The sequence below is a fragment of the Natrix helvetica genome (genome assembly GCF_964273705.1).
Source record: "Natrix helvetica genome assembly, chromosome: 4".
Taxonomy (NCBI): domain Eukaryota; kingdom Metazoa; phylum Chordata; class Lepidosauria; order Squamata; family Natricidae; genus Natrix; species Natrix helvetica.
In genome coordinates, this window is record NC_138550.1 from 158,524,262 (window position 1) to 158,812,619 (window position 288,358).

The 288,358-nt window shown below is 44.3% G+C and overlaps 1 protein-coding gene and 1 long non-coding RNA gene across 4 annotated transcripts in view; both read left to right on the forward strand.

Moving 5' to 3' along the window:
- Positions 1 to 3,332, forward strand: part of MYC (MYC proto-oncogene, bHLH transcription factor) — a 5,867-nt gene extending 2,535 nt beyond the window's left edge. Inside the window, exon 3 of the mRNA XM_081951038.1 lies at positions 2,086 to 3,332. Coding sequence (XP_081807164.1) covers positions 2,086 to 2,660 — 575 coding nt within the window. The 3' untranslated portion in view covers positions 2,661 to 3,332. The remainder of the gene's footprint in view (positions 1 to 2,085) is intronic.
- Positions 3,333 to 25,920: 22,588 nt separating this feature from the next.
- On the forward strand, positions 25,921 to 209,620 carry LOC309390494. Of its 3 annotated transcripts, none has more exons than XR_014175140.1 (6): positions 25,921 to 26,413; positions 81,238 to 81,620; positions 109,930 to 110,124; positions 175,093 to 175,433; positions 205,523 to 205,627; positions 209,442 to 209,620. It is a non-coding gene; the product is annotated as an uncharacterized lncRNA (long non-coding RNA). The 3 variants fall into 3 exon arrangements; XR_014175141.1 differs by lacking the exon at positions 109,930 to 110,124 and adding an exon at positions 87,395 to 87,460 and having other exon boundaries at positions 25,923 to 26,413; XR_014175142.1 differs by lacking the exon at positions 109,930 to 110,124 and having other exon boundaries at positions 25,929 to 26,413.
- The last annotated feature ends 78,738 nt before the right edge of the window (positions 209,621 to 288,358 follow it).

Consider the following 288,358-nt stretch of genomic DNA (forward strand, 5'->3'; position numbering starts at 1 on the left):
TGAGGTTAGGAAGTTGTCAAACTGGAAATACTACACTTAGTATTATGATAACTGCGTGCTGGAGTAATTCATTGGGTACTGTTCCAGCAAACTACCAAAATGCACAGCGGTGTGTGAATTCTTATGGGCGCACATAACCGCTTTCTCAAGCGCCAGCTGAAAAGTCATACCTTCACAGTGGCACTTCTGAGCCAGGTTTTAACTGGCCAACTAAGATATGGGGGTGGGTGGGCTTTTTTTTTTTTTTTTTTTTTTTTTGAAACTCAAGGTCGAAACTTGGCCTCGAACCGCTTCCGCCTGGCCCTGTTTTCAGGTGTACCTGGCTTTATTTGCCTTGAAGCAGCTTGGAGTGGCTCCTTCAACAGTGAATCACCCCAGCTTCCTCCTCTTCCAGATGGCGGGAATGAAATATTCCCATTGTACAGAGAGGCTCAGCGAGGCTGCGAAGGGGGAGTGAGATTATGCCGGGATTTTCTTGTGTCCCCCTGAGAGTTTCAGGGGGTCCTCACTAAGGATTTAAATTGGTTCTGTTTTCATTTGGGGCTTCTAATAATGCCACCCCAAAAAAAGGGGTGTGTGGAAGTTTCAGACAGGGATTATTAGGAACTGGCTGCCCCCCCTTTTTTTTGAGGTGGGGGGGGAATTGGGTGTTTGAACACCTTTTCCTCTCGAAGGGAGATAGAGAGCGAAAGCTGAAACGTTCACTTCTAGAAAGTTTGACTTGCGTAACCCACCCACCCACCCCCCCGCGATAACAAAAGCCAAATGGAATGTCCTGCTTATCCCTGACATCACATGTTGGCTAGGCTGAACATTTGAGACCGCGTCTGCTCTTTCTCTTCCCCCCTGCCCCAAATACTTCGATTGTGCAGCACCTCCCTCTCCCTCCCAGCATATGTGTGTACTCTTATTACGCTGCCACGTTAGCGACACGAAGGGCCGGGCTTCCTAGGAATTGCATTTCCTAGAAAAACTGGCCCCAGGCAGATCAAAGCCAAAAAATACTTTTTTTCAATTGGGTCTTATCGGGTCAGCGCAAGAGCTACAGAGCGGGAACTTTAAATCTACTAGCTGGGCTTTAATCGGGCGGTTCCAGGGGTCTCCAACCTTGGCAACTTTTGAGCCTGGAGGACTTCAGCTCTCAGAATTCCCCATAGTTTCCCATAGCAAAGCTGGCTGGGGAATTCTGGGAGTTGAAGTCCTGCAGGCTCAAAAGCTGCCAAGGTTAGAGGCCCCCTGCTCTGGTTGACACATACAAGTGGTGAGAAGAGAGAAAAAGGTCTTGGAGGATCATTTGGGGGGGGGGGGCAGGCACCCTCTTTTTTCCAGGCTGCTTTTGTTACATGCCTGAATAATAGGATTGCAGGATTCCCAGAGTAGGTTTAAATAGGGATTGCTCCTGGCCATTAAAACTTACACGAAGAGCTGGGTGTGGTGCCAAGGTGTTCTTTTTCTTCTTCTCACTTTCTCACATTCCACACTCTTTGGCTGTGGGTGGACAACCTAGGACAGCCTTAGGCCCAAATGTTGAACTCATCTCCTAAGCAGCCTTAGGAATGAAGGGATCATGGGAATTTTTAGTCTCGCTACCTTCGGAGTATGACTTGGTTGTCTTCACCAGTGGTTGAGGAGGGGAAAGAAAAGCTGGCATTTGGGTGGAGAAGGATGGCCCCCGGAGACAGATATCATCCTTGTTTTAAATAGCCTAGAAACTTGACTTCCTTGGCTCAGAGGCTCACACAGTTATGCAATTCTGCAATTTCAACATCCGAGAGATGGCCAGGATTCAGTTAATACTTCTTTGGAATTGTCATCTTGGTGGAGATGTGTGGAGTTGCATCCTCAATTGCATAATAAACTTTTTTTTTAAAAGTTCTGCCCCTTTTTAGAGAGAAGTCTCATTTTTTTACAAGCTTTGTGTGTTTGTCTACAGTTCCTGCGCCGCCCCCCCCCCCCCCTGTTTCCAAGTTGGCCAAAGACAGACAGATTAAGGGAGGCTAATCCCAACGTGCCATTTTTTTTCTAGGAGAATTTTTTTTAAAAAAAAATTAACTTTATCTCTCTATCATCTTTTACTTTTTTCAGAAGAGGAAGAAGAAGAAGAACAAGAGGAGGAAGAGGAAATTGATGTGGTTACTGTAGAAAAAAGGCAACCTTCAGTCAAGAAATCCGAGTCCGCTGGACACACATCTGGCGGGCACAGTAAGCCCCCTCACAGCCCTCTGGTCCTCAAACGTTGCCATGTCCCGATCCACCAACACAATTATGCTGCCCCTCCTTCCACGCGCCACGAATACAGCTCCACCAAAAGGCTGAAGTTGGACAATGGTCGGGTTTTGAAACAGATCAGTAACAACCGCAAATGTTCAAGTCCGCGCACCTCGGACTCGGAAGAAAACGACAAAAGGCGAACGCACAACGTCCTGGAGCGGCAGAGGCGGAATGAGCTAAAACTGAGTTTCTTTGCACTGCGTGACCAGATCCCCGAAGTCGCGAACAACGAAAAAGCTCCTAAAGTTGTCATCCTTAAAAAGGCCACCGAATATGTCCTCTCGATCCAATCCGAGGAGCATAGACTCTTAGCGGAAAAGGAGCACCTGAGGAAACGACACGAACAACTCAAAAACAAACTTCAACAGTTGAGGAACTCTTGTATTTAAAAGACAAACAAACAATTTAAGTGTTGCTATTAATATTATTAAAGCCTATAAACATTGGGGAGAGAAGTAGACCTAGAAGGGTGAAATATCAACCTGACATAAACGTGTGGAAAACGTTTAGCGCTTCTCATAAGACATTCAGCCTCACGTAAATGTCATAATGGACTCCATTTTGTAAAACCACAGAACTCTTTGCGAATGCATGCCAAACAGCCGTCCTGCATCTTAAGAACTAATGAAAATTTTGGGGTGCAAGCTTATGCTTGCAAAGGGGCGGGGGAGGGTGTATTGGAAGGGTGGGGGGGGTAATGAAGTTTTTCCACTTTCTTTTTTGTATTTAAAGCATTTTTTTTTCTCTTAAAAAGCGATTTTGGACAGGCTGAACTGCTGTCAAAGTTCCTGTAAATATTTACACAGCCTAATGATATGTACATATCTTTAATAAAAAAAAATCTTTATAGAAAAGGTTAAAAAAAAAATAAGACCCCTCAGCAGATCATACTCAAATGGTTGTGGCCAATGACTTTATAAATTGTCTTGAATTTTTTGGTGCCATAACATCTCTCACAGATCATTCTTATTTAAGTACCTTTTTTGTCATTTTTTTTAAAGAAAGAACTGATTTTATTTTGTGTTTATAGATAAAATAAACTATTTCCCGTAAAATTGTAACTGGCTATGTACGGTGTGTTTTCTTAAGTTTCTTAAGTGGTTTTGAGTGTGTTGAAAGATCCTAAAACAGTGGTGGCGAACCTTTTTGGCACTGTGCTGAAAAGTGTGCGTGTGCGCAGTTGTCACCCGCGTAACCTGGAAAGGGAGCTGCAAAGGGGGGCATGTGCATGGAGTGAAATGAACTTACGGTTTCCAGCATGCACACCAGCCATCTAGTCTTCCAGTTACTGGCACACGTGTGACCATCAGCTGGCTGATGCATGCCGCCAGTTTGTTGCACGAAAGCCAGCCAAATCATGTGCACATGTGCACCACAAACCCAGAAGAGGAAAGGGCGATGCGCGTTCCAGGCAAAATGGCTCCGTGTGCCATAGGTTCTTCCATCACAGTTCTAAAACAGAATGGTACGGATATTTATGGGTTGGGCTATTAAATAACCAGATAATTATTCTGAAAGAAGACCGCTGTGTACCCCCTCCTGATTTGATATCTCTAGTTATGGGTAGAGGCTCCCCCACTGTCCCCCTGCTAATACAAATATTGTGCACTTCCTGCCTCTGGTTATGTGACTTGGGAGTTTGCAAAAGTATGAATCCTGCCTTGTAAGCATGAAAGTTGATGCCCTGTCCAAAACACACCACATGTTTTGTCTTTGAAGACTCTTCAGTCAAAAGAGTCTTCATCCACATAATTGCAATGCCTTTTGGGGAGGAAACCCCTGAGGTTGGCGTGGCAAGAGGTGGTACATTCCAATGAGTCTGCCTAACCAACTTGATTTGATTGATGAAACTGCTTGGGTGAGCAGCGAAATGTCTCAAATGAACAACAAAAATATAGCCCAGTTGCCATAATTCAATCTTCAGACAGCTTTGCCTGACATGTCCCAAAGGTGCTTTTTCAAGAGGCAAGCTGGACTTCCGTTTTTCATCTAAGAAGCTTCTTCAGCTTTGGGTGGTGGGGAATGGAAGGAATTATATTCCTTGCAGACAGCTGGTCATTAGCATTCTTCTTGTTAAGGCCACCTGGAGGTTTATCTGTGGCTTCAGGGTCACCTGAGAGGTGCAAATGGGTGTGAAGGAACGAGAAGCGAAAAGTCTTCAAAGAAAAAATCAGAAAGTCCAGTTGTCTCTTGAAAAAAGCATCTTTAGGACAACCAGGGCCTGGATCTCCATAGACGTTTGCCTGCCACCATTCAATCTTCAGATACGGTGATTTAGCTAAATCAGGGTTAGAATAAACTTACAACGAGCTGCATATAATCCATGGCCTTGAACAATTCCAAAAACTCGACTTCACAAACTTGGAATGTAGGATGTGATCGTTTTAGCTTTTCATACATTATTTCCATAGTTAGGGATGGTGCTTGCTAACGAAGATTGCTCTTTGGAAACTTTGGAAACATACAAAGGGCTGAAGAAAGTTTGTGGAGTTCCGCAACTGCAAGGCAAGGAAAAGAAGCTTTAAAATATGGAGGTTATGGGTTAGCATTATATAATGTTGACACATCTAGTTATAACTTTTTAAAATAATTTTTATTAAATGTTTTAATCTTTAAAAACAATAAGGAAGACACAGCAAAGAAAAAAAACACAATAAGACAAAACAAAACACAGAACATACATAACAATATACAGTAATTTTACAGCTTTCTCTGTCGGCTTTCCTTCTTAGCTTTTATAATTCTCCCTTCTGCATTGCCTTCCTCTCACTATGACCTTGTCCTATAATTTAACAAACGTAGTATTAACACTAATAATAGTATTTATTACTTATATCTCCATATATTTGTATTCTCTATTTTCTGTCTTGGCTTCTGTTTTCTAGCCATTTGTACATTTTATTCCATACTTTACAGAAGTCCGATTTCTTTTAGTTCTATACATCTAGTTATAACTATCAACTTTCTAACAGCTGCAGATTTGTCAGCTTCTGGCGTGATGCCATCAAACAGCAGAATGATAGATGGAGTGATGCAAGCCATACCTGATGTAGGTGTGTTGATTCTCCTGTTCTAAAGGGGCAGGCTTGCCAAGGCGTGACCGTCTCGTGTCAATTTCACTCACTTTCTTCCACACCAACCCTGATGACATAAATTAGAACTCTTACTTGCCACGGGGTTTTGTTATGTTTCCCAGGCAGCTTATACTGTCATGCATTGGGCCACAAACCAGTTTAGGAATCACCTGGACTAAGGCCCATAGAAGACCTTCAGTTGCAAAATGTGCTTTAGCTTAGCGCATAGACTTGAACAGACTCACTGATTGGATGTTTGCATTCTGGATTAACGGGGCAAGCGTTTTTGCTCCAATCCAGGCTGGCTATTTTAGGTCATTTGAAGCATGCGCTGTCTCAGTTACGTTCCAAGGGACTTCCATGCTGGCATCCTATGCGTTAGGACTTCATTCCCATCATTCTTAGCCAGGGCATCAGGAAATATTTAGAAGGCCACCAATTCATTCACTCCTAATTACAATCAACTTTGTAACTCTTGAGGATCAAAGTCTGTAGAGATTCTCAGTCATTCAAGTCATGATTGTCCCAAAGGTGCTTTTTCAGGAGGCAACTGGACTTTCTGTTGTTGTTTTTCTTTTGAAGACGTTTCACTTCTCATCCAAGAAGCTTCTTCAGCTCTGACAGGATAGTGGGGAACGAAAGGATTTATATTCCTCGCGGACAGCTGATCATTTGCATCCTTTTGGGGGGGGGGGGGGTGTCGTTGAAGCATTTGGAGGTTTATATATGTCCTCAGGGTCAGCTGAGTAGTGCCCCTGGTTCCTGTAGTCTTTTAGCTATATAATTTGGGATTAACACCTTTTGAAAGGTGTGGGAGTAGGAATGGATTTCCAGAGAAAAAAACTGCAGACTGCAGGAACGAGGAGCCCCACTCAGCTGACCCTGAAGACACAGATAAACCTCCAAGTGTTTCAAGGACCCTCTAAAAGGATGTAAATGACCAGCTGTCTGCAAGGAATATAAGTCCTTCCATTCCCCACTGTCCTGTCAGAGCTGAAGAAGCTTCTTGGATGAGAGGCGAAAATGTCTTCAAAGAAAAAACAAGAAAGTTCAGTTACCTCCTGAAAAAAAGCACCTTTGGGATTCTGAGGTTCCAGTTTATATGTGCAAGAATTATAACTTTTTTCACCCTTTTTAAAGAGGGAGATGTAATCGGTTTCCTCTCATCAGAAATACAGAGTTTTGAAGAGCTGCCACAGCTATCTTTACATTTTATGAGTAAAAGGGAATTGATTACAGGGTATCCTTCCTGAGTATGCGGCTGGACAAAAAAATTGAAGCTACGTTTATGCAGAGCTCCCCAAACAAATGTTGTATTAAAAATAGTAAGAGATCTCTGAATCGTTTCCTTCACCCCAAAAATGATTTCTGTAAGCCCAGGTACCTGAAGGCAGGCAAGAAACTCCATATAAACCAAACACATTTCAAATGGAGTAAACAATTGGCAAGAACAGATTAAAGTGACTGAGATAATTTATCTGCCTAGCAAAACAGCTTCATTATTCTGGGGTATTGCAAACCTCTTGATTTCTTCTAAAACACTGTATATTCCATTGGTGCAATAAAATAGAGCAGCTTTCAAAAGCATTTCTGCAATCTTTCAGCAATGCTCTCCAAAGTATTTTTATGGATAAGCTGTATCAGGGCGGGTTGTTTTTTGGAATGTACAGGCATTTTCTTCCCTATAGGATTAGCTTATTTTCCAGGCAGAGTTATTTGTGCCTACAGACATGTCTGTCCTTAACACACACACACACCCCCAACTCTGGATTACAGTTCTACCTCTTCTTTGGACCATACCATCAACGATAACTCTGCAGGAGCTCATGTTCCCTGTTTGCTCTCAGATTCTTTGAACATGTCTAGATGGTGATTCCCCAGGAGAGGAACCCCTTAACCGCTTGTAGCCATCCAGTGGTGGGATTCAGCCAGTTCGCACCTATTTGGGAGAACCGGTTGTTAACTTTCTAAGCAGTTCGGAGAACCGGTTGTTGGAAGAAATCTTATTTTGGTTTTTTCCACTTTACAGGGCTAATCCTGTAAGGAAGGCAGGAAGGAAACATTATGGTGTTGTTTCTAGCCTCATCTTTATTGCCCTGCTTACAGAAACTGCCTCTCCAGTTAACCCTTATTACATTGTAACAGCTAAGGCAAGTAGCTGAGGTAGCGGAATGAGGCAACTGGCAGTTGGAACAGAGTTCTTTTCAGGTGGGGAGGGGGAGTAGAACTCCTTAGCATCAGAGAGTGTTCATTACTGTATAAGAAATACTAATGATCTGATGGTCATTTCGAAAAAACCTTTCTTAGCGAGAAATATATATATATTTCTATATATATCAGCACACCTACACCCGTGAAAATCTATGAATATATATATATATATATATATATATATATATATATATATATATATATATATATATATATATATATATATATATATATATATATATATATATATGTATGTTTTTGTGTTACAACCCCTGGTTGTATATATGAATATATGAATATATATATTCATAGATTTTCACGGGTGTAGGTGTGCTGGTCTTGTTGTCTTGTTGTATTCGGGTCTTTTCCCATGTAAGATTGACATTGTCTTGGCAACGTTTCGGCGAGGTCTCACTCGCCATCTTCAGGCTGGGTTTTGGGCTTAAAGCGTGGTCAGAGCTGCTGTCTTTCTATAAATCTTGGTGGGGTGTGTGGAGTGCTGGCTTTGTTTCAGTAAGTGGAATGATTGGTTGTGTGGTTGTATCATGATTGGTAGATTGGTGCTGGCTGTGTGTCCGTTGTTTCATGTTGTAACGGCCTGGGTGGTGGGTGGGGCTCATTTGTTGACTAGGGCTGGTTTCCAGATGTCTGGTAGGCGGGAGGTATCGTCACGTTTATTCATGTTGTGGGAGTGTTTCTCTATTTCATTAGCTTCCATAATTATTCTCTTGAAGTATTCAGTTTTGGAGATTAACTTGGTTCCTTCAAAATTAATTTCTTGTCCTGTAGCTTTAAGGTGCTGGAAAAGGGAGGAAGTTTTTTTCTTACTGCGTTTTTGTGTTCTGCGATGCGTGCATTTATTCTCCTGTTCGTTTGTCCTATGTATGTTGCAGGGCAGATTTTGCATGGCATTTCGTAGACTCCTTGGTTTTCTAACTGGATTTTGTCTTTGGGGTTTCTTAAGATGTTGGCTCTTTTTTGGTCAGTGTTGAAGGCTGTCTTGATATTGTGTTTGTGGAGAATTTTGGTGATTTTATCTGTGGTGCCTTTGATGTAAGGGAGGAGGTTAACACAGCCAGCACCAATCAGCACCAATCTACCAATCATGATACAACCACACAACCCATCATTCCACTCACTGAAACAAAGCCAGCACTCCCCCCCCCCCCCTCCTCAAGATTTATATGATTTGCCTACCAGTGTCCATCATTTCGAACTGGCTTGCAAGTCTTGAAATCAACCTCCCCGTTTTCCTCGGTGCAAACATGATTGTATTACCCTTTTACCAGGAAACTGCAGATGAGGGAAGCAAGGAAAAAAGAAAGCCTACAACACTTATAGTTCGACCTCTTTTTGAGTGCAAAACTGTTTCATTGTATGGATGTGTTTGCTTTCAGCCTTCTAAAGGGAGAAACCAAGAGCAGTTATTGATTTTTCAAAATCCGAGGGCTTCCCAGGGGTTCAGCTTGTTTGAAAGAGCTGGACTGCTCCCAAGGAAGAAGAACACAGTGCGAAACAAGCAGCCGCGTCTACCCTTTGAAGAGCCCTTTATTCGTTTTCTTTGATTCTTTCCTGATTCAGAGATAGAAACAGAAAATTCAAGACTAGCCCTCCTCAACATGGTTTTGCTAGTATGGATCGTTGTGGCTGATGTCTATGGAGATTCTCATCTCATCCAGGTCATGGTTGTCCCAAAGGTGCTTTATCAAGAGGCAACTGGACGTTCTTGTTTGTTTGTTTGTTTTCTTTGAAGACGTTTCGCTTCTCATCCAAGAAGCTTCTCAGAGAATAGAATAGAATAGAATAGAATAGAACGGAATGGAATGGAATGTAGAGTAGAATAGAGTAGAGTAGAGTAGAAGAGAATGTAGAGTAGAGTAGAGTAGAAGAGAATGTAGAGTAGAGTAGAAGAGAATGTAGAATAGAATAGAATAGAATAGAATAGAATAGAATAGAATAGAACGGAATGGAATGGAATGTAGAGTAGAATAGAGTAGAGTAGAGTAGAAGAGAATGTAGAGTAGAGTAGAAGAGAATGTAGAATAGAATAGAATAGAATAGAATAGAATAGAATAGAATGTAGAGTCGAGTCGAGTCAGTGGTGGGTTCTGGATTCCGTTCCAACCGGCATCACCCACATGGATGAGCATGGCACGCACATGCGTTGTAGCTGCAACCAATGCTTCCACAAGCCTCTGTGATGCTCCAGCTGCTTGGCAGAGCATCACGCAGGCGCTGTATGTGCCATGCGTGTATGCGGAAGTATCAAAAGCTTTAGAACACAGTAAAGAGCTCGGGTGGGTGGGTGGGCCCTCCAGAGCACCATACTGAAACGGTACCCGGTGCTCCGGGCAGGCTCCAGTACGCCTGTACCGGGGCGTACTACCTGCAACCTACCACTGAGTAGAGTAGAGTAGAGTAGAGTAGAGTAGAGTAGAGTAGGAGTAGAGTAGAGTAGAGTAGAACAGAACAGAGTAGAACAGAACAGAACAGAACAGAATAGAATTCGTTATTGGCCATGTATGATTGGACACACAAGGAATTTGTCTTTGGTGCATATGCTCTCAGTGTACATAAAGAAAAATAAAATAGAATACACTTATCAAGAATCATAAGATACAACACTTAATAGTAGTTATAGGTTACTAATAAGCAATCAAAGTATACCAGGAAACAAATAAAATATAAATTTTAAAGATGCAAGCAACATGGTTCTAGTCCTAAGTGGAAAGAGATGGGTAGTAGGAAAGAGATAGGTATTAGGAAGGAAGAGAAGAATAATAGTAATACAGTAGATAATTTGACAGTGTTGTGGGGATTTGTTGTTTAGCAGAGTGATGTCATTTGGGGAAAAACTCTCCTTGTGTCTAGTTGTTCTGGTGTGCGTCATTTTTGAGGGTAGGAGTTGAAACAATTTATGTCCAGGATGTGAGGGGTCTGTACATATTTTCACAGCCCTCTTTTGGACTCGTGCAGTATGCAGGTCCTCAATGGAAGGCAGGTTGGTAGCAATTGCTTTTTCTGCAGTTCTAATTCTTCTCTGAAGTCTGTGTCTGTCTTGTTGGGTTGCAGAGCCAAACCAGACAGTTATGGAGGTGTAGATGACAGACTCAATAATTCCTCTGAAGATCAGAATCAGCAGCTCCTTGGGCAGTTTGAGCTTCCTGAGTTGGCGCAGAAAGAACATACTTTGTTGTGCTTTTTTGATTACATTTTTGATGTTAGGTGTCCATTTTAAGACTTGGGATATGATAGAACCTAGAAACTTGAAGATCTCTATTGTTGATAATATATTGTCTAGTATTGTAAGAGGAGGTACCTTCTCAGAACTGAAGAAGCTTCTTGGATGAGAAGGGAAACCCCAGAAACTCCTGTTTTTTTTTAAAAAAAGAGGCACTTTTGGGACAAGTGTGGCTGATGGATACTTTGGTTCCACATAGCTGAAGGACATCAAGTTTTGCACTTCTAGGCACCATGTTTCAAGAAAGATTGAGAGAAAGTGGAATAACTTTAAAGAAGAACAAGACACATGATTGGGGACTAGAAACGTGCGTGAGGGAATGAAGAAGCTATATTTAGACTTGAGAACTGAAAAATAAGGTGTGGGATAACAGATTCAAATCCTTGAGAACTGTCATATTAAGAAAACTAAGGTTCTTTACCACCTTAGCTTGCAATATACAGAACGATCATCCCAAAATGCTTTTCCAAAAGGCAACTGAACTTTGGTGGGGTTTTTTTCCTTAAAAATGTTTCACTTCTCATTAAAGAAGCTTGTTCAGTTCTCTGAAGAAGAAGCTGAAGAAACTTCTTCGGTGAGAAATGAAACGTTTTCCAGAGGGGGGAAAAAACCCAAGAAAGTCCAATTGCCTTTTGAAAAGTACCGGATTTTTCGGAGTATAAGATGCACCAAGATTTTGAAGAGGCAAATTTTTTTAAAAAAAGGTTTTGCACTCTGCAGACCTCTCAAAAGTGGCCCATTTTTTGTGAAAACAGGCCCATTTTTTTCCTTAAAAAAAGAGCATTAATAGACTTTAGGAGGCTTGTAGAGTGCTTCTGGGGCGCAGGCAGGAACGAGCAAATAATAGGTTTTTGCTTATTTCTGCCCTCCCCAGCCCTCAGGAGCACTCTGAGAGCCTCCTAAAAGCTATGCACAGCCATTTTGGTTAAGGGGACGGGGTTTCAGGAGGCAAAAAGTGCTGTATTCAGTGTATAAGACACACCCATATTTTCAGCCTCTTTTTTGCGGGAAAAGGGTGTGTCTTATACTCCAAAAAATATGGTATATTTGGGACAACTGTGACCTGGATGATTGAGAATCTCCATGGATGATACAGAAGAATGGTTTCAATTTACAGGACAGCAGTGTGTACACTGGTGTAAAGAAGAGAAATCCTAATAACCAAAACAATTTGCCCACCTATTATTTTAAACAACAACAGGTTCCTTTGCTGGGTGCTTTTAAGGAGCTGCTGGACAGCCATCCACTAAGGATGCTTTCACTTCAAATCCTGGAAGCTGAACTTGATGGCTGTATCTTTCCTGTTGATAGCCTAAGACAGGGGTGTCAAACTGGATTTCATTGAGGGCCACATCAGGGTTGTGTTTGACCTTGGAGGGTGGGGTGGGCATGGGCGTGGCTTTGGTGGGTGTGGCCAGCTCAATGTCACTCATGTTGGGGGCACCTGTGGTGGCCAAGTGCTAAGGCAGGACTTCTTTGAGACCCTCACTCATTCTCATTATAATTTTCCTTCCTTCCTTCCTTCCTTCCTTCCTTCCTTCCTTCCTTCCTTCCTTCCTTCCTTCCTTCCTTCTTCTTCTCTTTCCTTCCCTCTTAATTCTCCTTTCTTCTTCCTTTCTCTTTCCTTATATTTCCTTCTTTGCTCTCTTCCCATCTTCCCTTCTTTTTTCTTTGTCTTCCCCTCTCCCCTTTCCTGTCCTTTCTTGCATGTTCAAATGCAAAAAGGGAAACATTTCTCCTTTTGTTTTTAGTTTGTTTTCATAGCCCTCCGTTTTTGCTGGCAGAGGCACCGCAGGCCGTTCATTTTCACGCTGGCCTGTGGGCTAGATTTAAGTATCCTGTGGGATGGATCTGGCCCATGGCAATGATGGGATTCAAAATAATTTACTAGCGGTTCTGTGGGCATGGCTTGGTGGGCATGGCAGGGGAAGGTTACTGCAAAATCCCCATTCCCTCCCAATTAGCTGGGACTCAGGAGGCAGAGAATAGATGGGGGTGGGGCCAGCCAGAGGTGGTATTTGCTGGTTCTCTGAACTACTCAAAATTTCCACTACTGGTTCTCCAGAATTGGTCAGAACCTGCTGAATACCACCTCTGGCACACGACCCTTGAGTTTGACACCCCTGTATTAAGTCCTTTAGTGACTCAATAGTCCAAATTACTGATAGGCAAACTTGGCTAATAAATTTCTTTCCTTCACCTCAGAGACATTCATTTCATTGCATTGGAAGAGAGGAAAACTAAATCCAAAATCTAAAAATACCTTGTAGCTCACAGCTTCAAAATGGATGCTGTTTTCATCATCTTCATCATTATAATTATTGCATTTTAGCTGTCAGGTTTAAAGATATGAACTTCAAAGGGTTTCATTTCATTCTAAGTGATGGGAAATTGTTTCTCCAGTTTATTCTGCAAGATTATGCAAGAACCTTGTTATGCCATGTCCAATTTGAGATTCTAAGTTTTAAGAAGAATTTAAAGAAAATCAAACAGGTGTAGTGAAGGGCAGTTAGAAACTAGGTCCTGCCAGGAGACATGATAAGGTCTGAGATGTTTACACTGAGAACATTGGAAGAAGAATCCTGGTGATTATAGACCAGTCTTTCTCAACGTTGGCAACTTTAAAATTTGTGGGTTTCAACTGGGTGGACTTCAACTCCCAGAATTCTCCAAGAATTCTGGGAAGTTGAAATCCTTATATGTTAAAGTTGCCAAGGTTGAGAAAAACTGATCTCAAGGGGAGGACACAAAATCTATAATACAATCAAGATCAAGTGAGGTACTAATATCACTCTATAAAACCTTAGTAAGACCACATGTAGAGTATGGCATCCAATTTTGGTCACCACACTATAAAAATATGTTGAGACTCTAGAAAAAGTGCAGAGAAGAGCAACCAAGATGATTAGGGGATTGGAGGCTAAAACTGATGAAGAACGGTTGCAAGAACTAGGCATGTCTAGTCTAGTGAAGAGAAGGACCAGGGGAGACATGTTAGCAGTCTTCCAATATTTGAGGGGCTGCCACAGAGAGGAGGGTGTCAAGCTATTTTCCAAAGCACCTGAAGGCCAGACAAGGAATAATGGATGGAAACTGACCAAGGAGAGATGCAATCTATAAATAAGGAGGAACTTTCTGACAATGAGAACAATCAATCAATGAAACAGCTTGCCTTCAGAAGTTGTGGGAGCTTCATCACTTGAGACTTTCAAGAAGAGATTGGACTGTCATTTGTCAGAAATGGTGTAGGGCCTCCTGCTTGAGCAAGGGGTTGGACTAGATGACCTGTAAGGTCCCTTCCAACTCTGTTATTTTCTCATCTGGGGTTGAATTGACAGGACCCCAGTTAGTAAGGCACGATGCTTTAATTCAGATTCTTGCACTGAGCAAGGGATGTCCCAAAGATGCTTCCCCCTCTCCCCCCAAAAAGGCAATTGGACTTTCTTGGCGTTTTCTTTGAAAACATCTCGCTTCCCATCCAAAAAGCTTCTTCAGTTCTAATTCATCTCTATCCTCAGAATGGACACAACAAAGGAGAACAAACTCATCTGGACAATTCATTCAGCAACCCATCTGCATCTGAAAGACAAGAGTCACTCTTTTGAAGACAGCAAAGTTCACATGCTGGACAGAGAGGTCAACTGCTTTGAAAGAGGGGTCAAAGAGGCCATCTATATTAAATTTGAACAGGCTTTCCTCAACAGAGGGGGAGATACCATAGCATTTTTCTCCTGTTTACAATGCAGTCCTTTCATCAATGTCAAGAAGATTCCACACCCTTTTAGGTGACTCTGAGAATACAGATAAACCTTCAAGTGGCCTCAATGATTCTCAAGATCAGGGGTCACCAACCTTTCGGACCTCAGGGACCACTCAATTCACAATTTTAAATCCCGCAGACCACTAATAGGATCTGCCTAATGACTGGCTGGGTGGGCGTGGCTAGGTGATCATGTGACTCGGTGGGCATGGCCAACTCGATGCCACTTATATCGAGGGCGCCTCACCGGCTTCTACTCACCCCTCTTCCTCTTCCTCCTCTCTTTCCACTTCCGGTTTCTCTCCTCTTTCCCTCCTCTTTTTCTGCCTACTTCCATTTCCCTTCCTCCTCCTCTTTCTCCTCCTTCTCCTGCTCCTTCCTTCCCTCTCATTCCCAGTCGTCTGATATGCAGAACTTTGCTCAACCTCACCATCTCCAAAGACTCGAGCTATGCCTCGGAGGCACACATGCTTCCCTCCTGCAAAATTAAACCAAGGCAAACCACTGGGCCTTCTTTTTAATTTCCTTCTTGACGATTCTTTCATTTTAACCGAATTACATCTGGTGTTAATGTGTGCAGGCATCTAATCACACAGCAGAAGGCCGCATTCCCAGCCTGTCATCAAGTCCAGGTTGAAACTTCCTTCAACAACTCCCCAGTGTGGGAGAGAGCTGCAGAAAACAAACACACCCCAGTGTATTTGGGATAAATGTTTGCTCCACAAAGGCTTTTAATGTTAGGCGTCTATGTTGTCCTTGTAAACCACAATTAAAGGGAATGACTCAGGAGTCAGGTTCATGCAAGGAACACAAGCCCAATCTTTTGCTGCTTCTGGGGAAATGAAGGGAGCTTAATTCAATAGCCAGGATGGGGGGGAAAAAACCCCATGCTATCTTGTTATTCCAGGAACTTTGGCTGCTTGTCGACTATTTTAGTTCATTCCTGGACTGTAGTCTCAATGTTTGGGTTCTTCTTTTTAGCTTTGTTTTGTTTTCCCCTTCTTTCTCCCCACTTTCTTTCTTAACGTTGCAGGAATTCAGAGGACCACAAAAACCACAGTGGTGCCTTTTCTAGTACTCTGCCCCAAATCAATATTTGGGGTGGAATACGGTGGAAAAGGACAATAGAATGGGAACCGAAGAGAAAAGTGGGAGGCTCAGACCTTCTAGCAATAACCATGACCTAAACAACAAGAACTTGGCTGAGATATTTTTATGGCAAAGGTGAAGGACAAAAGGGGTGGGTGGGGGGGAATCCATGCTTGATGCCTCTTGATAAATAAAACTGGATTTGTGCTGAATCATGCTTGCAAAGCCTAGCTGACAGCTCTGGGTGGGATTAAAAAGGAACAGTATAAAGGTGACACTCTTGTTACTTCTCTTCCAACATCAAGTTACCAAGGGAAATGGAATCACCGGGACTCAGATGTGTCTTCACTGCCAGAGGGATAGAAAGTGATATTCCCAAGTTCTTGAGTCTGTCATCTGCACCTCCATAACTGTCTAGTTTGGCTTTGCAACCCAACAGGACAGGCACAGACTTCAGAGGGCAATTAGAACTGCAGAAAAAACAATTGCTTCCAACCTGCCTTCCATTGAGGACCTGTATACTGCACTAGTCAAAAAGAGAGCCATGAAAATATTTACAGACTCCTTGCATCCTGGACATAAACTGTTTCAACTCCTACCCTCAAAACCAGGCTATAGAGCACTGCACACCAAGACAACTAGACACAAGTACAGTTTTTCCCCGAATGACATCACTCTGCTAAACAAATAATTCTCTCACCACTGTCAAACTATTCACTAAGGCTGCATTACTATTATTATTAGTCTTCTCATCGTTCCTATCACCCATCTCCTCCCACTTAGGACTGCAGGACTGTAACTTTGTTGCTTGTATTCCTATGATTTATATTGATATTGATTGTTTCCTGATTGTTTATTTGTACCCTATGACTATCATTAAGTGCTGTACCTTATGATTCTTGACAAATTTATCTTGCCCTTTTTATGTACACTCAGAGCATATGCACCAAAGACAAATTCCTTGTGTGTCCAATCACACTTGGCCAATAACTAATTCTATCTTATATCTTCTTAAGACTGAAGACAGCTAAATTCCAATTCCGACTTGGAAACTGGAATTGGAATTCCTTTATTGGACAAGTGTGATTACTGTAGATACACATGGAATTTGTTTCCAGTGCATAAGCTCTCAGTGTGCCTACAAACAATGAAATGATACGTCACAGGTCATAAATCACACAATCATAAATAATAAGATACCAATGGGAGAAGGTAGTAGAAAAGATGAGAAGATAAGAAAGATGAGCAGCATAATAGCAATACAGCCCTGCTACATGGGTAAATTTGATGAAATGGGTAAGTTTAATGAAAAGAAGGACTAGGGGAGACATGATAACAGTGTTCCAATATCTCAGGGGCTGCCACAAAGAAGAGGGAGTCAAGCTATTCTCCAAAGCACCGAAAGGCAGGACAAGAAGCAATGAGTGGAAACTAATCAAGGAGAGAAGCAACTAAGGAAACATTTCCTGACAATTAGAACAATTAATCAGTGGAACAAGTTGCCTCTAGAGGTTATAAAGGCTGCATCACTGGAAGTTTTTAAGAAGAGATTGGATAGCCATTTGTCTGTAGTGGTGTAGGGTTTCCTGCCTAGGCAGGGGTTTGGACTAGAAGACCTCCAAGGTCCTTTCCAACTCTGTTATTCTAAATATCTTTAGGCATGGATTCCCATCAGCCTGTCTCAGTGTTTTTCAAATGGGTCAGCTGTAACATGGGTGGACTTCAATTCTCAAAATTCTAGAAGTTGAAGTTCACACATCTTAAAAGTTGACTTGTTTGAGAAACACTGGCCTACTATTCTACTTGAGTGGGAAGGTTTTGTAGGGATACAAAAAGAGGAAAATAACCATCTGTAAAACACTCAATTCCAACCCACAAAGGGAAAAATGAATACATACGATTGAAATGTTTCTGTTCAGTCATCTCCGCTTGCTTTTGGCATTAAGATTTTCCATCATAAATGGCAATCCGGCACTGGTTGTGTGTGTGTGTGATTTGTCTCCTTGAAAGGACAAACAACTTAAATTCCATTTAACAGAGAGGCTATCCACTTAACAACCATTGCAAAAAAAAAAAGAAGGTTGCAAAATTAAATGCAGCTCACTTAACAACCACTTTGCTTAGCAAATGGAAATTCTGGTCCCTATTCTGGTCGTAAGTCATAAAGGACTACCTATAGTTGGGGGACTGGATTTACCACTATATAAGGCACTGGGCTGCAGGAATCCACCCGTTGTTATTTCCCAGGATTACGCATGGATCTCAGTGAGATTGTGGTTGGAGATATCCTCTGTGCCACTGTCTGCTTGATGAAAAAGTACAAAGTTTAAAAAAAGTCAGTTAGATGCTGAGACTCTAGAAAGAGTGCAGAGAAGAGCAACAAAGATGATTAGGGGACTGGAGGCTAAAACATATGAAGAACGGTTGCAGGAACTGGGCATGTCTAGTTTAATGAAAGGAAAGACCAAGGGAGACATGTTAGCAATGTTCTGATATCTCAGGGGCTGCCACAAAGAAGAGGAAGTCAAGCTATTCTCCAAGGCACCTGAGGACAGGACAAGAAGCAATAGATGGAAACTAATCAAGGAGAGAAGCAACCTATGTGTGGCAACTGCACAGACGCACCACCCTTTGAGCATGTGCAGCGCTCGCACATTATGCCGGGGCAGGTGGGCGGTGCCTCTCACAGCTGTCACTCCCGGTTCGCCCGAACCGGAGAGAACTGGCTGAATACCACCTCTTTTTTTTTTAAAACAAAGTTTTATTGGTTTTTTAAGAAATAAAAAAGGAAAGGGGTAATGGAAAGGTTACAAATTTTGGCAGTTGCAGTGTGTGGCAGGTGTCCCCTCCCTCCATACTCATAGTGTACATTTACAAAAAATTCAGTACTCAATAGCAGTATATAGTCAGCATATAAATTCAGTTAATAATTTCAATCAATTTATGTCAAGCAGATTTCTTACTCATTTTTGTGATCTGAGTTTTCTCGGTATTGCCCCTTCTCCCCCCGCCAGCAGAGCTCCGGCCCCTCCCGTGTCCTGTGTGTCTGTTGTTGGATCATCTGGTTTATCTAGGAGTACTTTATTTTTTTCCATAAAGGCCTGCGCCTCTATGGGTGTATTAATTCTAACTCTTGTGTCCTCCCAGAATATTAACATACCTTCAGGCATCAACCATCTGAACCACACCCCCTTCTGGTATAGTTTCTTCGCTAATTGCGAATAATTTTTCCTTTTCTCCCTCACTTTCTTGGGGATCTGCTTCAGAATGGTTATTTCCCTATCTTGGTATTTCATAGCTTGCCCCCTTTGTGCACTCAGAATTTCATCTCTTGTGGTTTTTCTGAGAAATTTAATATGTACCTCCCTGGGTACATTATGTGTTCTAGCATATGCTGAATTCACTCTATAAACCAGATCTAATTCCCACCCCATCTGTTTATTTATTTATTTATTTATTTATTTATTTATTTATTTATTTATTTATTTATTTATTTATTTATTTATTTATTTAAACTTATTAGTCGCCCCCTCTCCCCACAGGGACTCGGGGCGACGTACACAAGCAACAGTTAGCACAGTGTCAGAGGATGTAAAAAATAAATGAATAATTACAATAAATAACATTAATAGTTTAAAAACTAAAATTGACAATTAAAAATGACCTAGGGGTGGAAAAGTTGTCGAATTATGCCAGGCCGGCTAGCCGAAACAGGTGGGTCTTCAGTTTACTGCGGAAGGAGCGGAGATCGGTTGTTGTTCTAATGTCTGGGGGGAGGTCGTTCCAAAGGGTAGGGCCCGCCACAGAGAAGGACCTACTCCTGGGCACCGCCCTCTGACAATCTCTAGAGGACGGCACCCGGAGGAGACCCTCTCTGTGTGAGCGAATGGGTCGCAGGGATGTATGGGGCAGGACACGATCCCGCAGGTAACTAGGCCCTATGCCATGGAGCGCTTTGAAGATGGTAACTAACACCTTGAAGCGCACCCGGTAGGCCACAGGAAGCCAGTGCAGCTCGCGCAGGAGCGGTGTTATATGGGAGAACCTCGATCTCCCCATAATTACCCGCGCGGCTGCATTCTGGACCAACTGCAGTCTCCGGGTGCACCTCAAGGGGAGCCCCATGTAGAAAGCATTACAGTAGTCCAGGCGAGACGTCACCAGCGCGTGAGTGACTGTGTGCAGGGCCTCCCGGTCCAAAAGGGGTCGCAATTGGCGCACCAGGCGAACCTGGTGGAATGTCCCCCTCGCCACGGCTGCCACATGATCTTCCATAGCCAGCCGGGCATCAAGGAGGACGCCCAAATTGCGTGCCCGTTCCACCGTTCCACTGTGCCCGTTCCACTGTTGTTTCTCTTTCTGAGTGTATTGGCTGAATACCACCTCTGATGCCGTTGTAACTTCAAACCGTCACTAAATGAAACTATTGTGAGTCGAGGACTACAGTAAAATGGACCATGTAGTATAAACCTACTTGAGATTTCAAACCCTGGAAGGCAAAGACTAGCCACATCAGAAATGTTCTTAAATTTCACCTTCCTGGTTGATGTAACATGTTAAGATGGGTTAAGGCAGAGGTGGATTTCTACTGGTTTGGATTGGTTCAGCCAAACTGGTAATAACTTGGCGGCCTGGGTTGCTGGAACCGGCAGTGACCCAGGCCTGCCACAGCCCCAACCTGGTTCTCTCAGCGGTACCATAGGCGCCACCATCTTGTTTTTGCCTTCTGAGCATGCGCAGAGCAATTTTTGATGCACTGCGCATGTGGGGGCAGGATGCATCCCTGAGTGAACCAGCAGTAGAGGCAGCCAGAACTCACCCCTGGGTTAAGGATAAGGCTAGTCTCAATTCTGGAGTTATAATTTTATATAAATATTGGAAATGATCTGAGGGAGGTGGACTGATGAGTCTCAATAATACATCTAGGCAGGGAAGCCTGTCCCATTGGACCAGGTAGATCCAATGCCTGATCTCCCAGTGGTTCTTTGGCCTCCTCAAATCCCCAACATCAAGAAAGTATCACTTAAAGAGCCCACGAGAATTGGTCTCTAAAGAGTGATCGGTTCCAATTTGAGTTGAAGATGTCAATTAATGTGAAGGAGGCCTTACCTAACTGATTATAATAAGCACTGTAGGCCTTTCATAAAATAACACCTGTTGTGGGCATCCATTTACCAGTACAATAGCAATAGCACTTAGACTTATATTGTATACCGCTTCACAGTACTTTCCAGCCCTCTCTAAGCGGTTTACAGAGTCAGCCTCTTGCCCTCAACAATCTGGGTCCTCATTTTACCCACCTCGGAAAGATGGAAGGCTGGGTCAACCTTGAGCCTGGTGAGATTTGAACTGCTGAACTGAAGTTAGCAGTCAGTTGAAGTAGCCTACACCTACGCCCTACCTACGTCTACGCCTAAGACCGGACAGGGCATGGTATTGCATGCTGCCTGCATCCCGTGGATGGGGTTTTGCTTGTTTGCCTGGTCTGGTTTCTGGCATGCAGTGGCCCGGTGCTGGTCTATGGAACTGGGGGTTGGGGACCCCGTTCTAAGATTCTTCCAGAGCAGCACTTCTCAATCTTGGCAGCTTTAAGGCTTATGGAATTGAGTTCCCAGAATTTAGATTCCCAATCTGGATTTCATGGATTTCTGGCAAAAAAAGATTGCAAATATCAGGAGTGATGCCCTTAACAATAGGCTAAATAGCAATGGAAATCCTGGCCCAAATGACCTTGTAACTTAATACAATATAATAGTAGAGTTGGAAGGGACCTTGGAGGTCTTCTAGTCCAACCCCCTGCCTAGGCAGGAAACCCTATACCGTTTCAGACAGATAGCTATCCAACATCTTCTTAAAGACTTCCAGTGTTGGGGCATTCACAACTTCTGGAAGCAAGCTGTTCCACTGATTAATTGTTCTAACTGTCAGGAAATTTCTCCTCAGTTCTAAGTTGCTTCTCTCCTTGATTAGTTTCCATCCATTGCTTCTTGTTCTACCCTCAGGTGCCTTGGACAATAGTTTGACTCCCTCTTTTTTGTGGCAACCCCTGAGATATTGGAACACTGCTATCATGTCTCCCCTGGTCCTTCTTTCTCTTAAGCTAAACATATCCAGTTCCTGCAACCGTTCTTCATATGTTTTAGCCTCCAGTCCCCTAATCATCTTGGTTGCTCTTCTCTGCACTCTTTCTAGAGTCTCCACATCTTTTTTACATTGTGGCGACCAGAACTGAATGCAGTATTCCAAGTGTGGCATTATAAAGTGGTATTAACACTTCACGTGATCTTGATTCTATCCCTCTGTTGATGCAGCCTAGAACTGTGTTGGCTTTTTTGGCAGCTGCTGCACACTGCTGGCTCATATTTAAATGCTTGTCCACTAGGACTCCAAGATCCCTTTCACAGTTACTACTACTGAGCAAGGTATCATCTATACTGTACCTGTGCATTCCGTTTTTGTTGCCTAAATGTAGAACCTTACTCTTTTCACCATTGAATTTCATTTTATTAGATAGTGCCCAATGTTCAAGTTTGTCAAGATCCTTCTGTATCTTAAGCCTATCTTCTGGAGTGTTGGCTATTCCTGCCAGCTTGGTGTCATCTGCAAATTTGATGAGTTCCCCATTTATTTCCTCATCCAAATCATTGATGAAGATGTTGAAGAGTACTGGGCCTAAAACAGAGCCTTGGGGTACTCCACTGCATACTTCCCTCCATGTAGATGCAGTTCCATTGAGGACTACACGTTGAGTGCGGTTGGTCAGCCAGTTACAAATCCATCTGGTGGTGATGCTGTCCAACCCACATTCTTCTACTTTATGTAGTAGTAGGTTATGGTCTACCTTATCAAAAGCCTTACTGAATACTTGAGGATTTACATATAATTTATTTACTAGACTGGTATATATCTCCCATTGTTGATGGACTCAACAGCAGTTTACAATCTTGGGTGTGCCAAACTGGGGTTAAAATCACTAGTGGAACTAAAGAAAAACATACAAATTCATCAGGATCACCGCAAGGTATTTTGATGTTCTGCAAGCAGAAAAATCCATATCGTCATAAATCAATGTAATGCCTGGTGTTTTTTTCTTCAGTCATACTTTCTAAAGGTTGCTAGGTCTGGCCTGAAACCACCGCCAGTCCAATCAACTGGGTTAAATGGTTTTATTGATAGTCTCACTTAACAGAAGGCCATCCTTCTTTTCTGAACCATGATTGGCCTTAGAATATTGGAACCAAAGCAATTGCCTCAGCAGCAGACTTTGGACTAGGTCAGTGTGCAAAGTGCAACAATTCCCCCATGAAATGAAGCTAATCTTCCAGAAGGATAAGCATGGGATATGTGGTGGTGCTTTTGCATGTAGTCCTCGAATTACGGCCACAATTGAGCCCCAAACGTCTGTTGCTAAGCAGAACGTTTGTTAAGTGATTTTTGCTCCCCTTATGACCTTCTTTGCCAAAGTTGTTAAGTGAATCAATGAAGTTGTTCAGTTAGTAACATGGTTGTTGAGTGAACCTGCCTTCCTCTATTGGCTTTGCTTACCAGAAGGAAGCAAAAGGCGATCACATTGACCCTGGGTCACGGTGACCGTCATAAATATGAAACAGTTACCGAGCATCTGAATTTCGATCACGTGACCATGGGGATAACGCAATGGTCATAAGTGTGAAAAACGGTCATAAACCACCTTTTTCAGTGCCATGAAAACTTGGAAAAGTTACTAAATGTTGTAAGCCGAGGACAACTTGTAAATGAAATAATTTAATGTGTGGTCCTGTGTATTCCTTGGGCAGCAAAGGTGAATAACAAGCAGGTACATGAATGCATAAGATCAGACATGCCACTGGAAGGAAAAAAATCACAAAAATGTGTTTCACTTATCTTTGCCATATCATGTAAGGGAATTCACTGGAGAAAGCAATTATGCTTGGAAGTATTTGGAGATAAAAGGAAACCAGGCCACCAATGAACACGGTGGCTGGACACCATCAAATCTGACACAGCATATAACTCGAAGAAATAATGCAAGTGTTGTGGCCTGCCAGCGGCCAGAGGAGCTGGCAGCAGATTCGGACAGTGAGGAGGTTGGGGAGGAACATGGGCCAGTCCTGGAGTCTGGGGAAGCCTCTGATGAGGGCTCTATGTTGGAGGCAGAGAGGGGGCCAGGGCCGTCTGACAGTTATCAGCTGCCTTCAGAATCAGACATCAGTGGGGCAGAAGAACAGCTGCAGCCTGTTCCCAGTGTGTCCATGCGCAGAGTTGCCAGATGAAGGGAACAGCTAAAGAACAGGGGTCGACTTGGGAGTAAGGCCACAGGTGGACGATAAATGGCCCCTCCCAGAGGAAATAAAAGAGGAGCAAAAGGGGAGTGGTGTTTGCAGGAGACAATTAGTTTGCTTAATTAGTTCGTGACTCTCTGAGGCTCCTTGCCAAGTTTTGCAGATATCAGTCTGTCAGCTCTCCAAGGCAGATATGGTTTGTGACTGTAAATCCTCCCTTGAAAGACTTTGCTGGATGTGAATGAGCAGAATTCACAGCAAATTAATAAAAGGAGTTTCCGTCAGGACTAGGAGTTTGCTTCATGCTCTTGGGAAGCCTAGGTCAGAAGAAGCAAGATTGGGAGAAGTGGAGTGACTTGGCCCATAGAATAGCCAAGAGTTGGGCGCAACTGAATGGATATATGTCATCATCATCAATCACGCCATCAGAGATATACGATGTTTAGACTTCGAATAACTTTATTGTCACTTTGAATGGACACTAATCGGTATATATGACAATGAAATTTCATTGCATATGGCTCTCAAAGGGTCTCCACCTCTAATATACACTCCATAAACATGACTAAACAAACAAATAAATACAAAATTATGCATACACCCACAGACATTACATGATTCAATATGGTGTTTCAATGCGGTGGAGCAAAAAGAGATGAAGGCTGCAGGTGAACCCATCAAGAGCAGTATCCTAGGCTGATATATAGGCACGCACTTTCTCTCCTTAGCTGTCTCCTATACCACCACCCCCATTACCCCATCCTCCCACCTCCCCCCCCCCCCCCCGCGCAGCTATTTTGGGACCAGCCAAGCTTTCATATCTCCACCTCTTGCTCTTCCTTGAAGATAGAACTTGCAAGGTCTGGCTGAAAAATTGCCAGGAACATGGTCATTGCAGTCACTCCGTCTCCCTCCCCCCCACATGCACTGAGCACACCCTCACCACTCACAACCCAGAAGCTACTCTTGTCTGCATGTGTATGTGTGTATGTATATGTATGTGTGTATATATATGTGTGGGTGGGTATGCATGTGTGTGTGTGTGTGTGTGTATATATGTATATGTGTGTGTCTGTGTGTGTGCATGTGTATGTATGTATATGTCAGTGGTGGGTTCTGGATCCTGGAACGGGCCCGGCGGCGTCCACATAGACGTGGGCAGTGCGTGCATGAGTCTTACCGTCCAGCGACACCTCCGCAATGCTCCAGCTGCTCGGCAGAGCATCGCGCAAGCACTGTATGTGCCGTGCGTGGAAATGCCGAAGACTTTAAAGACAGGTAAGGAGCACGGGTGGGCCCTCCTGAGCACCGTACCGGAGCGGTACCCGGTGCTCCGGGCAGGCACCGGTACGCCCGTACTGGGGTATACCGCCTGCAATCCACCACTGGTATATGTCTATGTGTATATATATATATATGTGTGTGTGTGTGTGTGTGTGTATGTATATATATACAAAGATACACACACACACTGTTTCTCCGAAAATAAAACCTCACCGGATAATAAACCCAATCAGGCTTTTGAGCGCATGCACTAAAATACCCCCCCCCCCCGAAAATAGCCATCTCCATCTCTGAAAATACTGCACCACAGCAGCAGCCATGAGGTGACCACACTCGCCTCCTCCTGCACCTCACAAATTGTAAGACCTCCCCAAAAATAAGGCCAAGTGTTGGTCTCTGTCTCTGTTTATGTATGTGTATATGTGTGTGTGTGTGTGTGTGTCTGTGTGCATATACGTGTATGTGTGTGCATACACACACACATACCCAGATTAGTTTGGAATATTGAAAAAGCAAGCTGTATGTGTGAAGGAACGACCCCAGGCCGGCTAAAGCCGTTATCCGAGGGGTAGAGGAGCAGCTCCGTTAAGACACGGGTGTTGGGGGGGGGGAGAAATAAAGTTGGGTCATCTCCGGCACTTGTGCCTCGCGCTCTTCCCCCTTTCTCCTCCTCCTCGCTTCCGCCCCCTCAATTTCCACCGCGTCTTGGGAAAGATGCGAGGGGGACTCGGGGCTGCAAACTGCACGTCCCCCATCGGAGCCGCGCAAGTTTCCCTTGCAAGACCGCCGTCGCCGTCGTTGCAAGGCTGCGAGGCAGGATCAGCTGCTGGGGGGGGGGGGGCGTGACGTCACAGCGCTCCAGCCAGCACAACGTTCCATTGAGGCGAGCGCGTGCTCCGGCGAGCACATGGGAAACAAGCAGCCAGCCGAGCCTTCCTCGCTCGCCGCAGAAGTGCGGCCTGGTGGCGGCCCTTTATCCTCCCAGGGGTTGCTTTATTTTTATTTTTTTAATTCTAATTCTTCTCCTTCATGGCCGTGGACGCTTCTTGATTATTTTTTTTTGGAAACGGGAAAAAAAACAACAAAAAAACAAACGAGCCCCGATCGAGGCGGCGAAGAACTTTTGCAAAGGCTTCCCCCAAACTGGGGAAAGGGGGAACTTGGACGGGCCTGGGGAAGGAAGGAAGGGAAGGATGCGTGGGTAAGTCCGCGAGATCGGAGTGGAGGGGGGTGGGTAGAACAGATGAAGAAGGCGCGTGGGGTGGGATGGGGGAGGAGAGGGAGGTGGGGGTGGGGTGGGGGAGGCGGCGATCGTCCCTTTCCCACTTGCTCCCTTTGCCTTTGTCTCCAACGCCTTTCCTTCGCGAGTCCTCGGAGCCTCGGGAGTTGGCTCGAAGTTTACAGGTGCCCTTCCATCAGCCATCGCCTCGCGTGGGGGTTTTGCGGGGTGGGTGGAGGGAGGAGCGGACGGTGATCCCCTGGCGGCGGTCCACCCGCCGATCCACGCGCGCTGCTGCTGCTGTTAGGGGTGGACGTGGGTCGGTCTCTTTGCATAGGCAGCCCCCATCGGCCTGCAGAGCTTCACCCCCCCCCCCCAATAATCAGATCCGTTTTTAAGAGGGTCCCGGAGAAATACAGCCCACCCCCCTCCCTTACAATGGAGGGAGAGGGGATGGAAAGAGGGTCGTCGGATCTCCTGGCCCATTCCAACTCTTTGGCTTCTCCCCTTCCCCCAAAACCCATCCCACCCCCCAAAACTGGCCTTATTTTTCCCCATCTCCCAGCCCCCCCAAATGAGGGATCCCCCTCCTCCCAAAAAACCCCCTTCGTTGACGCCTTGGCATCGTGGCACGCTTGGATTTTCTTTTGAGGCTTGCTCGTCCTCGCCGTCTGGGAAGGCAAGGTTCGCGTCGAATCCGGGGGTCGGGTTCGCCCAGGGTTTCGCCGCCGCTGGTGCCAAAGGGCAGGCTTGGATGAGCCCGAGAATCCTGGCTTGGATCGTGGCTTGCCGTTGTCTGCTGGGAGGTGGCCGGTTTTCCCCCCTCGACGTCTCCCCCACTCTAGTTCTCTGAACCCGAATTGGGGTCTCTCTCTCTCCCTCCCTCTCTCTTCCTCTCGCCTCCCTCTCTCCCCCCCTCTCTCCCTCTCTCCTGTGGGGGATCCGACCATCCTTAAATCAAGAAAAGGCACTTTTCTTCCCCCTGGATCGCTGTAAGGTGATCCCCCCTCCCTTCTGCCTCTTGCAACTGATTATATTTCTCTAAACCCCCTGCCCAAAATGTTTCCCTCTGCAAAAGTCAACATTGCCTCCCCTTCCCCTTTTTCAAGCCCTGCTACATTTCCCTGCAACAAACCCCTTTGGGATGGCCAAGTCAAGGTGTTTTTTGGGGGGGAAAGGTGCAAGGTTTAGTAGTCCCATCCTAAAGAACCAAAGCAGGCCCCTGGATAGGGTGGGCCAAAATGTTTGTGCAGAAGTGCATGTCCCTGGAAGATCCAACCTTCCCACCGAGGGAGAATATTTTTGCTTTGGTTGCAAAAGAGTAGTAAATGCACATCAAGAGTAGTAAATGGGTTGGTTGTCCCATCCTAAAGAAGGACAGCAGGGTCGTGGATAGAGTGGGCAGAAACGTTTGTGCAGAAGTGCATGTCCGTGGTGTGCAGAAGTGCATGTCCGTGGAAGATCCAACCCTCCTCCCACTGAGGAGGAATATTTGTGCTTTGGTTGCAAAGAGTAGTAAGTACACATGGAAAAAGAACAGGCATTGTTAAAATCAAAATAAAATTGCGTCCTGAATATGATAGCACCAGGCTCAAATTGACAAGTTGAGACATGTTTGCATTGGCCCTTATTTCTGACTTGCACTGTGTCATTCTGAAACTCCAGTGACACCAACATTTCCTTTTATTGTGTTTCAGATAATCCCGTCTTGAAATGTGCATCTTCTGGGGCGGATTATTTGGTGGAAAACAATTTAATTTATGATGCAGTTGATAAACTGCCACTTACTTTGGAGCAGTTGCTTCCCCTCCCAACAAATATGAAATAAATACGATACGGTTTCTAACTGGATATTTGTTCATAAGAATGAAGAATCATAAGTCATATCAATATTACAGTTAATTCCCATTGAAGTGTATAAAACCAATTGCATTACCATTATTTTGATGCAGGGATATTTTTTTTTTGTTAGAAGTCATTAATGCTAATTATGCTGAGTTTTTGGTCCTCCTTGTTTTTAACAGGCCTGCAGAAGGTTTAAATAAATCGTCCCAACGGAGGTTAACATTTTCCACGGCCTTATTTGTGGAGTTCTTCAAATAGCTTATTTCATGCAGAGTTGCACGATTTGTATTTTTATAGGAGAGTTGCTTATACATTCATAATCTGTAATATTGCCCTGTGGGGGGTATATGTGATTTCTGAAGCAATATTTTAAAACTACTCCTAGCTTGCACTAAAAATAAATGATCATAGCCAGGAGATGACTATTCTTTGATAGCCCTAATATAAAATGCAATATTATTTGTCTTTTAAAAAACTGTAGCCTGTAACCAAAGTGGCAAGGGACATGGTAGCTATTTCTGGCTGCAATATTTCACAAAATGTAGTCTTCCTGTTCTGTTTGTTATTTTATTTCATTGTCTAACCAGGACTTCTTTTCCTGGAGCTCAGAATACTGCACTGCTTTCATATATGGCCTCCTTTTGAATTATAAATTATTTTTTTTAAGGCTGGCTTTCTTGTAAAGGTGATGCCTTTAGACATGTTAAGAGACTTGGAGTTTCCAAAGTTCCTAGCTCGTTTGGTTAAGGGGGATTCTGGGAATCGTAGTCTCAATTTCCCTGTATCTGATCAGATTGGAGAAAGGGATTCAAAATATCGCAGTAAAATAGGAATTTGAAGCTAGGCCTGTTTGCATCTTTCTTCGGAAAGGCTGATTTTGTGGAAGAAACCCTTTTGTAACCAACTTTCCTTTTAATTGGAAAAAGCCGTTTCCCCCAGGATTGTGCATATGTGCCTTTTTTGTCCCAGAGTTTTTTTAACCGGGAAAGATGCACGTTATTTGTGTAGAAAAAAAGGACTCCTTTGGAGAGCGCGTCCTCTTTTCACATTCTCACTTAAAACGATTGTATCCTTTTAATGCAAAGCAGGATGTCCATGTGTCAGAAAGATTTTCATGGCTTGTGTAAAATATAGAAATAGATCAGGCTCAGGGCTGGTTTTTTTTTTTTTTTTAGATTTAATCTGACACCCCTGTGTTGCCAGTTTTGGTCTGCTAAAGCTTTTCTCTCTACTGTTGTTAAGATTTGAAAGACAGATCTCCGTTTGACCTCCCTTCCTCTTCCAGCAGGAGAAGCTCAGGAAAGGATTATATACTTGTTTACCAAAGTCTTGTCCGACCCGTTGCAACCCCATGGGCAATGTTCCTCCAGACCTTCCTGTCCTCTACCATCCTCCCGAGTCCATTTAAGCTTGTGCCTACTGCTTCGGTGACTCCATCCAGCCACCTCGTTCTCTGTTTTTCTCCTTTTGCCCTCAGTCTTTCCCACCATTAGGCTCTTCTCCAGTGAGTCCTTCCTTCTCATTAGGTGGCCAAAGTACTTGAGTTTCATCTTCATGATCTGGCCTTCTAAAGAGCAGTCAGGGTTGATCTCCTCTAGGACTGACTGGTTGGATCGCCTTGCAGGAGTCTTCTCCAGCACCATAGTTCAAAGGCCTCAATTCTTTGGCGCTCAGCCTTCCTTATGGTCCAACTTTTTTTGTTAAGTTTGTTTTAATTATGAACTACGGGCAGTCCTCGGTTTACGACCATAATTGGGGAACAAAAATTCCATTGCTAAGTAAGGCAGTTGTTAAGTGATCTGTGCTCAATTTTATGATCTTTCGTTTTTGCAATGTTTGTTCAGTGAATCATAATAACGAGTGGATTATTGCAATGATTCTTAAGTGAATCACATGGTGGTTAAGGGAACCTAGTTTCCCACATTGACCTGTTGGAAGTTGGCTGGGAAGGTCGCAAATGGTGATCACATGTCTCTTGAAAGATGCTGCAACCTTCCTAAAATGCATGTACGTTGGCAAGTTCCCGAATTTTAATCACATGGCCTTCAACGGTTTTTAAGTGCGAAGATTGGTTGTAAGTCACTTTTCAGTGCCATTGTAACTTCAAACAGTCGTTAAACAAATGGGTGTAAGTAGAGGACTATCCAGGGTGGATAAAAATCAATGATTTAATTTTTTAAAAATCAGATTGTTTTGATTTTTATCAGATTGTTTTGATTTTTATCAAATTCATTTTAATAAAATTCTTTTGGAGTAAAATTCTGTCTAAAGATAGCTTCGATTTAAGATACATTAAGAATTTAGTCTATTCAGCATGAAATGGAGCTCAGTTATGTAGCACTGGGCTCTATATTCTGCAATATTTACATTTTTGGTAAACTCATTCAAGGAATCGAAATTCTGCAAGCTGAGATAATATGCACTCTAAATAGGAAACCTTCATTTTGTTTGCAAATTATAATATTAAAGATTCTAACTACCAGCAAGAGTGAGTCCTTGCATTTAAAGAGCGCCTGTCATTTCAGATCCATCATGGATCTGTTAGTGGGCATCCACTCATGGATCTGTTAGTGGGCAGATCCATCATGGATCTGTTAGTGGGCATCCACTCACCTGCTGCCCCCCACATCCCTCACCTGGTTGGGTCACTGCTGCATCACCAGCCATCCCACTAAAGTGACTGGGACTGTCGGTGATTCAACAGCGGGTCAGAGGAGGAGATGTATGTTGGCAAATTCCCGAATTCCCGGGACAGAGATGATAGTTTCTCTTTAAAAATTATGATTTAAGTCAAGTTGATTTAAATCAAGCCTTTTTACTAATTATTTAAATCATAATTTAAATTGTGATTTAAATCAAATCCACCCTGGGACTATCTAATTCAGTGTTTCTGTCTGGGGAATTCTGGGAGTTGAAGTCCGGACATCTTCGAGTTGCCAAAGTTGAGAAACACTGATCTAATTAGATGTCATGGAAGAAAGCAATGAAAACATATCCTCCAAGAGGACTAAATTCTATTACAGGTAGTCCTCGATTTACCATCAAAATTGAGCACAACATTTCTGTTGCTAAATGGAATAGTTGCTTGATGAATTTTGCCCCATTTTACAACCTTCCTTGCCGAAGTTGTTAAGTGATTCACTGCAGTGGTTAAGTTAGTAACATGGTTGTTAAATGAATCTGGCTTCCCCATTGATTTTGCTTGTCAGAAAGTCGCAAAAGGGGATCACATGACCCCTGGAACAATTGCAATTGTCATAAACAGGAACCAGTTAACGTGCATCCAAATTTTAATTAGGTGACCATGGTCGTAAATGAGAAAAATTGTCACTTTTTTCAGTGCCATTGGAACTTTGAACAGTCACTAAATGAACTGTTGTAAGTCAGGGACTATGTGCACTTTTTTAGGATTCAATTAAGGTGGCTAATAACCAAGGCTAGTTGAAATTTGGGGGGCTGCAGATCAACTGTTGCTTATTTATTTCAGAAACAAAATGTATAAACTGCGTTTGACCACGAAAACCACAAAAGTAATTTGTACAAAGACAGTTCCACAGAAATAAGTGGGTAATTTTTAATATATATTTGCCACATTTTTCTGACAAAAAGACAACACCGGAGTATAAGACGCACTAAGATTTCGAAGATGAAAACAAGAAAAAAATAGTTTTTGCCCTTCTTGGCCCCCAGGAGCAACCTTCTACACATCCTGTTTTTGAGAAAAACACGACTGTTTTTATGAAAAGCGGGACCATTTTTGGCCTCGAAACCCCCCCATGCACCTCCATTTTTGCCTTCCCCAGCCCCCAGGAGCCCTCTGCAGGCCTCTCAAACCTTCTGCGCACCCTGTTTTTACGAAAAACAGGCCAGTTTTTGGCGAAAATGGGACACGTTGGGGTGGGATTTGGGGAAGCCAAAAATGGCCGCATTCGGTGTATAAGACTCACCGACATTTCCACCCTCTTTTAGGGGGGGAGTGCGTCTTATACTCCCAAAAGTATGGCATATATTTATATTTATTTTAAGAAGTTACACAACTTATACACAAGGACATGGAGATTGTTGATTTCCTTCTTTTAAAATCAAAATCTTATTACTCATTTTTTGATTTTCAGAAAGGGCTCCTTGAAAAGGACGTGTAAGGGTAGATTCAATAGAATGGTGCTAATGAAACTTACTGTAAACCACGGAGAGATTTCGGTAGCTGTATGCAAAGTCATAAGTAAATAAACACGTAGGGCAATAAAGATAAGGTGATGTAAAAGGGAGTGCCGGAAACTATCATCACTTTTTCTTAACCTGGGTGGCAAGGAAGAGCCCAAGACACTTCTCAGGTGATATTCCTGGTGCCATCACTGAGCCAGCGAAGTATCTGGACACTCGGATACTAGCGATTTTCTGTTCTTGGATCACCATTGTTGAGGAGAGCTTGTTTTGTCCTGTTTATAAGAATGCCTCTAGTTGACTTGCCGTATTTTTCAGAGTATAAGACGCACCAAGGTTTTGAAGAGGCAAATTAAAAAAAAAGTTTTTGCACTCTGCAGACCTCCCAAAAATGGGCCCGTTTCCCCCCCCCCCCAAAAAAAGGGCATGAATAGCCTTTAGGAGGCTTGTCGAGTGCTCCTGGGGGGTAGGGGTGGGGCAAAACCAAGCAAAAAACGGCCCATTTTGTGTCAAAAAAGGCCATGCATACCCTTTAGGAGGCTTATAGAGTATTCCGGGTGGGGGGCAAAATTGAGCAAAATATGACCCGTTTTTTGCTCATTTCTGCCCTCTTGAGTCCCCAGGAGCACTCGGAAAGCCTCCTAAAGGCTATGCGCAGCCATTTTGGTGAAGGGGCGGGTTTTGGGAGGCAAAAATGTTGTATTCAGTGTATAAGATGCACCCAGATTTTCAGCCTCTTTTTTTGAGGGAAAGGTGTGTCTTATACTCCAAAAAATACTGTAGTTTCTGCTCTTTATAAATGAATGTTCTTTACAAAATTGGTCAAGTTTAAAGTATGTTGGGGTTCTAAATGATCCATTGTTGATTGAGTCATCAAGTTGGTGTTGACTCTTACAACAACTCTTAGTGTAATGATTTCCTCCATAATGGTCTGTCTCTAGCCGGTCTTCCAATGACATATCCATCGTTGATAAGCAAGTCCATCTACCTTGTTGCTGGTTGTCTTTTCATCTTTCCTGCCATTTTGCCCAGCATTAGAAGCTTCTCTAGAGAAGCTGGGTCTTTGGGTAACATGTTGAAAGTAAAATAATTTGAGAGTTGTCATTTGTGCCTCAAGTGAGAGCTCTGTTGATTTGTACCATGAACCTTTGGTTTGGTTTTTTTGGTTGTCCATGTTTTTTTCCAGACGTCTTCTCCACACCAAAACTCACGATCTTCAATATTCTTACCATCTTGCTTCTTTAAAATCCAACCTTATTTTCCATAGAATGCCACATGGAATACCATTGTCTGCAGTTTTCTGAACCTTTTAGATCTAGATATATCATGAGCAGCATGCGTGTATGACCGGGAGGCCCGGCCCCATGCGCAGCGTGCCGGTAGCTATGGGGAGAAGAACCTACCACTGACGTACTGTCTTAACTTATGGCCACGATGAGCCAGCTCCATTCTTTAGGTATTCCTTACTAAATGTAGGTTCAAGCAGAATAGAGCTGGAAGGGAACCCCTGCTAACACCCATAATGCAATGTGCGACCCCCAGCGCATGACCAGCGTTCCTCTGCATTTTTGCATGTTTTTTTCACCCTCCCCAGGCTCCAGAGGCTTTATAGGAACCTAGAGAGGGCGAAAATAGCTCCCCCCCCCCAGGCCTACCAGAGGCTTCAGGAGCTTCCCTGAAGCCTCCGGAGTGCAAAAAACCAGCCGTATGGGCAAACTGGAAGTACAAGAATGTACTTCCGCCCTCTCCAGGTTCCTATAAAGGCTCCTGAAGGCTCAGGATGGCTAAAACCGGCCCTACGAGCAAACCGGAAGTCACTTCTGGTTTGCTCATAGGGCTGTTTTATGCGCTCCGGGGGCTTCAGGGAAGGAGGGCTGTTTCTGCCCTCCCCAGGCTCCTATAAAGCCTCTGGAGCCTGGGGAAGGCGGAAAATGGCCTCAACCAGCTGACAGGGCAACGCCTTGCGTGCCCTGACAAATGGCTCTGCGTGCCACATAGGTTCGCCATCCCGGCCCTACAACTTCTGAAGGCAAGCTGTTCCACTGGTTAATTATCCTCACTGTTAGGAAGTTTCTCCTTAATTCCAGGTTGGCAGATGAGAGGAACAAATGAGGTTTTCTTTATGGCTTTTATCGTTTTATCTATATATATATAAATTTAAAGAGAAATAGAAATGGGAAATTGGGAAAAGAGGGGAAAAAAAAGAAGAGGAAAGAAAATGTAAGGTACAAAGAAAAAAAAGTCGTAGACCTTCGAGGCTCTTTAGCATAGTACAAGATTAAAAACACTTCAGCCTCAACTTTTTGCTTTTACACGTTAGTAGTATATAACTACCCATTTCTATAACAACAAATCTATTGGATCGACAAAACCAAAACCAAAGTTTCATTTTCTTTTCATCACAAGCACGAAGTGCCGATGTAGCTGCTTGAGGGTTTTTGCTCTTTGGCTGATAGGAGGGCTGTTTCCCATCTTATTTCTCTCTCCACGCCTTTGCAATCACAGATCGTTCCTCGACTTGTGACCACAATTGAGCCCCGAACTTTTGCAGCTAAGCAAGGCAGTGACGTGAGTTTTGCCCCATTTTGCAACTTTTTTTTTTTTTTTGCTCAGTTGTTAAATGAATCACTGCAATTGTTAAGTGAATCCTGTGGTCATTAATCAAATTTGCCTTCCCCTGTTGACGGCGCTGGTTGGAAGCCGACTTGGGAAGGCTGCAGATGGTGGTCACATGACCCTGGGACGTGGCAACCGTCATAAATACAAGCCAGTTCCCAAGAGCCCAACTTCTAATCACGTGACCATGGGGATGTTGCAATAGGTGTGAAAAACAGACATAAGTCACTTTTTACAGTGCTATTGTAACTTTGAATGGTCACTAAACAAACTGTTGTAAGGCAAGGACTACCTGCATAAGTGTTGATATAAGAGTGTTAGCAGCACTAGGGGGTTGGACTAGAAGACCTCCAAGGTTCCTTCCAACTCTGTTATTCTGTTTGTGGGTCATAAGCTGCTCCTGTAAGGTATCCAGAGGTGATACTGTTCCTAGACACCTGTCCACATAGCTGGGCTTAGACTTCCTGTTTCATAGCTTTCTGTGTCTTGCTAAATTAAAGGTTGCCTGGAATTTTGGAAGATATTTTCCAGTTTGCTTGTCCTTTACTTTGTCAGATAACATTTTGATCTTAACTTAACTCAGAAGTCTTTATGAGCTTATTGTGCAATAGATCTTGATTCTCCTGGTTCTTTATTCTCTTGTCTTATCCTGTTTCCTACCGCAGGGGTGAGCATCAAAATGGCATGAGAGCAAGTGAATTCTAAATATATATTGCTTTCTTGTTGTCACAAGAATTATCTAGGAAGTATTTGCAAATATATATATATATATATAAGGCAACTATCACTCACTCATCACAAAATCTCCAGAACCATAAAGCCTACAAAGCTGAAATTTGGCACGTATGTTCCTCTTGGCTTCTAGGTGCTTGCTAAGAAAGGATTTTTTTGAAATGACCATCAGATCATTAATATTTCTTGTACATTAATTAATTAATACATTAACACGCTCTGATGCGAAAGAGTTCTACTCCCCCTCCCACCTGAAAAGAACTCTGTTCCAACTACCAGTTGCCTTATATTAACACGCTCTGATGCTAAGGAGTTAGATATTCTACTCCCCCTCCCCACCTGAAAAGAAGTCTGTTCCAATTGCAAGTTGCCTCACATTCCGTTACCTCAGTTCAAAGTGGCAGACGTTCCACTCCTTCACTCAGGAGTGGTCTGGGGCTCTTTACAGTACTAAACGTCAGTACCTCACCAAAATATCTATGCCTTCCACCTTCCACTCGAGGTGGGAACGATATTCCCTTATGTGTTTGAATCACCGATCACTACTAAGCCAACGGATTGTGAACCGAATTTCTCCTGCATAGTTTTATCGTGAAGCACGGGTATCCCATCTAGTGATCTATAAATACAAGTTGCTCTTGATTGTGCCCAGAAGGCATGTATTCCTGGGGAATTCTGGGAGTTGAAGTCCACAAATCTTAAAATTGTCAAGGTGGGTTACTGATGCATTAAACCATCAATGACTTACAAGGGGTGAATAATGACCTCGATTAGACCTGGAGCTAGAGTAGATAATATTCTAAATTTCATTGATTGGCCAATGGTATTAAGCCATTTCTCTAGCTGCTAGCAAAAGGCATAGGGCAGTGATGGCTAACCTTTTTGTTGTTGGGTGCCAAAATGAGAGCATGCACGCACGATAGCGTGCGTGCCAGCACCCATAATGCAAAGTCACACACACACACACAGATGCATGTCTGCACAAAGCCTCTGGAGCCTGGGGAGGGCAAAAAACAGGCCCAACGGGCCTACTGGAAGTTTGTTGGAAATATTGTGTACTTGACACTTTCATGAGATTATATGGTTGACACGGACATCTTGTTGTACGTGAAGAACAAATGTTCAGAGTACAGGTCATGAGAATTGCAGGTAGCTGAGAGGATTCTTCTGTTTATGCAATTTGTAGTAATGATATAATTGTCATAATTGCACACCAAATTTTCCTAGGTTGGAGGGCCTCAGAGCTTTTTGCTATTTTACCTGATGATTTTATAGCCTTGGAAACAGAGTTTGAGGGTTCTTGAATGATCCAAAAACATTTTGCATTTGGGCTTTAATAATTTACACCCCTAATTTTATTATGAAATATTTAAAAATACAGACACTTGCAGTGCTCTTAAAGATGAATGAATATATTAAAATTAATTAAAATTTAAATTTTTTTAAAAAAAGGAAAAGGAGAGAAAAAGGCATTGAAATTATATTTTGGCACGCTAACTCAGTTGCTCCTTTGTCAAAAAAACAAATCATGATTTTGACAGACCGCTTATACAGATGACCCATTGCTGCCTTATGGAATAATAATTCTTTTATCAACACTTATCCTGAAAATCCTCCCAAATAACTCTGTGGTATGAGTGGGAACATAACTTCTACATAAAATTTATGTTTGGGATTTTGAATCCCGTTATTTCATTAGAAAGAAATGAATCCTTTCACTGTTAAGGTCAACTTTGCTAATATTTTCCTTTACTCTCAAGTGCAATATCCAGAAAAAATGGGATGTAAATTGTAAGGCAAATGAGGACATATGGGTGAGTAGTCCTCCACTTATGACTGCTCACTTAGTGACTTTTTGGAATTGGAATAGTGGAATTTCCTTTATTGGCCAAAAGTGATTGGACACACAAGGAATTTGTCTCCAGTGCATAAACTCTTGGTATACATACAAACAACAAAGTAGTAAATCACAAATCATAAGAGACAATCATAAATCATAAGTTACAAACAAGTGATAAATCATATACCAATAGGAGAAGATAGTAGGAAAGATAGAAAGGATAATAGCAATACAGCCCTACTGCATGGAATAGAATTGAATAGAATCCTTCATTGGTCAAGGGTGCTTGGACACACAAGGAATTTGTCTTTGGTGCATAAGCAACATAGCTTTGATTGGTAGCTGTCTAAATCTGTGTTTCTCAACTTTGGCAACTTTTTTTTAAAATTAGTTTTTTTAATTTTTAAATATACATCAATATCAGTACATGAACAGTGTGGTGCCTGGGTATAATTTATTTTGATACAAAGATCAATAATGCTAATCATAATAATTGTTATATTAATCAAACTTATATAATTCTAGTATTAATATACATGGTTATTTTTTAATGTAGTTATTCAATATTTCAATATTTCATTTTAATACCAATAATGTTGTAAGCATGCCTGATAATACCATCTTTTCTCCTCTAATCTTTTCCATCAAATAATTACTCATTCTATTAAATAAAAAGAGAAAAAAAATCTGCTAATATTTCCCCTATTTCTTATTTCTATCTCTATTCTAACTTCTAATCAGCTCACTATTGCTAGTCATAATATTAATACACATGTTCATATAAGGCATAGCCCTTCATTATTTAAATTGTTCAAAGTCCCAATATGGTGGGATTTAAAAACTTTTCCTACAGGTTTAGTTTAGTTTACTTTACTTTATTGTCATTGTACCTTGTACAATGAAATTAAATGCGATCTTCAATGACAGTTCAGGTTGTGGTTGTTAAGGAATCGTGTGCAGTCATTAAGCACAACATCAGGTGGTGGCTGTTCTCATTGACTTGACTTATTGGAAGCTGGCAGTGAAGATCGGAAGTGGTGATGATGTGACTGTGGGAAGCTGTGACCATTGTAACTGTGTGCCGGTTGCCAAGTGCCCCAATTACAATCCTGTGACTGTGGGGACACTGCGACATCCACAACTTCAAGGACCGGCCATAAGTCTTCTTGTTGAGGACTGTTGTAACTTCGAATGGTTGCTGAACAAGAAGTCACGAAGGGAAGGCTACCTGTACAATCAAAAGCCCTTCCCTGTCTTTCAGGGTTGACAAAGCATAATGATACCCCTGACGACAACAATCGGACCACCCATGAGAGAGACAACCCGCGGTGTCAGCGCTGGTGAGCTGAGCTGTGTTTTAGCACAGCTGAGGCGCGACAATCTGCTCTGCCGCGCAAATCAGCTGAACTAAAAAACAAGGGGATATAGGACGGAACAACAGGGGCGGGAGGGTAGGGCCAACCAGAGGCGGTATTTGCCGGTTCTCCACACTACTCAAAATCTCCGCTACTGGTTCACCCGAACCTGGCTGAATACCACCTCTGCCAATACGCCATTCAAGGACCAGTCTTCCCATTATTTAAACATACCTTATAATAACCTTTTTCAACCTCCAATCAGCACTGAATTCTGGGAGTTGAAGTCCATATTTCAAAGTTGACAAGGTTGGGAGACACTGTGGTTGAAATTCTTCAAGAAGCAGGGTGGCATAAAACACAACCAAACAAATAAAGCAGAAACCGGAGTTTGAAATAGGAGTTTATTGAGCAGAATAACAAGGAACAAACGGGGCTTCTTATTGGGAGAAAAAAGCATTTTTTAAAAACAAAATTAAGTGTACTTATTTTCCCTTCTATTTAAAATATTAACGGGGGGGGGGGGGTGACCTTGTATTTGGCAGCATCTTTGATCGATGCCTGAAGGGAGACATACTTTAAAAATATAATTGTGTCAGGGTGACATGCAGTTTATTTAAATATTTGGCTTTGGTTGTGGAAAATCCTATTTCACAAGGAAACATCGAAGGAAAACTCTTTCCTGTGTGTTTTTTTTTTCCACATAAAAGCATACATTTGTCTGTTAATTTCCTTTCGATTGTCTTTTTGGTGGTTTTTGTTTGTCTCCTGATAGTTGTTCTGATGGGGTGTCTGATGAAGACATCTGCCAACATTTTCTCTTCATTCATGGAAGGGCCTCATATTTGATTAGTGAAATTGAATGAATGGATGCTGCATTCACAAAACTAGTGTCTCTTGGAACAAATTCCTGGAATACTGTCAAGTCATTCTGTGCAACCAAAAAACTCTGTTTTAGAGTCCCACGGCGGTAAAAAATATAACAGCCTTCTCCCACGTGGAGGTGCAATTCCCACCCTTCTCAGGGAATATTATAATTTTCATGCCAAATAGCAAGGATGATGGAAACTAGTCTGAAATGTTCAAGAAGCTTGCAATATATCTGGGTTTTCCTCTGCCTTTCCAAAGATAGGAAAAGTGCTGGGGTAATTTGGTCTAAAGGTAAAGGTTCCCCTCGCACATATGTGTTAATAGTTCCCAACTCTAGGGGGCAGTGCATCTCCGTTTCAAAGCTGAAGAGCCAGTGCTGTCCGAAGACGTCTCCGTGGTCATGTGGCCAGCATGACTAAACACTGAAGGCGCACAGAACGCTGCTACCTTCCCACCAAAGGTCCCTATTTTTCTACTTGTACTTTTTACGTGCTTTCGGATTGCTAGGTTGGCAGAAGCCGGGACAAGTAACGGGAGCTCACCCCGTTTTGCGACATGAGGGATTCGAACTGCTGAACTGCCGATCTTTCAATCAACAAACTCAGCGTCTTAGCTACTGAGCCACCGCGTCCCTAGGAATCTAGTCTACCACCTATTAATGCTTAACACAGCCCTCAATTGACAACAATTCGTTTAGTGACTGTTAGGCAACTGACTCATATTTATGACGGTTGCAATGTCTTGGGGTCACGTGATCACTTTTTATGATAAGCCAAGTTGATGGGGGAAGACAGATTCACTTTAACAACTATGTACTGACTTAACTGTAGTATATTCACTTAACACTTGTGGCAAGAAAGGACATAAAACGGGACCAAACTTGCTTAACAACTGTCTTGCTTAGCAACACATTTTGGGCTCTGTCAGTCGAAGACTGCCTGTATAAATAATTGGTGCAGTTCCATCTGGAATATGGTGTGGAGTTCTGGTGGTCCCACCTACAAAAATATATTGTGGAACCAGAGAAAGTTCAGAGGAGGTCAACTAGGATATTAAAGAGACTGTCTCTCCTTCCCTTTCAGGTAAGGTTGCAACATTTGAGGTTTTTTTTAGTCTAGAAGTGAGTCAGAGGAGACATTGATGTGAACAAAATTATGTCTGGTGTAAATAAAGGGAACAAGGAGAAGCTGTTTTTCTCTTGCCCAAAGAAATTGAATCTTGGAAGGAGCAGGATGGACAAAAGGGAACCTTTTATTTTGCACATTGAGGGCTTCAATTTGGAGTTCAGTGCCCCACGATGGCCTAGTTATCAGCTTGGCTGGCTTCAAAAATGGGTTGTACCACTTCATGGAAACCATGGGGGCCAATCGCTATTCGCCCTGATGGCATTGGGACTGCTTTGAAAGACAGCTGAGAGGAGGTTCATGGGTCCTCCACTGTGTTGGAAGGATAATCCAAGTGCGTGGGTGTAGACTTCTCTACCGCTTTGGAGACTGAGTCAATCAGATCCTTGGCCACGCCTCCTACTGAGCATGCCCAGTTTTTGACTCAGTCATCGACCAAAGGAGATGTGTGTGAGGGGTGCTGGTGCTAAGAAGACAGAGTATCAGATTACTTTACTCATTCATTTCTTTGATTTTATTTTGCCTTTATTACTGTTTATAAGTAATAATTATTGAGAGAGAGTGACTGGCCCAAAGTCACCCAGTCGGCTTTCATGCCTAAGGTGGGACTAGAACTCACCATCTCCTGATGATTGACCCAAAGTCACTCAGTTGGCTTCTATTCCTAAGGTGGGGCTACTATTCACAGTCTCCTAGTGATTGGCCTAAGTCACCCAGTCGACTTTCATGCCTAAGGTTAGATTAGAACTTACAGTCTTCTGTTGATCGGTCCACATTCACTTCACTGGCTTTCATACTTAGGGTGGGACTAGAACTCACAGTCTCCTGATGATTGGTACACAGTCACTTAACTGATTTTCTTACCTAGGGTGGGACTAGAACTCAAAGTCTCCTAGTGATTGGCCCAAGTCACCCAGTGGACGTTCATGCCTAAGGTGGGACTAGAACTCACAGTCTCCTGGTTTGTAGCCTGATTACTTAGCCAGTAGAGCAAACTGCCTCTTAGATGGGCCAAAGGTGTGATCCAGCAGGACACATTTTATTTTTTTGGGGGAAAAGCAAGAGATCCTTGGGTGGATTAATTTTACAGGTGAAATGAAGAAGAGGCAAATAAAAACACGGCAAAGCTGGAGCTGCAGTTTTAAGCCTCGTGTTGCCATTTGGTTGGCATTTCATTCATGTGTGTCAATAACACATTAGATCTGCATTTGGAAGATCTCAGCTCTTTCCACGGGCCAGATCAGTTAACATGTGTTGCCTTCCACGTGATCATCCCCGAGGTTTTGAAGCTTGAGACTCTGTCCCTTACGGCATCTGAGGTGAGAGATCCTTTAAATAGACTGGAGTGGAAGGTCCACCAATCTTCACAAAGATAGATAAGGTGCTACAGGTAACAAGTTGGGGAAAACATTAGCAATCAGAGGGCTGTGAAAATATCTACAGACCCCTCACATCCTGGACAAAAATTGTTTCAACTTCTACCCTCAAAATGACGCTATAGGGCACTGCACATCAGAACAACTAGACACAAGGACAGATTTTTCCACCTCATGACATCACTCTACTAAACAACTAATCCCTACAACACTCAAATTATTTACTAAGACTGTATTACTGTTATTCTTCTCATCCTTCCAAAGTACCTCTCTCTTCCCACTTATGACTATAACCATGTTGCTTGTATGTTTACAATTTATATTGTTTTATTTGTTTCCTAGTATGATTTGATTGCTTATTAGTAACCTATGACTATCACTAAGTGTTGTATCTTATGATTCTTGGTGAATTTTTATTTTATTTTTCTTTATGCACACGGAGAGCATATGCACTAAAGACAAATTCCTTGTGTGTCCAATCACACTTGGCTAATAAAGAATTCTATTCTATTCTATTCCATCTTCAAGGATCAGGAGGATTGTAGGAGGCATCTAATACTTAGGACACCCTCTCTATTCCTGGCCATACCGTGTTGAGATGGATAGCAAGCAAATGTGTTGGCTTGCTTCAGACTAATAGCGTTTTTCCAAGAAACTCGTGATTACGCGCCAAATGTGTTTCCATGTGGGGGAATTGGAGCCTGTTCCAAGCCCCATTCCATTAGCCACGGTTCTCTTCCAGAAATGTTTGGCTTGAAATGGGTTCCCCTTGCAATCTCAAACCGTGAATCTTTGGAGGAGGTCATTTCAGTTGAAGGCTGGAGAAATTGCATACCCCGTTATTTTATTCAATGGTGATTTTTTATTATTTTATTTTAAAATTATTAAAATTATTTTTTTTTCTTGCTTTGGCTAATGCACAGCCCCCTGAAAGAATTAACTTCTTGACAGTTTCAAAGGCCCCTGGACCACGAGAGAACGATGGGAATCTCAATTCTCCCTGAAGGGAGGGAGCGGGAAGATGAGAGAATGGGATATGACTTAGCGCAGTGACGGCTAACCTTTTTGTCGTTGCGTGCCCACACACATAATGCAATGCGCGCACGACACCTCCCCTTCCCCTGTGCCATATTTTGGGCCTAGCAGGCCTCCCTGTAGCCTCCTGGGACCAAAAATGGGGCGGAGGGGCGTGCTCCCCCCGTGCTCCCCCCATGCATGTGTGCGTGTGTCCCCTGCTCCCTCCATGCTCGCACATCTCCTGCATATGCCCTGCCCTAGCGCATGCGGCAGCAGAGACCCAAAAACCAGCTGGCTGATAGGTGCGCGCGCATGCGTGGTACAGCGAACCTGGGGCGGTGACTCGCGTGCCTGCAGAGAGGGCTCCCTGTGCCACCTGTGGCACGCATTCTATAAGTTTGCCACCACTGCCTTAACATAATCTTTCCAGAGTTTATATAATCTCTGGCATTAAAAAATGATCACAATTGCAAATATGCCTATTTTTTAAATGTCAGGATCCTGATCTTCCTCTTCCTGTCAGTAAAATGATTACCAGGCCAAACTGAAGGATATAGGTAGTCCTCAACTTAACAACAGTTCATTTAGTGACCATTCAAAGTTACACCACTGAAAAAAAGTGACTTAGGACTGTTTTTCAGAGTTGCAAGCTTTACAGCATTCCCATGATCATGTGATCAAGATTCATATGCTTGGCAACTGACTTGTACTTATTACTGTTGCTGTGTCCCAGGGTCATGTGATCCCCTTTTGCAATCTTCTGACAAGCAAAGTCACTGGGGAAGCCAGATTCACTTAACAACGGTTGTTACTAACTTAACAACTGCATTGTTCTCCATAGTGAGGGGAGGAGTATCCAGGATGGGTTGACCTTGTCCTCTCTTGATTGGACTGAGTCAGATAAGCTCTTTTAGCCACGCCTTGGTCACCATGCTCCACCCAGTTATCCACTCAGTCCACCAATGGACAGCTGTGTTCATCCTGAGATCCTGAAGAAACTTAAAGGAAAAAATTTAAATTGCTGCAAAAGCGATCAAAATTGCCTCCAGGCTGCCTGATCAATCACTAGAGGCTGAGGAAACCCCCAGCGGGGGTAGAAAGACCGTGCAGCAATCGCTAAGGCGGCACGCAGCCTAGGTCACAGAGTGAGACCCAGGACACTAAGTGAGGACTCACCAAAGACAGGCAAGCGAGCTCTGCAGAGGCCTCTGCAGCAAGGGCGACGGCCAAGGAGGCTCTAAGGGCGCCGGAGCGCTCCACCGCTCCCCTCGGGCTGGGAATTGATAGTTGGGATATTCAAAAAATGGAAGACATGTGTGAGATATCATCTGTTTCAACAAGACTCGTAGATACAGGTAATCCTTGACTTACCACCACAATTGAACCCAAAGTTTATGCCACTAAGTGAGAAATTTGTTAAGTGAGTTTTGCCCCATTTTGTGAAGGGAATCACTGCAGATATTAAGTTAGTGACACAGTTGTTAAGTGAATCTGGCTTCCATGACCAACTGTCATAAGTCCATGTCAGTTGCCAAGCCTCTGAAGTTTGATCATGTGACCATGAGGGTGCTGCAAGGATTGTAAGTGTGAAAAACAGCCACGAGTCATATTTTAAAGTTCCGTTGTAAGTTCAAAGGGTCACTAAATGAATGGTTGCAAGACAGGGGTTACCTGTATAATGGTGGCAACGGGTGGTTTGGCGTCAGTTTTATTTTAGCAGTGGAAATGATGACTGGAATATTCACTTCCTTGTCATTTTATTGGCCTGATTCCTCGCTGAGATGGCATAGGCGGGGGAGGGGGTGTCAAACTCGCGACATGTCATCACGTGAAGTATCGCAACTCCACCCCCCCCTTTGTTAAACTGGGGGTGGGCGTGGCCAGCACTTGACACATCTGGCCCATGGGCTGTGAGTTTGACACCGCTGGTGTAGGAGCTTCTGCTTGAGAAGGGGGTTGGGCTAGAAGACCTCCAACTTTGATATTCTACTCTATTCCATTCCATCCTATTCCTATTCTACCCTGTTTCTCCCAAAATAAGACCTCCCCGGATAATAAGCCCAATTGCGCTAAAACAAGTCCTCCCCTGAAAATAAGCCCTCCCCGAAAAATATTGCCACACAGCAGCAGCCATGAGGTGTCCATGCTTACTGTTTCCTGCGCCTCAAAAATATTAAGACCACCCTGAAGATAAGGCCAACTGCTTATTTTGGGGGTCAAAAGAAAACAAAACCCTGTCTTATTTTCGGGGAAACACAGCTATTCTATTCTATTCTATTCTCCTATCCTATCCTATCCTATCCTATCCTATCCTATCCTATCCTATCCCTCCATTTCTATTTATTGTTGTTGTTGGTGTACATTACTATAGGAATCCCCAACCTCTGAGCTGCAGATCACTAATGGACTATTTGGAATTGGGCCGTGCAAGTGACTGTCTGGAGTGCACATGTACATGCAGCTTAACTTGTGGAAGCGGTGGGCCGGCGGGCACCTGTATGTGTGCCTGGCCCACCGCTTGTGCAAGTCAAGCTGGGTGCCTGCGCACCAGCCTGCTACATGCGTGTGCCCCGTTCCGCCACCCAGTTCCCTTCTCCCTCCCTCAAGGTGGGATGCCAAATGGTAGAGGTTGGGGACTGCTGCTCTGATGAGTGTCAATGTCCCGAACAAGACGTTGGAGGAACTGGCCAGGGGCTAAAGAGGCAACCTCTTAAGCGGCTTAACGTCTCATCAGACAGCTCAGGTGAGCGCTGCGCGGCTAACAAGCAGGGTAAGCAGATGCGTAACAGATGGACGTCTTCTTCTGAGATTGTTGTGGCAGCGGCAGCCACCTGACAAGTGAAAAGATTAATTGCCTCTCCTTCTGATCAGGATGAATGTAGGCTGTTATCCTGTTAGTAGCCCTAATTCTTTTTACCCCATCCTAGCAGTTTCGGGAAGCTCGGTTAAGAAGCTAAATTTGATGGATGTCGTATTACTTCATGTTGTAGTTACTTGAAGAAAAATGGCATTGCAGGAGTGTCTGTTCTGCTGGTAGTTTCGGTGCCGCGTGTTATTTCTTTCAACTCAGAGTAGGCCTCTAGGCAGAGCCCATATACGCCGTGGGGCGGATTTAACTCTCAGGTCAGTTTTGGCTCTCCGCTATAGAAAAAGCTTTGTTTTCATACCATGCACGATGACTTCCTATCCCTTTTTGTTTTGCTTAATTAACCTCAGATTTTAGCAGTTCTATCTTGGTACTTTCTTTTTGCAGATTGTTGCTTTTAACAACCATTGCCACATTTTTTGTGTGTTTTGTATTCTTTATTCTGAATTACAATTGCCAGCAGTCTTGGGAATGTAATGGGATGATTCATTCTTCGTGCTAAGGCAGGGATGTCAAACTCAAGGCCCAGGGGCCGGATCTGTCCCACGGGGTGCTTAGATCTGGTCTGTGGAGCTGCCCGGGATACAGCAAAGGACCGGCCCGCAGTGCCTCTGCCACTGAAAATGGAGGCCATCGCAGCTGAAAATGAAGCTCGCGAGGGCTGCATGCGTCCCTCCCAGATTCCATTTTCACTAGCAGAGAGGGTTGCAGGAAGCCAACGCAGCCTGAATTGGAGCTCAGGAGCCCGTTTTCACTGGCAGAGTGCTCGGGCCACCACAGGTGCCCGATACCAAGTAAATATCGAGCTGGCCATACCCACCCTGGCCACGCCCACCCTAGCCCCCCAAGGTGAAACACAACCCTGATGCAGCTTTCAATGAAATTAAGTTTGACACCACTGTGCTAAGGGTATAGGGTGTTTTTTTCTTTTAATCCATGGTATATTAAATCATATTTGCATGCATTTGTTCAACACTAGCACATGGGTGTCAAACTGGTGGCCCGTGGGCCGGATGTGTCACGCTTAGGCTTTGCCCACCCTAGTTCCACAAAGGGAAAAACGGCAATATATCACGTGACGGCAATGTTATGCACTGGTCAGCTGCTCTGCCGGTTTCCGCCTCTCCTGCCCACTTGAAGACCGGCTGGCCGGCATGCCGGAACCCAGAAGAGCGACGGCTCGCTTCCCCGGAGAGATGGCTCTGCATGCCACTTCTGGCACGTGTGCCATAGGTTCGCCATCACGGGTATAGGTTTTCCTGCCTGAGCCAGGGGGTTGAAGTACAAAATCTCCAAGGTCCCTTCCAACTCTGTTACTTTGTTATTCTGTTACAATGCGCCTTGCTCTCCCAATGTGTTGAAGGTAACTGTCTGTTTTAGGATTGCCTCTCTATGGTTGGGCACTCGCAAAACTGCATGAAACAACCATCCTCCCAGTATTAGAGCAGAAAGGTTCCTTTTAGTAGAAGTTCCACATTTTTAGCTCGCTTGGAAGATAATCTTCTTAGTCAGGAGGGTCTGTGCACTTAATCCCAATTATTTAGAACTTCAGTGCTCTTGTGACTAGAAAAAGAAACTTTTTCCACTAATCATTTACAATGCTTCTAGTTTCAGTCCCAACCTTCGAAGTCATTTGTGTGTGTGTGGTAAATGAAGGCTAATTTATTCATGGCTCAGATTATGTAACATTCCATGTGATTCTGGTTTGTCATTGCTTCTCCCAGAAATTCCTTGCATTAATTGTGATGCTTTGGAGCATTCCAAGGTCTGCACCAAAATGAAGACATCTGTAATACTTATAGCCATACTTAAAGAGTCGGTCAATACAATGTGTTGCAAATGGTCGCTGAAGCAGAGTGGATCTTTCCAGTCTTCATCAATGGGGTTGCCCCTATGTAAAGCATTTCTGCAGGGTGCCAGCTGGGAAAAGCTTAAATTGGGAAACATTTCTTCCTTTTTGTCTCTTCTGCTGATTGTGGTCTATAATATTGACATTGCTGTACAGTTGGAAAAGCCCACAGCTTCAAAATTGTAATTCTGTCTTGTTTTCTTCCCAGTAGGAAATCTCACAATTTTATGAATTCCTTTTCTGCTATAGGCAGTGTTCAATTACAATCACAATTGTGCCTAAAAATGTCATTTATGCTATGTGAGGCAGTTGTTAAGTGAGTTTTGCCCCATTTTACGACCTTTTTGCCACAGTTTGCTAAGCGAATCACTGCAGTTGTTAAGTTAGTAACATGCTTGTTAAGTGAACCTGGCTTCCCCATTGAAATTGTTTTCAAAAGGTCGCAGAAGGGGATCACACAACCTGGGACACAGCAACGGCTATAAGTATGAATCAGTTTCTTAGCATCTAAATTTTGATCCCCTGGTCATGGGGATGCTGCAGAGGTCACAACTGTGGAAATTGCTCATAAGTCACTTCTTTCAATGCCGTTGTAACTGAACGGTCATTAAACGAACTGTTGTAAGTTGATGACTAACATATCTTTCAGAGTATAAGACACACCAACATTTTGAAGAGGCAAATTAAAAAAAAAGTTTTTGCACTCTGCAAACCTCCCCCAAATGGTCTGTTTTTTGCAAAAATGCCCCCCCCCCAAGGGCATGGATAGCCTTTAGGAGGCTTGTAGAGTGTTCCTGTGGGTGGGGCCAAAAATGAGCAAAACCCGGCCTGTTTTTCGTGAAAATAGGCTCGTTTTTGTCAAAAAAGGACATTGATAGCCTTTAGGAGGCTTACAGAGTGCTCCTGGGGGCGGGGGGGGGGGGCAAAATAGAGCAAAAAACGGCCCATTTTTTTTGCTCATTTCTGCCCTCCCCAGCCCCCAGGAACACTCTGAAAGCCTCCTAAAGGCTATGCACAGCCATTTTGGTGAAGGGGGCGGGGTTTTGGGAGGCAGAAAATGCTGTATTCAGTGTATAAGACGCACACAGATTTTCAGCCTCTTTTTTTGACGGAAAAAGGTGTGTCTTATACTCCGAAAAATATGGTACTTATACAGTGCATTTCTTCATTTATTTTCCATCTTTGATACCTTGGGCAGTGCTGGGATTTATAAAGAGCTGTGGTGGCAAAGTGGTTAGAATGTATGTAGTATTGCAGACTAATTCTGCCCACAACGAAGAGTTCGATTCCCACCCTTCCATCCTTCTGACGTCGGTAAAATGAGGACCCAGATTGTTGGGGGCCTCATGTATGCTGACTCTGTAAAACAGCTTAGAGATACTGCAACCATCATAAATATGGATCAGTTGCCAAGCATCTGAATTTCGATCATGTATTTTGGGGATTCTACAATGGTAATAGTCATATCACTTTTTCCAATGCCTTTTAAACTTTTGAATGGTCACTAAAGAAACTGTTGTAAGTCGAGGACTATCTATATCACACATTTGGAGAACACCAGCTGTGGCCTCTGTAGTTCTCTCTAGACTTTTTTGTTTTTTTACGAAACTTTGTGTTCCATTTGGTTTGAATGTTTGACTAGGAGTTTAGATGAAATCGGTAGTTCTTTGCTTGGCCATCTATCACCCTGGCACCTTCGGTTACAGGTAGTCCTCGAGTTACGACCACAGCTGAGCCCAAAATTTATGTCACTAAGTGAAACGTTTGTTAAGTGAGTTTGTCCCATTTTGCGACTTTTCTTGCCGCATTTGTGAAGTGAATCACCGCAGTTGTTAAAATTAGTAATGCTGTTGTTAAGTGAATCTGGTTCCCCCATTGACTCGGCATGTCAGAAGATCACAAAAGATCCTGGGACCCTGCAGTCATAAATATGATTCAGTTGCCAAGCATCCAAACGCAAATCACATGACCACGGGGATTCTGCAACAGCCGTAAGTATGAATAATGGTCATAAGTAACTTTTTTCAGTGCCGTTTTAGCTTCAAATGGTCACTAAGCAAGTCGAGGACTAAATTTTGGTGCTTGGCAACTGGCAGGTATTTATAACAGTTGTACTTTCCTCAGGTTCAAGTGAATCACTATTTTAATCTTCCAAGTGGCTTTCTAACAAGCGAAGGCCATAGAGGAAGCCGGGTTCATTTAATGACCGTGTGATTCATTTAATGACCACATGATTCATTTAATAACTTGTAAAATTGGGCACAACTCATTTAATAAATGCCTTGCTTAGCAAATGGAGAGTTTCGGGCTCAGTTGTGGTCGTAAGTCGGGGACAACTATTTTGTCAGCTGTCTGTTTTAGGAGAGCAGCTTTTGCTATACAGTTATAGTCCTCGACTTATGACCACAGTTGAGCACAAAACTTACGTTGTTAAGTCAGTTTTGCCCCATTTTATGACTTTTTTGTCACATTTGTTCAGGGAATCACTGCAGTTATCAAATTAGTAACCCGTTGTTAAGTGAATCTGGTTTCACCATTGACTGTTGGTCAGAAGATCGCAAAAGGTGATCACATGATCCCGGGACACTGCAACCAGTGGTGGGTTTCAGCCGGATCGCGCGATCCGGTTGGCCAATGAACCCGGAAGTAAGTTTCCTGCCCCGCCCCTTTCACAGGACGGCGCTTACCTGCGCTCCACCAGCTCGGGCGCGACCGGAGAAGTTTCTCTTCTCAGAAATGTCTTCAGTGGAGCGGTGGCAGCCTGCGTCCCTTTCAGGAGCTCCACTGAGGAAGCTTCTCCGGTCGCACCCAAGCTGGTTCACGCTGCAGAGACAAAATGCCAGCCTTCGGGTTGCAATCCCCACCTGCCTCCCCTTCGCGCCTCTTGCAGCTGCCAGGTGCTCAGGAAAGGCGGGAGGCTTCAGCTGGCCAACTTGTGTAAGACAAGACAGGCAAGCTGGTGGGCGCATGCCCAGGACAACGTAGAAGGTGCAGAATCAGCTCTGTCTGAAGGCGAGAAGGCTCGGAGCTACCACCACCCCTGCTTGGATCCTCTTCTTTAGGGGTCAGCGGAGGATCGGCTGTGACAGCCTTGCAGAGCAGCGCGCAGAGTCCGTCTCTCTCCTCCTCCTACCAGCCGAAGGAAAAGCCCCAGGGAGACGGGCTCCGTGCGCTGCTCTGCAAGGCTGTCGCAGCCGATCTTCCGCTGACCCCTAAAGAAGAGGATCCACCACCGCTTCTTCTTTAGGGGTCAGCGGAGGATCGGCTGCGACAGCCTTGCAGAGCAGCGCACGGAGTCCGTCTCTCTCCTCCTCCTACCAGCCGAAGGAAAAGCCTCGGGGAGACGGGCTCCACGCGCTGCTCTGCAAGGCTGTTGCAGCCGATCTTCCGCTGACCCCTAAAGAAGAGGATCCACCACCGCTTCTTCTTTAGGGGTCAGCGGAGGATCGGCTGCGACAGCCTTGCAGAGCAGCGCACGGAGTCCGTCTCTCTCCTCCTCCTACCAGCCGAAGGAAAAGCCCCGGGGAGACGGGCTCCACACGCTGCTCTGCCGGGCTGCAGCGCGCGGAGCCCGTCTCCCCGGGGCTTTTCCTTCGGCTGCAGGAGGAGGAGAGAGAAGCCACTTCGGCCTTCGGCTGCAGCACAGCGGAGGATCGGCTGCGACAGCCTTGCAGAGCAGCGCACGGAGTCCGTCTCTCTCCTCCTCCTACCAGCCGAAGGAAAAGCCCCGGGGAGACGGGCTCCACACGCTGCTCTGCCGGGCTGCAGCGCGCGGAGCCCGTCTCCCCGGGGCTTTTCCTTCGGCTGCAGGAGGAGGAGAGAGAAGCCACTTCGGCCTTCGGCTGCAGCACAGCGGAGGATCGGCTGCGACAGCCTTGCAGAGCAGCGCACAGAGTCCGTCTCTCTCCTCCTCCTACCAGCCCTGCAGAGCAGCGCACGGAGTCCGTCTCTCTCCTCCTCCTACCAGCCGAAGGAAAAGCCCCGGGGAGACGAGCTCTGCACGCTGCTCTGCCGGGCTGCAGCGTGTGGAGCCCGTCTCCCCGGGGCTTTTCCTTCGGCTGCAGGAGGAGGAGAGAGAAGCCACTTCGGCCACTCTCTTCCAGACGCCCAGCTGGGACCGAAAAGGCGCCCTTTTGGCCAAGAAGGGATCAGCTGTGGATGTGGAACTGCGGGGGTCTTTCATGTGCGTAAGCTGAGCAGAAGGAACATCCGTTCCTCAAACCCAGCGCTACTCCCACCTCCCCATTGTCCGAGTTGCAGCAAGTGAAGTGACACGGGCGGCAGGCAAAACGAGGCTTCTTTGCCAGTCTCCCAGCTGGCAAAACAGAAATTTTTGCCAACTGGAAGGTATGTGTGTGTGTGTGTGAGGGGGGGAGAGTGAGAAAGAAAGAGTAAGAGAGAAGGGAAGGAAGGGAGAGAGAGAGAAAGAGAGAGAGAGAGACAAAGATAGAAAGAGAAAGAGAGAAAGAAAAAGAAGGAAAGAGAAAGAAAGAACGTTGGAGAGAGAGACACAAGAAGGATGGAGGGAAGGAAGGGAGGAGGGAGGAAATAAGTGGGGGAGAGCGACGAAAGAAAGAAAGAAAGAAAGAAAGAAAGAAGGAAGACAGAGGAAGAGAAAGGAAGGAAAGAAAGAAAGAGGGAAAGAGAGGCACAAGAAGGAATGAAGAAAGAAAGTAAGTGGGGGAGAGAGACACAAGAAAGAAAAAAGAAGGAAGGAAGAAAGGAAGAGGGAGAGAGAGACACAAGAAAGGAAGGAAGGAAGGAAAGAAAGAAAGGAAGGAAGGAAAGAAAGGAAGGAAGGAAGGAAAGAAAGAGGGAGAGAGAGACACAAGAAAGAAAGGAAGAAGGAAGGAAGAAAGAAAAAGAAAGAAAGAAAAAGGAAGAGAACTTATGATCACAATTGAGACCAAAATTTTGGTTCCTAAGCAAGAGCATTGTTAATTGAGTTTCACCACATTTACAAGTTGGTCACTCCCACCCGGTCACATGACCGCTAAGCCACGCCCACAAAATAGGCCACACCTACGGAATAGGTTCTAAAAAAATTTGAAACCCACCACTGAGTGCAACCATCATAAATGTGAGTCAGATGTCAATCATCCAAATGCAAATCACGTGACCACAGGGATGCTGCAACAACCGTAAGTGAAAAATGGTCATAAGTCACTTTTTCCAGTGCTGTTTTGACTTCAAATGGTCACTAAGCGAACCATTGTAAGTCGAGGACTACCTGTACTTATTTTGCATGCAACTTTGAGATGAAGTATCCACACAAAAATAGCATAAAATAATAGGTACCAAATGCACAATCACCAGAAAGATATCGCACTTCTTTCTGTGGTGCTTTTCCCAATTTAGTTTTTTGTTTCCACAAATATTTTACCGGCCCTGGAGCTCCTTCAACTCCTTATTTTGCATTTATTCAGATGGAAGTTAAAACCAGAAGAGAGGCAAGCCTAATGTCTTGGGAGATAATTGTCTTGTTGATAATTAACTCTCCCATTGTAAAGTCAGTTTTTGTGTATTTTTAATCTTTGTTCATGTGGAGAAGTCTCACAATGGGGTTTCCAGTAAAATATGCTGCCTTGTCTTTTTTTTTAAAAAAAAAATTGTTTTGCTTTTTAATCAAGTGGCTTAAAATAGCAGGGAGAAGAATTTCCTACAAGCGATTGGCAAAAGCAAAAACCACGTTGGAGCCTTTGCAAACAATGATTCAGTGGCGAAAACTCTTTTGTTCCACCCTGATCTGGATCTCGATCGCTGTTTGGCCAAAACGGTGAATTAAGACTCCTAATCTGGGTTTTTAAAAAACAAAATTGAAGTGGCTTCCTTTGATGTCTAGGCTAGTTATTTGCTTTGCGACTGGAGTCAAGAGTGTGAACTCTGATTAGATAACTACTCTGGTTTCTACTGAGGGTGATACGTGAAATGAAATTTATTTTTTCCCCCTGGTGTGGAACAAATCTTCCACACTTTGGGAAGATTTGCTGCATTGTTTTGGAATGGCTCTGCTTCGGCCATGGCATTATGTCCTTTTCTGCCTATCCTACCTTCGCAGGGTGGTTTGTTTAAGGGATTATACAAAGTAGAGAGCCAGTCTGGTGTAGTGGTTAAGACAAGGGTGTCAAACTCTATTTCATTGAGGGCCGCTTAAGGGTTGTGTTAGACCTCGGGAGGTGGGGTGTGTGGCTGGGGTGGGCGTGGCCAGCTTACGTCACTCATGTCAGGGCGCCCGAGAGGTCTGCCAGCGAAAATGGGCTCCCGAGCTCTGTTTTCACTGGCAGAGGCACCGTGGGCTGGTGCTTCGCTATTTCCAGTGCATCCACCAGGCCGAATCCGGCTCGTGGGCCTTGAGTTTGACACCCCTGGGTTAAGACATCAAGCAACAAACTGTGAGACTGTGAGAGTTAGTTACAGTTCCACATTGGGCACAAAGCCAATTGGTGACCTTGGTGCCAGTCACTTTCTCCCAGCCTTGGGAAGGAGAGAACGGCGAGCCACTTTGGAAAAACCTTGCCAAGAAAATTGAGGGAACTTGTCCAGGCGGTCTCTGAGAATCAGACATTGAATGGAAAAAGAAAACAACAACAACATGCTGCACAAGTTTATTGGGCTTTTCTATATGTTAGCAAGGTCATAATGATCTTCTCTGCTGTCCTTTGCGAAGATGTAAGTTGGCCATGTGCCACCAGAAGTCCTGAATTTGTTTTCTTCTCCTGTGAGCTGCTTGGAGAGTCCAAGCATGGTTTAATTCTGTCTGACTGCCCTGGACTGAATTGAAGATCTTTAGCCACGCCTCTTGCACCGGCACCTCAGATTAAGCCCATGGACGTGTTTCAACGTGGTTCCTATTAATAACCTTGATTGGACTCTCGAAACTAGCTCTTTCGCATTTCTATTTTAGTATTCCGATCGATGAGCTTTTAAAAGAACCTTTCTCTGTCAGCTGCATCAATCTGCGAGCCGACGTGTCCCGGGCTTTGCTCGGGTGCGCGCGGCTGTCGGGAGGCTAAGGGCGACGAGGGGGGGGGGTTGGAATGCCGACGGCTCCCTCATTTTTGGTAACTTCTGGGCTCAGTGGCAGTGGTTTAGGGCCCGGCCGCCCATCGCATCGGAAGCGTTTTCGGAAGCCTTCTGATTGGTTTCCTTGTTGCGGTGGCCATTTTCCAGCTAACTTAAAGGCGGAGGCCATTTTAAGTTCAGAGGTTTCCCGCCTTTGAGCGCGGTGGCCATTTTGTGGCCACTAATTGCATCACATCGGAAAGAGTCGGAGAAAAATTGCTGCTTCTCCTCCTGTTGCCACCTGACTGTCCCTGCCCTAGCAGAGAGTTGCGGGGGGTCTCTCTGTCCGGCAATCTGGCGGGTTTCCTTCCCCACTACTAGTGAGGCTTGTCCCTCGGAGTGCCAGCAGCAGTTTTGACCACTACCGGCCATGCTTCTGGATACTTCCGTGTTCAGTTCTCACTGTTAGTGCCTGTATACTTCCTCCTCTTCAAATCGATGTGTGTGTGTGTGTGTACGAAACTGGAAGACTTTTAATTTCCTATAAAGCAAATTTGTTAAGTAATTTGGATCTGGAAACCTGATTTTAGAGTAATGGTCAGTGGAGGGTTTCAAAATTTTTTAGAACCTCTTCTGTAGCTGTGGCCTGCTTTGTGGGAGTGGCTTGCCAGCCATGTGACTGGGTGGGCGTGGCCAACTTGTAAAATGTGGTGAAACTCACTTAACAACGCTCTTGCTTAGCAACCAAAATGTTGGCTCAGAAACTCTGGCATTTGAAGCACGCAAGTCTTAAAGCTGTCAAGTTACAAGACCCTTGCACACCTAACCCTTTAGAAAAAAAAAACCCACGGGTGTTCAAACTTGACAGCTTTAAGACTTGTGGACTTCAACTCCCAGAATTCCTCCTCCAGTCATGTTGGCTCAGGAACTCTGGCATTGAAGTGTGCAAGTCTTAAAGCTGTCAAGTAGCAAGACTCTTGCACCCCTAACCCTTTAGGAAAATAGACCCCAGGAGTGTTCAAACTTGACAGCTTTAAGACTTGTGGACTTCAACTCCCAGAATTCCTCCTCTCGCTCTTCATCTTGATGATGTGCAGACGGGAGGGGGAGGGAGCTGGAACCGGTTCTAAACGGTACTGTAGATTTGTGGAACCTCTTCTATAGAAGAGGTTAGAACTGGCAGGAACCTACCCCTGGTAATGGTTGATATTAATGCTAACTAACCTGAAAAGCATCGTTTACGATTCTGATGAAACAAACGAGGTTTAAGGAAAGCAAGTTAGCTAGTTTAAGGGAAATTGTCATCCTCTACATAAAGTCCAGATGATCTTAGCATCACTCCTGCACATAATGTTTCCTAGAAGCTTGAGAAGAAGACAACTACTTATATCTACAGGTTTTGTTTTGGAAAACCGACCTTGTCTGCTAAAAAAGTTGCTAACTCTTTATGGTGGCTAGCTGCAGCGGAGCAGAAGATTATTTCAGCTCTTTCGGTTAAAAATAGGTTTCAGATGGAATACATCTGGTATTAGTCTCCATAATGCATAATAAGCTGCCAAATTAACAAACTATCAGTGTGAGATTATGAATGACATATACATGAATTTGCGTCGGAGGTTTACTACTTGGTCAATTAATTGGATAATTAAGTAATTAAAGAGAATCGGTTAAGCAAATTAATCAGCCGCCCTCTTCTTTTGAAAATTAATCACTAGTGTGTGGGTTTAATACATCATTATCAATACTGTATTCAGAATTGTTTCAGGTTTTCCTTATAATACTCGTTAATTTAAGTACAGCATTTCCTCCTTCACTTCCTCCTTTAATTTAAACCTGTGAGCAACATTTGGAAACACACAATGTGGACCACAGCATTATTGTCTGGAAAGTCGAAATAAAAAGTAAACAAATCATAAAGGGCCATGACCAATCATTTCCATAATGTCATCAAGGAAATTTATTCCTCTGGTTGCGCATGCAGTGAGTGGCCAGGTGTTAAACTGGAGCTGATGATGCTTACACTTGGAACAACAATGTTTGTGCAAACAATTGTGAAGGTTGGGTGAAGTTCCGGAAAATGTTAAATGTTTGTCTTGGTGAGTGATGACAATTATAGTATACAGGTAGTCCTCGAGTTACGACCCCAATGGAGCCCAACATTTCTGTTGCTAAACGAAACATTTGTTAGGAGAATTTTGCCCCATCTTACGAGTTTCCTTGCCACAGTCGCTAAGTGAGTCATTGCAGGTGTTACATTAGTAATGTGGTTATTATATGGAACTGGTTTCCCCATGGACTTTGCTTGTCAGGAGGTCACAAAAAGTGATCATAAATATAAGTCAGTTGCCAATGTCTGGATTTTGGTCACATCACATGTGGATGCTGCAGCATTTGTAAATACTGTATGAACAACGGTCGTAAGTCACTTTCCCCCCCGGTGCTGTTGTAAAGAGTCACTGAATGAATTGTTGTAGGTCAAGTTCTACTATATAGGTATTGAGAACAATTAATCAGTGGAACAGCTTGCCTCCAGAAGTTGTGAATGCCCCAACACTGGAAGTCTTTAAGAAGATGTTGGATAGCTATTTGTCTGAAACGGTATAGGGTTTCCTGTCTAGACAGGGGATTGGACTAGAAGACCTCCAAGGTCCCTTCCAACTCTACTATTGTATTGTATTGATCTAAGACGGGGTGTCAAACTCGGTTTCATTGAGGGCCTCATCAGGATTGTGTTTGACCAGAGGGGCGGGGCCAGCTTGACGTCACTCGTGGTGGCCCAAGCACTTTGCCAGCGAAAACAGGCTCCGGATCCCATTTTCGGCTGGGATGGCCTCCTGCAACCCTCTGCCAGTGAAAATGGAGAGCTGCATGGAGCCCCCCTCCCCCCCGAGCTCTGTTTTCGCTGGCAGAGGCACCGCTTGTCATTCCTTCGCTGTTTCCAAGGCCAGATTAAGCATCCTGTGGGCTGGATCCGGCCCACGGGCCTTGAGTTTGACACCCCTGATATAAAAGTACTAGGAGCCTTCATAAGCAGTATATCCAGGACAATGGTCCCCAAACCTTTGTGCTTGGTGGCCTGGCTGGAGAGAGGGCAACTGGGCTGCATGAGCGGCTGGCCAGTGCGCATGCACGCAAGTGGAGCCGCACAGTGTTTTGGCCCGCCATTTGTGTGAGTAGAGCTGCATGTGTATGTGTGTGTGCACGCCCGGCTCATCTCTCACACGGCCCAGTTCCAAATAGGCGACGGATCACTCATGGGCTGCAGCCTTGGGGCTGGGAACCCCTGATCTAGGATATTGCTTCTGAAATTAGTGTAAACCGAATATCTATTACTGCAACCTGTGAATTGTTTTTTAGCTCCCCCCCCCCAATAATCTTGACTTAGTTATCCCGTTCCTAGGGGGCACGGGGGGGGGGAACTAACCCTGGTGGAGCATATATATAGTCCTTGAGTTACATGGTTGCATTTATGGCTGTTTGCAGCATCCCGTGATCATGTCACCACATTTATGACCCTTATGACATGACACACTCAATTATGTCCTCTTTCTTGTGCCTTCTGTTTGATCAAGACACTGATGTATCCTCCCAGATTGTTTGATTTTAAGTATCTGTTTCTTCCATTGTTTGATTTGTAATTAAAGAATAGATTGTCAACACTGTCGGTTCTCTTTTTTTATGTTAATATACTGTACATTATATTTATTATATCTATAGATTTTGGGCACGCATGGGTTCCTGAATATATCTGACATGAATATTTGATGTGTATCACGGCTTCTTGGCCATACCAAAGAAAGGTCTCTTTATTAAGCTTGTATGAAAGAATCTCTTTGCAGGGAGATAAGTAGCAAATAAATTTAATAAAAAAATAAAAAATCTCCATAGATAGGAGGCTCCCTATATGGTTTTGGGACATAGAATTCTGGAGATGATTCTGCCGAAAAGGGAAATAAAATAGGAAGTTGTTTGAATGAAAAGGAAATTCTTCCCAAAATAGGAAATTAAATGGTACAACTGTTTTACTCATTGATTGGCAATCACTTCTGGATTGTTGCCAAGTCTAGGACATTATATATATATATATATAGCTTGAGACCTGAAGCTGAAAATTTACTTTGGCGCAGATTACAAGTGTCCAAACTGGCACACCTCATTAATGTAAATATTTTTGCTACGGCATTACAGAGCTATTGTGGTTAATTCCAGTGAGTTAATATAATTACTTCCCCTTTGATTACATTTAAAAGTTCAGTTGGGGACAATGTTTGATGGAGGCCTAAGGCAGGGGCTTCCCACCTTGGCAATTTTATGACTTGTGGACTTTAACTCCCAGAATTCCTCAACCAGCGGGCTGAGGAATATTGGGAGTTGAAGTCCACACGTTATAACACTTGCACATTAACTGCATGGTAATGTGCAAAATTTCTATACAGTTAGTTTTCGACTTAAAACCATTCGTTTAGTGACCATTTGAACTTAACAATAGAAATAAAAAAAATGTTTTTCACACCACTGTTGCAGTATTCTCACAGCCACATGATCAAAATTTTGGTGCTTAGCAAGTGGCATGTATTTATAACAGTTGTACTTTCCCAGGGTCATGTGATCACTATTTTAATCTTCCCTGCTGGCTTCTAAGAAGAGAAGCCCATAGAGGAAGCCGGGTTCATTTAATGACCACATGACTCATTTAATAACTGCAGTGATTCACTTCACTGTGGCAAAAAGGTTGTAAAATTGAGCACAACTCATTTAATAAATGCCTCGCTTAGCAATGGAGAGTTTGGGCTCAGTTGTGGTCACAAGTAGAGGAGTACTTCTATTTTTTCAGCCGTCTGTTTAGGAGAGTGGCTTTCCCTATACAGGGAGTCCTCAACTTACAGTCACAGTTGAGCACAAAACTTACATTGTTAAGTGAGTTTTGCCCCATTTTAGGACTTTTCTTGTCATGTTTGTTGAGTGAATCACTGCAGTTATTAAATTAGTAAGCCGTCGTTAAGTGAATCTGGCTTCACCACAGATTGCTGGTCAGAAGGTTGCAAAAGGTGATCACATGCTGCCTGGGACACTGCAACCATCATAAATATGAGTCAGATGTCAAGCATCCTGAATGCAAATCAGGTCCATTCTGCAATGGTCATAAATGTGAAAAATCATCATGTCACTTTTTTGGTGCCGTTGTAACTTTGAACGGTCACTAAATGAACTGTTGTAAGTCGAGTATAGTAAGTGTAGAGCAGGCCTTCTGGATTCAGATCCTGTAAAGACTTCAACTCCCAGAATTCTCCAGTCGGTAAGAGTTGAGGTCTTAAATTTACGGAAATTCAGAAACACTATCCTGAGTTCCCAGGATTGTGCAAAGCCATGGCTGCATTAACTGTGGTTTGTTGAGAGCTTCTTATATTGGATCAAGGCAGAATCCATGGTTTAAGGACCCTAGGGGCTTACTGAATGAAAAATAAACATATTTCGGGCTTAATGCCATGTTAAGAGTCCTGCTTTTCTTTTCTTTTTTAATTTTATTTATTTATATCCCACTTTACTTTTATTAGTTATGTAAATAATTCAAGGCGATTAACACACACAGTACTCCTTTCTCCCCCTATTTTCCTTACAGTAACAATACTGCGAGGTGGGTTGGACTGAGAGAGGGTGACTGGCCAAAGTCGCCTAGCAAGCTTTCATGCCTAAGGTGGGACTAGAACTCACAATCTCCTGCTGATTGGCTAGAAGTCACCAAGCCGGCTTTCATGCCTGAGGTGGGACTAGAACTCACAGTCTCCTGCTGATTGGCTAGAAGTCTCCAAGCCAGCTTTTACGCCTGAGGTGAGATTAGAACTCATAGTCTCCTGCTGATTGCCTAGAAGTCACAAAGCATGCTAGCATGCTTGAGGTGGGACTAGAACTCACAGTCTCCTGCTGATTGGCTAGAAGTCACCAAGCCGGCTTTCATGCCTGAGGTGGGACTAGAACTCACAGTCTCCTGCTGATTGGCTAGAAGTCTCCAAGCCAGCTTTTACGCCTGAGGTGAGATTAGAACTCATAGTCTCCTGCTGATTGCCTAGAAGTCACAAAGCATGCTAGCATGCTTGAGGTGGGACTAGAACTCACAGTCTCCTGCTGATTGCCTAGAAGTCACCAAGCCAGCTTTTATGCCTGAGGTTGGACTAGAACTCACTGTCTCCTGCTGATTGGCTAAAAGTCACCAAGCTGGCTTTCATGCCTGAGGTGGGGCAAGAGCTCACTCTTTCCTGGTGTTTCAACCAAAATCTCCTTATGTATGTCCTTCATGCATAAGATGAACTAGAATTCGGTCTCCTGATGATTGACCCAAAGTCACTCAGCTGGCTTTGACGCCTAAGGCAGAACTAGAACTGACTGTTTCCTGGTTTCTAGGCTGGTGCCTTCACTTGTAGACTGTTAAATCTGTAGTGAGGAGACTGAGGCAGCTGTCAGTTCAACAGGTTTATTAACAGAACAGGCTGACAGGAACGAACACAACGCGAGCCGTCTGACAGCTATTTATACTCACAGCTGTCAGACGGCAAACCAATAGAAACCCTTGAATTCTCCCGCCGGCTGGAGCGTGCGCCTGGACCAATCAGAGGGCTTCCTTTAAACGCCCTCTGCTGGCCAGGCTCTTCGGTATTCAACATAGACCAAACTGGCCCTCTTGTATAGGTCTGTCTATGGCAGAGGTGTCAAACTCAAGACCCGCGGGCCAGATGTGGCCTCTGGGGTGCTTAGATCTGGCCTGCAGGGCTGCCCTGGAAACAGCAAAGGACTGTCCCATGGTGCCTCTGCCAGCGAAAATGGAGCTCCGTTTTCTCTGGCAGAGGGTTGCAGGAGGCTGTCACAGGTGGAAACGGAGCTCGGGAACTTGTTGTCGCTGGCAGAGTGCTTGGGCCACCACACGCATCCCCAATATGAGTGACATCGAGCTGGTCATGTCCCCCCTTCCTCCATCCCCCGAGGTCAAACACAACCCTAACGCAGCCTTCAATGAAATCGAGTTTGAACATGTACAAGATGTTCTACAGATGGCATCTTCCACCAGCAAGAATTGTGAAAATGTTCCCAGAATGCTCATCTATCTGTTGGAAATGCAACCAACAACATGGAACATGCTACCATATGTGGTGGATGTGCAAATCTGCGAAAAAATATTGGAAAAAAATAAAAGATTCGCTAGAGAAGATTACTACACACCAAATTGCACTAAAACCTGAATCATTTTTGTTAGGAATTATAAAAGGAAATTATGAAAAAATATTAGATATTTAATTCTACACATAATTACGGCAGCGAGAATTACATTCACACAAAATTGGAAAAATAATTATACACCAACAGAAGAAAATGTAATAAAAAGCACATTGGAATGTGCAGAGATGGATAGGCTCACGAAAGAACTAAAAGAGAAAGAAGAATCTGAATATTACTCCGTACGGGATTTATTGTATAATTAGCTAGAGGAAAGGGGGCGGGGAGAAGTAGGAAAGCAAAAAAGAAAGGAAGAAAGATCAACAAAATCAATAGACAACTGCAAAACTGGAAAATGATTAAAAGATAGAAATATGGGATAGATATTAGACAAATATTTAAAAAATGACACATGTAGTAAAGACTATATATAGAATATTATACATAGAATGAAAAAATGTATGAAATATATAAAGGCACAAATATATAAAGTTATAGTTATAAATGATTTATTTGTATAGATAAAAGAACTGATTAAGCAGATAAAAGAGACTGGCCCAAAACAAGTTAAAAGAATATATAATGTACTGTTAGAAAGAGACTCAGAAAGTGAATTGGTTAAGGATTGTATGATTAAATGGGCTCAGAATTTTGGTGAAGTGGTTATGTTGGAAACGTGGGAAAAAATATGGGTTCAGAATGTTAAATTTACACAGTCACAGAATTTAAGGGAGAACTTTTATAAAATGTTTTACAGATGGTATTTAGATCCTAAAAAATTATCATGCATGTACCCAAATGTTCAACCAAAATGTTGGAGATGCGGGTGTCTAGATGCTACCTTTTTTCATGTATGGTGGACTTGTAACAAGGTTAAAGCTTTTTGGATAAAAATATGGTGGGTTATGCAGAATGTATTTAAGAAAAGAATACAATTCACTCCGCAAATGTTTTTATTGGGTATAGTTAAGGATTTCACCAAAGGGGAAACAAAATTGGCCTTGCATATGGTTACAGCAGCTAGGTTGTTGATTGCGCAACATTGGAAAAAAGATTTTTTACCGACAATTGATCAATGGATTCAGAAGGTGGCGGGGTTCGCCGAAATGGCAAAAATTTCAGCTTTCTTAAAAGCTCAGAAACAGGAGGATTATACACAGGAATAGGTAAAATGGATTGATTATATACAGAATAAATACCAGACTAGGAGTTATTATGTAGCCTTTAGGTAAGAATGTTTAGATTGATAGTTGATCAGAGTAAATAATATACGGGATGTTTGGAATTGTTAAGAGTGGTATATAGCGGAAGTCAGGGGGGTGGGTTTGTGTGGGAGGTGGGGGAGGGTTAGGGTGGAGGGCGGGGTAATATATGTATGAATAAATGAGAAGATGGGATTAACGAAACATTGTTATTTTAGGAGAAATTTATATTAAGAGTTATAGATGTCAAATTAGCTTAGAAAATGGGATCAATGTGCTATTATTAATCTAAGAGAAATTTATATTGTGTTTGTTGGGAGAAGAGGGGCTACAATTCGAGTAATTTACTTTAAGAAGGGGGGAGGGGAGGGGGCAAAGTATTTGGTATAATATATGAATGTGAATTTTTGCGGGGGGGTTGGGGGGGGCATAACATTTGTATGAGATTTACATTGTATGGCGGGGGTGTGTGTGAAAAGGGGGAAAATCTGTTTGTACAAAACTCTTTTAATAAAAAAAAAAGAATCACAACAGATATGTAAAAAAGGCAAAGTGTTGCAAAGATGTGAAGCTTGTACAAAGAAAGAAAGAAAGAAAGAAATTGAGTTTGATTCTGCTTCTATGCCCTTCCCTCCGTATTTTCCCTCTTGAATTTGTTAGTAAAGGAAGCACTACTAGGCATCCCTATCTTTGCTTTCTGACTCCTTTCCTATTGAAAGCAGAGGATTCCTAACCAACTGGTTAGAGAATAAACATGAAAGTAATGTAACTTATAAAGTTAAATAAATTAAGAAGAGAAATGTTATAATGATAGCTATGTTAAGTTTTAAGTACTAGTACCGTGTTTCCCCAAAAATAAGACAGGGTCTTTTGATCTCCTGAAATAAGCGCTTGGCCTTATTTTTGGGGAGGTCTTATTATTTTTCAGGTGCAGGAGGCCGAGAGTGTGGTCACTTCATGGCTGTTGCTGTTAAAATATTTGGGGGGGAGGGCTTATTTTTCTGGGGGGGGGGAGGGCTTATTTTAGCGCATGCACTCAAAAGTCCAATCGGGTTTATTATCCAGGGAGGTCTTATTTTCAGGGAAACGGTATTAAAATAAGAATAGAGAGATATAATGAATATGGTGGTAAGCTTTAACTATTACGACACAAAAAACTGGTACCCAGACGACACACTGTTTAATAAATGATGAGAAATGTTATTTTTTGGGGCGGGGGGAGGGGGGTTGGGGAAAGATAGCAGAGAATTCCTAGCTGGGAAGGCAATTCCTAGTTACTAGCACACAGTGAGATGGAGAAGACTGCCAACGAAAGGCGTCCGCCAGCCTCCTCCCTCCCCTTCCTAATAATCCCAGCTGGAGTGGGAAGCTCCGGCTGACATTTCCTGTAAAAATTGCTCCGGGAGGCCTGGCCTGTTGCCGCCTTCCCTCTCATTTCCCATGAAAGAACAGGGGGAAAAAAAGCCTTCCTGGTGCTATTAATAGTAAGAATGAGCTCATTGAGGGAAAGAGGCGGGCCGGCCATGGAGGGAACCAGCTGCTTTCTGCTGGCAGCTTGAATGCTGAAGGTCAGTTACTAGGTTCCCACCAAGTGTGCTGGGCCTCGGATATTGGACAGCTGCACCACTGACTGCCGGCTATGGGGGATCTGGGAAGGCTGAGATAGGGGGTGCGTGGGGGGCACCCAAGGGAAGGGGAATGAAGGTTTTGCTGGCAGAGCTTGGGGGCTTGGCGAAAATGCCAAGCTTTGGCACCAGTAGATTCTCTGGGCCTGGAGGAAGCTTGTAGGCTGCATCCTGCTGGATACATCCTGTGTACCGAAAACCTAGTGTTTATTTTTTTTTAAAGAGGGGGGGGGATCCACAGGAGAGAAAACAGTGACATCATCCTGCAGTAGCATTCAGGCAGCCCATCATCCTACAGGCAGCCCTCGACTTACCATATTTTTCAGAGTATAGATGCACTTCCGCCTCCCCCCCCCAAAAGGGTGAAAAATTGCATCTTATATACCGAATGTAGTCCCACCCACCAGCCGGCCCCCACCCTTCAGCATCCGCGCGTTGCGTTTTAGACCTGTTCCAGGCTGCAGGGATTGTCACAGATCCCCCCCCCCCCGGTGCCTTCCGGTTTTGGCCTCTGCGCCTTGGGTTTCCAGCCTCCAAACGCTCCGTTTCAGACCTATTCAAAGCTGTGGGGATTGCCAGAGCACATCGCCTCCGATTGCCGCCTCTATGCATTGCGTTTTTGGCCTCTGTGCATCACATTTTCAGCTTCCGCACCAGGGGTGGGTTGCGGATCCTGTTGCAACTGGTACGGTTGCAGCGGGGGCCGGCGTCCTCCACATGAATGTGTGCAGCGTGCACATGCGCTTACCTTCCAGCAACGCCTCCGCAAGCCTCTGCAATGCTCCAGCTGTTCGGCGGAGCATTGCGCAAGAGCTGCCGAAGAGTTTAAAGACAGGTAAAGAGCTCGGGCGGGTGGGTGGGCCCTCCGGAGCACTGTACCAGAATGGTATCCGGTGCTCCAGGCAGGCACCGTTATGCCAATACTGGGGCGTACCACTTGCAACCCACCACTGCTCGGCACACCCTACTTTTGGCCTCTGCATGTCGTGTTTTCAGGGGGCGATCAGCGGCAATGTGCTTTGGCGATCCCCAGAACTGCTGCTGCCTTGCCAGACTGGTTCCGCGCCGCGCTTGCTGCACTCACTGGAGCGCCAAGCCAAGTTCAGCTGCATTTTTGTTGCTGCGTTTGAGACCCAATGCATGCGCTCACAACCAGCGAACCTGTTGCTAAAGATCATCTCTGGGAACAGCTGATTGGGAGTATTCCCGGAGGCCGATCCACCTGCCAATCAGCTGCTCGTGCTGAATCAGGCTAATGTTCTGAAGCTGACCAGGCTGTTTGCTAAGGACCCTAGCCAGATGAATACCGATGGATGCTGGCAGAGGCAGACTTTTTTTTCTTATTTTCCTCCCTAAAATCTAATGTGCATCTTATACTCCGCAGCATCTTATACGCCGAAAAATATGGTAACACATTCATTTAAACAGTGACTGTTTAAAGCTACAAGGACACTGAAAAGAACAACCGTATTTCATACTTAGCGACCGTTGCAGGAGCCACAGGATCACATGGTCAAAATTTTGGACGCTTCATATTTATGACGGATGCAGTGCCTTTTGCAACCTTCTGATCAGCAATGTCAGCTAGGAAGCCAGATTCACTGAGCCATCTTACTAACTTAAGAACGGTAGTGATTCACTTCAATGGGGCAAAACTCCCTGAACCACTGCCTTGCAGAGTTTGGGTGTTTGGCAACTGGCATGCATTTATGATGGTCACAGTATCCTGGGGCCATGTCAATGCCCTTTGCGCCCAGCTTCTGACCAGCAAAGTCAGTGGGTAGGAAGCTGGATTCGCTTAGTGATCATGTGATTCACTTGGCAACCATGGCAAAAACGGGAGGGGGTATAAAGTGGTGCACGTTACACTTAAAAACCACCTTGTTTAGCAATGACAGTTCTGGTTCCACTTGTGGCAAGTGATGGCTAACCTTTTTGTTGTCGCATGCCAAAAGCACATGCACATGTGTGTGCCCATACCCATAATGCAATGTGTGCATGCCCCACCCCTGCGCATGTTTGCATGACACCCCCCCAGGCTCCCCACGTCCCCCATGCATGTGTGCGCAACCCCGCCGCACTCCCTTTTGGGCCTAGCAGGCCTCCTTGAAGCCTCCTGGGACCAAAAACGGCTTGGCGGGCACGCTGTACCCCCCGGGCTCCCCTGCAGATGTGTGTGCATCTCCCACCTGCACCCTACCTCACGCATGCACGACAGAGACCCGAAATCCAGCTGTCCGGTGAGAGGCACACACACATGCGCCGTGAAGGTGAGCTGGGGCGGCAGCTCGTGTGCCCACAGAGAGGGCTCTGTGTGCCACCCATGGCACGTGTGCCATAGATTTGCCACCACAGACCTAGGCTTAGCATCAGAATTATGCCTTGCATTTGGTCAAATATTAAACCATCTCTAGAGGTGGCGGAATGGAGTCAATAAAGCACGTGGCGTGAGCTTCAATGGACTCCGGGAGATGGTAGAGGTCAGGAAGGCCTGGAGGAACGTTGTCCCTGGGGTCGCGATGGGTCGGACACATCTTTGCGACTAACAACAACAAGGAGTTGTCTAGTGGAACATGGGCTTTTATACTGTAGCTATTCCCCTTTGGAGGCTCTGAGCAAAACTCTGCTTGTACAATTGTAAAATTATGAGTGATCAAACTTGGTTGAAATACCATGGAGATTTTGCTGCGCTGGAGAAAATTCACGGTCATGCCAAGGGTATTTGGGACTAACAGCTGATCTTATCTCTGCCTCCCCCTCCCTCTTTCTGTTTTGTCTTGCATGGCCAATGAGTCCTCAACGATTTCTACTGATTCAGCTGCCAAATGGAAGGAATTACACCTCCCGGGTAGATTAGAGAAGCCTCAGATTCAGTTCATTTGGCACCTTCCAGTCGAAACCCCAAAGAATCTCTAATCTTCCCAGATCAGGACTGTCGCTTCCTCTGCCCCAAACTAAACCACAGTCTGTTCATCCAGGGCTAAAGTTGTGAAAGGCTGGCTCGATCTGGCGTTCGTTTGGGGCTCAAAAGGAGAAAAGAATGCTAGCATTATCTCGGTTCTGCCAATTTGTGTCCTTGGTTTTGTCCCTAGTTACCTCATATGTTGCATTCTCCAAATAGTTCAATATTGGTAGATCTCCCCAGGCATTTAAACGGTAGTAGAAGAAGACAAGATTAGAAAATTCCGTGGGAAAGGATAGAAGAGCTGCTGCCAGACAAGGTGGATTTGGCTCTCTGCTTCCCCTGGTAAGTCCAGGATTGTAGTCCAAATGATATGCAGGGCCCCAAGTTTCCTGCCTTTATACAGGAAGTCTCGACTTAACAACAGTTCATTTAGTGACCGTTCAAAGTCACTAAACTGGAAAAAGTGACTTATGACCATTTTTCACTTTCCAGCATCTCCATCATCGCGTGATCGAAACCCAGATGCTTGGGCCGTGATGGCAAACCTATGGCACAGGTGCCAGAGGTAGCAGGCAGAGCCCTCTCAGTTGGCATGCACACCGTTGCCCCAGTCAGATCTCTGTGGTGTTTCTTTGGGGAGCTTCTATTTCCCTGCAAAGGATGAAACCGATGCTCACAAAAGAAATAGATCTTACCTTTTGCCGCGATGCCAGGATGCCCCACCTCCTGCCGGTGAGCTGGTCTTTGGTGTGCCTGAGCACATGTCTGCGCATGCATGCATTTCCGTGCATGTGCGCATACCTGTGCATGCACATATGTCCATGTACACACACATTTCTGCACATATGCTTATGCACACATTCACACATTTCTGGATGCGCATGTTTGCACATGCACACATTCGCGCAAGTTTGCACATGCACACTCGCGCACGCATGCACCTTTCAGTTTGGGCATGCGTGTGCGCAGAGTTTGGACACGGTGTTTAAAAGGTTTGTCAACACTGCGCTGGGCAACCTGTTTGTATTTATGACGGCTGCAGTGTCCCCAGACAAGCAAAGTGAATGGGGAAACCACTTGCACTTAACCACGTTACTAACTTTCCAGTGGCAGCGATTCATTTAACAGCGGAGGCAAGAAAGGTTGCAAAATGGAGCAAAACTCAATTAACAGATGACTCACTTTACCACAGAAATGTTGGGCTCAATTGTGGTCCTAAATTGAGGACTGCCTGTAGAAGGTAGCTCCTGGGTTAGAGAATTATTGGTTTGACTCGGGTGGTGATCTCGGTGTGAAGTGGTTCATACCAGATTTTAACCCACTTTACAATGATTCAGTCATGAAGCAGGGCTGGCTTTAGAGCAGTCACTATTAGCCTAGCCTACCTCACAGGACTATTACACATTTTTCCTTGACTTACAACGCTTCGTTTAATGACCATCCAAAGTTATAATGGCACTGAAAAAAAATTAGATGTGGCTATTTTTTTTTGTTTAATGACCATCCAAAGTTATAATGGCACTGAAAAAAAATTAGATGTGGCTATTTTTTTTTCATACAGGTAGTCTTCGGCTTGCAACCACAATGGAGCCCACAATTCTTGTTGTTAAGTGAGACATGTGTTAAGTGGATTTTGCCCCATTTTATGACATGTCTTGCCACGGTTGTTAAGTGAATCAGTGCAGTTAAGTTAGTAACCCAGTTTTTAAGTTAATTTGGTTTCCCCATTGCTTGTCCTCAGGGTCACAAAAGGTGACCTTGGCACACGGTAACGGCCATAAATATGAACCACTTGGCCCGCATAAATATATTAATATATTTAAATTAAATTAAATATATTTTTATTATTTTTACATTTAAAACAATGCAATACCGCGGAGTCGGAGTGACCATACATTCACATTATGTACAGCTAGTTTCAAACATTAACAATTAATCTACTTAATACATTGTCTGTCCTTCTATCCAATCACAATATATACATTTGTTCCAGTCTTGTCATCTTGTCTTATACCAATCATAAAATCTGTTCCATACTTCAAAATATTCTGATTCCCCTTTATTTTTAAGTTCAAGAGTGAGCTTATCTGCTTCTGCACAGGCCAACACTTTTCTGATTGTATCAAGCTCTGATGGTGTATTTTCTTTTTTCCAATACTGTGGCCCGCATCTGAATTTTGATCACATGACCATGGGGATGCTGCAATGGTCATAAGTGTGAAAAACGGTCATAAGTCACTTTTTTTTCAGGGCCGTTGTAACTTTGAACAGTCACTAAATGAACTCTTGTGAGTTGAGGACTACCCGTACTTACGACCCTTGAGGCATCCCCAACTCATATGATCAAAACTCAGACACTTGGCAACCGACTCATATTTATGATGGTTTCAGGATCCTGGAGTCATGTGATCACCTTTTTCCAATCTTCGGACAAGCAGAAAAAGTCAGTAGGGAAAGCCACATTCACTTTAGAACCGTGTTACTAACGTAACTGCAGTAATTCACTTAAAAACTATGGCAAGAAGGCAGTGGTGGGTTCCTGCCGGATCGCACCGGATCGCGCGCGCTCCCTTTCAGCGCTCAACCTGGCTCGCGCGCTCCCTTTCAGCGCTCCACCTGGCTCGCGCGCTCCCTTCCGGCGCTAAAGCCGGAAGTACAGTTTTGCCCGGCCCTGGCGAAGCAACGACGCCTGCCTGCGCTCCACCAGCTCGGCTGGGAACGGAGATGTTTCCTCAGCGGAGCGGAGTGCCTGAAAAGTCTTTTCAGGCGCTCCGCTCCGCTGAGGAAACATCTCCGTTCCCAGCCGAGCTGGTGGAGCGCAGGCAGGCGTCGTTGCTTCGCCAGGGGCGGGGCAAGACTGTACTTACGGCTTTAGCGCCGGAAGGGAGCGCGCGAGCCAGGTGTAGCGCTGAAAGGGAGCGTGTGAGCCAGGTGGAGCGCTGAAAGGGAGCGCGCGAGCCAGGTGGAGCGCTGAAAGGGAGCGTGCGCGATCCGGTGCGATCCAGCAGGAACCCACCACTGCAAAAAGGGTCCTAAAACGAGGCAAAATTCACTGAATGTCTCACGTAGCAACAGATATTTTAGGCTCCATTGGGGTTGTAAGTTGAGGACTCTCTGTAATTCCAGAGCTGCAAATATAGAAAGACAACGTATCTTCAATATATTTTCATTTACTCCTTTGTGCAACACGCCTGTATTACCTTACAAAAGTTTGATCTTTAAAGAGGGCTGGCCAGAAATGATATCATTGTTTACAAACGGTTTAGGCTGCAAATTGTTTTACATTCTCATGTTTGCAACTCCGTGCTGTGTGCTAATTTTAGTCTAATGACATTTTTGGCTAATGACATTATCCGTCTTCCATGCCTTGTTTCTTAACAATTCTGCTCTTAATAGTATCGGTGTAATCCTCTTCTTCGTAATAAAAAAAAGTAATACGGGACTGGAAAAAAGTGACTTACGACAAATTTCCCCACTCTTATTGTCATGTGACCAGCATCGTGGTCACACCCCCAAAATGGAGGCACTTGGCAACTGACTCATATTTACGACGGTTGCAGTGTCCTGTCGGTCTCTTTTTGCGACTTTCTGACAAGCTGAGTCAGTGGAGAAAGCAGATTCACTTCACAGCCATGTTACTAACTCTAACTGCCGTGACTCACTTAGCAACCATGACAAGAAAGGTCATAAATGGGGCGAAATTCACTTAACAACTGTTTCACTTAGTAACAGAAATTGTGGTGGTTGTAAGTGGTCGTAAATCGAGGACTACCGGTAATACTGTATGAAATCAGGTAATAGACATTTACAAACCTAGTCTGTGCTTTGATTTAGCTTTGTGTTGCCTATCCTTAGTGGCATCTCAAGCATACATATTTTGTTCTTCCTGTGACAGCCAAAAGTAAAATTACAAGAATATTTTCGTCCTCTGCCATTTAAGCTCCATTTCCTAAGTGGATGCTAAAGCTCCAACTGGAAGTTGCTAGCCCTCAAAAGCCAGTGGCTTCTGTGGTGGCTCAATCCAGCTCTTTTGAAGATCCACCAACCAGTTGGCATCTTTGAAAAAATGTGTCTCCACTCTGATGTGAGTCCTGTTGCAATGATGAATCAGCCAATCCTTGTTTTATTCTCAGCTTCTCAGAGTAATGTCTGGAAGGGACCCCAGCAGGGACCATTAAACCAATCCTTTATCTTCCACCATTAAACTAATCCCTTATCTTTGTGGGGAGAAGAGGAGAGATAATCATGTCATTCTTCTCTGATGCAGGAGTAGATCAGAAGCACCTGTGGTTGATGATAATATCCTGAATGAAGGAGGCTCAGTGGGGCAGATTGCTTTCCTTGCATTTATCCTTATCTCTCTGTGACTTTCTCAGGCCTGTGAATTACCTTGGGAGCAGCCGGCTTCCCGCTCCAGGTGTGTTTGGAATGAAACCTGACTAATTTGGGCAACTGGAAATGTTACTTGCAGCTGCAATTTGTCCTTGCGCCGACTCTATATCCGAACCACACAAGGAAGGAGCAGGGAAGATGGGGGCTTGAATCAGCTGCGTCAGGCTTCCGTTTGGACTGCTGAGAGAAGAATTTGGGTGCAAAGTTGCATAAAGTTTGCAATTAAAAGGGTGCACTCAGTCTCAGCATTGCAGAAAGTTGCTTGCAAAGGAAGAAGCAGGAGGATCTTATTTTGGCCACAAGCCCTTTCCCAGGATACTTTTACTAATTGGATTTACCTAGCTAGCTGGGGAGAACCTGAACCACACTTTACTATAGAGGTAGTCCTTGACTTACGACCACAATCGAGCCCCCAGTTTTCATTGCTAAGCAAGGTAATGTTGTTAAATGGATTTTGCCCCATTTTATGACCTTTTTTGCCACAGGGAGACTGAAGGGACATGAGATGGAGAAGATGCTAGCTGAAGCCTTCCTTCCTCCCTCCCTCCCTCCCTCCTTTTTTTTCCTTTCTTTTTTCCTTCCTTTCTTTTTTCTTTCTTTCTTTCTTTCTTTCTTTCTTTCTTTCTTTCTTTCTTTCTTTCTTTCCTCCTCTCCTCTCCTCTCCTCTCCTCTCCTCTCCTCTCCTTTCCTTTCTTTCTTGTTTTTGACTCCTGGCTGGACAAATCCCTGCAATTGTCTTGTCAAGATTTCATGAATGGTTTGCCATGGCCTTCTTCCTAGTGTGGAGAGAGAGTGACAGGCTCAAGGTCACCCAGCTGGCTCCATGCTTGAGGCATAACTAGAACTCACAGTCTCCCAGTTTCTAGCTTGATGCCTTCATCACTACACTAGACTGACTCTTAGCTAAGTTATTAGGAGAAAAGCTAGCTTTCTATGTGCAAGAAATCCGTATGGTTTTGTTGAGGCAAATTCAGCTGCGGTTTAGAGTGTTATTTAGTTAAGAACTCAGGATTATCTTTCATGAAGCTTAAGACATTTCAAAAAGTGGTGTTTGCATCATGACAGAGTAAGGAAAGCTCTTAAGACAGATCCACCACTTGGATGAGCAAAATTACCCTGTTCAAACAAAGCAGACGCTGTAATGGAGGAACTCAAATGACCTCTTCGAAAGCGAAAATCCTAAAAGTGAAAGGGACCTTGTGGTTCATTGTTTAGTCATAACTCTGTCCAGGATTTCTCATCTCTATTAAATTGAATTTCGGTGATCTTGACTGAGGTTTGCTTGTGTGACAAAGCATTTATTTATTTTTCTTGCACCTTCTAACTGACGTCTAGGGCATATTATGTTAAAAAAATAAGTAAACTCTGTGTGTGTGTGTGTGAATAATGTTTATAAAAACAAATATCCAGGTCAGTGGAGGCCCTTAAAATTATAGAAAGGTATCCTCCTCAAATTATGTGAAACTCTGGAAAACAGAAAAACTGGTATTGAAAATGTATGATCAAAATCAAAGGACCCATTGAAAGGCACAAATCGCCAAGGTAGCAAATGTTCCAAAACTGAAATTAGGATAATAGTAATAATAATAATAATAATAATAATAATAATAATAATAATAATAATAATAATAATAATAATAATAATAATAATAATAATAATAATAATAATAATAATAATAATAATAATAATAATAATAATAATAATAATAATAATAATAATAATAATAAAATATTTATTTCTTAGCCGCACCCTCTCCCGAAGGACTCGGGGCGGCGTACAACAAAACATAGGAAATAAATATATCGACATACATATAACAAAACATATACCAAGACATATATACGACATATACAAGGAGGAGGTGAACTGATAGATAAAAACAAATAAAAACACAATGTTTAGTGTTGTTTTATTGTAAAGGTCACTGACTTTTGTGATCTTCAGATCTTTTAATCTTTGCCAAAGGAAGGTTGGGATGGAGATGGTGGTACAAAAGCTGTTGAGATTGATAGCTTCAAAGTCTACAGAATATTCTGGCTGATATTTGAACATAGATCTTTTAAACATGTATATTTTAGTGGGTTCTACTAATCTAGTTCAAATGTTAATTTATATTGTTAGTCCATGTTACAATATGGTCTATGCCAGAGGTCCCCAACCCCCAGTTGGTAGATTGGCACTGGAACACGGCATGCCAGAAACTGCTGTGCCAGCCATAGGATGCAAGCAACGCGCAAAACCATGCTTCCCTCTGGTCTGTGAAAAAGACTTTTTCCACAGAACTGGTTCCCCAAAGATTGGGAGCCTCTGCTTTATGATAAATAAATGATAATTTGAATTCTTCTGTGGTCACACGTGAGAAGAAGACTTTTGAAACCAATCTTTGCCTTTTAAAAAGATGTGGACTTCAACTCCCAAAATTCCCCAGCCATGATTCTGGCTACTGATAGCACGATTGGCTGAGGAACCCTGGCTCTAGCCAGCATTGGGCCTATTGACAGTGTAGCTGGATGGGGAATTCTGGGAGTTGAAGTCCACACCTCTTACAAGGGGCCCAGGTTGAGAAATACTGCTCCAGACATTCAAATTAGACTGAATGTGTAAATTGTAATGTAAAAAAACCCCCAATTGATAGCTAAATGTACTTTTCAGGAAAAACATTAGAAATTAAGCAATTGTGGGATTAGAAAAATGTTTTGATACCTGTACTGTAAGGCATGATGTATTGGAGTTTTTAAAAAAGGAAGTAAAATTGACTCCTGGCAATTGAGAGGAAGAATAAAATTCCACTTAGAATTTTATTCATTCAGTAAAACATCCAGCGGTTTGGAAGGCTTAAATTGGATCTCTCTTGCCCTGGGTTTAAGGTAGCAAAAAGGAGCCATCATTGCCATAAACAATAATGGTTTTCTCCCAAACTTCATACTAGACTAGGAATCACATTTTTAACAAGCTAACTCAAAAGATTCACCTTTGGCCTGGTTTTTCTAATCAGGCAGCCATAGATTAGATCAAACCGACAAACATATGGCGATTCAAAAGAGGAGAAAGAGTTAAAACCTTGCACAGCCTGGTTTTATCCAATTTGCATTTATGGATCCCTGGAGATAAAGATCCTGGTAGCTCTTAATTTACTTGTTAACAAGGTTTGATTTGCATTGCATACCACCAAAGGATGTTTTTCTTAAGCAGTTTGCAGATTGAGGCTTGTTGGGAATTGAAAAGGGTGGAAGAGGCTTGGGAAAGAAAGAAAAAAAAAGGGGGGGGGGATATTTGAAAAGACGCATTCAGCTGATTCTAACTTGAAGGCAGGTGATGCTTCTTTTGAGTTAATCAAGGCCGCCAAAGGGAGGAGGAGGGGGGGGCAGCTTGATTGGGACAATTTAGTGCTAAAGCCTTGAGCAGTCAAATGGTTTTTAAAGCCATTTGACTCAGAGCTTGCAAATTGAGTTTGTTCTTATGCAGTAATTCCTTTTCTTCTGTAATGTAATTAAGCAACTACAGTAAATCTCCCAGCTAAGCTTGATTCCTATGGACTTCCTGGATATGCAGCCATTTAGTCCTCTTAGGGAACCCCCCCCCCCAAAAGATGCTTTTTTTCATCTCCCCAATTTAACCTTCCGTTTTGGGATTCTCCGCTGAATAGAGCTGGAAGGAACCTTTGAGGTCCTCTAGTCCAACCCCCACTCTCCTGCCCAAGTACTAACTAGAATTGTTCCTGCACATTTTTGTCACCCAGATTTTTTTAAAAAAAAATGTTTATATATGATCTTTATTATTTGTACAAATAACTCAGGGGGGGCCCAAACATATTCAACACACCTGGCTCCCTAATTTCCCTACAACAATCACCTTGTGAAGTGGGTTGGGCTGAGACAAAGTTACCCAGCCAGCTTTTATGCCTAAAATTGGGACTAAACTCCACTGTCTCCGGCTGATTCGCCCAAATCACCCAGCTGGCTTTCATGGCTAAGACAGGATTAGAACTCACGGACCCCCAGCTTTCTAAGTCTAGTGCCTTAATCACTAGACCACACTTTTAGTTATGATAATGATAAGTTTCATTGAATTTATTACAGCTCTCCATGGCAGGAGCCTCTGGATGCTGTCTTTGGTTGAGACACGTAAGGGAGAGCACCGTGGATGGATAGAGTGGATCCTTTCACCATTCCTCATCCTCTTCATAGTTTTGATTCCAGTTTCTTGATGTTCTTTTCAACCGCATGGATACTGTTTATAAGTAGGGCCTCACAAGAGCAAAATGGAACAATTTCTTCCCATTTTCTGGACTTTCTGCGCTTGTTCATGCTTTCCAAGGTAGCATTTGCCTTTTTGGCAGCTACATCACCATCTTGGCTCATGTTCTATTTGTAGAAAATATTGGTACCCGGATCCTTCTCCTATGTCCTACTGCCAAGCTTCTTTTTTCTCCCTCTTTTTTCACTTCTATCTCTCTCACCCAGATGTAAAACTGTACACTATGGTTAATTTTCATGCTGTTTGTTTCGGCCCACTGTTAAGGACTGCCTAGATATATATATTTTTTATTTCTCTTTTAAAGTGTCACTCATTCAGTGGCGTAGCGTGGGTTGTCAGCACCCGGGGCAAGTAATTTGCGCCCCCTAACCCGAGGGCGGCCTGACTGCAGCTGCCCCCTGGGTCGACATCAGTCAAGTGAGGCTCTCCATGCTGGCCTCCTGCCTTCCTCCCGAGGAGGAGCTCGGCAGGGCAGCAGGAAAAGGCTCGACTGAAGGGAAGCAGGTGCCGCGGGGGTGGGAGGCGCACCGGGGGCTTCGGGAAGGCGCCGGCTCCCCGGGGCGCTCCAGGTGGAGTGGGAGGACGCAGTGGCGTTGCAGCGGCGGGCAGATGGAGCGCAGCGCCGCTCTCCTTCGGCTCCTGCGGGGGCGGCGCGGCAGGTCTTGGCGGCTCCGCTGGGAGGTAGGCGGTGCGCAGGAGGGGCCTGGGCAGGCCGGGGCCGGGGAGCTTAGTTCGCGGGCCGAGCCGGGCGCAGAAAGAGGTGGCCACAGTCCGGCAAAGGGCGGCGTGGGGCGAGTCAGGGCGCCCCCCCAGATGTTGCGCCCGGTGCGGCCGGCCCCCCCTGCACCCCCCACGCTACGCCACTGCACTCATTTCTGACTCAGGTTTATCTTATGTCGTTTGCTCATCTTTTCAACTCTTCATCTAAATCAGGAATAAAAACATTAAACACTTTGGCAGCCTAGTCTGCTTTTTTTCAAACCTGGCAAATTAAAGCTGCATTGACATCAAGTCCCAGAATTCCCCAGTCCATGCATCTTAAAGTTGGCAAATTTGAAAAATACTCGACTAGTTAGTACAGGTAGGCCTCGACTTACGACCACAGTTATGCTCCAGGTTTCTGTTGCTAAGCAAGACAGTTGTTAATTGAGTTTTTCTCAATTCTACGGCCTTTCTTACCACAGTTGTTAAGTGAATCACTGCAATTGTTAAATGAATATTCCTGTTGTCGAGTGAATCTGGCTTCCCCATTGACTTTGCTTGTCAAGAGGTAACAAAAGGTGATCACATGATCTTGGGACATTGCAACCGTCATAAATATGAGTCAATTGCCAAGCATCTGAAATTTGATCATGTAACCGTGAGGAAACTGCAGTGGTCGTAAGTGTGAAAAATGGTCATAAGTCACTTTTTAAACTGCTGCTGTAATGATCACTGAAGAAACTTGTGTAAGTTGAGGGCTTCTTGTATTACCCTCCAAGCGGACATGAAGCCATTTGTTCGTTTGGTATTTCTTTCTTTTTGTTAATATCCTGCTGCAAAAAAGACTCAAGTTGGAACGTCTATAAAAAAAAAACAACCCAGCAAGATGAAACAAAAAACCATGAGAAGTAAGAATACAACCTAGATTTTACAAGACAAGAATTCTCAGCAGGATACGTTTAACAGTATTGTGAACTTAGGATGGAAGGAAGCAGAACTCCAGATCAAGAGTTCTGGCAAAGAAACAAGGCCTGACAAACCTTTTGAGCTTTGTGTTTGTGACAGCTTAATACAAAAGAAAATGAGAAAAATCCAGGAAAAACTGGACGCCTCTCGTCTTCTTTTATCAGGCTGCTTCTACAAGCTCTGTAGTTTAGGCAGTAATAAGTCTTTGGCAGGATAGTTTGCATTTCTGATGACAAGCCTAAAAGGATGGTTGAAGATCCTGCACGAGAAAATTAGGCCTTGTGGAGAGTGTCAGTATAAAGGTGTATAATAAATGTTCCCTCTCCCTTTCTCCCCCTCCCTCCCCTTTTCCTATAGAGAACTAGGTCTTGGAATATTTGTTGTTGTTGTTAGTTGCGAAGTCTTGTCCGACCCATCGCAACCCCATGGACAATTTCCTCCAGGCCTTCCTGGCCTCTACCATCCTACCGAGTCTATTTAAGCTCATGCCCAATGCTTCGGTGACTCCATCCAGCCACTTCATTCTCTGTCGTCCCCTTCTTTTGCCCTCAATTATTTCCCAGCATTAGGCTCTTCTCCAATGAGTCCTTCCTTCTCATTAGGTGGCCAAAGTATTTGAGTTTCATCTTCAGGATCTGGCCTTCTAAAGAGCAGTCAGGATTGATCTCTTCTAGGACTGACCGGTTGGATCGCCTTGCAGTCCAAGGGACTCGTAGGAGTCTTCTCCAGCACCAGAGTTCGAAGGCCTCCATTCTTGGGCGCTCAGCCTTTCTTATGGTCCAACCTTCACAGTCATCCATTGCAACTCTCCATGCCAGCAGCTTCTGGATGCTGCCTTCTGTTGGGACACATAAGGGAGAGCATTGTGGATGGATAGAGTGGATCCTTTCACCATTCCTCATCCTCTTTGTAAATTTGATTCTAGTTTCTTGATGTTCATTTCAACTGCCGGGCCTTTCTTATGGTCCTACCTTCACGGTCGTACATTGCAACTGGAAAACCATAGCCTTGACTATATGCACTTTTGTTGGCAGGGTGATGTCTCTGCTTTTTAGTATGCTGCCTAGATTTGCCATCACTTTCCCCCCCAGGAGCAAACATATTTTAATTTCATGGCTGCAGTCCCCATAGGTGATCTTGGAACCCAGGAAAGTAAAATCTGTTACTACCTCCATGTCTTCTCCCATCTATTTGCCAGGATTTGAGAGGGTCAGATGCCATGGTTTGTTTTTCTTTTCTTTTTCCTTTTTAAATTCAGGCACTGCCTCATTCCATGTCAAATGGCTGTCCAGTCTCTTCTTAAAAGCTTCCAGTTGATGCACCTACAACTTCTGAAGACAAGCCATTCCACTGGATTCATTGTTCTCGCTGTCAGGAAATTTCTTAGTTCTAGCTTGTATCTCTCTTTGATAAGCTTCCATCTGTTATTTTTCCATTGCATTTAATTCCATTGCATCTGATATTTTGCATCTCTTTCGGCCTTGTCAGTGTGGGGGGAACAAAGTGGAACACGTTTCTATATATATTTTCCCTCCTCAAAGCAAGCCAACCATTTTATTTATTTTAAATCAAGCTCAAGTCAGCAAATGCCTCTTGGAAAGCTAGTGAACCATTTAGGGAAACTTGAGACACAGGCAGGATTCAGTAGATTTCCCTACTAACAGCAGATTTTTTTTTTAAAAAAAAACCTTTACCTATTTATGTTTAAACCCCACCATCATTTTCCAATTTCTCAAACAGCACAGGCGTGTGTAAGTAGGCATTTGGATAAAATAGATTTCAGAAATAAAATGAAATGGAATGAATAGGTATGGTAACTTGGTGTTTACCAAAGTTTTAGAATTGAGGAAGTGGATGAAATTTTAGAGACGCTCTGACCAGATGTTCTGTGCGCAGTAGCTACAGGAGGAAGTGAATTGCACACTGAAAACTTTTTTTTTCTGCATCATTTGAAGAATGAAAAACTTTTCCTGAACTGAAAATAAATAAATAATAAATAAATAAATAAATAAATAAATAAATAAATAAATAAATAAATAAATAAATAAATAAATAAAAGGAACAGAGGTGATTTTCGTTTTGAGAGAGAGGAGAAGGGAATTTTAATCACACCCTATTCAAAAATGTAACCTTGAAAGGAATTGCATAGAGAATTTAGTTGCTTTATATTTTGGGACTTGGTGGGGCGGGAAGTAGGCAAATAACACAAGATTGGATTGTCTTATCTCTAGTGCTCGTCAAGGTTACAAAAGGCCCACTCCCTGCCTCACCTGTGACGGGAAGCAATGTCTTCAGGCTAATGAGCTTCAGAATAGAGCCAGGTATCACTGCCTCCCCCCCCCCCTTTAGCTCACAGCTGGGATTCCTATATTTCTCTCCTTACAGGGATGCCCAAGAAGTGTTGTGCCACTACTACTGGTCGTCCTCGACTTATGACGACAGTTGACATTTCTGTTGTCAGGCGACAAATTTCTTAAGTGGGCGTTGCCCCATTTATGATGTGTCTTGCCACTGTTGTTAAGTGAACGGCGGGAGTCTGTTAGTAAACACAGTTGTTAAGCGAATTCAGCCTTCCCCGTCGACTCCACTTGTCAGGTGGTCGCAAATAGGGATCGCGGGACCCCAGAGGACACTGCAACTGTCGTAAACACGAGTCACTTGCTAAACATCTGAATTTTGATTGCACGGCCATGCTGCAGAAGTCAACCGTGAAACACGGCCCTAAGTCGCCCTGTTCAGTGCCGTGGTCAGTTTGAACGGTCGCTAAGCGGAATTGCTGTAAAGTCGAGGACCATCTGTAGCCTTGTCCTTCCTTTTTGTTTTTTCTCCTCTTGGATGTCTGCTTGATGTAACAGTCTCTGTTTATTTGTTTCTTCTTTTTCTTCTTCCTCAAGGTCTCCTCCTCATCCTTGGCAAATGCCATGGCTGTGGCATTTTCAGCATCTCGTTCCTTTCGTTCAAGGATCTCCAAGGCCGCGGGATTTAACAAGCGGAGTAGAGATCCCGGAGAGCGTCTGCTGCAGATGAAATGCCTTGACCAGGAAAAAGGGGAGCTGCACGGTTTCTGCCAGTTCTTCCCACTCCCCCACAGCACCTCAATGGTTTCCTTGATTCTTGACGTCCAAGGAGAGATGGATTATTTTCACAGCATGATTGGAATACGGCACAGAACTTTTTGATGATGGTCAGATTTCACTCTGGAAAGCAACAAAGGGCGAATAATTAGAATCTGAGAGGTCTCCCAGTCTTCCCGCGCAGCAGTGAATGTCTTGCTGAGGTACGTCCGCATGTTAAGTTTCATGAGGTTTGTGGGAGGTTCTTCCTCTTCCCACAAAACAAGTTTCTTTGAATGATGTACATGCAATGCCTCTGATGTTCTAACCTCTGCTAAGGGAGAAAGTCCTCAGAAGGAGAAGGCCTCCTCCGACATAATTTAGAACATCCTCCTCCTCCCCATTTTCTCTTCCTCCTCCTCCTTCCTCTTCCTCTCCTTCTCCTCTTCCTCTGCTCCTCTTCCCCTTCCTCTCCTATGCCTCTTCTTCCTCATCTTTTTCCTCCTCTTCCTTCTTTCTCTTATTCTTTGTCCTCTTCCTCTCCTCTTCCCCTTCCTCTCCGCCTCTTCCTCCTCCTTTCTCTTTGTCCTCCTCCTCCTTCCTCTTCTTCCTTTGTCCTTCTCTTCATCTTCCTTTTCTTTCTCTTCCTCTGCTTCTCTTTCCCTTTCCTCCATCTCCTCTTCTTCCTCTTCATTCTTCCTCTTCCTCTTCTTATTCTTCATTCTCTTCTCCTTCCTCTCCTCTTCCTCCTCTTCCTCCTTTCTCTTTGTCCTCCTTCCTTCTTCCTCCTCTTCTTCCTCCTCCTCTTCCTCTTCCTTTTCCCCTTCTTCTCTTCCTCCTCCTTTCTCTTCTTCTCTTACTCCTTCTTTCTTTTTGTCCTCCTCCTCCTCCTCTGTTAGAGCCCAGATGCAGTTCCCAAAGTCTGGACATCATGTCTTAAATAGTGCTGTGAACTGTGGACTGTTACTCAGTGACTTGAGCTAGCAGAATAGACTTTTGCTGGATTGGGTTGACCTTCACTGCTCTTAACAGCCTTTGATATGAAGTGGGATCTCTTTTTTCCTTCTATAAGCCTCCCTTCTTCCATTGATGGAGCTGCTACTTTTTATGTCATGTTTAACACCTTTCTTTTTTAATAAACCAATTTAAAAAAAAGTTAAAAGTACAAATTAAATCTACAAACCAAGAAGAAGGGGGGGGGAAGGAGGGGGGAAGCTTATAACGTATATGTTATACTTACCACTAGTCACTGGCTTGCTAATGAATTCACTGCTATGATAACGAACAATGGAAGATATCATTGTAAGATTTCTCAGAATCTATGCCGTAGGAGAGAGAGTCCTCGATTTACAATGATTCGTTTAACAATTGTCCAAAGCTATAACGGCACTGAAAAAAAAGTTGCTTAAGACCAACCAGTCCTCCCAATTACAAACATTACAGCATCCCTACGGCTGGCCGCTTGGCAACTGGCAGATATTTCCATATATATATATATGTGTGTGTGTGTGTGTGTGTTGTATTTGTACTGATAAATAAATAAAGGGAGACTAGTATAGATCAGTACAAATACAACACAAATATAAAAAGGCAACATTAAAAATAAAAATATGGTTTTCTGCCTGCATGGTCTTCTGTGATGAGCCGAAGGACAGAAAGAGGGAGTAGTGACCTTCCTCCCATATTTAGGCATACCAGGATACATACATACATACATACATACATACATACATACATACATACATACATACATACATATATTTATTCCACCTTTATTGCTATATAAAAAAATTCAAGGCAGTGAACATTCACAATGTTGTGGCAGCAGAGTCGAACAGTGAGGAGGTTGGGGAGGAACATGGGCCAGTCCTGGAGTCTGGGGAAGGCTCAGATGAGGGCTCTGTGTTGGAGGCAGAGAGGGGGCCAGGGCCGTCTGACAGTTATCAGCTGCCTATATATCAGCTGCCTATATATCCTTTTCCCAAACAGATAGATCTTGATGGTGATGCTGGAAGGGACCTGAAAGGTCTTCTACTCCAACGTCCTGCCAAAGGGGTGTCAAACTCAGCCCATGGGGTGCTTACCAGGGGTGTCAAACTCAGCCCATGGGGTGCTTAGATCTGGCCTGTGTAGCTGTCCTGGAAACAGCGAAGGACTGGCCCGTGGTGCCTCGGAAGAAAAAAAGAGAAGGGAGGAAGGAGACAATGGAACTCCCAGCCCTGCTTAGGCCATCATAGGTGCCACCCAATGTGATGTTGAGCTGGCCACGCCCACCCCAGCCACACACCCCAAGGTCAAACACAATCCTGATGTGGCCCTCAAGGAAATCGAGTTTGACACCCCTGCCTTATACAATGCTGGCCAAATTGTTGTTCGATTCATTTTTTAAAGCCTCCATTAATAGAGCACCCACAATTCCAGGGGGCGAACCATTCCACTGATGAATTATTCTAATTGTCAGGAAATTCCTTTTTTGGTTCTAGGTTGGATCGCTCTTTCACAAGCTTCCAGCTGTTACTTTTTGTCCTGCAATTTGGTGCTTTGGAGGATAGGTCTACTTCCTCTTCTCTGTGACAGCCCCTCAAATCCTAGAAGACGCTTATCACGTCTCCCCTATTCTTGAACATTTCCCCGGTAATTCATCTAATTTTAAATTCATGGTCACATCCACAATTTAAAAAGCAAGAATGGCTGAATGCCATGTTGTTTCTAAGGTTCTTCTTGCACCACGGGAGGGGCATAAGCACGGTACAACTTACAACAGTTTGCTTAGTAGAAATCACAGTTAAAAAAATGCACTGAAAAAAGTGGTTCATGGCCGTTTTTCATACTTAAGACCATTGCAACATCCCGACGGTCAGGTGATTAAAATTCAAATGCTTGGCAACTGGCTTGTATTTATGACGGTTGCAATTGTCCCGTGATCACCTTTTGCGACGTTCTGACAAGCAAAGTCCATGGGGAATCAGATTCATTTACCAGTCATGTTACTAACTTTAACAACTGCGGTGATTCATTTAGCAACTATGGCAAGAAAGATGGTAAAACGGGACGTAATTCACCGAACAAATGTCTCACTTAGCAACAGAAATTTTGTGCTGAATTGTGGTCGTAACTGGAGAATTCTTTATATGGGTAGTCCTTGGCTTACAACCACAACTGAGCTCAAATCTTTTTCTGTTTTTGCGTGAAACATTTGTTAAGTGAGTTTTGGCCCACTTTCTACGATCTTTCTCGCCCCCGTTGTTCAGCGAATCACTGCAGTTGTTCAGCTAGATACAGGGTCATTAAGTGAATCTGCCCCTCCCCCCTCCCCATTGTCAGAAGGTTGAGAAAAGGGGACAACGCGACCCTGGGACACTGCCACCGTCGTAAGTATGAGTTGCCAAGCATCCAAATTTTAATTGCATGCTAGACAGGTCGCAACTCTGAAAAACGGTCATGAGTCGCTTTTTTCAGTGTCGTCGTGACCTTGAACGGTCGTTAAATGGAACTGTTGCAAGTCGAGAAATACCCGTACTTGCTTATCTGCACCCTGTATAAATTCCCCTTGAAATCTCCTGTTAAAACAGTGTGCGTGCCTGTAGTAACCACTTGTTTCCTCCTGTTGATAGGTGTGCATGACTGCCTGTGCAGCTACGTGCGTGGAGTGTGTAATCACTGCTCAAGAGGGTACACTTTGTGTTAGCTATTTCGTGCCACTCCTGTCCAGGAGGTCTTCATAACCTGCCAAGATTTGTCTCGTTATGAACGATGGGAAGCCCAATCGCTTTCCCCGTTTCTCATTATAGTTTTACCCTTCTCAAAAATGCCTGATTGATTATAGCGTTATGATCATCGTAGAGGAAGCTGGGCATATGTTAGGCTCAATCATTCACACAAATGCATGGATGAGTAAAGAGGAGGAAAAAAACTTGGCATAAAACCAATAGAGCGAGATGGGGAGTAACAACACTCCCTGGCTGTAGCAAAAAGCAGAATCTTGTTTTTAACCAGAGTTGGGTTGCTCCTGGTTTGGCCGAACCGGGAGTGGTGATTTGGCGTGGGTTGCAGAACCAGCAGCGACCTAGGCTGGCCACGCCCCCGAACCGGTTCGCCAGTCTCTTCTGCCGTTTCTGGCATGTTAACTCTGCAGAACAATTTACAGTCAGCTGCGCATGCATAAGCAATGCACAGCGGGCGTGCAAGCGAAGTGAACCGGTACCAACTGGTACAGGAACCCACCCCTGTTTTTAACTTGCATTGACCAACACAAAAATTGCTGACTCATCTACATTTGGAACGGAATAGGAATAGAACGCAGATCGTCCTCAACGTACAAGGGAGCCCCCGAACTTTCCATTGCTAAGCAAGACAGGCGTGAAGTGAGTTGGTCCCCATTTTACCACCGTCCTTACCACCGCAGTCGTTCAGTTAGGAACATGGTTGTTAAGCGAATCTCCCTTCCCCATTGACTTGGCTCGTCACGAGGTGCAAAAGGGGACCATGTCGTCATTTTGAGCCAGTTGCAGAGCGTCCGAATTTTGATCACACGACCGTGGGGATGCCACGACGGTTGTAAGAGTGAAAATGGCCATGAGCCACTTTTTTCAGTACTGCTGTAACTTCAAATAGTCGCTGAATGAATGGTTGTAAGTTGAGGATAGAACAGAACAGTAGAATAGACTGAATAAAATGGGATGGGATAGGACAGGACAGGACAGGACACTGGATGGCTTATTCACCTACTGCAGAGGTGGTATTCAGCAGGTTCTGACCAGTTCTGGAGAACTGGTAGTGTAAATTTTGAGTAGTTTAGAGAACCAGTAAATGACTCTTGACTAGCCCCGCTCCCATCCATCCTCTGCTTCTCGAGTCCCAGCTGATCTGGAGGAAATGGAGATTTTGCAGTATCCTTCCCCTGCTACGCCCACCATGCCATGCCCACCAAGCCCCGCCCACAGAACTGGTAGTAAAAATGTTTGAATCCCACCACTGACCCGCTGGGCAACCATTTGATGTGAATCTTCCATATTCTGATCTCCAAGTTCCAATTGCATGTCCAGTCCCAAAATCCTGATGAGCCATGCCTTAATATGAAATTAGCTTTTAAACCGTGTCAGATGTTCACTGAAGCAAAAGGCTCAGATTATATGTGGATTTCAGTAGCCAATGAATAGTTACAAATCCTTTGTTTTGTATTGTTTGTTTGTTTATATTTCATGTTTCTAGTTGTTGTTGTTGTTGTCATTAGTTGCTAAGTCGTGTCCGACCCATCACAACTCCATGGACAACGTTCCTTCAGGCCTTCCTGTCCTCTAACATCCTACGGAGTCTATTTAAGCTCATGGCTACTGCTTCGGTGACTCTATTCAGCCACCCCATTCTCTGCCGTCCCGTTCTTCTTTTGCCCTCCATCGTTCCCAGCATGAGGCTCTTCTCCAGTGAGTCCTTCCTTCTCATTAGATGGCCAAAGTATTTGAGTTTCCTCTTCAGGATCTGGCCTTCTACAGAGCAGTCAGGGTTGATCTCCTCTAGGACTGACCAGTTGGACTGCCCTCCAGTCTTCTCCAGCACCAGCATGTTTCTAAACTGCTCATCAGAGGAGAAATGACCTTCCTCATTTTTGGCATATCTCTTGCTCTGCAGTCTATTATTCTATGTTTAAGTCAGCATTTCCATGTGTCATCCCTCCCTTGTTAGGATTTTTTTTTCTTTTGTCCTTTCACATTGCATGAAAATAGATTCGACGTGAGTTATAAGGAGATCTGCATATGCGTCCCGTTCTGCTTACCTTCTTGCTTAAGTCAGAAAGATGCTGGATTAAAGAACGCTTATTTTATTTTTTTTAAAAAAGCAGAGTTAAGGAAAATATATCTTTTCCTGTGCTGCCAGCTCCTTTATTACAAATATTGTAAGGAAATGCCATTTTGATTAGGAAGGTACTGTACAGCTGTTGGCATTTGTTTTTATCACTGTAACGTTATCATTTCCTCTGTTGTGGAATTTTCACTTTTAGCATGGACCCACAAAGCACGGAATTCGCCCTCTGGTTGAGGAAGCCGCTGAATTCTTAACTGTTGAGGTAATTCTATCTCTGCCAACTCATCCTGAGTTGTCCTTTACTCAGCTATGAAGAGAGCCAGGGGCCGATTGCTTAACTCTTGAGTTTTTATACAGTTAGTCCTTGACTTACGATCACAGCTGAACCCAAATTTCTGTTGCTAAGTGAGACAAAACCGAGTTTTGCCCCCTTTTACAGTATATCACAGAAGTGAGTACACCCCTTCGCATTTTGGATGTTATCACTTTTGTTGCCAGCAGGTTAGACATGAATGGCTGTGGGTTGTGTTACTTTTGAGGGGACAGCACATTTACACTGTTATACAAGCTGTATACTTACTACTTTACATTGTAGCCAAGTGTCATTTCTTCAGTGTTGCCACATGAAAAGATATACTTAAATATTTACAAAATGTGAGGGGGTGAATTCACTTCTGTTCCCCCCACTTTTGGCACGGTTTTTTTCCAGAAGCTTTCTAGGAGCCCGGGAAGGACGAAAACAGCCTTCCCCACCCCACCCCGTGCGCCCTCAGGAGCTTCCCTGAGGGCTCCAGAGGGCGAAAAATGGACTTATGGGGAACCCGGAAGTTCAGGAATGGTGACTTCTGGTTTTTGCCCTCCGGAGCCTTCAAGGAAGCCTCCTGAGGGCCCCTGAAGGCTCCAGAGGTGAAAAACTTTCATACAAGCAAACTGGAAGTCCATTCCCGAACTTCCAGTTTGCCCATAGGGCCGATTTTTGCGCTCCGGAGGCTTCCTTGAAGCCTCCGGAGGGCGAAAAACGGCCTCAAAAGAAGCCCAAAGTCAGCTGGACAGTGCGCACATGCAGGCTGGCCAGCTGACAGGGCAGCGCCTCGCATGCCCTAATAAATGGCTCCGCATGCCACCTGTGGCACGCATGGCATAGGTTCGCAATCACAGCTCTATAACCTTTCTTGCCACGGTTGTTAAGTGAATCACTGCAGTTATTAAGTTAGCAACACGGTTTTAAGTGAATCTAGCTTTCCCGTTGGCTTTGCTTGTCAGAAGGTCGCAAAAAGGGGAAATCCCATGGTCCCGGGACAATTGCAAATCATCATAAATATGAGCCCATTGCCAAATATCTGAACGTTTGATGAGAGAGAGCTGGGCCAGGACATCGTGAGGATGGGCGGTGCTGTTCATGCAACCCCCTTCTCCAGCTGTGCAGAGCGCCATTCACTGGCATTTCGAAGGCGCTAAGCCGTGAGAGCCGGGCGGTGGGCGAACAGGCCTTCACGCGGCTTGGCGATACCACTAGGTCAGTGAATGGTGCTCTGCACGGCTGGAAAGAGGGTTTGCCGGGTGGCTGATGTGCCCGGCTCTTTGGAAGCCCACTCACAAGAGAGCAGCCACCCAGCAACCCCCCTCTTCAGCTGGGCACAGCGCCGCTCACCAACCTAGCAGTATCCCGAAGGCACCAAGCCACCCAATCACCTGGTCGGAAGTGGAGGGTTGTCCAGGGGTCTTATTTGCGGGGGAGAGCTTATATTTTTGCTCACCAGAAAAATGTGGCATGACCTTATTATCAGGACATGTCGTATTTTCGGGAAAACACAAGGTCCCTGACAACTCTGTTAATCTATCTATCAAAGCACCTGAGAGCAGGACAGGAAGCAATAGATGGATGCTCCAACAATGGAGGTTTTAAAGAAGGGATTGGAGAGCCATTTGTCCAGAATGCTACAGGTCAGCGCCGCCACCTCCCCCCCCCCCCAAAAAAAAACCTTTTGGGTACGAGGGACCAGTTCCGTGGAGAGAAGTTTTTCTACGGATCGGAGGGGCTGTGGTTTCATGTGCTGCTTGCACCCCATGGAAGGGGCCTCTCTTCTTTCCGCAGCCCGATTTCTACCAAGTGAAAGACCGGTGCGGATTCACGGACTGGGAGGTTGGGGTTCATGGACTATAGCAATGGCTAAGCTTTTCCAGAGCGAGTGCCCAAAGTGCGCACATGCACGAATTCACACTCACACGCCCTCCCCAAATGCAATGTTTGTGTGGCCCCCGCACATGCGCCCTGCCCCCGTGCATACGAGCGTGGTCCCCACGCATGCGTGTGAGCCCCCGCACACCCCCACACCCCGCATGCATGCATGGCTCACCCACCCCTGTGCACCCATGGCAGAGACCCAACAACTGGCTGGCCGATGCACGGGTGGAGCTAACAAGGGTGACAGCCCATGTGCCGACAGAGAGAGAGGTGCATGGTACCCGTGGTGCGCGTGCCATAGGTTTGCCATCACGGGATTATATGGTCTCCTACTTGAACAGAGGGTTGGACTAGAAGACCTCCCAGGTCCCCTCCAACCCTGTTATTCTGAGTTAAAATAGGAAGAGTCCTCTGGGACTCACTGAGGTTGAATGGGTTTGTTGGCTTGGGAGGATAATTCCTGGTTAAGACTCTTTTTTGGCAAGACTTGCTAGCTGGCGTGCACATCAGAGTGGACCAGAAGAGTCTCCTGCTTCTGCACTTTGGGCCAAGGTTTTGGCATCTTATGCCAGTCAGTGGTCACCAGGAGGAGGGTCATATCCAACAAGACATTTCCGAAAAAGAACAACCACAAGAATAAAAACCAACCGCCCACTTGCTTTATCCCGGGAGATGTGGAGAAGTCAAGTGTTTTGAAAGCGACGGCTTCAACCGTTTGTGTTTTTAGTCAGATTATAGTTTGAAAAAAGGTAACAAGGGAGGGGGGAAAAACCCATCTCTATAATGATGGCTTTCTCCATCTAGAAGATCAGAGGCTTCGGTCATCACGGGCAATCTTGTTTTCACTGATGAAAGCTTCTGTTATTATTTCCAGCATCCCATGTGGTTTATTCTTCCCTTTAATCTCTTTTTAGTGGTGTCATTGGGCTTTCTGTATGTGTGTGTGTGTTTGTGTGTGTGTGTAAACGAAATAAGAGCACCAGTGTGCTTTTGTACTCTGTTTTTGAATGTACTGTATACCTGTATCGCTTACACAGCAAATTATACGTGCGTGAGCCTTTCGTTTTATAAGCAGAATAAATTCATGCGTCGGGGACGTTAAAAGGAAAACAACAACCATGGAGAAGCAGTAGAAATCTGGGTCAAATGTGATTCTGCCCCATCAACTTAGACCTTTGCATGGCTCATTAAATCGCAAGGTTGTGACAGAGGAGAAACCTTCATAATGTGTTTTTTGAGTTTGCAGCAGAGGTAGTATTCAGCCAGTTCTGACAGGTTCTGGAGAACCGGTAGCGGAAATTTTGAATAGTTCGGAGAACCGGCAAATAGGCTGGCCCCGCCCCTGCTGCCTCCCAGCTGATCTTCTTTTGTTGCCCTGAACAGGAGAACGGAGCTGGAAAGCAGGTTAAATGGTGTGGGGAAGGAATGGGGATTTTGCAGTATCCTTCCCCTTCCCATGCCCACCAAGCCACGCCATGCCCAACAAACCATGGCCAGAGAACTGGTAGTAAAAATTTTTGAATCCCACCACTGGTTTGCGGTGCTAAAAATGTAGCCATCCCATTATATGTAGTGTGGATTTCTAAAAGCACCTGGGAAGTTCTTGGGAGGTATTGGCCAGGTACTTTTGTGGGGGGGAATCCTTTGTGTTGTGGAGTACTATATGCACTCGGTCGATATAGCCCCCAAACCAATTCCTGACCTTACTCAAAAGAAGACAATTCCTAGTTTAGGAGGATTCTATACAGACACATAAACACACTGTCATCATCATCATCATCAAAGGAAGATTAGATTGGGGAAAAAAATCACTTCGCTTTTGTGGCCATCTTCTCAGAACAATACAATAGGACGTCGTTCCATTATAAAGATAAATTCATTAGGAAAAAGCAACCCTTTCCTTTCATGTCAAAGCCCTCCTGCTTTGAACACGGTCCTTACTAAAGCTTTAATCTATCCTCTTAGGAACCATAGAAAACTACAATGGAGGGCCTCTAAGGGGAGTGGGGGGCGGGTAGGTTATCTCCCACTCTTATTTCTCTCTTTTGCCTTCCTTCCTTAACGTAAAACTTGAAAAATCACCAGGCAGGTAGTTCTCAATCTATGACTGATTTTCGAAGAGCTGTGGCGGCGCAGTGGTTAGAGTGGAGTATTCGCAGGCTGACTCTGCCGACTGTCAGCAGTTCGATCCTGACTCCTGAGTCAAGGTCCTTCCTGTGTCTTCTTGTTTGCTTGCATAATTAGCAGAGTAGATTTTGCCAGAGTCGATCAAAGCCTATGTTTGTCTTCCAGAATGCTCTTTCTTATTTCAAACCCAGGGTTGTTAGACATACCAGGGTGCATGCAAAGTGTTAACAGGTCTGTGAAGGGCCCGTAATGCAAAGATAGGGAGTCAACACCTGCAAAGTCAAGGCTGCTCAACCAGAAGCATTTAAATGACTGCTGGAATGCTCCTGCTGTGCTCTTCCCCTTCGGTAGCGGGAAGATCCGTGTTAAAAGCATGACGGCCTTGATGAGGGTGGGGAATCATCTCTCCTTCATTGGAGTGGAGTGGTGTGTTTCTCCAAGGCAAAACACATACACACACCAGAGGTGGCATTCAGCAGGTTCAGTTTTGGAGAACCGGTCGTGGAAATTTTGAGTAGTTTGGAGAACCGGTAAATACCACCTCTGGCTGGCCCCACCCTCATCTATTCTCTGCCTCCTGAGTCCCAGCTGATCGGGAGGGAATGGGGATCTTGCCATAACCTTCCCTTGGAGTGGGGAGGGAATGGAGATTTTACAGTATCCTTCCCCTGCCATGCCCACCAAGCCGTGCCACGCCCACCAAGCCATGCCCATATGGTAGTATTTGTTTTGTTGAATCACATACACACACATACACACACACCAGGGCCGTCTTAACAGCATTATTTCTGGGGATCAGGGACCGATTCTGTGGAGAGAGCTTTTTCTGTAGACTGGAGAGAGGCATGATTTCACATGCTCCCTGCGTCCCACAGATGGGTCTTTGCTTGTTTGTGTGCCCCAATTTCTGGTCACCGGTCTGTGGTTGGGGACCCCTTGTCAGGGTGGATAAAAATTGATGGATTTTCTTTTTAAATCAGAAAAAATCTTTTTTTTTTAAATTTAAATCGGATTTTTTTCCCCATTTTATTTTAATAAAATGCTTTTGGAGTAAAAATCTATCTAAAGATAGTTTTCTATTTAAGATACATTAATAATTTAGTTTATTCAGCCTGAAATGGAGCTTCGTTATGTAGCGCGAGGTTGCATATTCTGCAATATTTACCTTTTTGGTAAACTCCTTCAACGAGTTCAAGCTCTGCAAACTGAGACAACTTGCGCTGCATTGATGCATTCACCCAATTTCACTGTAATCATGAGATAAATCCTAAAACAATATTCAGAGATAGTCCTTTATCCCATTGTTTTGCAAAATATGTGCACTACTGTATGATTGTTTGAAGAGAAATGCATCTGTACCACCAGGCTTCTAAGTGTGAGGAGGAAGAAGGGCAAGCAGTAAAAATGAAAGTGAAACCTAAAAATATTAAAAAGCACCTGTCATTTCAGATCCGTCATGCCAGCGCCTGTTAGCGGCCACCCACTCACCTGCTGCTCGCCACATCCCTGATTCGTTTTGTGACTGCCGCATCACCAGCCGTTGTATTAAACTGAATGGGAGGACAGGTCAGGTCAGAAGACAGAGATGGCAGTTGCTCTTTAAAAATTATGATTTAAATGGAGTCGATTTAAATCAAGCCTTTTTACTAGTGATTTAAATTGTGATTTCAATCGGCTCGATTTAAATCAAATCCACCCTGCCCCCTGGTCTACTTCAGGAGGTGATTTCATGGAGCTTTTGAGGATTGTAGCAGGAATGATGGAGAGAGTCTGGTTGGCTCGGTCAATTTCAGATATAAATGAGCGTTTTCCTTCCATATCCCTTTCCGGAGCTCCGTTTGAGAAAACCGTGTGGAGTCTCCTCGGGAAATGATGATTTCCTCAGCGCAAGCAAAGCAGAGAAGATGAATGTGAGAAGAATAACCTTGGTGGAATATCCTCCCCCATCTTCTGCCGGTTTGCTGAGGAGGCTTGTCACTTCGGCTTGTCACTTCGGCTCTTCTTCCCTGCGGGCTGCCGTGGAGAAATTAAACAAACAGTCACCCTTCTATAAATATTTAGCTTCCCCTGATTTTCGAGACGTGTGCAGCCCAGGCAGACGAAAACAAATCAGACTTCACTACTGTTCGCATGGCTCTGAATGGCCAAGAGAAGTGTTGTCTTCTGCCAGGAGGTTTGGCTTAAATTTGAGGTGGGTGAGGAAGGTACTTTATAACAGGGTCAAGAAGTCGGATTTTAGGCTGATTTTTCCAAGCACTAATGTATGAGTGCGTATAGTCAAGGCTATGTTTTTTCCAATTGCAATATACGGCTGTGAAAGTTGGTCCCTCAGGAAGGCTGAGCACCAAAGAATGGAGGCCTTTGAACTCTGGTGCTGGAGAAGACCTCCTGCAAGTCCCTTGGACTGCAAGGCAATCCATCCGGTCGGTCCTAGAGGAGATCAACCCTAACGGCTCTTTAGAAGGCCAGATCCCGAAGAGGAAACTCAAAGACTTTGGCCACCTAATGAGAAGGAAGGACTCCCTGGAGAAGAGCCTCATGCTGGGAAAGATTGAGGGCAAAAGAAGAAGGGGACGGCAGAGAATGAGGTGGCTGGATGGAGACACCGAAGCAGTAGCCATGAGCTTAAATAGACTCCGTAGGATGTTAGAGGACAGGAAGGCCTGGAGGAACGTTGTTCATGGGGTCGTGACTAACAACAATGGATGAGGTGAGGTTGAATTGCAGTCCCTAACTCAGCCGCAGTGTGCTCAGTTGTGCAGGACGAGGGGAATTGCTTCGCAACACCTGGATTAACGTTGCAGTTTATATTTGGAGTAAGAAGACTCCCTCAGCCGAGAGGAGAACATTAGGTGTGTGTCACGTAGCCTTTAGAGCACAACAGCTCCTTCCGCACCAACTTTATTGGATAAACGGTTTCTCGTCTTACAGTTCACTCTCCTTCCCATTGGCATCGGTCACATTATGGAGCTACTAAGTTTAACGTTGATATTAAACATCATATAGCACAACAGTCAGCTGTGTGAGGAATAGCTGTACAGGTAATCCCGAAGGTGCTTTTTTTCAAGAGGCAACTGGACTTTCTTTTTTTCTTTGAAGAGGTTTCACTTCTCATCCAAGGCTTCTTCAGTTCTTGCTTCTTTGGTTTCCAGAACAGAGAAAGCTTCTTGCATGAGAAGCAAAACTTCTTCAAAGAAAAAACCCAGAAAGTCCAGTTGCCTCTGGAAGAAAAAAAAAGCATCCTTGGGACAACTATGACCTGGATGACTGAGAATCTCCATAGTTGGATAGGTAGTTCTCAACGTACAGCCACAATTGAGTCCAAACCTTTTTTTGTTAAGCAAGAACAAGTTGTGAACTTTACCCCATTTTACCAACTACATCTGCTGGTGGACGGCTGCATTGACCCTGGTTTTAATGAAGCACAGTGGTCCAAAGTCCTGTTGCTCAGTGGTCCAAAATCCTCTTTTCTGATGAGAGCAACTTTTGCATCTCATTTGGAAACCAAGGACTCAGAGGATGGAGGAAGAATGGAGAGGCCAATCAAGCACAGTAATCCCACGGTCATTGAACCAGTTTTTGGTGCTTTTGGCAAAAGTTGCCCTCATCAGAAAAGAGGACTTTGGACCACTGAGCAACAGGACTTTGGACCACTGTGCTTCATTAAGACCAGGGTCAATGCAACCGTCTACCAGGAGATTTTGGAGCACTTCATGCTTCCTTCCACAGACGAGTTTTATGGGGATGCTAACTTCATTTTCCAGCTGCCCACACTGCCAAAAGCACCAAAACCTGGTTCAATGACCGTGGGATTGCTGTGCTTGATTGGCCAGCAAACTCGTCTGACCTGAACCCCATAGAGAATCTATGGGGCATTGCTAAGAGAAAGATGAGAGACATGAGACCGAACAATGCAGAAGAGCTGAAGGCCGCTATTGAAGCATCCTGGTCTTCCATAACACCTCAGCAGTGCCACAGGCTGATAGCTTCCATGCCACGCTGCATTGAGGCAGTAATTGCTGCAAAAGGGGCCCAAACCAAGTACTGAGTACATATGCATGCTTATACTTTTCAGAGGTCCGATATTGTTCTATGTACAATTGTTTTATTGATTGCATGTAATATTCTAATTTTCTGAGATGGTGGATTTGGGGTTTTCATGAGCTGTAAGCCATAATCATCACGATTATGACAAATCACGGCTTGAACTATCTTTCTTTGCATGTAATGAGTCTTATCTCATATATTAGTTTCACTTTTTAAGTTGCATTACTGAAATAAATGAACTTTTGCACGATATTCTAATTTTTCGAGTTTCACCTGTATTGTGGGGAGACAATTCCAGTAATTATTTCTGAATTAACCAGTGTTTTAAATTATTTAGGATCACATACTTGATTTAAATGTAAAAGGGGCCTATTTTTGGGATCTGCATTTTTAAATAATTCATTTATTCAAGATAGAGAGATAAACACACTTCTAAATTTAGACAAATTGATCCATATAGCTTCACTCAGTTTCTAATTTTGCCCAGCATTCAATTCATTTTGGCCTGTTTCCACGTCCATTTGTGACTTTTCTTGTTATGCGTTGTGTGCATTAAACAGAACGCTCACAAAGTATTCTATGCAGTACTTTATTAACATTCGTTTTGTTTAATAGTTGTATATTTGGGTAACTTTCCCCCATGCAGTCTTCTCTGTGGGATTTTTGAGTTGCAGACTCCAGTAAAAAAGTTTTAAAAAGAGCAGGTTTTGGTTTAATCACTTTTTGGGAAATATGGATTATGATATCTCTCTATGCTGCAATGCTATAACATTGCAAAGGGTTGAGCTGGATCCTTGTTAAAAGCCAATATATTCATATATTCATTTAAACATCATAACAATATGAATTAATATTTGATTTAGTTTAGATGACATAGAAGGAACCCCCCCCCCCCCCGCTTATTTTTAGGCTTGGACATAATTCAGTGGACTATTATATCAGCTGAAATAAATGCGGCTGTTTCTTTTGAAGCCCACATAATGAAAAGTGAAAAAAAAAACATCATTATCTTTATTACAGTCATTAACCAGCGCCAAGCAAATCAGGAGATGCATACAACCATGGATCTATGGGCCCAGACTCTCTAGGACATTTTTTTTAAAGGTATACACAAGGAATTTTAGCTAAAAAGAATACTTGGAATAGAAAATATTAACATTAATGAGTCAGTCTAATGTGAGAAACAATTTAGCAGCGAAACTAAAAAAAATTGAAGTGAGCGACTCTAAATAAAGCAATAAAATCAACTAGAAGGGATTTAAAGAAAGTGGGAAACATACCCTTTCCCCTCTCCCTCTTCTATTTAAACATACAAATAAACTTAAAAACCTTTTTTTACTATTTTAAATATGAACACGTAGGCCAGCCCAGTTGCCACATTCCATGAGCGAATTTTTTTGCTTCAGCGTTTTAATGGCATCCTTTTATCGTTGTGCGCTTTCCACAGTCTGGCATTGTGCAACAAACACAGTGTAATCCTCTCTAGATGCCTGCAGCTTATTTCAGTTTCCCTGAAGGTCGTGACCCTTGCAATCTAATCTCATCGCATATTTTAGACGTTTTATAATTTGTAGACACATTTTGCTGGGAACTTAAAAATTAAAGAGACAATCGTTTCGGATCTCTTGGTCCAATTTCCTCCTGTGTGTACACACGCCGAAGAATTTCAACCATGCTTCCCCCTTTGCATCAAAGCCCCAGTTATAAAAGGTGAGGGAGAAGAATGCGAGGCTTTGAATGCCTCGAAGCTAACTTCGGAAATCATCTTTAGGATTGGAATTTTAGGTTACTTTATCTTCTTTGCATTACTCCAGTTGAAAAGCAGCCTTTGGAATTAATATCATCATCTAAAGGCAGATTTCAACCCCTGTCCTGTGTGAAGAGCTTTGGTGTAGTAGCACATGATTACCTGGTCTGCACCAGGTACAATATTGATGGTTTTATAAATTCTAAAGAGGGTGGCTCAGAGGCTAAGATGCTGAGCTTGTTGATCAGAAAGGTCGACGGTTTGAATCCCTAGCACCATGTAACGGAGTGAGCCCCTGCTACCAGCTTCTGCCACCCTAGCAGTTCGAAAGCATGTAAAAATGCAAGTAGAAAAATAGGGACCAGCTTTGGTGGGAAGGTAACAGTGTTCCATGCGCCTTTGGCGTTTAGTCATGCCGGTCACATGACCACAAAGATGTCTTTGGACAGCGCTGGCTCTTCGGCTTTGAAATGGAGATGAGCACCGCCCCCTAGAGTCAGGAACGAGTAGCACATATGTGCGAGGAGCCTTTATCTTTTTATAAATTCCAGGTTTATTCCATCCTCAAAAGTCAATGTTGTTCTTTGAAATGGTTCCATTGTGTGGAGCATCATGGATGAGACATGTAAGATGCAAATACCCCAGCTAGTATCACATCTACTAAAGGTGAGCCGTGACACCTGAAAAAAAATATATCCCCCAAATAATGTTTTTAAAAGCTCTTGCCTTCTTGCCAGAAATCTCACTGGATTTGGGATGGAAACAGTGAAATAATTCAAGAGGTCAGAATTAGTACGACTTTCCTGATTCCATTTGAATCATAAAACCTCATTTGTATGTTTGTGTAGGATCACCAGATGCGTGTAAAAGAAGTGAGTGCAATGACACAACATTGTGTGCATCAATCTTACCTCCATTGTTCCTTTTATCAGATGATGATGGTCAGAGGAGATAAGGTAGCCAACTTTTTAGCAGATTCTGGCTTTTGGGTGTTGATACAGGGCTATATCCTTAATCCACTGTTCTCTGTTCATTGCAGGAAAAATTTAATCTTCGCTTGTAGGCTTAACCTTTTGTTGGCTTTCAAATGCGGAATTTCTTTGATGGAGTGTAGCACACAACAACTGCCCTTCAGAATAGTCACACAGCTTTGTTTCCTTAGTTCCTGGGAAGCAGCCAGATATATGAGCTGCCAGTTGTTTAGATGGACAGATCATTCTAGGCTGCTCTCTTTGAATCGTGGTTTACTGATTGCGCTAGAATGCACGTAGCCATGATCAACAGCTGGGCTCACACATTGCATTCAACTGCAAATGAATAGGCATCTGTTTTGGATGTGGGGATGTATGTGATTCCAGGAGAAGTTGCATGAAACTATTCGACCGTGTGATAATTTGGGTTGTCAGACCTTCAAAGGGTTTGCAGTAGAAGTGACCAAAAATGCACAAAAAACCATAAGCAACAGCGCACGAGATGAGACTGTCCTTTTTTTTTTTAACCTTAAAGGCTTCAAGGCATATGAGCAGATTGTGGCAAATTTGTAACATTGTACATTTATGGAGAAATAACTTTCTTCTGTAATTCCAGAAGTTAAACTTCCTTAACTGATTGGGTATTTGGGAGGATAACAAAAATATAATAGTTGGAAGGGACCTGGGAGATCTTCAAGTCCAACCCCTGCTCAAGCAGGAGACCTTATACCATTTCAGACAAATGGCTGTCAAGTATCTTATTAAATATCTCCAATGATGTAACATCTACAACTTTTGGAGGAAAGCCATTCCACTGGTTAATTGTTCTGCCAGGAAATGTCTCCTTAGTTCTAAGATGCTTTTCTCCTTGATTTGTTTCCATTCCTTGTTTCTTGTCCTGCCTTGAGGTGCTTTGGAGAATAGGTTGACCTTCTCTTCTTTGTGGCAGCCCCTTAGATATTAGAAGTCTGTTAATATGTCACTCCTAGTCCTTCAAGCAAAGAGGACTATCCTGTTGAATAGTTTCTGTTTAGCTAGTTTGTTGTCCATCATGATTACTAATGCAATATCGATCTTCTTGAAAATGTGAAATTGACTGATTTTGGGATACCACTCAACTTAGTGGTGGTGACATTCATCACCCCATAAATTCTATGTAGCATGGAAGAGTACTTTCCTGTCTTCCTTTATAGGCTGTTATTGGAGTTGTAAAGATTCCTTCACACAAAAGTGGCAATCCTTGATACTGAATTCATGGGTGGGTGGGCCACATCTCATGTTGCCAAGACAAAGAAGCTTTGGGCTCAAGTAAGAGTGAAGTCCTTGGTCTCAGATTTCAAACCCATGATCTCTCTTAAACCTGGTTTCCCCTTTGTCAATGCTAGGTGAAATATTAGCTTTTTCCAATATTGGAAGACTTTTCCCAAGATGAACTTTTTTTAACTTAGTTTTACCCCATCCACTTGAATAGAAATAAGAAGAGAGGGAAAACGTAGGAGTCTAACAATATATGAATTTGAAGATGGCTGAGTAGGATTTCTTGCTCAGCAATTCTTCTGGGGCTTGGGATTTACAAGATCAATTTGGGATATTTTCTCACGTGAAAATGTGCTCTGTGGGTGGGAAGGGGAGAGTGAGAAATCCCTAATACAGCCCCTTTGCCTGAAACTGTGCCATGTAGAACTTATATCGCATGCAAAGGGTGGTACCATTTTTATAAAATCTAGAAGGGATGCGAATTTTTTTCCCTGTAGTGCTACATGCTGGCTTAAGATATTCAGAGCAAAATAATTTTGAGGTTCAAAGTCATCTGAAAAAAAGTATTGGGGTCAGGGGAATGAAGGATCAGATGATGGAGGCCCTGGGGATGAGGAGATAAGACCAGGTGTGGATGGAATGGACATGAGAGTAAGGAATATGAATTCTGATAAAACATTTTCTCTTGTCTTCGTTTCTTTTGCCTTGATAATTAAGAGCTTTGCTCCTTTCCTGTCTCTCTCACTGGAAGAGGGAGGTGGGAGTGGTGGGGTAGTTGCTGCCTTAGACAAAAGTTTTAAACTTACTTTTCTCTGCAGAAGGAATGGGGGTTGCGGGGAAGCTGCCTCAGATAAAACTGTTTGTTCTTTTATCCTGCTCTGCAATAGGAAGGGGTGTGCGGTGCACATTAACAGCAAGACAAAAGTTAGCACCTTAAAACCACTAGCCAGGATATTAGGAACAAGAATTGCTCACTTACAAGAAAACCCCCAAAACCCACATAGCTGGCACACTTTGCAAGATACCTGTGACCTGGGGTGACATTTAGCTATTTAACATAACAAGCTTAAGGATTTGGGGGGGGGGGGGCAAATAATCAATCAATATTATCTGTTATGCATGCATTATTAGGGGAAGGGCAAAGGGTTGAGTACGACCATCCCTTGACTATAAAAACTGCTCTAAGATTCTAATCTTGGCCCTTGGTTATCTTTTCAATATTCTTTATATCTTGGTACCAAAATAAAAGTATAATTCTATATCACACCTTGGTGCTTCGACACCAAGCAAGAGCCCAGTTTTGGGGACAACAGGAACACGAGTATTAATTACAGGACAAAATTCATAATCCTTCATTTTTTGTTCTCTTTTTAACCACAGAGGAATTCAAGCCATTTTTTCTCAAACCTTCCTGAAACAATGTGGGTTTTGCAAATCAATACTGTTGAACTTCTTTCTTCTTCTTTTTTTTTGAAAACTCTGGTTTTGAATAGAAATGAGCCTGACTTCTTATTCAGTTGCTGAAAATGCCTTAGAAGGTTACGTATAAATGGAATTTGGCTGGAATGCCAGTGATAAATGCTTCCGTTTGTGTGTTCAGTTATTGTTAACTGTACAGCTGCTTAGGATTTTGGTCTTGGGGCAGAGCTGGTGAACTATAAAAGTATTCTGAGCTTTGCTTTATTTTAATTGACTCAGCCTGACTCACTCTCACCACTTCCTACAACTCTGATCTAGAAGAACTATGATTAAGAATTAAATTGTCAAAACAATTTGTTCCACATGGTGAATGACTTGGACAAGGAAGCTCAGATTTATCCTGCCAGGTTTTCTTCATAAATCGGGCATGCAGTTATCTTCAAAGCTGTTTTTTATTTATTTATTTCTTGGATTTCTAAACCGCCCCCTCTCCCAAAAAGGGACTGTTATTATTAAAGGTCTCCACATGCAAAGTATGGTGTTCATTTTTCTTAAAAAAAATCTTGTTTGACTTGTCGTTGACTGCCTTTCTGCGAGGTGAAAGAATTTCTGAGGAGGCTTCCAAATGTCTGGTCAAAGGAGAATTCCTAGAGGAGGAGGAGAAGGGATGGGGAGGGATCCATCTACAACATGTATGTTCTAGCTAAGGGCAAACATTGCGTTCCTTCTTGTTGGTCCATTAAACTGAGCCGAGCAGTCTATATCACTCAGAAGCATAATATGGAAAGATGGATGCAGAGGTAGTCAATATTCTCAGCATTATCCTGGGAATTCATTATGATTTTTCCTTTTTTTTTTTTTTTTGCAGAGATTCTGTTCTTCACAGCGCACCATGGACAAAGAAGAGGGAGTCAAACTATTCTCCAAAGCACCTGAGGGTAGGACAAAAAGCAATGGGTGGAAACTAATCAAGGAGAGAAGCAACTTGGAACCAAGGAGAAATTTCCTGACAGTTAGAACAATTAATCAGTGGAACAACTTGCCTCCAGAAGTTGTGAATGCTCCAACACTAGAAGTTTTTAAGAAGATGTTGGATAACCATTTGTCTGAAGTGGTGTAGTGTTTTCTGCCTAAGCAAGGGGTTGGGCTAGGAGATCTTCAAGGTCCCTTCCAACTCTGTTATTCTATATTCTAAATCTTCAACCATTTAAGCTATCAATTTCTTTTTTCCTGGGAAAACCCCTGCTCAAGCAGGAGACCCTATACCATATCAGGCAAATTATATCCAATCTCTTAATTTAAAACCTCCAGTGTTGGAGCATTTACAACTTTGGGAGGCAAGCTGCACCACTGATGAATTGTTCTAAATGTCAGGAAATTTCTCCTTAGTTGTAGATTAGTTCTCTCCTTCATTAGTTTCCATCCATTGCTCCCTGTCCCACCTTCAGGTGCTTTGACGAATAGGTTGACCTCCTCTTCTCTGTGACATCCTCTCAAATATTGAAAGACTGTTATCGTGTCACATCTTTTTTCACATCGTGGCGACCAAAACTGGATGAAGTATTCCAAGTGTGGCCTTACCAAGGCATTATAAAGTGGTATTAACACTTCACATGATCTTGATTTTATCCCTGTTTATGCAGCCTAAAACTGCGTTGGCTTTTTTGGCAGCTGCAGCACACAGCTGGCTCATGCTTAAATGACTGTCCTCTAGGACTCCCAAGATCCCTCTCGCAGTTAATACTATTGAGCCAGACTTTTCCTGACTTGGTGCTCTCCAGATGTGAAGGGATTGCAGTCTCAAAAGAAGACCACCTGGCCTTGATTTAGGAGAATTTTGGGAGTTATAGTGCCAACGAAACTGGAAGGGAGCAGAAATATGTTCGCTTAAAAAAAAAAAGAAAAGAAAAGGAATGCTATTCTACCTGTCTCTTAAATGAAGAGAGAGATGCAAGCCACCTTGAGTTGCTGCGTCCCAAGGTTAATCAGAGTAGCTTTGGTTTTGGAAAAGGGGAGGGGGTGCACTTTTGGTCCCTTCTCCTGTCTGACCTTCCGACACTTGGAAGTTGCTTTTCCCAGTGGCTGAATAGTGCTTTAAACGAGAGGCGCCTGTGTTTTTAGAAGATGTGAGTTATTTGGCTTCTCCGCTTCATTGCTTAATGCCACACGATAAATTAAACTGGCATCTTGGACTTGTTCCACAAAAGAAGGGGGTGCCCCTCAAAACACTTGGTCAGTGTTGCTGAAAGCCAGAGGCTCAACCTTCGAAAAGCAAACCTTCTGTCCAGGAAATTTTAATATTCATTAGGTTAAATACATGTATATCAGGCGTCCTGTTAGACTTGCCACCTCAATGTCTCTTTCCCCCTGCATGGACAGAACATTGCCAGGCTGGGTTGAGCCAATGGCATGACCACAGTCTCATGACCTCATTTAAGTGAAAGCAAGGCTGTGGTGCTGAATTGCAAAATTGTGCATCGCTGGAAAAGGCGGTGCGGTGCAGTGCCAGACGGGGATTGTCCATAATTGTGGACTTCAAGCCAAAACCCCTCCTTCAGCTGAACATTCTTTCTCTCTCTCTCCTCCCTCCCTCTCTCCTATCAGTTTTTTATGCTTTTCTCTCTTTCTCTCCCTTCACCTCTCTCCTCTGCTGCTATTTTTATGTCTCTCTTTCTCTCTCCCCCTCTTTTTCTCTTCCTCCCTCCCTCTCTCTCTTTCTCCTCAGCAACTATCATTTTTTAAAAAGATTTTTATTTTTTATTTTTGGTTAAGCAGATAAGCACAACACACACACACAAAAAGTAATCTTTCGTTACATATTGTAGAAGTGTGTCGATTTGGTTACAAATAACTCTCGTGCATCTCTTCCACAGTCATTACTTATAGTTCATATCAGATTGTACATTTTAGATCAAAAATCTTTAAATGTCTTACTACCAACACCCCACAATTCTCATTTGACTATCATTGTTTTAATGTCCTATTGCATGAAATAATCCAAAATTAAAAACACAACCACATAATGACGGCAACTATCATTTTTGACTGTCTTTCTGTCTCTTTCTCTCCCTCCCCCCCATCTCTCTCCTCAGCAGCCATCAGTTTTTATGTCTCTCTCTTTCCCTCCCTCTCTTCCACTCTTTTTCTTTTCCTCCCTCCATCCCTCGCTCTCTTTCTCCTCAGCAATCAGTTTTATGTCTCTTTCTCTCCCACTCTTCCTTTTCCTCCCTTCATCCCTCTCTCTTTCTCCTCAGCAATCAGTTTTTATGTCTCTTTCTCTCCCTCTTTCTCTCCCACTCTTTCTTTTCCTCCCTCCATCCCTCGCTCTCTTTCTCCTCAGCAATCAGTTTTATGTCTCTTTCTCTCCCACTCTTCCTTTTCCTCCCTTCATCCCTCTCTCTCTTTCTCCTCAGCAATCAGTTTTTATGTCTCTTTCTCTCCCACTTTTTCTTTTCCTCCCTCCCTCCATCCCTCTCTTCTCTTTCTCCTCAGCAGCTATCATTTTAACTGTCTTTCTGTCCCTCCCTCTTTCTCTTTCTTCCCTCTCTCTCTCCTCAGCAGCTATCAGTTTTTATGTCTCTCTTTCTCTCCCTCCCTCATTCCCTCCCTCCCTCTCTCTTCTCAGCAGCTCAGTTTTTATGTCTCTCTCTCCCTCTCTTTTTCTCCCTCCCTCTCACTCTTTCCTCAGCAGCTATCAATTTTTATGTCTGTCTCTAGCTCTCCCTCTCTCTTCAGCAGCTATCATTTTATGTCCCTCCCTCCCTCCCTCTCTCTCCTTCCCTCCCTCTCTGTCTTCAGCAGTTATCAGATTTCCATGTCTCTTTCTCTCCCTCCTCCTTCCCTCCCTCCCTCCCTCTTTTTCTCCTCAGCAACTATCTGTTTTTATCTCCCTCTCCCTCCCTCCCTTTCTCTCCCTCCTCAGCAGCTATCAGGTTTTTTTTATGCCTGGTGTAAATCAATTATCTAGCATTAAAAAGCAAAGAGCTTTGTGCAAGGAAACTCTTACGGCATAGTAGGTCAGGGAATTCCTTGGCAGTTTCCCCACACTCTTCCCAGCAGCTGCTTGGAGAAATGAAGGGTGTGCTGAAACCTTTTGACTTCACCCACAGCAATGCTCTCACCACCATCCTTTCTCCTTTTCACCCCACGTTCGTAAAATGGACATAAAAGTGGGGATTTTTGATATCCCTCGAGGGGTGGGGGAGGCGCAGTCTCTATCCCTCGAGGGGTGGGGGAGGCACAGTCCCCCTCGAGGGGTGGGGGAGGCACAGTCCCCCTCGGGTGGGGGAGGCGCAGTCTCTATCCCTTGAGGGGTGGGGGAGGCACAGTCTCTATCCCTCGGGGTGGGGAGGCGCAGTCTCTATCCCTTGATGGGTGGGGGAGGCGCAGTCTCTATCCCTCGAGGGGTGGGGGAGGCACAGTCTCTATCCCTCGAGGGGTGGGGAGGCGCAGTCTCTATCCCTCGAGGGGTGGGGGAGGCGCAGTCTCTATCCCTCGAGGGGTGGGGGAGGCGCAGTCTCTATCCCTCGAGGGGTGGGGGAGGCGCAGTCTCTATCCCTCGAGGGGTGGGGGAGGCGCAGTCCCCCTCGAGGGGTGGGGGAGGCGCAGTCTCTATCCCTTGAGGGGTGGGGGAGGCGCAGTCTCTATCCCTTAGGGGGGGGGAGGCGCAGTCTCTGGGATCTCCCCTGTTTTTCCCCCATGCAGTCTAGTTTGATAATCTTTCTTGCCACAGTCGCTAAATGAGTCACTGCAGTTGTCAAAGTCAGTAACATGGTTGTAAAACGAATCTGTCTTTCCCCTAAGTCCCTTTTTTCTGTGCTGTTGGCCAACTTCGAATGGTCACTAAACAAATTGTTGTAAGTCGAGGATTAGCTGTAATCTATTAGTGCATCATTGAAGAGAATCTAGGCTTGATAGTCACTGTCACCAAATTTGAGCATTTTCCATATGTACTTGAGCAGCTATTGGGGGAAAAAAAGGTTCCCTTTCTCCTACATTGGAACAATTTTGGGTCATCCTGGACATCTTTATCATGAGGAAAGGAGACCTATTTTCTGTACACAGGTAGCCCTCGACTTACAGCCCTTTATTATTTCATTTTATTTTATCATTTTATTTTATTATTTTGTGACCATTCAACGTTACAACAGCACTGAAAAAAGTGACTCTTGACCATTTTTCACACTTACGACTTTTGCTGCATCCACCTGGTCACGTGATCTAAATTAAGACGCCTGGCAACTGACTCATATTTATGACGGTTGCAGTGTCCCGGGGTCACGTGATGATCCCCTTTTGCGACCTTCTGACAAGCGCAGAGTCAATAAGAGATTCACTGAACAGCCAACTAACTTTTAACAACTGCAGTGATTCATTTTAACAACGGTGTTCAAGAAATGTCATGAAATGGGACAAAACTCACTGAACAACTGCCTTCCTCAGCAAGTTAAATTTTGGGCTCCATTTGTGTTCGTAAATCGAGGACTACCTGTGGATGGGCAGGCAGTAAGCGGTGGGAAGGAGAAAACTTGTGTGGGATCTTGTATGTTTAAAAGCAGAAATTGTAAGATGGGGATAATCTTTCTTTATTCTGGATTTGTGTATCTCTGCAGATCAAAATCAGGTTGTCTTCTCCAGCTACTGATTTGTGAGACATTTGTGGATTTGCTCTCCATGATGTAGACTGTGTTGTTTCTCCGTGTCATAGAATATATGTGGGTACATGCATTATGTATGTATGTTTGTATGTATGTATGTATATTTATCTTGTCAGGTTTATGTTTATATTAGAGGTGGAGACCCTTTGAGAGCTCTATGCAACATACTGAAAATTTCATTTTAATGTATGCCGATTAGTGTACATTCAAAGTAAACATAAAGTTAGTCTAAGTCTCTCTCCCTCCCTCCCCCCCTCCCTCTCCATCCATTTTGTCAAGTTTATGTAGTGTATATTAGAGGTAGAGATCCTTTGAGAGCTGTATGCAGCGTACTTTCATTGTAATGTATGCTGATTAGTATACATTCACAATGATAAAAAAGTTAGTCTAAGTCGAAGATTCTTCCCTGTTCTTGGCATAAAAGAAGACTTGAGATCAACAAAGAACTTCTTGCAAGTATTTCTTTTTCACAGACACTTGTGTGTGTGTGTGTGTGTGTGTTTGGGTGTGTGTGAGGTCATGTTACGAAGCCGCTGACACTGAATTTGGTAATTGAGCTGTTATACAACTCGCTGTCCTTTGAGCAGGCTGAGCCACTGGTGATGCTTTCAATGCACACTTTAATGTTTGGAATTGTGCTGAATTGATAAAACATTTACTGTAGTGAAGCAAGAGTGTATGTTTTGCAACATTGCTTTGATTGTACCTCCCCACTTCCTTTTCAGCTCCATCTGACTTGATCCAAAGGTGGCCTGAATGAAAATTGCCTTTTATTTCCCTGCCTGGCGTCTTTATTCCCCTTCAAACCCTGAGCTTATCGGTCGCTTTTAGAAATCAGTGCCAGCTACAGGGCTGTTTTATGATTAAAAATAAATAATGGACAATGGCTTTTCCTGTCCACTATGATTTATCACTTAATAACAAGTGGATTACTCATTTCCTTTGGAAAGTGTCTTTGAAAGGTTTTGAGAAGTATTTTTCATGTTTTTCTATGTCCCCTTTGATTTCTTATCCATGCCTAATATTGCGATACCGCATTTTGTAGTTAAGAACTTTATATTCTCTGAAGCACCTGAGGGAAGGACAAGAAGCAATGGGTGGAAACTAATCAAGGAGAGAAGCAACTTAGAACTGAGGAGAAATTTCCTGACAGTTAGAACAATTAATCAGTGGAACAGCTTACCACCAGAAGTTGTGAATGTCCCAACACTGGAAGTCTTTAAGAAGATGTTGGATGGCCATTTGTCTGAAGTGGTGTAGGGTTTCCTGCCTAAGCAGGGGGTTGGACTAGAAGACCTCCAAAGTCTTAGCGTGGGGGAACCGGACTTCCGGTTGGCTCCAGAATTGAATGGTTTTTTTTTTGGTTAGAATCTTTGTGGCTCTTTGAGTATTTCAGGTTGCTAACCCCTGGACCAGAGCAATTTTAGCCTATTTGGAAGGAACTGGAGTTAATATTTTGAGTATTTTACACACTTCAAAATAGCCAGGAATCATTCCCAGCTTTTGGCAGCAATGGTTACGGATGACAGCAAGGCCCCAAAGAAGAAGTTGACAATCATCGTTTTGGAAGGTGTGATGTGGTTTTAAATTGGTCTTTTGTATGAAAGAGGCAAGAGGACTTCTCAATGAATGAATCAGCCGGCAAGTGGGTGTGGTGATAAAGCAGATTATTATTCATGGCTTTTTAAAATAGTTTTGCAGTTCCATGGATTTTTTGTTTGATGGAGAGGTGGTTGATTAGGTGACTCACCGCTGTAGCTGGGAACTTTGGCAAATGGATGAATTGTCTCCCTCGAGAATCATCTCTGGCATGTTGATTAAGTCCCAAACTTTCTCCTGTCTAAACTTGGGTGACTCCTTGTGGTTGGAAATGATCAAGGATCTGCTTTGTCTTATCAGAAATCCCAAAGAATTGATGCTTCTCATTGCTACCTGGGCTTTTGTAGGATCTGATCTAACTTTGTAAGGGAAGGCTAGGCTCAGTCCTCTTAGGAAATAAACACACTGCTCCTTTGAAATCTCCCAACTTTTGGAATTCCTTTTCTCTGTCCTGCTTTTTCTAAAGACACGTTCATTGGCAGCCAAGTCAAACAAGCAAAAACACAGTAAAAAAAAATGCAGTCAAGGAACATTGGGAAATGCATCCACCTTCTAGCAAAATGAAGAATGGGGCAAAAACAAAATCCAGACAGAGCAAGCCCTTTTTTTTGAGTTCTCTAGGTAGGATGGTGGTTGGGCGGGCTGTGTGCCACATTCCTCTTTGCTTACTCCACGCCATGTCATGCCCAGCATAGTTTTAATGTGTCTCTTTCAACCACCTGACGGTTGGACTCTGAAGAACAAGTGAGGGGACAGTCACTTTGATTGTGCTGTTCGCCCCCACCCCCCCTCTTTCACTGCATGGGATAACAACTCTTTGGAGCAGAATTAAAGTCTTGCAAACCAAGGAAGGGGATTGCAGTGGCTGGTGGACAAATTGAGTGGTAGCCAATTTAAAGATGAAAGGAGAGGGGGAAGTGGAGGAGAGGAGGAGAGAAGTCGAGGGAAGAAGAGAAGGAAAAGAGGAAAGGAGAGAAGGAAATGGATGAGGAGAGAGGAGTAAGAGACGGAAGGAGAGGGAAGTGGAGAAGAGGAAAAGGGAATAGAAGAAAGGAGAAGGAAGTAGAGAGGGGAAAGGAGAGAGATAAATATATAGAATGCTATGGTACACTTATGAAAATAATGTCTATAATTATGATGTACAGAATTATGTATTTAAAAGAGTCTATAAATGTAGGATTAAGAGAATATTGGTTATAATCAGGGTGTATAAAACTATGTACACTCTAAAAGGACTAGATACAGCCAGTTCGCTGCCGCTGCAAAACTGGAAACATGATGTATTATAAAGAAAAATGTACAATAAAAATATTTATTAAAAAATGAGCGGTAGCCACCATAACAATGGTATTCAGATGGTTATTATAAGGAACCTTGCAGTCCTCAACTAACAGATCAGTTTTTCTTCTTGATGGGTTTGGGCTGCAATTTAACTAAATTCCTAAGGATTACATCCCCATCCAGCTGAACTTTTCAGGCCAACCTTGGACAGAATTAGAATAGAGCTGCTTAACAACCTAAAGCAGAAGTGAAGAAGCTTCTTGGATGAGAAGCAAAACATTTTCAAGGAAAAAACCCCAAGTCCAGCTGCCTGTTTGAAAAGCACCTTTGGGACAGTCATGACCTGGATGATTGAGAATCTCCACAGACATTTAGTTGAGTCTCACATTCGTTATCTGATGCCAATATAGATTTTTTTATGGTTCTCATTTAATCCTCCAGGGAAAAATTGACGGCAAATGAGGTCCAGACAGAAGAAGAACATCATGGCTTCAAAACCTAAGGGACTGGTTTGGACAAAGATCGGCAGCACTTTTTCGTGCAGCTGTTGACAAAAATAGGATTGCCAACACGATAACCAACGTCCGATGATGGATATGGCACAACAACAAGAAGAAGATAGACATTTAATCTAAAGTAATGTTTCTCAACTTAATCTACTTTTAAGATGAGTGGACCTCAACTGAAGTTGAAGTCCACACTTTAAAATAGCCAAGGTTGAGTAACCCAGAGCTAGGAATTATTTGTATGAGTGAAGCGAATTTCCAAAGCTTATTGCTTGTCCTTTACATCTGTTGAAGAGCCTTCTTGAAAGTACATTTTGCTTCACTCACATCTCCACATTTGCATACCCTGTTTTTTAGTTTCTAAACGGAAGTGATATCTAAGTTTCCTTATGTACAGATCAGTTCAGGTGGCCCCTGAAGAGGATATCCCATAACTACAGAATTGTGTTGTCGATCTGTACCCTTCTGATTACTTCCTTTACTGGCCAATGTGTAGTGTGCCATTAAGATGTTTCCTTATTTGAAGACAGGGTGTCATGGCTGGGAAAATCTAAGGAAGCAATGACTTTGGTACTTGTTGTTTATTTGTATTTTTGGAGGTTTGCCAATAACAGTGAATTCGTTTTTTTCTGGCCTTATGCCAGGAGCAAGAACAGAGCAAAACATGGAGGTAGGCATCAGTTAAAAATTATTGTGAAAAGTTTGTGGCTTGTATATTTCAAACTATCTACAGCTAATTTTCAGGTAAGTTGAAATCCTATGGCCCACTACATTGTCTTAAACAAGAAGATGTGTCTACAGCTTTATCTATCAAGGACCCCTTAAATGCAAAAGCTGCATATTTGAAGCTTATTAAAAAGCAGAATTACTTCTACTTATTCAGCCTCATCCAGTATTTTTCAAATGTGTTGGGATACAATTTCCATTGCCTCCTAGCTATTAGGATCCAAAGGGGTAGAGGGGAATGTTATAATCTAGTATGTCTGGAAAAAAACAGAAGTTAGGGAATAGCAATAGCACTTAGACTTATATGCCACTTTACTTTACTTTACAGATTCAGCCTATTGTCCCCCAACAATCTGGGTCCTCATTTTACTGACCTTGGAAAGATGGAAGACTGAGTCAACCTTGAGCTGCTCAGGATCGAACTCCTGGCAGTCGGCAGAATTCATCTGTAATACTGCATATTAACTACTGCACCGCCATAGCTCTTTACACACCAAGATGTCCACTCTAAAAGGACTTTCCAAGCTTCCTCAGTCAAACCAATAATTCTCTAACCCAGAAGCTACCTGCTACAGGTAGCCCTCGACTTAACGACCACAATTGGGGCCAAACGTTTGTGTCGTTAAGTGAGACATTTGTTAAGTGACTTTTGCTCCATTTTTACGATCTTACCTTTGTTGTTAAGTGAATCACTGGAGTTGATTAGTTAGTAACCCTGACTTATATACTGCTTCATAGTGCTTTATAGCACCCTCTAAGCCAGGGGTGTCCAAACTTGGGAACTTTAAGACTTGTGGACTTCAACTCCCAGAATTCCCCAGCCAGCCGCTGGCTGGGGAATTCTGGGAGTTGAAGTCCACAAGTCTTAAAGTTCCCAAGTTTGGACACCCCTGCTCTAAGCGGTTTACCGAGTCAGCCTATTGCCCCCAACAATCTGGGTCCTCATTTTAGCGACCTCAGAAGGATGGAAGGCTGAGTCAACCTTGAGTCCCGTGCCCATCAGGATCCAACTCCAGGCTGTGGGCAGAGTTTGCCTGCAATACGGCACTTTAACCGCTGCGCTACTAGGGCTGTGTGTTTCCCAGAGCCAAGGAAGAGCCAGGGGTGAGGGTGGGGTTAACCTGGTTTATCACTCATAATTTTGGCAAGGACAATGCTGGCGTCAGATTGACAGTCAATGTCAGTTGCTTTTGGAGCAGGCCGGCTGGGATAAGGAGTTCAAAGGAAAATGCAATTAAGCCTACTGGATATCAAACAGGCTGACTAATAGGGCATTGCCTTCCTCCCAAAGCAGGGAAAAGTGACAGGCCTACCTCCCAGAGTAGGGAAAACTGACAGATGGCTGGCTCTTCAGGTGTTTAACATCCCCACCTCCCATGGCCAGGCAGGGCTGTTGCGTGTTTCCCACCTGCTTCTCGGGGCGGGTAGCCAAATTTGCATAAGGCTGTCGCAGCCCGTCGTGGCACCGTTGCTAATAAACAAACGTCAGACTGCGTCAGCTCTTCTGATCTGTGCTCCAGTTTCTCAATAGTTAGCAGGATGACCCAGCTTGGTTAAGATTTGGGAGAGGGGGGGGGGAGGCTGTCCCAGGTCTCACCCTGTCCCTTAAATTGTGCCCTGTGGCGTTTTTCTTCTGCAATTGATCTCCTCGGCCCCTTCCTTCCAGCTGTGAATTGGTCATGGCCCTTCTTGCTTTCTCCCATGTTCTCGCTCTGCTCAAGTTGCCTTCCTTGAGCTGCAAACGAATGCTTTTGCGTGTGGGAGCATGTCTCCAAAAGCCAGGGTGTGACTTTTTAAAACCGCGTTGCTTGTGCCCAGGTGGATGGAGAAACCTCCTTCCTTGCCTGGGTGATTTCCCAGTATTTGCCGTCCTTCCGCCTCGCCGGCTCAGTCCTCCATGCTGTGCACAACCCAATGCATTGTGCTGTATGTAAGCGCATATATTCCTTGTTGCCATTGGACGCCTTCCCAAAACCCAATTTTTTTAAAAAGCTAGGTGCCAGATTCCCTCCCTTTTAAGATTTCAAGCCAATAGAGTCCTCTCTTTTTTTGGCTGGCGACAAGGTAAGCAAATTCCAGCTTACTATGTGGTCTGGAAAGTCTTGTAACTTCTTCAGTGGGAGGATTGCGTGTGCGTTTTTCTTTCTTTTCGGTCTTCACTCCCTGTTTTCCAGAGAATTTGTGGGTTTTCATCCAAAGCGAGCCAGCCAGAAAAAGCTCCCTGGTTTGTTTTCCCACCTCCCCTGTGTGAGTCCTGGGGTTCATCTTCTCCCACACTTCAAAGATCTGGTCTTGGGAACAACCTGGCCATTACAACAACCCAGGCCGGGGTTGAGTGAGTGAGTGAGTGAGCAACCCGGAAACTTAAAAAAGCATTGCGCTGTGGGAATTCACTTATGTAAAAACAATATATAAACATCGCTCCAGCGCAACATTTCACCAAGTGCGGATGTGTCATGTTTTAAGTAGGAAAAAAGAAGGGCCGTGCAGCTTCTTGGATTACTAACTACTTATTGTAAAGAGCGCCTCATTCTTCTGAATCCACTCCAAATTCTGAGCGCTTTCCTCGCCAAGAGCTGACAAGCGATGAGGGCAGCTTTTGCTGCGTCACATTTTTCTCCTGGCCTCGGCAAGCTGTTTGGGAAATGTAGCCTGTCCCGGGACTTGGATTGCTCTTTTAGTGCTAAGAGCGAGGGCTTGCTCTTACATAACCTTGTTTTTCTCCCTTTCCAGCTGCTTTCGCAAAGAGTAAGCAAGATTTGTCATGTAACTTAGATAATGATTTGGTTCCTTTTTTTTGCTTCCCCCCCCCTTCTCCTTACGCCACTTGATTGCCACTTCGCAAAAGGGTATTTTGGGCATATTGATGAGCAGCTGCCTCTGGTTACATCTGGGGTTTGTGAGAGGGGTTGTGGAGGCCCCTTCAGTGCATAATGCTGGGTGCAGGGGTGGTATTCACTTACTTTCCCTACCAGTTTGTAAATATGAGCATGTGTGTGCGCCTTTCCACCCATGAGCTCTGCCTTCGGCGCATGTGCTTTGGCTTGAAAACGAGCCTAGGCAGGTTGGAGCCCCCCCCCCCCCCCCCGCGATTTCCACTACCGATTCGGGTAAACCAGGGGTGTCCAAACTTGAGAACTTTAAGACTTGTGGACTTCAACTCCCAGAATTCCCCAGCCAGCTGGCTGGGGAATTCTGGGAGTTGAAGTCCACAAGTCTTAAAGTTCTCAAGTTTGGACACCCCTGGGGTAAACCAATCCAAACTGGCTGAATAGCACCTCCCATTGGGTGGCTTGGAAAATTCGATTGAAATTGTGGGGCTTCAGAAAATATTGACTGTTCTTTTTGCCTCAAGGGGGGCTCCTAGTTGTTTCCCCCTCCCCCCCCCCAGCAAATGATTTAATCTTCATAATTTAACTAAGGAAACATTTGCTTCTTGCTGTGAATAGACCTGGAGACGTTTTGTCTTCCTCTTGGGAGTCTCAGATGAAAGTGACTCACTTTGGAATGAGCCTCTGAGCTTTCTTGGGAAGTTCAAGATTTCAACACTGAGAGGGGAGTGCGCATCTTTCTGAATTATTATTTTTTCAGCACTTTTGGAGGGCAGCAATAATCTCCCCTCTAATTACCAGCTATTGATAATAAGATTTGAAATGCCTAAAATTGAAATCAAATGTTGCACTAGGGCAGGGATGGTGAACCTTTTTGGCACCAAGTGTCCAAACCGGAAAGTGTGCGTTGGCCAAGTGGCCTTCACGCATGCATGAGCACCGGAAAGCTGAAGACCGCTGCGCATGCGCACGAAGGCCAGCTGGTCTTCAGGTTTCCGGCATGCACCACAAGAGCAACTGGCGATGATGTACATGCTCACAGAGAGGGCTCTGCGTGCCACCTCTGGCACACGTGCCATAGGCTCGCCATCACATCACTATGGCTATGGCAATTAAGGTGTTTTGGGGGCCTGATTGTTCCTCCTGATGTCTCCTGCACCGTAGGTAGCAATGCAGTCCTAGGCTGCATTAACAGAAGAATGGCATCAAAGCAACGAGAAGTGATAATACCGCTTTACACTGTGCTTAGGGAAACCACATCCAGTTCTGGTCATCGCAATACAAAAAAGATGCTGAGATTGCGGAAAGTGTGCGGAGAACAATAGCAAAAATGCTAATGGGTCTGGAGGCTAAATTGTATGAAGAACGGTTGAGGGAGCTACGAATGTCTAGCACAGTAATGGCTAACCTTTTTGCCATCACGTGCCAAAAGTGGGGGGAATGCGGGGGTGTTGTGCACGTGGATGTTCTCCCCGTGTGCATGCTTATGCGATCCCCTGCACATGCGCGTGTGAGTCCCCGTCCCCCCTGCTTTTGGCATGCGTTGGCACGAGAGACTTTCTAGAAACCTGGAGAGGGCGAAAACGAGCCCCCCCCCCCGCATGCCTTCCGGAGGCTGGATACTGTCCATTTCCTGACTACCCATTTGCGCAGTGAGCCATTTTCTGTCTTCCCTGAAGCCTCCTGTAACCTCCGGAGGGCGAAAAATGTCCCAATGCGCAAACTGGAACTTTGGGAACGGACTTCCAGGTTGCCTGTAGGGCCATTTTTCTCCCTCCGGAAGCTTCAGGGAAGCCTCCTGAAGCCTCCGGAGGGAGAAAAATGCCCCAACGCACAAACCGGAAGTCCATTCCTGAAAAATGGCTGAAAATGAAGGCCGAAATCAGCTGGCCAGCACGTGCATGCGCGCTAGAGCTGACAGAGCAAGAACGCCTTGCATGCCCTAAGAAATGGCTCCACATGCCATTGGACCAGAGGATGTCTAGGGCCCTTGAAGCCCTATGATTCTATGAAAAGAATTCTGAATTTCTCTTGTGTTTGGTCTAGGACCCCATCTTTTAATACACTAAACTCATTTTGGAATGAGACCATCACAGGTCTGGAAGCTGTGATTGAGGCCATCCCACCCAGGGCCCTGTATAGTGTTGGAATCCGGATTAAAGCATCTCGGGCAGACGGCTGTCTAGTTTTCCCATGAGCACATGCATTGGGGGTGGTGACACCCCCCCCCCATCCCCCTGAGACATAAAATCAGAATTAAACTGCTAAAACCTTGAGAAACGTCTCCTAACCTTTAATCACGTGCCTGCCTGTAAGTTCCTTATTCCACGCCTTGATTTCTGGGAAGATGGAATGGAACTTTCTGTGTGTGAAACCCCCATCGGGGGCTTGGAAGGTGTAAGACGGGCCCTCTCAGTGTGATAAGGAGGCTAAGCCTGTGCCCCTCCCTCCATCTTCCTTCAAGATGAACTTTATCCGTGCACAATAGAGTGCTTGTATTTCCTACCTTCTGAAGTTGCCTTGGGTCACACAGCCTAAAATGCATTTCCCTTTTTAGCAGCTGTGTCACACAGATGACTTGCATTCAACTTAGGTGTTAGCCTAATTCACATTTACTCTCCTGAAGGGGTTTTTCTGAGCACAGGAAGTAAAAGGCTATAATTCCACTCAACAATGAACTAAAGGGCCACCATCAGTGAGCTATTAGAGCACTACTTGGTCTGTTGTGCGGATGCTTGGGTGGTTTAGGGGCGGGGAATTTTTTTGGTGGGTGGGGGTGTGTTTGGGGATTGTTATGTGTGTTGGGCCTGGTCTCTGGGGGTTATGTGAATTTAGTTGTACGTGCACACTGTGTATTTACGTACAATGACAATAAAGTAATGTAAGTACATCTTTGCCAGTGAGGCTCTTTCTAAGATAGGGTTTATGTTCTCCATATGATCCTGGAGAGAGATGCAGCTGCTTCCAATCAACAGAGTGAGGTCTGTGACAATTCATCATAGCCAACTTGCCTTGGCCAACTCATTGTGGGACACACGGTCAACTCGGCAGTGGGACAATTTGCTGCAGAAGAGTTACACTCATATCAAAGAAATGGTGGAATAAAAGCATTAATCATTAAGAGTCTCGGTGGCACAGTGGTTAGAGTGCAATACTGCAGGCTACTTTTGCTGACTGCTGGCTGCCTGCAGTTTGGCAGTTCAAATCCCACCTGGCTCAAAGTTAACTCAACCTTCCCTCCTTCTGAGGTGGGTCAAATGAGGACCCAGATTCTTGGGGGCAATGGGCTGACTCTAAACCGCTTAGAGAGAGCTGCAAAGCACTGTAGAGCGATATATAAGTCTTAAGTGCTACTGCTAAAGAAAGGATGCCAAAGGAGGGACAGAACCAAATGTGAATGACAAAAATTAAAACATCATTTATTTATTTTAAATAATCACATTGAATTGTTATATTGTCTCGTAGCAAGTTGGCCGTGGCGAGTTACCCCGCAGTGAATTGGCTGCAGCAAGTTGTCCCATTCCAATCATAGTGAGGGATAGCAATAGCACTTAGATTTATATACCGCTTCACAGTGCTTTACAGCCCTCTCTTAAGCAGTTTACAGAGTCAGCCTATGTCCCCCCAACAATCTGGGTCCTCATTTTACCCACCTCGGAAGGATGGAAGGCCGAGTCAACCTTGAGCCTGGTGAGATTCGATCTGCCAAACTGCAGGCAGCCGGTGATCTGCAGAAGTAGCCTGCAGTACTGCACTCTATAATTACTGTGCCACCGGCTTGTTGCATTCTTGGAAGCAACTTCGTAGGTAGAATCCAAAACAGTGTATCTGAGATAGTTAGGCTTTCTTACAAGGCATGAGCTTGGAAGCATCTTTGTATACCTGTGTAAATTTCCGCGATTCCTTGAGATACCAACTGATTGATCCCACTTGTGTATGTTAGACGGTTGGAGCTAGTTCTTCACAAATAGGATTAATCAAGGAGGCCTTGTCAGATCTCCCTACACTGAGTGTTGCATTTAAGTCATCTTAAACTTAGCACAGGATGGAGATGAGTGTGAATGCTTTTCTTCATTTCTCAAATAATGTAATCAGTTTGATTGAATCAGTTTGGTTTGCAGGGGACTGATTGAGGCTTGAGTGCTGCAGCTTTTTGAACCTTTATCAGATGGTTCTAAGACACAGGAACTTGTGGAAGGCAACAGGAATGAAATTAACCCTCCTTTTGTTTAATTAAATCAGGGGTGGCAACCGATGGCCCTTTTATGGCTCGTGGACTTCAACTCCCAGAATTCCTCAACCAGCCATGCTGACTCAGGAATTCTGGGAGTTGACGTCCACAGGGGGGATAAAGGGGGGCATCGTTCCCCACCTCTGGTGTAAATGGGTTTGAAAATCGGTGTGCCCCTTTTCTTCTAGATAACGATCTTGCATCTTTTCAATAGGATATTTAGATTTCATTGTTCATCACCCACCCCATCCCCAATATCTTTACATTCCCCTCCCTCCAAAGACTGATCAACTTGGACTATCAGTCTATCAGCCATTCAAAAAAAAGCATCCAGACTGGATTTAATCAGGGCGACTGTTGATCAAATCTCATCTCTTTCCTCCTTCACATCTGTGTTTTATCACAGGTAGTATGTGATAAGGTTCTATGGCAGTGTTGGCAGCTGATTTCCACCCCCTAAATATTTTCCTGGAAATTTGGACCTTCTACTAGAAGACAAAGAACATTTGATTTGCTTATTACCGTAACTTCCTTACAGCAGGACAGGCTGGAAGTAGGAAGTCTCAACTCTTGCTAGGCCCTGAGGAAATCTATGAGCTAAAGAATTTGCGTATGCTGAGTAGCTGTATTTGTCCTGAAACGTTGATTGTGCAAACCACATACCTTTTGTCTTTGCCTGGTTTTGAAAGAGGGGAGTTGTTTATTGATTAATTGATTAATTCGTTCTGTTTTTCCTTCGGATTGCATATGTAGCAGTTCATTTTGAATTCCAGCTATTCTTTGAGGTAGAAAGGGTTAGGGAGAGAGAGTAATTGCTCTCTCAGATCACATAGTAAGCCTTGAACCTGAGGATGACCCTGAACCCAAGTCTCCCAGCTCCCAATCAATGATTTTGACTGAATAACAAAGTTGGAAGGGGCCTTGGAGGTCTTCTAGTCCATCTCCCTGATCAAGCAGGAGACCCTATGCCAAGTGATGGCTAACCTTTTTCTCCTCCTATGCTGAAATTGCGTGTGCGTGCATGACAGCACACCCCTGCGTGCCCACACCCATAATGCAATGCGCCCCGCTGCCTGTGTATGCATGCCTGATCTCCTGTACCTCCCACCCTACATGCATGTGTGTTGCCTCTCGTGCTCCCCTTGCCCATGTGCACAACTCCCCCTGCACCCCATTTTTTGGCCTAGCACGCCTCCCTGTAGCCTCCTGGGATCAAAAAATGGGCTAATGGGGGGGGGGACATCCCCATTGGGATGCTATTGGATCGTTAATCTGGGAAATGGTCAAAAGTCTCCTGTGATCGTGGAGACAGCAGCCAGACTGGGTTTGCTCCGTCCAGTAACCAATTGGACTGAGTCTACACTTATGATGTCATCAGGCCCTTGTGGCTCCTCTCCAGTTCAGACTCAGTCCAACCAGGACTAGCTGTGAGAATTCATCTCTCCTCCAAATTTTAACCTTATAACTTTAATTGGTGATTTTTTAATAATTCCCCCCCCCCTTTGAATTGGCTTTTTTAATTGAATTTTTTCTTCTTACCAAATTGGAGGGAAATTCAAAATTGCTTTCTGGCTGCCTCTCTTCAGCCGTCTGATTGCCTGCGGCCACGAGTTCACTCAGGAAGCCTGCCTTGCAGTTGGATCGGCCAGCTCACGAGCTACGGCTCTGGAGCTGTTTCCCCACGGCGCTCCTTGACTCTGGGCACTCGGAGGGACGCGCGACCAGCCCTTTCGCGCGCAGTGGTTCCAGCGAACCACTGCGCGCGAAAGCGAAGTCGGTGGGCATTCTGCGGATCGCTCGGCCACATTGAGTGTCGGTGGCCATTTTGCGGGTGGGAAAAGCTTGCGAAGATAGCGGTGGCCATTTTGAGGCTCAGAAAAGCCTCCGAGAAAAAAAGTCGGCCATTTTGGACACTTTGAAAAAGGCAGCAGCCGTTAGAAGTGCCCAGCGACCCAGGATCATCCCAGGTGGACCGGATCAGGAGCACCTGGCATCAAACGGGGGAGACCGTTGCCTATCTTTATTGTGGCATCGATTTATGTCTGGTGAGATGGCTGACCAAGCTGTGGCTGCAGATAAAGGATTAGAGGAGGCAGGACCATCGGGGGCAAAGAGCCTTAGGAAGAGGCAAGCCAAAGAGGCTCCTTCCTCAGGGGTAAACCCCAAGGTCTCTAAAGCCACTACCGGGGCAGAAGAGCGAAGGCAGAAGGCTCTTGAGAAAGAATTTCAGAGGGCCCCAAAACAGCAGCAAATTCTAACTGCCCAGCCCCCTCCCCCTCCTCCTGAGGATCTCCAAGTTGCCTCCCCAGCTCCACCTGTATTGCCGCCCATGGACCCTTGCCCTTCACTGCAGATTCAGATGGGGAATTGTCTTCTTCAGAGTCCTCGTCTTCTATAGAACCTGACAACAGAGGCAATTTCTTTAATGTCCCTCTCAATAGGGAACGCACCTTTGAACAGGCTTCCCTCCCTGTTGCACATAGTTCTGGGATTCCCCAAGCCATGTACACCTCTCCTGCAAAACATGGCAACCATCATTGCTGAAACCATTAAGCAGCTCATGGCTGCTGGCCTACAACAGCGCCCCCAACCTGCTCCATCACATAGCCACAAGCATAAACCTTCTGCAACTGCTCAACAACCTGATCCTTCTACTTCTCAGGCTTCAGTTGGTGGGGAGCAAGATAACCTGCGAGATTCAGACCCGTCTGATGACGAGGTGGTCACCCCAGATGCCCCGGCCTTTGCCAGATTATTCAAAACCGATCGCTTTAAGTCCCTTCTACTTAAGGCCATTGAAGCTGGTAACTTACCATCTTCTGCTTCAGCTTCTACTTCACAGGAGAAACTGACAGAATCGGCTACAACTGAGGGTCCCAGTACCCCATTCACCAAACCTACTGTGGAAAAGGAGGTGATCCCTGTTCCCAAGATCTTCCTGAATGTGATCCAGAAGCAGCGGGAGAGTCCGGGCACGGGTCCACAGCCAACCAACCTCGACAAACGCCTCTATAACATTGCACCGGAACTCACCAAATTCTTCGAGGCTCCCCCAGTGGACGCATCGGTTGCAGCCCTGTCATCTGCTACTGTGGTCTCTGGAGCCCCTGAAGAAGTCCTCAAGGCTGAGGAGAAAAGGACAGACCAAACTTTAGTCAAAAACTATCGGGTTGGGATCTGGGCTGTTAGGGCCTCCACTGCCATTTCCTTTTTATCTAGAGCAGCTCCAGTCTGGATTGAACATCTTCAGGAGCGCATTGCTCCTACTGACACTAGATCACATAGGGACCTCAACAAGATTAGGGAAGCCTTTGAATTTGTGTCTAATTCTTCTCTCAGTGCTGCTAGGTTTGCTTCTAAAGCCATAGTCTCTTCGGTCACGGCCAGGCGTCTACTTTGGCTCAAGCCATGGCAGGTGGATGTCTGTACCAAGTGGCGCCTGGCAGCCTCCCCCTTCAGTGGCATCCAATTATTTGGTACCCCTTTGGATCCGTACCTCACGGAATCTAAAGGCAAGCACAAGGTCCTTTCATCCATCTATAAGAAACAGGACAGTCGTCCCGCTCCCTACTATAGGAGGTCGCCCTTTTGGCTGGCGGCCAGGGGAATGACTTCCTTCTCCCATCCGCAACGTCAATCCTACACTCCCAGACAGGGATCTCACCAGGACAAATCTAACAGAAACGCACAGCGTTTCCCCCCCCCCCCAAGAAGTCTTACCGTGGAGGAAGCAACCAGCAATTTTCATTTCGAAAATGACTATCTGGACTCTTCCAATCGGAGGCTGCCTGGCGTTCTTTGCCCACGCTGGGAAGAGACCACAACAGACAATTGGGTACTCAAAACTGTCAAATTCGGCCTCATGCTGGAATTCCTCCCCAGCCCCCAGGAACACTTCGTGCCATGCCCGGTCTCTTGATGTCCTCGCAAGAGGTCACTGATGGAAGAGGCCATTCAGCATCTATTGGAGATCCAGGCCATCCAACAGGTTCTTCCCCATCAGGAAGGGCAGGGCTTTTATTCCCGCCTGTTTTTGGTACCGAAGAATTCCGGGGGATGGAGAGCAATTTTGGATCTAAAATCATTGAACCACCATATTTTCTACAGGCGGTTCAAAATGCATTCTCTGCACACCATCCTGCAGGGAGTCAGAAAAGGCGACTTCCTCATGTCGGTGGACTTGAAGCTTACCTTCATATTCCCATCTTCATAGACCACCGAAAATATCTCCGTTTCTCTTATGGGGGGGAGACACTTCCAGTACCAAGCTCTTCCATTTGGACTGTCCTCGGCCCCCACCTTCTGCCCTTTAGAACAGTTGCACTTTTTCTGTGCTGCCCAAAATTCTTTGCGGGAAAACAGGACGAAGAAAGTCTGGGCATGCTAACATATCCATGGAAGAAATAAGGGGTGGAAATCTAATAGGGACCATATTAAGTAGGCGCTTGACTCACTGTTCCCATGCTAGGATCTGACATATTTGATTAAGCTGAAGACTTTTTTAAAAAGCCTCCTAGACTCTGCAAATAAATAGTGCAATGAGAATGGCGCAGGTGTTGTGGAAAGCAGTGTTTGGCTTGCAACACTCATACGCCACGTAGCTGTTACTTAGATTTTCCGCAAGCAATTCTCGGCCACTGTTCTGAGCTTGTAAAGAGCCTCTTCACTTGTTCAATAGGAAGCTCAGGAGTGTATCAACCATGGATGAGTCAGTAGCTCTCTGTATCTTGTGGCTGGCTTCATTCCCTACTATTTTTTATTTGCACCTTTGCCAATTTTTATCCCAAAATGCATTTGCTACTTGGTAGATTTGAGTGGCCAGGCAGACGTCATGGAGAAAGGTGATGGAGGAGAAAATATCCCCCCCCAATGTAGATAATGTGTTGCCCTGTCAGCTCTAGCGCTCGTATACCTGCTGGCCAGCTGATTTCGGCTTTCATCTTTGGCCGTTTTTTACCCTCTGGAGGCTTCAGGAGGCTTCCCTGAATCCCCCGGAGGGCAAAAAACAGCCCTATGGGCAACCCTGAATTGGAAAACGGGCTGTTTCCGGCCTGTGCGGAGGGTCGGGGGAGGCTGTTTTGCCCTCCCCAGGCTCCTAGAAAATGTCAGGTGTGCCTCCCTCAATAGCCAAGAAAGAAAACTCCCAACTCCATTGTTCGTGGAATTAAAATACTTTTACTGGTTATGAAAAGATAGCAGCGAAAGTAAAGCAAGATCTGAGTCAGAAGTACGTGAACAAATACATATCAAATGATAACCCAGTCCACTCTTTCCAATGACCCCATCCCACTGTCCAATCTGCAACTCCCTTAGGTGTCATGTGGGATTGCATCTCCAAAAGGCATCGTCAAGTTGGTATGCAGGACGGTTGGCCTTGACCAAGTCCAAACACCGGCCACCAGCATGCGCAGAAGATGGTGAGAAGAAAACTCCCTTCTTCATATCACCTCCTGTACCATTTATCCCCATCCCAAATACCATTCCTCCCACCCTCCCTGTTTCTATGGCAGCCGATAGCAAGTAAGCGAAGCGGAGGCTGACAGAAAGCCTCAAGTCTGGGAAGGGTGAAAAATGGGTCCACCGTGCCATCTCACGCCAAAAGTGGGGGGGAGGATTGCACGCATGCACGGGGAGAGGGGCACGCGCACGCACAACTCCCCCGCGCTCCCCCCGCTTTTGGCACGCGATGGCAAAAAGGTTAGGAATCACTGCCCTACACCACTTCAAACAAATGGTTATCCAGTCTCTTCTAGAAAATCTCCATTAACGGAGCACCCAACAACATCTGGAGGCAAGCTATTCCTTTGGTTGATTGCTCTCATCCGCATGAAATTTCTCCTATGTAGATAAATAGAATAAATAACTAAATAGATGAATAAACATATCTAAATAGGACTGTCTCCTTTTTCCAACGTACAGGAAGTCCCTGACTTACAACAGTTCATTTAGGGACCATTCAAAGTTATGACGGCACTGAAAAAAAGCGACATGCCCATTTTTCATAATTATGACTTTCGAAGCGTCCCCGTGATCACGTGACCAAAAGTCCGGTGCTTGGCGACTGGTTCATACTTACGACCGCTGCTGTGTTCCCAAGGTCACGGGATCCTCTTTTGCGACCTCCTGACGAGCAAAGTCAATGGGGGAGCCAGATTCACTTAACAACCGGGTTGCTAACGTATCCACTGCAGTGATTCACTTAACAACTGTGGCAGGAAAGGTCGTAAAACAGAGCAAAACTCACTTCAAGTCTCACTTAAGAAAAGAAATGTTGGGTTTAATTGTGGTTGTAAGTCGAGGACTGCCTGTAATTGGGAAGTTTCACTGGCAGCTGACTAAATCGTAAGGGTGAGAGTCTTGCCTATTAGCTTTTTGATAATTAGCTGGTTCTGCTAATGGGAAGTTAACAGGAGGAAGGATCCATTTTACTCTATTGATCTACTTCAGCTTACTCCAACCTGTTGCTCCTCCAGATCCTAACCCGAGGAGTATTCTGAGATCTGCCAAAACCCTAACTATGTCTTTTCGGGCTCAATGAATCTTCCTCAGTCTGATGTCCTGTTTGGACTCTAAGTCCCAAATTCTCCAGGTGGGATTTTGGCAAGCAGAAATATATGTTGATGCTGTTGGTTATAAGCCGGGGGAAGTATTGCAACATCTGAGCAAATGGATTGTTTTGGAAACTTTGCCCTAGGCAAAGTTGTCTTTGCAATAAAAAATAAATAAAAATTACTTCCAGCCCTCTTCCAAGGTTTACTTCTTTCCTTTTCTTTCTTTCCTACCTGACTGGCTTCTGTGGTTCACTTCGTAGCAAACAGATGGCTTATATCAGTGCTTCTCAAATAGTGGGGCGCGCCCCCCAGGGGGGGCGCGAGGCTCCATAAAGGGGGGCTCGAAGCCGTGTCAGGATCGGAGCGGGCGCTCCGGTGCGTCGTCTCTGCCCGCTTTTGTTCTGCCCTGGCGGCAGGGATTGCCCGTCAGGATCGCTAAGCCCGCCCGCGTCTCTCTTCCCTCAGCCGCCCCTTCTCTTTCTCCTTCTTCTGACCGGATGCGTCTCTGTCTGGAGAGTTTCCAAGGCTCCGTGGAAAGGAAAGGTGAGAGTTTCCAAAGCTTAGAGCGCTCCGGTGTTTTATCCCGCTCTCCTTCCCTTTGAGCTCCGCCTCTGCGGCTCCCTCCCTCCCTAAGTCGGCGGTCATCTTAAGGACCACTTGGACAGTCTTCGCATCTGGGATGCATGGGTCTTTCCCACTGAGACGAGCAGGTGTTGTTTCTAGAAATCACTGCGTGCAGGATATATATGTGTGTGTTTGTGTGTGTATACATGCACATACAAGTGTCATTTCTTCAGTGTTATCACAGAAGTGAGTACACCCCTTAACATTTTGTAAATATTTAAGTATACTTAAATATTTACAAAATGTTAAGGGGTGTACTCACTTCTGTGATACTCTCTATATAAATATATGTATGTATATGTTCTAGCTGTGCTCCTTTAAATCTTTTCTGCTACAGTTAATAAAGCTATTCTTTGTTGTAAATTGATCCACATTTCTTTCTTTTTTTATTCTCTTATACGTTAATAAGGATACAGTGTTATGCAGAGGTGTACTTATAACAATTTTATAGACAAATGATACTATTTACAGTCGTGCGGGGGGCGCGAAATGTTTTCTTCTTCCTAGGGGGGGCATGACAGAAAATAATTGAGAAGCACTGGCTTATATGAACCTCGGTGGTGCAGTGGTTAGAGTGCAGTACTACAGGTTAGTTTTGCTGGCTGCCAGCGGCCTGCAATTTGGCAGTTCAAATCCCACCAGGCTCAAGGTTGACTCAGCCTTCCATCTTTCAGAGGTGGATAAAATGAGGACCCAAAATTGTTGGGGGCAATATGATGACTCTGTAAACCACTTAGTGCTGTAAAGTGACATATACCTTATTTTTCGGAGTATAAGACGCACCAAGGTTTTGAAGAGGCAAATTAAAAAAGAAAAAGATTTTGCACTCTGCAAACCTCCCCAAAATGGCCTGTTTTCTGTGAAAACGAGCCCATTTTTTCCCCTAAAAAAGGGCATGAATAGCCTTTAGGAAGCTTGCAGAGTGGTCCTGGAGGGTGCTCCCCCCCAAAAAATGATTTAAAAAGTGCATGGATAGCCTTTAGGAGGCTTATAGAGTGCTGGGGGGTGGGGGGTAAAATTGAGCAAAAAACAGCCCGTTTTTCGCTCATTTCTGCCCTCCCCAGCACCCAGGAGCACTCTGGAAGCCTCCTAAAGGCTATGCATGGCCATTTTGGCAAAGAGGGCGGGGTTTCGGGAGGCCAAAAATGCTGTATTCAGTCTATAAGACGCACCCAGATTTTCAGCCTCTTTTTGAGGGAAAAAGGTGCGTCTTATACTCCGAAAAATATGGTAAATCTAAGCTCTATTTCTATACGGAGCTTGCCTTCTGATGAACTACAAACCTGATTTAAGACTACTTTAATACCTAAGGCAGGATTAAAACTCACCGTCAACTGGTGTTTGGCCTAAAGTCACCCTTCTAACTTTCATGCCTAAAGCAGGATTCGAATTCTCAGTCTCCTGATGATTGGCCAAGTCACCCAGCTGGCTTTCATGTCTAAGTCAGGACTAGAATTCAGTCTCCTAGATTTCTATCCTGGTGACTTAATTGCCAGATCAAACTGTCTGTGATTGGAATTTATAATTGAATTTATAATTGAAACCATCTTTTTAAAAAAAGGAAACTCACAGCGTAATTCTGGGCCCAAGTCCTGTCATAAATTGAGGACTATCTGTATAAAGTAACAATTAATACAATTGTGTGTGCGAGAACTAAAATCCTTCTACTTCTAATCCAAGAAATGGATCTGAACAAATCAGCCAATTAATTAATGGGATCTCAATTAAGCACTAAACTCTGGGGGAGTTACTGGAAGCGTGAAGAAGAGATGCTTCTGTCCTAGATAAAGGTAAAGGTTCCCCTCGCACATGTGCTAGTCGTTCCCAACTCTAGGGGGCGGTGCTCATCTCCGTTTCAAAGCCGAAGAGCCAGCGCTGTCCGAAGACGTCTCCGTGGTCATGTGGCTGGCATGACTAAACGCCAGAGGTGCACGGAACGCTGTTACCTTCCCACCAAAGGTGGTTCCTGTTTTCTTGGGACAAGTAACGGGAGCTCACTCAGTTATGCAGCGCTAGGGATTCGAACCGCCAAACTGTCGACCTTTCTCATTGACAAGCTCAGCGTCTTAGCTACTGAGCCACTCTGTCCTAGGTAAATGAGCCCAAAAATTGTCAGAAGGACTGCTGTTTCTCATCTGCCAAAATCACCCAGGCTTGTACGAATCTTAAGTCTAGATCAGCTACTGATGGTTGATCTGCATTGAGACGCTTGGGCAAAGCTCTGCCTTAATCCCTTTTTTTACAGTAATGATCTGGCAGAACACCTGTGCAGGCTTTTGTTGAGAGGCGACTCCAAAAACTTCTGAAGTGTTGAGATGTTTTTGTTCCGTGTCCTTACCCTGCTCATTAGTCCATCGGCAGCCTGAATTTGGAATCAGATCTGACACGGTGAAAATGATAAACAGGAGCAGATGCAAAATTCAAAACAAAATGTGTATGGATAAGATTTCTCTTTCTCCTCTTCTCTCTGCCCCCTCCCCCAGCATTATCACGGGGGACAGACTTTGCAGGGGCATAACTGAAATTAACTACAGGTAGACAGAATTAGGGAGGTGGAAGGGACCTTGGAGGTCTTCTAGTCCAACCCCCTGCTCAAGCAGGAAACTCTAAACCATTTCAGATGGATGGTTGTTCAATCTCTTCTTAAAAACCTCCAGTGTTGGAGGAGACACAACTTCTGAAGGCAAGTCTTTCCATTGATTAGTCCTTGAATTACGACAGTTGAGCCCAACATTTCTGTTGCTAACCAAGAGAACTGTTAAGTGAGTTTTGGCCCATTTTACGTTTGGTTTTTTTTTGGTCACTGTTGTTCAGTGAACCTCTGCAGTCGTTAAGTTAGTAACACTGTTGTTAAGTGAATCTTGCTTCCCCACTGACTTAGTTGTCAGAAAGTCGCAAAAGGCGATCCCATGACCCCAGAACACTGCAACCGTCATAAATATGAGCCGTTTGCCAAGCGTCTGAATTTCGATCACTTGACCACGGGAATGCTGCAACGGTGCGAAGTCTGAAAAAACAATCAAAAGTCACTTCTTTCAATTTTGTTGTCATTCAAATGGTGACTCAGCAAACTGTTGTTAAGTAGAGGATTACCTAAATATACATGTAGCATGCATCAGTTCTTATGGCAAGAGGAAGGAAGGGACATTAGCGCTGGAGAAACTGGTTCAGTAGCACTCCAGATGTTCGTAACATTTAAATCTGTGGTTAAATTAGATTTCTCTGAGAAGTATTATCGGGGACATGGCCAGGCTCACTATAGATACAGATATGTTATGTGTGTGTGTTGGTATTCAGTCGGTTCAGACCGGTTCAGGTGAAGCGGTCTTGGGGACCCGCCCTGGCGCTACGCCGTCCTTTTTAGCCACGTTTTCTAAGTTGCACTCATTAGTGCAAGCTGTACATGTGAGCATAGGGCAGTGATGGCGAACCTTTTTTGGCTCGCGTGCCACAAGTGGGGGGAGCGCAGGGGGGTCGAGTGTGGGCATGCCGCACCCATAATGCAACGCGTGACCCCCCAGTGCGCATGCGCGCACAACGCACGACCCCCCCCCATTTTTACATGTTTTTTTTGCCCTCCCCAGGCTCCTATAAAGCCTCTGGAGCCTGGGGAAGGCGAAAAATAGCTTTTAAAAAGGTGAACTCAGCTGCCAGCGCGCCCATAGGTTCGCCATCACGGGCATAGGGCATGCACAGACATTTTTAGTGCGCAGCGAACCGTGGTAAAATTATGTGAAACCCACCTCGTGTGTGTGTGTGTGTGTGTGTGTGTGTGAATGCATCTTTTAGATTAGAAGGGTCATTTCTCTCTCCCTCCCTCCCTCCCTCCCTCCCTTCCTCCCTCCCTCCCTCCCTCCCTCTCTCTATCTTTTAGATTAGAAGGGTCATTTCTCCCTCCCTCTCTCTCTCTGTATGTGTGAATGCATCTTTTAGATTAGAAGGGTCATTTATCTCCCCCCTCCCCTCCTCTCTCTGTGTGAATGCATCTTTTAGATGAGAAGGAAGGGCCATTTCTATAGGGCCTGCCTTTTGTTTCTCGTGCCTCCCTCCTCCCTGTTATTTAGCTTTTCAGTCTTCTGTGGATGGGGGAACCTGAAAGAGGCTGTGTGTGTGTGTGTGTGTGTGTGTGTGTGTGTTTGCAGTCTCTGGCTTCCACCTGCTCGTATCTAAGATTCAATTTCAGAGACTCACCCAAGTCCTATAAATTAAAGCATTCGTAACACGCTGGGGGTTTTCCCAGCCGGTGAACCAGTCAGCCAGCGATTAATTTTACAAGTTGCAAATTGGCGTAGGTAGCTGAGAAGAGAAGCCTGCACAGGGCAGGTGAGATCATCTAGTAATCTCCTTTAATGCCTGGTAAGTGCCTTTTCCCTTTATAGGTTTGCTCCCGTTCCAGCAGGACACCTGCTCGCTCTCTCTCTCTCAGCTGCTAAGAAGCTGAGTGTAATCAACTCGAAAAATCTGCTTGGCCGCTCAAAATGCTGGCTTGTTTCTTAAATAGGGAGCAGCATTATTTCGAGGATGGTGAAGAGGAAGTTCAAAAATGCAGGTGGTCCTTGACTTACAACCATTTGTTTAGTGGCCCATTCAGAGTTACAAAAACACTTGATAAAATGACTTAATTTTTCACACTTGCCACCGTTGCAGCATTCCCCCATGGTCATGGGATCAAAATTCAGATGCTTGGCAATTGACTCATATTTATGACGGTTGCAGTGTCCCCGGGGGATCATGGGATCGCCTTTTGGGACCGTCTGATGAGTAAAGTCCATGGGGAACTTAACTGCAGTGGTTCACTTAGCTACGGTGGCAAGAAAGGTGGTAAAAATGGGCAAAATTCACTTAACAGCCATCTGACTTAGCAACATAAATTTTGAGCTTCAGTTGTGGCTGCCAGTTGTGGCCAGTTTCATGACCAGTTCAGGATTTAGGATTGAAAGGAGACTCTATAAAGAGGGCAGAGAAGAGCAACAAAGATGATTAGGGGACTGGAGGCTAAAACATATGAAGAACGGTTGCAGGAACTGGGTATGTCTAGTTTAATGAAAAGAGGGACTAGGGGAGACATGATAGCAGTGTTCCAATATCTCAGGGGTTGCCACAAAGACGAGGGAGTCAAGCTATTCTCCAAGGCACCTGAGGGCAGGACAAGAAGCAATGGGTGGAAACTAATCAAGGAGAGAAGCAACCTAGAACTGAGGAGAAATTTCCTGACAGTTAGAACAATTAATCAGTGGAACAGCTTGCCTCCAGAAGTTGTGAATGCCTCAAGACTGGAAGTCTTTAAGAAGATGTTGGATAGCCATTTGTCTGAAACGGTATAGGATTTCCTGCCTAGGCAGGGGGTTGGACTAGAAGACCTTCAAGGTCCCTTCCATTTCTGTTATTCTATATATTTGGGTTGCGTTGAAGATGTATCAGCAAAAGAAATGGTTATAGGAACTCCGTGGACGCACTGGCTTCACTTTGGAGAAGAGTTAGGGTTTCCTGCCTAAGCAGGGGGTTGGACTAGAAGACCTCCAAGGTCCCTTCCAACTCTGCTATTGTATTATAGAGTGTTCATCTAAACCCAGAATTGCGGTTTGCAGCAGAGGTGGGTTGCTGCCAGTTCGGCCAAACTGGTTGTGGGCCGGAGCAGCTGAGAGCAAACTGGTACGGTGGCTCTTTTGGCCCGCCCGCCCGCCTATGCCTGTTTTTATGGGAAAAGACAAATTGCACACAGTATGGGGCACCTGCACAAGCCCCGACAATCAGCTGGATGGGGCAGTGGATTGCGCAGGCGTGTGCAGAGCAAGTCAGGCGCGTGCAAATGGAACATGTGCTCCGGTGATCAGCAAACCGGTGGTGAAGGTAAGTGCAACCCAACACTGGTTTGCAGATGAAAAAGTACAAAAGGGACAATTCCAGGGCTTTTAGCGTGCCCCATGGGATAAATTTGCCACCTGCTGTTTATACTTTCAGTATAATTTTGTCATTTGGTCCTCAGGGGACGTTTCAGCTTTTGAAGTCGCCGTCCTTGGCCGCAGGTATTCAAGAGAAGCTTACAAAATACCGATCACTTTCAAAGGGAGCAAATAAGCAAAAGGCTTATTTGCAGGCTAATCTCATAATGTGAACCTAGGCGGTGTAAGGAAGCATGAGGCCGAGTCAGACCTGCCATAGGAATGAGTGGAGAGAGTCCTCGGTTTAGGACTACAATCCAGCCCAACATTTCTTTGGTTAAAAGAGACGTTTGTTCAGTGAATTTTGCCCCATTTCACAACTTTCGGTTGTGGCGAAGGTTGTGTTAGGCCAGGGGTGTCCAAACTTGGGAACTTTAAGACTTGTGGACTTCAACTCCCAGAATTCCCCAACCAGCCATGCTGGCTGGGGAATTCTGGGAGTTGAAGTCCACAAGTCTTAAAGTTCCCAGGTTTGGACACCCCTGTGTTAGCGAATCATTGCCAGTTGACAAGTTAGTAAGCTTGTGAAGTGAACCTGGCTTTTCCCCATTGATTGCTTGTGAGAAGGTCGCAAAAGGGGATCACCTGATCTTGAGACACAGCAACGGTCATAAATATGAACCAGTTGCCAGGGATTCTGAATTTTGAGCATGTGATGCTGGGGATGCTGCAAAGGTTATAACTTTGAACGGTCACTAAACAAACTGTTGTAAGTGGAGTACTACCTGTACAGCTTTCGAAGTGATGGTCATTCATTCATGGTCATTCATTCACTAGTTCCTGTTTGCTTAATGCAGTGTTTCTCCACCTTGGTGACTTTTAAGTCCTGTGGACTTCAACTCCCAGAATCTGGGGGATTCTGGGAGTTGAAGTTCACAGGACCTAAAGTCACCAAGGTTGAGAAACACTGGCTTATTGTGACTTGGCTATTTATTTAAATAAAAGACCGGATTTTCATGGCCCACCGGTGAAATAAAACATCTTAAAAATAAAAAAAAATCCCCTCGTTAAGGTGACACTTGCGTTCCTGAATGGGTTCCCATGCTGTAAGACCCCGGTTTTAATTTCAAGATGTCAAATACACAATTAAAAATACTTGGGAATCCATCTCTGGTCTTCTCTTTCCGTTGTGAAATAATGTATTGCATATATCTGATTTATCTAGAGCAGAGATGGCTAACCTTTCTGTCCCTATGTGCCAAAATCACGCATGCGTGCCCCCAATGCAATGCGCCCTGCCCCCTATGCACGCACGTACGACCCCTGCGATCCCCCCGCCCCTCAGTGCATGTGCGCGACACACCCACCGTGCTCCGTTTTGGGCCTAGCAGGCCTCCTTGAAACCAAAAATGGGGTGTGGGAGGAGGCGCTGCTCCCCAGCCCTCGCTCATGCGTGCATGACCCTCCATGTATGCATGTACATCTGCATGCACAGCAGGTACCCGAAAGCCAGCGTGCCAGTGTGAGGCATGCGCGGTGGAGCTGAGCTGGCTGACGGCTTGTATGCCGGCAGAAAGGGCTCTGTTGCCACCTGTGACATGAATGCCATAGGTCCACCATCAAGGATCTAGAAAGCAAACCAAACTATGACAGAAATAACAGTTTGCCTAGTGGAGGGGAAAAAAATGTTAAAAGGAAATCCGGGGAACGGCAGCAGCAAGCACTTTAATGATATACCTTATTATTTAATGTGTAACTTTAAAAGGAAGTCTCATAAGATTCCTAAGAGATAAGAATCCAAGAGGCAAACTGAATTTGGCACTCGGAGCCATCCGGATAGAGCACTGAAACTAACACAACCTTTCCCTTTGTGCAAATTTGGCACAAGATCAAGGCGCCTTTGCAGATTGTCCTTCTGTTAATGTTAAAAGGGGGGGACAAGCCACACAGGGCATTAGTCCACGTTGGGGGTGCAGCAGTGGTGGGTTGCAACTGGCACGGTGCAATGGTGCACGGCGTCCACTACATGAATGCGTGCAGCACATGCGCAGCGATCGCATGCCTCCTTACCTCCTGTGATGCTCTGCGACGCTCCAGCTGCTTGGTGGAGCGTCGTTCAGGCGCCGTGCGCGGAAGCACCAAAGAGCTCAAATACAGGTAAGGACGGCGGGCGGGCCCTCCGGAGCACCATACTGGAACGGTACCCGGTGCTCCCTGCAGGCACCAGTACGCCCGTACCGGGGTGTACCACCTGCAACCCACCACTGGTGTTCAGTGTTGTGGCCCGGCGGCAGCCAGTGGAGCTGGGAGCAGAGTCGGATAGTGAGAAGTTTCGGGAGGAACATGGGCCAGTCGTGGGAGTTGAGGAAAGTGGTCCTTGACCGCATTCACACAGCTTGCAAAGTCTCATTGGTGTCAATGCTTTTAAAGGGTTTTTATGATTTAGTATAATACATCAGCCCAGTCTGTTTTATGTTCAGTGAATCAGGCCCATCTCAAAATGAGATGATTTAAGTATCAGGGCAAACATGCCGTGTGAACGTGGATACTGAGGGGCGAAGGTGATGGGTACAGGCAGTGGTGAAATTCATTTTTTTTTTACTACCAGTTCTTTGGGCGTGGCAGGGAAAAGATACTGCAAAATCCCCATTTCCACCCTACTCTGGGGCCAGCCAGAGGTGGTATTTGCCAGTTCTCCAAACTACTCAACATTTCTGCTACTGGTTCTCCAGAACCTGCTGAATTTCACCCCTGGGTACAAGTAGTGTTTAGCTTACAACCATTCATTTAGGGACCTTTAAAAAAATAGTAACTTACGACTGGTCCTCATACTTAACAACCATCGTTGCCTTCGCATGGTCACATGTTCAAAATTGGGGTGCCTGGCAACCAGCATGCATTTTTGACCGTCATGGCATCCCAAGGTCATGTGTGACCTTCCCAACAAGCTAGGTCAATGGGACAACTCGGATTAGCTTAAAACTTACTAGATTCACTTAGCAACCGTGGTAAAAAAAATAATATTGTAAATTGGGGACAACCCAACTGCCTCGCGTAGTAACAGGGGTTCTGGTAACAATTGTGTTTGTAAGTCAAGGAGTACCTCTGTTGGATTATATTAGCCAAGTAAAAGAGTTTGCAGGCATTACAAAATGAAAGCTATAAACCCACAAGGTAATTAGAGCATCCTTACAATAATACAATACAATACAATACAATAGTAGAGTTGGAAGGGACCTTGGAGGTCTTCTAGTCCAACCCCCTGCCTAGGCAGGAAACCCTATACCGTTCCAGACAAATGGCTATCCAACATCTTCTTAAAGACTTCCAGTGTTGGGGCATTCACAACTTCTGGAGGCAAGCTGTTCCACTGATTAATTGTTCTAACTGTCAGGAAGTTTCTCCTCAGTTCTAAGTTGCTTCTCTCCTTGATTAGTTTCCACCCATTGCTTCTTGTTCTACCCTCAGGTGCCTTGGAGAATAGTTTGACTCCCTCTTCTTTGTGGCAGCCCCTGAGATATTGGGACAATGCTATCATGTCTCCCCTAGTCCTTCTTTCTCTTAAGCTAGACATACCCAGTTCCTGCAACCGTTCTTCATATGTTTTAGCCTCCAGTCCCCTAATCATCTTTGTTGCTCTTCTCTGCACTCTTTCTAGAGCAGTGATGGCGAACCTATGGCACGCGTGCCACAAGTGGCACACGTAGCCATTTGTCAGGGCACGCGAGGGGCTGGTTTTAAATGTTCCGAAGGCTTCAGGGACCGTCCGGAGGCTTCCCTGATGCCTTCGGAGCGCTTAAAACGACCCTTCGAGCAACCCGGAAGTCACTTCTGGTTTGCTCGGAGGGTGGTTTTAAGCGTTCTGAAGGCTTCAGGGAAGCCTCCGGACGGTCCCTGAAGCCTCCGGAGGGCCTCCGGGGGGCGGGGGAGGCTCTTTTCGCCCTCTCCAGGCTCCTATAAAGCCTCTGGAGCCTGGGGAGGGCGAAAAAAGCATGTAAAAATGGGGGGGTCGCATGTTGTGCGCGCATGCGCACTGGGGGGGTCGCACGTTGCATTATGGGTGCGGCACGCCCGCACACGACCCCCCTGCGCTCCCCCCACTTGTGGCACGCGAGCCAAAAAAGGTTCGCCATCGCTGTTCTAGAGTCTCCACATCTTTTCTACATCGTGGCGACCAGAACTGAATGCAGTATTCCAAGTGTGACCTCACCAAGGCATTATAAAGTGGTATTAACACTTCATATGATCTTGATTCTATCCCTCTGTTGATGCAGCCTAGAACTGTGTTGGCTTTTTTGGCAGCTGCTGCACACTGCTGGCTAATATTTAAATGGTTGTCCACTAGGACTCCAAGATCCCTTTCAAAGGCTGGGAGGAGCTTTCAGAGGAGGGGTTGCATCAAAGTTGGTAGCAGTGGTGGATTCCGGATCCCGTTCCAACTGGTACGGTTGGAACGGGCCCGGCGGCGTCCACATGGACCCGCACATGCGCAGTCCAGCTCAGTGTTGCATCGCGCAGGTGCTGTACACACCATGCGCAGAAGCACCGTAGATGTAAGGAGCTCAGGCAGGCCCTCCGGAGCACCATACCGGAACGGTATCCATACCGGAGGGTAGCGCCTGCAACCCACCACTGGTTTGTAGACTCAGTCTGATTGGATGCTGGACAGAGTTAACCCATTCCTGGATGCTATCCCCTGGATGCTTACCTGCATGACAGCTAAGAACCAATGCCCATTCTGTTGCTAAGTGAGACGGTTGTTAAGTGTGTTTTGCCCCATGTCCCCAGACAGACGGACAGGACAAGACAGACAAAATTTATAGGCTGCCTATCTTTATGCAGATAGATAATAGATAGATAGATAGATAGATAGATAGATAGATAGATAGATAGATAGATAGATAGATAGATAGATAGATAGATAGATAGATGATAGATAGATGATAGATAGATAGATAGATAGATAGATAGATAGATAGATAGATAGATAGATAGCAAGACAGATAGACAAGACATATAGACAAGACAGATAAGACAAAATTATGATGGGTGGGTGAATGTGTTAGGTAGATGGTAGAGGTAGGTAGGTAGGTAGGTAGGTAGGTAGACAGACAGACAGACAGACAGACAGACAAGACAAAGTTATGATGGGTGGGTGAATGTGTTAGGTAGATGGTAGAGATAGGTAGGTAGGTAGATAGATGATAGATAGAAAGATGATAGATGATAGAAAGGTGATGGATAGATAGATGGTAGGTAGGTAGACAGACAGAGACAAGACAAAGTTATGATGGGTGGGTGAATGTGTTAGGTAGATGGTAGAGATAGGTAGGTAGGTAGATGATAGATGATAGATAGATGATAGAAAGGTGATGGATAGATAGATGGTAGGTAGGTAGGTAGGTAGGTAGGTAGGTAGATAGATAGATAGATAGATGATAGATAGATAGATAGATAGATAGATAGATAGATAGATAGATAGATGATAGATAGATATGAGTTATGGTGGGTGCATAGATGTGTTAGATAGATGGTAGAGATAGGTAGGTAGATAGATAGATAAATAAATAAGATAGACAAAGTTATGATGGGTGGATGGATGTGTTAGGTATGAGAGAGAGAGAGAGAGAGAGAGAGAGAGAGAGAGAGAGAGAGAGAGAGAGAGAGAGAGAGATGCAGCTGTGTTGCTCAGTGCCTGAAGTGTCATATTACAGGGAACTGTCAGAATTTCATATTGGCGTCGTAAGTCAAGGACTACCTGTACTTCATTTATGGATGTTAACCCATCTATTGAATGCAAAACTTACTAAGCCATCTCCACTCTGCTGGGAGAGAGGTCCGTGGGTCTAACAACCGGATGAAATGGGGAAGAAGCATCATTTGTGGTCCCCAGTTGTCCCAGAAGCAGCTGCAAGAGGTAAAGATGGCAGCTTGAAAAGGGAAGAAAAACGCATTCATTTTTCAAGTGCAAAAGTTTGGCAAAGATGCTTGCAGTCACAGAGAGACTTCTCTCCCCCCCCTTTTTTTTTTCTTCCTTGGAGGAAGGAAGCTTCTCATACAGCTGACAGGAGACCCCCTGATGTTTTAACACTCTGGAATTTTTTTTTTAATAAAAAAAAAGCAGAAATCACAGCCCAGACAGGAAGTGATTAGGAGATGAAGAAAGATTTTAAAGAGACTTGGGGTCAAGACGAGGATGGAAGGCTGGCCGCCTGTCTATGGATGATTTGCAAGAGAAGAGAAGGGGCGGAATAATGAATTCAGAAGTTTTGGGATGCAGCCCGTGGGAAAAATAAGGAGGTTTCCTTCTTTATTTTCCCAGCTCTTGTAAGGGGGCTGCGACAGTAGGAAATTGTCTCTCTCTCTCTCTGGATTTTTTTAATGGTTTCCTCATTTTACAAATGCAAAAGCTGTAGCTATATCCATTTTACCTTGGAGTGTCCTTTTTATTCTAATTGCAAACTGCAGAAACAGGAGACACCTCACCTGTTGCAGTGCTAAGTTGTTTTTGTAACTGGATTTATTTTTTTTAAAAAAAACTTTATCTTCTCCAAAACAACATTAAAATATAAAATACAGGACTAAAAAAAAACCAAGAGGAAAAATAATCTCTTTTTTAAATGTACCTTTTTAATGTTTTGATTGTAGCTGGCTTTTATTTATTGATAAGTTATTTATTAATTTAAGATTCTCCCCACATTCCTTCCTCCAAACCAAAACCTGAGGTAACAGAATACAGGTAGTCCTTGACTTACAAAAGTTAATTGAGGGACCATTCAACGTTATGATGGCACTGTAAAAAGTAACTTACGACCGTTTTTCACACTTATGACCGTTGCAGGGTTCAGCATTTCAGTTGTTAAGTGATTGTTAACTGAAGCTGCAACTGTACTCATTATCTTAGTTCAGCTTCCCTTCACTTTACAGGCTTGGATACGTCATAGATGCGAGGCTGCAAAGTTGCTTTTTCATCACTGTCGTATTTGCTGTAGTCACTGTATGAAAAAGTGGATAAATGAGGATTATCTTATACCCATGATGGCGAACGTATGGCACGCGTGCCACAGGTGGCACGCGGAGACATTTGTCAAGGCACGTGAGGCATTGCCCTGTCCGCTGGCCAGCGCTCGCCTTCTTTTGAGGCCATTTTTCACCCTCTGGAGGCTGAAGCCTCCGGAGCGTGAAAAACCGGCTGTAGGGGCAAACCGGAAGTTCAGTCCTTCCGGTTTGCTCGTAGGGCTGGTTTTAGTGTTCAGGTGGCTTCCCTGAAGGCTCCAGAGGGCAAAAAACGACCCTACGAGCAAATGAAGTCTTCCCGAACATCCGATTTGCTCATAGGGCCGGTTTTTCATGCTCCGGAGGCTTCAGGGAAGCTCCTGAAGCCTCCGGGGGGGGGGGGGGGGCAGGGGAGGCTGTTTTCGCCCTCCCCTGGCTCTTATAAAACCTCTGGAGCCTGGGGAGGGTGAAAAAAGCACACCAAAACGGGGAGTGGGAAGCGCTGGTGGTGTGCGCATGCGCCCTGGGGTCGTGCGCATAGAGTTATGGGTGTGGCATGCCTGCGCACGAATACCCTGCGCCCCCCCCCCCCGCTTTTGGCACACGAACCAAAAAAGGCTCGCCATCATACCATAGACTAACACTGCTCTCTGACAATAGCATCTCCATCCTGAATGGCCAGGCTGCCTACTGGTGTTTGTCTTGATAATCCAAGCGGCAACATTTGATTTTTATCAAATGAAATGTTGCTCTTCTCTTGCCATGCCACCAGGAGTAGTAAAATGGAGAAGGACTGATGCATTTACAGGTAGTCCTCGCTTAGCGACTGTTCAAAGGTACAACGGACCCTCCATAGAGGTACAAGTAGTTCTCAACTTACAACTACAATTGAGTTGTAAATTTATGCTGCTGAGTGAGAAATTTGTTTTGTCCCATTTTACGAATTTTCTTGCCACATTTGTTAAGGGAGTCACTGCAGTTGTTAAGTTAGTCGCGCGGTCAGAAAGCTGCAAAAGGGGACCGCAGGACACGGGGCCGCCGCCGCTGTCATAAATGTGAGTCAGTAGCCTATCGCCTGGATTTCAGTCACGTGTCCACGGGGATGCTACAAAGTTTGTAACTCTGAAAAGCAGTCACAAGTCAACTTTTTTCAGTGCCGTTGTCACTTGGAACTGTCACTAAGTGAACTGTTGTAAGTCGAGGACTACCTGGACTTACAACAGGGTTCTGGAGTTCCAAAGCCTACACAGACAGACGTTCACACACATACACACTGCAGTCATGTGTTTACATTTTGGGTGCTTGGCCACTGGCTTGCATTTATGGATGCATGGATGGAAAATGAGGAGGAGGAAGGAAGGAAGATGAGAAGGGAGGAAGGAAGATGAGAAGGGAGGAAGGAAGGAAAGAAAGAAGTTCTGTTTTGTGTATCTGCGTCTTGACCGAATCCAAAAGGATTTATGTTCTTGCGGAGGAGATCAATCATGACATGGAAGAAAATGGACAGGCTAATAAGGATAGGCTAAAAGGGACGTTTTCCACCATGTGAACTTCTTCATTTCAGTCCAGATTTCCCCCACCCCTTCCCCAGGCCAGATGCAAATGATCTGCCTTCATGAAAATTCAGCCAGCATCCCAGAGAAGCTGATAACCTCACTTGACTTGTGTCCCGAGAGAGTTCGGCCCCAAGACGTGGGTGTCTGTGTTTGGCTTGTAATGCAGCAAAGCTTCCTTTATCTCAATGGCATCTGATAAGGGAGCCAATTTGCTTGAGGATCATTGCAAGTTCAGGACGGAATTTATCCAGAATTCAGATAGTGGGAACCCTTTGCATGATTTAAGCTTATGAACCGAGCAATTGACTTTGCTTTCCCAGTTCAGGCTACACAAGGTTGATTTGAGATTCTAAAAGTGTAAGAAAATGTCAAAGTGCTGGTAGCTGCTGAGTTGTATAAAGTTTAGAGCAATATAAGTGGTCCTTGACTTAACGACCACAATTGAGCCCAAGATATCTGTAGGTGAGCGAGGCGTTTGTGAAGTGAGCCTTGCTCCCATTTTATGAGCTTCCTTGCCAGAGTTGTTAAGTGAATCCCTGCAGGCGTTAAGTTAGTCACGCGGTCGTTAAGTGAACCTGACTGGCTAAGTGAAGCGTCGATTTTTTTTCAGCGCCGTCGTAACGTTGAACAGTCACTAAATGAACTGTTGCAAGCCTTACCTGTAGAGGTGTTATTTCTCTACATTAGGAGCTGTGAGAGTAGAACTTGGACTTTCAGCTTGGGAGAAAACATGGAAAAAGGATTTTGAATTGGGGGTGGGGGTTATATCCAGGAGGAGAGCAAGAGCGGGCAAGAAAACCAGGAAGCAGATCCAACCCTCCCCCCGTCTGATTTGGGTGCCCTCTTAGCCCACAATCGTGTTCCATGATGTGAGGGTTAAAATAACGGTTAGCAGCTACAAGCTCGCATTCCGCTTTCACAAACAGTGCACATCACACTTTAAAGTACAGGTGAATCCTTCCCTTACAACTAGTTGCTTAGCAACTGTTATAAGGTATGGTGGCTCCCTCAAAAGCTACTTAACAATCCGATTCTGGAGTTCTGATGAGAACACACACACACACACACACACACACACACACACACACCATGGTCATGTGACCCATTTTCTGCTCTTGGCAACTGGCTCCCCTTCAAAGCTGGCTGTAGCATCCTGCAGTCATATGACACAATGTACATTTTTTTGTGGGGGGGACGGACGGACACACATTTCCTGCAAAAAAAATCCGCCCGTATGAATAGACTGATTTCTTTTAAGGACCCCCACATTCGGTTAATGGCAGTGGTGTTTGCTGCATGACCACCCGTAAAAACAATGATAACATCGTGTCTTTATCCATGTGGGTGTCTCGACTTATGACTGTAAATGTCTTGCAAAGATATTTCTGGGGCTCCAATAGGGTTTTTTTTAAGTCAAGGATTCTCTAGAGTCCCAGGAAGCCTAGCCAGTAGATAGGAATTCTGGGAGTTGTAGTCCAGCACCTCTAAAGCCAACGTGGTACAGAGGGAAGGTGTTGAATGGGGACTGGAGAGATCAACCAACAAATCCATCCTCATCCAGGGGTGGGATTCAGCCAGTTCAGCCCGGTTTGGGTGAACTGGATGCTAATTTACATTCAGTTTGCCGAACCGGTTGTTGCAAGGATCGGCTGCCCCCCCCCCGCCCCTCCTCTCCCAGGAGTCTACACGCAGGCCGTTCATCATGCCAAGTAAGTACAGGCCTGCGCGGAGGCTCCGGGAGGTGAAAAACAGGACTACTGGAAGTCTGGAAACGGGCCCATTTCTGTCTTCTGGAGCCCGGGCGAGGCCATTTTCGCCCTCCGAGAGGCTTGAGGAAAGCCTCCGGAGCCTGGGGAGGGCGAAAACACCCTCCCCACCACGAGGAGGGCGAGAAGGCCATGCCCCCATGGCCATGCCCACCCAGCAACCAGGCAGCGAACTGGTTGCTAAAAAAATTTCCAATCCCACCCCTGTCCTCGTCCCTAAATGTCTCTTGAAATATGCAGTCTTTTTTGAGCTCTTGGAGAAAAACCAAGATACAAATCTAGCAGCCGAGCAAATAAGTACAATTTAGGAAGGTTTGTTTTTAGCTATCCATATTGTGATGAAGTGGATGTGTCAAATCTGGTTTTTTTTCCCTTCAGGGTTGTGTTTTACACCCTTATGTTTATTCTGGCCACCTTCCACATCAGCATTTTTTTTTAGAAGTCTATATCAATAGTTTTACCAAGGTGTGCATTTTGGTAAGCCCTTTTTATTTATAAAGGGTGCAGCAAATTTAGGGTAGAGGTGACTGTGGATGGATGAATACTTCTAGGAAGTGCAAATTGAACCCAGTTTGTATTGAAAGGCGAGCCACGTTTCTTTGCCCATCAACTAATTAATTTATCTGATTAACGAAGAGAGATGCATTGGATCGGCCACTCTGTGCAATTCATCAGTTTTTTCTCAATCCTGCTTTTAAACAGAAGTCCAGTGTTCTCTTTGCTTTGGATTTCCTTCTTTTCTCTGCTGATTCACACATGCTGGACCATGGGTAGTGTGAGCTTCATCATTTTTGGGCAGGTGACAAGAAATACAGTAATAGCACTTAGACTTATATACCGCTTCACGTTGCTTCACAGCCCTCTTTAAGCGGTTTACAGACTCGGCCTCTTGCCCCCAACAATCTGGCTCCTCATTTTACCCACCTCGGAAAGATGGGAGGCTGAATCAACCTTGAGCCAGTCAAATACCATAAACGCTTCATCCTTCTCCTTCTGCATAATTTAAATATGCAGATGTTATATATCAGGCTGCCAAGCCTGTGAAATGCCACCATGCCATCTGGGTTGAAGCTGAAGCATGGGGAAGTTTAGGGTGGCCCAAGGAAGGTCTTTGTACAATGCACAGGGTCAGTTGAATTTGAATGCAGTCTCCTGGTGATTGGTTCAAAGTCACCCAGTCAACTTTCTTGTCTAGGGTGGGACTAGAACTCACACTCTCCTGGTGATTGGCCCAAAGTCACTCAGCTGGCTTTTATGACTAAGGCGGGACTAGAACTCACACACTCCTGGTGATTGGCCCAAAGTCACTCAGCTGGCTTTTATGACTAAGGCAGGACTAGAACTCACAGTCTGCTGGTTTCCAGGCCCACACCTTCACCACTACACCAAAGTGGCTCCCTCTTGGTGTGTTGCATGAACCCGTCAGCTGGGTTTTGCCAACTGCAACCTGCAGCTTGCCCCCGTTGTGAACCAGCTAGGTGGAACTGGCCAGCAAGCCACAGTTGAAGGATACCGGTGGCTTTTCTGCAGTTGTGCAAACCCAGCCTGTGTCAAGGCAGACAAAGGCGACTTCATTGGGCCTGATCAAAATTGGAAGCTCATTGTTCTTCGGCAGCTTGGCATTTCCAAGATGACATTTTGTGGCTGGATTTATTGGCCGAGATCGTTCTGTTCCCAGCCTCCTGCAAGAGCGGGGCAGGCGCATGCATGGGGCCGCTCAAAGAGCCCAGTCATTTCAGAGAAAGCAAAGTTTTTGTGTTTATTAAATGAAGTGGAGTCTCCCTTATCAACCTGATAGACCTGGCGCCTTCCTTTCGCCCTTCAGAAGTCCGCCGATCAAAGGGATCGGCGGAAGGTTACCTGAGGCCTGCCTGACTCAACTCCCTGCGATAAACTCTGGCTCCTGCCCAGGAAGGTACACAACAGTGTGGTTGTGTACATTGGGTGCCTAGCGGCAGAGGGAGAGGTGAACGCCCAGCACTAGCGATGATCCAGAGATTAGGGGCTGCTGGTGAAAGCTGTTTAGCAGTCAGCCCAATCTGCGGAGTAGGTCATGTCTTGTGTAGATTCTCAGTCATCCAGGTCATGGTTGTCCCAAAGATGTTTTTTTATTTTTCAGGAGGCAACTGAGCTTTCTTGTTCTTTCTTTTGAAGATGTTTCGCTTCTCATCCAAGAAGCTTCTTCAGCTCTGACTGGATGGTGGGGAATGGAAGGATTTATATTCCTTGCAGACAGCTGGTCGTTTGCATCCTTTTAGAGGGTCATTGAAGCACTTGGAGGTTTACCTGTGTCCTCAGGGTCACCTGAGTAGCGCTCTTGGTTCCTGTAGTCTGCATTTTTCCCCCTGGGAATCCATGCTTGCTTCCACACCATTCCAAGAGTGTTCATTCAAAATTGTATAGCTAAAAGTCTGTACAGATTCTCAGTCACCCAGGTCCAGGGGTGGGTTCCTGCCAGTTCTAACCTCTTCTATAGAAGAGGTTCCACAAATCTACCATGCCATTTAGAACCAGTTCCAGCTCCCTCCCCCTGCCTGTCCGCACCATGCTTTCCCCACCCGCCGCTCACTGATTGGCTGGCTCACCAATTGCCCCGCCCGCCTCTTAAGAGTCCTATCTAAACTTTAAAGTCTTACAGCTGTCAAGTTTGAACACCCCTGGTTTTTTTTTTTTCCCTAAAGGGTTAGGGGTGCCAGGGTCTTGTAACTTGACAGCTTTAAGACTTGCACACTTCAATGCCAGAGTTCCTGAGCCAACATGACTGGAGGAGGAATTCTGGGAGTTGAAGTCCACAAGTCTTAAAGCTGTCAAGTTTGAACACCCCTGGGTTTTTTTTTCTAAAGGGTTAGGGGTGCAAGGGTCTTGTAACTTGACAGCTTTAAGACTTGCGTGCTTCAAATGCCAGAGTTCCTGAGCCAACATTTTGGTTGCTAAGCAAGAGCGTTGTTAAGTGAGTTTCACCACATTTTACAAGTTGGTCATACCCACCCAGTCACATGACTGCCAAGCCACTCCCACTCAGTCACATGGCCAGCAAGCCACTCCCACCCGGTCACATGGCTGGCAAGCCACTCCCAAAAAGCAGGCCACACCTACAGAAGAGGTTCTAAAAATTTTTGAAAGCCACCACTGCCCAGGTCCTGGTTGTCCCCAAGGGGCTTTTTCAGGAGGCAAGTTGCTTCTCCAAGAAGTTTGTTCAGCTAGATCCGTGATGGTGAACCTATGGCACGTGTGCTACAGGTGGCATGCAGAGCCCTCTGCAGGCACGCAAGCTATCGTCCTAGCTCAGCTCCACCGCGCATGCACCTGCGCCTCCTGCCGGTCAGCTGGTTTTTGGGTCTTTGCTGTGCATGCTCGGTGGAGTGGGGCACATGTGGGAGACGCGCAAGCATGCATAAGGGTGGGGTGCATGTGCAGAGGTCATGTGTGCAAGGGTCACACATGTGCGGGGGTAGTGCATGCGTGCAGGAGGTTGCGGGCAAATGCACGGGGGAGCGTGGGTCAAGCGCGCATGCGTGGGGTGTGGGGCCTATGCAGGGGTTCGGCGTGCATGTACGGGGTGCACGTATTGCATTATGCAGTTAAGCATGTACTTCACGAGGGCTAGAAACATGGTTATAAAAAAACACACAGACATCCCGAGCTCCACATTTGTTAATTCAGTCTGTACAGAAGTTGTAAAGGCATATATAGAATCTCTTTTAACCGCATTCATTTGAAGCGATAGCATTCAGCAATATAAATTCCTGACATGATTACCGCTGATAATTTTTCTTTTCTGATTTTCTTGAAAACTGCACTTTAGTCCTGCGTATCTTTTAACCCCCCCTCCCTTATATTATGGATACAACATGTAGTTGTTTGATAATAAAGATGTGACCTTAGGGGGCAATAAAACAATTAATTCAGTATAGCAAATGATGTGATATTTTTATGTAGAAATGTGTGTGGGGGGACGGTAAAGGTTGTGCTTTCTATGTGGGCTGTACCGGCTAAGACACTGAGCTTGTCGATCAGAAAGGTCAGCAGTTCGGTGGTTCGAATCCCTGATGTCACGTAACGGTGTGAGCTCCCGTTACTTGTTCCAGCTTCTGCCAACCTAGCAGTTCGAAAGCACGTAAAAATGCAAGTAGAAAAATAGGAACCACCTTTGGTGGGAAGGTAACAGCGTTCCGTGTGCCTTCGCCGTTTAGTCATGCCGGCCACATGACCACAGAGAAGTCTTCGGACAGCGCTGGCTCTTCGGCTTTGAAATGTAGATGAGCACCGCCGCCTAGAGTTGGGAATGACTAGCACATATGTGTGAGGGGAACCTTTACCTTTATGTAGGTTGTACAGTTAATCAAACATATGTTTTTGCATATTTTGCAAGTAAATGGCTATTAGTTTGGAATCAGTCAGAATCGCCAATAGAATTCAGAGGAAGCGATAGCATTCAATTGTATAAAGTCCCGACATTATTACTGCTGTTGTCTTTCTCCGAAAATACGACATGTCCTGAAAATAAGGCCAAGCCTGGTTTTCAGGGTGGGCCTTAATATACGCCCTCCCTGAAAATAACCCCTAGTGAAGGGATGGGAGTGGCCAGCACAGGAGGCAGCCCTTCCCTGGTAATAATTTCTCACCTCTGGTTTTCTTGGAACTGCACTTTACTCCCTTTGGTCTTTGGCCCCTCTTTTATCCAATTATTGATACAATAAATGATTTATATCTTCAACACCTGGCGTTTCCCACATGCACCAAGCAATTTCAAAACATTTCTGAGACACCCTCGGTTGCATTGAAAACCTGTATCCTAAACGATCTGTCTTAAGGTGAAGAAGCTTGCAAAGATTTGCGCTGGTAGAAGAACACTCGTGTGCACATCGGGGAAAGAATCTCTAAGATGGGCAGCTGCATAAATCTTTTAAATGAATAAATATAATTTGATTGTTTTACTTTTTAAAATTGGTATATGGTTGCTTTTTAGGGATACCGTGGCTCAGTGGCTAAGGCGCTGAGCTTGTCAATCAGAAAGGTTGGCAGTTCAGCAGTTTGAATCCCTAGCGCCATGTAACTGAGTGAGCTCCCGTTACTTGTCCCAGCTTCTGCCATCCTAGCCTTTTGAAAGCCCAGGGGCCGTAGTTTGAGACCCCTAATTTAGTGCAATATAAAAAATGCAAATAATTTTTCTGGGGACCACCAAAATTTTCTTCCAGACCACCAGTTGGTGACCTCTGCTCTAAGATGTGCCAAGTATAAAACAGAGCAGAACATAAATTCAGCAATGGATCACCTGCTCCACCGTTGATCTTCAGCACCTGAAGTGGAAAGTCCCTGGCAAACAGAAATGAGGAAAGTCCTCTTCTAAGAACCTGGAGAACATCTGGTTGCAGAAGACAACTCTTCTGCAGAAGAACCTGGAGAACATCTGGTTGCAGAAGACAACTCTTCTGCAGAAGAACATGGAGAACATCTGGTTGCAGAAGACAACTCTTCTGCAGAAGAACCTGGAGAACATCTGGTTGCAGAAGACAACTCTTCTGCAGAAGAACCTGGAGAACATCTGGTTTCAGAAGAAACTGGAGAACATCTGATTGCAGAAGAACCTGGAGAACATCTGGTTGCAGAAGACAACTCTTCTGCAGAAGAACCTGGAGAACATCTGGTTTCAGAAGAAACTGGAGAACATCTGATTGCAGAAGAACCTGGAGAACATCTGGTTGCAGAAGACAACTCTTCTGCAGAAGAACCTGGAGAACATCTGGTTGCAGAAGACAACTCTTCTGCAGAAGAACATGGAGAACATCTGGTTGCAGAAGACAACTCTTCTGCAGAAGAACCTGGAGAACATCTGGTTGCAGAAGACAACTCTTCTGCAGAAGAACATGGAGAACATCTGGTTGCAGAAGACAACTCTTCTGCAGAAGAACCTGGAGAAGATCTGGTTGCAGAAGACAACTCTTCTGCAGAAGAACCTGGAGAACATCTGGTTTCAGAAGAAACTGGAGAACATCTGATTGCAGAAGAACCTGGAGAACATCTGGTTGCAGAAGACAACTCTTCTGCAGAAGAACCTGGAGAACATCTGGTTTCAGAAGAACCTGGAGAAGATCTGGTTGCAGAAGACAACTCTTCTGCAGAAGAACCTGGAGAACATCTGATTGCAGAAGAACCTGGAGAACATCTGGTTGCAGAAGACAACTCTTCTGCAGAAGAACCTGGAGAACATCTGGTTTCAGAAGAACCTGGAGAACATCTGGTTGCAGAAGACAACCCAGGTGAATCAGCCAAGCCATGTATTTCCTATTGGGAGGCCTCCTTAATCCAGTTCAAGAAGGGCAATTTTAAGTTTTTGGATGACGTAATCAAACATGGCACTGAATCAGATTTGCATTTGCATGGATTCTCCAAGAGAGGAACTTGCTTCATCTTTTGTCTTTAAGCGGGGTAGATTGACAATTCTGCGGTTTTTGGCATCTTTTCAAACGTTCTGAGCCGTGTGATAAACTTGAGCAAGGAATAACAGGAGCGGCTCTTTTTAGCTCTTTACAGAACGAAGGCACCTGATGTGCATAATGCAAATTTCAGCCAAGGAGGAGGGAGGACACCCATTGTTCGCAGGCACCTGCCTCTAATTCGGAGGGATTCCTTCCCCAGTAACAATGATCCCGACCATGTGCACCACCACGCTTGCGGAGTAAACAAAAAGAACGGAGTGGAGATGAAAGCCGGGGCAACAAGGTGGAATCGGTTTGGCTTGCTTGAGAAGATCAGTTCTAGGAGGCTGTTGTTGAAATGAAGGTTCAAAGGACATTCCTTCTCTATGCTGCTTTGCAAAATATTATTACATCCCCCCCCCATCTCTTTTTAATGGAGTTGACAGACATCTGTGTCGCTTCAAAGGTGCTTTTTTCCCCCAAAAAAGGCAACTGGACTTTCTTGTTTTGCTTTTTTTCTTTGAAAACTTTTGGCTTCTCATCCGAGACGTTTCTTTAGGGGTTTTTTCCAGCTGTAAAATGAGTTGTTCTTAACTATGTCATTTCTTTAACAATCTTAAACCTTCCTGGTTTTCTCCTCCGCCTCGTCTCCCTTCCCCTCTCCTCCTCCTCTTCTTCCTCTTCCTCTCCATGCCTCCTCTTCTTCCTCTCCTCCTCTTTTTCCTCCTCTTCCTCCTACTCCTTCCTCTCCCTTCCCCCTCCTCTTCTTCTTTGTCTTCCCCCCTCCTCTTCTTCCTCTTCCTCTCCATGCCTCCTCTTCTTCCTCTCCCCTCCTCTTCTTCTTCCTCCTCTTTCTTCTTCCTCTCCCTTCTCCCCTCCTCCTCTTCTTCTTCCTCTTCCCTCCTCTTCTTCCTCTTCCTCTTCTTCCTTTCCACTTCTTCTTTCTCTCCACTCCCCTTCCTCCTCCTCTTTTTTCTCGTCTTCCTCTCCTCTCCCCTCCTCCTTTTCCTCTTCTTCTTCCTCTCCCCTCCTCCTCCTCTTCTTCCTCTTCCTCTCTCTTCCTCCTCCTCCTCTTCTTCTTTTCCTCTTCTTCCTGTATTCCTGCAGGTACATTGAACGTCACTTTGCGTGGTCAGCTGCGTCTCCAGGGCGCAGACCGGTGGCTTGCATATCTTTGCTGATGGTGTCTTGCCATCTCTCTTTTGGATGCCCGCAAGGTCTCTGGCCATTGACTTCTAGTTGGTAGGCAGTCTTGGCCACGGTGGAAGGTGCTGCTCTCTGGACGTGTCCATACCAGCGGAGCCTGCCTTCTCTCATCTTCTCTATAATTGGTGCCACACCAAAATGTGGTCGAGTGGTGCCATTTGTGATGTGGTCAAGAAGGGAGATGCCCGAGATCCAACGGAGCCTTCGCATTTCCATTGCATGGAGATAGTTTTCGATCCCTGGTGTTGCTCTCTGTAATGACAGTTGCAGGGTCCCGATGAGACCTGATCCCCTTTTGCGAAAGTCAGTGGGGAAGCCACATTCACTTAACAACCACCTAACTCACTCAACAATGGCAGTGGTTCACTTAACAACCGTGGCAAGAAAAATCGTAAACTGGGGCAACTGCTTTGATACTAAAAAAAATAAAAAAATAAAATTGCTACCTGGTATTTGCCGGGAATATCTCTTGTCTGTCTGTTCCTCTCCTGTTAGGGTGTCCCTTTTCCCAGTTCCAGCCTGTTTTGCTCGCATGGAAATTGCATCTCCAGACAGACACACTCATTTGCCTTGGATGCTTGCCCTCAGTTGCCTTCCCGAAGAAGGGAAGGAGCAGGCGTGGTGTGGAGACAAGCAAAGCAATTAAGAAGGGGAGCTCTTCCCCCCCCTTCTTGGAAAGCCGGGAGAGACACACCCCAGTTCTCACGCTGTCACTGCCCTGAAGGGTTGAGACGCAGAGGACGTATAAATAAATAAATAAGACAGCCGCCTCATTCCCAGGCACTCCAGTTCTCCCGGAGAAGGCGGTAGGGTTTTCCCTCTTGACCCTTCTTGTTGGCTTGACTTGGCCATGAACGAATGCGTCATGGGTGGAAGACGTTGATGAGTAGGTGCTTTCCCACCTGTTGGGTTGAGGCAGCTTTCTGGAGGTGCTTGGTGAGCCTTGGCACAGAACACCTGTGCATTGGGGATTATGTCTACCTGGGCAGGCGCGTGAGTCAAACTTTCTCTCTCTTTTTTTCTCCCTCTTAGTTTAGTCACGGTTGCAGATGGGAGGAGTGATTGAATTGAATTGAATTCTTTATTGGCCAAGTGCGATTGGACACACAAGGAATTTGTCTTTGGTGCATATGCTCTGAGTGTACATAAAAAGGCAAGATACAATCGTCAAGAATCATAAGGTACAACACTTAATGGTAGTCACAGGGTACAAATAAGCAATCGGGAAACAATCGATATCAGTATAAATCATAAGGATACAAGGAACAAAGTTACAGCCCTGCAGTGATGGATCCTCAACTCCGATGGGGAAAAAAGGAGGTTGGATTGGCATTGATCTACGGTCACCCTCAAACGTTAAGACGATGCTCATCTAAAGATGCTCTTTCAAAAGGCAACTGGACTTTCTTTGTTTTTTTCCTTGGAGACTTTTCACTTCTCACCCAAGAAGCTCCTTCTGTTCAGCGAAATGTCTTCAAGGAAAAACAAAGAAAAGCCAGTTGGCTTTTGAACAAAAACACATTTGGGACTCTTCTGACCTAGGCTTTCCAAGAGCGTGAAGCAAACTCTTGGTCCCAATAATAATAATAAAAAAACTTTTATTAAATTACTGTGAATTCTGTTCATTCACATCCAGTAAAGGCTTTCAAGGGAGGATTTACAGTCACAGACCTTATCTGGCTTGGAGAGCTGCCAGGCCGATATCTTCAAAACTTGGCAAGGAGTCTCGGAGAGTCATGAATCAATTAATGAACTAATTGTCTCCTGCAAACTCCCCTCCCTTTTCACTCCTCTTTTATTTCCTTTGGGAGGGGCCATTCATCGTCCACCTGTGGCCTTACTCCCAAGTCGACCCCTGTTCTTTAGCTCTTCCTTTTGTCTGGCAACTGTGCATGCATACAGGCTCCACACTGATGTGTGATTCTGAAGGCATCTGATAACTGGCAGACGGCTCTGGCCCCCTCTCTGCCTCCAACACAGAGCCCTCATCAGAGCCTTCCCCAGACTCCAGGACTGTCCCATGTTCCTCCCCAACCTCCCCACTCTCCGAATCTGCTGCCAGCTCCGCAGGCTGCTGACAGGCCACAACAGGGACAATCGTGACTTGGATGACTGAGAATCTCTATACGATGATGATGTTATCCATTCAGTAATGTCCGACTCTTGGCGATCGTATGGGCCAGGTCTATCCACATCTTCTGACCTTGCACTAATTCTTTGAGTTTTCCTAGGCTCTGGCTGGTATCAGCTTTGATGGTGTCCAGCCATTGTGTTCATTGACAGCCTGGTTTCCTTTGACTTCTTAACTCTTCCAAACGTAATTGCTTTCTCCACTGAATTCCCCCCACATGTCATAGCTAAAGTAAGGGAGATGCAATTTTGTGATTCTTGGCTTCCAGGGGCATGTCTGGTCTTACGCTCCCCAGCATTTGCCTGTTGGTTCCCTTTGCTATCCCAGGAATATTCAGGAGCCTTCTCCAGTGCCACAACTGAAATGAGTCAATTTTCTTCCTGTCTTGCTTTTTTAAGGTCCAACTTTCATAACCCCTGGGCAGCCACGGAGAACGCAATAGACTAACTTACATTTGATTGCTGATGTCCTTGCTTTTCCATATTTGGCCCATGTTCACCATTGCTGTGTGACCCCGGTGTGAATCCCACATTTTTATTTCTGGGCTGTATTCACCAATTTTAAGCGATCTGTGATCCTAAAAAATGTTATGTGCTGGATAATGGGTTTTGGACCTGATGTTTTGCATGTAAAGCAGAACCTCTGCTCCAGGGGGAAAACATTTCAAAAATAGGGACTTGGGAACAGTGCAGTAGTCCAGTTATGAAGGTTTGTCGGTTGTCCATTCCTGGAGGTCTTCGTTGCTTTTAGTGGTGAAGTCGTGTCCAAGTCATTGCGACCTCATGGACAACATTCCTCCAGGCCTTCCTGTCCTCTTCCATCTGGAGTCCATTTCAGCTCACACCTGCTGCTTCAGTGACTCCATCCAGCCACCTCATTCTCTGTCATCTCCTTCTTCTTTTCCCCTCAATCTTTCCCAGCATCAGGCTCTTCTCCTGGCCAAAGTATTTGAGTTTCATCCTCAGGATCTGGACTTCTAAAGAGCAGTCAGGGTTGATCTTCTCTAGAACTGACCTGTTGGATCGCCTTGCAGTCCAAGGGACTCGCAGGAGTTTTTTCCAGCACATAGTTCAAAGGCCTCCATTCTTTGGCGCTCAGCCTTCCTTATGGTCCAACCTTCACAGCCATCCATTGCAACTGGGGAAACCATAGCCTTGACTATGCACATTTTTGTTGGCAGGGTGATGTCTCTGCTTTTTAGTATGGTGTCTAGCTTTACCATCGCTTTCCTCCCCAGGAGCAAGCGTCTTTTCATTTCTTGGCTGCAGTCCCCATCTGCGGTGATCTTGGAGCCCAGGAAAATATAATCTTTTACTACCACTGAAGCAGTGGTGGGTTCTGGCCAGTATGGCCCGGTACGGCCGTACTGGTAGTAGCTGGGAGCAGCTGACAGCGTACCGGTACGGTGGCTCATTTGGCCCACCTGCCTACGTTCTCTACCGTTTTTTAAAGCAACCGGCCAATTGCGCGCACAGCATGAGGCGCTTGCAAGAGCTCCGACAAGCAGCTGGGTGCCGCAGGGGTGGTGGAGTGTGCAGGCGTGCGCAGAGCATGTGCATGAAAGGACGTGCGGCCCCGCGAGCACTCAATGGTAGCGATGGGGAGAGGAACCCACCACTGCACTGAAGGTCTGATGGATGCTTCCATTAGCTTTTTCGTACACATTGTACGGGGCTGTTGTAGGAGTCGCCTCACTTGGTAGAGCAGCCCAGGAAATCAACTTCACAGGAAGACTAAAAACTCTTTTTATGGGAAAAGGCTCTAGATACCTAATATTCCGTTTAGTGCTGTTGAAACTTTGAATGGTCACTAAACCAATTTTTTTAAGTTGAACATTACATGAATTCTACGCATCCCTGCTAGGAAATCTGAGGAACAGTAGCAGCAAAATTAGACAAAAGTCCATCAGTTGGGACGGCTCAGAAAGTGTTCTGTTGATGAACTTTTAGCACAAAGATGCTAAAATTGGCAAAATGTTCCTTTTTTTTCCCCTCTAGAGTAAAGGCAATGCCTTTTTGCAATCAAAAATCCCCCCCCCCCTTTTTAAAAATAATTCTGCTGCAGGAGCAGAACAGGGACTCGGAGGCATCAGTTGGTGGGACGCGTCCTGTGTCCTCATTTAAATCCCTCTCCCCAAGAAATTAACCCAGATGTAAACATTTATAAATTTGGGTTAAACGTTTTGAGAATGAGGCCTGAAGTTGCTGTACTTCCTGAATAGTTTTTAAGAGTTTATACGGTTAGAATGGCATTATCTGATGAAAGGAGGGGAGTTGGGAAGGAAGGAAGGAAGGAAGGAAGGAAGGAAGGAAGGAAGGAAGGAAAATGAGAAGAAAATGGAGGAAAGAGGAGGGAGGAAGAAAGGAAAATGAGAAGGGAAGGGAGGAAAGGAGAGGAGGAAGGAAGAAAAATGAGAAGGGAAGGGAGGAAAGGAGGGGAGAAAGGAAGGAAGGAAAAAATGGGAAGAAAATGGAGGAAGGAAGAGGGAGGAGAGAGAGAGGAAGAAGGAAGGAAGGAAAATGAGAAGGAAAAGGGAGAAGAGAGGAAGGAAGGAAAATAAGGGAAGTGAGGAAAGGAGAGAGCAGAAAGGAAGGAAGGAAAACTGAAGGAAGAGGGAGGAGAGAGGAAGGAAGGAATATGAGAAGGGAAGTAAGGAAAGGAGAGAGGAGAAAGGAAGGAAGGAAAGAAGGAAGGAAAATGGAAGGAAGAGGGAGGAGAGAAGAAGAAAGGAAAATGACAAGGGAGGGAAAGAAGGAAGAGAGGAGAGAAAGGAAATGAGATAGGGAGGAAGAAAGGAAGGAAAGAAAATGCGAAGAGGGGAGGAAGTGGGGGAAAGGAAGGAAGGGAAAAGAAAACCATCCGAATGTTATGGAAACTAGAGTGGAATTGGCTTGATAATTATTTCCATGGTGGCTTTTGAAAATGCCTCTTCATCTTGTATCATTTCAGATGAAAGGATTAAATACAGGGCACAGCTAACAATTATGTCTAATTACGTGTACATCAACAGTGTGTTTGCTTAAACTTAAAAAAAGTGAATTGGCAGGGCAACACTTTGGTCAAACCATGTTGGTTTCCTGCATTCCAATGTCTGGAAGAAGCAGTTTCAGATGTTCCTGGAATTTAGCAGTAGATCCGGGCTCTGCTTTTGGTGAGTTAGCCTAAATATGGCATCTCGACATGAACAGCGAGGCTGCTGTGTATTTTTAAAAAAATAATATTAGACAACCGGTGTCCCGTTGAGTCATTGTTTTAAAGGTATTTCCTTTACTAGATTCCTTAATGCAAGGGTGTCCAAACTTGGGAACTTTAAGACTTGTGGACTTCAACTCCCAGAATTCTGGGAGTTGAAGTCCACAAGTCTTAAAGTTCCCAAGTTTGGACACCCCTGCCTTAATGTTTTCAACAGTGGTAGAATTTCTAACTAGCTGCCTTCATTGGTAAAACTGCGATGCATTCAGATGCAACTGCCTTCAAAACAGTCCATGTTGAACTGTAATAGCACAATCGCTTACCAGCACAGGAAATACTTTATGGCATTTTCTCCTCTTGCCATAAACTCTTTTAGCATCACGCTTAGGTCATAAAATGTTTTATAAGAATTTAAAATTACAATTCCAAAGGAGTCGCGAGTCCCGGATTTTGGATGCCTTTTGTAGGTTAGCCTGTTGGAAATACTTTGATTCAAAAATTGTGGCTCTATGGTGCACCATTTCGCCCAGTTAAAGGTTACAGACAGAGTTAATAGATTTTGAGGTTTTCCTCTTTATTCCCACGATAGCTATTTCAAGGATCTGAATGGCTGTTATTGGAAGATGGGGTAGAATTGATCAGAATTGTTCCATAAAACGAACAGTGGGTTTAAATGACAAGGGGTGTTTGCCTTAACAATTGTTGCTGTTAGTTGCAAAGTCATGTCCGACCCATCGCAACCCCATGGACAACGTTCCTCCAGGCCTTCCTGTCCTCTACCATCCCCTGGAGTCCATTTAAGCTCATGCTGACTGCTTCAGTGTCTCCATCCAGCCACCTCATTCTCTGCCGTCCCCTTCTTCTTTTGCCCTCAATCTTTCCCAGCATTAGGCTCTTCTCCAGTGAGTCCTTCCTTCTCATTAGGTGGCCAAAGTATTTGAGTTTCCTCTTCAGGAAACTCTAAACTTAGACTGCTTCTAAAGACTAGTCAGGGTTGATCTCCTCTAGGACTGACCGGTTTGATCACCTTGCAGTCCCAGGGACTCATAGGAGTCTCCTCCAGCACCATAGTTCAAAGGCCTTAACAATAGGAGCATACAATTTATCAAACTATCCTAGTGGATTTTCTTTTCTGGAGTTGTTAAAGCAGGCTGACAGACATCAGGGTTGTTATAATAATGGATTTCGGTGCAGGGATGGGGGAGGGGGGTCAGGTTGGATGATCTTTAAGGTTATTTTCAGCTCTTGCGATTCATAACTAAGTGTTTGGTATGTGAAAAAGACTTCTTATCTTTCCTGAAAGCAATGAGGAATTTTTTACTTGCTCGGAATGCTAAGAATTTTCTGTTGAAGGGACTCAACCCTTTCACAGAAGTACAATTCTGCAAATTGTAAAACCGAAAAAATATGTAGTTAACTTTCAGTTTAACACACATCACTTCCACGGAAATCAGATACAGTGGCTACATTTTTTTCCTTGAGGGTTCACTCTCATTTAATGTCTGTTGCATCAAGGCTTTGTTCATTAAATGTAGATTTAACTGCAGATATTGCTATTTACATCAATTATGCAAAATAAGCCGATTGGCTCAAATTATATCAATTCAAATGTAATGGACATTGGGATGAAAAAGCACCCATTTCTCACAAACAGCCCATTAAATATAGATTTTACTGTACTGTTTAACCACTTAATTCACTTTAAAATGAGTTCATCATTTCCCCCGAGTAATAGTCACCTTTTAGAATAGCAGAATTATCAGAATTGAAGCTCTCTAGGGACAACCAGAGGTCCATAATTTACCTGCCCAATTGTTGGGAGTGTGCTAATATACACAACATTTGTCTCTGTTACAGGTGCCTGGGAGATGGCAGTTGTAGAGCATCACATCTGCCCTGGTTAGGAAATAAATTAACATTCTTGGTTGGGTTGCAGAAATTGCATCAAGGAATTTGGAAATCCCTATAGAAGATTTGTTGGGTGGCTGGCTGGCTGGGTAGGTAGGTAGGTAGGTAGGTGCGTGGGTGGGTGGATGGGTGGATGCATGGATGTATGGATGGAGATAGATGATATGTAGGTAGGTAGAAAGAAGATGGATGGATGGATGGATGGATGGATGGATGGATGGATGGAAATAGATAGATAGATGGTAGGTGGTTGGTTGGTTGGATGGATGGATAGAGATAGATAGATGATAGGTAGATAGATGATAGGTAGATAGATGATAGATAGATGATAGATAGATAGATGATAGATATAGACAGACAGACAGACAGACAGACAGACAGATGGATAGATATAGATAGATAAATGGATGGATGGATAGAGATAGATGATGGATGGATAAAGATAGATAGATAGATAGATAGATAGATAGATAGATAGATAGATAGATAGATATACAGATAGATAGATGGATAGATAGATGGATAGATATAGATAGATAGATAGATAAATGGATGGATGGATAAAGATGATGGATGGATGGATGGATAGATATAGATAGATAAATGGATGGATAGAGATAGATAGATAGATAGATAGATAGATAGATAGATAGATAGATAGATAGATGATAGATAGATGATAGATAGATAGATAGATAGATAATCACTTTCTAACCTGGTGCCTTAATCACTAGACCAACCTAATAATCATACAAATAAACCTGGAGACAAGCAGGAACCCCTGTAACAATATTGGGAAGCTGGTCCCTTCCCTAAAGATTTAACCACTAGTCCCGTGATGGCGAACCACAGGTGGCATGCAGAGCCCTCTCTGCGGACACGCGAGCCATCACCCCAGCTCAGTGCTGCCGCGCATGTGCCTCATGCCGCCCAGCTAATTTTCAGGGCTCTGCCGTACATGCATGGGGTTGGGGCGCATTGGGTGAGATGCATGCACGGGAGTTGTGTGTGCATGCACGGGGGGAGGGGCACACAAGGGGGTGCCGCATGTGCATGCATGTGGGGAGGGGCGCACATGAGGGGAGGGTCACATGCGCATGTGCAGAGGGTGGGACATGCGGGGGGCACTTTGCATCATGTGTGTCCTTGTGCTTTCGGCACTCGTTGCCAAAAAGGTTTGCCATCCCTGCCTGGTCCATCCCTTCAGTTGCTTCGAAAGCAGCATGGCCCAGTGGTCTCCATTACTAGGGTACACTTTACTAGGTAAGTTTTACTGCCAAATCAACCTTCACGGGCTGCCGCTGTCAAAGCCACCAGCTGTGGCCAGATCTCGAGAGCCAAGATCAGTGTGTGGATGGTGAGCAATCAGCTGGCGAGGAAGCCGGTGGTTGCAACCAGCACCATACCTTGTAAAGCTCCTTGCCACATTCAGGGCTGTTTGTATTATTCTCGGTGTTGTGGCCCACCAGTAGCAAGCAGAGCTGGCAGCAGATTCGGACAGTGAGGAGGTTGGGGAGGAACATGGGCCAGTACTGGAGTCTGGGGAAGGCTCTGATGAGGGCTCTGTGTCGGAGGCAGAGAGGGGGCCAGAGCCATCTGACAGTTATCAGCTACCTTCAGAGTCAGACATCAGTTAGGCAGAAGAACAGCTGGAGCCTGTTCCCAGTGTGCACATGCGCAGAGTTGCCAGACGAAGGGAACAGCTAAAGAACAGTGGTTGACTTGGGAGTAAGGCCACAGGTGGACGATGAATGGCCCCTCCCAGAGGAAATAAAAGAGGAGCGAAAGGGGAGTGGAGTTTGCAGGAGGCAATGAGTTCACTTAATTGGTTTGTGACTCTCTGAGACTCCTTGCCAAGTTTTGCAGATATCGGCCTGCCAGTTCTCCAAGCCAGATAAGGTCTGTGACTGTAAATCCTCCCTTGAAAGACTTTGCTGGATGTGAATGAGCAGAAGTCACAGTAAATCAATAAAAGGTGTTTTTATCCGGACCAGGAGTTTGTTTCATGCTCTTGGGAAGCCTCGGTCAGAACACTTGGCGAGGCTGCGTCGTTTATCGGCTGCTGTGCTCTTTTTATATCCTCCGCGTCCTTCAATGTTGTCCCCTTTTGTTTGATAACATTTCAGCTTATCACTGCTTTGTACTGTCCCTTATCAAACAGTAAAAAAACTTAAAACGCCATTCCTCTGTTTTTGACCCGATCGACTTCTCTCGTCTTGCTGAAATGTCCCAATTTCCTGCCTCCAATCTCCCTTTTGCAAGGTTGCAATGCAGATGCATTAAAAAGAAGACCATCCGATTCTGCAGGCATAATTTTTATCGCTTCCACCAATAAGTAAATAAACATGTCGCAAGAGGATTGAATTTTACGGAAGAGCTCCCAATTCTTCAAATTCCTTTCCCCTCCTCAGACGTCACTCTCCCTTCTTGCGACAGATGTTATTACCAAATTCCCTTGTAACAACTAGCATAAACCTACATGCAGAATTCTGAATGCCTCCTGGCTCCTTTCTCCAAAAATCAAGAAAATGTGATTTTTTTTTTAAAAAAGTGATTACAAATATCCTCAACATACCACCCTTTGAAGACTGTCCATTAATGTCATGCATTGTGACAATTGTAAATCTGGTCGTATTCGCCCCACGGGGTGCTTAGATTTGGCCCACGGGGCTACCCTGAATCACCAGGTTGGTGCAGGAGGCGTGCACGCGTGGTGCCCCCCATGCTCCATTTTGGGCCTGGAATGCCTCCTGCACCAACCTGGAAGCCAAAACGGGCCGCGTGGAGGTGCTACGCGAGACCCCAAAATGTAATGCGAGCACTCGCCCCCTTGTGTATGCGCCCTGCCCCCCATGCATGCACAGCAGAGACCCAAAGACCAGCTGGCGTCGGGAGGCGTACACATGTGGGTTGGCGGTGGGCTAGGGCGATGGTTAGCATGCCCGCAGCTCTGGCTGCTATCATGGAGCTAAAGTTTTCTTCGCCTCTTCACACACAAAAAAAAGTTTTGCCTGATTTATGCCGAGATTAAAGCGGAGCAAAGTTGCCAGCAAAGTTGCCAGCTGGCGTCTTGGGAGTTGCATTACCAGCACATCTGAATGGCATCAGATAGACAGAGCAGTGATGCTACCTCCATCCTGAGTTGAAGATTTCTAGATAAGCACTATGGTGTAATGGTGAAGGTTCTAGAACTGAAACCAGGAGACTGCGAGTTCTAGTCCTCCTTTAGGGATGGAAGCCAACTGGGTGACTTTGGGCTAGAGCCTCTCTCTCAGTCCAGATTGACCCACTGTGCGGCAGTGATAGGGAAAAGTAAGCGGTGGGCACATCGCAGACTTCACTGTGAGCTGTGTAGAATAAAGGAAGGTTATTGGGGTGGAATGTAGTTGCAGGAGAGGAGGGACTGTGTCACTGAGGGCATAACTTTTAATGTCTGGTCTGTAGGAAGAGGGCCAGCACACCCCTTCCCTAGCAATTCACCGAACATATCTACAGTTATTGCAGCTAATTGCTTTAGTCTGGCAAGATGCTGTCTGTAAGCGAACAACAATAAACAGACTACACAGATGGAACTCCACGTGTCCTTCTCCCTTCTTGGCATCTGACAGTTATTAAAGAACTTGCTAAGACCCCATGACACGTACCACCCTTTCCCCTGAGATCTTGTCCCTGTCTTTGAAAGCCATTGCCCGATTTCATTTATTCATCTATAAAATGGATGTGTTCGCCGATCTCCTGGAAAGTAACTCAGGGCAGAATTTCACCCCATCCAATATAGAACAGTCGTTCCTTAAAGCCACTATAAATAGTGATTTAAAAAATAAATAAGCCATTCAAAAACTACAAAAGCAGATCTGAACGAAGGAGGAACGGCAACGGATGGAGGGACGTGAGTAATCATGGGGCCACCTCCCGAGTCTACATTTACATTCTCCTGTTCAGCCAGAGTTGGCTTTGCTAAAGCACGTCCTTGAATCAGCTGCCTCACCTGAGCAATTTGCCTTGGAATATTGAAAAGCAAGTGGCGTCTCTCAACCTTCTATTAGACTCTTGGCCTCTTCACCCGAAATGACTTTTGATCAGCATAGGAAGTTATGGACTGGGACGGTTTTATGGGAAGCGTGGTCGTTTACTTATTAAAAGCATAATGGGTCTCGCTCTGGGCTGGCCCAGGCACAAAAACAAGGCCATAGAGAGTAGAATAACAGAGTTGGAAAGGACCTTGGAGGTCTTCTAAGGTCTGGCTATCCAACATCTTCTTAAAGACTTCCAGTGTTGGGGCATTCACAACTTCTGGAGGCAAGCTGTTCCACTGATCAATTGTTCTAACTGTCAGGAAATTTCTCCTTGGTTCCAAGTTGCTTCTCTCCTTGATTAGTTTCCACCCATTGCTTCTTGTTCTACCCTCAGGTGCCTTGGAGAATAGTTTGACTCCCTCTTCTTTTTGGCAGCCCCTGAGATATTGGAACAATGCTACCATGTCTCCCCTAGTCCTTCTTTCTCTTAAGCTAAACATACCCAGTTCCTGCAACCGTTCTTCATATGTTTTAGTCTCCAGTCCCCTAATCATCTTTGTTGCTCTTCTCTGCACTCTTTCTAGAGTCTCCACATCTTTTCTACATCGTGGCGACCAAAACAGAATGCAGTATTCCATATGTGGCCTTACCAAGGCATTATAAAGTGGTATTAACACTTCACGTGATCTTGATTCTATCCCTCTGTTTATGGAGCCATAATTTGGAGGTTTAGACTGGTCTTTTGCAACCATTCTTTGGCTCTTTTTACCCCGTTAGGGCTGATGTGTTAGCAAAGCCTTGCCTTGCCAATGCTCTGGAATCAGAACAAAGAAAGAGGCAGGGCCTTGAGACTTGTGGCTTCACACCCAAGGAGAATACGTATACAGGTAATCCTCGACATACAACCACAATTGAGTCCAAACAAGACAGTTGTTAAGTGAACTGTGCCCCATTTTACGACCTGGGTGTAGCCGGCTCAACGTCACTTGTGCAGGGGGCACCTGTGGCGGCCCGAGCACTCTGCCAACGAAAACAGGCTGCCGAGCTCCGTTTTTGGCTGCGACGGCTTCCTGCAACCTTCTACCAGCGAAAACGGAGCTCGGGAGGGCCACGGGTGACCCTCCCGAGCTCCATTTTTGCTGGCAAAGGCACCGCGGGCCAGTCCTTTGCTGGTTCCAAGTCGGCCCTACGGGCCAGATCTAGCCATCCCATGGGCCGGATCTGGCCAATGGGCCTTGAGTTTGACACCCCCGCTCTAGAGGATACAGGTGTAGTCCTGACTTACAACAGTTTGTTTAGCAACTGTTGGAGGGCTACCTGTAAGTCAATCTCCTCTTCTCCAGAAGATGCTCTGTGTGCTTTCCGTTTCTTGAAAGTTTCTAAATGAAATGTAGGATAGGGATGAGCAAAATTGCCCTGCAGTTTGCAAGTGCCTTATTTCCTCAGTGAGGGAGCCAATATTCTCATCCGACTTTGGATTTTTCGGGTGGGAGAACGCTAAGGATCAGAAGTTTTAAGAGTTGCGGAGTCCCTTTTACTCTTTCAACCCCTTTTAACCTCCGAAAATTGAGACTTCCCCCTCTGCTCATGTTTTAAAGGCAAATAGGTTGTTTCAATCCTCTACAAGTGTAGCTAGAAAAACTCCCAAATAATCAGTTTTGGCTTCCACTTACACCAAACAAGAAGAGAAGGAAAAGAAGAGTAAGAGGTTGCGCAGAAGATTCTCATTTCTGATGCACAAGATTTTCAGGTGCCCCAATAATAGAAACTAAGTCTTGTGAAAAGTGTTCCCTCGTACGACAATTTGCTTGTTAAAATTTGGTTGTTTAGTTGTTGTTGTTTTTAATTTGAAGCAAAACTTGTGCATTTTGATTATCAGGTCTGTTACTCAGTACAGCTGCCTGGGCTTTTTGCAAACATACTGAAATTTGCTGGAAAACCTAAAACAAACAAAAACAAATACTTTTATTTTAAAGAAACAAAGCGATATCTTGGGGATGCTGACATAAATATTTCCAGGTTGAGGTTTTTATTCATTTTTTCCTCTTTCATTAGAGAATGAGTCTTAGTTATCTTTCTTTCTTTCTTTCTTTCTTTCTTTCTTTCTTTCTTTCTTTCTTTCTTTCTTTCCTTTTTTCTTCTTATTCCTGTCACCCTGGACAGAGTTCGTTTTATCCTTCTGATGATGTTGTTGTAAATTTCCTTTAGTTTGTGGCATGCTTCTTAGCTAAATGAAGATCCTGTATTTGGGATCAATGGGAAAATGTTTACAAAAGGAAAGTTTTGGTGTTTAGGAGCTGTTATTGTCACATTAATTTGCATGCAGTGGATGCAATATTAGGAAATGTGTTTGACGTAAGTGTAACTGCATTTCTCCATAGTTTGGAACTGCAGCTTATAAATAAACTTGTGGGTTTAGTAGGGATTGTAGAGAAGGCAACCCAGAAGACATGGATCTTATAATTATCTCAGGCTGCTTTTGTTTATTTTAAATCAGGGCTGGACAACTTCATTGTGGCCAGAACCTCTGTCTTGCTTCCAAAAAAACCTAGATGTCACTGAGATATCAAAGTTAGCACTTGGAGGACTTGAGTTGCTTTAAAAGATCCAAAACATAATATACATATTTACCTGTTTATGACCTTCGGTGTAGTCAAATAAAGTTTCAAATGAAAAGTTAAGCCCCATCAGGAAGGGTGGAGGGTTAACAATGGTGCTTTTTAGAAGCTGTCATATTTCTATGTCTGTCTCCTCTCTTTAATCCTTGATTTATGATAGGTTGCTTAGTGGTCTGTCAAAATTACAACAGACTCCCAAAAAGCTACTTATGACCTAGATTCGAAGTTCCGAAGGGTCTATGACTGTGATGGCAAACCTATGGCATGCGTGCCACAGGTAGCATCCAGAGCCATCTCTGAGAGCATGCAGCTCACATGCACGCGCCATCCAGCTGATTTTCGACCTCCAGAGGGCTGGAAGAGGCCTTTTTCGCCCTCCCCAGGCTTCAGGAAAAACTCCAAAGCATGGGGAGGGTGAAAAACAGGCCTACCGGGCCTACCTACAGGCCATTTCCGGTCTCGGGAGGCTTCAGTGAGGCCTACTAGGCCTAAGATGGGGCGATGGGCGGATGTGCGCACATGCGGTGGGGAGGGGTGGTAGTGGGGGGGTCATGCATGCATGCATAGGGGATTGAATTATGGGTTTGGGCAAGTATGCACGCATGCACACACTTTTGTCACCCAAGCCAAAAAAGGTTAACCATCACTGTCAGTTTGCCACAGCCGACTCACCGCGGCTAAGTTGCCGTGGGGCAACTCACTGTGAGGAAAGAGTTACACTAATATCGCAGAAATGGTGGAACAGAATAATGAAAGAAAGGATGCAAAAGGAAGGGCAAGATGAAATGTGAATGACCAAAAATTAAGCTGTTTTTTAAAAATGTATTTTAAATAATTAAATTGAATTGTTCAATTGTCCCACAGCACGTTGGCCATGGTGAGTTTTGTCTGCGGTGAGTTGGACATGACCAGTTGGCCACAATGATTTGTCCTATTCCAGTTCTGAAGTCTGCCCCACCCGCATGGTCACACGGTCACATTTTGGGCACTTCGCAAGCGGCTCACATTTACGGCCCTTTCCCATGGCCCATGTGACCACAATTCACAACATTTTTGCCAGAAACTGATATTTTACTTCCAGCAAAAAGCACCTTCTGGCGAATCAGGGGTTTGTTTAATGATCCCTACATTCCCTTGACAATCACTTGCAAAATTCGGTCTGGTCACATGTTAATCTACTTTATGGCAATCACTACTTTACAATCAAAATGGTCATAAATCGAGGGCTACCTAATATTGCATGCTTTCTATACATGATTTTGTATTTTGAATTTGTAACATTTTTTTAAAGAAGTGGCAAGCCCCTTTGGGCTACTGAAAAAGCCAAGGGGTGTGTGTGTTCATAATGAACAGCGGAGAAATCCGATTCTATCATGCAGTGACTTAAGAAACAGACTGGAATCTTCTGACCTGTTTCTCCACAGTTGTGTGAATGTTTCTATGACTGTCAAGGCACTTTCCCAGCATTCACACTGCTTAAAATAACTCCGTGCTATCACTCTTTAGCGGAAGAATGGCTTTGCTAAGATCTCAGAGCCTCTAATTTGCTTCTAGACCAGCGGTGTCGAACTCAATTTCATTGAGGGCCGCAACAGGGTTGTTTCACCTCAGGGGGCATGTGTTTAGAGCAGGGGTAGTCAACCTTTTTATACCTACTGCCCACTTTTGTATCTCTGTTAGTAGCAAAATTTTCTAACCGCCCACCGGTTCCACAGTAATGGTGATTTATAAAATAGGGAAATCAATTAAATTGTAAAAAGGAAAGTGCTTCAGTATCGGACAAAACCCGTACCGCCCACCATGAAAGCTGGAATGCCCACTAGTGGGCGGTAGGGACCAGGTTGACTACCACTGCTTTAGAGAGTGTGGAGGGCGTGGCCAGCTTGATGTCACTCATCAAGGCTCCATTTTTGGCCATGACGGCCTCCTGAAGTCCTCTGCCAGTAAAAATGGAGCTCAAGGAGGCCATGCGTAACTCGCTCGGTCTCCGTTTTCACTGGCAGAGGGCTGCAGGAGGCTGTCATTGCTGAAAATGGAGCCTGGGTGGGTCATGTACAGCCTCCCCAAGCTCCATTTTGGTTGGCAGAGGGCTGCAGGAGGCTGTCGCAGCCGAAAATGGAGCCTGGGCAAGCAGCGCGTGGCCCTCCCAAGGTCTGTTTTCACAGACAGATGCATTGCAGGCCTGTTCTTTGTTGTTTTCAGGGCAGGCCGGCAGGCCAGATCTAAGCACCCCACGGACCAGATCTGTCCCAGGGGCCTTGAGTTTAACATCTCTGTTGTAGACATTCTTCCAAATGAACTTGGTCACCCGCTATGTAGCAGCAAACTATCGTAAGATTCTTCTGAAGACGTTCGTGTCCTTCAGGTTTTGCCTGCTCAGATGTGCTTTGCAAACCAAGGAAAATGGAAGTGGATCTTGTCTGGGAAAACGGAGATATGGAAGTGATTGAGAGACACCTTCTTTCTCCTCCTCCAGGGTGTGCAAACCACACGCTTGCTTTGACTCTTTGATCCTACATAGGAGAACCGTGGAGTATACAGCAAACCCTAATTTCCCCCCCACTGAATTCCTTTCCTATGACTGCTTGTCATGTAGTTACAGGTGCACCGATTGACAGGAAAATTATAAGCACTCTCATGCTCTTCCAGGATTTTCCTGCCGGCTGGCGCCCTGCAGCTCTGGCGTGCTAATTAAAGTCACGGCCGTACCTTTGACTGTTGGCAAGAAACACCGCCGCCGTCTTGGAGAATCGGCATTCCAAGACTTCCAAGATTGATTGCTGGGAAAAGTCTTTGGTTGAGGCTGGCCCGCCTCTTTGGCGCTTGGTTTTTATGTAGGCAGTCTGGCCTCCAGCTTGTTGTGTTTTGGCAAAGGTGGTGTCAGGGAATCCTATGACAGGGGATTGGCAGTTTGGGGCAGGGTTGGTCCTGAGGGGTTTTTGGCAGTTAATGATCAGCAATCTTATTATTGGAAAAGCAAACGTTGGCTTAGATCTCATCATTCTTGAAGTTACAAGAATGGAAGGATTTAGGAAAGTAGCATCTGCATTTCTTTTTTTCATGAACCAATTTCCAACCTTAGAAATACAGATATTGAGGAAAATAATAGAATGGAATGGGATTGAGAATGGGAATGGGAATAGAACAATGGGGAGATGGGATGGGATGGGACAGAACAGAACAGAACAGTGATGGCGAACCTTTTCAGCACCGAGTGCCCAAAAATTCACGCAGAAATGTCGCCCGCGTTCGTTGAGATCGTGCTCCGGAAAAGCTGAACTTCTAGCATGCATTCGTGCCCGACAATCAACTGGCTGGCACACATGCACAGGCCAGTTTTCGGCACTGCGGTGCACGTGAAGGGATTGTGCTCCGGAAAAACCAAACTTCTGGGTTCTGGCGCACATGCGCGCCCAACAATCAGCTCGCCGGCATACACGCATACACCAGTTTTCAGCACTGCTGCATGCACGAAGGACAGCTGATCGTCACACACACATGCGCACCAGAAACCCAGAGGACAAACAGGCAAGGCCATGCGTGCCGGGCGACATGGCTTCACGTGCTACTTTGGGCACACTTGCCATAGATTCACCATCACGGGAATAGAATCTGGAAGGGACCTTGGAAGTCTTCTAGTCCAACCCCCTGCTTAGGCGGGAAACTTATACCGTTTCAGACAAAGACAGGATGGAAGGCCGAGTCAACCTTGTGCCGGTTAGTATCAAACTGTCAAACTGCTGGCAGCCGGCAGTCAGCAGAAGAAGCCAGCAGTACTGCATTCCAACCACTGCATCATCACGGCTCTATATGTTAGAACAGTGCTGGGAATCCCATAGGAATGATAGCTACCTAATCCCCTTTAATTGTAGCTCTTCAGCTATGTGCAAAACTAAACTGAAAATCAGCCTTTCCCACCTGGTTAGCTTTCAGATAGGTGAACTTTGAGGCTTTCAGCAATGGCCATAATGGCTGAGGAATTGTTGGTAAAAGTCAGTGGTGGGTTTCAGTTTTTTTTAGAATCTCTTCTGTAGGTGTGGCCTGCTTTGTGGGAGTGGCTTACTGGCCATGTGATTGGATGGGCGTGGCTTGCCAGCCATGTGACTGGGTGGGAGTGGCTTGCCGGCCATGTGACCGGGTGGGCGTGACCAACTTGTAAAATGGGGTGAAACTCAATTAACAACGCTCTTGCTTAGCAACCAAAATGTTGGCTCAGAAACTCTGGCATTTGAAGCATGCAAGTCTTAAAGCTGTCAAGTTACAAGACCCTTGCACCCCTAACCCTTTAGGAAAAAAAAACTCCAGGGGTGTTCAAACTTGACAGCTTTAAGACTTGTGGACTTCAACTCCCAGAATTCCTCCTCCAGTCATGTTGGCTCAGGAACTCTGGCATTGAAATGTGCAAGTCTTAAAGCTGTCAAGTTACAAGACCCTGGCACCCCTAACCCTTTAGGAAAAAAACCCCCAGGTGTGTTCAAACTTGACAGCTTTAAGACTTGTGGACTTCAACTCCCAGAATTCCTCCTCTGGCTCTTCATCTTGATGATGTGCGGACGGGCGGGAGGAGGGAGCTGGAACCAGTTCTAAATGGCACTGTAGATTTGTGGAACCTCTTCTATAGAAGAGGTTAGAACTGGCAGGAACCCACCCCTGGTAAAAGTCCACGGTGCTAAAGAGCACAAGTCTGAAAAACTCGGATGTCAGGGATGCTCAGAAGCAAACAAGGCAAAGGTTTCTCAGATGAAACCAGCATTGGTGTGAATCTAATTCTCTAGCCATAGTCTGGACGTTTTAATCAATATACCGTGTTTTCCCAAAAATAAGACAGCGTCTTATTTTCAAGACAGTGTCTTATTTTCTTTTGACCCCCGAAATAAGCGCTTGAACCTTATTTTCTAGGAGGTCTTATTATTTTTGAGATGCAGGAAGCGGCTAGCATGGTCACCTCATGGCTACTGCTGTGTTGCAATATTGTTGGGGAGAGCTTATTTTCAGGAGAGGGCTTATTTTAGTGCATGCGCTCAAAAGCTCAATTGGGCTTATTATTCGGGGAGGGCTTATTTTTTTGGGGGGGGGGAACAGGGTACAAGTTCTCCATCACTGAAGTTGTACGCAGCTATGGCTGGAATGAACTAGGGACGTGTAATCTTCAATCCAGAGCCATTCCATTATATAGAGTAAGAGGTAGTACTAAAAACCCAGTACTAAAACCTACTACAGAAAAATGTTATTAGAGAGAGCCATAAAATATTGCTAGCAGTTGTCAAAGCTGAAAATACAGGAGAGGCCAGATATACTAGTCCTTGACTTACCATCGCGATTGAGCCCCGAGTTTTAGTCACAAGTCATCCTGGTTGTTAAACGAGACACAGATGTGTCCACCGTGCTCAACGACTGACCTAGGAGTTCTCCCCATTATGGTTGTTAAGCGGCCACATGGATGTGCCTCAGGGCTTGGGGGAGGCAAATGCTAGCAAAGCCATTTCAGAATGCGGCGGCTCAGAGCTTTTAGTGGTTTTTATTCCCCTCCTGAATCCTCCTTTTTTGTTAGCATCCTTCTTTCAAAATATTGGCTGCACTATTGTTTTCCTCTAAGAAAACTAAGATCATGGCATCCGGCCCTCTCAATTCCTGGCAAATAGATGGGGAAGAAATGGAGGTAGTGACAGATTTTACTTTCCTGGGCTCCAAGATCACCGGAGATGGGGACTGCAGTCATTCCATTGCTTTCCTCGCTTGATCCTGGCGAGGAAAGCAATAGAAAAGCTAGGCAGCATACTAAAAAGCAGAGACAACACCCTGCCAACAAAAGTGTGTATAGTCAAGGCTGTGGTTTTCCCAGTTGCAATGGATGTCTGTGAAAGTTGGACCCTAAGGAAGGCTGAGCGCCGAAGAATGGAGTCCTTTGAACTTATGGTGCTGGAGAAGACTCCTGCGAGTCCCTTGGACTGCAAGGCAATCCAACTGGTCAATCCTAGAGGAGATCAACCCTGACTGCTCTTTAGAAGGCCAGATCAACTGGACTTTCTGGTTTTTTTTTTCCTTTTGAAGACATTTTGCTTCTCATCCAAGAAGCTTCTTCAGCTCTGACAGGATAATGGGGGAATGGAAGGATTTATATTCCTTGCAGACAGCTGGTCATGTGCATCCTTTTAGAGGGTCATTGAAGCACTTGGAGGTTTACATGTGTCCTCAGGGTCACCTGAGTGGGGTTCCTGGTTCCTATAGTCTGCAATTCCCCCCACCCCCCCTGGAAATCCATCCCTTATTCCCACTATCCTGTCAGAGCTGAAGAAGCTTCTTGGATATGAGAAGCGAAACTTCTTCAAAAAAAAAAAAAGAAAAAAACCCCAAGAAAGTCCAGTTGCCACCTGAGAAAAGGACCTTTGGGCCTGTTCCGCTGAGGAATCCTGTCCTCAGATCACCTTTTCCAATTTGGCCCCTTTCAACCTTTGTTCTACTTGGAAGCAACCCAATAAATTCAAAGTCCAGGGTTGCTTAGCTCTACCTTACGGTCCTCTGATTCTTCCCACCCCCACATCCTTACACACACACACACACACACACATACACACACACACACGCACGGTCCTTGTATTCGGTATGTACCATATTCTTCGGAGTATAAGACGCACCAGAAGCAAATTTTTTAAAAAAAGTTTTCGCACTCTGCAGACCACCCCAAAACGGCCCGTTTTTCGTGAAAACAGGCTCGTTTTTGTCAAAAAAAGGGGCATGGATAACCTTTAGGAAGCTTATAGAGTGCCCCTGGGGGCTGGGGGCGGGCAGAAATGAGTAAAAAACAGCCCGTTTTTCACTCATTTCTGCCCTCCCCAACCCCCAGGAGCACTCTGCAAGGCTCCTAAAGGCTATGCACGGCCATTTTAGTGAAGGGGGCGGGGTTTCGGCAGGCCAAAAATGCTGTATTCAGTGTATAAAACGCACCCAGATTTTCACCCTCTCTTTTGAGGGGAAAAGGTGTGTCTTATACTCCAAAAAATGCGGTATTCACTTGGCGTAACTTGGATTAGGATGTCGTCGTCTCGTCCCCCCCTCCTGCCCCCCCCCCAAATGCCTTCTCCGTTCGTTTTACTCAGGCCTTGCACTTCTGTTCTTAGCAAAATCCGCAAAGTGTAATTGAAGTCTTGGCTGGTCTTATTTGCACAGAGATAGCTCCGAAGGGAGAATTTGCCAGAGGAAAAAACAAATACATTATTCATTGTATCCTTCAATTCCAAATAATTACCATTACTCAGATGCCTGGGTCTACGGCTAGCTTATATTGTCATAAATTTTGTGTGCCTCGTGAGTTTTGCTGCAAGACATTTGGTGCTTTTCCTTCTGCTTGGAAGCCTCTTCTTCCACTATACATGTGATCACTCATTCGGATGTTGTGGGCACTTCATCGCTGCAGGACTTTAAGAAGAGACTGGACAGTTGCTTTTTTGAAATGGATAGGATCTCCTGCTTGAGTAAGGGGCTGAACTAGAAGACCTCCAAGGTCCCTTCCAGCTGTATTCTGATTTATATATGTAATCCTCGACATACGACCATAATAACAGAATTACAATCGCAACTCTTTGCAACGATGAAACAGGCCTCCATATAACCAGACTCCTTATCTTACGCCTTTTTTTTGCATTAAGTGAATGCTGCAGTTGTTAAGTGGATCAATTTTACCCAGTAGGTGGCTTTTTTCTTCCTGAAACAGGAATTAAATGTCTGAAACCATAAAAGAAATGTTGAAAATCGGGGAAGGGGTAATGCAGGATTCCCAGAGCTCAAAATGCACCCATGGCTGCAGGGCGTCATAACTTTGAATTTCAGTCATAAGTAGCTTCTGATGGGTGTTTTGTAACTCCAATGGGTCACTAAGTGATCGGTCGTAAGTCGAAGACTGCTTGTTTCGTAAGTTGAAGACTGCTTGCCGTTGATATAGTTTACTTGGACTTCAGTAAGGCTTTTGATGAGGTAGACCATAACCTACTACTAGATAAAGTAGAAGAATGTGGGTTGGACAGCATCACCACCAGATGGATTCGTAACTGGCTGACCAACCGCACTCAACGTGTAGTCCTCAATGGAACTGCATCTACATGGAGGGAAGTATGCGGTGGAGTACCCCAAGGCTCTGTTTTAGGCCCAGTATTCTTCAACATCTTCATCAATGATTTGGATGAGGGAATAAATGGGGAACTCATCAAATTTACAGATGACACCAAGCTGGCAGGAATAGCCAACACTCCAGAAGATAGGCTTAAGATACAGAAGGATCTTGACAAACTTGAACATTGGGCACTATCTAATAAAATAAAATTCAATGGTGAAAAGAATAAGGTTCTACATTTAGTCAAGAAAAACGAAATGCACAGGTACAGTATAGGTTGTACCTTGCTCAATAGTAGTAACTGTGAGAGGGATCTTGGAGTCCTAGTGGACAACCATTTAAATATGAGCCAGCAGTGTGCAGCAGCTGCCAAAAAAACCAACACAGTTCTAGGCTGCATCAACAGAGGGATAGAATCAAGATCACGTGAAGTGTTAATACCACTTTATAATGCCTTGGTAAGGCCACACTTGGAATACTGCATTCAGTTCTGGTCGCCACGATGTAGAAAAGATGTGGAGACTCTAGAAAGAGTGCAGAGAAGAGCAACAAAGATGATTAGGGGACTGGAGACTAAAACATATGAAGAACGGTTGCAGGAACTGGGTATGTCTAGCTTAAGAGAAAGAAGGACTAGGGGAGACATGATAGCATTGTTCCAATATCTCAGAGGTTGCCACAAAGAAGAGGGAGTCAAACTATTCTCCAAAGCACCTGAGGGTAGAACAAGAAGCAATGGGTGGAAACTAATCAAGGAGAGAAGCAACTTAGAACTGAGGAGAAATTTCCTGACAGTGAGAACAATTAATCAGTGGAACAGCTTGCCTCCAGAGGTTGTGAATGCCCCAACACTGGAAGTCTTTAAGAAGATGTTGGATAGCTATTTGTCTGAAACGGTATAGGGTTTCCTGCCTAGGCAGGGGGTTGGACTAGAAGACCTCCAAGGTCCCTTCCAACTCTACTATTGTATTGTATTATTATTGTTTTATTTACCTTAAATCACCCAGTGCATTAAGCCGTAACCTAGTTTTATATATTCTCCTGAACGTTTCTCTTTTTCTAACTTGGGCTAACTCTCTTTTTAAAAAAATAAAAAAAATCAAAGGTTTCTATTAGACCTGACTGATAAATGGTCAGAAGGCTAATGGAATAAAGTCTTTTGAAGTACATTTGTTAAATGTGAATCAAGTAGCTAATTTTTAAACAGAATGTAATGGACAGAAATGTTCATGCATTGCAAACGCCAGTGCGTCATTGGAAAAATAGCACACAAACAAGAAAAAAAATGTCTACTAGCATCTTTTCCAATTAACCAGCTTTATTAAAAGGTAGACGTTTCTACAAGCTGTAGTCTCTGCAACTGGAAGTACAGAAAGTCCTCAACGACCAGAACTGAGCCCAAAATTTATGTTGCTAAAGGAGAAACTTGTAAAGTGAGTTTTGTCCCATTTTACGACGATTCTTGCCACAGTTGTTAAGTGGATCGCTGCAGTTGTTAAGTTAGTAACGTGAATCTGGTTTTCTCACTGACTTTACTTGTCAGAAGGTTGCAAAAGGGGATCCCATGACCCCGGGACATTGCAACTATCATAAATGTAAATCAGTGGTCAAGCAGGCGAATGTCACATGACCATGGGGATGCTGCAGTGGTCATCAGTGTAAAAAGTGATCATGTGATCACTTTTTTCCCCCTATGACGTCCTAACTTGGAACGGTCACAAAATGAACTGTGTTAAGTCGAGGACTGCCTGTATGCAAACAAGAGAGAGCAGTTTCTTTGTTTTCCTCATCATAAATGTATTCTCGCTGTAGGATTCCCTTTTCATAGGTACCGTATTTTTCAGAGTATAAGACGCACCGGAGTATAAAACGCACCAAGATTTTGAAGAGGCAAATTAAAATAAACGTTTTTGCATTCTGCAGACCTCCCAAATAAGGGGCCCGTTTTTTGTCAAAAAAAGGGGAATGCATAGCCTATAGGAGGCTTATAGAGTGCTCCTGGGGGAGAATGAGCAAAAAACAGCCCATTTTTCACTCATTTGTGCCCTCCCCAGCACTTAGGAGCACTCTGGAGGACTCCTAAAGGCTATGCACGTCCATTTTTGCAAAGGGGTTGGGGTTTCGGGAGGCCAAAAATGCTGTATTGAGTGTATAAGACGCACCCAGATTTTCACCCTCTTTTTTGAGGGAAAAAGGTGCGTCTTGTACTCCGAAAAATACGGTATGTGACTTTGCCGCCAAAGTTGTCGTGTTTTAGCTGGCAAGCTTTTTCTCTGCTTCCAATGAAAGCTTCGTTTAAACGTCATTTAATCTTTAATCGTAATCACCCCGCTCTGGGGGTATTGGGTGCATTGAAGTGATAGGGAGAGTAATAACTGACTGCACTCAGGCGTAGAGACCAAGGATCAACAGATCTACCTGCTTAGCCTTATGCACCCATACAAACCTCACTGTGTTATGTAAACAGTCCTTGAATTAAAAAGTTATCATTCTCAGGATAAAGTGCAAATTCCCCAACATGTGATTACACCACACACACACATACACCCTTCCCAGTTGTCTTCTTTGCTTTTGTTTTTCTCTCCATCTCAGTGATAACTGCAATCAATGTAGCCTTAGATAGCCCCTGTCATTATTTTTATACTGCATAAGCTTTTGGACAGGGAGAACAGTCAACTTATGGAACAGAAGTTGCCTTCGGAAGTTGTGGGAGCTTCTTTACTGGAGGCTTTCAAGAAGAGATTGCACTGCCATTTGTCAGAAATGGTGTAGGGTCTCCTGCTTGAGCAAGGGGGGGGGGGCTGGACTAGATGACCTACAAGATCCCTTCCAACTCTATTAATCTGTTAAAAGGACCTCTAGATTTAAAATTCCCAGAATTCCTCAACCAGCATGATGGGAATTGAGGTCCACTCAACTTTTAATTTCCCAAGGTTGAGAAACACTGGTTTAGAGTGGATATATATATTGAAACCAGGCCTTTAAATTTAAATGGATCTTACAATACTAGGAGCCCTGGTGGTGCAGTGGTTAGAATGCAGTATTACAGGCAAACTCTGCTCATTTTCAGCAGTTCGATCCTGACCAGCTCAAGGTTGACTCAGCCTTCCATCCTTCCAAGGTGGGAAAAATGAGGACCCAGATTGTTGGGGACAAGATGCTGGCATTTGTAAACCACTCAGACAGAGCTGTAGAACTGTGTCTGAGTGGTTTACAAATAGGGCTGTATAGCACTAAGAAGCTGTATATAAGGCTATTACTATTGCTATCAATCTAACCACTTCTATTCATTCAATGAAGTGTGCTGTAGCTCCCAAAGGCTTGTTCCTTTTTATAAAATTGTTTAGCTGGAAAAGGTGCTATCAAACTTGAATCGCACCCGACTGTTTTTTGCCATGGTTGTTAAGCAAATCGTTACAGTTGTTCAGTGAATCATGTTGTTAAGCAGACCCAGCTTCCCCCATTCACTTTGCTTTTCAGGAGCTGGCTGGAAACAGAACACATAAACTTAGCTACCAATAGAAAGATATAAAATGAATTTCCTTACAGTGAAGATGTAGAAGATTGTTATTAACTTGGTTAAGTGAGGCCCTGTTGAGTTTCTAATTGGGTCTTATTTCTCGCCTTTTCTATAAAACAGGTGTCCAACTTTGGCAACTTTTAAGACTTGTGGACTTCAACACCCAGAATCCCTCAGCCAGTAAGACTTGTGGACTTCAATTCCCAGAATCCCCCAGCCAGTGAGACTTGTGGACTTCAACTCCCAGAATTGCCCAGCCAGTAAGACTTGTAGACTTTTATTTCCCAGAATCCCACAGCCAGTAAGACTTGTGGACTTCAACTCCCAGAATCCTTCAGCCAGTAAAACCTGTGGACTTCAACACCCAGAATCCCTCAGCCAGTAAGACTTGTGGACTTCAATTCCCAGAATCCCCCAGCCAGTGAGACTTGTGGACTTCAACTCCCAGAATTGCCCAGCCAGTAAGACTTGTAGACTTTTATCTCCCAGAATCCCCCAGCCAGAAGACTTGTGGACTTCAACACCCAGAATCCTTCAGCCAGTAAAACTTGTGGACTTCAACACCCAGAATCTCTCAGCCAGTAAGACTTGTGGACTTCAATTCCCAGAATTCATAGCTGGCTGAGCAATGCTGGAAGTTGTCCAGAGGTCTTAAAGTTGCCAAGGTTGGATACCCCTGCTGTAAAAGAACGCCTTTTAAAAATGAAGACTGCTAATTTCTCATTAAGTGAGGGTGATGATTTCTTAAAATAAACTGATCTCATGTTCGAAGCTGTGATTTGTGTTTGTTAGCTATTCTCTCTTCTCTCTTCCCCCAGGCATCTAAGAAGAGCAAACTCGTGAGGCTATCTTTCGGATAGTATTCCTAGGATATATTTGGGTTAAAAAAAAAAAACTGAAAATGAGAAGAACTTTGAATGGATGGTTGTGTCAACCTTTTCGAAAAGATCGTTCATGAGGATGGAGAGGACCAGGAACCATAACAGCTTCGAAGAAAAGCAAGAAGCCGACGGAAGGAAAAAAGAAAGGATTCCATTCTGAAGCCAAGGAAAATGGAAATTATCCAGAGAGTGATTGACATAAAAAGGAGAAGCAAAATGGAGCACCTGCAAATTGTGATGCAAATATTTTGGAGGAGAGCAGAAAATAGGAACACCAGGTAAGTAATTCAAGCTCTTCTTCGTTGATCACCCATCCTTGTTTACCACTTCATTAGCTTTACCCTCAGGGGAGGTTCAGATACATTGCTACATCTGTTTCTCTAAGGAGGTACTTCTCAGAATGGCTTTGGAAGGGAGATTAGCTTGATAATGTGACTGGACCAGTTTTCTGCTGTGACTGAATCCACACAGTTCACTAAACCCATATTAAGGAAAGAAAGCTGCTTTTGTAAGATCTGCAGTGCCCAAACCACCAATGTGATCAGCTAAGGCAGGCAAACTGCGGCTCTGGAGCCACATTGGCTCCTTCATCCCTCTGCTGCGGCTCCCTGTCACTCCCACAATTTTGAGAGGGGTTTCCAGTTTGGCGGGCGGGGGTGGGAAGCACGTCGCGCCAGGAGGAGACTCTATGGCAAGGGGCGGGTTTTCCAGTCGGCTCCACAATTGATAGGGCTTTCGGTTAGGATAGGTAGAAGAAAAAGAACTCCGCGCTAGGAGGAGATTCTATGGTGGAGGAGCCACCATAGTTGGCTCCAGAATTGAACCAGGGGAGTGGGTCTTCCAGTTTTGACCTTTGTGGCTCTTTTGAGTGTTTAAGGTTGCCAACCCCCTGGGCTAAGACCAAAATGAAAAGGTGTTTCCCATCATATATGGTGAAAGGGCAATTTAGTCAACTCCATTTTAGCCTACTCTACCCTGCGTTTCCCTCGCTGTAGGAATCCAGCTGCATCAAAGGTGCTTTTTTTTTGCAACGGGGAACTGGGCTTTCTTGATTTTTTTTCCTTTGAAAACATTTCACTTCCCATCCATCCAAGAAGCTTCTTAGTTCAAGTAGAACTGAAGAAGCCTCTGGGATGAGAAGCAAGATGTTTTCAAAAGAAAAGAACAAGAAAGCACATTTTGAAAAAAAAAAGCATGTTTGGGTCATCGAGACACTCTATAGACCTGAATCCTCCTGCAGTTCTTTATCCTTCCCACTAGTGCTGCAGTTGGCAAAAAGGCCAACCCAGTTCTAGGCTCCATTAACAGAGGGATAGAATCAAGATCACTTGAAGTCTTCGTGCCACTTTATAATGCCTTGGTAAGGACATACTTGGAATTCTGCTTCCAGCTTTGGTCGCCACGATATAAAACAGATATTGAGACTCTAGAAAGAGTGCAGAGAAGAGCAATGAAGATGATTAGGGGGCTGGAGGCTGAAGCATATCAAGTAAAGTTGCAGGAATTGGGTATGTCTAGTTTAATGAGAAGAAGGACTAGGGTGACATGATAGCAGTCTTCCAATATTTGAGTGGCCGCCAGAAAGAAGAGGGAGTCAAACTATTCTCCAAAGAACTTGAGGGTAGGGCAAAAAGTAATGGGTGGAGATTCATCAAGGAGAGATCCAAACTAGAGTTAAAGAGAAATTTCCTGACAGTTAGAACAATCAATCAGTGGAATGACTTGACTCCAGAAGTGGTGGGTGCTCCAACACAGGAGGTTTTTTAAGAAGAGATTAGACAGCCAGTTGTCTGAAGTGATATACGGTCTCATGCTTGAGCAAAGGGTTGGACTAGAAGATCTCCAAGGTCACCTCCAACTTTGTTATTCTGGCTCTCCAATGGAGACATGCCTACTGATTACATCCAGATCCTCACTAGGTTCTTGGAGATCTTTCAGCTATGGGAGGTTTTGCCAAATGTGGCACGGGTCACGTTGAAACAGAAGGACTTAAAGGCCTTGGAAAAAAAGCATGGAAGTCAGATAGAAGCAGCCAGGGTTGTCTCAGCCCAGGTTGCCATTGCAATTACGGTGTTCTGTTAATGTTTAAGATCAGGTTGCCAGCTCTGCACCGACACGTTGCAATGAAAAGAACCCCCCCTCCCACTCCTGCTCTGTTTAAACCAGAGTTACACCGCTCAAAGGTTAATCAGTCCACTTGCTGTCCATCAAGCAACTTGTCACAGCTGATCCTAGCAAATGGTTTGGTGGTGAGGCCACTATTTCATTAATAGGTTTCTGGGAATGCCTGAAACGTGTGTTCAGACATAAGCAAAGCTGCATGGTGGACAGGGGGTGGGGAAGGGGGAGGAAAAGGGTAAAGCCCTTCGTTTGGGAGAGAGGAAACAATTTTACTTACACCCCCAATTCTTGGGTGTTGAGGTGTATCTACCTTGTTCTCTGCTCCTCCATAACTGTCTGGTTTGGCTCTGCAACCCAACAAGAAAGACACAGACTTCAGAGGATAATTAGAACTGCAGAAAAAACAATGGCTACCAACCTGTCTTCCATTGAGGACCTGTACACTGCACGAGTCAAAAAGAGGGCTGTGAAAATATCTACAGACCCCTCACATCCTGGACATAAACAGTTTCAACTCCTACCCTCAAAATGACGCTATAGGGCACTGCACACCAGAACAACTAGACACAAGGACAGTTTTTTTTCCTGAATGCCATCACTCTGCCAAACAAATGATTCCCTCACCACTGTCAAACCATTCACTAAGTCTGCATTACTATTACTATTAATCTTCTTATCCTTTCTATCACGCATCTCCTCCCACTTACGACTGCAGGACTGTAACTTTGTTGCTTGTATCCTTATGATTTATATTGATTGTTTCCTAGTATGATTAAGTGTTGTACCTTATGATGTATTTTCTTTTTATGTACATGAGAGCCTATGCACCAAAGACAAATTCCTTGTGTGTCCAATCACACTCGGCCAATAACGAATTCTATTCTATTCCATTCCTATTCCTACTCTACTCTATTCTACTCCACTCCACTATAATTCTATTCTATTTCTATTCTTATTCTATTCCATTCCATTCTACTCTAATTCTATTCTTATTCTATTCCATTCCATTCTACTCTAATTCTATTCTTATTCTATTCCATTCCATTCTACTCTAATTCTATTATTTCTATTCCATTCCACTCTAATTCTATTCTATTTCCTTCCATTCCATTCTACTCTTATTCTATTCCATTCCGTTCTACTCTTATTCTATTCTTAGTCTATCCTATTCCATTCTAATTCTATTCCATGCCACTCCACTCTAATTCTAATTTTAATTTTAATTATATTCTTATTCTATTCTATTCTATTCTCGAATGTTCAGGTTGAAAATACAGGCAGTTCTCAATGGTCCTGGTTTAGTGACCATTTGAAGTTAAAGCAGCCCTGAAAAAATTTGACTTTTCACACTTTTATGGCCGTGGTTGCATCCCCATAGTTGCATCACGAAATTCGGATGCCTGACAGCTGTCCTGTATTTATGACACTTGCAGTGTCCCAGGGTCATGTCCCCTTTTGCGACCTCCAGACACAGTGAACCTGAGTAACAACTGTGTTACTACTTTAACAATTGCAGTGATTCACTTAACAACTGTGGCAAAAAATGAATGGCAAAATGGGGCAAAACTCACTCACTGTCACCTGTATGGCGGGGAGAAGTTTTAGATGGCATTCTGCCTGGGCCACAGCTGTAAAAAGGCTATTTGGATTGCGTGCAGATTTTCTAATTGTGCTGCTGTCATTCTTATTGTGCTCTTAGAGGGCTGAATGCACTTGAATTTTCTATCCTAATAATGCTTTTTGGATTTGGTACATGTAATTCCCGACTTGCAACATTTCATTTAGTGACGGTTCAAAAAAAATGAATGGGGGGAAGGGGAGGGTTTTCACACCTAGGACCGTTTCAGCGTCCCCAGAGTCGTGTGATCAAAATTCAGAGGCTTGGCAACTGACTCATATTTATGACGGTTGCAGCGTCCCGGAGTCACGTGGTTCCCTGTTGCGAGCATCTGACAACACAGTCGATGGGGAAGCCGGATTCACATATCAACGGTGTTACTCATTTAACCCCTTGCAGTGATTCACTTAACAACTATGGCACTAACGTTTATAAAATGGGGCAAAATTCACCAGTCCACTGCCTCACTTAGCGACAGAAATTTGGGGCACAATTGTGGTTATAGGTTGAGGACTTCTTGCATCCAGCATGCACCATCTCACTGTTGTGGCCCGTCAGCAGAGCTGGGAGCAGATTCGGACAGTGAGAAGGTTGGGGAGGAACATGGGCCATTCCTGGAGTCTGGGGAAGGCTCTGATGAGGGCTCTGTGTCGAGGCAGAGAAGGGGCCAGAGCCGTATGCCAGTTATCAGCTGCCTTCGGAGTCAGACATCAGTGAGGCAGATGAACAGCTGGAGCCTGTTCCCAGTGTGCCATTGAGCTGAGTTGCCAGACGAAGGGAACAGCTAAAGAACGGGTTGACTTGAGAGTAAGGCCACAGGTGGACGATGAATGGCCCCTCCCAGAGTAAATAAAAGAGGAGTAAAGGGGGAGTGAAGTTTGCAGGAGGCAATTAATTAGTTCGCTTAATTGGCTTGTGACTCTCCAAGACTCCTTGCCAAGTTTTGCAGATATCCGCCTGGCAGTTTTCCAAGCCAGATAAGGTCTGTGACTGTAAATCCTCCCTTGAAAGACTTTGCTGGATGTGAATGAGCAGAATTCATAGTAATTTAATAAAAAATGTTTTTAATCCGGACCAGGAGTTTGTTTCATGCTCTTGGGAAGCCTCGGTCAGAACCCTCACAGGGATATTAATATTCTTTGGCTTTGCCGTTAGAGAAGATGCTCTGATGTGTGTTTTGAAGCCCTACTGTCCTACTAATGTTCTATATTTGGACTGAATCATGGGAATGAAATAGCGGGTGGTTGGAAGCCCCGAATTCCAATCCTGATCACAGGGAGCCTGTTAAAAGACCCTCGCTTCAACTATCCTGAACATCCAGAATGAATTATAAGTGATCGTTGAACTTATCTCGAAGATCTTACGTTGCCCTGGTCCTTCTAACAGGATACCGAATCGGCTTAGGTCCTGCAGTTGGCTTTTTTCCAGCTGCTTGAATTTGAGCAGTCCTTGGGCTTAAGTGTGAAAGGTGCGGACACAGTCGGTGTGCTCAGTGCTGTCCAAGAAACAGCGTGCGATTTGGCACTCTTCCCGCCCATCAAATCAGTGGTTCCTAATTATTTTCAGCGCAGGCAAGCCTCTGACCTGGTCCATTCCATTGTTCTCCTTTCCTTTCAGGTACCTCACCATCTGCCTGAGCCTGACAGAGATAACTTGCCTGATGGGGCTAAAATTATCCCGTGAGGGATGACATTTCTTAGCCCGGCCTTTGCTGAATCAGAAAGAGCTCAGAGTAGAAGGGAAAAGGGGGATCGTGCCAAGTTTCGGGAGGGGGGGGGGGTGGATTCATGGAAAGCCTTGTGGGTGACATTGATAGCAATAACGCTTAAACTTACATACTGATTCATAGTGCTTTACCCTCTCCCCCCCTTCCAAACCAGCGGTCACCAAGTGGTGGTCCATGAGAAAATTTTGGTGGTCCGCAGAAACATTATTTGCATTTTTTACATTGCACTAAATCAGGGGTCCTCAAACTACAGCCTCTAGGCTGGATACATGCAATGAATGCTTGTGTTGCTGCAGAGAGTCTCATCCTTCGGGGTCTTTCTGTGTGGGTCGGAAGGGGGGCAGAAATTCCCACTGGGGGTCTGCTTCAGTCTCCTGGTGTGGGGTTTTGGGCGAAGGCTGGAGGGAAGTGAATTCATCCCCTGTTGGGGATGAATCTGTGCTGTCTGCATCTCAAACTGAAGTGCAAAGGGTTCTTGTAGTCTGCAGTTTTCCTTAAAATCCGTTCACACATCCGTTGCACTTCTCAGGTAACCCTGGGGGACAGAGATAAACCTCCCAGTAGCCTCAACGACTCTCTTAAAATAACGCAAATGATCAGCTGTCTGCAAGGAGTATAAATCCTTCCATTCCCCACCATCCAGTCAGAGCTGAAGAAGCTTCTTGGATGAGAAGCGAAACGTCTTCAAAAGAAAAAAAAAACAAGTCCAGTTGCCTCCTGAAAAAAGCACCTTTGGGACAACCATGACCTGAATGACTGAGAATCTCCATAGACAATGCTGTTGCACTATGTCTATGGAATCTGCTTATTTACATTTGATTTCTAAGTTCTGATTGATCTTAGATTGTTCTGTGATTTATTTTATTAGATAGTGCACAAACTTGAACATTGGACACTATCTAATAAAATGAAATTCAATGGTGAAAAGAGTAATGCTCTACATTTAGGCAAGAAAAACGAAATGCACAGGTACAGTATAGGTGGTACCTTGCTCAACAGTAGTAACTGTGAAAGGGATCTTGGAGTCCTAGTGGACAACCATTTAAACATGAGCCAGCAGTGTGCAGCAGCTGCCAAAAAAGCCAACACAGTTCTAGGCTACATAAACAGAGGGATAGAATCAAGATCACGTGAAGTGTTAATACCACTTTATAATGCCTTGGTAAGGCCACACTTGGAATACTGCATTCAGTTCTGGTCGCCACGATGTAAAAAAGATGTGGAGACAATAGAAAGAGTGCAGAGAAGAGCAACAAAGATGATTAAGGGACTGGAGACTAAAACATATGAAGAACGGTTGCAGGAACTGGGTATGTCTAGCTTAAGAGAAAGAAGGACTAGGGGAGACATGATAGCATTGTTCCAATATCTCAGGGGTTGCCACAAAGAAGAGGGAGTCAAACTATTCCCAAGGCACCTGAGGGTAGAACAAGAAGCAATGGGTGGAAACTAATCAAGGAGAGAAGCAACTTAGAACTGAGGAGAAATTTCCTGACAGTGAGAACAATTAATCAGTGGAACAGCTTGCCTCCAGAAGTTGTGAATGCCCCAACACTGGAAGTCTTTAAGAAGATGTTGGATAGCCATTTGCCTGAAACGGTATAAGGTTTCCTGCCTAAGCGGGGGGTTGGACTAGAAGACCTCCAAGGTCCCTTCCAACTCTACTATTGTATTGTATTGTATTAGGTAGGCTGGACAATAAAAGCCAAAGTGTTTGGATGTGACTCGGGGGCCATAAAATGCTCAGATTTGTCATAGTTCCATAATTAGGAAAGGGAATCATTTTATCGATGGTTAGAGAATAAATATAAGACCTAGCAGTAAAATGAACCTTGTAAAATACAGAAAATGCACTAATAGTTAATAGAATTAATAGAATTAAATAAATATGAAGATTGTTATAGTATTAGACATTTAAGGTATTGATATGAAGCTAAGAGCAGATTGAATAATGAATATGATTGTACATCTTAATTGTTCGCACAAAATATTTGCATCCAGATGACACGCTGTTTAATGGAAGATGGATTGTTTATATTAAGATAAAATAAAAACTTTAGAAAAAAAATTAGGAAAGAGAATCTCATTGAGACTTCTTGTGCTGATTGATGGACGGAGGAAACAAGGAAAGTTTTTCCTCCCCCACTCTCTCCCCCACTCTCTTTTTTTTTCTGAAAAAAAATTAAACCTAGCCAGCAGTTTATATTAGTACCTTGGATTTCCTTAAACGGATCTCAAGATGACTGAATGTGTTTAACAAAAATGATAGTGTGTGAAATGAGTCAGATTTTCTTTTTTTAAAATCTTTCCCTCACACTATGTAGATCTAGAAGAGTTGGGGAAATGGGTTCTCAGGTGTGTCTTGGAAGGAATTACCAACCCTCTTTCCTGTGGGCGTATGCAGAAATTCAACGGGTGGGGGAAAATAAGAGCAGAAACTCGCAGGAAGGGCCAAGAGTGCGGCTTTCACCACGGATGACAGTAAAAAAAAACCAGAATTTGTAATTTTGCAAGACAAAACCTGTTTCCAGGGCTGTCAAAAAAAAAGTTTTGATCGAGAAGGACCCATAGGCAACATTCTTTGTGTTTTTAAGCAACCTTTCACTAGTTGGCGTACCTTGGTTGTTTGGAACTACCAATGCCCATCATCAATTTTCAGTGGGGAAGAAAGGAAGGATTGTTGTTGTCAGTTGCAAAGTCTTGTCCGACCCATTGTGACCTCATGGACAAGGTTCCTCCAGGCCTTCCTGTCCTCTACCATCCCCTGGAGTCCATTTAAGCTCACACCTACTGCTTCAGTGACTCCATCCAGCCACCTCATTCTCTGTCGTCCCCTTCTTCTTTTGCCCTCAATCTTTCCCAGCATTAGGCTCTTCTCCAGTGAGTCTTTCCTTCTCATTAGGTGGCCAAAGTCTTGAGTTTCATCTTCAGGATCTGGCCTTCTAAAGAGCAGTCAGGGTTGATCTCCTCTAGGACTGACCGGTTTGAACACTTCACAGGAGTCTTCTCCAGCACCATAATTCAAAGGCCTCCATTCTTTGGCTCTCAGTCTTCCTTATGGTCCAACTTTCAGAGCCATACGTTGGAAGGATGCTCCTTAGCAAATTTTTGAGGCCCAGTTTCCATTATCTTCTGCTGAGATGGATTTAGAAAGGTGAGAGGATGGAGTTCAAGCTTGCCCTCCCAAATGATTTAGCAAGACTAGATGTGTCTCCTTATCCCGGAACCAGAAACCTGGAATTGAGGAGAAACTTCCTAAGAGTGAGGACAATTAACCAATGGAACAGCTTGCCTTCAGAGGTTGTGGGTGCTTCATCACTGGAGATTTTTAAGAAGAGACTGGACAGTCTGAAACGGTATAGGATCTCCTGCTTGAGCAGGGGACTGGACTAGAAGACCTCCAAGGTCCCTTCCAGCTCTATTCTGATTTCGATTACGAGGGCAACTGATTTGGATTCGTGCAGTGCCAGATTAATTGTGTGCAGCAGCAGCCAAAAAAAGCCAACGCAATCTTAGGCTGCATTAATAGAGGGATAGAATCAAGATCTCATGAAGTTCTAGTACTACTTTACAAAGTCTTAATAAGACCACATTTAGAACACTGCATGCAATTTTGGTCACCCCAATATAAAAAAGATGTTGAGACTCCGGAAAGAGTGCAGAGAAGAGCGACAAGAATGATTAAGAGGGTTGGAGGTTAAAGCATACGAAGAACGGTTGCTGGAATTGGGTATGTCTAGTTTAACGAAAACAAGGACTTGAGGTGACATGATAGCAGTCTTCCAATATTTGAGGGTCTCCTACAAAGAAGAGGGGATCAACCTATTCTGCCAAGCACCAAAGGGCAAGACAAAAAGCTAACCAAGGAGAGAAGCAACATAGAACTCATAAGAAATTTCCTAACGGATCAAGGAGAACAACCAACCGATGGAATAGCTTGCCTTCAGAAATACTCCATCATTCGAGGTTTTCAAGAGAAAACTGGACAATCATTTGTCCAAAATAGTATAGGGTCTCCTGCTCGAGCAGGGATGTGGTCTAGAAGACCTCCAAGGTCCCTTCCAACTCCGTTAGTGTTCTATATTCCCCCATGGGGCAGGATAGCAAGAGAAGAACAAACGATGCTGCAAATTTGAAGGGTTTTCATTCATTTGTTTTAGCAAATAAAGTCACATAGCATGTAGCTCTTGAGGCATATAGCTTTAAGTGTACATTTCCTATTCTGGATTTCCTGCTCCCTGCAAAGTAAAATAAAATAAATATGCTAGGCATCGTAAATTTATTTATGACTCTTGGAGCCCTGCTTTCTGATTATTTCATAGGCGTTTGCTTTTCTTGATACGTACTTCCTCTCTGCCCTTCCCTCTCTCTCTCCCTCTCAACACACATGCGCAGTCACTCGCAAACACACTTCATTTCTTAGAAATAAGATAAAGAGAATTCATAGCTGGTTTTTACTCTGTGTACTAAACCGTTACCGCATCAGTATTTCCATTGTACCCTTGGTTTGGGTTTCCTTGATTGACAGCTGTCGGTTTGTTAAGTGATCGCTGCAGCCAATAAGTTAGTCATCCGGTTGTTAAGTGAATCTGTCTTCCCCATTGACTTTCGCTTGTCAAAAGGTTGCAAAGGGGGAGTCAATGACCTTGGGACACAGCAACGGTCGTAAGTATGAAGCAGTTTCCAAGCATCTAAATTTTGATCCAATGATTATGGGCATGCTACAAACTAACTTTGAAAAGTGGTCTTGAGCCCCTGTTCTCAGTGCCTTTGTAACTTTGAATGGTCACTAAATGAACTCTTGTAAGTCGAGAACTACTGTTATTGGGCCCATTCCAACAAAATGCGATTCAAGGGTGAGAAAAGTAAGGTCCTGCGCCAGTGGTGGGATTCAAGAATTTTTACTACCGCTTCTGTGGGCGTGGCTTGGTGGGCCTGGCAGGGAAAGGATACTGTAAAATCCCCAATCCCCCCCCATCAGCTGGGACTCGAGAGGCAGAGGATAGATGGGGGTGGGGCCAGCCAGAGGTGGTATTTACTGGTTCTCTGAACTACTCAAAATTTCTGCTACTGGTTTTCCAGAACTGGTCAGAACCTACTGAATATTACCTCTGTCCTACTCTTAGGCAGGAAAAATCAAATGCACAGGTATAGAATAGGTGGTACCTGAATCAATAGTAGTAACTGTGAGAAGGATCTTGGGAATCCTAGTGGACAACCATTTAAATATGAGCCAGCTGTGTGCAGCAGCTGCCAAAAAAGCCAATGCTTCAACAGAAGGATTGTATCAAGACAACAAAAAGTGATAGTACTGCTTTACACCATGCTGGTGTCACCACACCTAGGATACTATGTCCTTTTTTGGTCACCACAATGGAAAAAAGATGTGGAGACTCTAGAAAGAGTGCAGAGAAGAGCAACAAAGATGATTAGGGGACTGGAGACTAAAACATATGAAGAAGTATTTAAAAGAAATGCAGGCATTTGCAGCATTCTTGCATTTGAGCCAACCAGATGTTCTGAACTGTCACCCATTCAAAAATACATAGAAGCTATTTTTGAGGGAGAGAGGGAGGGAGAGAAGAGAGATGGAGAGAGAGAGAGAGTGAAGTTTACTGGAACCAAGACTTTCTTACTTAGCAATTCTGTCCCTGTCGTTGCAATGCCACTTCCTCCCTCTCCCTTGATATGGGTTTTAATACCCATGGAGCTTTTCTAGCACGTGTGACCATTTGACAACCACTCATTTTTCAAAACATGACTCAGGATGGTATTGCAGAGGTTGTATTCAGACCGATAACCGACAATCAGCTGCCCCCACCTTTTCCTGTCCTTTATTTCCTGCTTTCTAGCTCATCTCAATTGCATGGCACAACTGATCCCCCCCCCCAGCTGTTTTACTTACTGTTGCTGACTTAAGAAGGTAAGCAGCTGAGCTTTTAAACGGTCTATTTTCAGCCCTGCTTGCACGCTCACTCAACCAGTTGTTAAACCAGCCGCATCCCACCACTGGTGGCATGTGGTTAACTTTACTCCAGCCTCAGAAAATTGGAATTGCTTCTTCAGCCGCACATCCTAAGTTACCTGAATTTACCTGCTATAGTTATCCTGAAACCTGAATAGATACGTTGGAACGTTTTACTTCTTTATATTTATATCCAGCCTTTATTATGTTTACAAATATAGGGAAGGTGGCGAACATATCCAATACACCTTCCCCTCCTATTTGCCCCATAACAACAACCCTGCGAGGTGAGTTGGGCTGAGAGAGACAGTGACTGGGCCAAGGTCATTCAGCTGGCTTTCATGGCTAAGGCAGGACTTTGACTCACAGTGCACACCAGAAATGCTCACAAGAAAAGAAGTTTCACATTTCCATGCTGAGTCTTCATACATAATCTTTGTTCCTTGTAGTAGGGGAGGCCAGACCAAAACACAGAGAAGACCCCTTCTGATCTCCCTCCTTTCTTGCTTGCTTCTCTTTCTTTTTCCTTTCTTCCTTCCCTTCCCTTCCCTTGTTTCCTTGTTTGTTTCCTTCTTTCTTGTTTCCTTGTTTTTTCCTTCTTTCCTTGTTTGTTTCCTTCTTGTTTCTTCCTTCTTTCCTTCCTTCCTTCCCTTTCCTTGTTTCTTTCTTTCCTTCCTTCCCTTCCCTTGTTTCCTTGTTTCTTTCCTTCTTTCTTTGTTTCTTTCCTTCCTTCCTTCCTTCCTTCCTTCCTTCCTTCCTTCCTTCCTTCCTTCCTTGCATATTTATTTTATTTTTCCCTTGTTTCCTTGTTTGTTTCCTTCTTGTTTCTTCCTTCCTTGTTTGTTTCCTTCTTCCCCTGTTCCTTCCTTGTTAGTTAGTTTGTTTCCTTTTCCTTCCTTCCTTCCTTCCTTGTTTGCATGTTTATTTCCTTCTTTCCTTGTTCCTTGTTTGTTTCCTTGTTCGTTTCCTTCTTTCCTTGTTCCTTCCTTCCTTCCTTCCTTCCTTGCTTCTATGTTTCCTTCTTTCCTTGTTTATTTCCTCCATCCATCCTTCCTTGTTTGCATGTTTGTATCCTTGTTCCTCTTCTCCCTCCCTAACCCCCCCTCCCCTTTGGAGATTCCCAAGAGGAAGAAAAGATTTCACTTGTCAAAGCCAAAACTTAAGGGCTTCTTCGCACAAGGAAGGGTGACTGTGTTCTTTGCTCCCACTTAACAAAAATTGAACTTGAGATTTCCTTGCCCATTTGCACCCTGTGGTTATCCACGTATATTTCTTTCCCACCTTGGGTTAACTGAAGATTTGGGAGGTTCCTGGAGTGCTCCTCCGGTGACCTTCGAAGAAATTGTGTGCAGACTGTTTCACTCTGCACCGTTGCTGAATCAAGGCTTCTGCCAGCAAGATAGCATCTCTCATTAACCAAAGGCGGAAATTAATAAATGGCTGCAAATGGCTGAGAGCTATATTTACTTACATGCCGGCACCTAAACTCATTGTACGTCGGGGATGAAGTGCAAAAGAAAATTTCCATAAATTTCATGGTGGAAGGTTGCTATCCAGACATCTAAAGAGAGCTTGCAGGCAAGAAAATCAAGGCACATACAACCTCCAACATTTGAAATCTCTTGGTGGGATTTTAGGTGAGGTTTTATCATTTCTTTGGGTAACAGGCTTGAGCTTTCTTGATTTATGTCATCCGATTCTGAATGCAGTTTTTAAGACTGTTAGATGGATGTGAGTCAGCAGTGTGATAACACTGCCCCAACGGCAACTGAGGTTCTATCAACAGAAGTGTAATTTCTAAATTATGGCACATAATAGTCAGATTAATTATAGCCTAATCAGCATACTATTTTAGGACTGTGTCCAAATCTGGATACCACATTTAAAAAAATAAATAAATGGGAGCAACCGTGGAACAATGCAGAAAAGAAAATCAGATACGAATTGGAGCTTTGAATTCTAGTCTCACCTTAAGCGTGAAAGCTGGTTGGGTGACTTTGGGCCAATCACTAGAAGTCTGAGTTCTAGTCCCATTTTAAGCATGAAAGCCTGATGGGTGAATTTGGCCCAATCACCAGGAGTCTGTGAGTTCTAGTCCCACTTTAAGCATGAAAGACAGATGGGTGACCTGAGGCCAATCACCAGGAGACTGTGAGTTCTAGTCAATTAGATCTAGTATGATTATTAGGTTGGTCTAGTGGTTAAGGCACCAGGCAAGAAAGTGGGAGACGGTGAGTTCTAGTCCTGCCTTAGCCATGAAAGCCAGCTGGGTGACTTTGGGCCAATTGCCAGGAGAATGAGTTCTAGTCCCACCATAGGCATGAAAGCCAGATGGGTGACTTTGGGCCAATCACCAGGAGACTGTGAGTTCTAGTCCCACCATAGGCATGAAAGCCAGCTTGGGTGACTTTGGGCCAATCACCAGGGGACTGTGAGTTCTAGTCCTGCCTTAGCCATGAAAGCCAGATGGGTGACTTTGGGCCAATCACCAGGAGACTGTGAGTTCTAGTCCCACCATAGGCATTAAAGCCAGATGGGTGACTTTGGGCCAATCGCCAGGAGACTGTGAGTTCTAGTCCCACCATAGGCATGAAAGTTGGTTGGGTGACTTTGGGCCAATCGCCACTCTCAGCCCAACCCACCTTGCCAAGTTGTTGCTGGGAAAATAAGGAGGAGGAAGAAGGAGCATTAAGTATGTTCGCTGCCTTGAGTTATTTATAAAAGTAATAAATGCAGGATATAAATATCAATAAGTAAAATAGTTAAAAGGGTTACGCGACAGTCACATCACTGTCAGGGAAGTCATATATCTTCTCAGGCCTTTTCCTGTTGGCTGGGCCATTTCTTATTTATGAAACGGGATCGGGATTCCTTGGGCCTACAGCAGGAGTGTCCAAACTTGGGAACTTTAAGACTTGTGGACTTCAACTGCCAGAATTCCCCAGCCAGCCAATTCTGGGAGTTGAAGTCCACAAGTCTTAAAGTTCCCAAGTTTGGACACCCCTGGCCTACAGAGAAAAAAAAAATTGCCTCTTGATCCATGATACAACAGTACTTCCTAAATGGCTGCCGTCACTTCACATAGCACCCAGAAAGCTACAGACAGCCAGGGCAGTTGAAGTAGTACTATTCCATGCGCCCATGGTTACTGTCACCACTGCAATTTGGACGAGTGGCAGCTTTCAGCTAATTATCAAGAGCATCCCATTTTGCAGTAACCCAACTCCAAGATGGCTGACGTAGGACCTGAAGGAATCGGTATATAAGAGCCAGTCTATGCAAAGGCTCTCCTGGCCACATCTGTCCTCTTCAAGCAGAATAAAAGAGTTGGAAAGGACATTGCAGGTCTTCTAGTCCAAACCTCTGCTCAAGCAGGAAACTCTATACTATTTCAGACAAATACGTTGTCCCATCTTTTCTTCAAAACATCGAGTTTTGGACATCCTGTGGTGGGAAGCCATTCCACGGATTAATTGTTCTGTCAGGAAATTTCTCCTTAATTCTGGGTTGGTTCTCTCCTTGACTAGTTTCCATCCATTGCTTCTTGTCCTGCAAGTCCTTCTTTTCATCAGACTAGACAGACCCAGTTCCTGCAACCGTTCTTCGTGTGTTTTGGCCTCCAGTCCCTTAATCATCTTTGTTGCTCTTCTCGGCACTCTCTCTAGAACACGGGTGTCAAACTCGATTTCATTGAAGGCCGCATCAGGGTTGTGTTTGACCTCAGGGGACCGCGGGAGTGGGCGTGGCTGGGGGGGCAGCATGATGTCACTAATGTCAGGGACACTTATGATGGCCCAAGCGCTTTGCCAGGTCTCCTGGGCCCTGTTTTTGGCTGTGACAACCTCCTGCAACCTCTCCATTTTCGCTGGCAGAGGGCTGCGGAAGGCTGTTGCAGCTGGAAACGGAGCCTGGGACAGCCACGCTTGGCCCTCCTGACCTCCATTTTCTCTGACAGAGGCACCGGGGTCCAGATCGAAGCACCCCGCGAGCCAGATCTGTCCCACGGGCATTGAGTTTGACACCCCTGCTCTAGAATCTCAGCAAGCAAATGAAATGAGTTCAGGATGACCTGAAAATTGCATACTACTACCATCTGAGAACTGCCACACCTCTATTGGAACAATCTTGAGAGACAGCAGGAAATGTCACAGCCAGGAGAACAGTATGATTAAAAGTAGCTTAGTCCACAATACAGGGATGTGGTGGCTCAGTGGCTAAGACCCCGAGCTTGTCGATCAGAAAGGTCGGCAGTTTGGCGATTTGAATCTCTAGCGCCACGTAACGGAGTGAGCTCCCATTACTTGTCCCAGCTTCTGCCATCCTAGCAGTTCGAAAGCACGTGAAAAATACAAGTAGAAAAAAAATAGGAACCACCTTTGGTGGGAAGGTAACAGCGTTCCGTGCGCCTTTGGCGTTTAGTCATGCCGGCCACATGACCACGGAGATGTCTTCGGACAGCGCTGGCTCTTTGGCTTTGAAACGGAGATGAGCACCGCCCCCTAGAGTCGGGAACGACTAGCACATATGTGCGAGGGGAACCTTTACCTTTAGCCTTACAATGAAGTAGATTTAGTTCATCAGGGCATGCTTCCTGTTTATAGACTCCCTCACAAGGCTGGCACCACCCATTCAGAACTAAGCTGGAAGCCACTGATGTTGCTTTGAGAAAGGACTCGTTTCAGCTTCCAGAAGGAAGGAAATTGACTCTGAGCTTTGTCAAAGGGAATAATTGGGGAGCATGTTTTTGTGTCAGTCAAGGTCCCAACTAGTCCTTTAAATCAAATTCGGAAGCAAACTGGCTTGAAAGAGCGATGTTTTAGTAAAGCCGTGGCACTTTCTCAGCAGCTTGCACCTGCGGTCAAAGGATTGTTGGTGTTCCGTTCCAGCTGAGGTTTTCAGATAGTTTGCATTACTTTCAGATCCTTCACTCCTGTAACTAAGGGGAACGTTTGCACTATTTCCTGGGTGATTATAATGATGCTACAGGTTGGGTTAAGCATAGAGTTCCACAATAAGAAGGTAAGCCCTTATAGAGAGAAATTACAAGTAGTCCTCGAATTACGACCACAATTGAGCCCAAAACTTCTGGTTTTTTTTAATAAAGAATTTTATTTTTATTTTTAAATAAACAGGCAAAACACACACAAAAAACCACAAGCCATCTTCCATTACAAATTGTAGAAAGTGTGTCGATTGGTTACAAAAACCTCCGTGCATCCCTTCCATAGTCATCACCTACAATTCATATCAAATCATATAATTTTAAATCAAATATATTTATATATATATAACTATCATACCTCAACCTTCATTTGACTATAATTGTTTTTACTTCCTTTTATATGAAATAGTCCAGATTTAAAGCAAAACCACATAATTAGCTCTTCCCAATATCATCCAGTAACATGACATCTTTATAACATGTTCTAAATAAAAATTGGTTATATTTAATAACAGAGTTTCTAAACCTCCTTTCATAGTCACCATTTGCAATTTATATCAAATTTTCTCTTATCAAACCAATACATATATATGCATTATTATCATTATCAATCAATTATTTAACTGTATCCATTATCACTTATTATTTATTTATTTATTAGCGTTTATATACCGCCCCCTCTCCCGAAAGGGACTCGGGGCGGTGTACAGTCCGTATCAAAATACAACAAATTAAAACATAGTAATAACTACATAAATACGTATAAATACGTATATGAGAGGAGGATAAAATATGCCAAACTGTACAGCTAAATAAATAAATCGAAATGTATAAAATTTAAAATCCCAATGTCATATAAGATTAAATTTAAAAAACTATCCCTCTAAAAACCAGTAAAAATGTGTATGCCAGGAGGTAGACGTTATAAATTATGCCAGACCAGCCAGTCGGAACAGGTGTGTCTTCAATTTCTGTCGGAAGGAGCGGAGGTCAGTAGGGGTTCTAATGTCGGGGGGGGAGGTCATTCTAGAGGGTTGGGCCCATCACAGAGAAGGCCCTTCTCCTCGGTGTCGCCCGTTGGCATTGCCTCGTGGACGGCACCAGGAGAAGGCCCTCTATAAAAACTTCTTTTTATACATAATGCTGTAAATTTAACTAAATTTGACTTAATTTTTTATTATAAGCTTTCATTACATCAACCTGTGTCTTTTCAGTAGTAGTACAGTCTTATGTCTCTTGCCATTTGTGGCATTAGTATTCTGGTTATTTCCTTAGTAAGTTTTGTATGGACTTCTCTTCGCAACTTATTGCATATCTTGTATAAGCTCGAAACCCTCCATCTGCTTCTTCCATCAGCTTATCTTTGGTTATCACTAGTGCTTCTGACAAAATTTCTCTCCTTAGTTCCATCAATTCTTCTCTCTTTTCTTCTTCTATACTTTGACATCTGGGATAGAGCTCCAGTCCATCTATCTCCCCTTTCCATATTCCACTATTTCCATTTCCAACCACGCTCAGTTCACTGTCAATATCAACAATTTTCTTGTCTCTTTGTTTATTTTTTCCTTCAGTTTTTAGAACTCTGACCTCCACTTTCTTCATTTGATGAACATCCTCATTTTTTCCATCAAATTTTACTGTTCTACGATCTATGTTCTCCAATCTCTTCTCAATTTTCTCTGTTACTTCTAATAATTTTTTAATTTCAAACATAATATTTTGCAATGTTAAGATTTCTTTTTCATGTTGCGCCATTCTTCCAACTTGTAAACACTGCCACTCTGGCATTCAAAACTTTTTATTAAATTTAAAGCAAGTTCATTTATAATCTTTCAAGACAAGGCTTTGTTTTCACTCCATTCCAGCTGCCAATAAAGCTCCCGAAGAGCACCTACATAAACAACCCATGCTCTTCTCACTATCACTCTCTGTAAACAAGCTGAGGAGTTTGAAATGCAAAGTCAAATGATCAAAGAGAAAAAAGAAAATACAATATTTCCAAATCTTCCAAGCCTCCGGCTTCCAAGTGGCAATGTTACTTCCTTTCCCTGTTATTACAGCCCTCTTTGTATTCCTTTTATATCTTCTTTATATTCCAGCCTTAAAGAAAACAAAATTCTTAAATGGAGCAAAAAATATCCAGCATTATAAAAATAAGGAAAAAGATTTTAATCCATAGATATAAAAAAAGGATATAAAAAGTAGAAGAAGAAAAACTAATCTGTTCAATTTAAAGAATAGGAAACATTTGCAAAAGTTCCATCCGTAAAAGAAAATTTTAAAAAAATGATAAAACACTAATGTAGCTTAATTTCGCCACTTGTTCTCTTCTGTTTTCAAATTTAATTTAGCTGTATTTTTTGGGGGTAGTCTCTTTTGTAATAATAAGATTTCCTCACCAGATGGACACACTTTCTCTTTCCGTTTTCCTCCCATTCTGGAGCTGTCCCAACTTCAGCAGCTTCAATGGCTGCACTTCTGTCGCCGGCAGAAAGAGATTCTCCTGGATTAATCAGGGACTTTCTGGTGTCCCTGAGATCAGCAGGACGTACTCTTCCCTGTCACTGTCTCTTCAGGACGGTTTAGGTCCAAAAGGACCGTCCAGCGGCAAAAATATTGACTGCGATCTTGGAGCTCCAAGATCGCTCGTCGTGTCGTTGCGACGTCAGCTCCTCCTCCTCCAAAATTTATGTTGTTAAGTGAGACATTTGTTAGGTGAGTTTTGCCCCATTTTATGACCTTTCTAGCCACAGTTGTTAAGTGAATTACTGCAGTTGATAAGATAGTAACCTGGCTGTTAGGTGAATCAATGGTCATAAGTACGAACCAGTTGTTAAGCATCTGAATTTTGATCACATGATCATGGCCCACAGCCAGGAGTTCGATTCTCACCCTCCCGTTCTTCCAAGGTCGGTAAAAATTAGGACCCAGATTGTTGGAGGCAATATGCTGACTCTGTAAAACCACTGTATGGCTATAAACAACTATGAAGAGGTATATAAGACTAAGTGTTATTGCTATAAAATACGGCATTTGTTTTGTGAGTGTTGCATAACGAGAGCTTTCCCAGCCACCTAATGAGAAAGGTCCCTGGTTGTGTTGAACAGCTGACTTTGTGTTTGCGTGAAGACGAGCACAGCAAGATTTCAGTCCCTGCAAGCAAGCTAGGAAAATCAGTGGGAGATATAGTATGTTGATAGTGTGGGTCCAAAGTTGGACCATATGAAAGGCTGAGCGCCAAAGAATGGAGGCCTTTGAACTCTGGTGCTGGAGAAGACTCCTGCAAGTCCCTTGGACTGCAAGGCGATCAAAGCGGTCAGTCCTAGAGGAGATCAACTCTGACTGCTCTTTAGAAGGCCAGATCCTTGAGATGAAACTCAAATACTTTGGCCACCTAATGAGAAGGAAGGACTCACTGGAGAAGAGCCTCATGCTGGGAAAGACTGAGAGCAAAAGAAGAAGGGGACGCCAGAGAATGAGGTGGCTGGATGGAGTCACCAAAGCAGTAGGCTTGAGCTTAAATGGACTCCAGAGGATGGTAGAGGACAGGAAGACCTGGAGGAACGTTGACCATGGGGTCGCAACTAACAAAAATGCCCCTCCACCTATGCAGCTTAAGCCTTTGCACGTTGAAGAGGCTTCCCGAGTTAATATAAAAAGAGGTAGCTGGTTTTGAACATGGCAGAAAAGGAAACACAACAGCCAAGTCAAGAAAGTAGCTCCAGGGTAGATTTTTTCTTGCTCTCCTTTCTACAAAGTTTCCTGCTCTCGTCTTGTTTCCTAAGAATTGTGATTTGCATAGATTTTTATTTTAGATAAAGGCTGCCGCTGGTAGGTTTTTCCTTATTTCTCTGCAGAATCTCATAGTAATAATTTCAATGCTCAATCAAGATTTTTGTGGTTTCCTGAGCACTCCGTTCTTTTGACTTCCTTGTCTTAAATAAGTAACCTTGGTGATTTGTTCAATCGATTTGGAGAAGATTTCTTCTGCTAGATGATGTGTAAGAAAATGGAGTTACCGGATTGGTTGGCTTAAAGATGGACCAATCCATGGAAGTCATGGGGATCAGTGTCTATTAGACCTATGAAAGCCATCTCATTGGAGGCCACTGATCATGTCCTTCACAGATACAGATTAACAGAATTGGAAGGGACCTTGTAGGTCATCTAGTCCAAACCCCTGCCCAAGCAGAACACCCTACACCATTTCTGATAAATGGCAGTCCAATATCTTCTTGAAAGCTTCCAGTGATGAAGCTCCCACTACTTCAGAAGGCAAATTCTGTTCCACTGGTTGATTGTTCTCACTGTCAGAAAATTTATCCTTAGTTCTATGTTGAATTTCTCCTTGATCAGTTTCCATCCACTACTCTTTGTCTGGCCTTCAGGTGGCTTGGAAAATACCGTATTTTCCGGAGTATAAGATGCACCCTTTTCCCTCAAAAAAGAGGGTGAAAATCTGGGTGTGTCTTATACACTGAATACAGCATTTTTTGCCTCCTGAAACCCCACCCCCTGCAGCAAAATGGGCGTGCATAGCCTCTAGCAAGCTTCCAGAGTGCTCCTGGGGGCTGGGGGGGGGGGAGGCAGAAATGAGAGAAAAACGGGCCGCTTTTTGTTCATTTTGCCCCCCCCCCCCCCAGGAGCAGTCTACAAGCCTCCTAAAGGCTATTCATGTACTTTTGGGGGGGAAGGGGGGCTGTTTTCGCGAAAAACGGGCTGTTTTTGGGAGGTCTGCAGAGTGCAAAAGCTTTTTTTTTTTTAAATTGCTTGTTCAAAATCTTGGTGCATCTTATACTCCGGTGCATCTTATACTTCGAAAAATATGGTAGCTTCACCCCGTCCTCTCTGTGGCAGCCCCTCATATATTGGAACACTACTATCATGTCTCCCCTGGTCCTTCTCTTCACTTGGCTAGCCTTGCCCAGTCACATAACCTTTTGTTTTCGCCTCCAGTCCCCTAAGCATCTTTGTTGCTCTTCTCTGCATTTTTTCTAGAGTCTCAACATCTTTTTATAGTGCGGTGACCAAAACTGGATAGAATGGTATAAGTACCTCACTTGATCTGGATTCTATCCCTCTTGTTTATGGAACCTAGAACTGTGTTGGGTTTTTTGGCAGCTGCTGCCCACTGCTGGCTCATATTTAAGTGATTGTCCACTAAAATTCCCAAGATCCCTCTCACAGCTACTGCTATTAAGCTTTTCATGTAGTCCTTGACTTAGAACCGCTTGTGTTACAACTAAGACTGTTTGAAGTTACAGCGGCCCTCGAAAAATGACTTAACGACTGGTCCTCGCACTTACAATCATTGCAGCATCCATTTGACCACATGTTCAAAATTCTGATGCTTGGTAACCAGAGTTGGGTTGCTGCCAATTCGCCCCGGATCGGGTGAACTGGTAGTAGCGGCGGCGGGAGACTCAGCTCACCTGCCCGGAAGCTTCTGCGCATGCATGGAAGTGTTGCACGGGAGCACGCCAAAACCGGTAGTAAAGAAATTGGCAACCCACCTTTGTTGGTAACGAATATGTATTTGCAACATGCAGCATACTGGGTTCATGTAATGTCCATGTGGGACCTTCTTAGTCAGCTTCTGACTAGGGGGGATAACTTTAACAACCCCATGACTCAATAACTACATTGAATCACTTAGATGTGGCAAAGCAAATAGGTTGTAAAATCAGGCTCAACTCGCATAACAACCGTCTTACTTAGCAATGGAAATTCTGGTCTCCATTGTGCTTGTACGTTGAGGACCACTGGTTTATTCTTCAGTTTCTATCTGGTGGAAAGGGACCAGGCCCATGACTGGATAGAATCAAGATCACGGGAAGTGCTTAGTACTGATTTATAATACCTTGCTAATAAGACCACTCCTGGAATGTTGCATCCAGTTTTGGTTACCACGATATAAAATTGGATGTTGGGATTCTAGAAAGAGTGCAGAGAGAAGCAACGAAGAGGACTGGAAGACTGGAGGCTAAAACATAAAGGACAGTTGCAGGAATTGGGTGTACATCTAGTTTAATGAGAAGAAGGACCAGGGGTGACATGATAGCAGTGTTCCAATATTTGAGGGGCAGCGACAAAGAAGAGGGAGCCCAGCTATTCTCCAAAGCACCCGAGGGCAGGACAAGAAGCATTGGATGGAAACTAATCAAGGAGAGAAACAACCTAGAACTGAGGAGAAATTTCCTGACAGAACAGTTAAGTCAGTGAAAAGACTGGCGCTCAGAAGCTGTGAGTGATCCAAGCATGGTGGTTTTTAAGAAGATATAGGATGACGATTTGTTTGAAATGGTGTAGGCAGGCTTTCCTGCCTGAGCTGGGGGTTGGACTAGAAGACCACCAAGGTCCCTTCCAACTCTCTGTTATTCTGTTAATCTAGCCTCAGGGACTATTCTCCTAAAGCCTCGATGGCAAACCCATGGCATGCGTGCCTAAAGTAGCACGTGAAGCCATGTTGCCCCGCACGCGCGGCCTTGCCTGTTTGTCTTCTGGGTTTCTGGCACTCATGTCTGCGTGATGATCAGCTGTCCTTCGCACACCCAGCAGTGCCGAAAATGGTTGTGCACATGGCGTGCCGGCCAACTAATTGTTGAGTGTGCATGCGCGGCAAAATCCAGAAGTTAAGCTTTTCTGGAGCGTGGTCCCTTCATGTGTGCAGCAGTGCCGAAGACTGGCCTGCGCATGCACAACAGCTGACTGATAGTCGAGCATGCATGCTTGCTAGAACTGGAAGTTCGGCTTTTCCGGAGGGCCGCCCCGATGAGTGCGTGCGTGCAGGTGTGATATTTCCCCGAGTGCCAAAAGGTTTTTGCCATCACTGTCCTAAAGTCTTTTATCCTCAAGGAACTGTGGCATAATTTTCCAAAGAGTATTCTCCTTTCAAGCCCTATCAAGACACGTGTTTCCTTCAAGTTAGCAGGGTGAATGCATCAGTCCTTTTTGTGGGAAGGAACTGCGATCATCTCCCTCAAAAACAACAAATCTTTTAAAGATAAAGTCGCTCAGCTTGTCTGTCAAAAGAGCACTACGTAAAAAACAGTAGTCCTTTGTCTCAGAGTGGGGAAGTTCTGTATTATTTCTTTCTGTCCCTGGAAGTTAATCGTGCATGTACCGTGAATAAATGGATTTAGTCTGCAAAGTTTCCAGCGTGAGACTAATTTTAGGCTGCAACCTCGTGGCCAAAACTTGTCTTGTACAACTCTTGGCAACCTTAAGGCCTGTGGACTTCAATTCCCAGAATTCCCCAGCAGGCCACATTGAGAGATCATCTGTATTTTACATCACGTTTAAGAAATAATGCAGTAAATAATGGGGGAAAGTCCAATTATTACCATTCACATCTAACCTCCCAGCCTTTTGGTCTTTGAGAAATTTATTGTGGTTTTTTTTTGCTATTGTTGTTTTAAGACGTCAGGGGTGAGAGAAAGAGAATACGGACAAGAAAAGGTAGTGGAAATCTAAGTCCCACAGTTTTGTGAGAAGTGTGAAGGAGGTCTGCACTTGACTGAGTATTGCGTTATGCTGGGGATTTCTTGGGGGTTACCCTTAATAGCTCGGGGAATATTCTGTAAAGGTAAAAAAAAAAAAAAAGGTTCCCTTCGCACATATGTGCTAAGCGTTCCTGACTCTAGGGGGAGGTGCCCATCTCTGTTTCAAAGCCGAAGAGCCAGTGCTGTCCGAAGACGTCTCCACGGTCATGTGGCCAGCATGACTAAATGCCTAAGGCACACAGAACGCTGTTACCTTCCCACCCAAAGGTGGTTGCATTTTGACATGCTTTCGAACTGCTAGGTTGGCAGAAGCTGGGACAAGTAATCGGAGCTCACTCCATTACACGGCGCTAGGGATTCGAACCACCAAATTGCCAACCTTTCTGATTGACAAACTCAGCATCTTACCCACTGAGCCACAGCATCCCACTATAAAGGTCATACTTTAGAAAAAATATATATTCATAGAATCTACACTAGAGGTACCCAATCCCTGGGCTGTGTCCCATTATCGGGCCGCAGAAGTGGCAGGCAAGCCCGCGAGGAGTGCATGCAGCTCCACTTGGTGTGTGCAGCAGATGGGCGTGCGTGCCCACCGCTTGTGCAAATGGGGCTGTGTGCTCACCCAATACTTGCATGGAACCATCCCATCTTCTCTCCCCTCTCCTCCATCCCCAAAAGCTGTAAAGGTTGGAGACTGGTGGTCTCCACCACGAATGTCCAGCCTTGGCAACTTTTAAGACTTGTGGACTTCAAGTCCCAACATCCCCTAACCAGCACGGCTCGTTAGGGAATTCTGGGGATTGAAGTCCACGTTTCTTAAAATTGCCATGGTTGGATATGTTCTGCAGAGTTTGCTAAAAGAAGAGAATTGCTTTTATTATCCTAATGGGCCTGCGGCTGAAACGTCCTCAAGGAATTCCAGAAAGGCGCAAACAAATGTTAATCTTAAAATAACTCTTTGGTTTTTTAAAAGCAGTAAATGACAATGGTTGGTTTTATATGTGTTATCCTTGGAAGTTGATTGTGTATTGTTTGGCTGTGATGAAACATTCTGTCATACCAAAACCGTATCAGGTTACAACTGCGAGTGGATCAAAAAGTAAGTGAAGACAATACTTTTAGCAGGATTTATTATACAGCTAGTACTTGACTTAAAGCAACCCAGTGGCTCCGAAAAAAAGTGACTTATGACCGGTCCTCACACTTACAACTGTTATAACGTTGCCACAATCATGTGACAAAAATTCAGGTCCTTGGCAATGGATCTGATATTTATGATGATCTCAGGGTTGCGGGATGGTCATTTGTGAGCAAGCTTCTGACGAGCAAGTCATAGGAGGAATCTGGATTCACTTAAAGACCATGATTCACTTAACAACTGTAGCGATTCACTTAACAGCTATGGCAAAAAAGAGACTAAAATTGGATGCGACTCACTTCAACAATTGTCTTGATTAAACAATGGAAATTCCAGCCCCTCCAAAAGTCGAAAAAGCCCCCCCCCCAAAAGTTAGATCTTGATGGGGGTTCGAGGTTGACTCAAACTCCCATCCTTCCGAGGTGGGTAAAATGAGGATTCAGATTGTTGGGGGCAATAGGCTGACTCTGTAAACTGCTTAGAGAGAGGGCTGTAAAAGCACTGTGAAGCGGTATATAAGTCTTAAGTTGCTATCTAGTGCTGAATTCTGCTTTTGGATCAGAACTGGTCTTGTTTCTTCTGGAGGAATTGGGTAAGTACAGATAGTCCTTGACTTACGATCACAACTCAATCCCAAATGTTTGTTGATAAGTGAGACAGTTGATAAGCGAGTCTTGCCCTGTTTTACAACCTTTCTTGCCACAGTTGTAAAGTGAATCACTCCAGTTGTTAATGACACGGTTGTTAACTGTAATCTGGCTTCCCCGTGGATTTTGCCTGGGACACTGCCACTGTCATAAACAGTGGCGTAGCGTGGGGGGTGCAGGGGGGGCCGGCCGCACCGGGCGCAACATCTGGGGGGGGGGCGTGCTCGCACTCGCAGCTCTCTGCCCCTGCCTGGCTCACTCACTCTCTCTCACTGCAGTGCTGGCTGTGCGAATCCGATCCGAGCCGCTGGGTCGCCGCCCACTGTGGTGAGACTCGAGTGCTAAAATCCACGGGTTAGGGGGCGCAAATTACTTGCCTTGCCCCGGGTGCTGACAACCCACGCTACGCCACTGGTCATAAATAGGAACCAGCTGCAATGTTCGTAAGAGTGAAAATGGGTTGTACGTCGCTTTTTTTCAATGCCGTTGTAACTTTGAACGGTCACTAAACCAAGGGTTATAACTCGAGGACTATCTGTGTTCACCGCCTAGTGGATGCTGTGCAGTCTCCAGGGGCGCTAAATGTTGTGGTTTATGACAATTTGCCACAGAAAACTCGGTGTGGGACAAGAGTTACACTAATATCAAAGAAATAGTGGAATAGAATCATTTAAGAAAGGAAGGACGGAATGAAATGCGAATGGCAAAAATTAAAAGACATGTTTTGTTGATTTTAAATAATTAAATAGAATTGTTTAAAAGAAAATTGCCCTGTGGGGATTTGATCGTGGTGCGTTTTTCTACAGCGAGTTGGCCATCGTGACTTGGCCGGGAGCAAGTTGTCCCAGTCTGAAAATTTGAACTGTTGGCTTCCGTTTGCTTTGCCCTTCTGTGCCAACCTCTACCTGGACGGCTGTGGTTTTCATAAAACAACAGCTTGGCTTTATAAAGAAACTGGAAAAAGCACTTTTCCGGCCAAGGCGGAAGGGATGAAGGGCTCTTCTTTTGTTATAAGTGCTGCTCCAGCCAGCTGAGGAACTTGGCAGTTCTCAGGCATGGGCCTGCAGCCACCAAAGCACACCCGTATTCCTCTCCCACGTGTTCCTTTGGTGCATCTGTGCCCCCCGCCCCCCATCATCATCACACAACCAGAGAATTACCCACGAGACCAAATCAAGTCTGTTAGTCCTTTGGAAGCATACCTGAAAGGGCTTCAAAGCAGAGGTGGGTTCCTACCGGTTCGGCCAAATAGGTAGCAACTCGGCCGGACACATGACTGTACCGGTTCTATCCTGGGTGCCGCCATCTTTATTTTCTGTTCTGCACATTGAAAAAATGTAATCCCCCCCCCCCATTTTTTTTTAATGGTGTGTGCATGCCAGTCTCAGAGAGGTCCCAGAGATGGGCCGTTTTTCGCACAAATGGAGGTCTTTTTGCTTTCCCACAGCCTCCAGAAGCGCTCTTTAGGCTTCAGCAGGGTTGGGGGAAGGCAAAAATGCTTCCGTTTTTGTGAAAAACTGCCCATTTTTCGCGAGAACAGAGGAGTTTTTGCCTTTCCCCAGGATGCTGAAGCCTGCAGAGTGTTTTGGGGGGCCGGGGACAACAAAACTTTTTTTTTTCTTACTGGATAGTTTGCAGGCGCTCCCTTAGATCCAGCGAGGCCGGAGCGCCCCCCTCTCCGTCAAAACTTTTACCCACCATTTTGGTGGGCATGGCTTGGTGCGGGGGGGGGCATGTGACTGAATGTGCGCGAGTGAGTCAAGTTGGCCATGCCCCACTCAGTCACATCCCCCCAATCTAGCCACGCCCACTGAACCGGTAGTAAAAAATTTGGAAACTCACCCCTGCTTCAAAGCTACTCCGCCTGCCAGGAATAGCAAAAGTTGTGAAGGTCATCTTTGCCAGCGTCCAATGTATCTTTTTTGGGGGGGGGGGTTCATTTGTTTGGTGCCCTTAAGACAGTTTTTTTTAATTCCTGGCAACTGCATGGTTCCTGTAGTTTTCTTGGCAAAATTTCAGAAGTGGTTTGCCATTGTCTCCTTGCAAGAGAGAAACCAGCCCAAAGTCACCCAGCTGGCTTCATGCCTAAGGTGGGACTAGAACTCCCAGTCTCCTGGTAATTGGCCCAGGATCACAAAGCTGCTTTTCGTGCTTAAAGTGAGACTAGAACTCATAGTCTCCCGGTAATTGGTTCAGGATCACACAGCTACCTTTCATGCTTAAAGTGGGACTAGAACTTACAGTCTCCTGGTGATTGGCTCAAGATCACGCAGCTGCTTTTCGTGCCTAAAGTGGGACTAGAACTCACAGTCTCCTGGTTTCTAGCCTGGTGCGCTAACCACTACAGCAAATTGGCTCTCATCTACTACCACTAACAGAAGAAGTTTTCCTTTTGTCATGCTGCAATTCCTTGTGCTGTAAATGTAAACAACAAAAACTTGTTTGCACTTAACTTCTCTCAAACAAAGCTTGTTTTCACGTACTATATTATCTATACCTAGATAATGGATATATTCATCTATATTAGAGAGTCTAGGTGTATTGAGCTTCCAATGATGTTTGTTTCTATAACTTTGTAAACTATTATGGCTGAACCTTCTGTATTGTACTCTAGATTGGGATATAAGGAAGTATACTGGCTGGGGAATTCTGGGAGTTGAAGTCTACAAGTCTTAAAGATAGATGCTTAGTTGCCCATCCCTGATATGGGCCCATTACTACAAAGGTCCCAAAGCAGCAATGGTTTATCCTACGTTTCTTGTTCCCTTTCAAATGAAAGTCTGAATATAACTAAAACAGTTTTTCCATATCATTCTTTAGGCAACAGCCCTGTACTGGTACTGCAGTTTTATTAACCTGCATCAAGCCAATTTTGTTCATTTAAAATTAGCTTACGTGATGGATTTTACAGCACTGTCTTGTGTATTTATTTTAAAATATTTCCATAGGATAAAAGGCAAATTGAAAAACAAAGAGAAAAAAAATACAAGGGATGAAAAAGAAAGGATATATAAAGGACTTCCAATCTTCTTTTTATTCTGACCTAAGCTTCCTGAGACAGTAAAAAGCACATGCTTAGTCCCAAAACCCACTTTTTATTTCAACAGCTGTGAATTATGTTCATTCACAGCCCCTATTAAGTCGCAAATAGTTTGTAAAGAGTCTGACAAAAGTCTGCCAAAGTCTTTCAGGATGAGGCTGTTAAGCACCCAGCTTTGTCTCCCTTGAAATGCTACCAAAGACCTAATAGGCAATTAGCTTGCAAGGCCACATGGAGCACAGAGTCAAAAGGGAGCTTCAGAGTTTAAACCAACCAGAACGAACAAAGTTGCTTCCTGCAAAGGCTCACGTGCCTTTGCTCCTCTTTGATGTCCTATGGGCGGGGCCAATCATGTCCCAGCATTACTCCCAAGTTGGCCCTTTTGTCTTAACTGCTCCTGCCTTCTGGCCGCTCTACTGGGAACATGCTCCCCATGTTCCTCTGCCTTGCTGATGTCCGACTCTGGAGGCAGCACATAACTCCTAGATGGCCCTGGCCCCTTCTCTGCCTCAGACACAGAGCCCTCATCAGAGCCTTCCCCAGACTCCAGGACTGGCCCATGTTCCTCCCCAAACTCCTCACTGTCAATCTGCTGCCAGCTCCTCAGGCCACCAATGGACAACACTTTTCAACAATTACACTCTTACCGTCCTCCCTCTCAGTTCAATGTTATAAAAGCCCTTTCAACCTCTTTACTCAATCCACATCTTCCTTCATTTTCAAATTTTCATGATTATACAAATTAATCTTTTGCATTTCATTTCAAAATGTCTATGCAGGCAGTCCTTGATTTGGCAACCGTTCATTTAGTGACAGTTCAAAGATACAACAGCATTGAAAAAAACTAACTTACGACTGTTTTTGCAGCATCCCCCATGTTCCCATGGTCAGAATTCAGACCCTTGGTAACTGGCATATACTTATGACAGTTGCATTGTCCCGGGTCACGGGGTCTCCATTTTGTAACCTCCCCAGCTGGCTTCTGACAAGCATCAGAGATTTTGGGGAGCTGGATTGGTTTAAAAACAACGGCAGTGATTCGCTTAACAACTGTGGCAAAAAAAAGTTGTAAAATGGGGCAAAACTCATCTAACAGTGCTTAACGATGAAAATTTGAGGCTCAATTGTGCTCATAAGTCAAAGACAGTCTTCAAAAACATCTTAACATTTTTTAATGTTTTTCCTGACCGAATAGTTCACAGAATTTGCTATTTCTGTGAATTCTACATATTCATAATTCTGATACATTCATAGTTTATTCCTCTGGGGGATTTTGTTATCCTTCCATCAAGATTTTACTGCATTGCACTTTAATTGTATGATTTGAATGGCTGTAATAAATTTTTTGCTGTTTTCAGTAGCTAGATTGCAGAGCATTACGAGGTAGCAATAGCTCTTGGGTTGTATAGTGGATCCTTCCCTGGGTTTTTCCACAGGATCACAGTAAATCCACCCTAAGTCCTTAGGTTATTTGTGTGGCAGGGCAAGTCATTCTCACTCATCCCAACCCACCTCACAAGATTGTTGTGCAGAAAAAGGGGAAGGTTGTGGGACATAGTTCTAAAAACAATAATAATGTTGAAAAAGTCCTCCCATGTTTTCTAAACGGTACCTTTGAGGTTCATCAGTAACTATGATCCATTTTTCTTCTCTCGCTTCTTGCAGATTTTGGAGCAGTGCACAAATGGCCAGAGAAAGTCCCGTTCGATAAGTGATGGAAATGACATGATTGACTCAGAAAGAGTGATGTGGAGATGGAAGAGTGCTTAGGTGAGCATGACAGCTGGATTAGATTGCCTTTTTGTCTTCATTATCTTTCTGTTCCTCAGTTCCTTAGGTACAGTAAGCATTTGCATTGTTTATGTGTCTATTTATGCAATTATTAGATTTTTATCTTGTCTTTATTTATCTGCTTTTCACATTTCTGAACCATCCATCTCCCTCTGAGGGACTGTTTAATTACCTATTACCCATATTTTTCAGAGTATAAGACACACGAAGATTTTGAAGAGGCAAACTTAAGAAAAGTTTTTGCACTCTGCAGACCTCCCCAAAATGGCCTGTTTTTCACATAAACGGGCCTGTTTTTTTTTAAAGGCATGCATAGCCTTTAGGAGGCTTGTAGAGTGCTCCTGGGGGGGGGGGGTGGCAAAAATGAGCAAAAACCGGCCTGCTTTTCACAAAAACGGGCCCATTTTTTTGTCAAAAAAAGATCATGCATAGCCTTTAGGAGGCTTGCAGAGTGCTCCTGGAGTGTGGAAGGGGGGCAAAATGGAGCAATAAATGGCCCATTTTCCGCCCATTTCTGCCCTCCTCAGCCCCCAGGAGCACTCTGGAAGCCTCCTAAAGGCTCTGCATGGCCGTTTTTGCAAAGGGGGCGGGGTTTCAGGAGGCAAAAAATGCTGTATTCAGTGTATAAGACGCACCCAGATTTTCAGCCTCTTTTTTGAGGGAAAAAGGTGTGTCTTATACTCCAAAAAATATGGTATTTCATAACTGACTCCAGGCTGCAAACTTATATAATGCAGGTAATCCTTGACTTTAATGATTCATTTAGTGACCATCAGAAGTTACAACAGCACTGAAAAAGGGGACTTACGACTGATCCTCCAAACTGTTGCAGCATCCCCACAGTCATGTGTTGAAAAGTTTGGGTTTGGCAACAGACATGTTTTTTTTTCCCCTTTAGGGTGTTTCAAGATAAATCAGTGGCTGTTTCTAGTTAGATAAAGGTGTGCTTGTTCTCTGCTTTTGTTAAAACAATTCCAAGAAAATAGAGTTCTCTTTACTGAAAGCTTGAAGAACCATTTAAGTAATGGCGTCTAAACTGTTCCCAACAATAGCCTGTGCTTGGTTTCGGAGACTTTTCCTTATCTAAAGAAACAATGTCCAAAGCAAGTGACTTCCGACTTCCTGCTGGCTTCCCCAGTGATTCTTTGTGGAATCAGTGGCGGCTGCTGGGCGAGTGAGGGATTGCAAGATTGACTAGGAAACTGCCAGAGAACGTTGAAAATGTAACTCACTCAACACAAAACAGTATTGCAGCGCCCCTAATTCTCACACATTCGTTAATTTCTTCCAGTGGTCATGGTTGACATCATCGCAGTAGTAGTAGTAGTAGTATTATATATGTAATGTATGAGAAATACTCAGTAATTGGAAAGGACTTTCTGTATGAGTAGCGGAAAACCCAACCTCCTTTTCAATCTCCCTGTGGGCTCCTGCACTTGGTGCTTCCCCTCAGTATTCAAATACACAAGACTTGTTGCCCTTTTGCAAATTTTGAGGCAGCCAAAGAAAGGGGCTTTCCAGCCAAATTGTTTGTTCTTAGTAAGCTAGCCTTTAAATATATACCTTGTGGGTTAAAACGGTAACCTGGGAGTAATTTCTTGTTTTAAAAAGACACAATTAACATGCCAGGTTAGTTTCTAAGAAGTGAAGAAAACTCCCCTCCCAAGTCTTTATTTTAATCTCCTCAGATGATCTATTTCAATTCTCCCCCCGCTCTCCCCCCCCCCCCATGTGACTGAATTCTTTTCATCCAATCCAGTTCTCGCCTTCGGAGAACTGAGTTTTGACGGATAAATAAAAGTTGCCGGCACGATTGCGTCTCCTGCTCTTCAAAAGAGGCTTGTGGTCTGCGGTTTCAGCAGTTGGACAAAAAGATAGGCCCAAAAGGCGGAGAGTAAATTAGGATGCAGGGAGTCCTCCACTTACAACGTTTCGAATGTTTGAAGTTACAACAACACTGAAAAAGTGGCTTATATCCATTTTTCACGCTTAACAACCGTTGCAGCGTCCCCCATGATCAGGTGATCAAAATTGCTCAAAGATGCTTAGCCATTGTCTCCCTATTTATGACCGTTGTAGTGTCCCGGGGTCATGTGACCACCTCTTGTGATCTGACGAGCAAAGTCAATGGGGAAGCCAGATTAACAGTTAACAGCTATGTTACTAACGTAACAACTGCTGTCATTCACTAAACGACTATAGCAAGAAAGGTCATAAAAGTGGAGAAATTTCGCTTAACTGTCTCGCTTAGCAACATAAATTTTTGGGCTCAATAGTGGTCGTAGTTTGAGGACTATCTGTATACTCTCATTGTATCATCCGTGCTACTTGTTCAATGTATACTCAGGCATTCTCCCCGTGATCCAGGAATCTCCAAACTTGGGAACTTTATGACTTGTGGACTTTAACTCCCAGAATTCATCAGCCAGCCATGCTAGCTGGGGAATTCTGGGAGTTGAAGTCCACAAGTCTTCCAAGCAGTCATGTTTGGAGACCCACCTGGTCTACAATGAAAGTTACTTCCAATAGTCTTTAGGAGAGCCGCTTAGAAACATCAGAAAAACTGCATGTTACCTGGAAAGGAGATGTATTCCCACACACAAAAATGAACAGAGTTTCTGTTCATTAAGTTTTTTAAGTTCGTTAAGTTTTTCAAGGCTCCAGATTTAAGGCCTTTCACATGTATTGACTGGATTTCCAGAGGAACAGGCATGTATTCTGGACTGCACCCAAATCAATAATCATTGATTACAGCCAATTTGGTGCCCTCCAAGTGTTTGGGGGCACAGCTCTACAGTTCTCTCTCTTCTCAGTTGAATGTAATATAATATTCCACGTAGCTGATGAAATTGACAGGATTACAAAGCTGCCATCTTCAGGTATTTTAAGCTACAGCTCCTCTATGCTCCAGCCAACAATGTCCAGTGGTTGAAGCTTGTCATATCTTAAGTATATCTGATTGCTTTATCACAAGAGGTCTTTTATCTCTTGCCACCAATATTTGTTAAGTTCTTCTGATTCCCTTTCCTGTTAAATATCAGATTCTGGAGTGAAGGTAAGAGATTTCAGAGCATTTTGAGTTTCTCTGTAACATCAATGTTTTCCTCTAATCCTCCTTTTATTTTCTCAAGGAACGCCAGTTAATAAATTCACACCTCTTGATATTTTTATTCAGCAATTTTGCACTGCAGCCACTTTCTGAAAATCCCTAGCATGGTGCCATGCATTTAAGATCAGTTGCTGATTGATCAATTGGATTTAAAATGTTTTGAACTCTAGCTGCAGCCATAAAATCTTGTAAAGCAATCAATTAAAACCTGGCAGTCCAGGTTCATGGGTTTCCAATTTAAGGAGAAAAGGAAGAGGGTGTCGAGAGAGAGAGAGAGAGAGAGAGAAAGAGAGTTCTTGCACTGGTAAATTAAATATTATATAATTTTCAACAATTCACAGAAAGGAGTGAGAGACAGAGATACCAAGACCACGTTGGAGCTAAATGGCTTCACAAGGCAGACTGTTTGGTTTCTGAGTCTTGCCGATCAAATATTAACTGTTTGTTCTTTTCTGTGAAATGGGATATTTATTCTGTGTGTGATGCAAAAGGGTATTTCTGCTGGATGATAAAATATGCAGCATTGGAAAATGAGTAGGTTAAAAAAAGAAATAAGAGAAACAGTGGCCGATTAGATATAGAGACAGAATGAGAATCGGGAGTTAAGTCACCAGATCTGGGTAACCTCCTGTTCCATTTTCTTTTAAATGGAGGGGTCTTTGTTTCTTTTCTTCTTTTTAATAGGCAGAATTTACCAGTGCGATGAAGATCAGCATTTCTGCAGGCCAGATCCAAACTGATAATCTACATGTTAGGAACCTGGAAGGAGCCATCATTAAAGTGGCTAAGAATTGGATTCCTGAATGCAAAGCAGTTTGTGAGCACATTAATTGTAACAATTACTACAATAAAGCATATAAAGAACCTTGAATCTTCTGGTGCCTTTTATGCAAATGTTGCGTATTGCCTAACTATTCATTTGTCGAACGAAAAACCAGGTTTATGAATAGGTTCACAGCTAATGTGGAGGATGACGGAGTGGAGATGCTGGGAAATGGTATCTTTCTTAGTGCCCGACACATTCTCAGTTCCATATAAGTATGATTTAGTGTTTAGAGTTCCCTCAGATCTAGGTCAATGGGACCCATATATATTCTTTAAAAAATCAACTGTATGGATAATAGCAGCTCAGTACTTTGAAAATAACAGAGGAACAGAGTTGGAAGGGACCTTGGGGTCTTCCAGTTTAACCCCCTGCTCAGACAGACATACCATTTCAGAAAAAAGGTTGTCCAATCTCCTTAAAACCTCCAGTGTTGGACCACCTACAACTTCTAGAGGCAAGCTGTTCCACTGGTTAATTGTTAACTGTTAGGAAATTTTCCTTAGTTCTAGGTTGCTTCTCTCTCCTTGATTAGTTCCCATCCGTTGCTTCTTGTCCTACCTTCTTGTGTTTTGGAGACTAAATTGACCTCCCTCTCTGTGGAAGATAGTGGAAGACAGCTGTCATGTCACCCCCTAGTCCATATTTTCATTAAACTAGACATACCCAAGTCTTGCAACCATTCTCCAAAATATTTTGAAAAGGGGTGGGGAGGGGGGCTTGCTGAGAAATCATTGATAGCAAAGCTTATTTGTCATGGTAGGGAACATCTCAAGTACAAACTGGTGAGGAAAATAATGTTCAGCATTTGTCTTCTATGAGATCTGTGTCTCCTGATTGATCAAATTGGACAATGGATCGGTAACCTCTTCCTGAGGTTCTCCCAAGGCCAACAGCATTGCAACTTTTGGCGGTAACACCTGTAATGTGGTCACAGAATTTCAGGCGCATCACCATTGACCCCCAACAGTTGCCTGCCCCTGTTTTCCAAGAAGATATCATGTTCGTTAGAGGAGATGACACTTCACCATAGCTCATTGCTGCATGTTCGCGTATGGCAACTCAAGATTAAGTTTAAGTTTTATTAGATTTATAGACCGCCCCCTCTCCCCGAAGGGACTCGTAAGATGTAAGATGGCTTACAAGAATAGAAACACATCATATTAAAACAAAAAAGGAGAATCATATATAATAAAATAAGACCGCCACACCCCGCCCCAGCGACAACACATCATACAAGCCATTTAATGGGCTCCATCCCACTCGGGGGATGAGCGACCGTGAGTAGTAGTTGTTGGTCTAGGAAGGGGCATAACTGGCGCACAACCCACAGTTGCGCAAAGGTGAACCTCTCTTGCTCAGAATTGCAGAGGTGGCGGATCATGCATAGTAGCAAAAATGTGAGAATCTTATCTGCTTCAACCCATCCGTTGAGAACGTTGAGCCGATTTGGCACTAAGAGCTGCGTTATCCAACCGATTTGGAGAATCCTCGGTCAACCGTACACCCAGGATATTTTGAAAAATAGGAGCTGAGAGATTTTAGTGGAAATAGGAGAAGGCAACCTTGGTGAACAGACCCACACATTGTGTTGTAGGAGATCTGTCATTTGAGAGGGAAGCTAGATCTTTTCTAACATTTCTCTACTAGATCTGAAAGTAGTGTGGGTCACCTGAAGTCTTCCAGATTGACATTGCCAGAATTGGGGACTTTATCCCATTCCTGCACACCACATAAACAGGCCAGAAAAGGTAAAGATAAAGGTAAAAGTCCCTCTCACAAATATGTGCTAATCGTTCCCGACTCTAGGGGGCGGTGCTCATCTCTGTTTCAAAGCCGAAGAGCCAGCGCTCTCCGAAGACGTCTCCGTGGTCATGTGACCGGCATGACTAAACGCCGAAGGCTCACGGAACGCTGTTACCTTCCTACCAAAGGCGGTTCCTATTTTTCTACTTGCATTTTTACCTGCTTTCGAATTGCTTGGTTGGCAGAAGCTGGGACAAGTAACAGGAGCTCACTCCGTTACGCGGCGCTAGGGATTTGAACTGCCGACATTTCAGATAGACAAGCTCAGCATCTTAGCCACTGAGGCACCACATCCAGAAAAATGTATTGGAGTCTTATTTTGTAGGATTAGCAAAATAAAGTTTTCGGACTTTCATTTGTTGAGCAGAAGGGACACGTTTTCTTCTTCCCTATAACTAGTTTGCTGGGAAAACAAAATAAGCTTGGAGGGAAACCAGCAACAGATAAATAAACAAAAGGAATCTGTGACCTTGGTTGTGGTGCCGATAATCAAGACACATGGGAGAATCAGAATAAACTCTGAAGCAGATCTTGCCAGCCCAAGGCTGTGTAAATGTTATGTTCCCTTTTCCTTCCCCCTAGCACCTGATAGGATGGACGGGGCTGAGTAAATAAGAAGGAAGCATTTTAGGGCAGGTCAGACTGTCAAAATATTGTTTGCTCTGGAAAGCAGTAATTTTTGCAAGGCCCAAAGGAGAGAGGGAGAGAGAGATTGGAAGCCTATGTAGGTATAGAGATTCCAGAATGGTGTGAGAGGTTGGATGTAATGTAGACCCAAAGGTGCTTTGTTTTTCTTTGAAGACATTTCACTTCTCATCCAAGAAGCTTCTTCCATTCTTTGGTTTCCAGAACTGAGGAAGCTTCTTGGATGAGGAGCGAAATGTCTTCAAAGAAAAACAAAATACCGTTGCCTTTTAGTCTTCATTTCTAGAAGAGAATAGAAAATGGAGTGGAATGGAATGAAATGCTTTATTTGTCTCCAGCGTACGTGCAATGTTCATACAAAGCAACAGGATAATAATAATAATAATAATAATAATAATAATAATAATAATAATAATAATAATAATAATAATAATAATACCAATAATAATAATAATAATAATAATAATAATAATACCAATAACAAGTGATTCTATATGCCTTTCTGACTATATATGCCTTGATAATTGTGAGAAGGCTCTTGGAGTTTTAGTGGACAGCCAGCTAAATATGAGTCAACAGTGCAGGAGCAGCCAAAAAAGCCAATGCAATCCTAAACTGCATTAATCAAGATCAAGTGAGGTACTAATACCACTCTATAAAGCCATAGTAAGACCACACCTAGAATACTGCATCCAGTTTTGGTCACCACACCATAAAAATGTTGGGTCACCTGAAGGCCAGACAAGGAATAATGGATGGAAACTGACCAAGGAGAGATTCAACCTAGAAATAAAGAGAAATATTCAGACAGTGAGAGCAATCCACCAATGGAACAGAAATTGCCTTCAGACGTTGTGGGAGCCTTGTCCCTGGAAGCTTTCAAGAAGAGATTGGACTGCCATCTGTTAGAAATGGTATAGGGCAGTGATGGCTAATCTTTTTGGGATCATGTGCCAAAAGCAGGGGGAGCATAGGGGGGTTGTGCGCAGGTGTGCCCACGCCCATAATGCTATGTGTACAACCCCTGAAGGCTTCGGAGCGCAAAAAACGACCCTATGAGCAAACCGGAAGTCCTTTCTTGAAATTCTAGTTTGCCAGTATGGCTGGTTTTTCGCGCTCCAGAGCTTTCAGGGAAGCCTCCGGAGGGTGAAAAGCAGCCTTAAAAGAAGGCCGAAGTCAGCTGGCCAGCGTGTGCATGCGCGCTGGAGCTGACAGGGCAACTCCTTGCGTGCCCTAACAAATGGCTCCGCGTGCCATACGTTCATCATCATGGGTATAGGGTCTCCTGCTTGGGCGGGGGTTGGACTAGATGACCTCCAAGGTCCCTTCCAACTCTCTTAATCTGTAATCAGCCTTTTGGAAAAAGCACCTTTGGGACAACCGTGACCTGGATGATAGAGAATCTCCATAGACATGGAATGTAGTCCAACTATCTTTATATCTTTATCTTACGATTCCATGAACCTCTTGAAACTGGAGATTAAAACTTAGAAGTTTCTACCTACAAAACTCTTGTCGTTCCTTTGGGGTGGCCAGGAGTGATTGCAGCCAACTCAGATATTCTTCAGTAACTCCGATTGTCTTAGATTGTCAAAACGGCAACCATTCAAGCAGCAGGACCTCCTAAAGAGGGCCTATAGAAAAGGCAAAGCATGATATATGGGCTGGAGGGATTTTGCTTACACAATCATTTCTGGTGCTGTGATTCACCAGCTCTAGAAGCGGGTTCAAGAAGCTGAAATAGAATTGGGAAGTTTCATTGCTGAATAATAATTTCCTCATGTAAAAATAAAAACCTGCCAAAACAAAAAAAGGGCTTTAAATTTCCCTACTGCTAGCTTTCTATTGCAGAAGTATTCAGTGCTGTCCCTGCTCAACCCCCCCCTCTTCGCTCCCCCACCCCCAAAGCAGCACTGAAAGAATGCATAGAGAAAGGGCAGAGGGTAATAAATAGGCAGGAGGGATGAAATGAGGCATTTCTAAAGCAGTGACTTCCTGTATTGGAAGCTGGCTATCTGTTAGTCCTTTGAAATAGTCCAGACCCCAAAGTACCAAAATGAATACTAGCTCTTGTCTTTATAGCAAGCTTACATTAACAGGCTCTTGCGAGACTGAATGGGTTTCTCCCCTCCTTCCTTTTACCATCTGGAAAACTAGGGAGGGTCCCTTCTTGAAATGCTTCCCGTGCCTCTCTCTCTTTTTGTGGGCTGAGATGTCTTTTATATGAAGGTTGTCCACCCTGCAGCACTTCCTCTGTCTCCCAAGGTCATTCTTACTATACCATTAGTGGGAGTTGCTAGACAAATTAACGGAGTTGGAAATGACCTTATAGCTCATCTAGTCCAACTCCCGCTCAAGCAGGAGACCCTACACCATTTCTGACCAATGGCGATGAAAGTCTCAAGTGATGAAGCCCCCACAACTTCCGAAGGCAACTTCTGTTCCATTGGTTGATTGGTCTCACTGTCAGAAAATGTCTCCTTATTTCTAGGTTGAATCTCTCCTTGATCAGATTCCACCCATTATTCCTTGCCTGGCCTTCAGGTGCTTTGGAAAATAGCCTGACCCCTTCCTCTCTGTGGCAGCCCCTCAAATATTGGAGCACCACTATCATGTCTCCTCTGGTCCTTCTCTTCACTAGACTAGCCATGCCCAGTTCCTGTAACCATTCTTCATATGTTTTAGCCTCCTAATCATCCTGGCTGCTCTTCTCTGCACTTTTTCTAGAGTCTCAACATCTTTTTTTATAGTGTGGTGACCAAAACTGGATGCAGTACTTTTGGTATGGTCTTACTATGGCTTTGGATATAAATGATAGATAGATAGATAATAGATAGATAGATAGATAGATAGATAGATAGATAGATAGATAGATAGATAGATAGATAGATAGATAGATAGATAATAGATAGATAGATAGATAGATAGATAGATAATAGATAGATAGATAGATAGATAGATAGATAGATAGATGATAGATAGATAATAGATAGATAATAGATATAGATAGATAGATAGATAGATAGATAGATAGATAGATAGATAGATAGATAGATAGATAGATGATGGATGGATAGATATTAGTCAAGAGAAGGCAGCCTGCATGACCAACATCAACTCAGAAGTCATCAGCTCACTCATGCCTACTGCCTTTCGCCCAGAGAGGAGTGGGACCTGTGATGATGGCGATCTAATTGGAGGATGGAAAGATGAACCAAGGGACGGGGGAGGGGAGCAGGACCTGTGGAATGCGCCACTTTTCTTTTTGAAACTGGGGAAGCCGTGGAGAGAGCAGAGAAAAGGTTGAAGAGATGCAGGGCCTGTTTTGGATGTTTACTAAGGTTGATTCATTTACTGCTACAGGTAGTTCTCAATTTACAACAGTTCATTTAGTGACCCATTCAAAGTTACAACGGCTCTGAAAAATGTGACCTGGGACCGTTTTTCACACTTTCAACCATTGCAATGTCGTCGTGATCACGTGATCAAAATTTGGCTGCTTAGCAACTGCCTCCGATTTATGACGGCTGAAGTTTCCTGGGGTCACAGGATCCCCTTTTGCGACCTTCTGCTTTTGCAACCTCCTGACAAGCAAAACAAGTGGGAAAAGCCGGGTTCACTTAACAACCGTGTCACTCACAGCTGTAGTGATTCACTTAACACCTGTGGCAAGAAAGGTCGCAACATGGGGCAAAATTTACTTAAGAACTCTCCCAGTTAAAATTTTGGGCTCGATCGTGGTCGTACGTCGAGGACTACTCAGCGTCCTGCGTTAATATAGGTATGTGTGCATTTGTGTAAATTAAAAATATGTACGAGTCAATTGTACGTGCATAGCAGGGCTGGGCTGCTGGGGGTTCGGAGTGGGTCAGGAGAATCTCTAGCTAAGATTCTGTGCAGTTTGGAGAATCCCTAAATCCCAATCCTGGCTGGCCCCACCCACCCTGCCCCTCCCCTCCCAGGAGTCCCCACGCGGCCCATTTTGGATGGATGTAAGTGCAGGGTGCGCGTGGAGACTCAGGGAGGCAAAAAATGGCCCAGAAACAGGCCCATTTCCGGCTTCCGGAAGGCCTGGGGATGCCGTTTTCGCCTTCCCGGAGGCTCAAGGAAAGCCTCCGGAGCTAGGGGAGGGCAGAAACAGTGCAAGAGGCTGACTATGCCATGCCCACCATGGCCACGCCCACCCAGCAACCAAGCAGAGAACCCCTTGCTAAAATTTTTGAAGCCCACCCCTGGTGCAAAGCTGTCCTTGTGTGTGAGTGAGTGTGTGTGAAACATGTCTGCCATGAAGTGTCAAAGAGAACTCGAACGCGTTGGCGGAAGGCAGTGCCGTCCTGCCCAAAGACTTAACAAAGCAGAAAGATTGACCTACTTTGATCAAATCTAAAGAGATTGTCCTTTAAAGCTCTCCTTGGTAGATATTAAGCTGGGTTTCCTCACCCTCCTGCTCCCGCTTGTCATCCCGTGTATCGCGTGAGGTTTTCCCTGCTTTTAATCTCCTTCGCTGCCTGGGGCTAAATCAGAAAATGTGCCTCTCTGATTTTCTCCGTGTTATGCTTAGCGGATGGATGCACCAAGGCATTGTTCCCAGTCAGCCAATTGTGGGTACCAATTCAGGCATTTTTCTGTACTGTTCCCTGAACTGGCCTTTTTCACAGAAATAGAGGTAATCAACAATTCATTTAGTGACCGTTCAAAGTTACAACAGCGCTGACAAAAGGGAAACCTGCGACCATTCTTCACACTTACGACCAGGCCAGCCTTTCCGCCGTCACGTTATTTACATTTGGATGCTTGACATGTTGTTCAGAGTTACGACTTTTGCAGCCATCTCCACAATCCCGGGAGCAAAATTCAGATGCTTGGCAACTGGCTCACACTTACGACGGTTGCAGTGTCCCAGGGTCATGCGATGAGCGGCAATGATTCACTTTACAAACGTGGCAAGAAAAGTCGTGAAATGGAGCAAGGCTCATTTAACACATTTCTCACTTAGTAACGTAAATTCTGTGCTCAATTGTGGTCAGAAATTGAGGATTACCTATAGAGGCGCTTTCGAACACCCAGCCAGGCCTGTTTAGACTTTTTAGCATTCCTGGTAAAATGGATATATGCAGAAAATGAAGAAACAACTTTTTGGACCAAAGATTTGCTTACTGTATTTTTCGGAGTATAAGACGCACCTTTTTCCCTCAAAAAAGTGGGTGAAAATCTCGGTGCGTCTTATACACTGAATACAGCATTTTCTGCCTCCCAAAACCCTACCCTCTTCACCAAAATGGCCGTGAAGAGCCTTTAGGAGGCTTCCAGAGTGCTCCTGGGGGCTGGGGAGGGCAGAAATGAGTGAAAAATGGGCTGTTTTTTGCTCATTTTTGCCCCCCCCCCCAGCTCCTAGGAGCACTCTACAAGCCTTCTAAATGCTACGCATGCCTCTTTTTTGACAAAAAAACGGGCCATTTTTGGGAGGTCTGCAGAGTGCAAAACCTTTTTTTTTTTTAATTTGCCTTTTTAAAATCTTGGTGCGTCTTATACTCAGAAAAATTCAGTATTACTGCAGCATCTTAGTTGCTACCCCAAAACCTAAAAGAAAAGTGCCACTGGTCTTCTCAGCAGCTGGCACGGGATGGCACCTCAAGACCTAATGATTTAGAAGGTTGTTTTCCTAATCTGGTGCCCTCCAGATGGGCTGACATATGTTTTGGTCATTCTGGGTCAGAGCAGGTGATGGAGGTTGTCCAATATTTATGGCCAAACAACATGAGGCAAACAGCGAAAAAACAAAAGAAACGTGGGATTGAGAAATCAGCAATGCCTGTTTGGGACATAACATTTGTAATTCACTTTGCAAGACGATAAATTGTTAGGCTTCTAGAATTGTATAAACAAATCAATGGAGTACTTGGTGGTCTCTCAGCTCGGTTATTTGCAGATGTTTCGGTATCCAACTAGGTAATATCACCAAAAACTCCACAGCACAGGTCAAGTAAGCTACGTATGCCGCGTTTCCCCGAAAATAAACCAGGATCTTATTTTCTTTTGACCCCCCGAAATAAGCACTTGGCCTTATTTTCGGGGAGGTCTTATTATTTTTGAGGTGTAGGAGGTGGCGAGCATGGTCACCTCATGCTCTGTGTTGCAATATTTTAGGGGGAGGGCTTGTTTTAGCTCATATGCTCAAACGCCCAATTGGGCTTATTATCCAGGGAGGCCTTATTTTTGGGGAAACTATTATTTTTTTATGGAAGTCAAATAAAAGTCAGCTCTTGTTGATTCTAGGTTTCACATTCAAATATGGAGAGCTGGTCTTTCGGCACTTTCATTTCTGAAATATATACTTACCCACTTACTTAGCTTGGTCGATTTCTTGCAGATGTTTCATTACCCAATTAGGTAACATCATCAGTGCTAGTGAGAGTAGGGCTTGCTTTCTTTGTATATGCTTGTGGCTTGCCCTGTCAGTGTTGGTGGGAGTGTTTTTGGTAGTCCTTTGATTAGGGTGTTGTCTATTGTTAGCTTGTTTGTCTGAGTTGTAGTTCTTTGATTGGGGCATTGTTTCCTTCAGGATTGTTGGTCTGGTGTTAATCTTAGTGCTAATCTCTGCTTATCTAGGGGTTGATTGCTGGTTGAGGAGGTGTTTGGGTCTTTTTGTTTTCCTTTTGGCTTTTTAATTGTCTTTTTTAAATGGTATGTAAACTTCGTTTATCCCTATGTGCCCATCGATGGCTGATTTGTCTAGTAAACCAACTGCATTGACCATCAGATAGATCCTGGGGACATAAGACAAAGTTGATCTTCTGGAAGCTTGCAACTAGAACAAAGTTAATGGGTTTAACAACTTCGGCCCAATAACAAGCCAATCAAGGGGGAAGACTACCATTCAGATCAGGAGGGTCTCATAAATGGTGTATTGCTAGTATTTTTTGCTGGGGTTACAATAAAATTTACAAAGCGGCATGCAAAGGCTGAAGGAAAATCCAAGTTAAATGTCTAAAGGATAGCTGAATGCTTCTCCAACAAGCAACCATCTTCCTAGAGTCCCAAAGGGGCTTTTTCAAGAGGCAACTGGACTTCCTTGTTTTTTTTTAAAGACATTTCACTTCTCCTCCAAGAAGCTTCTTCAGCTCTGACTGGATGGTGGGGAATAGAAGGATTTATATTCCTTGCATTCAGCTGGTCATTTGCATCCTTTTTAGAGGGTCATTGAAGCACTTGGAGGTTTATCTGTATCCTCGGGGTCACTTGAGAGATGCTCCTGGTTCCTGTAGTCTGCAATTGTTTTCCCTCTGGAAATCCATTCCTTATTCCCACACCATTCCAAGGGTCTTCATCCCAAATTGTATAGCTAAAAGTCTGTAGAGATTCTCAGTCATCCAGGTCCTGGTTGTCCCAAAGAGGCTTTTTCAGGAGGCAACTGGACTATGTTGGGGTTTTTTCTCTCTTTCTTTTTGTAAGTCACTTCTTTCAATGGTGAAAGAAGTGACTTACAAAACTTGAAACATTTGTTAAATGAATGGTTGTAATTTGAGGACTACCCCGTGTTATGGAATAAGCTGTCATTTGCATTCTTTTAGAGAGTCATTGAGGCCACTTGGAGGTTTATCTCTGTCCTCACCTGAGTAGTGTGAAATGTGTAGGGAGCCTTCTTGGCTGCAGGAAGTTTTACGCCCCGTGTCCCTTCGCTGTTGAAGACAAGCAAGGCTGTTGGGGGATGAGCCTGTGTTGTCTGCATCTCAAACTGAAGCCCTATGGTTCCAGTAGTTTGACATTTTGGGGGGGGAAATCCGTCCATAACTCCCGCTCCATTCGAAAAGTGTCCATCCCAAAGTGCATAGCTAAATGACTATGGAGACTCTCAGTCATCGAGGTCATGAGTGAGATATCCATAGACATCTATCTCCCTAGAGCTGGTTTAGACTTGGGTTGAATGAGGTCCTCAAGTTTTCTTACCATTGTTCTGCACAGCTTCGCGTTGCCCTTGGATAAACCCAGCTTCGTACACATGGTTTCAGTCATTGCCTGAAGTAATTGGAGTAAAACAACCATAAGGAGGTAATTGGAGAGTAGCTCAAACATTGGTTTTGGAGATGATGATTATATGAATGTCATACAGAGTTTTGGATAGCATGCCAAAGTGTTCTGATGTAAGGCACAGTGCAGGAGCCAAGAAATCAGTGGGAATCTTTCATTATGGAACAGGATGCATCCCTCGTATTTTGAATAACCTTCTTGATCTCTACTTCCCACCAAGGTGCTGCAAGAGAGATGTTCTCGGTTGGGGCTCCCGCCAAGGAAATTGTAGGTGAGAGAGGAAAATCCCAGAGGCTCTGTGTGAGCTAAAAATTAAAACAATTCTGTCAATCGGTTCAGATTCTGAGAAAGGGAAAATAACTGTATAGGAACCCAGGGCATTGGCTTGTCCTGAATTACATCATGCAGTCCATATAAAAATATATATATAACTATAGTCAGCCTGTCTACTACAGCCTTAGATCAAAGCAAGTACCTAAAATATCTGGGTCTCTTCCCTGGAATCTTTCCCAAACTAATCAAAAGGGAAAAATATTAAATATACAGAGAGTATTCCACTTAATTGTATTTAATTAATCTTCTATACTGATCCAATCTACCTTTTGGAGTACAGCTCCTGATTCAACCCTCAAAAATTGTGTGCAGGCCTCGGACCAGAGGATTATGAAACTTTGATTTATCAGGAATAGAATAGAATAGCAGCGTTGGAAGCGACCATAGAGGTCTTCTAGTCCATCCCCTGCTTAAATAGGAAACCCTACACCACTTCAGACAAATGGTTATCCAACATCTTCTTAAAAACTTTTAACAACTGCAATGATTCGCTCAACAACTGTGGCAAGCAAAGTTGTAAAATAGGGCATAACTCCCTTCACAGATATCTCGCATAGAAACCAGAGGTGGCATTCAGCAGGTTCTGACCAGTACTGGAGAACCAGGAGTGGAAATTTTGAGAAGTTCAGAGAACTGGTAAATACTACCTCTGACTGTCCCCGCCCCCATCTACCTCCCAAGTCCCAGCTGATCGGGAAGGAATGGGGATTTTGCAGTATCCTTCCCCTGCCATGCCCACCAAGCCACGCCCACCAAGCCACACCCACCAAACCACAGCACGCCCAAGTCACGCCCACAGAACCGCTAGTAAAAACTTTTGGAATCCCACCATTGATAGCAACATAAATGTTGGGCTCATTTGTGTTCGTTAAGTGGAGGACCCCCTGTACACACAGCGTATAAGCCACAGTCATAAAAGCTACTTGTGAGAAGCCATTGTTTTCTTCTCGATCAACAGGGAGGTCGTGCTGCCAAAATATTTTCTCTGGAGTCACTTAAATGACTTGTTTCTGAGATCACTTATTATTTTAAAACAAGACAATCCTCCCCCCCCTTTTAAAAAACAACAACAAAAAGTCATTTGTTAATTGTTACAGTCAAATTGCTCTCCCCAAGAAACGGCCTGGATTTTCCTTTTGATTGTTGATGACTAATTGCAGGGAGTGATGATCAAAGGTGATAAATCTCTTTCCTGAGTGGCCCTGTTTTTATAATTATTTTGGCCTGACTTTTGCCGATAAATCCAGGAAGTGTGGGCGACTGCTAGGAAGCAGTGGCATTTCCAGGTGGGGAAAAACTAAAAAAAACATGACCTTATCAGTCCTGCTTCTATCTGCAGGGATCATTTTTGGCTGTTGTTTTTCTAAGAAATATGTTGTTTTGCTTTTCACACTTTCAGCTGTAGCTCGTAGCCGATGGATGGATATTCAGCAGGTTACATGTCTGGGGCATAGCCTATCTGGTTTTGTCCCAAGGAAAGCTGAAATCTCAGCCCTCGGTGATGATTATGATTTTTTTTTTCCATGAAGAAAAAAAAAATGCCCAAAGAAAAAGGTTTTTTCTTTCTTTCTTTCTTTTTACAAGTTCTTCTCTTACTTGAGTTTGCCTTCTGAATGGGGTGCCGAAGCCTTGACTGCTAGAAAAATCTATTAAGCCCCTGTCAAGAGATTTAATCAAGCTTTGCCCATACACTTTAAAACTTATCTCCACATTCTTGAGGATTAGGAACAAAGCTTCTAAAAAAAAATTGAGAGTTTGAAGGTGCTTACAATTGAGAGTAATGTTTGCATGATTCAGTTGAGGGATCACAGTGACTTAGGACTGAGGTATACATAAGCATGCAGACACTCTGTCTTAAACTTATCCATTGATGTCCTAAGACTATGGATGTCAATCTGTCTTTGCATGGAGGGGGGAGGAGGAGGAGGAGGAGGAGGAGGAGGAGGAGGAGGAGGAGGAGGAGGAGGAGGAGGAGGAGGAGGAGGAGGAGGAGGAGGAGAAGAAGAAGAAGAAGAAGAAGAAGAAGAAGAAGAAGAAGAAGAAGAAGAAGAAGAAGAAGAAGAAGAAGAAGAAGAAGAAGAAGAAGAAGAAGAAGAAGAAGAAGAAATGAGAAGCATGGACTGGCTGGGGAATTCTGGGGGTTGAAGTCCAGACCTCTTAAAATTGCAAAAGCTAACTGGTAAAAACAATTTGGATATAAACTATAATATGGGACCTGGGGAAAAGATTTACTAATTTTATTAATATTTTGTTGTTGTTGTTTAGATTTTGTTATAAAGATGTAATCTCTCCGGGGTACTTATAAATTCTAGCAATAAATTTTTGTCTAGATTTATTATAATATAAATATAAATGATTCTAGACAAAAGCACGTTTAAACAGATATAGTTAAATGAGAATGATGGTATATTGATGGTATAAAATTTTTTGATTTAAAATGTACAATTCAATATGAATGAAATATAAAGAATGATTGTAGTAACGCACAAAATTTAATTGTAACCAATCGACATGCTTTCTGGAAGATGTAATGAAGAATGTTTTTGTGTGTGTTTTTTGTTTAATTAAAACAATAAAAAAATTGCAAAGGCTGAGAAATGATGGAGGAGGAGGAGGAGGAAAGAGAAGAAGGAGAAGGAAAAAGGAGAAGGAAGGAGGGGGAGAAGATGTGGCTGGGGAATTCTGAGTGTTGAAGTCCAGACATCTTAAAGTTGCTACGGTTGAGAAATACTAGTCTAGAAGATAGTTCAACAAACTGAAATAAAATTGGGAAGTTTCAATTTTGAATAATGTTTTCCATGCGTGAAATCTCCTTGCAAAAAAAGGAAAGGAAAGAAAAGCAATGGTGAGGGGAGAGGAGAGAAATCTAGTTTCCATACTGCTAGTTTTCTATTTGCAGAGTGGTTAAAACAAAAACAAAAGAAAAGCACATAGATTTATCGGATCCAAAGAAGCACATTTTCCCAATTCCACCTTACTTGGCTCAGATCAGTTGTTATGCGTAACTCAGAGTCATCCTCCGTTTTTTGCTTGTGGACTTTCAGAGATCTGGCAGGTCACTATCCATCTTTCAGCTTGGCCAAAAAGTTCAGCTGGACAGCACAAGGCAGCACTTTCCACCTGTATATGTCGTATATATGTCTTGGTATATGTTTTGTTATATGTATGTCGATATATTTATTTCCTATGTTTTGTTGTACGCCGCCCCGAGTCCTTCGGGAGAGGGTGCGGCTAAGAAATAAATATTTATTATTATTATTATTATTATTATTATTATTATTATTATTATTATTATTATTATTATTATTATTATTATTATTATTATTATTATTATTATTATGATTTACTTGCAGGGTCAAACTGGGTGTGACATCCTGATTTTGTTGCACAAGAGAGGAATAAAACATAAACATAGCATTGAAAGCATTTCTTGAATAGATATATCCTCATTATCCTTGGGTGGGGAGAATCCTCCTTAAAAAATATGACTTCCATACCACCACAAAAGTGCTTTCACATCATGCCTAGAATTGATGTTCATCTAGTAGTGACTTTGGCAGAATATTCATCTCAGGGTTAGGAGACTGGAGACTGGAGACATATGAAGAACGGTTGTAGGAACTGGATGTCTAGTTTGATGAAAATAAGGACTAGGGGAGACATGATAGCAGTGTTCCAGTATCTCAGGGGTTACCACAAAGAAGAGGGGGTCAAACTATTCTCCAAGGCACCTGAGGGCAGAACAAGAAGCAATGGGTGGAAACTAATCAAGGAGAGAATCAACTTAGAACTGAGGAGAAACTTCCTGATAGTTAGAACAATTAATCAGTGCAACAGCTTGCTTCCAGAAGTTGTGAATGCCCCAACACTGGACGTTTTAAAGAAAAGATTAGATAACCATTTGCCTGAAATGATGTAGGGTTTCCTGCCTAAGCAAGGGGTTGGACTAGAAGACCTCCAAGGTCCCTTCCATCTCTGTTATTCTATTCTACTCTATTTGGATTTAAGTGTTCTTTGTTTTTGAATAAGAAATAGGACGATCTTATTCTATGTCTGCTTTTGCCTTGCAAAGCTTCTGGAGAAGGCTTTACAGAATAAGAGAGTTGGGCAGGACCTTGGAGGTCTTCTAGTTGAACCCCCTGCTCGAGCAGGAGACCTTATTCCATTCCAGACAAATGGCTGTCCAATCCCTTCTTGAAAACCTCCAACAATGGAGCAGCCACAACTTCTGGAGGCAAGCCAAATTAATCCACTAATTAATTGTTTTCACTTTCAAGAGATTTCTCCTTAGTTCTAGATTGGATCTCTATTTGATAAGCTTCCATCTGTTGTTTCTTGTCCTGTCCTCAGATGCTTTGGAGAATAGGCTTTATGACAGCCCCTTAGCTATTGAAAGTCTACTATCATGTCACTCTAGTGTCCTTCTCTTCTTGACCAGACAGGAAGAGTTCCCTCAATCTTTCATTGTATGGTTTAGCCTCTAGACCCCTTAGCATCTACATTGCTCTTCAATCTTAAATTCTCAAGATCCTTTTTGTCTCATGGTGACCACAACCAGACATACATAGTATTCCAAGAGAGGTCTTACTTTTGCCTTAAGTGGTTACATATTTTCAAAACATACATTGAAGGAAATTGTGTGTCTCTTGTTCCGCGAGCTGCTTTGGTCACCTCTGACACTTAGCTCCCCTTGGAGAAGAAGAACTAAAGAGTGTTTTGTAGGAATTACACTTTCTCACCTGAAAACACTTTAACAAATGGTCTATTCCCGTCATGACGAACCTATGGCATGCGTGGCACAGGTGGCACACGAGCCATCCCCCCAGCTCAGTGTCACCGCGCATGCTTGCACACCTCCCGCCAGCCAGCTGATTTTCAGGTCTTTGCTGTGCATGTGTGGGCGGGGTGGGTGGGAGATGTGCATGCATGCATGGGGGGGCAAGGGGGTTGTGTGCAAGGGGCGCACACATGCAACCCCTGTGGCCCATTTTTGGTCCCAGGAGGCTGCATGGAGGCCTTCTAGGCCCAAAAAAGGGGTGCAGAGGGGTGGTGCATGCGCAAGTGGAGGAGGGAGCAGGGGGGGGGTCACATACGCATTGCATTATGGGTGCGGGCATGCTCTTTCAGCACGCGATGACAAAAAGGTTAGCCATTACTGGTCTATTCTTATTGCAGCTTTAAGGAGCTGAGAATTTTGCTAGGCATTACACTGTTCATGGGACAGCTTAGCAAATGGTTTACGGCTATTTCAAGTCTTAGAAGGTATCAAACCATCACCATTTTCTCTTACCCAGCCACCTTTTCATGTTTTGTTTTTTTAAAACTAAGTAATTATTTTATATTCATGCCTGCGGGATGCTTTATTTCAGACGAGTCCAGTGAATTAACATATTGTAGCTGCTTGTAGTAATTACTCTGGTTGATGATTGCCCAGACACAAAGCATCCTCCGCTCATTTTCAGACTGATAAAACATCATAACATTATAAAGTCTCATCAAGCTGTCCCCAATTCTCTGGAAAATCAAGGCGAGAAAAATGTTCATAAAGGAAGCCTGTCTGCCTTTCTTTTAGAAACTAGACTTGGATCTAATATTTTAATGGCAACTAATGCTCAACTAGGGACACAGTAGCTCAGTGGCTAAGACGTTGAGCTTGTCGATCAGAAAGGTTGGGAGTTTGCCGGCTCGAATCCCTAGCGCCGCATAACGGAGTGAGCTCCCGTTACTTGTCCCAGCTCCTGCCAACCTAGCAGTTCGAAAGCAATGTAAAAATGCAAGTAGAAAAATAGGAACCACCAAAGGTGGTAAGGTAACAGCGTTCCATGCGCCTTCGCCATTTAGTCATGCCAGCCACATGACCACGGAGACGTCTTCAGACAGTGCTGGCTCTTTGGCTTAGAAACGGAGATGAGCACTGCCCCCTAGAGTTGGGAATGACTAGCACATATGTGCGAGGGGAATGTTTATCTTTACCTTAATGCTCAGCCAAAATTCCCCCCCTTTTTTTTTTCTACTGTGGTTTTTTTATACTGTATACCGATTTACCTCATGATATCCCTGTGTTACATAAGATATTCCTATCTTACGCTCTTCCTTTTCTGGATGACGGCAAAGACAGCTGTAAATTTGAATGTTAAATATATTTATATTTATAGAAAAGATGACAAATGTGTGTTGGTGTGCCCAATTTCATGTGCAATTTGTTGACAGTAAGATCGTAAAATATAGAGAGGCCTACCCCATAGAATCACTAAAATTCGGAGACGACTGAATGGAGAACACCATCATCAACGCTCAATCATAACTGTTCCCTTTGGGGCAATATTAGGCATTGGAGATCTCAGTTCTGATATCTGCAGATTTATTTAAATAAATCAATTCATTGATTCATTTAGAACATTTACATTGCCGCCTACTCACACATGGTGACTCAAGGCGGCTTACAAGGATATAAAAACAGCATATAAAAGAATGCAGGCCACTGAATGCGGGCTGCTGCATTTTGAAGCAACGGATGCTTTCATGGATGAAATTTTATTTATTTATTTATTTATTTATTTATTTATTTATTTAAACTTATTAGTCGCCCCCTCTCCCCACAGGGACTCGGGGCGACGTACACAAGCAACAGTCAGCACAGTGTCATACAGAGGAGGTAAAAAATAAATAAATAATTACAATAAATAACATTAATAGTTTAAAAACTAAAATTGACAATTAAAAATGACCTAGGGGTGGAAAAGTTGTCGAATTATGCCAGGCCGGCTAGCCGAAACAGGTGGGTCTTCAGTTTACTGCAGAAGGAGCGGAGATCGGTTGTTGTTCTAATGTCTGGGGGGAGGTCGTTCCAAAGGGTAGGGCCCGCCACAGAGAAGGACCTACTCCTGGGCACCGCCCTCTGACAATCTCTAGAGGACGGCACCTGGAGGAGACCCTCTCTGTGTGAGCGAATGGGTCGCAGGGATGTATGGGGCAGGACACGATCCCGCAGGTAACTAGGCCCTATGCCATGGAGCGCTTTGAAGATGGTAACTAACACCTTGAAGCGCACCCGGTAGGCCACAGGAAGCCAGTGCAGCTCGCGCAGGAGCGGTGTTATATGGGAGAACCTCGATCTCCCCATAATTACCCGCGCGGCTGCATTCTGGACCAACTGCAGTCTCCGGGTGCACCTCAAGGGGAGCCCCATGTAGAGAGCATTACAGTAGTCCAGGCGAGACATCACCAGCGCGTGAGTGACTGTGTGCAGGGCCTCCCGGTCCAAAAGGGGCCGCAATTGGCGCACCAGGCGAACCTGGTGGAACGTCCCCCTTGCCACAGCTGCCACATGATCTTCCATAGCCAGCCGGGCATCAAGGAGGACGCCCAAATTGCGTGCCCGTTCCACCGGGGCTAATTGTTCATCCCCGATGGCCAGCGATGGAATGTGCTGGTTGTACCGGGGTGCCGGAAGCCACAGCCACTCTGTCTTGGAGGGGTTGAGCTTGAGCCTGTTGTCACCCATCCAGACCCGCACGGCTTCCAGACAATGGGACATCACTTCAACAGCCTCGTTGGGGTGGTTTGGGGTGGAAATATACAGCTGAGTGTCATCAGCGTACAGATGATATCTCACCCCAAAACCACGGATGATCTCGCCCAGCGGTTTCATATATGTGTTGAACAGGAGAGGTGAGAGGATCGACCCCTGTGGGACCCCACAAGTGAGGGGCCTCGGGGTCGACCTCTGCTCCCCTGTCAACACACATTGCGTCCGGCCAGAGAGGTAGGAGCGGAACCACCGCAATACGGTGCCCCCGATCCCCAACCCCTCCAGACGGTGCAATAGGATACCATGGTCGATGGTATCGAAAGCCGCCAAGAGGTCTAATAGGACAAGGATGGAGGAACAACCCCCATCCTTTGCCCTCCAGAGATCATCCACCAACGCGACCAAGGCCGTCTCCATGCTGTGACCGGGTCGGAAGCCGGACTGGCACAGGTCTAGATAATCATCTTCCTCCAGGTGACGCGGGAACTGCTGAGCCACCACACTCTCAACAACCTTCGCTAAAAAAGGAAGGTTGGAGACAGGACGATAATTTGCTAGCTCCATTGGGTCCAGAGAAGGCTTCTTGAGCAGGGGTCTCACCACCGCCTCTTTCAAGGCGGTTGGTAAAAGGCCCTCACCCAACGAAGCGTTCACCAGTCCCAGTAGCCAGCCTCGTGAACCCTCCCAGGAAGCCAGTACCAACCAGGAGGGGCACGGGTCCAATAAACATGTGGTGGCTCGCAGTCGCCCGCGCAACCTATCCAAATCTTCGGTGACAACAGGGTCAAACTCCTCCCAGCGTGGAATCTCAAGACTAGCCTTGGACGCCCACCCTGGAGCACTGGAGTGGGTCCACCCCCTCCGGATCTGATCAATTTTATCCTGCAAGTATTCCCCAAACTCCTCTGCCCTGCCCTGCAATGGGGGGTCCTGTTGTCCCTGCGACAGCAGGGAGCGGGTCACCCGAAACAGGGCAGCAGGGCGGTTCTCTGCGGACGCTATAAGGGTGGCACAATATTGACGTTTGGCCACCCTTATTGCCACAAGGTAGGTCCTTAAGTAGGCTCTTACCTGTGTTCGATCGGATTCGGAGCGGGAGGATTTCCACTTGTTCTCTAGGCGTCTCCTGTGGCGTTTCATCGCCCTTAGCTCCCCGTTAAACCAGGGAGCCCGAGTCGATCGTTGCCATCGGAGAGGCCGCAAAGGCGCAACCCGGTCCAAGGCCCCGGCGGCCGCACTGTTCCACGCGGCTACCAGGTCCTCTGCCCGGGAGCAGGACAGGTCTGCAGGAGGTGGCCCAAGCTCCGCCTGGAACCTATCTGGTTCCATCAGACGCCTGGGGCGGAACCATCTGGGACCAGCTGGTTCCGCCTCCCCGTGGCGGGGGGTAGCGCCAGGGAAGTCCAGTTGGAGAAGTGAGTGATCTGACCATGACAGGGGCGTGATGACTAAATTCCCTCTTCCCAGATCACTCGTCCACTGGTCGGAGACAAACACAAGATCCAGTATGTGGCCTCTTTCGTGTGTGGGGTCCCGAACTACTTGAGTCAGATCCATGGCTGTCATGGAAGCCATGAATTCCCGGGCTGCCTCGGATGCCTCTCCCGTCGACGGCAGATTGAAATCCCCCATCACTAATAACTTGGGGGTCTCAACCGCCATCTCCGCGATCAGCTCGAGGAGTCCGGGCAGGGCCGTTGATGTATGGCGGAGAGCCAGGTATACTATCAACAGACCCAACTGACTCCCTGGGCCCCATTTCACGCCCAGAGACTCACAACCAGATGTCTGCGACACAGTGAATTCTCTTGGAGCCAAATCTTCCCGGATGATTATCGCTACCCCACCACCCCTACCCTGGGCCTGTGGCTGATGGAATACCCGGTAACCTGGAGGGCACATTTCCCCGAGGGGCAACCCCCCCCTCCGGGCCCAACCAGGTTTCCGTTATTCCTGCGTGGTCCGGCTCCCCCTCTGAGATCATGTCCCTGATGAGGGGGGCCTTGTTAACCACGGACCTCGCGTTACATAACATCAGCCTAAGGCCCAGGCTCTGCCGATCCTGTCCACCTAGACTGCGGGGGTTGGTACAAGCGACCGGGCGTGTCCAACAGCCCCGGTCTCCCAACCGACCATGCGTTCTTCTGGTGTCCTCGTGCCCGCCCCTCCCTACGACCGTCGCTATCGGAATCCCCCCTATAGGAATACTATAAATTGATTGTCCTGTTCTAGTTCAGGGGGGCCAAACTGGCGGATGGCAGGCTGGATGAGTGACATGTATGCCACGCCCATCCCAGCTCCGTGAATGGGAAAACAGTCGCTAAATGTCACGTGGTGGCAACGTGAGGCCGTGAGTTTGGCACCCATATTCTTATTCAATCTGCATTCAAGGTAAGTTTGAAGACCAAACCAATGTTGTTACCTAGATGCATTCCCTACAGAGAAGAATGTGAAGAAATGTACAAGTAGTCCAGTGGTGAGTTTCAATTTTTTTTAGAACCTCTTCTGTAGGTGTGGCCTGCTTTATGGGAGTGGCTTGCTGGCCATGTGACTGGGTGGGAGTGGCTTGCCAGCCATGTGACCGAGTCGGAATGGCTTGGCAGTCATGTGACCGGGTGGGAGTGGCCAACTTGTAAAATGTGGTGAAACTCACTTAACAACGCTCTTGCTTAGCAACCAAAATGTTGGCTCAGAAACTCTGGCATTTGAAGCAATCAAGTCTTAAAGCTGTCAAGTTACAAGACCCTTGCACCCCTAACCCTTTAGAAAAAAAACCCCAGGGGTGTTCAAACTTGACAGCTTTAAGACTTGTGGACTTCAACTCCCAGAATTCCTCCTCTCGCTCTTCATCTTGATGATGTGTGGATGGGCGGGGGGAGGGAGCTGGAACCGGTTCTAAAAGGCACTCTTCTTCAGAAGAGGTTGGAACTGGCAGGAACCCACCTCTGAAGTACTCCTTGACTTAACAACAATTCATTTATGGACCGTTCAAAGTCACAATGCAGAGCTGAAAAAAGTGATTGAGGACTATTTTTCACACTTACAACCTTTGTAGCATCTCCATGATCAAAATTCAGATGCTTGGCAACTGACTCATGACGGTTGCTGTGTCCCAAGGTCATATGATGACTTTTTATGACCTGACAAGCAAAACCAACGGGGAAGCCAAATTCACCTAACAGCCAGATTACTTATAAACTGCAGTGATTCACTTAACAACTGTGCCACGAAAGGTCAAAAAATGGGGCAAAGTTCACTGAACAAATGTCTCCTTTAACAACAGAAACGTTGGGCTCCATTGTGGTTATCAGTCAAGGACTACCTGTAATTCTTTTGATCCTGCTAGATCTTGGCCATTTTTGATACCGTTGACCATGACAACATTCTGAATGGCCTCCAACGGGTAAAGATTAAGGTATCTTGCTATGGTGGTTTCACTCCTTTTAAAGATGGTTTCAAAAATAAGTGTTGGGTTGAATGAACTTCAGCACCCTGGTGCTCATGCTGTGGAATGCCACAAATCATTGTGTCCCCTACTGCTCTCTAATATGACCATGAAGCTGTGGTCAATGGTCAACCGAGAATGCCGAGTCAAGATGCCAAATAAATGTTCTGATGCTGCCCAGCAATATTTCTTCTCAACATTTAGATCAGAGGATGCTCTCCAAGACATGAACCGTTGCCTGGACCCAATGAATGAATGAACAGAGCCTTAAAAGTTCTATAAATTGCTGCTAAGAATACTGGGAACTTGTGAGTGGAGGAATTAGGGAACTCCCCCCCCCCTTTAAAAAAATGATGTTGCACCTAGAAGGAATAGACATCAGAGGTGGTATTCAGGCAGTTCTGACCGGTTCTGGTGAACCAATAGCAGAAATGTTGAGCAGTTCAGAGAACCAGCACATACCACCTCTGGCTGGCCCCACCCCTGATCTATTTGCTGCCTCCTGAGTCTCAGCTGATTGGCTGGGTCTTCTTTTGTTGCACTGCACAGGAGAACAGGCTGGAAAGCAGGTTAGTGGGGTGGGGAGGGAATGGAGATTTTGCAGTATCCTTCCCCTGGAGTGGGGTGGGAATTGAGATTTTGCAGTATCCTTCCCCTGGAGTGAGATGGGAATGGAGATTTTGCAGTATCCTTCCCCTGGAGTGGGGAGGGAATGGAGATTTTGCAGTATCCTTCCCCTGGAGTGGGGAGGGAATGGAGATTTTGCAGTATCCTTCCCCTGGAGTGGGGAGGGAATGGAGATTTTGCAGTATCCTTCCCCTGGAGTGGGGAGGGAATGGAGATTTTGCAGTATCCTTCCCCTGGAGTGGGGAGGGAATGGAGATTTTGCAGTATCCTTCCCCTGGAGTGGGGAGGGAATGGAGATTTTGCAGTATCCTTCCCCTGGAGTGGGGAGGGAATGGAGATTTTGCAGTATCCTTCCCCTGGAGCTGGGAGGGAATGGAGATTTTGCAGTATCCTTCCCCTGGAGTGGGAAGGGAATGGAGATTTTGCAGTATCCTTCCCCTGGAGTGAGATGGGAATGGAGATTTTGCAGTATCCTTCCCCTGGAATGGGGAGGAAATGCAGATTTTGCAGTATCCTTCCCTCAGGAGTGGGGAGGGAATGGGGATTTTGCAGTATCCTTCCCCTGGAGTGGGGAGGGAATGGAGATTTTGCAGTATACTTCCCCTTCCATGCCCACCAAGCGACGTCATGCCCATCAAGCCACACCCACAGAACCAGTAGTAAAAAAAATTGAATCCCACCTCTGATGGACATGTAGAATGGGGAGTCAACACTGTCACTCTGCAAAGGGAAGAAGGTGGCTCCTTTGCTGGTTGGTTTCTAATAGAGGCTAGACAGCCATCAGTTTGGAATGCTTTAATCTGGATTCCTGCATTTTAATTTAGACTCCAGCACTATAATTTGGATTAGGCAGGGCTTTACGTTTTAGTAGTCCCTTTCAACTCTTATGATGCTAGAGGCCAAGGGCTAGAAGTACCTATTACCAATTACAACTTGCTTCCCAGCTATGCTCTTTCCTGAATTCAGAGAGCATAGATACTGTCATCCATGAAATTGTAACTTCACAATGAACTGAATAATGTCTCAGGCCCTGATTTTTTCCTGTTGTTTCCAACCCAATGGATATGATCTAGGAGAATTGGGGTGCTCCAAATCCCAGCTGTCAAAACATTTTCTGCCAATGCCTTCTTAGTTGCTGCCCATGCCTTTTAGAATGAGATCTCTTTGACCTTGACCCTACTGTGCTTTTACAAAGCCATAAAAACAGGGGTGACATTCAGTAGGTTCTGACAGGTTCTGGAGAACCGATAGTGGAAATTTTGAGTAGTTTGGAGAACCGGTGGCTGGCCCCAGAGTGGGGAAGGAATGGGGATTTTGCGGCATGACTAAACGCCGAAGGCACACAGAACGCTGTTACCTTCTCACCAAAGGTGGTTCCTATTTTTCTTCTTGCATTCTTACATGCTTTTGAACTGCTAGGTTGGCAGAAGCTGGGACAAGTCAAGGGAGCTGACTCTGTTATGTGGTGCTAGGGATTCGAACCACCGAACTGCTGACCATCCTGATCGACAAGCTCAGTGTCTAAACCACTGAGCCACTGTGTAGCCTAGAATAAAGATCCTTAAAGGAGAATATTTGTAGTAGGATCCAATCTGGATCAGTGAATGGAACCAGAGGTTTTGACTTCCGAACTTTTGGACTCATGCTAGAGCTCATCTTCAAGGAACTTCTCTCTCTCACTAGCATTCGCGAGAATATTTGTAGCTCAGGGTTGAAATGAAGTGTCCTTGGTGCTCTCTGAGCTTGGTTGTTTTCTTGCAGACCTCTTATTACCCAAACTAGGTAATATCATCAGTGTTAATAGGGAATAGGGTTTGCTCCCTAATCCCTATTTATTTATTTTATTTATTTATTTTATTGAACTTATTAGTCGCCCCCTCTCCCCACAGGGACTCGGGGCGACGTACAGAGTAATAATCAAGATAGCACCATATATCGTGCAGAGGAGGTAAAAATAAGTCCATAAATAAGCATACTTACAAAGTTTAAAACCCCAAAAATATTAAAAACAAAATTTCCCGTTATAAAATGACCTGGGGTGGCAAGATAGTAACGTTATGCCAGGCCGGCTTGACAAAACAGGTAGGTCTTCAGCTTCATACGGAAGGAGCGAAGATCGGTTGTTGTCCGGATGTCTGGGGGGAGGTCATTCCAAAGGGCAGGGCCCACCACAGAGAAGGCCCTACTCCTGGGCACCGTCCCCTGGCACTCTCTAGAGGACGGCACCCGGAGTAGCCCCTCCCTGTGTGAGCGAGTGGGTCGCAGGGATGTATGGGGCAGGACGCGATCCCGCAGGTAACTAGGCCCTGTGCCATGGAGCGCTTTGAAGATGGTAACCAGTACCTTGAAGCGCACCCGGTAGGCCACAGGAAGCCAGTGCAGCTCGCGCAGGATAGGTGTTATATGGGAGAATCTCGATCTCCCCATAATAACCCGCGCAGCTGCATTCTGGACCAACTGCAGTTGATTGATGATTTATTGATGATGTTACTGTCAGGATTCCAAATAGGATCCAAAATTAAATCAGAGTCCGAGACAAAAGATTCCTCAAAGTTCCAATTCATTAAAAGACCCATTTTGGCACATCTGGGAAAACCCAAATCTGAAAGCTTCCAGTTTTTCCCCACCCAGTTGAAAGTTCAAGATCCTGCCCAACACCCACAAGTCCATCACATGGTCCAATCTTCCACTGCCACGAAGACAGATTCCTCCCATTCAGTTCGGGCAGGTGCAGAGACAAAGATGACCTTGAGTTTCTAAGAAGAATGTTGTTATGGCTACATATCACCCAACTCCGTATAATCCCCCTTCCCATTTTCCCACAATAGAAAGTAGATAGCAGAAAGTGTGGCAGGCCTGAAGTCCAAAAGAAAAGATGGCTTGCAGGCATGACAGTTACTTAGTTTCAGTGGTGGGTTGCTCCCGGTTCGGCCCGGTTCGGCTGAACTGGTAGTAGTGGTGGCAGGAGGCTCCGCCCACCTTCCCGGACGCTGCTTTGCATGCGCAGAAGCGTTGCGCGCCCACGCCCAAACCGGTAGTGAAAACATTGGCAACCCACCACTGCTTAGTTTGGGTAATGAAAGTTCTGCAGGAAAACAACTGAGAGAGCACCAAGGACCCCTTAATAAAGATCCTTGGTAAAAAAAAAAAGTTATTTGCTTAAAAAATATCAACTAGCTAAGTTAGCGCCACAGAGTTCGGGGTAAATACAGGCTTGGCATTACAGGGGCAAATAGTTCTGAGGTTCCACTGATACACAAAACGCAGAGGTTTGAAAGATGACCCTGTGGATGAAAATCTTCCCCTTTCTGAGAAAACCCACAAAAAAAGCAAGGTCTGGATTACATGCTTCCCTTCAAAGGCTCTTTGGTTATAAGGCATTCCAAACATGCCATGAATGTGCCTTGCCAAGGATGAGCTGGCTATTTTTAGCTGTTGCTTTGCCAATTTGCTGCTTCTTTCTCCTTCAAATCTCTCTCCCTTTTGGCCCAAACCTTTCAATTATAGGTCTGTGTCCTTCCACTTTACCAAATTTTCCTCTCCCAACATCCTCCAAATATCTGGGGAGGGAGGGAGGCAGATCTTCTAGAATTCCCAAGTGGTTTTCCAGCTCATTGGGAATCAAAGATGCAACCCCAAGTGTTCACAGTGATGCTAAGTGAGGGAAGACTGCAACAATTCCATTTTTATATGGATCCCCCAGGATTCAATTCCAGGATCCTGTCCACCCGAAGAGTCTGCACCATTACCTAATTCAGGAGTCGGAAATCTTAAACACTCAAAGAACCACAAAGGTCCTAAACGGAAGCGCCCCCCCCATTCAATTCTGGAGCCGACCGGAAGTCCAGTTCTCCGATCATAGAGTTTCCTTCTAGCACGGTGTCCTTTTTCCTCTGCTGACCAGAAATCTGGTTCTCCCACCATAGAGTCTCCTCCTAGTGCGGCATCCTTTTTCCTCTACCTGCCCTAACCGAAAGTCCTATCAATTGTGGTGATAGGGAGCCGCAGCAGAGGGATGAAAGAGCCACATACGGCTCCAGAGCTGAGGGTTGCTGACCTCCGACTAGTTCATTATTCTAATCGTGTTTATTATTCACACCTGACTTTGATATTGACTTACTCATGAAGAACCAACCTTTTGATCTTTGTTGCTTTTTTGTGCATTTTTTTGCAGTTTAATTCATTTGGGTTTCACCTTATATTCCAGGGGTGTTTTAGTGTTTTTTTTTAAATCTGTTCCTGTGGTTTCCCTTCTCTTCTTACTCACCTGGCATGATATTTGCTACTTTTCTAGCGGTAAAGCATGACAGAACTTGGAAATCATAGAATTAGGCTTTGGATGTATGAGGCATCGTTTTTCCTTTCCCTCCCCTTAAATGTTGGAATGAAACAGGGAGAATTTAAAGGGAGGAAAATTAAAAGAAGCAGAGAAAAGAAATGTGTGGCAATTTATCCAGTCATCAACCAATACCTTTAATGTTTCTACACATTATGCTCTAATCATAGGGAGGTGAAAACTCATCAAAGGCCTGTTCTCTTCATTAATTTTTTTCTGCTTGGAGAGAGCTAATTTTCAGGTTCTGTATTCAAGTTGCCCTCCATTTCTTCTGTTTTTGGGGGTGGGGGAAAAAAAGAGAGAGCGGTAAGAACCAATTATCCCTATTCATTTCAACTTCCTATGTGGTGCAAAACTAATTCTTCATTCTTGTCTGTTACGGCTAATGTTAGCGCTGACTAAGATAATTAAAACCAATGGATCGGTGTGAGTCATGATTAAAAACCAAATCAGCCACTTCAAATGCTCATATATTACATACTTGCATCCGCAGAGTGTTATTCTCAAACACTTTAAAAGACGGAAACAGTAGACTTTGAAAATATCAGAGCAAGGATTGAATGAGTCCTTTTGAAATTCATGCTCTTTGCAACCTTTCACACACATGCAGACACTTTAAACACACACACACACACACACACACACACACACACACACACACACACACACACCCCTCTTCTACAGGATCTGAGGGATTAGAAGGGAAGAATCTTCCAGAAAGGTGAGAAATTCGGATCAATTCTAGTTTGAATTCTGCCATCCATGATTCAAGAACCGAGGTGGCGCAGTGGTTAGAGTGCAATACTGCAGGCTACTTTAGCTGACTGCTAGCTGCAGTTCAGCAGTTCAGATCTCACTGGCTCAAGGTTGACTCAGCCTTCCACCCTTCCGAGGTGGGTAAAATGACCCAGATTGTTGCGGGCAATAGGCTGACTCAGTAAACCGCTTAGAGAGGGCTGTAAAAGCGCTATGAAGCGGTATATAAGCCTACGTGCTATTGCTATTCAATGACTACTTGTGCTTGCTTTATTTTTTTCCCTCCATAATGCTTATGTGCAGAGAACCACAAAGGTGTTTTCAGACATCTTTATGGATCTCAACACAAGCAGCAACTGCGAGAGGGATCTTGGAGTCTTAGTGGACAATCACTTAAATAGGAGCCAGCAGTGTGCGGCAGCAGTCAAAAAAGCCAATGCAGCCCCTACGTTGCATTAGCAGACAGAATCAAGATCATTCGAAGTACTAGTACCACTTTACAAAATCTTAGTAAGACCAAACCTGGAATGCTGCCTCCAATTTTAGTCACCACATTATTAAAAAATATATATGTTACGATTCTGGAAAGAGTGCAGAGAAGAGCAACAAAGATGATTTAAGGGCCTGGAGACTAAACCATATGAAGAACAGTTGCAGGAATGAGGTATGGCTAGTCTAGTGAAAAGAAGGACCAGGAGTAACAGGTTTGCAGTGTTCCAATATTTGAGGGGCTGCCACAAGGAAGAGGGAGTCAATCTATTTTCCAAAGCATTGGCAATCAAGACAAGAAACAATGGATGGACTCTAATCAAGGAGAGAAACAACCTAGAATTAAGGAGACATTTCCTAATGGTGAGAACAATCAATCAGTGGAATGAATGGCTTGTCTTCAGAAATTGTGGGTGCTTTACCACTGGAGGCTTTTAAGAAGAGACTGGACAACCATTTGTCTGAAATGGTGTAGGGTCTCCTGCTTGAGCAGGGGGTTGGACTAGAAGACCTCCAAGGTCCCTTCCGTTGTTCTGTTCTATTTTGACACAACCTGGGCTTGTTTTTATTCCATATTCTTAATATGGCAGGTCCAATGCAATGGTCCATATATGTATGGATAAAAAGAATATAATGGATATTTAATGAAGTAGAAATGATGCCAAGATGATATTTATGTTGATTTAAAAAATAAAAATAAAATCCACATTAGCCTTGATTTTATTGTACCATGTGTGTGGCTCTCTGGACAACTCTATAGTCTTCTTGGCAAGGTTTCAGAAATGGTTTTGGAATGACGGCTTCCTAGGTTAACGAATGAGTTCCTCAGGCGAGACTAGAACTCACAATCTCCCAGTTTCTAGCCTGCTACACTAACCACAGATCCGAACCAGACTCTCTGCTGCTGAAACAGAACAATTTCACAATTTTTAAACGAAGTGTTCCCCCAGATGAAAGTTGATTGTTCATCTGAATCCACAGTGGTGGCTTTGAATCTAAAGTATTGTAGAAAGGTTAGCACCCAACCTTCTCCTAGAAGAATGAAATATTTTGAGAACTATTAAAAAGACGGAATATTATATTTCTCTGGATGAGAAATGGAGAAACATGCTCTTGGAAAGCAGCCCCTGCCTTCCTTAATAGCCCTCAGCAGATGCCAGCACTTAAGAGATAAAGAGATAGCTGGCTCTATTCATAAGGAAATACCCTCACCCAAGATCCAACAAAGGTAGGATTAGCCCCCAGCCACAATAGGAATGGCCCAAAGCCGCTTCATTGCATCATCTCAGTTGCACCATCCCTAACAGTTCAAACTTCAACCAAACCTAGCTTAGACAAACTCCTATGATTTCTACAGGCCCCCATGGGAGCCTGAAACCAGCCAATAGAATACATGTTCTTGCACAGGAACAGGAAGCTCAAGTGCAAAGCCCAAGACAAGGTATAACTATCTCCCATTCTTAACTCCATGTGGTCAACTGCCCAGAATCCCCCATGTGGTTCTGCTTCATCATTAAACCCTTTCCAATCATCCTCCATGTTTCCAGTGTCCTTCTCCCGGCTTGGAACTGAAGCAGATGGATATTTCTCCCAACCGTATCTTCATGTGTATTCAGTTTCGCTAACCTAGATAGGACCTACAATGAGATATTGGGTAAATATTATCTGCAGCCTACGTGGTCTTGTATATTTCCTGTAAGGATGACAAGGCCCATCATCTTTAGAAACAGCACTGACCTTGGACTATTCAGCCTCTGAGAGCTGCCTGTGATGCAAACATATTTTCCTTTGGGCTGAAATCTTGTTGCTTCTAACCGAGATGATCTTTTGTACTTTATTCTCTAATGTGGTGTAAGCAGACCTTGAATTGCATTCTAACACTAGTTTCCGAGGACAAAAATAGAACAAAAAGCTGGCAGGAGGGGGTGGGAATGAGACCGATAGGAATTTGCATCACTTATATACAATACAATACAATAGCAGAGTTGGAAGGGACCTTCGAGGTCTTCTAGTCCAACCCCCTGCCTAGGCAGGAAACCCTATACCATTTAAGACAAATGGCTATCCAACATCTTCTTAAAGACTTCCAGTGTTGGGGCATTCACAACTTCTGGAGGCAACTTCTGTTCCACTGATTAATTGATGTGGCCTTCTCTTCTTTTGCCATTCTCTCTTGGTGGTTATAGAAACAAAAATCCAAACGATCTTTGGTACGGACTGTAGATGGTTTTGAATAGAAAGGTAACCCCAAGGAACAGATAAATTTAGAAAACCAGTCGAGAAAATGATCCCACAGCAGAGAGGTTACTGTTTGTATATGATTGCTACAATGGGTGGTTGTGAAATGCCACTGAGAGAGATGATATGAATACCAGGAACTTAATATAGGCGGTCCTCAACGTAGGACCACAATTGAGGGCCAAGTTTCTGTCGCTAAGCAACACAGTTCTTCAGTGAGTCTGCCCCCCATGTTACACATTTCTTGCCACAGTTGTTAAATGAATCACTACGGTTGATAAGTTAGTCACCCCGTTGTTCAGTGAATCTGGCTTCCCCATTGATTTGGTTTGTCAGGTCGCAAAAGGAGATCACGTGTCCCCGGGATGCTGCAACCGTCATAAATATGAACCGGTTGTCAAGTGTCCGAATTTTGATCACATGATCGTGGGGAGGCTGCAAAGGTCATAAGTAGGGGTGAGATCCAGCAGGTTCTGACCAGTTCTGGAGAACCAGTAGCGGACATTTTGAGTAGTTTGGAGAACCGGCAAATACCACCTCTGACTGATCCCTCCCCCATCTATTCTCTGCCTCCCGAGTCCCAGCTGATTGGGAGGAAATGGGGATTTTACAGTATTCTTCCCCTGCCACACCCACCACACCACGCCCACCAAGCCACGCCACGCCCACCAAGCCACGCTCTCAAAACCAGTAGTAAAAACGTTTGAATTTCACCACTGGTTATAAGTATGAAAAATGGTCATAACTCGCTTTTTTCAGTGTCATTGTAACTTTGAACAGTCACTAAATGAAGTTGACGACTACCTGAAAGACAGTCATAACTCACGTTTTTCAAGGCCGTTTTAACTTTGAACGGTTGCCAAACAAAGTCTTGTAAGTTGCAGGCTACCTGTATGGAATAGACCATTCAGACAGCTGTCCAAATTTTTGTAGCTCTGCTGAACGGACACACGATTCTAAGTATAAGTATAATCTTTATTGCCATTGTACTTAAATACAATGGAATTGGTTTCTAAATGGAGCAGCAAAGTAGCACTTCAAAAAACCAACCATATGAACCAATGTATCCTATGAATAGAATTCTTTATTGGCCAAGTGTGATTAGACACCCAAGGAATTTGTCTTCAGTGCATAAGCTCTGAGTGTACATTAAAAAATACATTCATCAAGAATCATAAGATACAACACTTAGTGATAGTCATAGGATACTATAAAAGGTAAAGGTAAAGGTTCCCCTCGCACATATGTGGTAGTCGTTCCCGACTCTAGGGGGCGGTGCTCATCTCCGTTTCAAAGCCAAAGAGCCAGCGCTGTCCGAAGATGTCTCCATGGTCATGTGGCTGGAATGACTAACCACTAAAGGTGCACGGAACGCTGTTACCTTCCCACCAAAGGTGGTTCCTATTTTTCTACTTGCATTTTTACGTGCTTTCGAACTGCTAGGTTGGCAGAAGCTGGGACAAATAACGGGAGCTCACTCCGTTATGTGGCACTAGGGATTCGAACCGCCGAACTGCCGACTTTTCTGATCGACAAGCTCAGTTATAAAAGATGAGCAGAAGCAGAAAACCTGAGGGGGAACAAACAGGTCAGGCTGTGAGCATCTCAGGAAGAAACTGAGCTGAAGTTTCAGTAAAGCATCTGTACAATTCTTACTCTTCCTTCCTTCCTTTCTCTTCCACACCCCAACCATCATTTCTAGATTATGGTGCTATTTTTGAAGAGGCTTGTTACACAGATTCTAAGTCAACAGCAAGAAAGTCACTCTGAAATTCAGAAACTTGAATTAGTCACTCGGAGTTCCTGCTGTGCTGCACCACAAAGCGAAGGCAGACTTTTTCATGAATGGCTTCTTGAGCATGACAGCTGGTCATGCGCGTACCGCATTTGTCCAAATAAGGGCACCACATGTTCCTTATTTATTTTGTCAGCAAAAGCAACAAGGAGGTGGCCGCGTCTTCGGTTATAAGAGTTAGTGACTGAAGCAAGAGAATATGCTAGATCTGTGCATGCCCTTCCAAATCAAACATCATTTGTTTCTCTGGAAATACATTTGTTTCCTCCAGAAGAGCATGGCTGGTCTAGTGAAGAGAAGGAGTAGGGAAGACATGATAGTTTCCATATTTGAGAGGCTGCCATAGAGAGGAGGGAGGGGGTCAAGCTATTTTCCAAGGCACCCGAAGGCCAGACAAGGAATAATGGATGGAAAGTGACCAAGGAGAGATTCAACCTAGAAATAAGGAGAAAATTTTCTGATAGTGATTACCATCAGCCAAAGGAACAAAAGTTGCCTTTGGAAGTTGCAGGATCTTCATCCCTGGAGGCTTTCAAGAAGAGACTGGACTGCCACTTGTCAGAAATGATGTAGGGGCTCCTGCTTGGGCAAGGGGTTTGGACTAGATGACCTACAAGGTCCCTTCCAACTCTGTTAATCTAATCCAGTGTTTCTCAACCTTGGTGACTTTAAGTCCTGTGGACTTCAACTCCCAGAATTCCCCAGCCAGCTCAGCTGGGGGATTCTGGGAGTTGAAGTTCACAGGACTTAAAGTCGCCAAGGTTGAGAAACACTGATTCTAATCACATTCAGGTAGTCATCGACTTACAACCGTTCATTTAATGACCGTTCAAAACCAGAATGACAATGAAAAAAGTGACTTATGATCATTTTTCACACGGCTGTTGCAGCATCCCCATGGTCACACGATCAAAATTCAGACCCTTGGCCACTGACTCCTATTTATGTCGGTTGTGGCATCCCATCTGCTCTCCTTTTGAGACCTTCTGACAAGCCTTACTAACTTAACTGCAGCAATTCATTGGTGAGAAAGCCACGCAAAATGGGACAAACCTCCATTAGAAACCGCCTCGCTTAGAGATTTTGGGCTCAGTGTTGGTCATAAGTTGAGGACTCCCTGCATTTGCAAATGGAGCAAGACCTCTTTTGCTGCTTTTTCTAGGCACACTTCCTTCTACGTTTTTGGGTTGGTTTTTCCAGATGCACCCAGGGAAGAACACAGCTTTAGAGCCCAGCAGGATCCAAAGGGGATGGAGGAAACCAATGTGGTTTTCAAGGTGCAAAGGAAGTGGTGGCACGCCTCACCCTCTTCCAGCTCAGCGGAGGCTGGTTCTTATCAGAGGGCAGGCTGTCAGCTGAAACGGGCAGTAGTTGCTTTCTTTTCATCTTCAATACACAACTAGCAATTTTCTACACTTCAAAGCTGGGGCAAGGTGGCCAAGAACACGCTAACCTTTGACACACTTAATTTTCTCTGCCCCACAAGTTAAAAGCACTTGACTGAAATGGGGGGGGGGGGGAGAAACAACAACAACACACATGACATTTTCTTTCCTTAGTTCTCAGCAGCCTTTTTTTTTTGAGGCAGCTTAAAAAGTATTGTTTCTTCTTGGCACATTTAAAAAAAAAGTACCTCAGGACAGAGTGAATGTGCCAGGTGAATGTGTCTTTGCTTGAGGTCATGCCAGGCAAGTCCACATCCGGCTTAGTGACTCCCTCCCTCCCTCCCTCCCTCCCTGGGTGTGTATGTGTGTGTGTGTGTGTGTGTGTGTGATTGTATATGGTATCTGTGTCTTTCTCTGTCAAGTTCAGTTGGCCCTTGAATGAAACGGGCCGGAAATTGAATTAAACTGGACGCTAACTATCTGGATGGACTGTCACAGAAAAGGCTCAGGACTGAGTCTCTCTAGTGTCAATGCAACCCCAGAAAGTATCCAGTTTAATTTAATTGAGTCCATTCTTAGCCATCAAAACTAAACTCAATGGTAGGTTGTTGGCAAAAATGAAAGAAGGGCACACTAAGATAAATAGATAGATAGATAGATAGATAGAAAGAAAGAAAGAAAGAAAGAAAGGTGCATGGAAGCAGCGAAGGCTTTAAAGGACAGGTAAGGAGCTCCGGCGGGCGGGTGGGCCCTCCGGAGCACGGTACTGGAACCGTGCCCGGTGCTTCAAGCAGGCTCCGATACCGCCTGCAACCCACCACTGATAGCATGATAGATAGGATAGATACATAGATAGATAGCATGATAGATAGATGATAGATAGATAGATAGATAGATAGATAGATAGATAGATAGATAGATAGATAGCATGATATAATAGATAGAGATAGACAGACAGACAGACAGACAGATAACTCTGAAGCTGGCCTGACTGAGGCCATCTTAGAGGCTTTAGTGTTGCCACTATGGTGCTGAGGGATAGTGGGGGAGGGGGATAGAGATAGCTGGGGTTTTGTAGCCAAAACAAAATAGTTTCCCCTGAGAACCAAGGACATTCCCACAGGTGGCCCAAGAGAGGAGGAGTGAAGTTTCCAAGCAACCGGACAGCACCTTGATTGGACCATGTGACTGATTGTTTGGGAAAGGGGGAAAACTTTTACTTTTAAGTAGGTGAAACCCACGGGAACCTTTAGAGTCGGTTTTCACCAGTCTGTGCCAATGTGATATATCTAATAAAGCTGTTCTTTGAGGAACTTACTTGCCTCGAAGTTCTGATTGCTATGGGTGTTATTACGTGGAACACTGACATAGATAAATAGATAGATAGATAGATAGATAGATAGATAGATAGATAGATAGATAGACAGACAGACAGATAGAAGAGAATTTTTCCAAGTGCATTCACAACTGTGTCATTCTAGAATCAGTTACCTTTTAAACTATGATATGTGAGAGTTGAATGATTACTGTAATTGGCTTTCGCTTTTCGGTTGAAATGTTGGCAACATTTCCATGTCACTATATCAAAATCCCCAAGTCATCCTGAAACTGTCATCTAAAATCGCAACGGTTAATAATTATATTTTCATTTTGAAAATTAGTACGTGCTCTCATTTTTAGATTCTGAGGCATTGGGTGAGTTCCCTAGTAAAGGGAATGCAAATGTCTACAGGCAAAAATGAATGAACCCCCATCTTTTCCCGTGTCATTGTCCAAAGTTGAGAATGAAGCATTGAGCGACCAGCTCGAAATACCCAGTCTTGGGGCATCTCAACTTATTGCAAGATCATCATTCCAGACTGCCCAAGGATGGTTTCAGTTTTCAGCAAGAAAGGAGTCTTTGTGTTCCCATGCTGGTACCAGATCTTCCATGAGGACAATCCAGGGCCAGGAGGAAGAAGCTTTAGATGACACACTTGGGAACAAGTGAGGTTGAACAAGACTGAATTTGGAAATAAGGAGAAATTTTCTGACAGTGAGAACAATCAACCCATGGAACAGAAGTTGCCTTCAGAAGTTGTGGGAGCTTCATCACTGGAAGCTTTCAAGAAGAGGCTGGACTGCCATCTGTCAGGGTCTCCTCCTTGGGTGGGGGGTTGGACTAGATGACCTACAAGGTCCCTTCCAACTCTGTTAATCTGTTAAATCTGTTAACTCCAATTGCCCTCTGGAAAAAAACTTTTTGGCACAGCCAGGATCTAGATGATTGAGAATCTTCATAGACACTCCCATTTAAGGAATAAAATTACAGTCCCTGATCCAGTATTGCTTTTATAATATCCCCAGCAAGAGGGGACTAGATAGGCATATATATCTATGTTTACAGACTTGTGCATTCATGGAGAGGAAGTGACATCAGGAGTGGGATTGAAGAATGTTAGCAACCAGTTCTCTGCACAGTTGCTAGGTGGGCATGGCCTACTCAGCCTCCTACACCAGCGCCGAGGGAGAGGGGAGTTTTTGCCCTCCCCAGGCTCCGAAGGCATTTCTCAAGCCTCAGGAGGGCGAAAATGGTCTCCCCCAGGCCTGTTTCTGGACTTCCGGGAGCCCCGTTTTTCGTCCTCCCAGAGCCTCTGTGTGGTCCCTGCACTTACCTGGCATGATGAACAGGCCGTGTGGAGACTCCTGGGAGGAGCGGGGTCCTTGCAACTACCAGTTTGGTGAACCAGATGTAAAATTAACATCCAGTTCGCCTGAACTAGTGTGAACCGGCTGAATCCCATCCCTGAGTGACACGATAGGACAGTGATGGCGAAACTCTTTGGTACCGAGTGACCAAATTCTCTTCTACTGAAAATTCTTATCTTTAAAAAAAAATACAGTCCCACCTTTCTTTTTCTTTAGAAGTGCTGAATTTGATATTGGAACCGGACAGGCTTCCGTCTCTCAGAGCCAATACAAGCAAAATAATGAAAACTCTTACCCTCTCTGTGTGTGTATTAACAGCCACATGTGTGCAAGCAGTTAGTAAAAGCAGGATTTGAGACAGGACTTTTAATAGCTGGAGTAAAGAAGCTCATCCACTGTTGAGTAATGGACTGTCTTGCCAATCCTATTTCCAGAGGGACTTGATCTAGTGATCCCTTCGTCTGTTTGGGTAGGCTGAATCACAAACAACCAGACGTGGTGGGTGACCGATCTGTGATTCATAGATTTTTTTGGTTTAGTGGAAAGCTAGTTGCATAACTGCCTACAATAAGAGACTGCAGCAAATTCATTTTCCTTGGCTTTTTTTTTTTTTTTTTTTGCTTTCCAGCAAAGTAACACATTCTTCAAGTTATTAATATAATTTCTTTTTCTTTTCTCCTGGCGAAAGGACAGTGGGGGGTGGGGGGGGGAAGGACTTTATAGGTTGAAACTCCTTTTTCATTCCTGTGAAACACCCAGTGATGGGTAACTTTATCACTGGAGGTTTTTAAGAAGAGACTGGACAGCCACTTGTCTGAAATGGCATAGGTCTGCTTGAACAGGGGGCTGGACTAGAAGACCTCCAAGGACCCTTCCAGCTCCAGGTCCATTGCTAGGAGAAAGTGGCAAGAAGGTGACAAGCAACAGGGAGAAAGCAGAACTATTTAACTCATGTTTTGCATCTGTCTTTACACAAAGGGATAAAACAGTCCAACCTATCAAAAGCAGCACAAAATTAGGAACACAAATTGAAATAGGGAAGAAAATGGTAAGTGAGCACCTGTCTACCCTAGACGAGTTCAAATCACCAGGACCGGATGGATTACACCCCAGAGTTCTGAAGGAACTAGCAGACGAGATCTCAGAACCACTGAATTATATCTTTCAGAGATCCTGGAACACCGGGGAACTACCAGAGGACTGGAAAAGAGCTGATGTGGTTCCCATCTTCAAAAAAGGGAAAAAATTAGATCCAGGAAACTACAGACCTATCAGCCTAACCTCAATACCAGGAAAGATTCTGGAAAAAATAATCAAGCAACGAATTTGCGAACACCTAGAAGCAAACAAAGTAATAGCCAAAAGCCAACATGGATTTGTCAAAAACAGATCATGCCAGACTAATCTTATTGCATTCTTTGATAATGTGACAAAATTAGTGGACCAGAGGAATGTCGTTGATATAGTTTACTTGGACTTCAGTAAGGCTTTTGATAAGGTAGACCATAACCTACTACTAGATAAAGTAGAAGAATGTGGGTTAGACAGCATCACCACCAGATGGATTGGTAACTGGCTGACCAACCGCACTCAACGTGTAGTTCTCAATGGAACTGCATCTACATGGAGGGAAGTATGCAGTGGAGTACCCCAAGGCTCTGTTTTAGGCCCAGTACTCTTCAACATCTTCATCAATGATTTGGATGAGGGAATAAATGGGGAACTCATCAAATTTGCAGATGATACCAAGCTGGCAGGAATAGCCAACACTCCAGAAGATAGGCTTAAGATACAGAAGGATCTTGACAAACTTGAACATTGGGCACTATCTAATAAAATGAAATTCAATGGTGAAAAGAGTAAGGTTCTACATTTAGGCAACAAAAACGGAATGCACAGGTACAGTATAGGTGATACCTTACTCAGTAGTAGTAACTGTGAAAGGGATCTTGGAGTCCTAGTGGACAACCATTTAAATATGAGCCAGCAGTGTGCAGCAGCTGCCAAAAGAGCCAACACAGTTCTAGGCTGCATCAACAGAGGGATAGAATCAAGATCACGTGAAGTGTTAATACCACTTTATAATGCCTTGGTAAGGCCACACTTGGAATACTGCATTCAGTTTTGGTCGCCACGATGTAAAAAAGATGTGGAGACTCTAGAAAGAGTGCAGAGAAGAGCAACAAAGATGATTAGGGGACTGGAGACTAAAACATATGAAGAATGGTTGCAGGAACTGGGTATGTTTAGCTTAAGAGAAAGAAGGACTAGGGGAGACATGATAGCATTATTCCAATATCTCAGAGGTTGCCACAAAGAAGAGGGAGTCAAACTATTCTCCAAAGCACCTGAGGGTAGAACAAGAAGCAATGGGTGGAAACTAATCAAGGAGAGAAGCAACTTAGAACTGAGGAGAAATTTCCTGACAGTGAGAACAATTAATCAGTGGAACAGATTGCCTCCAGAAGTTGTGAATGCCCCAACACTGGAAGTCTTTAAGAAGATGTTGGATAGCTATTTGTCTGAAACGGTATAGGGTTTCCTGCCTAGGCAGGGGGTTGGACTAGAAGACCTCCAAGGTCCCTTCCAACTCTACTATTGTATTGTATTGTATTTATTCAAGCTTTTTCTTCTTCTTCTTCTTCTTCTTCTTCTTCTTCTTCTTCTTCTTCTTCTTCTTCTTCTTCTTCTTCTTCTTCTTCTTCTTCTTCTTCTTCTTCATCATCATCATCATCATCTACTCCTTCCTCCTCCTCCTCCCTTCCCCTTCTTTTTCTTTTTTCTTTTTTCTTTTTCTTCATCTTCATCTTCATCTACTCCTCCCTCCTACTCTCTTCCCCTTCTTTTTCTTCTTCTTTTTCTTCATCTTCATCTTCATCTACTCCTCCCTCCTACTCCCTTCCCCTTCTTTTTCTTTTTCTTTTTCTTTTTCTTTTTCTTTTTTTTTTCTTCTTCTTCTTCTTCTTCTTCTTCTTCTTCTTCTTCTTCTTCTTCTTCTTCTTCTTCTTCTTCTTCTTCTTCTTCTTCTTCTTCTTCTTCTTCTTCTTCTTCTTCTTCTTCTTCTTCTTCTTCTTCTTCATCATCATCATCATCATCATCTACTCCTTCCTCCTCCTCCTCCCTTCCCCTTCTTTTTCTTTTTTCTTTTTCTTTTTTCTTTTTCTTCATCTTCATCTTCATCTACTCCTCCCTCCTACTCCCTTCCCCTTCTTTTTCTTCTTCCCCTTCCCCTTCCCCTTCCCCTTCCCCTTCCCCTTCCCCTTCCCCTTCCCCTTCCCCTTCCCCTTCCCCTTCCCCTTCCCCTTCCCCTTCCCCTTCCCCTTCCCCTTCCCCTTCCCCTTCCCTTCTTCTTCTTCTTCTTCTTCTTCTTCTTCTTCTTCTTCTTCTTCTTCTTCTTCTTCTTCTTCTTCTTCTTCTTCAATAATACAATAATACAATAGTAGAGTTGGAAGGGACCTTGGAGGTCTTCTAGTCCAACCCCCTGCCTAGGCAGGAAACCCTATACCGTTTCAGACAGATGGCTATCCAACATCCTCTTAAAGATTTCCAATGTTGGGGCATTCACAACTTCTGGAGGCAAGCTGTTCCACTGATTAATTGTTCTCACTGTCAGGAAATTTCTCCTCAGTTCTAAGTTGCTTCTCTCCTTGATTAGTTTCCACCCATTGCTTCTTGTTCTACCCTCAGGTGCTTTGGAGAATAGTTTGACTCCCTCTTCTTCTTCTTCTTCTTCTTCTTCTTCTTCTTCTTCTTCTTCTTCTTCTTCTTCTTCTTCTTCTTCTTCTTCTTCTTCTTCTTCCTCTTCCTCTTCCTCTTCCTCTCCTTCTCCTTCTCCTTCCTCCTCCTCCCTTCCCCTTCTTTTTCTTTTTCTTCATCTTCATCTTCATCTACTCCTCCCTCCTACTCCCTTCCCCTTCTTTTTCTTTTTCTTTTTCTTCTTCTTCTTCTTCTTCTTCTTCTTCTTCTTCTTCTTCTTCTTCTTCTTCTTCTTCTTCTTCTTCTTCTTCTTCTTCTTCTTCATCATCATCTACTCCTTCCTCCTCCTCCTCCCTTCCCCTTCTTTTTCTTTTTTCTTTTTCTTTTTTCTTTTTCTTTTTCTTCATCTTCATCTTCATCTACTCCTCCCTCCTACTCCCTTCCCCTTCTTTTTCTTCTTCTTCCCCCCCTTCCCCTTCTTCTTCTTCTTCTTCTTCTTCTTCTTCTTCTTCTTCTTCTTCTTCTTCTTCTTCTTCTTCTTCTTCTTCTTCTTCTTCTTCTCCTCCTCCTCCTCCTCCTCCTCCTCCTCCTCCTCCTCCCCCTCCTCCTCTTCCTCCTCTTCCTCCTCCCCAGGTCCTCCTCCTCCTCCTCCTAATGTTTATTAATAACACATACTCCTAACATATTCTTATCCATGAAGATCAATTACTACTAAAGATAAATAGATCCTATGTCAATGTATAAGATGGAATCATTTCTTCTTCTTCTTCTTCTTCTTCTTCTTCTTCTTCTTCTTCTTCTTCTTCTTCTTCTTCTTCTTCTTCTTCTTCTTCTTCTTCTTCTTCTCCTCCTCCTCCTCCTCCTCCTCCTCCTCCTCCTCCTCCTCCTCCTCCTCCTCCTCCTCCTCCTCCTCCTCCTTTCCCATCTGAGGGTTAAAAGACCAGTGTCTTTTCAGCATTCCCAAGTTCAACTATCTTTCCCCAACCTGGAGCCCTCTACACGTATTGGGAGAGAAAATTCAAGAATTACGTCCTGGGATCTTGCAGTCCAACAGACCGCAAAGAAGAACAACAAAGAAGAAACCTGGAGGCTAAACCATATAATGAATGATTGATGGAACTTGGCATGTCTAGCCTAACAAAGAGAAGGACCAGGGACTGTATGATAACTGTCTTCTAGGACTTGAGCGATTGTCACAGAGAAAAGGGGGTTGACCCACAGTTGGAAATTGCATCCAGTTTTGGTCACCATGATACAAAAAAGGTGTTGAAACTCTAGAAAGAGTGCAGAGAAGAGTAACAAAAGACGATTAAGGGATTGGAGGCTAAAATATATGAAGAATGGTTGAAGGAATTGGGGGTGTGTAGTCTAATGAAAAGAAGCAGAAGGAGTGATATGATAGCAGCATTCCAATATTTGAAGGACTGCCACAGAGAAGTGGGGGTGTCAAGCTACTCTCCAAAATACATGAAGGCAGGACAAGAAGGAATGGATGGAAGCTAATCAAGGAGACAACCAACCTAAAACTTTCTGACAGTCAGAGCAATTAATTAGTAGAATGGCTTGGCTCCAGAAATTACTCCAGAAATTTTCAAGAAAAGCTTGGACATCCATTTGTTTGGAATGATATTGAGTCCAGAAACTGGACTAGAATTTCTCCAATGTTACTTCCAGCCTTATTGTTTTATGTTCTATCTTCTGTTTGGAGAATGAGAGATTAGGGTATTTGTTCAAAGACAGATGTTCAAAAGAGATTGCTTCTTGGTTCCCAATCAGTGTATGAAAGTCAATGTTAGAAATGTTATGTCGTTAGAAGCGATATGACCATTAGTCATCTAAGTGACCTTTTAGTGCTTGGAAACTTTTTTGTTCAGCTGAGTATTTTCACCACATCTGTGTTCATGTGTGACAGCTCACTATCCTTGTCTCCTTTTAACTATATTGCCACTTGGACTTAATAAAAAAACAGATCTGTGAGCATCTAGAAACAAATAAAGTTACAACTAGAAGCCAGCATGGGTTCGTTAAAAACAGAGCATGCCAAACCAATTGAATTTCATTCTTTGACAAATTAGTAGACTAGTGAAATGCTGTGAACATAATATACTTAGATTTCAGTAAAGCCTTTGACAAATGCATTCCACAAAATGAAACTCAATGGTGAAAAAAGTAAAGTTCTACACTTAGGCAAGAAAAAAAATGCACAAGTAAAGTGTATGTGGTACATTGTTCAATAGTCATAACTGTGAGAGGGATCTTGGAGTTCTCCTGGACAACCATTTACATATGAGCCAGCCGTGTGCAGCAGCTGCCAAAAAAGCCAACACAGTTCTAGGCTGCATAAACAGAGGGATAGAATCAAGATCAGGTGAAGTGTTAATGCCACTTTATAAGGCCTTGGTAAGGCCACACTTGGAATACTGCATTCAGATTTGGTCTATGATGTAGAAAAGATGTGGAGACTCTAGAAAGAGTGCAGAGAAGAGCAACAAAGATGATTAGGGGATTGGAGACTAAAACATATGAAGAACGGTTGCAGGAACTGGGTATGTCTAGTTTAATGAAAAGAAGGACTAGGGGAGACATGATAGCGGTGTTCCAGTATCTCAGGGGTTGCCACAAAGAAGAGGGAGTCCAACTATTCTCCAAGGCACCTGAGGGTAGAACAAGAAGCAATGGGTGGAAACTAATCAAGGAGAGAAGCAACCTAGAACTAAGGAGAAATTTCCTGACAGTTAGAACAATTAATCAGTGGAACAACCTGCTTCCAGAAGGTGTAAATGCTCCAACGCTGGAAGTTTTTAAGAAGACATTGCATAACCATTTAACTGTAATGGTGTAGGGTTTCCTGCCTGAGCAGGGTGGTTGGACTAGACGATCTCCAGGGTCTCTTCCAACTCTGTTATTTTATTCTATTCATTGCACTTTGGTCTATATAGATAGATATGAGAGAAGGTCCTGCAGTAAGCTAAAGGGCAACAGAGTGGCTTCTTCTGGTCTTGAATAAAAGTTGACTAGATGGTTGACCATCACTTCAATAGCGATGTTAGAACTTCTTCCACCAAACTCAAGTGCAGTGAACAAACTCAGGAGGATTGGATTGGATGCTGACACAAATATGTTTATTTATTTCATTTTCATATCTCACTTGCTCATTATTTCTGGAAACCAACAACAGCTAGGTGGAAAAAACACCCAGTTATTTTTGGGGTAAAAAAAAGACCCAGAAAATATTTACAAGAAGTAAAAGCAAACAGATGAGAGGTTACATTTGATAAAATATAGAAACTATAAAGGAAAATCCTCTCTACATAAAGAAGGTCTCAATCTATACAAGAAAATCCATGAGACAATTAACCTGGTTTCTTGGGACAGACTGTTTCATGGTTTAGGGGGTCTTGTGTAGAAATTCCCTTTAGATTTTCCTCACCAAGCATGCTTCATGTCTAGCTCTTATCACTGCACCCAGCACAGTTTTCCAATTCACTCAAATGCGGTATGGAAAGTCATCTACTTACAAACTTTTGAGAGATGAACTTTCATCGATAGGAACAAATCTGTCCACGAATCCAAAGTAGAAGCTTCCTGAAGGCAGAAAATGCCAAGAAAAGGTTAGTTTAGAGCAGCGGTCATGAACTGGTGGTCGTTGAGAAAATTTTGGTGGTCCGCAGAAAAATTATTTGCATTTGTTATATTGCACTAAATCAGGAGTCCACAAACTACAGCCCCTGGGACGGATATGTGCAATGAACGTTTGTGTTGCTGCAGAGAGTCTCCCCCTTTGGGGTCTTTTTGTGTGGGACAGAGAGAAGGAGAAATTCCGACTTGGGATCTGCTTCAGCCTCCTGGTGCGGGGCTTTGGGTGAAGGCTGGAGGGAAGTGCCACTGGTGGCGAAGAGCCGGAGAGCCTTGTTCCAGTGGGACTGCATCATGGCCTGGAAGTGGCTGACCATCTCAGCCCAGTGAGCCTCCAAGCGCTGGTAGCTGGCCTTGCACTCCTGCAGGTCTTCTCTCTGCTTGGCAAGCCTATGCTCGTAGTCCTCCGTGAGGTGCTTCGGCTGAGCCTCCTTCTCGGTCAGATCCAATTTGAACTGAGTTGTTTTGCCAACTTTTTCTCATGGTGGCTGCTTAGCTCCAACAACTGCTTCCTGTTGGGGCCCTAAGGAGGCCGGGCAGGCAGGTGAAGAGTGGCTGAGAGGGGTGAGTAGAGGTCGGCGAGGTGCCCCTTGATGTGAGCAACAAGTGGGCCACACCCACCCAATCACATGACCACTTAACCACACCCACCCAACCGGTCATTAGGCAGATCATATTAGTGGTCTGTAGGATTTAAAATTATGAATTTAGTGGGCCCTGAGGTCCGAAAGGTTGGTAACCCCTGATTTAGAGCACACTGCTTACTTAAACTTGGCAGCACTGTTTGTATGTTGGGATGCTGAGTGAATACCATTTTGGATGCTATCCTGTCCTGTCTGTTCACTTATCTTGTGATATTTAATGTGAGATATTCCTCCTTTGTGTAGTGGGTAAGGTAAGAAGTGTAGTGCACAAGTTTTTTTTTATACTTGGTTAGTGTGACGGAATGTAGTCTGGAGTTGCAGAAGGACAGAGGGCAAAGGGACAGTGAAGCTGAGAATATCTGGTAGGCAGGAAGAAGGAGAAAGTGGACTCCCTCTCCACACAATTCACAGAGCATATCTAATAGGACTGGTCACCAGGATACAAAAAAAGATATTGAGACTCTGGAAAGAATGCAGAGAAGAGCAAGTAAGATAATTAGGACTTTGGAGGGTGGAACATAATGATGAAGAGTTGCAGGAATAGGATATGTTTAGGCTAGTGAAGAGAAGGACTAGGAGTGACATGGTAGCAATCTTTCAATATTTGGAGGATTTGTAACAAAAAAGAGGGGGACAATCTATTCTCCAAAGCACCTGAGGGCAAGACAAGAAGTAATGGATGGAAACTTATGAAAGAGAGATCCAATCTAGAATGACAGAGAAATTTCCTGATACTGAGAACAATTAATCCATGGAGCAACTTGCCTCCAGGAGTTGTCGAATATAGATGCTTCATCACTGGAGGGTTTTAAGAAGAGATTGGACAGCCATTTATCCAGAATGGTATAGGTCTCCTGCTGGGGCAGGGGGTTGATCTAGAAGACCTTCAAGGCCCCTTCCAACCCTGTTATTCTGTATTCAGAGAAGGTATGCAGATAGTTGCTTTAGTCTGGCAAGATTCTATGTACGGGGAAACAACAATAAAGAACTACTTAGAAGTTGTTGCTAGTTGTTGTTGTTGGTTTGGCTTGACAGTTGGAGTTGCAAATAAAATGGACTTGAACAATTTATTGGAATATAACCTGTTTGTAAGCAGAGGATTTCTCTGTAATGTAACTGCTGCAGCAATGCTGGCTTAATCAGAGTGATATGCATTCCAAGTTGCTTAGTCATGTGTCTTTCCTAAATGTGTTTTCTGGGAAGTTTTAAGAGAAGGCAATTAGGACAAGAGTCAGCCAATCCAGATCAGAATAAGATCACCCATGGAGTTTCATCATCAGGAGATGAGAATAGAAGGGGGAAATGGTCAGGTCATCCCTGCCACGAACATCTGTTTTAAGAAAACAGACTTCTCACTTTGTCTAAGACAGAAGCTATGGCTGCCTCTACTTTCATGCCTTTTGGGGGTGGTGAAGATTGGGTGCCAAGGAAAAGGTTGATAAATGGGTTGTAAAAAAGGCCTCCCCCTTGTCTAAATATCCTGCAATCATGGTTCCTACATAGGTCAGCATATGACTATCTAACAACCTTTTCTATACTGTATGTGACAAATACGATCCTCAAATGGAACGCTGGAAACTTTCCTTCAAAACTTCTATGGAGATTCTCAATTACCCAAGTCATGGTTGCCCAATGGTGCTTTTCAAAAAGACAACTGGACTTAGCTGGTTTGTTTGTTTTCTTCAAAACTGAAGAACCTCCTTGAACAAGAAGTGAAACGTTTTCAAGGGGGAAAAAAACCCATGAAAATTCAGTTGCCTTTTGGAAAAACACCTTCAGGTTCAGTTGTCTCCCACCAGTGGCTAGTAGAGCTGGCAGCAGATTCAGACAGTGAGGATGTTGTGGAGGAACATGGGCCAGTCCTGGAGTCTGGGGAAGGCTCTGATGAGGGCTCTGTGTTGGAGGCAGAGATGAGGCCAGAGCCGTATGCCAGTTATCAGCTGCCTTCAGAGTCAGACATCAGTGAGGCAGATGAACAGCTGGAGCCTGTTCCCAGTGCGCATGCGCAGAGTTGCCAGACGAAGGGAACAGCTAAAGAACAGGGGTCGACTTGAGAGTAAGGCCACAGGTAGACGATGAATGGCCCCTCCAAGAGGAAAAAAAAGAGGAGCGAAAGGGGAGGGGAGTTTGCAGGAGACCATTAGTTCGCTTAATTGGTTCGTGACTTTCCAAGACTCCTTGCCAAGTTTTGCAGATATCGGCCTGTCAGCTCTCCAAGCCAGATAAGGTCTGTGACTGTAAATCCTCCCTTGAAAGACTTTGCTGGATGTGAATGGGCAGAATTCACAGTCAATTAATAAAAGGGTTTTTTGTCGGGACAAGGAGTTTGCTTCAGGCTCTTGGGAAGCCTAGGTCAGAACAGGTTCCTTTAAAATGAAGCAAACAGAAGACCTGGTTGGAGAAAGCAAGATTTGATCTGATTTAAATCGAGTGAGAAGTCAACGAAATACAGTTTCAGCCTGATGACAATTTTCACATTCAAAGCTACAGTTCGATCAGCATTTTCTTTAGAGCTCCTGAGGTGGTCGTTCTCAGTGGCTTTGAAAGGTACTTCTGCGGCAGAAAATGCGCTAAGAATCCAGAGTTGGTCTATCTTATCTTTCTTCTGGAAGTCTGGAGAAGGTGGAGAAGGCAAAGTGTTAAAAGAAAGAGAAAGGAAGAAACAAGCAAGCGAGCACCGCCATTCCCCAAATGTGACTTTCTTTTCATGCCTCCTTGCTATGACACATTTTAGTGTTTAGCTTGAGGGGGGAAAAATATCCATAATTTCTGTTATGGCTGAGCCAAGAGAGAGAAAGCTGAATGATGCATTTTCCCCCTTCGCTGCTTCAGCGAGCTGCCCATTCCTCTTGCATACCTGGGACAGCTTGGCGGGCTGCCTCTCGAACACATTTTATCACCCTTTTTGCCCACAACTTTCCCTCCACCTGGCAGAGCAAATGATTCGAAATGAAAGGCCCTGTTCACGCTTAGGGTGGCTTGAATTTATCTCCCTAAATAAGCCGGTTGTATGAGAAGGTTAATTCGTAAACACTTCCCCCGATGATAAATGGCAGGCTGTACCGGCCCTTAATTGGCGTGGCTCAGAGAAATGTCTCCATCCTGGTTCTCCTCACAGGATGAAAAGGCATTTTAGGGGAAAAGCACAGAGAGCATCTCTGAGGCCCAGCTGAGGTGGGTACACCAGCTTGACGTGTAAAATTCCTAAGTAGTTACTGCTGATCTGGAGAGGGGTCTTGGCAATTTATTTATATTTTTAATTTACTTATTTATATCCCGCTTTGAGGGGCGGTGGCTCAGTGGCTAAGACGCTGAGCTTGTTGATCAGGAAGGTTGGCACCTCGGCGGTTCGAATCCCTGGCGCCGCGTAACGGAGTGAGCTCCCATTACTTGTCCCAGCTTCTGCCAACCTAGCAGTTCGAAAAATGCAAGTAGAAAAAAAATAAGAACCACCTTTGGTGGGAAGGTAACAGCGTTCCGTGCGTCTTCGGTGTTTAGTCATGCCAGCCACATGACTATGGAATTGTCATCAGACAGCGCTGGCTCTTCAGCTTTGAAACGGAGATGAGCACCGTCCCCTAGAGTCGGGAACGACTAGCACATACGTGTGAGGGAAACCTTTACCTTTATCCTGCTTTATTGTTTTTAATGACTCAAGGTGGCAAACATATTTAATGCACCTTCCTCCTCCTGCCAGCCCTGTGAGGTGGGTTGGGCTGAGAGAGTGATTGGCCCAAGGACACCAGCTCACTTTGTGCCTAAAGTGGGACTAAAATTCTCAATCTTCCTGGTGATTGGCCCAAGGTCATCCAGCCAGCTTTCAGGTCTAAGATGGGACTAGAACTCTCAGTCTCCTAGTTATTGTCCCAAGGTCACCCAGCCAGCTTTCAAGTCTAAGGTGGGACTAGAACTCTCAGTCTCCTAGTTATTGTCCCAAGGTCACCCAGCCAGCTTTCAAGTCTAAGATGGGACTAGAACTCTCAGTCTCCTAGTTATTGTCCCAAGGTCACCCAGCCAGCTTTCAAGTCTAAGATGGGACTAGAACTCTCAGTCTCCTAGTTATTGTCCCAAGGTCACCCAGCCAGCTTTCATGCTTAATGTGGGACTAGAATTCACAGTCTCCTAGTTATTGTCCCAAGGTCACCCAGCCAGCTTTCAGGTCTAAGGTGGGACTAGAACTCTCAGTCTCCTAGTTATTGTCCCAAGGTCATCCAGCCAGCTTTCAGGTCTAAGATGGGACTAGAACTCTCAGTCTCCTAGTTATTGTCCCAAGGTCACCCAGCCAGCTTTCAAGTCTAAGGTGGGACTAGAACTCTCAGTCTCCTAGTTATTGTCCCAAGGTCACCCAGCCAGCTTTCAAGTCTAAGATGGGACTAGAACTCTCAGTCTCCTAGTTATTGTCCCAAGGTCACCCAGCCAGCTTTCAAGTCTAAGATGGGACTAGAACTCTCAGTCTCCTAGTTATTGTCCCAAGGTCACCCAGCCAGCTTTCATGCTTAATGTGGGACTAGAATTCACAGTCTCCTAGTTATTGTCCCAAGGTCACCCAGCCAGCTTTCAGGTCTAAGGTGGGACTAGAACTCTCAGTCTCCTAGTTATTGTCCCAAGGTCATCCAGCCAGCTTTCAGGTCTAAGATGGGACTAGAACTCTCAGTCTCCTAGTTATTGTCCCAAGGTCACTCAGCCAGCTTTCGGGTCTAAGGCGGGACTAGAACTCACAGTCTCCTGGTGATTGCCCAATCTTTCATGAGCTGAATGTTATTCCTTTCTGCCATATTGAAAGTGACAAAACATCTTCCGGAGCCTCCAGTAAACAAATTGAAGCAGAGGAGAAATTTGGTGTCCTGGGGTTCTTGATGGTGCAGCTTTGCAGTGCAGAATCAGAAGTATACATAAATTGGAATACCACCCAGTTAGGAAATGTGGGACTTATAGTTCAAGCACATCAGAAAGCATCACATTCAGAAAAGCTGGAATGTTCAATCCCAGGGCATCATTCTACCTTAGTAGGATTTTGTAGAGGTTTATATTTTAGAACATAGAATAACAGGATTGGAAGGGACCTTGGAGGTCTTCTAGTTTCTAGCCCTTTCCTCAAGCAAGAAACCCTATACCATTCAGGACAAATGGCTGTCCAATCTCTTCTTGAAGACCTCCAGAGATGGAGCACCCACAACTTCTGAAAGCAAACTATTCTACTGATCAATTGTTCTCACTGTCAGGAAATATCTCTTTTGCCCTAGGTTGGATTTCTCTTTAATGATTTCCCATTCATTATCTCTTCTCCTGCTCTGGTGGTCCATGAGAAAATTTTGGTGGTCTGCAGAAAAAATGTTTGCATTTTTTATATTGCACTAAATCAGGCGTCCTCAAACTAGGGTCCCTGGGACAGATATGTGCAATGAACATTTGTGCTGCTGAAGAGAGTCTCCCTCTTTGGGGGTCTTTTTTTTCACATTTTTTTATTTTTAAACATAAAAGACAACATTAAAAGATGTTCATCCATTACATACAGCATGTTGTTTGGTTACAAGTGTTTTTGCATCCGTATTGTCGATTACATATACAATCACAGATTTTCCATCTAATATAACCAAAAACCTCACTTTCATTGAACAGCATGTATTCAGTTACGATTAATATTTCTTTCTTTTCAATAAACTTAATTCTCTTACATTCTTGATTGTCTGCTTAATAACAACGTACCTTTATGTAATCATTGTCTCATTTTAAATATTTTTACAGTATAAAAGAATTTACCAAGTGTTTATGTTTATATATCTATCACTATTTTCAACAGGATATCTTTATAGTATGGACTTAGAGTTATATATTATATTACCAATCCTCTATCAAATGTACATAAATTCATTGTTATCTTTGTCCATTTTATAACAAAAAATTCTAAATTATTCATATATATATGTCAGTGTTTCATTGTATTATTATTAGTCTATTTAACAACATTATTATATTTTTGCTTTTCTCCTTCAATTAAAACATTGTATCGTTATTAGTCTATTTAACAACATTATTGTATTCTCACTTTTCTCCTTCAATTAAAACATAAGTTTTAATTTCATTTCCGGATTCTTTTTTCCAGCCACTGATAAAACAAATCCCATATCTTATAAAATTGCTTGTCTTCTTGTTCTCTAATTTCAAATGTCAATTTGCTCATTTCACCGCACTCCATTATCTTTTGAATAACTTCTTCCTGTTTTGGTATCATTTCGTTTTTCCATTTTTTTACAAATACAATTCTAGCTGCTGTTAAAATGTTTACAATCAAATATTTTAAGTCTTTGTTGTAAATTTCTGGTATGATTCCCAGTAAAAAGATCTCTGGTTTAAGGTCTATGTGTTTGTGTATCATTTTCTCCAACCACATGTGGATTTTAGTCCAATATCTTTTAGCTTCAATACAAGTCCACCACATGTGGTAGTATGAACCCGGTATCTGATGACATTTCCAACACTTTTCCGATTTATTCTTGGACATTCTTGCAATTCTCGTTGGGGATAGATGCCATCTGTAAAACATCTTATACAAATTTTCTCTATATGCAGTTGACATTGTCATTTTTGAGACCACAATTTCTGCCATTTTTCTAAGTCTATCCCATACCCAAAGTTTTTCCCCTTTGGGGGTCTTTTTGTGTGGATCAGAGAGGGGGAGAAATTCTGACTTGGGATCTGCTTCAGCCTCCTGGTGCGGGGCTTTGGGTGAAGGTTGGAGGGAAGTGAAGAGCCTGAGGTCCTTGTTCCAGTGGGACTGCATCATGGCCCGGAAGTGGCTGACCATCTCAGCCTGCTGAGCCTCCAGGTCCTGGCACCTGGCCTTGCACTCCTGCAAGTCTTCCCTCTGTTCCCTATGCTCGTAGTCTTCAATGAGGTGCTTCTGCTGAGCCTCCTTCTTGGTCAGATCCAATTTGAACTGAGATGTTTTGCCAACTCTTTCTCATGGTGGCTGTTTAGCTCCAACAACTGCTTCCTGTTGTGGCCCTAAGGAGCCCAGGTGGACAGGCAAGGAGTGGCTGGAAGGGGAGGGGTGAGTAGAGGCCAGCAAGGCACCCCTTGACGTGAGTGACATCAAGTTGGCCACACTCATCCAGTCACATGACCACCTTAGCCACACCCACCCAGCTGGTCATTAGGCAACTCATATTAGTGAGCCACGGAATTTAAAATTATTAATTTAGTTGTCAGGGGAAATTTCACCCTGAGCTAATGAGGTGTAGACCGTCGGCTTTCCTAAAACGTATATCTTCAGAAAAAGCGAAAATAAACCAATAACAAGTTCTAATTAAAAACAAACTTTAATATGAAAATAAAAAAATAAGCAAATCTATCTAATTGTTACATTTTGGCAACAGCAATTGTCACCCACCTTCTTGGCAGACGAACAGAAGAACAAAAGTAAAAAAAAGTCTCTGGAATGTGTGATGTATTAAGAAACGTGTTACGAAGCATGCGCAGTAAATCATTGTTGATAAGGCCTATGACCTGTGCAGTATATCTCAGTTCAGCGGTTCCCTGAGGTCCAAAAGATTTGGGACCCCTGCTTTGGAGAATAGATCCACCCCTTTTTCACTGGGAGAGCCCCTCAAGTACTGGAAGACTGTTATCATATCACTCTAGTTTTTCTGTTCATTAGACTATACATACCTAATACCTTCAACTGTGTCCATCATATGGTTGAGTCTCCAACCACTTAATCATTTATGTTGCTCTTTTCTGCACTCTTCCCAGAATCTCAACATCTTTTTTTTGTATTGGGGTGACCAAAACTGTACATAGTATTCCAAGTGTGGTCTCACCAGTACATTTTATAGCGGTACCTTTGAAGTTGTCTTAATATTCCTTGATGCTGAACTCTGAACTTGGCACATGGCTAGTTTCCCACAGGTGCCATTATTCCCAGGTGAGAACTTGGTTTGTTTATTTATATAGTCGGAGATTATCCTAACTGATCTTCTGAAATTTTTTTTTTCTGGTCTCGTGTCCTCTCTGGCATTGCCAGAACACACATTAGACTCCCAGTCTCACAATTCTGTTCTGGTGGCTATCTGCATTTGTTAACCCAACAAATAAAAAAACCAAAACTTCATAAGGTTATTAGTTTGCAAAGGGATATAAATGAGACTTAACCTTTCCCCCATTCCCTTCCAGGAAAAAAGATTGTTCATAAACCTGTGCTATTTTTTTGAGTAAACAAGCAACCAAAAACGGGGTGCCCTTGGGAAAGCAGAAACTATTTTGTTTATCTTCTTTTTTTTTTCATAAATGCCATGATCACATGATGTGGCCTTCAACTTGAACATGGCAAACCTGGGTTGTCCCCAGTTGTATAAACGTGAAAGCAGTGTTTTCTCCAAAGCTGTTAGCATCCAAGGATAGCTACAAGCAACAACATTAGTCTGGCAACCAAATGTACGTTAGTCCTCTCTACGGTGTTCCCTGTAGCTACCCATGGTTGTGAAAGTTGGGCCTTAAAAAAGCAAAACAAGAAAAAAAACTCATTTGAGCTGGGGTGCTGGAGAAGGTTCCTGCCTATTCCTTGGACAGCAAAAGTGACTAACAAGCAAGTACTGGAGTGCATCCCAAAGGTGCTTTTTTCAAGAGGCAACTGGACTTTCTTTGGAGATGTTTTGCTTCTCATCCAAGACGCTCTTTCAGTTCTGACTGGATGGTGAGGAATGGAAGGATTTATTCTCCTTGCAGGCAACTGGTCATTTGCATCCTTTTAGAGCAGGGGTATCAAACTTGTATCATCAGGGCGGCATCATGTGATGTATTGGGAGTTCTCTCCCCTCGCTAAACTGGGCATGGGTGTGGCCAGTGCATGACACATCTGGTCTGTGGGCTGGGAGTTTGACAGTCCTGTTTTAGAGAGTCGTTGAGGCTATTTGAAGGTTTACCTGTGTCCTTGGGGGGTCACCTGAGTAATACAAATGGGTGAGATGCCTTCTTTGCATTAGAAGGCTGCATACCTGGAGAGTTTGACACCAATGCTCTGAAAGAATGCAAATGTCCAGCTGTTTGCAAGGAGTATAAACACCATATTTTTCGGAGTATGACAGTATTTCTTTTTCATGTAACATCCAAGCAGTGATGTACTGTTGGTTTGAAGGACAACCCAAGCTTTGCACCACGTATCAAGATTGACCTACTGGGCAGGTCCAGGGCTACCGTATTTTTTGGAGTATAAAACGCACCCTTTTCCCTCAAAAAAGAGGCTGAAAATCTGGGTGCGTCTTATATACAGAATACAGCATTTTTTTTCCTCCCGAACCCCCCCCCTTTCACCAAAATGGCCGTGCATAGCTTGTAGGAGGCTTTCAGAGAGCTCCTGGGGAAGGCAGAAATGAACGAAAAACGGGCCATTTTTTGCTAAATTTTGCCACCCAGGAACACTCTGCAAGCCTCCTAAGGGCTATCCATGCCCTTTTTTTTGGAAAAAGGGCCCGTTTTTGCAAAAAATGGGCCGTTTTGGGGAGGTTTGCAGAGTGCAAAAACTTTTTTTAAAAAATTTGCCTCTTTAAAACCTGGATGCATCTTATACTCCGGTGCATCTTATACTCTGAAAAATTCAGTACTTCCATTCCCCACCATCCAGTCAGAGCTAAAGAAACTTCTTGGATGAGAAGCGAAATGTCTTCAAAGAAAAACAAGAAAGTCCAGTTGCCTCTTGAAAAAAGCACCTTTGGGATAACCATGACCTGGATGATTGGGAATATCAGTAGATATTTAGTTAAGCACACCTGGAGTCCATAACATTAGAACTGTCATCAGAAGGAAATATCACAAAACCATGTCTCCCTTATCTTGTCATGCAGGGGAATTCATTGGAGAAAGCAATTGTGTTTGGAAGAGTTAGGGTAAAAGGAAACACACAGAGCATAATGGTTGGACACCAACAATACTCCTACCAATCAGAGCACAGAACAACTCAAAGAAGCAGTGCAAGATCAAAAGATATGGAGAGATCTCGCCCACAGAGTCGCTAAGAATCAGACATGACTGAATGGATATCATCAACAACATTTGAAGCATTATTATATTGCATTTTACCATTTCTTTCATTTTGATCACCCCAACCAGATGTCTTTGTAATCAGAGAGACTCTTAATAGCCATTGCAGATGAATACAGACCCACGCCATACCTTCTGTTCAGTTGGTCTGTATATATCTCCTAAAAGGTTGGACTCACTGCTACTCAAAACATAAAGGGAATTGCTGCTGAGATCCATAAGAAGGAAATGAAATATTGCAAAAGTGGAAATCATGAGAACAATGACTCAATGATTGCCTCCCAGAGTTGTGAGTGGTACATTGCTGGAAATTTTCAAGACAACATTGGACATCCATTTGTCCAGAATACCAGTAGTATGAGGTCTCTTGCTTTGGGTAAGGGGTTGGACTAGAAGACCTCCAAGGTCCCTTCCAGCCCAATGTTTCTATATCTGTTGGATTCTGGAAGATTCTGGAAGGGAGAGAAATCATTAACGCAAATGCTGCTTACAACTCAGCTCCCATAATGATGCTGTAATGATATCCATCTTCTCTCTATCTCCATCCATCCATCCATCCAACCAACCAACCAACCCAGGTTACAACTCATTGGGGTAGAAGAAGGAGCATGGGGGGGGGACACCTATAAATAAATATTTCTCAACATCACAATAGAATCCCATATGCCCCCAGGCTCAAATTTTGGGCTCGGACAATCTGGAACTGTGCCGCCTATGGTCCAACCAAAGCATAATACACAAAATTGTCTGCTACAACATCCTACCTGTCAACGACTACTTCAGCTTCAACCACAATAACACATGGGCAAACAATCAATACAAACTCAAGGTAAACTGCTCCAAACTTGATTGCAGAAAATACAACTTCAGCAACAGAGTGGTCAACGCCTGGAATGCTCTACCCGACTCCATTGTTACATCCTCAAACATCTCACAGCTTCAACCTTAAACTGTCTACCATGGACCTCACCCCATTCCTAAGAGGTCCGCAAAGGGGGCATGCATAAGGGCACCAGGTGCCTCCTGTCCCTGTCCTACTGTCCCCATTTATTTGTACTCGTTTCCTTTGTTCATGTCCATGTCCATACTTATACCTGCTATCTTCTACATATTTGACAAACTAATAAACTAAATAAAATAAAATAAATAAACCTTGGCAGCTTTAACATAGGTGGATGTTGAGTCCCAGAATTCCCCAGCCAGCATAGAATTCTGGGAGTTGAAGTCCACCTATTTTAAAGTTGCCAAGATTGAGAAACATTGCTATAGATCCGTGATGACGAATCTATGGCATGCGTGCCACAGGTGGCACGCAGAGCCATTTCTGAGGGCATGTGAGACCTTGCCCTGTCAGCTCCAGTACTTTTCTGAAGCCTGTGGAGGGCGAAAAACTACCCAATGCGCAAACGGGAAGTTCAGGAACAGACTTCCGGTTTGCATGTTGGGCCGTTTTTTGCCCTCCCCAGGCTCCTAGAAAGCCTCTGGACCCTGGGGAGGGCAAAAAACAAACCTATTTGGCCCACCAGAAGTCGGAAAATGGGCTGTTTCCAAACTCCGGCGGGCCTCCAGCAGGCCTCTGGAGGAAAGGGGAGGTGGGGGAGGCTGTTCTCGTCCTCCCAAGCTTCAAAAAAGCCATGCGTGCATACGCGGAGCAGCAGAGAGAGGAGATCATGCACACATGCCCAGGGGGCAGGGCGCGGGGGCGGGCGATTAAATTATGGGGGTGGGCACGCAAGTGCATGCAAGGTGAAAAAGGTTTGCCATCACAGCTATAGATGATGGACCGAGCCTTGTAGCTAGACCGGCCCTGTTCCTGCTGCAGCATTGTCTTTGTATGTGTTTTTCTGCTGGCCTGTGAAGAGAGTGAAGCAAAGCTGCAGACTTCAACCAACTGCTTCATCTATCATATGGTACAGATCAGTGGTGGGTTTCAACATTTTTTAGAACCTCTTCTGTAGGTGTGGCCTGCTTTGTGGGAGTGGCTTGCTCTCCATGTGACTGGGTGGGAGTGGTTTGCTGGCCATGTGACCGAGTGGGAGTGGCTTGCCAGCCATGTGATTGGGTGGGTGTGGCTAACTTGTAAAATGTGGTGAAACTCACTTAAAAACACTCTTGCTTAGCAACCAAAATGTTGGCTCAGAAACTCTGGCATTTGAAGCACACATGTCTTAAAGCTGTGAAGTTACAAGACCCTTGCACCCCTAACCCTTTAGAAAAAAAACCCAGGGGTGTTCAAACTTGACAGCTTTAAGACTTGTGGACTTCAACTCCCAGAATTCCTCCTCCAGTCATGTTGGCTCAGGAACTCTGGCATTGAAATGTGCAAGTCTTAAAGCTGTCAAGTTACAAGACCCTTGCACCCCTAACCCTTTAAAAAAAAAACCCCAGAGGTGTTCAAACTTGACAGCTTTAAGACTTGTGGACTTCAACTCCCAGAATTCCTCCTCTCGCTCTTCATCTTGATGATGTGTGGATGGGCGGGGGGAGGGAGCTGGAACCGGTTCTAAACGGCACTGTAGATTTGTGGAACCTCTTCTATAGAGGAGGTTAGAACTGGCAGGAACCCACCACTGCTACAGATACACCTAATCAGGATAACACCATTCAGGACTAATGGAATAAAGCTAGGAATCGCCAATGGTGGGGAAGAACATTTCACTGTTTTCTACCAGCTCAAGGTTGGTAGATGCTATTTTAGTTCAGTAGCAGGAAAAGACACATAACCTGAATGCTTTTAAGAAGAAGGGGAAAAAAAGAGAAGGCTCTGGATTTCAACCTATCCTATTTTGACCTTCAGGCTAACGCGTCCTCTTTGATTAGTTTTGCAAACAACCACCCAAAATGCGAATTTTTCCAGGAATGCAAATTTAGAACACAGCCAGTGGCGTAGCGTGGGTTGTCAGCACCCGGGGCAAGTAATTTGCGCCCCCTAACCCGAGGGCGGCCCGACTGCAGCTGCCCCCTGGGTCGGCATCAGTCAAGTGAGGCTCTCCATGCTGGCCTCCTGCCTTCCTCCCGAGGAGGAGCTCGGCAGGGCAGCAGGAAAAGGCTCGACTGAAGGGAAGCAGGTGCCCCGGGGGTGGGAGGCGCACCGGGGGCTTCGGGAAGGCGCCGGCTCCCCGGGGCGCTCCAGGTGGAGTGGGAGGACGCAGTGGCGTTGCAGCGGCGGGCAGATGGAGCGCAGCGACGCTCTCCTTCGGCTCCCGCGGGGGCGGGGCGGTGGGTCTTGGCGGCTCCGCTGGGAGGTAGGCGGTGCGCAGGAGGGGCCTGGGCAGGCCGGGGCCGGGGAGTTTAGTTCGCGGGCCGAGCCGGGCGCAGAAAGAGGTGGCCACAGTCCGGCAAAGGGCGGCGTGGGGCGAGTCAGGGCGCCCCCCCAGATGTTGCGCCCGGTGCGGCCGGCCCCCCCTGCACCCCCCACGCTACGCCACTGAACACAGCGCTTCAGTCTCTTGTGAACTTCAGGGTCAAAAAAAGATATTAATCTTTAAACAGCTCCGAAAATCAGGATACAGTATTTCTTTTTCATGCAACATCCAAGCAGTGATGTACCGTCTGTTTGAAGGACAACCCAAGCTTTGCATCACTATCAAGATTAACCTACTGGGAAGGTCCAGGGCTACCGTATTTTTTGGAGTATAAAACGCACCCCTTTCTCTCAAAAAAGAGGCTGAAAATCTGGGTGCGTCTTATACACTGAATACAGCAATTTTGGCCTCCTGAAACCCCGCCCCCTTTGCAAACATTTTTGTGCATAGCCTTTAGGAGGCTTCCAGAGTGCTCCTGGGGGCTGGGGAGGGCAGAAATGAGCAAAAAAACAGACAACTTTTTGCCCCCCAACCCCCAAGGAACACTCTATAAGCTTCCTAAAGGCTATGCATGCCCCTTTTTTTGACAAAAAACAGGCCTGTTTTCACAAAAAATGGGATGTGTTTTGCTCGTTTTTGCCCTTCCCCCTTACCTTCAGCCCCCAGCAGCACTCTACAAACCTCCTAAAGGCTATGCATTCCCTTTTTTTTTTGACAAAAAACAGGCCCGTTCCCGTGAAAAACAGGCCATTTTGGGGAGGTCTGTAGAGTGCAAAAACTTTTCTTTTTAATTTGTCTGTTCAAAATCTTGGTGTGTCTTATACTCTAAAAATACGGTAGTTCTAGGAGGGGAATGCAGTAATTCTGAAGGACTAACCTGGATTCTTTATACATCTGTAGAGCTAAAGGCATCTATATTGGTCCAAGGGACCCTGGTGCAATGGTGGGTTACAGGGGGTACGCCCTGGTATGGGTGTACCGAATCCTGCCCGGAGCACCGGGTACCATTCTGGTACGGTGCTCCGGAGGGCCCAGCCTCCCGCCCGTGCTCCTTACCTGTGCTTTAAGCTTTTGGTGCTTCCGCACACGCACATGGCATATACGGCGCCTGCATGACATGCTGCAGAGCAGCTGGAGCATTGCAGAGGCTTGCAGAAGCGTAATTTGATGCTACAGCACATGCGTGCGCCATTCATGTGCGCATACCAGTTGGAACGGAATCCGGAACCCACCACTGCCCTGGTGGCACAGTGGTTAGAATGCAGTATATGCAGCCTAACTCTGCCCACTGTCAGGCGTTCGATTCTCACCAGCTCTAGGTTGACTCAGCCTTCCAACCTTCCAAGATTGGTAGAACGAGGACCCAGATTGTAGGGCAATATGCTGGCTCTGTTAACTGCTTAGAGAGGGTTGTAAAGAGCTAGGAAGTGGTGTATAACTCTAAGTGCTATTGCAATTGCTATCACATCTTGGATCCCATTGCAACCGGTACGATGCAACGGGGCCGGGCGCCCACCATGTGCATGCGCACAGCATGTGCTCAGCACACGCAAAGTGCATGCATGCATATCTACTGCCAGCGACACTCCAGTTGCTTGGCAGAGCGTTGCGTAGGCGCCGTACGCTCCATGCGCATGCGCAAATGCCCCGATCGACTCAAATAGCAGTAAGGAGAGCAGGTGGGCCCTCTGGAGCACCGTACCAAAACGGTACCTGGTATTCCCAGCAGGCACCAGTACGCCCGTACCGGGGCATACCGGTCATATCCCACCACTGCAATCAGCGGGCATTATTTTATAGACTTCAATATGGCTTGTCTCATAGAATTTAGAAGCTGCAGCCCTGCTAGTAACCATCATCAATGACAGAGCCATTACAGTTATTCCTGGGATGGCGTCCATGGCAGGCATTTCTGATGTCAAAATGATTTTTCTGGTCCTTAGTGATTCTGAACAGCATCATGCCATTCTGGAATTGCCTAGACCAGATATCTCCAACCTAGATGTCCTCCAGATATGTAGACTTCAACGGCCTAGATTTGCAGTAACGGCCATTTGTTTGGTAAATTTTCAGAGTTGACCAGCATAACTGGAAGATTTCTAGTTCATTTCAGAGTAAGTTGTTCTGCAGTGCGTTTTGCCCTCATCATAACTGACAATACGGACAGCGGCTTTGCTGTTGTCCGTGTAAATTGTCTCGTTTTTAGCAATCAGAAAGTCTTAGAACAGGGGTCTCCAAATGTGGCAACTTTAAAACTTGTGGACTTCAACTCCCAGAATTCCCCGGTCAGCATGGGTGGCAGGGGAATTCTGGGAGTTGAAGTTGACATGTCTCAGACAGAGGTCTCCAAACTTAGCAACTTTAAAACTTGTGGACTGGGCTGGCTAAGGAATTCTGGGAGTTGAAGTCCACAACTTAAAGTTGCCAAGTTTGGGGGAACGGGCTGTCCTAAAATTAGCAATCCTATTCCTTGAAAATGCCTTTCTTAGATTCTGTGCCTCCAAGTTCTAGCTGGTAATTAGAAGACCTGTGACATTACCACACCTTGTAAGTTGTATTTGTACCTGTGGCTTCGGTGATGGAGGTGCCAGAAAAAAAAATTGGCTGTGACCAGATGTACTTATTTGAAAATTATAAATGTATTTGTTTAAAGATAAGATAAGGAAAATCTGGCTCTAATACAGCTGAGGCACCAGGGTTACTTAAGGACTGAATGTAACAGCTCAACCAGTGTGGATTGTCAGTAGGGCCAAGCCAGGCTAGGATTATGGGTAGCTATAGAGCAGTGGTGGTGAACCTTTTCGGCATCAAGTGCCAAAACTAATTCATTTCCTGGCATGCGCATATGGGCACACGTCAGCTGCGCAACCTGGAAGAGTAGCTGCAAAGGGGGCATGCACGCGCATGCACGTGCCAGGAAATGAACTGGTTTCCAGCGCATGCATGTGCACCGGCCATCTAGTCTTCCAGTTAGCTGGTGTGCATGCCCATGGCGGGAAATGTTCCAGTTTCCAGCACTGCCGTGCACAGGAAGGCCAGCTGATCATCGCTGGTGCATGGGCACGAGAAACCTGGAAGAGGAACGGGCAATGCCATGCGTGCCAGGTGAAATGGCTCCACTTGCCACTTTGAACACGGGTACCATAGTTTCACCATCACGGTTACAGAGTGTGGCATGAATGTGCCATTCTTGGAAACATTTTGAAATCTCAGTCGCTTCAAAGCAACCAGCACTGAGGATTAGCCATAACTCTAAAAAGTGATTGGGATTGGGAACCACAGTACACAGGCAGTCCTCAACTTATAACAGTTCGTCCAGTGATGACAACAACACTGAAAAAAGCGACTGGTGACATTTTTCATACATGACCTTTGCAGCATGCCCATAGTTGTGTGGTTTGCATTTGGATGCCTGACAGCTGGCTCGTATTTTTGATGGTTACTGTGTCTACCATAAGTTTGCATTAATTGTGTGCTCATGTGTTGTTGTGGTTGAAGCTGAAATATTCATTGACAGGAAGGACATTGTAGCAGATAACTTTATGTGCTACGCTTAGGTCGGATAGAAGATGACAAAGGTCTAAATTGTCCAAAATTTCCAAATCGGGCAGCATAAGGTATTCTGTTGCGAGCAGAGGAGTGGAGGGTTTTCCCATGAAATATTGTATTTATGTCTGATATGCTGTGCAAGTTCCAGATAGAAGATCAGACGACATGGAGGGACCTGGCCCATAGAATTGCCGAAGAGGGGAAGTAGAGAAGGGAAAGGAGGAAAGAAAAAAAAGTAGAGAAGGAGAGAAGAAGGGAAGGAAGGAAGGAAGAAGAAGTAGGGTCGTTGTAAAATAAGATGGGTGTATGAGATGGTAGAAAAGCAATCTCGATGATATTGCTAATTGTAGGGGGAGAAAACTTGTTATAAATGTTAAAAGATAATATACATTATTAATATTAGTTATGAGATTGTATATGTGTGAATGTATATATGAGAAATAAAAATAAAAAAACCTTTTTTCATAAAAAAAAAAGAATCGCCCAGAGCCGGATACTACTGAATGGATTTCACCATCATCATCATGCATCACAAATTGAGTACCCTCAGTGGTGGGTTTCAAAAATTTTTAGAACCTCTTCTGTAGGTGTGGCTTGCTTTGTGGGAGTGGCTTGCCGACCATGTGACCGGGTGGGAGTGGCTTGCCAGCCATGTGACCGAGTGGGCGTGGCCAACTTGTAAAATGTGGTGAAACTCACTTAACAACGCTCTTGCTTAGCAACCAAAATGTTGGCTCAGGAACTCTGGCATTTGAAGCACGCAAGTCTTAAAGCTGTCAAGTCACAAGACCCTTGCACCCCTAACCCTTTAGAAAAAAATACCCAGGGGTGTTCAAACTTGATAGCTTTAAGACTTGTGGACTTCAATTCCCAGAATTCCTCCTCTCGCTCTTCATCTTGATGATGTGCGGACGGATGGGGGAGGGAGCTGGAACCGGTTCTAAACAGCACGGTAGATTTGTGGAACCTCTTCTATAGAAGAGGTTAGAACTGGCAGGAACCCACCCCTGAGTACCCTGTATCATACTGCCAGTGACAAATGTAACTGGGTGAATGACTGGCTGGATGATTTGTGATGTAAAAATCAGAGGTGGATTCCTCTCTATTCGGTCCGGTTTGGCCAAATAGGTAGTGGCCACGTGACCATACTGGTTCTATGATGGGCGGCGCCATCTTGATTTGAATCTTCATTCAAAATGTACTTTTTATTCATTTTTAAATGTTGTGCTCGTGTGCAGATCGTTTTAAATGAAAACACGCACATACACGGAGCACATATTTTTTTACTACTGAACCGGTAGTAATGACCAGCGGAATCCACCCCTAGTACAAGTATACAAGTCAAATGCATTTGCTACACAGGAATGAGGGATGGTTGTCACCTGTATGGCTTTTAAAGAAGATGAGGCAAATTCATGTTGATTAGGTTGTGATGAGAGTTTATTATTTCCACTGCTGGAGAGAGGAGGCCTGGCACAGTCAGTTATGGAGATACATGATGGTAGAGATGCTATGGGCGTATCCTTCAAGAGGGCTTACAAAGGGCATTTGACTATTGAGGAAGGGGCGGGGCTTAAATTTGATTCACGGATGTTTCTTACTAGGGGTAATATAATAGCAGTTTTTCAATATTTGAGGTGCTGGCCCAAAGAAGAGAGTGTGTGTGTCAACCTATTTCCCCCAAACACCTGAGGTCAGGACAAGAAGCAATGGGTGGAAACTAATCACGGAGAGAAACAACCTAGAACTAAGGAGAAACTCCCTGACAGTGAGAACAATTAACCAGTGGAACGACTTGCCTCCAGAAGTTGTGGGTGCTCCATCTCTGGAGGCTTTAAAGAAGTGATTGGAGAACATTTGTCAGAAATGGTATAGGGTTTCCGTCAGAGTTTGTTGCAGCAATCACATCCAGGAAGCACACACAGGTAACTGATTCAGGAGGATTCATTAACTTATCTTTATATGCATAATAACACATAAAGCATATATACAATACTAATAGCAGGTTTCCCAATATGATAGTAAATACAAGCAAACACAGGCAGAGGAGAGAACAGTTTCAGTTTCAGTTCAGAGCAGCAGACTAGTTTAGAGGTCAGCACAGACTCAGAGCTACAGAGCTAAGCCATGCCCAGGTTCCATGCTGTCTCCTTGCTGCTCACACAGCAAATACTGTTTCAGTTTCCAAACAGCCCTCATTGGCTGACCCAGTCGCCATGTCTCCTCATTGGCTGACCGTGTTACCATGTCTCTGCCAAGTCATGAACTCTCATACACACTGACAGTTTCCTGCCTGAGCAGGGGGTTGGATTAGAAGACCTCCAAGATTCCTTCCAATTCTTCTGTTATTCTATTATTCTATTGTGCTGTTAAGAGTGGGCGCATGAAGTGGGAATCCCAGAACAACTACATGGGTTAAACAACGGAATAATCTACAAAATCATTAAAGGCAAACTGCTAAAACCCTCGGAAAGTTCTTGAAGAGATAAATAATATTTGTTTCATATTTACCTTTCAGACCTGCAAGAAAAGGTGATTTGTTATGCGGCTGAAGATTATTGTCATAAATCCTGGCTTTAAAAGAAGAAGAAGATGAGGAAGAGGAAATGGAAAAATAGCTTCAGCCGAACAGAATAAATATATAGCTGAAGAGAAGGAATTTTAGCACATTAGCAACCGTAGGTTAGTCAGCATTGAGATAGTGCCGGCATTAAAGGAAAATATGAAGCTGAGGGCTAAAAACAGAAATGTCAATTGTTAGAATGATGAGGCAGGGATTTCTGCTGTCTTCAGCAGGGCTGGGGACACTGCTGGAAATCAGAACATTATCTAATTTCCCTGGAGAATTTTGAAGCCAGGAAGGGTGTAGCACATGATCGTAGAGGTTTCCATCACTATAGATCTGTGATGGCGAACCTATGGCATGCGTGCCACAGGTGGCACAGAGAGCCCTCTCTGTGGGCATGTGCGCCATTGCCAGCTGGTCTTCGTGCATGCCAGAGCACCATGCGTGTGCCGGCTAGCTGGTCTTCGGGTTTCCGGCACTCCAGCGCGCATGAAGAGCAGAGGGCTGGCATGCATGCCTGCAGCAGGAACCCAAAGGTCAGCTGGTCTTCAAGTCTCCAAGGATTTGGCGCACACACGCACATTCCAGTTTGGGCACTTGGTGCCATAAAGGTTTGCAATCGCTGCTATAGATTCTCTAATACCCAGTGGAATTCCAATTCTCTTCTTGGCTGTGAGAGATGTGGGCAAGCCAAGCTTTAAAAATGAGGGAGGAAGGTCTTCCCATATATTTTAATATTTTAAAAATTCTGTAATAATAATAATAATAATAATAATAATAATAATAATAATAATAATAATAATAATAATAATAATAATAATAATAATAATAATACAAAAATCCCAAAGGATCTTGACCATCTGAAGTCACCGAAAATCAGATGGTCAAGATCCTATGGGATTTTCGTATACAAATGGACAAAATACTGGCGCATAACACACCAGGCATCACACTGGTTGAGAAAAATAAGGTTTAATGATGATGATGATGATGATGATGATGATGATGATGATGATGATGATGATGATGATGATGATGATAATAATAATAATAATAATAATAATAATAATAATAATAATATACTCTCAATGATACCACTGACAATCATTTTGAAGAAGATGAACTGTGGATACGAACTTGCAAAGTAAGGACTGAATAATAATAATAATAATAATAATAATAATAATAATAATAATAATAATAATAATAATACTTTAATTTATAGACCGCGCCCTTTCCTAAACAGGACTCGGGGCGGTGTACAGTCATATTAAAAACAATATAGATACAAAAATATAGATATACATAGATACATAGATAGGCGGAGGAGGTAGGATATGCACTGTACAATAATAAATTAAAATTCGAATAAAAATTAAAAATTACCCTTAAAAAACTACCCAAAATAAGATGTTTGCCAGGAGGTTGAAGTGGGACTATAAATCAGCTAGGCCAGCTAATTGGAACAGGTGGGTCTTAAGTTTTTGTCGGAAGGAGCGGAGGTCGGTAGTAGTTCTGATATCGGGGGGGAGGTCATTCCAGAGGGTTGGGCCCATCACAGAGAAGGCTCTACTCCTGGGCGCCGCCCGTTGACACTGCCTAGTGGACGGTACCCGGAGGAGTCCCTCCCTGTGGGAGCGGATTGGTCGCAGGGATGTATGAGGTGAGATGCGATCTCGCACTTGGTGTACATGGATGATTTGAAGCTGTTTGGTAAAACAAAAGCTGATCTGAATTTATTAATTGAAAGCACAAAAGAATTTAGCCAAGACATTGGTATGCAGTTTGGAATTGACAAATGTGCAACAATGGCAACCAAAGCAGGCAAGGTCATAGAAGATGATGGAATAGAACTTGAGAATGAAGAAATGATAAAGGCAGTAAAACCAGAAGAAGGCTACAAGTACTTGGGGATTTTAGAGGCCTCTGACTTAATGCATAATAAAGTCAAGGAATTAACTTCAGCCAAGTACATTCGACGAATTCGCAAGATTTTAAAGTCCAAATTGAATGGAGGAAACATCATAAAAGCCATAAATATCTGGGCTATACCTGTGATTCGATACTCTGCAGGAATAATTGACTGGACCCAGTTGGAGTTGGACAATTTGGACAGAAAAATAAGGAAGCTTATGACAATGAATCATGCTTTGCACCCTAAAAGTGATGTTGACCGATTGTATCTACCAAGAGCAGAGGGTGGTCGAGGACTCCTACAAGTAAAACAGACTATGGAAGAAGAAAAACACAGCTTGAATGATTACATCCAGAAAAGTGAAGAACCAATGATTAAGGAAGTAAATAAAGGAGGCCTTTTAAAGACAACTAAGTCAAAAGCTGAATATAAGAAAGAAGTAATTGAGAAGCGAACTGAAAATTGGAAAAACAAAGCTATGCCTAGCCAATACTTGAAAAATATTGAAGGCAAAGCTGACCAAAAGCTAACTTGGAACTGGTTAAGATCAGGAGCACTGAAAAAAGAAACAGAAGGCTTTATTTTGGCAGCTCAAGAACAAGCCTTAGCCACAAACTACATGAAGGCAAAAATTCAACATGTTACCACCAACAGCAAATGTCGCCTCTGTAATGAGAAAGACGAGACAGTGACCACTTGATCAGTGGGTGCAGCAAAATTTCATAAACTGACTACCTACAACGCCATGACTGCGTTGCTAAGATCATTCATTGGAAATTGTGCCAAAAGTTTGGATTTGAGTACAGCAAAAACCACTGGGACCATCAGGTTGAGAAGGTTTTAGAGAATGAGAAAGTCAAGATCTTGTGGGACTTCAGAATCCAGACTGACAGGCACTTGGCCCACAACACACCTGACATAACAATAGTTGAAAAGAAAAAAGTATGGTTCATTGACATTGCAATACCTGGAGATGCACGAATTGAAGATAAACAGCAAGAAAAAATCACAAAGTACCCGGACTTGCAAATTGAAGTTGAGCGACTGTGGAAAAAGAAATCGTGTGTTGTCCCGATTGTAATTGGAGCCCTTGGAGCAATACCTAAAGGACTACCTCGCTATTTGGAAATTTTAAATTTATCAGATTTGAACATTTTGATTCTACAAAAAACTGCCCTACTTGAAATAGCTTATATCCTTCGATGTTACCTTAACAGTTCCTAGGTCCTTGGTTAGGACTCAAGCTGTTGAGCTACCAACCAGCCCCAAAGGCTGTGAATCTCACCAAAGATTAACATAATAATAATAATAATAATAATAATAATAATAATAATAATAATAATAATAATAATAATAATAATAATAATATGTTGAGACCCTAGAATGAGTGCAGAAAAGAGCAACAAAGATGATTAGGGGGCTGGAGGCTAAAACATATGAAGAAGAGTTGCAGGAATTGGGTATGTGTAGCCTAATGAAAAGAAGGACTAGGGGTGACATGATAGCAGTCTTACAATATCTCAGAGGCAGCCACAAAGAAGAGGGGAGGCATGTCAGCCTATTCTCCAAAACAACAGAAGGCAAGGCAAGAAACAATTGGTGGAAACTAACCAAGGAGAGAACCAATCTAGAAATAAGGAGAAATTTCCTATCAGTAAGAACAATTAAATGAAACCGCTTGCCTCCAGAGGTTGTGGATTCTCCATCACTGGAGGCTTTTAAGAAGAGACTGTTTGTCTGAAATGGTATAGGGTCTCCTGCTTGAGCAGGGGGTTGGACTAGAAGACCTCCAACGTCCCTTCCAACTCTGTTATTTTGTTATTGAAAAAGATCAGAATGAGATGCACTGAAACAGTTTTTTCAAGGGAACAAGATGAAGATGTTAACATACATTCCAGACTTCTATTTCAGTATTTTGGGATTCCCCACATATTCCTGTTTATTAGGTCATCAATTACACAAGAGAGAGAGAGAGAGAGAGAGAGAGAGAGGGAGGGAGGGAGGGAGGGAGGGAGGGAGGGAGGGAGGGAGAGAGAGAGAGAGAGAGAGAGAGAGAGAGAGAGAGAGAGAGAGAGAGAGAGAGAGAGAGAGAGAGAGAGAGAGAGAGAGAGAGAGAGAGAGAGAGAGAGAGAGAGAGAGAGAGAGAGAGAGAGAGAGCACAATGTGTCCTGATGGAATAATGTTTAACTGGAAATAGACAGGCTGCAGGCTTATCTCACTCAAAATTCTTCTTAAATTCTCGGCAACAGCTTTTTCTCAGCTCAGGTTCCAGAATAGCATACGAGAAAAATCCCGTACTGCTCACTTCCTTTTCATTTTCTGTCTCCGCTTCCACAACTCAATTGTCTTGTTTTTTTCTGTTGTTGGTGGTTTTTTTTTGTCTAAGTCAAGGTGGAGGTTAGGTAGCTTAGAGCAGGGGTCTCCAACCTTGCCAATGTTAAGACTTGTGGACTTCAACTGCCAGCTTTGCTGGCTGAGGAATTATGGGAGTTGAAGTCCACAAGCCTTAAAGTTGCCAAGATTGGAGACCCCCTGGGTTAGAGTATGTTGTGATCACTCTAGGATGCAGCAATATTCTTCTTTGTAGCAATTTGGAGGACCTCACCAATGCTCTATCTTCCCTGGGAAGGATGATTGGGTGATCATGTCATTCTAGTGGAAGGAGCTGAGTTCATTGTCCCAGGGTGTGGCAAACAGATCTAATATTCATTGGAACAAATGAAATGAATGTGTTATAACCACAGGGGCATATGGATCCCATTTCCCAATATTTCAGCCAGGAAGACAACTGTATGTATTTATGAATATAATTGTGCAAATACTGGGAAAAAAAATCCCTCAACAATTCATTGCTAGCTCCATAGGGAAACTAAAATGCTGCGAGTTTCTGTACATGTAACATTTTTCTGAAAGAGGTCTAGAAACTCTAAATTAACATCCAGAAATCTAACTACAGTCTACTTCCCCCCTTCATTTAATATCTTTTGAGAACTCCAAAATAAAGAAGGGAGGGAGGGAGGGAGGGAGGAGGAATGAAGGAATATACAAAGGAAGGAAGGAGGAAGAGAATGATGGATGAGAAAGGATGGAGAAAGAAAAGGGAAGGAAGAGTGAAGGAATGATGGAAGAGAGGGAGGAAGGGAGGAAGAAGAATGGCTGAGAAAGGATGGAGAAATGGAAGGGGGGGTTGAAGGAATGATGGAAGGAAAGGAGGAAGGAAGGAAAAAAGAAGGATAGGTGAGAAAGGATGGAGAAAGAGAAGGGAAGGAAGAGTGAAGGAATGATGGAAGGGAGGGAGGGAGGAAGAAGAATGGGTGAGAAAGGATGGAGAAATGGAAGGGGGGATTGAAGGAATGATGGAAGGAAAGATGGAAGGAACGAAGGAAAGGAGGAAGGAAGGAAAAAAGAAGTATAGGTGAGAAAGGATGGAGAAAGAGAAGGGAAGTAAGAGTGAAGGAATGATGGAAGGAAAAATGGAAGAAAGGAAAGGAGGAAAGGAGGGAGAGAGGAATGGAGGAAGGAAGTAGGAAGATGGGTGAGAAAGGATGGAGAAAGAAAAGGGAGAGAAGAATGAAGGAATGATGGAAGGAAAGATGATAGGTTTGATGCCCATAATCATTCAGGAAGTGAAAGTAAAAGTCCACACAAAAATGAAAATGGGGTGTGTGCATGAAAAACTGAACACAAGAAAGCAGGGCATGAATTAGAGTATAAACTAAAACTAGAATATGGGTGTAAAGCAAGAAAATATCTTGTCCAAGACATGACAACCGTCATAGCACCAGTGAAGGAGACAAATTGAAGACTGGCAAAATGAGTAGCTAAGGGAAACCTCAGTGGAATGCTTCCAATAGAAACAGTCTTCTTACCTTTTTAGAAAAATCACACTCCTTGTTGCACGGAGAAGAAGCAACAAACATCACAACTGACTGTTTCATCGGCATCTAATTTGGGAAGGTAGCCCAGATATTATTCATTTCATTTTCCTCTTTCGGTCCTCCAGCTTAGCATCTCTTTGAGGATGTGCCAAGCTGCCCCCAGATCAAGGCAGCTCTGTGGGACGGTGGTCTGTGGCACAAGACCTCATTATTAGTTATATTAGGAGCCCTGGTGGCACAGCAGTTAAATGCAGCATTGTGGACAAACTCTGCCCACAGCCTGCAATTTGATCCTGACCGGCTCAAGGTTGACTCAGCCTTCCATCCTTCTGAGGTCAGTAAAATGAGGACCCAGATTGTTGGGGGGGGGGGAATAGGCTGACTCTGTAAACCGCTTAGAGAGGGCTATGAAGTGGTAGATAAGCCTAAGTCCTTTTGCTATTGATACATGCTGAAGCATTTAAAGTTTAAAAGCCGACTGTCAGAACCTTGAGTTACAATTAGTGACAGATACAGATTAACAGAGTTGGAAGGGACATTGTAGGCCATCTAGTCCAGCCCCCACAGCCCAAGCAGGAGACCCTACACCGTTTCTGACAAATGGCAGTCCAATCTCTTCCTGAAAGCCTCAAGTGATGAAGCTCCCACAACTTCCGAAGGCAAACTGTTTCATTGGTTGATTGTTTTCACTGCCAGATTTCTCCTTATTTGTAGGTTGAAGCTCTCCTTGATCAGTTTCCATCCATTATTCCTTGCCTGGCCTATTTCCAGAGCCTCTGGGAGGCCAGTTTATCATCCCTTCCAAGGCTCTGCGTGAGCACTTACCTGTGCAGGGCTGTGTGGAGACTCCTGGGAGGGGTGGGGTGGGCGGGGCCAACTAAGAGTAGGAGTTTAGGGTTCGGTTTTGGGAATCTTTGCTAGAGGATCGATTGCCCGAACCTGGGCAAACCTGGAGCAGCCCACCCCAGTCCCCTAATCATCCTGGTTGCTCTTCTCTGCACTCTTTCTAGAGTCTCAACATCTTTCTTATAGTGTGGTGACCAAAACTGGATGCAGTGTTCTAGGTGTGGTCTTACTAAGGCTTTATAGAGTGGTGTTAGTACCTCCCTTGATCTTGATTGTATCCCTCTGTTAATGCAGCTTAGGAGTTACTCAAAAAGAAAGTGGTAACCAGTGCAGAGGTTCTACATGAACAGTGCTAAACTTAACATTGATGAATGTATCTTGTCTTTTTATGTACGCTGAGAGAATATGCACCAAAGACTAATTCCTTGTGTGTCCAATCACACTTGGCCAATAAAGAATTCTATTCTGTAATATTCAGTATTGGGTGGTGTCTCCAAACCAAGCTGGGTACTTTCCTCCCTTGGCATCAACTCTTTCTCATCCAAGGTGGGCCTTTTGTCTTGATCTTGTGGAAAATCCTTTGATGCAGGTAATTTTTATTGCAGGCGACAGGCAGGTTCAAATGATGGAAGACCTTCTAATGCTCTCTGGGTCAGTCTCAGTACTCCTTGTGTTACCTTGCCAGACGTGAGTGCATATGATTTGAAGCTGAGATGCAAAGGTCTAGTGTTGAACTTCTTCTCCAGCAATGATGGAAAGCAAACACTGAGGTCAGATACGACCATCGGTTAATCTCCAATTCATGAAGTTTGACTGGCTAGAAAACTGTCTGCGGCACAATAGCTTTTGTGATGTGTTATTTGTGATGTGTGTTAGTGTTGTGGCCCGCCAGCGGCCAGCAGATTTGCCAGCAGATTTGCCAGCAGATTCAGACAGGGAGGAGGTTGGGGAGGAACATGGGCCAGTCCTGGACTCTGGGGAAGGGTCTGATGAGGGCTCTGTGTTACTAGGAATTGACTGCAGTTTCCTTAGACTTCAAACTTGCAAAAAAAAATCATTTAATTTTCACTGCAGAACAATACTCATTGCAATGTCACGCAGGGCTTCAAAGGCAGCCTTACATGGACTGTGAAAAGAATGTATCACTTTGGGATAAGAAAAAGCTCTTATCTGAGATGCTTGATTGAGAAGAGTTCATTTTCTACTATCCCTAGTATCTACTATCAAGCATTTACTTGATACTGCGATCATCCAGTGATAAACATAGAGAATGAATCAGATTGTACCATCTGGATAAAATGACTCTAGACTCAAACATCCGGTACAGGCATTATTTTTTTCCACTTCAAACATTCAACACTATCGGGTTTTCTTTTTTCTTTTTCTCTCTGGTTTAGAGTATTCCCTAAAGTCAGATGTAGATTAAAAAAGAATACTTTAAAAAAGTATTGAACACCCCAATGCTAGTCTCATCTTGCATTCCTATAAAATGGTCTTCATTATGCACATTATTGGAAAAAAGAAAATATACCATCAGAGTTAGAAATAATCAGGAAAATTTTGTCCTGTGCAGAAGCAGACAGGCTCACCCTCAAACTAAAATATAAAGGGGAATCGGAATATTCTGAAGTTTGGAACAGATTTCATTATTGGTATAAGACAAGGTGACAAGACTGGAACAAACTGTAAATAATGTGATTGAATGGAAGGATAGATAATGTATTAAGTAGGCTAACGGTTATTAGATGAGATTATCTGTATATAATGTGATTGTATGGTCACTATGACTTCGCGGTGCTGCACTGTTTTAAATGTAAAAACAATAAAAATATATTTAAAGAAATAAAAATAAAATGGTCTTCATTCTGCAAAAAAGCATTTGCTCAGGAATTTCTGGCATCTCCTTTGATAATTCTGTGTTATATATGGGGTTTTTTCTTTTGGTGATTTTGTATTAGGTTGGACAACACTTTCCCAACATCTGCTCAGTAAATTTGACCTCAGTTCCCAATGGAAAACCAAATGGGTTGCTGAACATCCAGACATAGGGAGACACATAAATGACCCCACACAAAAGGTGCCAGACTTTGAACTACCATGTCAATAATGGACAATCCTGAAGAGGATTCACACCTCACACGGCAACTGCAAGGTCTCACTGTATAAATGGGTTATAGTATTCTCCCTTGGACTGCAAGGCGATCAAACCGGTCAGTCCTAGAGGAGATCAACCCTGACTGCTCTTTAGAAGGGCAGATCCTGAAGAGGAAACTCAAATACTTTGGCCACCTAATGAGAAGAAAGGACTCACTGGAGAAGAGCCTGATGCTGGGAATGATGGAGGGCAAAAGAAGAAGGGGAGGACGGAGAATGAGGTGGCTGGATGGAGTCACTGAAGCAGTCGGCATGACCTTAAATGGACTCCAGAGGATGGTATAGGACAGGAAGGCCTGGAGGAATGTTGTCCATGGGGTCACGACTTTACAACTAACAATAACAACAATTTTCCACTCAGTGTTACTGCAGGGTCCCATATCAAATGTAGATCACATCATTCTCGACTTTAAGCTGAGGGCATATACTGGTCCAGTATCTGATTTCTTTAATATAAATAATGCTATGCTTCCATGGTTAGATGGCCTAGATCAGGCATGTCAAACTCGCAGCCTGCTGGCCAGATGCATCACCGGCTGGCCACGCCCATCCCTGATTTAGCGAAGGGGGGAAAATCACGATACGTCATGTGATGCCATGAGTTTCACACCCCTAGTCTAGACATTGGTATTTGTGTGTGTGTGTGTGTGTGTGTGTATGTATGTATGTATGTATGTATGTATGTATGTATGTGTATACACACACACGCACACACACTGGACTTGTTGTATTTGGGTCTTTTCCCGTGTAAGATTGAGATTGTCTTGGCAACGTTTCAGCGAGGTCCCACTCGCCATCTTCAGACTGAAACGTTGCCAAGACAATCTAAATCTTACACGGAAAAAGACCCGAATACAACAAGACCAGCATACCTACACCCATGAAAATCTACGAAAACATACACACACACACACACACACACACACACACACACACACACACACACACGCTGGTCTTGTTGTATTTGAGTCTTTTTCCGTGTAAGATTGAGATTGAATACAACAAGACCAGGATACCTACAACCGTGAAAATCTACGGAAATTATATATATATATATATATTTATTTATTTATTTATCAGTACAAATATAACATATATATATATATATATATATATATATATATATATATATATATATATATATATATATATATATATATATATATATATATGTATATTGGTTTGGTCTAGTAGGAATCCTTTTGGTGGCTGAGGTTTTAGAATGGAATTTTAGTTTGAAGCATGTGGGGATCAGGCTTTTGTCTCGACAGTTCCGTAGGAACATCCTGGAACTGACCAACCACTACCTAACTAACATATACTTCATCCATAATGGACAATGCCATATGATAAATAAATAAATAAATATTATATTGGATTTGTGTTGTAACTTTTTATTCTTGTGTTGTTTCTTTTTATTCTTGATGAATGCATTTTTATTCTCCTTATGTACACTGAGAGCATATGCACCAAAGACAAATTCCTTGTATGTCCAATCACACCTGGCCAATAAAGAATTCTGTTCCATTCTATTCCATTCTATTTCATTCTATTCCATTCTATTCCATTCTATTCCATTCTATTCCATTCTATTCCATTCTATATCATTCCATTTCACTCCACTCTAAATCTATTCTATTCTATTCTATTCTATTCTATTCTATTCTATTCTATTCTATTCTATTCTATTCTATTCTATTCTATTCTATTCTATTCTATTCTATTCTATTCTATTCTATTCTATTCTATTCTATTCTATTCTATTCCATTCTATTCCATTCCATTCAGTGGTGGGTTCCGGATCCCATTGCAACCGGTAGGTGCAACGGGGCCTTATGTCTCCCACATGCACACAGTGCTCCCAGCAAGCATCGGTTCACCCGTACTGGGGCATACCGCCTGCAACCCACCACCAATTCCACTCCGATTCTATTCTATTCCATTCTATTCTATTCTATTCTATTCTATTCTATTCTATTCTATTCTATTCTATTCTACTCTACTCTACTCTACTCTACTCTACTCTACTCTACTCTACTCTACTCTACTCTACTCTACTCTACTCTACTCTACTCCATTCCATTCCATTCCATTCCATTCCATTCCATTCCATTCCATTCTATTCTTTCCTATTCCATTCCATTCTATTCTGTAAATCGCCCAGAGTCTGTTGGAATGGGTGGCTATCACAAACTAGATAAAATAAATAACAGGATGACAGAATTGGAATGGACCTTGGAGGTCTTCTAGTCCACCTCTCTGCTCAAATAGGAGATCCTATACCAGTGATGACGAACCTTTTTTGGCTCGCGTGCCAAAAGCAGGAGGGGGGATGCAGGGGGGGGTCATGCACGGCCGTGCCACACCCATAATGCCATGTGCATGACCCCAGTGCACATGCGTGCACGACCAGGACTGCCCCCCCCATTTTTCCAGAGGCTTTATAGGAGCCTGGGGAGGGCAAAAACAGCCTCCCCCACCCCCGGAGGCCCTCCGGAGGCTTCAGGAGCTTCCCTGAAGCCTCCGGAGTGCAAAAACCCAGCCCTATGGGTGAACCGGAAGTTCAGGGGCCTTCAGGAGGCTTCCTTGAAGGCTCCGGAGGGCAGAAAACGACCTTACGAGCAAACCGGAAGTCACGCCTCATGTGCCCTGACAAATGGCTCCGCGTGCCACCTCTCGCATGCGTGCCATAGGTTCACCATCACGGTCCTATGCCATTTCAGACAAATGGCTGTCCGGTCTCTTCTTAAAAACCTCCAATGACGGAGCACCCACAACTTCTGGAGGCAAGCTGTTCGATTGATTAATTGTTCTCATGGTGGGGTAATTTGTAACGCTCAATGATATATTCTCTCAAGACTCCATTTGCACCAGAAAAGAACTGGATTTAAGGATTTTCCGAAGTACAGCTCCTACCTACAGCTTCTCATCTTTTCCCTGACCCTGTTGATTTAGGGTGTAGAGGCAGAGCAGACCTCAGGTGCAAAGGGTTAATATCTGAAAGTGGCCGTAAGGCCAACAGCGTCTACCTACAACCTTTGGCCCACTTCCCTCCTGCACCCGTCCCCACTCCCTTGCCTTGTTTGTCCATTGTTTGGAGCGACATTTCCCTTGGCTGCTTTCTTTTTGATGTTTGGTCATGTTTGTTTGAGTGCCAGAAGAAGCAGTTGACCAAATTCCCATCCTCGGTCCTCCCTCCCCTTTTAAATGCGCCTCTGTCCCCACAGTCAATCCTGATTGCGCAGTTTCAAAACTCTAAATGGCTGTGACTTGAAACTCTGGGGTCTTTGCTTGTCACAGATTGTGTGAATAGGCAGGGGAGGGGAGGGGAAGAGAGAGGAAAGGAGGGCAGGGGAAAACAACTAAGACAATTAAGGGTCTACAGCAGGGGTGTCCAAACTTGGGAACTTTAAGACTTGTGGACTTCAACTCCCAGAATTCCCCAGCCTGGCTAGGGAATTCTGGAAGTTGAAGTCCACAAGTCTTAAAGTTCCCAAGTTTGGACACCCTTGGTCTAGAGACAAAAAACATATGAAGAATGATTGCAGGAATTGAGTATGGCCAGTCTAGAGAAAAGAAGGACTGGGGTGACCTGATAGAAGTATTCCATTATTTGAAGTGCTGCCACAAAGAAGAGGGGGCCAACTTATTTCCCAAAGCACCAGAAGGCAAGACAAGAAACAGTGGATGGAAGCTAATCAAGGAGAGAAGCAACCTGGAATTAAGGAGAAACTTCCTGACACTGAAGACAATTAACCAGTGGAACAGAAGTTGCCTTCAGAAGTTGTACGGGCTTCATCACTGGAGGTTTTTAAGAAGAGACAGCCACTTATCTGAAATGGCATAGGGTCTCCTGCTTGAGCGGGAGGATGGAATATCAAGACCTCCAAGGTCCCTTCCAGCTTTATTCTGATTGATGAGAAGAGAGGGGGAGAGGAGAGGAGAGGAGAGAAGAGAAGGGGAGAGAAGAGAAGAGGAGAGGAGAAAAGAGAAGGGGAGAGAAGAGAAGAGAAAAGGAGAGGAGAGAAGGGGAGAGAAGAGAAGGGGAGAGAAGAGGAGAGGAGAGAAGAGAAGGGGAGAGAAGAGGAGAGGAGAGGAGAGAAGGGGAGAGAAGAGAAGGGGAGAGAAGAGGAGAGATGAGAAGGGGAGAGAAGAGGAGAGAAGAGAAGGGAAGAGAAGGGGAGAGAAGAGAAGAGGGGAGGAGAGAAGGGGAGAGAAGAGAAGGGGAGAGAAGAGAAGAGGAGAGATGAGAAGGGGAGAGAAGAGCAGAGGAGAGAAGAGAAGGGAAGAGAAGGGGAGAGAAGAGAAGGGGAGAGAAGAGAAGGGGAGAGAAGAGGAGAGGAGAGGAGAAAAGAGAAGGGGAGAGAAGAGAAGAGAAAAGGAGAGGAGAGAAGGGGAGAGAAGAGAAGGGGAGAGAAGAGGAGAGGAGAGAAGAGAAGGGGAGAGAAGAGGAGAGGAGAGGAGAGGAGAGAAGGGGAGAGGAGAGAAGGGGAGAGAAGAGAAGAGGAGAGACGAGAAGGGGAGAGAAGAGGAGAGGAGAGAAGAGAAGGTAAGAGAAGGGGAGAGAAGAGAAGAGGGGAGGAGAGAAGAGAAGGGGAGAGAAGAGAAGAGAAGGGGAGAGAAGAGAAGGGGAGAGAAGAGAAGGGGAGAGAAGAGGAGAGGAGAGAAGAGAAGGGGAGAGAAGAGGAGAGGAGAGAAGAGAAGGGGAGAGAAGAGAGAAAGGGAGGGAAGAGAAGAGATAAAAGGAGAAAAGAGAAGATAACATTTTTATGAGTCGATACTGTACAGGTAGTCCTCAACTTATGACCAATGATTTAGCACCCTATCAAAGTTACTATAAATCACCCCAAAAGTCCTGGATTGGAAGTACTGATGTTCACCCTCCCCCACAATCACATGATTTCAGATTTGGAGTTTGGCAACTGGCCTGCATTTATAGTGCCCTGTGGTCACTTGATCACAATATGCAAAGGGTTTTTTTTTTGCCAGAAAAATGACATTTGCTTCTAGTTTCTGGCAACAAAATGGCATTGACTTATTGAACACCGCATTTGCTCCAGGATTGCCGCAAAAAAAAAAAAAAGTTGCAAAATCGGGTGAGTCACACAATGTCCCACTGAATGACTAGCATGACTTACAACCTTTAATTCCAGGATTGGATTGTGGACCAAGGACTACAGTATCTGTAAAATGCCCAATAGCATGATAGTGTCAGTCACATATTCTGAACTTCTCTTTTATTGCTCCAGTTTTGTTAACTGTTCACACACGATTAGGGGGAGACATATGGGGTTTTTTTGTACTACAGTTTTCCCATTGCACTTTTCTTTTTGCTGTGTAATCAGATTGTAAGGGACACAATGGTTCGGTGGCTAAGACGCTAAGCTTGTCGATCAGAAAGGTCAACAGTTTGGCGGTTCGAATCCCAAGTGCTGCGTAACAGAGTGAGCTCCCATTACTTGCCCCAGCTTCGACCAACCTAGCAGTTCGAAAGCATGTAACAATGCAAGTAGAAAAATAGGAACCACCTTTGGTAGGAAGGTAACAGTGTTCTGTGTGCCTTCGGCATTTAGTCATGCCGGCCACATGACCACGGAGACGTCTTTGGACAGCGCTGACTCTTCAGCTTTGAAACGGAGATAAGCACTGCCCTTTAGAGTTGGGAACCGCTCGCACATATGTACGAGGGGAACCCTTACCTTAATCAAATTGTAAATGAAGCCAGATTTTAAAAAAATCTTTCTTAGTTTCAATCCTAAATTTTGCTTTGGCTTTAGTGATGGCTTGTAGGAGAAGGAGGGGAAGAGCCTGGGTCAGAGTCAAAAAAGGAATCAGCTTGAAGTCGCTACCTACCTGCAAACTAAGTTCAAGTCCTCTTGAGTACTGAGGACCATTATTTCCTGTCAAAATCATGCTGATCACTGATCTTAAGTTGACTGGATTCCTGTATATACTGCATGAGTAGTAATGTCTATGGAGATTCTTAGTCATCCAGGTCATGGTTGTCCCAAAGGTGCTTTTTTTAAAAGGCAGTTGGGCTTCTTGAAATGTCTTCAAAGAAAAAAAAATAGGAAAAAACAAAAAAAAACACAAAGAAAGTTCAGTTTTCTTTTTAAAAAGGACCTTGGGGACATGAGTAGTAATAAATTGGTTAACTTGAAAGTTCGCCTATGGATCTTCTAGTCCTTCCTGCCCAACATGACTTGAAGTTTTGCTTAGCCCATGTTTGCTATGACTTCTCATTGGTGCTTCTTGATTTTTGGAGAAGGCAGGAAGGGATGGTTTACCATTACCGCTACTAGTTAAACAAGAAGAGCAGAAATCTCGTCAACTTTCTCACCAAAACAAGGTCTGTTCTTGCAGTGTTCCATCACTGTACTTCATTTTTTAAAAAAATATTCTACTCGTTTTAATTGTCAATCAATGAATGTGTGAAAAAACAAGGCCATGGA